Here is a 288,358-nt window from a genome sequence, read left to right on the forward strand (position 1 = left end):
ATTGTATTTTAAATCGATTGCTTTTACCAATTTCTTTTTACCAAAAGATAATTCTTGAGATCTTTTTCTACTACATATTATGATAAAGGGAAGGCATACAAAAATAATTTTATTTTCCTATTAAGAAGAATAAATTTCATCTTAACTATTTATCCAGAATGGTAAATTAAGAGCTATTTAATATTACTTTTTACGTTAAAATAATCCACTGCAACATACAATTTAAATATTATAAGAAAAATAACATTTTAACTTACGTAACATAAATGAAAATTTTGAATGAAGTTTCCAAATAAAACTTAAAAAAAAAAAAAAGGTTTATTTCCTTCTATAATATACCGTTTAAGTTCATTAAGGATTCGATAAATTTTCTCTACGGCTATAAAAAAAAATCCTTCTTCGTTGGGACATTCCACTGACATTTTTATATATTAGAGGCATTAATAATTATTAAAAAAAAAGAAATATACATATATAAATATGAAATCATATCTCATTCTAGTGAAATCCAACTGTTCGTAGTTTTTTAATATATTTTTATCGTAAAATTTTACAATCGATCAAGTAGGTGTCAATACAATTTAATACTCTAAAAACAATCTAAAATTCTTTAAAATTTCATTAAAATAAAACATCTAAAGGAAATTTATATTTTTAGGCTCTTAGAAAATTATTTTAATTTTTGATCGTTTTACAATGCAGATACATACAATTTTTTCTTACATTTGTTTTAAAACATTTCTTCTTTTCTAATGTGTATGATGCTATCTGTTCAACTAGAGAATAATAAACAATCCCCCACAGCCCAATGAGATGACGATTAAATGTGTGGCATGTAAATGAGATGTAGACTTGTGTACTCCTGGCTGATTATACCTAAGAGGTGTGATTGATTGAACCCAAACCATCAAAGTATACCGGTATCCACTGTCTAGTATTCAAATCCGTATAAAAGCTTTTACTAGGATTTGAACCTCAGGAGCTTCGTCGCCAATCAGCTGTCATGTAGTACCCACTACAGCAGCCCGGTAGGTTATAATGACATTTACTCTTTGAGAAGTAATTGGTTATAATTTATAATTATTGAATCTGCGAATAGTATATTTAAATTCATAGTGATGTTTAAAAACATTTTTAGGTCGATATTCCAAAGATATGTTAATTTTTAGAAAAGAAAAATTAATATAATTTAACAACTTTTTTCCGCAATTTTATATGGTTTAGAAACAATACTTATTATTAGGCAATATTTATGAGTGTAATATTTTCTTTTAAAACAATTGATATTTTTTAAAAACTAGTTTAATTTGGCAATAAAAAACACAACTATTACATAAGAATAAGAATAATAAAATTAATTGACTTAATAATTTGTACATAGTTTAGAATATTAAGTAAAGAAATACATTTACATAATTAATTAACAACAATAATAAAATAATAATATTTTAGGTTAGGTAAAATTTTAATAATACCCACAATTCTAATATGGTCCTATAATAGAATAGACTGTTAAAAAATAATAATCAGATTATTGTAATTATTCAATTTTAATACCGTATTAAAAATAAAATAAATTAATAACAATAAAAATTTATTTATTCATAAAATTTATAATAAAAATTACATAGAAATAACATTTACTTCTAATATACATTAAATAGTACAAATATAAGTTACTCGCTTAATTACGATCTGCAGTAAAAAGAAATTGTCACATTTTATTTACCTTATTTTAAAAATATTCTCAATCGAATTCATTACTTTGACTCATTAAATAATATTATTTTGTCATGGCTATACACAACAGTATAATAAAATTTTATTAACTATTGAGCCGTTTAAAGTAAGGAAGAAAGGTGTAAAATAATTTGTTATAATCAGCTGGGATTACCGAATATGCTATATGTATATAATAAAATTACATATTAAGTGAATGATTAAAAATAATAATAAAAATTGAATTGAATACAAATTACTGTAATTAAAATTGTTTATTGATAACATTAGATATACAAGTAAATACGTAAAATAAAAGTACAAAATGAAAATAATAACATAATACTACTTGACAAAGCTTAATGTTTAACCACAAGAGGGAACAGCACTAGTTATGTTTACCTAAGTTGAAGTAACATTTGCTTATAATCATGTTGTAGTCATTTTCACTGCATACAAATTTCTTTTATTAGGTCAAAATCATTCTACACATATTATTTTAATTAATTCTTAATCTTCCGATAAAGTACATTTATACGCCATAGTGGTATCACGTTTGTTACGTGGATAAATAAATAATTAGTAAATTTTTATTTATTCGATATCGTTAAATTTGAACAAATATTTATTTCATAATTATAACAATTCTTATTATATGTTAGAGAATAATTTTAAAATAAATACATTAGTAAAACTTATTAAAAAAACAAATGCTTAATAGACAAATGTACATACAATGTTATGGTATTTATTTGATTATTTGTTTTTTTAACAGATGTATAATATTAAATTACAAATTATTGAATAGCAATAACGATATATTTTAATATTCAAGAAAAGATTTTGTATTAATGACTTAATAAAAACAAAACTATTATTCTGACCAACCGGATTAATAGTACGTTTTGTCAAGTAGTACTATATTAGGCAATTCACAGTTGGTGTACATCATAGTCAGCATTTTTTTTTAATTACTGAGTACAGTTATGAGCTAACTGAACATATAGATGGGTAATTATTTTTAATATTAACACACAAAAATTTAAATAGTTTTATTTCTTTTATCATTAAACCCCATTTATATAAAATTGCTAATACGACGTTGAGTAAGAGCTATGCTATGGAAAAAGATAGATTGATTGAAAAGTTATACTTCATTTACTAATTTTAATAAACAACAAATAAAATTGCAGTAAGAAAAATTGCTTATGACGTTTAAGTCAAAAACATTATAAGCATGTTAACAAACACATTGTAAATTTTGTTATACACAAACGCAATGCAGGTAAACACGATATTTCTGACTGAAACAAATTGTAAGTAAGAAGGATGTTTGTTTTTGTCTTTTAAGTGAGTCTAGGAGGATTTTATTTGATAAGCTTAGCGGCTAGAGACCGAAGAGGAAACAGTTTCCATTAGTCTATAGGCAGTCTTCTAGCCTCATAAAACAGGGAAGGAGAGATAAACAATAAGAAAAAAAAACACTTGCACTGAAGGTGAGAAAGGATGATTTACTCATGGAGCAATTGCAGTAAGAAAAAAACAAGCCACACATAAAGAAATGGTAAAAGCCCTCCTGCAGGAAGAGGGCCTCCATCCCGCTCACACCACCTTATTCAGTATATCAAGTATCTTTATTCCTATTCAAGCAGCACATAGAAAATCAATGATTTTGCTTCGATCAATTAATGTTGCAGCAATAGACTTATTTTTTCAAAATAAAAGAGAGGTATCTTTTAAAATTAAACAGCCAACTGAGGACAGGTACAAGGTTCTAAGGAAATAACTTCGCTTATAATCAGTCGATATTAAAAGCAGCTAATATGGAAGTATTCAACTGAATTACACACCATTAAAATAGATTACCAATAGGAAATACGGCACATAACTCTTACCCTAATCGTAGCAGATACTATTGTGCAAATTCCTTTGCGAATAATAATAATTGGTATTTATCTTAATTACACTTTTAATTACATAAAATCTCACATGTATAAAGTCCTACAAAATAAAAAATATCGAACATTAAATAATGATAAATTATTTTATATAAATTGCATAAAATTTTAAAAATAAGTATTTTTAATTATTTTATAGGTTATATATTAAAATGTTAATATTTTGAAAATATCTGTGTAAAACTAAATAAAGCTTAAAAAAAATTATTTTGCTACTTTTTATATTGTTGGATTTATAATATTAACAAATCTAAAGAGGCCTTTGATTATAAAACATTTATCTAAATAAATTACTTAGATAAAAAACAAAAAAATAATATTAGAAAATTATTTATTTTCCAAGATTCTAATCTTTCAAAAAATATAATTCATTATCTAACAATTGTTGTTATTTTACAAGAAAAATTCAATTGGATTTTCAAAAATATGTTCAACATTTTCTTTTTTAAATAATTTTAATTACATAATTTTGCTTTAATAAACTATTTAAGAAATATAAAAACAATAACACAAAAGTGTGAAATTAATTTGAATTAATTGGCTACTAATTTCTAAATAGCTTGACAATAATACTTATTCCTACTCCTGAACCTAACAGTCAAGATTTTATCTACCTTCAGGTAATATAAGAGAATAACATGATTAGTATTATCTTCAAGACTTAAAAATAATCCTCTGCTGTAATATAAAAAGTAGATGATACCACATGTTTTTGGAATTTACTATAACTAAATCTTTCTTTACTACTAAATTATTATATAACAATTTAATTTAAAAAAAAAATAATAATAATAATAAACATAACAGGAAAACTGCAAAAAAATTTAGACATTATAGAAAATCTTTTAAATTTAATTATCTGTACCCGTTAATTTGATATCTTATCATCTTCAACTTACTAATATAATAATGTTAGGAATCTATGTAACAAACAGATAGCACTAATGTTTGTCTTTCTTAAAAAAAAAGAAAAAAAAGAAGAAAATCATGTGACACTAATAAGTTAATTTATCTCAATATATTGTACAGCATTAAAATTAAATACATAAAAAAGATATATAATTTATATATTTTTTTTTTAAATGATCTCATTAAAAATACATTAACCTAATTAAATCGGAAAGATAGTTCAATATATATAAAATAAATTTGTTATTAAGTTATATAACATCAAAATATTGATTGTTAAAACCTAATAATAATAATGAGATAATCACAGTTTTACCAGATATAGTTACAAAAAAAGCTCAAAAAAATACATAAATATTAAAATGTATTTAAAAAAAAACTATAAAAAAAGATGTTTATTAAAAAATATTATGCATATTTGTATCTGTAATATAATTACACTATAGATAAATTATAGTATAATTTATATATAAAATAATTATTAAATTAAACTAAAACTTCCACATGCTAAACACATTAAAAAATATTCTTTTTACTGCTTTCTAATCTCAATATAAAAAAAAACTACTTAAACATGGCTTCCACTGATATATTTTAAAAAGAAAAAATAATTAACAATTTTTTAACCACCGTACAAGCAAAAAAAGATAATGTTCTAAAGATCTTTCGGTTTTTCAAACAATCATAGAGGGATTAAAAATATTATAAGGAAAATATATAAATAAATTAAAAAAATTTATCTTGTTTTATTTAAAAATAATAAATCAAATGGTAATATGTAACGAAACTTAAATTTGTTGGATTAACTGTGTCATAGTTTGATTATATAAAAGTATTTTTTTTTATGCTGTACAATTGGGAACATTGAATGAACTGTTGTCTAGTACGGAGAATGTTTTACGCAGTCAAGGTCACTATAGTAAAAGAGTGGAAATCATTAATTTTTTTTTTACAGTTTTACAGAATGTGAAACATAGTAAAGAATGGCACAAGTTTTATATTATTTTTTAAAAATACATCTATATATCCAATGTGCATAGTAAGCCAAATAAAAAAAAAACAATATTTGTTGAAATATAAATTTGTAAAATCACTCTTAAAAGGTAGATGACTTTTATAATTCGAAAAACAACGAGATTAATTTTTTAATATAAAAATATAATACAAGTTGTATTAATGATAATGTATTGAAAAAATTAAAACATTTGACAAAAAAAAGTAATAAAATTTATGATTTTTTACTAAAATTTAATAATATAAATCTCAGCTGATTATATCACAAAGATAGACAATAATATTATTGGTAGTCAACAATCATTTGAACACAAAAACTTATATTTGCGACATATTTTATTCCGTTCTAATTAAAATCGTTTTATTATTTATTTATTTATAGTTTATACAAAATAAATTTAATGATAATAATAATCATTTTATAATAATTACCCCACAACCTTGTGTGGAAATAAAAACAAAAAAAATCACAATAAAAGTTTTTTTGTTTTTGTTTATGAACACCATATTTAAAAGTATACATTTAATTAAATAATATTAAAATTTCTATCGGGCAATAATAATTATAATAGTAATAATAATATTAATAACTATAATAGCAATAATAATAATAATAATAATAAAATAATAATATTAATACGAACGGTTTCTTGTCTTAACAATATAGAACAAAACCGACCATCAAATTTAACAAAAAAAAACCTAAAACTTAAAAACAACTGTACATGAGAAAGCATTCAAAATGTCAATACTTTTTTCTATTTACAAGTGACGTTTAAGTAACAAAGAGGAACAACATACTGTTAACTTACATACAATCTACACGCATGTTTTTATCGTACAAAGCCAATGAAAATGATTGCAGACATTACACACGTTCACGCTTTCAGTATCACTCTTTGTCCACATAACAATCTATCATCGATAATTTACTTATTACTTTAATAATATTAATTATTTTACAAGAAATTAAGAAAATACTTCGATTCCTTTATCGTATTTTTTTTTAAGTACGAATTTAAATGTTTTTCCTTTTTTGAAATCATTAAATTAATATGCTTAATAACTACATCAAATATTAAAATTAATACAGGATATATTAAAGAAACATCCTGAAAGTAGGCATAATCACACAAAAAATATTTTTAAAAACGATCACATCACAACGGACAGCAAGCTGTTCTTTTTGTTGATGAACCCATTTTAATCAAACAAAATGTTTTCTAAAAAAAATCATGTCCTACACACTCATAAGTCAATATTGCTAAACCTTTGAGAGGTAGTATTATTGCCAAGAGCACCGATCGTCACATCACAAGTTTTACAATTCCGATTTCCATAATTATCCTGTCATCACCAAAAATAATTATCGATCACTTCACTAACGAATCAGTCACGTTTACCCCGGGTACGTGATGGGGGCGTGCCATTATTGTGTTTTCTCTTTTAAACCCTGAATCAGATGTTCGGTAGACATTAATGTAGGACCGGGCTGATGAGCGTAATTCCGGATCTGATGTAAAGATATAAGTTGATTAGGAAAACTGTTGGCCGATACCGTTTTTGGCATTTCCATAGCTACAGAAGTCTGAACACCACCGGTTAAACTTTGAATCTGTCCGCTAGAAGTGACGACCTTTGCACCGGGAAAAGCTATCGCGTTATACGATAAATAAGCGGGCCTCGGGTCAGAGATCTGATGATGATTAAGGTGGTGATTATGATGATGAGGAGGAATTCCCATAGACTGAATGGGAGTAAAGGCGGAAGCGGATGAAGTATTATTCTTCGAATTGATGACGGAATCGTGGTAATTTCCAGGAGAGGAGGCGTTTGGAGTCGGTGGGGGTGCGGGTGGCCGTCCTGTGTTGTGATCTTCACCGTTCATGTCTCGGTGGAGATGATCGGATAGTACGCCGTTTCCTTGCTGTTGTAATGTCTCGTGTTGGCTGAAGGCGTCTACTAAATTATTTGCTGTATCCGGCGATACTTTCGGCCAGTAATGTGGATTATCCAATGTAACGCGTGGAATACCTATAATAGGCGGTCGTTTATCGGTGCGTTCGGCATGTTTTTGCATATGTTTTGTCAAATAAGTTTCCTGCGTGTAACTTTTACCGCAGTATTGGCAAATATGTGTTTTAAGATGTTTAGATTCCTTATGTTTAGGGATGTGTTCCAACAAAGCGGGTTCGTCCGCAAAACACTTATAACAGGAATTACACTTATACGGCTTATCCGTCTGATGACAGCGCGAGTGCGATTGAAGGTTACTGAGCTGGGAGAAGGCCTTGTTGCAACCGGGATGTCTGCATTTATAGGGCTTGTCTCCTGTATGAGTTCGGATGTGTTGTTGGAGATGTGACAGTTGAGTGAACTTGCGCTGGCAGATCTCGCAACGGTACGGTTTGATGCCCAAATGGATGCGTGTGTGCTGGCTCAAGTAGGAACTGTTGGCAAACGTCTTACTGCATTGGGTACACTTGTACGGTTTCACCTCACGCATATGTAGTTGTGAATGTAACTGCAATTCCGACTTAGAGCCAAAAATCTGTAACATAATTTAAAATTATGATTACAATAATCATCATATGTAAGTATTACACAAAAATTAAACGTTTTATAAAAAGATAAAATACAGAAATAAAAAGGAATACCTAAAATGACATAACGTTTAGATAGGTAAATTGAAATAAATGATAATGGAAAACAATCAGCCAACAACTTTTACGTATTTTCTAAACAATGATACCCTTGATAATAATTTATCATATAAAGTTTTTTTTCTATCAAGGGACACATTGTCTTTTGCATCAAAATTTTAGGGCGCTTTATAAAAATTAAAATATTAGAATCTACAGAAACTAACCAATTTTGAACAAGATTATTACTGCTTTAGCATCAATAAAATAAATATATTTAATAATGCTATTATATAAAACATAAAGGCAGAAATAATTCGTTATCACGGAAGAAATTATCTTATATAATCTCTTCTTTCATCTCAGGTTCGATTACACGTGTGCAATCCGGAATAAAAAAACAACAAAAAAAAAACAGTTTTTAAATAAACAGCATTTACTATTCCACGAGTAACATAGCAAAATAACAGTAATTTCGTTCAACGAAATAACTATTTAATTTTTTTTGTGAATTCATAATATAAATCAAATTACTGTATTTTTAAAGTTTTTGTGGAGTAGAAAAATTGGTAATAACTAAATTATTAACATAATAATATATATATCTTTTCATTTGTATAAAAAAAAGGGTTTTCAGTTGTAAAATCTTAATTCATTTAAATGACAAGTAAAAAAAAAAGCTGACAATAAAGTTGTTATATTTTCCACATTGGTTATTTATTCTTATACAATGGAAAAATAATGATATATGAAAAAGTTAAAATATTCAAAAAATCGTTATACTTTTACTTTGATCGGGTTTCCTACCTCAATATTGCCCAGAAACAATTTTTTTCACTACTATTACGCTTAGAAAGACAAAAAAAAAATTTGGTTAAAAACATGTAATAAATGAAAAGATGCCTTTTTGATTTTTGGGGAAGGGGAGAATTTGTGTACTGTGCATAATATAAAGCGGGGTAATATTTGAAAAATTTTTAGAAAATTGACCCTAAAAAATTATCTATTATCTAATTATCACCCTCTGGAGATATTGACCCCAAACCTTTACCAACAAATTCCTCTATAAATACTAGTCTCCCACATATGAACACTACCCTCACCTTACCTGTTTTTGGGGTCCCTGGGCCATGAAACGTCAAGAAAAGCAAAAAAATCGAAACCCCAATTTTTGGTTGAATGCCATACTACCTTCTTGTAGAATAACTCTATAGATATAAGATGCCAGGAACACTTGAAAATAGGTATTTATATCCATTTTAACGGTGTAAATTTGATCATTGGTGTTCGATTAACAATACTGTTTCAAAACTGATTGAATTTAATTATCATTCAAAAAATAAAATAAAAACACCTTGTTAATTATTTTTATACTTTTTAAAAATTTATTATAAAATTTTAATTTACAGATCTCGGCTTTTATATGTCAGATAGATAGTTCCCGTTTCCACAAAGATATTATATAAATCACTTCTTTTACAAACCCTTTTTCAATATGATTTCTTCGGTTTAGTGAACTACTGTAAATAGAAAATACAAAAAGATAAAACAACTTTTTATACGTATTGTATATTACTCGTACATGTTAAAAAAAAAGTACAATATGTAAATAATGGTTCACTATTCATTATCGCATTAAAGTATTCACTGTACAGTATTTGCATCGTTTAAATGCAATATGAATTCAAGTGCCTTAATTATAATTTCTTTTACATAAACTAAAGTGAACTCATAAGTGTAAAAAAAAAATCTTTTAAATAGTTTTTAAATAGAAGGATAATTGTTGTAGCTTAATATTAATATACATATATTTATTATGGTATAAAATTAATAATTAAGATCTTTATTATGTAATCATATAGTAATATTTTAAAAATAATTATGACGCGGTCTATAATTGCGTAATTGAAGCTGGATATAGAATGCTAAAGATTGTTAATAAGAAAGAAAATATTAACACTAAATGTATGAAGTCCAATCAAAAAAACAAGCTGACAACAACATTGTAATACATTCCTAGCACTTGTTATTTATTCTTATGTAGTAGAAAAATAATGATACATGACAAAACTTAACTAAGATTTCTTTTTTTGGGGTAGGGATAATCTATGATGAAGTTTTATTATAAAATTATCATTATATGTTTTAATAAACCAAAAAAAAAATTAAAAATCTGTATTTTTTCTTTTCCTCAACCTCCAAAATTACTTTCCAAGAAAATGTTTTAATTTTCCTACTTTAAATGGAAGAAATAAAATAAATTTCGCTGAAAAATGAACAACTAATAAAAAGTAACCTTTTTTTTTGTGGTGGGGTGAATATGATAAAATTTTATTTTATAAAATTATTAGTAAAAGTTCATTATTTGTTTAAATAAACCAAAAAAAGTTTTAAAAATTAAAAAATCTATAATTTTAAACCACGATCGACTCCTCCAACAATCTCTAAAAATTTTTTTTGGGTCCCTTGCATTACAGCTATGCGAAGGAAGACATATAAACGAATTCAGTTAAAAGATGACAGGAAAGTAAAAAGAAGGAATTTAAGGCAGATACTTTATTTCCAATGAATAATCATGTTAAAAAAAAATTATCGATGTCTAAATAGAAATGGTAAAGTTTAATAAAACTGGATTTTGTTGGAATCTTTGCACGAATTTTGTTAAAAGAATAAATTACACGAATTTTCGAATCCATTAAATATGACTGAATAACGGAAATTTAATTGATGAAATTTGCTTAAAACGAAATGTTAAGCGAATAAATTAAAGAAAATAGTTATTTCAGATGGTGAAGGCATTATTATATGTCAGGAATTGTCTGCTTCTATAAATTGAATGAATTTTTTTTCTTGCATAGCGTGTGGCCAGGTCTGTTTAAGACAAAGGGTGTCCGTGGACCAGAGGAGTATAGAATAAGAGAATATAAGAAGAAGAAGAAAAAGAGTGGGGTAAGGAAGGGCTAATAGGATTTTGATGGCAGGTCGGGCAGGCCGGTCGGCGCGGGTATTCCAGTCTACCGGATGATTGAGTCGCCGGAAGTGAAGGCTGTCATTACCCAACCGCCTTCTTGTCCTTTCCGGTACAGTATATACAGCATCCAGTTTTAAACTTTCTTATAGGTATACTCTTAAAAGAACTTAAGTATTAGTCACTATTGTTTAAAATACTAATTTTTTTAACGATTATAATCCTTGTTTATTATTAGATGGTAGTAATTAGATTCATACATAATAATATATAATATGAATTTCATTATTATGTTTTTAAAAATATAAGTAAATTAAAATAAGTGATAACGTATTTTCGTTTTGTACAAATTTTTGAATTCTAATAAGCAAATAAATCCATTATTTTTTAGTAATTCCAAAATAAACCAGTAAATATTTATCATTAGAAACTTGAATACGGAAGATAAATAATTTATACGTGTACTGTAAACCAGTAAAATTAATAGCTTTAATCACAGAGATTACACAATTTATCGGTCCAAACCTGCTTTACGAGTATCGTACCCCAACGGGATAGAAAAGTCAATATCAGTTAATTGGAAACATATCTAAGTTTTACTATCCTGGCATTATAGCTTTCTAGAGCTATGCTGCAAGAAGGAAAGCATGGTAATCAACCAAAAAATGGTATACGGTTTTTTTCATTTCTCGACGTTTCGTGATCCCAAACAAGCAGACAAAGAGTGGGGGGGGGGGGGGTCAATTTTCGTACGTACGTATGTAGTGTGTACGTGTGTTGGCGTGTTTGAAGCTTAATAACTTATCACTAAATGTAACGATTTTGATGTAATTCAATACAGATATTCGTGTATATGAAGCAATTTATATGTAAAAGTTTGGAAACTATATCTCCAAGGTGGTGGTGTAGATTGTTTCTTTGTTAGGGTGGTGTAAATAAAACTCAAAATTTTGCAAACATAACCCCACTTTATATTAAGCTCAGTGCATGCGTACATGCTTGTCTAAACATAAAAAAAAAAATTGCCCTCAACTATCCCCTTCCCCAAAAATGTAAAAAAGCTATCTTCTTATTTATTGCAGAATTTTTAATCGATTTCTTTTGACTTCCTAGGCATAACAGTGTGGCCCGTAAAAAATACTGGGCAATACTGGAGGTGGATTTCTTGAGATGAATTCCATTAGCCCTGATGTCCTACGATGGGTGTCAAAAAATATGATGCGAAGGGTTCCGACCTTCCTTTAGGAAGATGAACATTTCCAACACTTGCTGTTAAGACATACCGTTTGTGTTTAACTACACTACATGAATCAAATCAAATGTGAGTCTTTGTATTATAGTTCATAATGGAATTATAGTGTACGGTATCATGGATACGACAAAATGATCTCACTTTAATAAGAATAAATTACCAACGCTTGGAAAGTATAAACAACTTTGTCAGATTTTTTTTTTACTAGGTTTCAAACAGTCATTCTCTCAATAATGTGGCACCCAAGCATCTTGCATTTATATATAATTTTATACATAACAAAAACGGTAATTCCTACTATCGATATCATTATCAATTAATTTTAAGTTTAATAATAATATTCGGAAAATAATAGAATTATTCGATTCATTATCAGTATCTGATTAAAATCATATAGTAAATAATCGAAAACTATTGATGTATTTACGAAAAGAAAAACCTATGTAGTATACTCAGAATATATAGCGTTTAAATGAGATAATAAATTAGATAAAAAAAGTAAATAGGAAATTAATACAATGATGTATCAGAAATGCGGATGATTTGTTTGAAAAATAGCCTCATCGCTTTGGACGGATCAGACATATTCACGTAGATTATCCTTCTACCTTCGCCTTGGCTACCAATACACCTACAACTCGCTTAATTAACATTTTCATCATACTTTTACCACCATAGTTATCATTCTACATCACAAGAGATAATTTCCGTTTCATTCTCTTTTATAGATTTTTAATAATTTTACCATATTTTCATTATAATTTATCAGTTTTCCCTTAATTATATATAATTTTATCACTCTAAAAATCAATCTCAAAACGATCGCTCTTCCTTTACCATTTTATTTTTCTGGATCTTTTCTTTGTTGATCATGTATAAAAAGTAGGTGATTTATTTATTAGCTATCAAATTTTAGTGAACATAAACACACAGATTTGTCTACCTGGGGTATCTGAAATTGCGTTGGCACTATTTGTAAAACAGCAGAGGATATATAGTACGCTAAATCACGTTGTACGCAACAAAAAGCTAGTCGCCGGACCAGGGATTTATTTTCATTCTGCTCATCTACTAAAGTCACTAAATTTTGTGGAGTAATACTATCTATCGTAAACTTCTCTTTTTGTAGTTACACTCTTGGTTAAATTATTTAGTTTTAATAATTTAAAATTACAATTTAAAAAACTTATTTAAAGATAAAAATAAAACTGTACTTATTTATAATTAATAAATCTGCTGATAATGAATGATAGTACTGGTTTGGAATATGTTTTGTAAACAACAATATCCAGAGACAAATTGTTGTTTGAATATATTTTGATTAAATCTGTTGGCAACGAAAAATGCATATTATTATTGCAATTTTCGCAAATATCTCCTCCATTGTCGGTTTAGCTACTTTAAAAGATTTTTTGAGGCATTTGGGGGTGGAAAAATTAACTGGTGGAATGGGATGATTAATTAATTTTATCTTTAAATCTCGATGTAAGCTTAAAATGAATTAAAGCATGAGTAGGTCATAGTGTATAATTTTATTTACGTCTTTAATACATCCATCAGTAACCGTATTGGGATATTTTTTTTGTTGAAATCGTTAAATATCTTCGACAAGTAAAATTTAACTGAATAAAACTTGCTGGTTATTTTTAACGTACTTGTTTTGAATCGATTTGTAATAATACAGTCTTTACGTCCTTGTATGAAGTACCAGGAAGTATTATAATTGCGAAAAATTTCGGTTTCCAGATTTCAACGGAAATATCCATTTTGACTAGTTTCAGCATGATGTCTGTACGTCACCTACCCTCAAAGTCCTCAATGAGAGCTTTTAAACGATATATCATAAGTGGTACTTATTTTCATTGGTTTCACAGTTACAGAGAAAGAAAATTTTAATTAATGAAATATTTGGATCTTAGGGGAAGGCACATCGGTTCGAATCCGATTTCATCTCCTTTTTTAATTTAAATATATTAATTTATTAATAATTATTAACCTGTCATAGTAAAAAACAAATTACGATGAATATAATTCAATAATAATAAAACAAAAATATGAAAAAATATCAAAAGTTATTAATGAAATAAAATTTTATGTACTTATTTTAAAAAAAATGTGTGTATGTAATTTAACAGGTGTACAGGGAAGTCATGTGGCGTTCTCATCAGATTTTTTTGTCTTAAAGTAAAAAAGAAGTTACTATTATATAAATAATAATTTGTATTATTATTTTTTCTTTTGGTTTAGAAAGATTTTAAATTTAATTGAAAAGTTATATTAACTTAGCTTTGGTGTTTTTTTTTATTTTTTTATTTATTCATCACCACGACAACCTCCATAGAAATGAAATCACGTAATAATGAAAACAAGATACCCAATATCAGTTGTCACATAATATTATTATGAACAGCTTCATCACAAACAAAGAGATCTAAAGTAAATCGTGAAAAATCACTTGAATGTATAATTAAAAAACAACACATCAAATATTACTGAAAGAATACAAAAAAAAAAAACAAACAAACAAACCGTTTTCAATGAATACTGATTATAATACTAATTAAATTTTCATAAGCTCATGAAAAATAGATACTGAGAAAAATTTTAAATGAAAAATAATTAACAAATTACATTTAGTAATTTTAAAATATATATTTTTTTGTTTCACGTATAAAAAATGTATGTATTGTTCACCGTAATAATTTATTAAGGGCAGTCGTAACTGCCTATCCTACGTTAATTCTGGCTATATTGAAGAATCATTATCTCAGGAACTAATTATGTTACAGGCTTAAAATTTTTTTTTTAGATATTGGGTATTCCAAGTAGATACTATTATAATTATAAACCTCTTCCCTAATGAAATATAAATTAATATTTGTTATAATTTTTTTCTTCATATTTTTAGGAATTGTTATTTTTTTAATGGATATGTTCACATGTCTTCATAATTCTAGATGTATTGAAATAATATACATAAAGAATAATGACAAAAAAATTTAAGTTGTTAACTTCTGTGGTTTCTAAGATGAGTCATAAATATAGAAAAATATGAATTTTGAAAATGGGATTTAAAAAATTACATAAACGAGTTTTTTTAAGTTACCCGTTAAAACTGCCCAGCTTTAAAATCTTGGTCATCAGTGTTAGCTTCCTGATCTTCTAGCTTTAGCCTTTTAATTGTGTTTATCTTTTTTCTGCATTTCTTGAACTGTTTTTTCCACCTCGATTACCCGTCAATCTTTTTTAAAATTTTTACAGTATTAATAACCGGATTGATTTCAGGATGCTGCAGAACTTCACAATGTTTACATTATTAAATGTTGACACTCCAGCATGTACTCAAAAAGTGTTTCCTTTCCCACAAAAATATTTTTTGACAACCAGTTCCAAATTATATGATTGACAGACTCGGAGTTCTGCGCCTGTCCATGGAGACATTTTTTCAACGAATCTTCATCATCAGATAAACCTTGAAATTCTGGCTTTATAGCCTGAAGAAAAGAGACAATGGAAGAGAAATTTTGTGTGAGTAAGATCAGTTTTGACTGGCAATTTACCAGTTTTATTGGCAAATTTGGGCGTCATTTGCAAAACAGCTGTGAAGCAATTTAAAAAAAAAAATATTAAAAGTTTATTTTTTAACATATAATTATGAATTGTATATCAAATGACTCAGAAAATATCGAAAAATAAACAGAGAATAAATTAAAAAAAAAACGATTTTTTTTACTTCTTGCCAGTTACGCCTCTTCTTTACTTTATTTACTTACATTACTTTATTTCTTTTACGTTAGATCACATTTGGAAAAAACTACAAATCACAAATAATTTGGAAATTTTAAGGGTAATATTCATTAAAAAACATAATTATTAAGGGACACACAAGTGAAAATTAAATTTTGAATCGCTGACATAGTTGATGGTTCTTGTGTAATGTTGTTTGGTTTACACATAATTGGTAAATTCGTATTTAATTCGACTATTATTTGTATTGATAAGAATTACTTGATTGATTGATTCGTAGTAAATATCCGTACGCTTAATACAGTCCTATATTTTAATCAGTTTGCTACTAAAAGTTTCATTTTAGTTGATGCACTAGTTTAGATTGTATGTTACCGTTAATTTTGTAAACCAGTTATGTCTACCACTAATACACGGCTAAAACCATAATATTCATTATACTGGTTCTTGTAAGAGATTATTTATTTCACTTTATTATTATTACCATTTATAACGCAAAACAATTCTTGTTTACACGTACTACAAAATTTACTTTATTTTTGAAAATAAAAGATGTGTTGTTACCTTAGTACAACTTCAGAAAACTTAAAATAATTAGAATTCATCCTTCCTTGAGCTTAAATATTAATAATAAATTCTCTTCACAATAATTATATATAATAATATTGTGACAGTTTTATTCATTCCCCTGCCACTTATCTGTAAACTTACATAATTTCATTTCATTATTAAAACTTTTCGTAAAGAAAAGAAATTATTTTTAAAAAAATTTCCTCATTAAATTACTTCTTAGCCGAACTCGATTTAAGATCTAGTGAAACTTCTAAAAAGAATAAATTTTAGTCGCCTAAAAAAGTAATATTTTCTATTGTCTTCGACAAATTTGGGCGATTTTTTTGTTACTGTTTTTCAGTTATCGTCCATTTTCTTAAAGTGATAGTTATTTAAATCAGAAATGGTTCAATTAAAAAAAATATATATATTGTATAAAGTAAGTAAGAAAATAAAAATAGCCGTGAAAAGAAACAACATAATGTCTGGATGAATTGATATTTCTAAATAAAAATGTATCTAAATATTTAAAGAACGTTGGGCGTTGTACAGTAATTCTTTAACAATAAAATAATTAGCTAGTGCACTGAATTATGAATAACAGTTTATAATAGCAGCTTTATAAGTTGATGTTGCAATAATTTTTTCATTTCCACAGAAGATATAAATTATTTTGAAAGAATTTTTCCTTTAATTAAAATTTCAAACCCATCATAAAAGTGATAACTTTAAATTATATATTTTATTCTCCATTTCTTTTGGGATAATTTTTAAAAATTGCCATTCCTGAATGAAACTGCTATTCTTTGGTCATTTTCCCCTAAGTGGAAAATCATTACTCATAGTTGGCAAGTACAATTATAAACTAATAGGTAATAGGCAATCAGAGAGTATCATTAGGATTTCTTGTGGGTGTTTCATACATAAATCAAGTCCAGTGAAATGAAAATGTAACAAAGCAAAAGAAGGAGATTTTTCTGAATAAAAAAGCTAATGAAAAATACCAGTTCAACTAGAAATTTTAGTCAAAACATGTGATAAGTTATCAGAAAAAGGTAATTTACCAGTAAGTAATACGTACGTATCTAAAGTTCTTTTTTCTCACCTTGTAGAAAACTACAGCTTTGATTTTGCATACAATTAAATACAACATGATTACACCTGCTGACAGTTTTTCATATTACTAAATTGTAATTGTAATTTTCTGAAACTTTTTTTATATAATACCTATTTTAACCAATTTTTTTTGAATTGTTAGCCTCGTTATCTTAAGACCGAAAGGGAGTACATGTCCAAAAAAACTGTCAGTAGCTGTACTAATACACCACATACATCCTCAGAAAATTTCATCCCTCCATGTTGAATGGTTCTAATGAAAAGGGAACATAAAGTTAAAAATATCTAATTTACGGAAAACGTGCCTTAAAATCTTGTTTTAGTGCATCCCTGCACTATATGACTTGTCATCTGGATTTTCCTCTTCATTTTCAGTATCCATTCCCTTCCTTAACTTCCAATTGGCTTCTTTATACATGATTGTAGCTTCTTTTTCAACTTTTTTACTCTAATTTCATCAATGTCGCCAAACTGATCAAAGTATTCACCCCCAATTCAATAGCAAGAAATTTAAAATCGTTAACACTTCCAACAGCACCCTATCATATAATTTAAGAGTTTCTAAACTAAAAAAATTTTTTTTGGGATCTCACTTCGAACAAAAATTGTTAAAAGATTCGATTTAGTTTTGTATCATACCGATAAAACACTTAGTAACAAGAAAGCATCTGCCGAATCTTTAGATACAGGATTAACAACTTCAGGGATGGCAGGTGGTTATATTGAAAATAATTTACACTCTGTATTTTTGCTTTATTATACTACTTACACAAAGTGTTTCTACTACTAGGGCATAGTTGTAATAAAGGAAAATGAGTAAAGTCTTATTATTATGTTTAAAGTAGCAGCTATGACACGTAAAAAGTAAGAGTTTTTTTTATATTTAGAATTTTTTTTTGGATATGAGTTAATCCATATAAATATAAACTATCAAAAACTAAAAATTGATTTTTTTAACAAAAATTGTCGAGTGAGCTCCCCATAATAAAGATTAAAATTTTCTATTGACCGTTATTCCCTACAGCAAATTCAGAAAAAAAGAAATAAATCATAACCCTTGTATGAACTCGTAAATTCGACTAGATGATTAGATAATACTATACGACGTATGAACAATGAAATTATTAAAGAAAATAAAATGATATATTGAAAAAAATAATTTTTAATATGTATAATGGTTTTTGTTGAGTAGGGTAATGAAATAAATATATAATACAGTTTAAGAGTATATATATATATATATATATATATATATATATATATATACAGTATACAGTATATACGTGTATGTATTACTTACGTAAATATAAAGCATGTGTTTTTATGGTCACTAAACATGTACATAGGATCAATTTATGTAATTCATTATGAGATTCTTATGAAAGAAACATAATATTATCAGATCTGATTGCAGCACCATAAGCATGTACGTATTATGAAGGAAATGCTAATTGGCGGCTTACTAACTATCTATTTCCCTTCATTGTACTTAATCAGCCTTATTAAAACGTAAATTAAATATATTAAAAATAATTTTTTATAAAACTTTATTAGTTTATAAAACTAATAAAGAGTGGTACAGTCATTTTCTGTCGTATGTATGATTAGTTAGTACATAATTATACACTTCAGAAATAAAAGTTATCGCATTAAATAAATTCTTTATTTGTCATTTAAAATATATATTTATAAACTATTTCGTATTAACAATTTATTTCAAAGGTCAATAAAATAAGAGATGCGACATTGATACTATTAGAAAAACTGATAATCTCAGAAAAAACTCTTTTTTCTGTTAGCCTCCGGAACCACCGTAAGGTATTACTTCAGAGGATGAATGGGGATGATATGTAAGATTGTAAGTGAAGTGTAGTCTTCTACAGTCTGAGGTTGATCATTCCTAAAATGTGTGGTTAACTGAAACCCAACTACCACAGAAAACCGGCATCCACAATCTAGTACTCAAATCCGTATAAAAGTAACTGCCGTTACTAGGATTTGAACCTTAGAACTCTCGACTTCGAAATCAGCTGATTTGCGATGACGAGTTTACTACAAGACCGACCTAGTGGGTTAGAAAAACTGTTATTAGCAGAAATTTATATTTTAGTAAAACTTATTTATAACATTAAAATGTCAAAAGGACTCTTTCATGGGAATCTGAATTATTAACTTTATCTACTTTAATTTTTGACCTGTTTTCTCTTTCTCAGTCGTTTGTTAACCAAATAATTTTTAACTTTAATAAATTATTTCTTGGTATCATACAGATAATTTTAAAATTAAAGAAATCCCCAGTTTAAAACTAATATTAGGCTCTCGTCGGTATATGCAATTCTATGAAGGAAAGTTGTCAAACATTTGGAATAAACCATGAGAAAACAAGTCTTTTGTACTTAAATGTTAAAATACGGAAAGAATTATTTTCGAGGCCGCAAAAAAAGAAACATAAACCAACAAATAATTAAAAGTATAAAAAAAAAAACTGTAAATATAAATTTGACAGTTTATTTTCGTTTAATTCATTCGTGTGAGGATATTTTGAATTCTTTTTAAAAAAGTTTTGAAAATTTTTTTTAAGTAATGCAACCGTTTTTTTCAGCTTTTACTACGCTAAATTCGTCTAGCTTTTATATAATGCCGGCCTCCGTGGCGCGAGTGGTAGCGTATTGGCCTTTCATCCGGAGGTCCTGGGTTCGAATCCCGGTCAAGCATTGTAGTGCGTGTGAAAATGCCATAGCATTTTCATCCAAATCATTCACCTCATCCTCTGAAGCAATTCCTAACAGTGGTCCCGGAGGTTAAACAAAAAAAAAAAAAAGAGCTTTTATATAACAATATTAATACATTTTTCCAAGCAATTAAATCTATTTATTTTTAAAACTAAGCACCTAGTAATATCTTATAAATAATTATAGGCTATTCGATAATTAATCCATAATTTTAACATTTACCTATGAAATATTTTTCTTCGGTAAACATGACATAATATTATTGTTGTTACAACTGCTATAATGACTTTTTCAATAATGAAACCATCTTTAATTAAGATCACGTAAGTATTTATTATCTAAGCAATAAAACTTAATTATCATATCCATTACTGGACGAGACAAATCAAAGTGCTTTTACATAACTACAGTTTTTCACCGATGGTATTAATTAATTTTTAAATTAGTAACAACTTCTGCAAGAAAGAATAATCTGGACAAAACATTTGAAAAATAGTACAAAGAAGATTTTTTTTTAATGTGAAAATTTATCCAAAGCTGAAACTCCAAATATTAATATATCCAAGTAAAAATAATCTTATATATGTATATATATTTTAAATAAAATATTTTCATATAACAAAATTACTTAATTTTTACCTAATTAAAGAAATATTTGTTGTATTTGTTGACGTATGAGTTACAAATATTTAATTTTATTTTTACTATATAAATTATCGTGTAAAACTATATAAATAACGTGTTGTTTAATATTTTTTAAATCTTTTGAATACAAAGATTTGAATAATATATTAATTACTTCAGGATTTGAACGAGATCGACGTAAAGAATTAATTATGAACGCACCTGATAAACAAATAAAATAGAAGAAAAAAACAAATAATCAGTCTTAGCATATTAAAAAATAAATGAAGACATTACTTTCCTGTATAATGGGAAAATTTAACACGAGCTATATTAGAAACTATTCGTTTATAAAATATAATTTTAAATGCCCGCACTAAAAGCTCATTGGCATGAATTATTAATTAATTATTTTTTATAATAAATTTTTATCACCAACGAACTTTTTTTATTTAGGAATATGAAATGTTTTTAAAAAAAATTTAATGTTATAAGTGATAAAATCTCATATCAGCCAAAACACCATAATAATGATAATCCACATCATACGTTAACTTTTGATTTATTTATTTACTGTTTTGATAAAGACTTATAATCTGAAAAAAACAAAGCTTATCCACAAGAAGAGTAATTAATACTAATTAAGTTTACATTATCTAAGTCTTATAAAGAGTTTGACACAATTCCTGACCGGCCATGGGGTCTTTCATTCATACCTGTGTGGACTAAGAAGAGCTTAAGACCTCTTCTGACCCTATTGTCGGGAGTTAGACACATCGGAATACGTGATATTTCAGTGCCCGAGGTGGGACGAGGAACGTCGCGACTGTGCTGCCGTACTGGGCATCTAGAGGCAGGGACCATCGTTGGAACGATGTTACGCAGTTCGGTGACACTGTAACGGGTTTTGTGTCGGTAATACTGCAAATGAAATATGGGTAAGCGAGAGGGGAAGGGGGCAGCTCTGTATGGAGCTGCCGTTCGCTCTTGCTTGCACGGGTGGGCGGTGGTGACGAAGTGCTGTGACTCTAAAGCTCCTGAGCTAAAAGTTCCGGCGGGGCCGGCCCTTCGGGGGTGTCTCATCTGGCGGCTACAGACAAAGGCATCACCCGGAACAGTGTTCATGCTTATTTGGGGGTCTGATTCCGGGAGGCAGGATTAAAAAAAAGTCTTATAAAGAGTGGTACAGTCCCTTTATTTCATGTATACGATTAGTTCATACGTAATTTTAAAATATACGCTAACAAATTATATCATAAAAACATCTTAATTTTAGTTTTTTTTAACTGATATTTAATAAATTGCAATTTGTGATTATTTCAGAATTATTGCCAAAAAAATTATTACAGTAATTTTTCTATTAAAAAATCTTAATTGGAATTTAAAAAATAATAAATAAAACAAACAAATGGAATATAGAATCAATGTTAAGGTAACTAACTTTAAAATAAAAAGGCTTCTAAATTTGTAACGCATATTATTTTAAAAATAAGTCAATATTTACTTTAAAAAGAAAAAAAATAATTGAGAAACATGATGACCTTCGTCATAATACTAAAAATGAAACTGATCATGGTTATTTGAGCCCAAACCTTGATTTACATTTAATTTTTATTTATTTATTACCACACTTTAACTAATTTTCTTGTATAAAATAGTAAAATTGAGATATCAAATAAATACTGATTGCCTTGAGATAAATGATTGTATCAGCATCAATCCGTCATTATAAAATTCTTCTGGCAATTTATGAATCCATTTAAAGTTTATACTTTTGGTTAAATATTTTATAAAATTAAAAAATACCCTTTCAAATAACATTTATTTAATATACAATCAGAGGAATCAAAAACAAAAACAAACTTACAAATATATATATATATATATATGATGCATATTTAAAAAATATTAATAGTACAATAATAATAAAATACAACAAAAGAATAATTTCCAATTGTTAGCATATAAGAACAGAATGTTCAGAAAAGAATATCAGGGTTTTACAGCTATTTAATGTCTCTTAACTTTGACTTACGGTCAGAAATAAAATGAAATAGTAACTATCACAGTTTTCTCTGTAAGACTTTAATTTGGGCACCTTTATACATACATCCGGCACATAAACCGTCATACATCCAATCGATAGGAGAGTTCGTCCCATACTTTAATCAGCAAATAATGGAATTGACAGCTGCTTCAATCCTGTGCCTCAAAAAAATAGGGCAGATTAGTAGGTAGCAGAGGCACAAACACAAGATACTTTATAAAACACCAAAGGAAAAAATCATATGGTATCGGATCGAGTGACCTTGAGGTCATCACAAATAAACGCTGTCCTTTTGTCCAGACCGACGAACGCAGGGGTCGGGAAAACGTCATCAACCGATCTCATATATTTACGTCAGTGAGGATTTGCACCATCTTGTTGTCATAATTGTATTAGCCAACTTGTAATGAGGAAATAGCCATGTACGCAGCAAATGAAAAAATAAACAACTCCCTATTACGCTTGCGTAAGCGAAAAGAACGTTGACTTTGGAGAATCTCTTACGAATGATAACAGTGCATGAAAATGTTGTTAGCCCCCTCCACCAGAAAGGTCATAATGTGTAACTTTGCCATTAAGATGAAATGTTGATTCGTCACTAAATACAATAAGATCAAGAAAGTCTGCATGCGGCAACATTTTGAACACAGAGGGTAGGCTTCAAAGCCTGTAACAGCAGTAAACCATACGAGCGCATATGTAAGCGTTTCTTTAAAACAGTTCACACTGTCATCACCGATATCTCTAGTTCGTGACCGGCTTTCTCAAAAGAATTTTTGAGACTCCCTGACACGTTTAACATTTTCTTTATATACCATTGATCGTCCCGTAATCTTTCTTTTGCACTGGCATCCGATCGTTTAAAACTGATTATACCAATAACAAATAGTTTTTGTCACTTGGATTAACACTATTAAACCAACCGGGTTGGTCTAGTGGTGAACGCGTCTTTCCAAATCAGTTGATTTGGAAGTCGAGAGTTCCAGTGTTCAAGTCCTAGTAAAGTCAGTTATTTTTACACGAACTTGAATACTAGATCGTGGATACCGGTGTTCTTTGGTGGTTGGGTTTCATATAACCACACATCGCAGGAATGGTCGAACTGAAACTGTACAAGACTACACTTCATTTACACTCATACATATCATCCTCTGAAGTATTACCTGAAAGGTAGTTACCGGAGGCTAAACAGGAAAAAGAAAAGGATTAACACTATTAAACTTTATAAGAAATCTACGTTAAACTAAAAACTGCAGACTAGCATATAGAAAACTGAAAAATAAAGAAACCCTTATGTTCAGAGTCGCCATCTTTGCTTAGTGGCACTGTCAAGATAAGGAATCATCTACGGACATGTCAGCAACTAAAATTGTCCTTTTAGCTCTACGATTTCAGCCTTAAATTAAAAATGTACAATTCATCCAAGTGATATTATAACAAATTAAAACTGCGAATTCTTTTTTGTGCACCCGGTAGTTAAAAAGGTAAAATAAATAAAAATAATGCAAAACGAAATAATTTTACTGACTTCAGAACTAAATATTGAATGAATCCTTCCATTTTTTATTGAATCTATTTAATTTAATAATATTTAGAACGTACTTCAAAGTCAGATATATTTCAGTTTATAAATAATTATTTGTAAATTTAAAATAAGTAAGATGATACCGGAAGACAGAAAACAAACGTTTTAGCTATGAATATTTTGACACAAGGCCAACTAATATTTATTATTTTTTTCTTAAACGTGAATGGGTATGCATAAGGTCTGTTTATTTACAACAATTAGACAAAAAAAAAAAAAAAAATAAATAAATAAATAAATAAAAGTCTATTCTTTCCTTCTTAGATTGTTTATTTTATTTCACACATCATAATTATCACATCGATTTATAGAAGTGTCATCAACTAAAATAATAAATCGATAAAGATAATTCTATTCGTAAACAAGTCAATGTTATTTAATTGATATCTAAAAAACTTATTTAAAATCCTTTCTCAACAATACGTTAAACCGTCGACGTATTACGAAGTAAACATGTTGTAGACATAATAAATAAAAACGAGTGGTGAAAAAAATGCGACTTTTGTTGTATAGCGTGAGAAAATCTTAATTTGTTATCTCCTTCAACCGAAATCCTGAAAGCGGTAATTACAATCATTTTTAAGAATAATCGCAACCCATGCCAGGCTATTAAAGGTTGCATTCATCATTAAAATACAGTGGCCTATCCAATACTAAGCTACAGAATTGGAGATGATTTCTTCACAAAAACCTGATCCGAAGAATCTTGACTGATGATTCTTGTATCTGATTGAACTAATTGCATAATCATAAATCAGTAAACAAATAGATAAAACGAACAAATATTTATTATTTTTAAATTACAAACTTTACGATTTTTTTAATAAAAGTGCAATACTAAAAGAAGTTTTGGGTCTTTTCTGTTTTCCCCACAATCGTTTTTTTTTTTACCTTACGTACTAGTAATTGCTCATGTTATAATTATATGGTATTTACAGGTAGATATTTACACAAATTTTAATACAGATATAACAACAAATATAAACCTTAGCTTACTAGTCAAGGTTAGCAAGCGAAGCGAATGTAGGTTGTCTGGTTAGATTATCTTTATAATTATAAGTATAAATTATAATATGAGCAATTAAAAGTACAAAACGTAAAAATACCGTTGTGGGAGAAAAACCGAAAAGACCCGAACCGTTTTGATTATTGTGAAGATTGATACTATTAGTGTTTCGATCATTAATTCCAACATTAATTGTTTAAAATTTCTTATTGGATGTAATTATGAAGCTAAATACGAAATAAAAGAGTTGCTACGGGGCATTTTATCACGTTTTATTACTACCGTTTTATTACTTATTTTTCAGTTTTTGTATCTTTGATTGGTATTAACTCTAAAATGAAGGAATTTATCGAAAAACAGTTTACGGTAAGCTTTTTCTAGTAAAATTTAAAATTAAAATCATGTATCTCATGTTCACCTTTCTATTTCTTAAAAAAAAGTTTGATCCAATCTGGCGGATGGCGGACAAAAATTAAAAAACACCATAATTTACTATTTTGTAACTATGTAGATCCGTACTTCTTTCTAATCTACATACTACTATTCCTCAGTTTTGAAATACAAAGGCGATTCCATACTTTAATATCATTGTATGTACAAAAACCACACGCAAACTTAGAGTAGCTAACATTATCTGCTTCTAAATACTAAAATTTTTATGAACAAGATATTATCGCACATAAATACAAATTTCAAAACTTTTAAGGTTTAGAAGAATAAATAGAGTGGTTTTAAAAATTCCGACCAAGAAATCATTTACGTAATACTAAAAGTAGTTAAATTAATAAAATGTCAGAATTATATTTTAATTTTAAATAAGCTGTTCTTATTTCAGAAAATCATTTACTAAATAAGATATAAGATCAATTTTAAAGAACTTTCTCACTAAAATTGCCTAATATTCCGTAAAAATATAAATTAACTAAATACGACTAAGAGATCTGAATTTGGCTAAGAGATAAAATTTGAGTCGTAAAATGGTAACGTTCAAAATTTTTTTTAGTATTTTGTAGGAGAAATCTTTCTTTTTAATTAAAACATTTTAAGAATATAGTTTACAAAGCTTTTCAAATGCAGTCGTCATCGTCAGTTAAAAAGAAAATTAAAACAATTTTTAATAATAATTTAAAATACTGGTTACATGTCTACATGTTTTGCAGTCATGATTTTTTAAATTTTAATATTTATCTCTTGTTCCTTTAATTGATCATTTTTAAGAAATTGTAGTTTTTAACAAATATAATATGACTATTAAGAACCATCTAATAGAACTTAAAAATAATTACCTTAATATTTTTAACAGAATTTTTCTAAACCGACTAATCATTTTTAACGTAATATAAATAAAATAATAATTTTATAACTAGCGAATAAATTAATATTTAATTAACATAATTATTTTATTTTTATCTACGGAAACACAAAGAAACGAAAATTAATTTACAATTTATTTTTTTAAACATTAAGGAATATTAGGATGAACTAAAAGATAATATATCCTGAAAAAAAATTAACTAATTTTCTAAAATTTTGGATGATGAAAGAAAAATCTGATCAAACCAATTTACGTAACGTTACAATAACAATAATTATTTCAGAATCGAATTAAAAAAATAAATATATGAAATATTATTAAAAAAAAGAAATTTAACTTAGGTTTTGTATGTAAGGTACTGTTAAGTATTAGAAGTTACAGTTGAGAAGCGAACTGTAAAGAAAAAACCACATGCATGCGATGATGATGATGATGAAAAAGGAAAAAGTAAGGTTAAGACGGTAGGTGAGAGGGGTCAAAACATTCATTGTCAGTCCACCAGTTTGAGCTATAATATAGCGTTCACCGTGACCACTTGACCAGGTAGACAAGAGGTTGTACAGTAAGAGAATGAGGGAACGAGAGACCCACCGACCGGCTATATCGACCGATAGATGCAATCAGCCGGAGTAAAAGCAGCTAAGTGGAAGTGCGTGTCATGTTGAAACGAAACTTTAACTTAACCACCGCATTCGGTTTCTACTACAAAAAAAAGTAAAAAGAAAAATCAAAAATCAACCTTGGTTACAATCGAATCTTAAAGGATAACAAGAACAAGTACTGATTAACTGATATCCACTTTTTTGAAAAAAACAACACTGAAAAAGAAACAAAAAAATAAATAAATAAATAAATTTCAAACAATTTCGGTCAAACTAAAATTACAGGAACACATTATTGTTATTATTATTACTGATATTAATACAGTTCTTTGGTCAGGTAACTAAATTTCTGTTATATTATTAATCACTGGCTATAGATGACAATTCACAACTACTACAAAACCCATCAGCTCTTTCATTAATTTAAAAATAATAATTATTAGAAAAACTGTTTTTTATCAAAAAATAAATCAGGAGTAACAAAAAATAAACAAAATTATTATGATAAACTAATATATTCTAAAAGATATTTTTTCTACAACTTACTGAAATAATTTTTACTATGTTCTCTACATACTTCATTTGTACGGTTCCATTTTTCTACATGCACCGAAAACTAGCTAAATGTCGTTTGTTGAACGGCTGACTGAATTCGCCTACTTTACGTGTCCAAATTGTATATTCTACAAATTATTTATGTAATAAAGATAACTTCCAATTCTCCAGCTATTTTGAATAAATAGGGAAAGTATTGCTTTAAGAAAAAATATAGCCTTCTCCGGATTCTATTATTTCTCAATTAGAGGTCTCGTAACATTTAAAATATTGAAACAGTCTTATAAAAATTAATATATGTGCAAACATATGTTTCATTATATCTCATGAAATATTTAATCTATAATCATCGTTAGATTTGTCGTGGTAGAATAAGTATTAGGGTGAATAATTGAATTATTTTTTTTAATCGAAAGAAGAGATGGAAAGAAGTATCGAAGCGTAGTATTATATGTTGAATAAGATTTAATTTTATCAAAAAATAAATAAATATAAATAATAACATTAGGAATATATTTAATAAGAATAATGATATATAATTTTCACAAAAAAAATCTTCACCCTAAAAAACCTTATTTTTTTAATAAAATTTTTAAATGCTTAAATCAATAAATTTGAATTTAAAAAAAAAATAGCAGTGGCGGATCCAGCAGGTTCATGCCCCCAATTCCCGACGGCTTTGCATTTTGAAAAAAACAGTTGAAAAGAACTGAAACATTTTACCAATACTGTATTGTCTAAATAACCAGTTGCAAGTTACAACTCGTAGCAATATTCACTTGACGTGAATATTGCTTTTTTCTTAATAAGTAATATTTTTCTTTGTGTTTAACCTACGGGTCCACCGTTAGGTATCGCTTCAGAGGATGAGATGATGATTTGTAGTGTGTGTGTGTGGAAATGCTTAATAAGTAATTAAGAGAGGCTGACGTCACTTGCTCTAAAGCATATTCATAACGACATGCCAATTGATATAGATCGCGTTATCGATCGGTATGCTAAGATGCGTAATTATCGAGATGAATTTATTTTGTAAATAAATTATTGTATGAAATATAATGTGTAAAATTTTGGACTTAAGTGGATTAATTATAAATACTGGAAGGAGTGAGCAAATAAAAAATTAACTTAATTTAAATCTTCATCTTATTATTTTTTATCCCTTCTTATATTATTATTATTATTAATTTTGATTGTTTGCATGGCAGTTTCGATTAAAGTTGTTAGGACAATACAGTAGTCCAAGCTTAAAGCTAATTTAGCTTCTGGAGTCCCCGTAAAAGTTTACACAATTTTTAGTGTCTAAAAATAGTTCAGAATATAGTATGTACAAAATAAATGTGCATGAAATATTATTACATATCCAACCCAGTTAGAAGGGGGGAGGAAAATGTGACCCCCTTGCCTACAAATTCAGTTGCCTACAAAGTTCAGTCAAAGGGTAGGATAATTTTACCGGCACTACCGTAGAGTGTTTTAATTCAAATACGTCATAAGGTTTTTAAATATTAAACAACAAAAGTATACAGTATTAATAAAAACAATTGTGAAAAATATTAAATTGTTCAGTAAACAATATTGGTTTCAGACGATCCAATTGTCCAAAAGAACAGACAAAAAACTGGTTGAAGGTATCGGCAATTATTCCTGACAAAAAGGTTCATATCTTAGCATGGCAAAGATTAAGGCAAAAGCGTAATCGTCCTTAATCAGCTTAAGTATATGATATGTGTAAAATCAAGCAGAAAATTACTTAATTCCTTGTAAGGAATTGAACTTATTTCCTGAATTACAAAATCTTTTTAGTAAATGAAAACTCACGTAAATTAGCTAGAACATCTGCTTTGCTTTACTGGTAAAACTATTTTATTATGATGTTGGTAACGAAATTATACTGTGTTTAAATTATAATTGCTAAAAAAATCTACCTCGCACAACATTTCTAATTATAGCCACAATTTAAAAAAATTATGTAAAGTATCAGAAATTATAAAATTTTTTTTTTTAAATTTAATATACTTAAGCCGGGTCCCATGGATTACACCTCTTTCAAAAAGTTTCCGTGTCATTTATATCAATTTCTCACAAATTAGATTTGTGAAAAACGGAGGTTAAAATTATATAAAGCTATCGGTTACCCTAAGAAATAACCTGATTAAATCCCTGATCGTTATAAACGATTATCAGAATTCACTTTCTCTGAATAAAATTCCTCTAATCTCATTTTGTTTGCTGCTTTTTCTTACCTAATTTTAGTTTTAATTCCATACGGCTGCTGTTCAGCCTCTTTGCTATTTGGGATTTAAACTTTAACTATTGAAGTAACTTTTTAAGGTATTTATTTACTTTATTAAGAATTGGTCGTTTGATTCAGTTTTATTCACTGAAAATTATTTACTACAATATTAGTTTTCTTTTTCTTTAATGAAAGTAGGTTTGTTTAACTATACTACAGTGCGATCTCATTTTAGGGATTATCATAGAGAATGCTCGTGTCTTGCTGATATAGAAGAATATTATTAACTTATATTACTTGTTACAGAAATATAATACGGATAAGATATGAATACTCGTATTACCAGTATTACTTTGACATTAATATCCAATTAACAGTATTATCACAAAGAAAAAGTTGTACTTCAGTACGAACAAGTCCAGCTGATGGATTTTAACTGGAAAAACAGCGAGTGAAACGTAATACAATCTCTAAATTAAAAAAAAAGTTAAAAAATATTGGGGGAAAACTTAAGGACAGATTTTTACAAAGTTCTAACAAGTGAAAAACACAACGCTGTTACATACTGTATTTTATTGAGGTGAGTCTACCTACACCTTAGTGTCGACAATCCGTTACGAAGTAATTTTTTTTATTGGTAATATATGTCATCACTTGCAACAGGAATTTTGGCATAAGATTTAGAGATGAGTGTAGAAGCCCCTATAGTATGTTGCCTCAAATAAAATATGAAAGGCATTTTTAACTAAAAACCTATACCAGTTATCAAAATATTCTACGAAGTTTATATGAGTTTTCATTTCATAAAAAGATTATATAATTTAAGAAATAATTTCAATTCCTTACTAGAAAAGTAATTTTCTGATTTTTATTTTACATATATCACATATTTAACTGATTAAGGACGATTGCGCTTGTACCCTAACCTTTGCTATACTAAACTTTTTACCCAGGAGTAATTGCTGATACTATCAATGGATTTTTTTTTCTGGAAGTTTTTAAAATAACTGCTAATAATTTAGCTAAAAATACATTTAAAAGCTTTTTTGAGAAAGTTTAAAACTGTGCCTGGAGATCATGCGATAAGAATTTCACAGTGATACCTTGAATAGGACTTGAGAAAAAGATCCCGTTCAAAAAAAGATATAAAAAAAATAAGATTAGTGAAAAACGGAGGTTAAAATTATATAGCTATCGGTTATCCTACGAAATACCCTTATTAAAGCCCTGGTCCGTACAAAGGATTATCAGAATCCACTTTCTCTGAATAATATTCCTATAATCTCATTTTGTTTGCTGCTTTTTCTTTCCTAATTTTAGTTTTAACTTCATTTAAAGATGTTTCATCACGTGATGTAGCCCAATTTGAACATGAACTTCATAAATCTTTCCCTGGATCTAAAACTTCATTAAGAATTATAACTGTTTCAAATACAAAATATCAGTGTATTTTTGCAATAAAATTATTCTTAGGTAAAACTGATAAGATCAACATTCTCTATGCTATACAATTTATATAAGAAACAGTTCTTTAAAACATTTATTGTCATTAAAGATCTCGAAACACAGACATTACAAAGGATATCTTCAGCATACAAATGGAAATCTTTTGTGCGATCAAAGTGGTCAGTTCATGTTCCTTACAGTTAAACTGTACAGTTTCTAAATTTCAACTCATTCACATATAAATCACACGTAGGAAAGGTATGAAAAAAAAAATAAAAATATTTTTAAATAACCGATTTTTAATAAGAAAATTCTGAAGAAAAATTAAAAAAAATACCCAATAATATTTTAACGCACTGATCACTTTTCAGTAAAATCATTGACCAGTAATGTGATGTTTCCAACATGTGATTAAAATGTTCAGATTTACTGAGGGATGTAAGCATGTAAGCAAAATTGGTGCCAGCCGTTTGTGATGGTCTTGAATTTTCTTTTGTCGAGGGTGGGGGGCTTTTTTGTCTTGTGTTGTGGATCCTTTGAAATCAGATTATTCATTTTATCACTGATCCACTTTTACACAATTTCATTTCAGTGAATGTAATTCTGGCCCAGCTAGATCTTTATTGCGAATGCTGAAATCTGAACAGCCAATGTTTTCTTTATGGTGGGGAGCTGCTTATGACGTCACAGACTCTGATTTCCTCTCTGATTGTTATACAGTAAGACATTGCGTATCGGTAAAAACCGAGCTTCCTAATCCATCCGTAATTTCGTATATTTTGGCTTTTTATAATTACAGATTAAGAATAATGCAATCATTAAAAAATAAATAAAAGAGCCCTTTTTGAATAAAATAATTGCATCACATAATACAAATTCGAAACCACCACGTGTATTTATAAACATATGCAAACCCCATATACGTATACAATAATCAACTGGAAATGAAGACAGTTGCAATTTTATTCTTAAATGGCTATCAGTTTTGTTTGTATATTCTAATTCTAATTACTTCTAGCCTTTTAGTATACGATTAAATTGCCAGTAGATAAGATTTTTCTTCTATCTAATTAATATTCTAAGAAAGGGATATGCCATTGATATCAAAACCAGTCATCGTCATTATATTCACTACATTACACATGTACTAAAAATAAAATTGAATCATTATGGTGTTAGAACTTCTGAATGTGACTGTCTTTTCGTTTTATAAAATTCATTATTATAATTATCATTTCTATTTTTATTATTATTATTATTAAATGATAACTCAATTACCCGTAGTTATTGAGTAAAACATTCGTTTTAATTTTTTTTTAAATACAAACTTTAAAGATAAAAATCTATTCTTAATTAAAAATTTTATAGGTTATTCAAAATAAAAACATAAGAAAAATAAGCTTTTATAAGTCAGAGAATTAACAATAGTTAATCTTTTTTAACAATTAAAAAATCCTTCTTATCCAGAAGGAAGCGAAATCCACCCTAAAATTTCAAAATATTTTGCATTTATTAATGTTAAAAAAAAATATTTATTTCGGTAAATGCTATTGAATATCAAATATATATATATATCGAATATTGAATATCGATAAATATTATTTAGCTATCGAATGGTATGATTTATAAATTACTCATATAATACTTACAGAGGTCACATAATACTGGGATGGATAAGAAGATTCCTTTAGGAAGGTTGAGCTATTCTCAAAAAATATTAATTATTATAAAAAATCAATTTTTTTTCGAGCAAATAATTATGCTGTTTAACTCAAAATTTTTGATCAGTAATAAACAGGAAATACATTTAGTAATTACTGTACTCGATAATAACTGAAAATTCAGATTAGAGGTTTGTAATCATACTTTGGTTGAAAAAGTGTGCAGGATATTCGCCTACATTATTTAACTCACACAGATTCTACTATTACCTAACGTGTATATATATATATACACACACACACACACACACACACACACACACTGCTAGAAAATACACACACTGTCAGCCCACTGCTAGAATATGTAAGTACATCTACAAAGGAAAACGTGTATCTGTTCATTGTCGCGAGATGTGATGGAGTGGTAGAACGAGGCAAGATTGTGTTTTTTTTTTTTAATATTATAGAAACAGTGTGACGTTGCTACAGACATCTCGGTTGTTTCATGGTCGCACCTGTACTTTTCCATCAGGGTTAAAAAAACTCCAATCTCCCCAGATAAAGTGGGCGTAATAAACGCCTACTCTCTGAAGTAAGCTTTAAACTTACCCTCTGGGTGGAGCTGTTTGTTTCAAACTGCAGTTACTATGTGGGTAGATCATTATTTCCACTAGTTACAACTAGTGGAAAGATTGATCTAAAAATTTGTCTAATATTTGTACTTTTTTTCTAGTTTGGCTCATTAAGAGTAGGTCAGATCTCTCATGAGGAGGATATTTAGATGAAACCGGTGCAACCCTGATGCAATTAAACGAGGCTGTCAGCCGATTTCTTGAGTATTCTTATTTCCAGCCCGTGGCTGTGAAGGACTCATCAGGTCAATTTAACAACTATTGATTTAAAATAAAATTCACAATCGATTTGATTTGCTTTTAAGAATTGGATCTAATCAGTATTTGATAATTAGAGTACCAATTTCTATTACTATCAGTATAGACCTAAGCAACTCAATTAATAAATATAAAATAACCCGTTATAAAACATCAATAAATATTTTCCAGATAAGTTATTACAAAATGTGATGTATTTAAATTTTTGAAATGTATGCTGAAAAAATAAATTAAAGAAAATTTATTACACTTGTATAAAAATTATAATTAAAAAAAATATATTATAATAAAAAAAAAATTGACAGCTAAATATTAAATACAGTAGTAATCAACGTAGTAATATATATATATCAAACAATATAAATGTATTGTAATTATACTACCAATCTGATAATATCTTCGCGCCTACCAAAAACCTGTTTATTTTAACAACAGATTTATCAACTGTTACAAAATATTGTAACAAATCTATTTCTGTAATAAATTTATTTATTTGAATAAAAAAACAGTATATTATATAACAAATTAATTAACAGAAATATACAAATATAAAAACATTTAAAATTTCCTGAGGGAGAGACCTTCATACACTATTCTTTTATACTTGAAGGTACTTTTCTTTTAGACGGTTCATACTACCTTCTTTTGTTAAATGTGAATAATCTAGAGTAATATTTTGTTAGAGAATTGTAAAATAAACATGTGTTTTATATATATATATATATAGAGAGAGAGAGAGAGAGTGAGAGAGAGAGAGAGTTTAATTGCAGACGTATATGCTGTCTTGGAGAAAACAAGTGGTAAAAGTGAAACTGTTACTTGCTGCGTACGCAAATAATCTATTTTTTTTTTTTTAACTGACTCTGGATATCAAAAAAATTCTCCTTATATTGTACATAGCAAGTCATTTTTCAACTACTTATTAATATTTTCATCTAAAGATGTAGATTAATTATTTTTTTTCAAATTTAAAAAAATATATATATTCAAGAGTTCATAAAAACATTAATTTTTAATAAACCTTTTCTAAAAATTAATAGGGGGGGGGGTTTCACCCGATAAAACTACTACTAATAATATGATAAACCGATTGATTTAAAAATTGTTATGTAAAAAACATTTGTATGAAATACGTAAAAAAAATCTTTTTGTCAATTTCGTTAAAAAACTTCAATATTTTGCTGATCTATTTTATTATTAAAAGGTAATTAATTTTATAAGTAAAATAATCTCAAAAAAATTGTACACTAAAATTTCCAGTTTATTTTTAAATATTTAAATTACAAAAGACATCATTTTTCTATTTATATCATTTTCCTGTAAATAAATATAATACTAAAATTAAAAGATAAATAAGAAATATTAGATAGTGAATTATAATTCCTAAATTAAATTAAAAATTAATCAAATTAAAAAATACATATATATGGTGTGCAATACCGAATAACAGCTCAGCTGCAACAAGCAATAATTCAAGAAAAAACTTTTGACACAAAATTAAAACATCCCATTCGCAGTTTATAATTATGACGTAAATGGAAATCATGACAAATTCATTATCACCTTATGAATGAAAAAAAAAAAATGAATAGTAATATTAATATAAAATTTTTGATAAATAATACTAAAATGTGAAGAAATTATGACTGTTTAAATATACAAGTAATAAATTTTTAAAAACTTATCCTTAATTAATTTTTTTCCCCAAAAATATATATCTTAAATTAAACATAAGTAGAAGAGATAATTTTCTCAATAAAATTAATTTTAAAGAATAATTTTGTTTAAATTCATCCAATTATAACTGAATTAGTATAAGTTGACCGATCATTACTACCGACAACTTAGATGATATATGAAAGGGAATATAAGAATTGGAAGTAAGTAAAAATAGTATAATATTCTACTTTATTTAATATCATTAAATATTATTTATCGTTTAATTCATAAAGCGATTGTATACATACACAAACCTGGGAAATAAAAATTAAGTTTAATTTTACTTTAAAAAATTGAAGTTAACCGAGACGGTCACGTCATTCAACGGCCAACATACATTATAACTACTATAATTCAAACACCGTTGTAACTTACTTTTCCATAAACGGTAAAATACGAATAATTTAGATCATCAGAAGATCAAAATATTTTTAAAGAATCATTGAATATAATTTCAGTCGCAAGAAAATTCATATGATATGATAAGGTAGCCAAATGTAGGAGGGCAATTCTGAATGCTACCCGCAGAATATCAGGAACAAAGCAGCAGAGAGATGGCGATAAAGATGAAGGAAAAATATAAAACGGCATAAGGTAAGTGTGATTTGGAGGAAGAAAGTACAGTCTACAGGAATGTTGATGGAAGGGGGAGGTGAATAGGCAGGCAACACACAACATAGACCTCTGGTAGGTAGGGATTTTGATTATTTACCTCTGGGTTGCCATGATCTACACCAGTCCAACCTAAGCCGTCTCTTCCCCTGTTCAGACTGCTCTTCCTGCCTCGACCCTGCAAATAACCCTTGCTTACGATATGTTTTTCTTTTTTTTTCAATTCATGCATACATAAATGTACATAAATAATTTTTTTATTCCATAAATAATTCAGAAACATTTTCCTTTGTCTTTTAATGTCTAATTACTTGTACACATTTATTTAAAAAAATGTTATAACAGTTCAAGAAAGAGAGAGGGGGAATCTCCTTAATATATTTAAGTAAAAAAAAGTATCCTGAATGAATGAATTAATATTAAAAAGTATTTTTATAAGTGAAAATTAAATTAAAAGATTTAGGCTAAATGATGGATAGATTTTTTAATTTATTTTAAATCTTTAATTTAAAGAGCAACGGAATGACTTTTCTTTTGAGAAATATTAAAAATGAATTCTTTACCCAACTGGCTGAGAAAATGTTTTTTTAAATCCTTAATAATTATGATAAAAGGGAATATTAAAAATAAATAAATAAAATAACTGATGAAAAATTATAAACCTGTATGTAAAAAAAAAATAGATCCTTAAAACTATTTTTTTTTTTTTAAAGCACTTCCCAATACGTAAAACAATTATAAAAAAAAGTAAAGAAGCATATAAGTAATTAATTAAATCTTTTTAACTAACAGTGATAATGAATAAAGTAAATTTTCACGAAAATGATGTTTGCGAAAAGCGTGAAAAGTCATAAGAGCCAAATTAAATCAATAGATGAAAAGTCTATAAAGATTTTTACGAAAGAAATCTAACAAATAATATAAACCTCAATTACTCTTTTAAGTTTGCTTTCTTTCTGTTCTACTTTTGGTATTATAAAAAGAAAAAAATTACTGTCACAACAGAATAATATTTATACCCGGCTGTATCCGGGTACAGTAAAAGAAAGAAAAAAAAAATATCTATAAAGATGGTGGTGTGTTTCTTATACGTGCGTTTTATAAGTAACAATATAAATAAAACGTCAGTGGAAAATATATCAGAGTAACTGCTGATAGAATTATTATCAAAAATACACCGGCAGTAATTTTATCATCATATGTTATTCTATATTAGGTCCAGTTATCTTATTAGCTACAAATGACAGGCGCCAGCTGAATAAGCCATTGTCTGGAAATAGAGTAAAAATTAATACACCATAATTTTATGTTATTCTTTTGTAAACATAAAAAATATAACAAAACGTTATAAATACTTAAATAAATTTTTGTACTACATAATTACGTACAATAAAACAGGAATTAAAAAAGCAAATATTTAAAATCCATATTTAATAATTCTTTTTGGATTTTACTTAAAATAATATGGAGGTCTTTAATTAACATGAAATTAAGATAAGTATACATTACTTATCTTTTAACCAAGCTTCCTATATTTACTGTATTATACTTTTGTTGAAAGTATTAAATTTCATTTCGGTAAGTTTTAACGGTTATATATAATTTCACTTCATTAATATAATTTTTTTTACAAATTAAAAATTGTAGAAAACTTTAAAAAATTACCTTTTTCTACTTTTAATTTTATTCGACTATATGCTAATTTGGAACACTTAAAATATTTCTAAAGACATCCCCAATTAACTGACTAACAGATAATTTTTTCCCGTTGTTTTCATTTATTCTGGGCTGTAATGATTCATATTTTTCGGTTTATAAGCTATTTTCCAGTAATAACAATTTCAGTCAAGAATGATTATTTTTAAATATTAAAAACTAGGTTTGGTTTGATAACAAAGAAATAAGAGACCTAAAATCAAAAGAAACCATTACTGCAAACTGTACTTAAACAAAAATTTAATTTAAGAGTAATATTTCGCTCCAGTGAAGAGGCTGTACAGTAACTCACACAAGAAAATAATTTAGCCGCCTCAATGTGTTGTGAGCTAGCAATAGCAGTAAGTAGTCAACGTTACAAAATCGTTGCAGAACCTTTTCTCTCTGCAGCATTTGAAATAATAATTATTACAAAAGGGATTTTTCAAATATCATTTCCACCTCGTGGGAATAGTGGTTACTTTTAATTCTTACATTTCCTTAGATAGGTTTTGGTAGTCAACAAAGCAAATTTTGTAACTTTTAAAAATGTTTGTTCCTGGAGGAAATAGCTATTAATTAAAAATCTGTCAATCACTGTAATTCTGGTGGTTAAAAGAATAAAAATTCTTAAATTGGGAAAAGATTATTTAATATTCAGTAAGCCTCATTTTTAGATTTTTTTTTTTTTTGAGGGAGTGTTTTACTTGAGTACATAGATAATCTGGTAAAATAGTAGATAAAATCAGATTTTTCTTCATCTTTGTAAGACAATTTTAATAATGAACAGAAGTTTTAAAGTAAAAGAAATCATTTCTTTTTTTTTTATGTTATGAAAGGTGTTAATTATTGTGTTTTAAAACCATCGACAAAGATAAAACGTAACCAGTATATACAACTAATTGAACAAAAAATTATGTTTATTTTAATTTATAAATGTCTGGAAACAGCGAAAAAAAATTCAGCCAGTTGAGATGTAATATATTAGTATCAAATATTTATACGGGGAAAAATAAATAAAGATCAATTATATTTGTAAAATAGTTTGTGACTATTTTAGCTGCACTATATTTCATTAAAAAAAATATTACATGCTCTTCTATTGGGGTTACCAAATCCTAGAAATTTATTAATGAATTAATTTTTATTTTAAAATATAAATAAATAAAAATTACAGTTTTATATTTTTAAGTTTTAGATTATAGTACTATAATTAAAATGCAATAGTGAAAATGTAGACTACTGCAAAAAAATTTGGCCAATTATTTATTACTTAAGATTAGTATTTCTAAATATGAAATTTTTTTATTAAAACATCACAAATAAAATATTACCTTATTTAATATATAAATATATAATTAATTGAATTTATAATAAAAGCACATGCTTGTTATAAAGCAAATTATCTATTTGATCTAATATTTAATAGGTCTGCACATTTTTATATTGAAAATATTTTCATATACCGGTAATCTCTTATAAAATATTTTTTTCTTGGATAACATATTTATATTGTAAATAAACTTGCACTTCAAAAAAAAAAAGAAGTTATTAAAACACTGAAATGAATTATTTATAGCAGCTATTCAAATAAAAATTATACAATACAAATTTTTATATTTTATAATTTTTTTACTTGAAAATAAAATAAAACAAAACTTTACTGCCACTGACAATGAATTAATTACTAAACGTCTAAACATAATCCAAATCTTGTCGTTTTGCTGTCATTAAAAAAAAAAAAAATAACTTGGGATTTTACGAAAATCCCATAATAATACTTTTTAATCAATTTTAAAATGATATATCAATATCTGCTTTTCAAATGAATTACAGGGTTTTTTTAAAAATATTAATGAAATTGAAATTTGGTTTAACATTACATGAAATTTATGTAAAGGTAAATAATCTTTTTTTAATTGTTTTTATATTTTGCACGCTCGGATATATTAATTTGAGTAGTTAATTCTAATACCGGAATAACTTAACTATTATAATGTATACATAATTTTTAAATAAGCGATAATAATTACATTTGATTTTATGATGCTTTTCTGTTTGTATAAAATATATACATATAAGAATTTCATAATCATTTTTGTAATAAAATTTTAATTTAATATTATATATTTTTTTTAAATTTTAAACTATAATTATGTTAATGAAAAAGTGTCATTTTACAAATGTAACCAGCAACCTCCGTGGCTGAGTAGGTAGCGCCTCGGCATTTCGTGCGGAGGTTCCGGGTTTGAATTCCAGTCAGGTATGACATCTTTCAAACACTACAAATTTCAACCGAGCTAATGACCCATAGTCCCGCTTTTTCATAATTAAAAAAATAATAAATACATAAAAACCCACCCATAATATATTGTTTAAATTTACAAAAAAGCTCGTTCTTATTTTAGTCAACTTGTAAAAAAATGTATACATACTAACATAATAAGAAATTAATATATTTTAATAAATCAATCAGAAAGTATAAATCCTATAAATACCTATTAAAAAAATTACATGTTTTTACCTACTTAATTAGCTTTAAAAACACATTTTATTATTTTTAAAAATCTAAAGTAGTAAAATACCTTTATTATTATAAAATATTTATAAAACAAGAAATTTTTTTATGACAAGATGTTTTTTTCTATAAAAAAAAACCGAAAAGTGTACACAAAGGCAAAAATTCGGTAGCAATATAACAGGCAATTTTTAAAGCTGATTAAAAATTTCTTTTGATCACATTATTAACATAAAAAAATAAAATAATTTCCTTTATGAGATTTTAAGTAATAAAAAATGAAACGAACTAACTAAAAAATTTCATTACCAGCACGTCTTAAAATGAAGATTACTGATGTAGAAAGGAACAATTTTTTTTTTTTAAATTGAAAATTTTTCAAAAGTTTTAAACTTTTATTCCCCTCCCTCCAAAAAAAGGAGACTTTTTTTGTATAATTAAAAAATTAAATCCTTATTTTAATATTTCCTTAACTTATATATCATATTTTAAGATGATTTCAGTTATATATTAAAATTAATTTTTTATAAAAACTGTCCAATCCTTAAATAGTTTAGAGGATACTGATTTACATTGTTTATTTGTTACAATAACAATAACCTAATCAATTTGATAATTATGTCTCTCTCTTTTTCTGTTTAGCCTCCAGAATCAACATAAGGTATTACTTCAGACGATGAAATGTAAGAATGTAAATGAAGGGGTATATCGTTAATTGAAACCCATCTACCAAAGAACGCTGGCCTCCGTAGCGCGAGTGGTAGCGTCTCGGCATTTCATCCAGAGGTCCCGTGTTCGAATCCCGATCAGGCGTGGCATTTTCACACACACTACAAATCATTCATCTCATCCACCTAACGGTGGTCCTGGAGGTTAAAAAAAAAAAGAAAAGAAAAACTACCAAAGAACACTGGTATCCGCGATCTAGCACTGAAATCTCTACAAAAGTAACTGCCTAAGATTTGAACCTACAACTCTCGGCTTCAAAATCAGCTGATTTGCGATAACGAGTTCACCACTAGACCAATCTGGTGAGTCTGATAATTATGTCTAACTCTTAAAAAAAAAACACCTCTTTCAAGACTGTAGCTCTAGAAATTACTAGTATCCTTATAATAAACCACTACTGATTATGCATTATTTTCATAATTAAAAGAAATTCTTGTTCTCAAATCATAGCCAAAAATTCATATTCTCAAATCATTGTGTTAACCAAAAATTAATTTTTAGTCAACACAACGACGCAAGTAAAAGATTGACAAATAAAGATAGAAAATAATTTTATATAAGAATAACAAGTATTTTATACATAATATGATTATGGACAAATAAAGAAGTAATTTCTTTATAGTGAGATCATCAAAAGTCAGACCTGATTTGATATGCTATACAAATAAATTTTTCATCAGCTGTCCTATTGTAATAAAATATTTGTACAAAAGTTTTCTTTAGATAATTTATTGTTTTTTTCATCAGTAAGATCTACATAATTATTGTTATTATTATCAACTAAATTTTTGTGCTATATTTGTTAAAATTAAAACAGTTCGTTGTTAATCGTTAATATTTTATAAATTACGATAATCTCTTGTAATTTCTTTTTTAACTAAACCATATTTTAAAAAAGAAAATGACTTAATAGATTATTCTTTAATTTCAAATAAATAAATTTTAATTTCCAAGATTTTCATAACAAGAAGATTTGACACATTATATTTTATATTAAAAAAGCTGAAAACAAAGTTGTGATACTTTCTTGGAATTGGTTATTTATTCTTATATAGTGCAAAAATAATCATACATAAAAATAAACCGAAAAAAGTTTTAAAAAAATCTATATTAATAAACTATGATCGGCTTCCTCCAACTCAATATTGCCCAAAGGTTTATTTTTGGGTCCCTTGTACAACTATCATCTCTAGAAAGACACAAAAATACGTTTAAAAAAAAAATGCAATAAGTAAATAGAAAAGCTGTTTTCGATTTTTGAGGTAGGGGGAATTTCGGAGCAATATTCTTTTAAAAACTGTAAGATAAGCATGCACACATGTAGCAAGCTTAATAAAAAGTTGGGTTACGTTTGCAAAATTTTGAGAAACTTTACACCAAAACTTTACCTACATGTTGCCCCAAACACGCGAGTCTGTAGAAAATTTCATCAAAATCGGTTCATTCAGTCAAATGTGATTATGTGTCAAACACGCCAACACACGTAAATACATACGAGCATTCCTCCAGCTTTTTTTTAATTTTCTGGGGTCTCTGGGTCATGAAACTTCAAGAAGTACAAATAACCCATACACAATTTTTGCCTGATTACCATATTCTCCTTCTTGTAGCATAGCCCTAGAGCTATGAAGCCAGGAAAGTAATACGTATATATATGATGTTCTTTGATGGTTGGGTTTCAATTAACCACACGTCTCAAGAGTAGTCGGCCTAAGTCTGTTCAAGACTACACATTTACCGGTACATTTTTCACGCCAGACTACGCACAGATGCCTTGGCATCTCTGCAGTATACTGTTAACATCATGTCACTGTGCTGTTACTCTGTAACCTGGTATACATAAATAAATATATATATATATATATATATATATATACTAATATAATGATATATTATTTTCCCCAAAAAATATATATAAATAATAATATTAAAAATGTAGCTAAACGTTTCATCCACTTCTATGCCAATATAGAAATTAATTTTAAAACAGATAGGATAAGGTAAGGTAAGGGTATTATAATAACAATACCCTACTTTTGAAACTGGACATTAATGTAAGAAAGTTAATTAATTACGTAGAAAAAAAAGACTCATATATTCATTTTTAAATTTCAGAATATTAAATTTAAAATCTTGTTTAAAATAAATTATATTCCTTTAAAATGCAATCAAACATTGTTTTTTTTTTTTTTTTAACAATTAATTGAAAAGACAAGTAAATAATCATCAAAAACTCATGTACAAATCATTTTCTGCCATATTTATAAAAACAAATTGAAATTTTAAAATCAGATGTAATCAGTAGCACACAGTACATCATAAAATCATTCTTATAAATATTTTTCAATTTTTTTAAATTTATTATTATTTAATAATTATTTTAATATACTAAAACTTTTCATATTTAAGACATTTTTAAAAAGTTATATTTGGAAGAATGCATACGTAAATATTATTTAAATTAACAATTGACAGCTAATAGTAATACGATACGAATAATGTATAATTTCTTAATAGAATGTCATATTAGAAAACAAATAATTTATAAATAAATGAGGTAATATTGTGGCTTCTATCTCATTAAAGGTCCAACTGAAAAATTTGCTAATCGCCAGTCATTGTTTAATATAAAACAAAATTACTTCACTTCAATTTCGTTTGTAATATTCACCGGACCGGAATAGAAAATAAGAAACAATAATTCAATGTTAAAAACCATTTACAACTATCTATTATTAATATTAAACTATTATTATTACTATATTGGTAGACATGTTTCTAAAAAAAAAAGAAATATCTTATAATGTCCTTTCCAGCAACATCATAATCATCATTAGATTATTTTGATAACTAAATTTAACGGTCTTGAAAGTATATGAAATACAGTGTGCATAGCACTATGTCGACCTCTCGTATAACTTACATGACTACTTTTACAAAGTAATTTGCTTTCATATTGCATTTTAAATGATTGTTTAACGTCAGTTTCTTTTAACAAATATATTTTTTTAATACTTTAGAAACGTTTTTATATCAGTGTAAAGAATTATCTGACTAAATGTATTGCACTTGAATATAAATGAAAATGTTATATTCTATTAACTTTTGTTGTTGATATAAACACCCCTCCCACGGGAAAATAATAATAAATATATAAATGTTAAAATTATGAAGATAAGAGAATATGTTTTAAAAAACATTTTATAATTTAACCTGAGTTATTTAAATTTTTTATATTTATTCCATTTTCCTGTTTCCTCTACGTCTACTACTTTTTTCTTTTACACCTTTTACTTTCCCGTCTAGTGCTTAGCAAAGCTATAGCTTTAGTAGGGAAAGTATTATAATCGGTCCAATTTGGGCATATGCGGTTATCACTGGATCTTGACGATTTGACACCTAAGAAACCCCAAAAAAAAACACAAAAACCGGATGAAAATTTTCCGGATGTTCGTATGTACGTGTGTATATTCGGTGTTACCCTCTAAATCACCTTATATCTCCAGAACCACTAGACCGATTCTGATCAGACTTGGTCAGATTACTTCTATAAATGGGACATTGATGACAATAAATTTTCAACTTGAAAGATCAAGGGGGTGAGGCTGTAGAGCAAGGTCACCCTCAGTATCTCGAGATTTTGCTTAATTAAGGTGTTATTTTTCTTAGGGACATTTGTTAACAACTAAAAAATAATATCTGAATACTTTATTTTTGCAAAATCGCATCTTCCTCCCCAAAAAAATGCTCTAAATAAACTAGGGTCTAAGTAGGTGTAATGCATCAATAGTACCCTCTCTCACAACAAGGAGCGCTAGGGTAGAACTGACGTACATCTGCTGTAGTCGTCTGTATGTTGTGACGTCACAGGTGAGCGGTAGAATTTAATAAATGAATAATATTTAAAGTGTAAAAAAGTATTTAAAGTGGCCACTATTACCGCTACACCCGCGCGAATGAAATACGGTATCCGCGCGCTTTAGTTAGAATCATTGAATTAAATAAACAACAAATATTATATGTATTTATATATAATGATAAAGATTTTAAATTTGTGTGTGTAAACCTGCCTCAGAAAAAAGCTGCGTGGTGGGAAAGTCCTACAACCGTGTTGTCAATTTTTTTATTTTATAACTATTAAAACCCCATTATTTACCCATAAAAAGAGCCAAAAAATTACTTCTTCTTACTTTTGCAGGTATTAGAAAGTCCGATTTATCCTATTGATAATTCTGTCAATACTTTTTTTATGAGCCGTCAAAATAAACGAGTCCTAAATTTTGTCTCTTGACAATTTTCTTTATACATAGAATACATACAGTTGTTGATATTAGGATCAACTCTACTGGCCGCTAAAATTTGTTAGCAGGGTAAGACTTATACCAAGAGAACTAAAAATAGGAAGAGTGATCACAGAAGTAAGGGAAATACTTAGATGACAAAGGACGATTTAATGTTATTAAACATGGCTCACGGGACCAGTCTAGTGGTAAAATCATCATCACAAATCAGTTGATATCAAATTCCAGAGTTCTAAGGTTCTAATCCTTCTAAAGGCAGTAACTTTTACACGGATTCAAATAGTAGATCGCGGATTCCGGTGGTCTTTGGTGATTGGGTTTCAATTAATCACACATTTCAGGAGTAGGATTGACCTGAGACTGTACATGACTACACTTCATTTACATTCATACATATCATCCTCATTCATTCACTAAAGTATACCTTACGGTGGTTCCGGAGGCTAAACAAACAAAAAAATTGTTAAACATAATTTCTTTCAAATTTGAAAGAGATTATTCAAAACACTTAAACTGCAGCGATTAATCGAAGCGAAATATGAAAATAGGAAAGAAAGATTAGAGACTTTTAATGCGTAATATTATAAAAGAATGAAAAACTGTATCGATTGATTAGTAAAAAGGCTTTTAAGACCAATTAATCAGAATATGAAGGTAAAATATTTTATATAGAAGGGAAAGCTGGAAGGCATTTATTATGATACACGTTCTAGAAAGACGAGTGGAAGGAAGACAAAAACATTATTATAAGAAACAAGAAATATAAGATGCAAGAAGATGCATTTTCGGTTAAGAGATTGGCACAGAATAGAAAGGAATGGTAAAATAAACCGGAATAAATCTCACGAAAGAAAACATTTTTAATATTAACTAAAGAAATGAAGCAGCTCCTCAAAAGGCATCACAATCCATTCACATTAAAAACAAACTTATCAAATAACATTTTTTCTTTATTCTTTCATCTGTAACACTACAAACTGCTTAAATTTAAATTTAAGTATTTGTGTGAATAACAAAAAATAAACTAAAAGTTGCACATTCAACAATGGTTAACTTATCGATTATTAACTGGATATAAATATCTAACGTGATGCAGTTTAATTTTCTAATTATATCATAAAATGTAATTTTAATTATCTCAAATAAATATTTAAAATGTCATCATGAAAATTTTCTTTCTCAAAATAATCTATAAATTTTAGAAATCAGTAAAGAAATCTATCTTAAATCTAGTTTAAGAAATCCACCTTATAATTATTACAAAGCATTTATGTTTATGAATAAAGCACAACCCTAAATTTTAGATTTAACACACCCTACTTAACAAACAAAAAGATCTTTTCTATAAATCATATTAAATATTATTAATATGAAATAAAAGATGAATTTTAAACGGGATTTTACGGCATATAGACAAAAAAAAACAAGTAAAAGATCAAGTAATCTAGGTGGGATGAAGTATAAAAAAATCAACCGATTTATTCTTTGAATCAGAAGGGTCATGTAATGAAGTTATCTACAAGGGGATCAATATATAAGTTATGTAGAAAAAGTTCTCGTCTCTTGCTGCAGCAGCTTCTCAATACAAGTACGAGTGCTTCCTTTCTAGACAACCGACAAGCAAAGCAAAACCATTCCATTAATACATCCTTTTGCATCCCGATCAGCTTACGAAAACCACGACAAATAAACCGGTCTCTCGTATTACTGGATATCTCGTTAACAATTAAAGGAAAAACAACCTTCGTTAAGATTGACTCGTATATAAACGTTGAATCATTTTTTTAAATTACAAATTCTATTTATTTAAATAATAATAATAATAAAACATCACATTTAAACCATGAAGAAATCTTTGATATTCAAAAAATTAATTTTTTTCTTACCAGAGTTTTATGGAATTCTTATTTTCAAGTGGAATTAAATTAAAACAATTCCAAGTATTTCCTAATATTCTTAGATAAAATGTTGATATGGGAAAACAACGTCGCGAAAAAAAAGCAGAAAATTTACTACTTTAATAAAATAAAATTAGTGTGTGTGTGTATAATTAATATTATACAAAAATACACAGATTAATAAATAATTAGATTATATAATAAAATATGTTTATTTCTTACATCAGAAAAAATTAAAGTGCATACCCCGGTAATGGGGCAGCACAAGTTCTGTTTACTTTGTGGTAGAGAATTATAGGATAATAAAGAATGGTACAGTCGTTTTAATTCATGTATACAATTTTAATATGCTCTAATTGTTACTGCCCTAAAACTGTTAAAATTAATAAAAGTTTTTTTCATATAAAACTATTATATACTACTATACCTATCTGATACTTTAAAATTTATATGAATAAACAATAAATTGTTTGTTCTGCTTCCTAGTTACGATTATATAAATACAATTTATACTGAATACAATGATTTTAGAAATGTACGGCAATAAGTTGTTTATTTTTAAAAATGTAAAAGAATACGCATTTCTAAGAGTAAGTATAAATAATTCGTAATAAATAAATAATAAATTCGTAATTAAATAATAATTAATTAGTTAGCTACTAGAAATAACGGAATGTAAAACAATAAATCAGATACAAAATTTTTAGAGCTTATTTTATAATGAGATAATGATTGTATTTGTTTTTCAGATTCACATAAACCCATGAAATTAAATAAATTCCCAATTTGTTACTTGACTATGTTACCAAGTAAATACATTATATTAGTATAACACTAGTTGTGGTATGATTTTTGGCCAGTTTTATGTACAACATCGTACTGAAATTTTGACGATTCCGAGATTATCTGAACTGGAATCCATCCCAACTATTTCATATTAAAAAGATTTTACTACAGTTTACTATATAACTTACAAAAAAAAGAAAAAAAACAATAGAACAGGAAGTTCTTTTTCTACCTTAAGTTTTTTAAAAATTTTATTTATATATGTTGGTAAGAATCAAATAAATTAAAAAAGAAAAAAGGGAGACTGTTGGTCAGAAATACGTGGGTTTCAAATTAATGAAGTGTATACTAAGTTCACGGCAAGGTTCACAAATAACGTTAATCTTAATAAACACAGCTGCATATTTTCTCACAAGAAAGATGCTAGTAATACTACTTTCATAAATTTGTTGTTGCTTATAATCTAACAAGCAAAATGATGTTTACGGATGCTTTTTATGTACAAAGACTTAACAATGTTACAGTAGCTATCAACTTTTTCCCTTTATTTCTATTTTAACTGTACTTTACTGAATCCCTACTTAAAATGAATTAATAATGAAAAATACATTAAGTTATTAAGAAACAAAAAATAAAAAAATAATTACGTCACGGCTATATTTCAGCAGGTTATATTGCTGGATCGGTCGCCAACCAGAAGTAGTGATATCCAAATGAATATTATCTATGAGTAACTCACATCCACAAATTTTTGATTGTATAAATTTTAAATTAAATTATCTAAGTCATTAAGTTATCTACTTATTTCAGGTGTTAGTACCGCGGCTTTCAAAATAAATACCGGGGTTTTAAATTTATATAATGTATATTATTAAGTTTTACTTACAGTGGTAAATAAGACATGACTGAAAGAGAAACTGAAACAGTTTTTTCTATAAATATTCGATATGAGGACTATTCGTCACAAGGCATGCATCCATCCGATAGGAGAGTTCATCCCATACTTTAACCAGCAAGTCTGGAGTAACTAACGCGACAGCTGCTTCAATTCTTTGTCTCAAGTCGGGTAGGTCAGCCAGTAACGGTGGCACATACACTTGATCTTTTATAAACCTACCAAAGAAAGAAATCGCACGGAGTCAGATCGGGCGAACGTGGAGACCACGGCAAACAAGCCCTGTCGTCTGATTCCCGGCCACCAATCCAGCGGTCGGGGAGAATTTCATTCAACTAATCACGTATAGCGTTATGCCACTGAGGAAGCGCTCCATCTTGTTGCCAAATAAAGTTCTGTGGTTCGTATTGCAATTGAGGAAAGAGCCATAGTTGTAGCATATCAAGATAGTAGTTTATTTCAAATACACTTGCTTCCGCAAAAAAAGAACGGCCCGTAAACTTGCCGTTGGGATACAGCACAATTCAGTTTTGGGAAGCCCAGTTCACACAATATCGTTCATTGCAATATTTCCTGAGGATTTTCTGATCCCAGATACACACGTTATGAGTTTTTACGTTTGCATTAACATGAAATGTTGATTTGTCACTGAATACGACATGATAAAGGAAGTCTTCATCGTCACGGTGCTTCATTTTATTTGCAAAGCTAGTACAGTACCCAAACCATTACATGTAGGCTTTAGAGCTTGTAACAACCGTCAACGATATAGATACTAATACGATATAGATACTATAGATACTGTTTGTGTTGCTCTTTCATTTCGTGTATAATTAACAATGTTCGTGAAATTTGTAAAAGATTATATAGCTTTAAAACCCAAATATTCATTTTGAAACACGGTATTTGTTTCTACTTTGTTATTAACGTTATGAAAGAAGTTAAAAATAATTATAAAAATAGTAAAATTTAAAAATAATATTGAATACTTTAGCAATTAAACACATTTAAGTAAAAGAATAGTTAATTACGAAAATTTCACTGCTATTTGTAAGGTAACCGGTCAAATTTCCAGTAAAATTTTCTTTGCCAAAATTATTCATAAAGTATTATTTAAAATATTCTACAGTCTAAATAACAAAGGAACAACCAGGAGTCGGGGAAATAGTATAATGAGGACATCTCGATTCCCCCCCGAGGGGGAAGATCCTGCCTCGTAGCGTGTCCGGTCGCTACACCGCCCCTTCCGTTCCTAGCCAGTAGTTGCTTTAACGGAGGACATCTTCTCGTCCTCAAACTGATTGCGCACCACAGCTTTCAGTTCAGGCCCCGCAGAGATGCCACCGATGCAGATACCCCAAAAGGACATCTACATCGATAAAGTTCACTCCGAGATAGTTTTAAGTTTATGCCTTCAGAAAGAAGACAACGGACACCTGCAGCTACCACGTCACCCTCAGGAACTAAGCTAGAAGCCTAACCGCGGAATGAAGACCCCGCGTCTAGCTCTAACTATTAATGAGCCAACTTACTGAATGTCTCAGATCCGAGAAACTGCCACTATAACAAGTATAATGAGGACAATATAATCCAACCTGTTTAGAAATCAAAACAAAGTAAACGCTTAAGGTAAACAAATGTGTTAGGCTTCAGATTCAGCTAAGTTGTTAGCCGTAAAGGTAAGATAAAAGGGAAGAGAGGTCGAAATGTTGCATCCAAAAAAAGAAGCGGAGGCTGTGGTGGGGGCTTATAAATATTACAACTTAAAAAAATTATCCTTTAGGAGCAAAAACATGATTGAAAACTCAAACTACGTTTCTAAAAGAAAAACAATTAATTCGTTAATTATAATTTAATTAAAATATTTAAAAAAGGAGCAATATTTAAAGAATTGTAAATCATAATTTAAATATTCGATTATTCAGTACAAGAAACATGGTTCATTAATATAAAATAAGGAATTTTCAAAAAAATCTGTAATAAGGAAATAATTACAGCAAAATCAACATGTAAAATGTTTTAAAAAACGGTAAAAAGTAATGTTAATGATAACGACTTATTATTTAGTAAATTATCAATTACGTTAACATGTAGGAAACTTCATTTTAATTAAAAAAAAGAGAAAAAGTAATATCTAAATTACTAATTACAATAATATAACAGAATGCGCAATATTTTACGTAAATGAAATTATTAAGTATAAGAAAGGTACCTAGAAAACGTCAGTTTTAAGTAAACATTTAAAAAAATTAGTTTGTAAAAACACTTTACTACAAGAATTTGATAAAAATAATTGTATGTAATTGTATGAAAATTGTTAAAAACTGATTACAAAGAAATTTTAATATCAATACCAAGGACATCTGATAGGGAAAAAAATTGTACACACCTAAGTATAAATGCTTTTATCTACCGTTTTTAAAAGTAAAATAAACAATAATAATAATAATAATTATAATAAATAATAGCGGTAAGTTTTACAGTTAGTAATGACAATGTTCTAGTAGCTGTCACTTACTTTCGGTATAGTAAGTAATTTTGGTTATTATGTTTCACTTTTTAGAACAAGAAAAAACACATTAATTAAAAATATATCCTTAACTTGCGCATAAAAAAATTATGCGCATAAAAATATATTATTCAACTATTATCTACATAAATAAGAACAAACGGAAGTATGGGAAATACTTTATACTTTATAATACTGATTTATTATAAAATTAAAACACCGCGTTCAATTAATTTTGCAGATAAATGCTTGATAATGAATTAATTTACCCCAGGTTTTTTATAATTCAAATTAATGTTAATACACTGAAAAAAGCTGCAGAACATGGTAAAAAATCTGCTCATCCCAAAAACCGAAAACTGGATTAGTGCTTCATTTCTTTTTCCTCCAATACAATTTTGCTACAATTTCAGAATTATTTAAACTTTTAATATATTGACTTTAAATTTAACGCTGACTGTAGTCTCAATGTAGCCTCGGCGAAATTACAATCTGCAATGGATACCGTTAGCGTTTGGCTACGTAAATAAGAGAATATAGGTAAGTCCGACGAAGTCCAGAGCCGCGTAACGTTCACGATGAAAAGATAGGATTCCCCTAAAATTCATTTAAACGGTGTCAGAATACGTCATGCCAGTAAAATAAGGTATCTGGGCTTGATCGCCGTTTAGCTTGGAGAGATCATGTAAGCGGAAAAAAGGTTCCTTGACAGCAAGTTTAAAAAGATGTACTGAATATTGGCTGAGGAGGGGGATCTGATCTCAACTTTCTTTATCCAACAAGATTCTGCTTTACAAAGCTTTAATATATGAAATTTACAACACACATCAATAAAAAACAAACATATATATACACTATAATAATACTAGTATTTTTTTAGTCAAGTTGATCGTCACGTAAAATCAGTAAGTCTGGATTCGGAGTTGTCTAAAGCCGAATTTTTCCACGACAGTACCGTTAATTAATAACAAATCGGCAACAAAATGAACTTATAAATAAAATAGTAAGTTCATCGACATAAGAAATGAAAAACAAATACACGCTAGAAAATGTGTAAAATTTTATTAACACTGGCTGTCTTTATAGAGAACAAACATTATATTTAACGTAAGAGTTGTTTATTAATGTTGACACGTAAAGAAAAAACTGAACCGTAAAGTGTCCATTAAATATAATAATCAATGCGCAACTTAATCTATAACGGTTGCAGTATTTTTATTTTATCTCTAAATTATTCTCATATAACATATCAATATTTTGCATATTTGTATTTAACGAATAATTTTCCAAGCGATGTGACATCTTATCAGAATAAAATAAATTATTTTCATCAGAATAAAATAAGTAAAGAGTGTCTTATTGAGATCTGATTATTGTGATTTACTCGATTCCAATTTCAGAGTTACTAGCATTGAAATTACGATATTGAAAAAAATAATAACCAACTATTTTGAATATACATTATAATGGTAGAATAACAGCTTTAAATACTGAACCATTAAAGGTGAAATTTTCTTAAAAGACAAAATAACTAAAACAAAAGAAAAGGAAAATTATGAAACCGTAAACGTTCCTTATGGTATATTCCAAGAATCTGTTTCAAAGATTTTAGGAAAAACGGCAAATAAGTTAAAAAACTGAGGGTTATATCCTATACAATTTTTAAATAATTTTTCTCATATTCTGTGCAAAATCATTTCATAATTAAAATTTCTCTCTATTTACGCCAGAATTAAAAGTACAAAAAAAAAATTTTAAGTAATGCCAAATACGAACATAATTTGTTTCTTGTGACACACAAGTTTCCCGTTCCCATTAATTTTTTTAAATTAATAATTCTCTCAGAAATGGTTAACAAATAATCACACCCTGTAACATAATAATAAAAATAAAAAAACTTTTTTTTTAAATTTATTTTGTAAATTTCAAAATTTAATGAGTTCACCGTCCATAAATTATTCTCTAAAGCATTATTCATTTTCTTGGTACTTTATCGAAATTAAATATAATCAGAAATTTGTTTCACATTTTGTTGTTCGGTGAACTCCGAAACCTTCGCTTAAACAAATGTGAGACCTTGGATCAGCATTATATCTTAAAATAACTTCATATTCTCTTGTGATATTCGTGCAGCGTTTTTCCTTTTAAATGATTTCGATGAGAACACTTCTGTTAAGTACTCGACGGAAGATTTCTCAAAATGTGATAACAGTTTGTAGTCGTAAGGCAGATATTTCGACGCGATTTACAATTATATAGTTTTACATAGATAACTGTGTTATAAATAAAAGTATTAGTTACATTTTTTTAAGTTGTACAACAGCAGTTTGATTTATTTCATAGATTTACGTGAAATTAATTTTTTTTTTTAGTTCAATAACAATTATAATTAAATCGGCTCTCCCGCGGAGCCATAAGTAAGTTTCCTGACGTAAGAATGTGAAAAGGGGATCCTTAAGGAACCCCCAAAATAAGTAATGCACAATAAATAGTTGCAAGTAAACTTAAAGTCTAATATGAAATTTCAAGTTTAGAAATTAAAGTAAAATCAAAAATAAAAATTCTTTTTTCACTCTTTTTAGATATTTAGTAATTAAAATTAATATTTGTAGTTTCTAGTGATTAATGTACAATCTAATAAATATTTTAGAAAAATGTAAACTTATACAATTTCCATTCACTTATCTTCAATATTTATTTAAAAATCGCTCGGTAGATTTTTTTTATTCCCTTCAAATATTATTTACATCTCGTGGGGACTGTGTGTTAATGTGCAACCAGTACGTTCGGGTCAGTAGAAAAGTAACGAGAAACCTCTTTATTCTTCTTTTTTTTGTACGTTGTTCTTTAAATTGACGGTACCATTATTAGGAATGATTTATTTCACATCAGGTTGTTCACAACCCTACGTTTATATCAATTACCAAATATAATGGCATTAAATAGAATCATATGATCAAAACAAGTGAAAAATGTAGCTAAAGAAGGCATATTTCATACTCTTCTCATTTCTTTAAAAAGAAATTGCTTTGATATGCTTTAAAAATAAATTACAGAAATTAAATGCAACAAAATAATTTTACGAAGTTCAACACGATAATGATATACCAAGAATTACGTGGCAATTAACGTTTAATACGTATTAGCAAATAATAAATTATTAAACTATTAAAAAATAAATTTTTGCATAAAAATAAATAAATTTCGTAACAGAAGTCCCCCCAATAAAAATGATAAATAGGATTAATTATATCTTTAACAGGTAAAAATAATTTTAATTTATTGACAGATACATTACAAGTAAGAAAGTTTTAATAAAGTAACTTGTAGTCTAAGAATATATTATCTGAATGTGATCAAATACAAGACGTAGAAATAAGTAGAAATAAAGTTATTTAGAAAACTAAAAATTAATAAATCTATTTGTTAAATAAAATACTGTTTAAAAAAGTCATAAATAAAATTTCAGTAAGAAGAAAAGCTAATTACAACATATATAATAATACAAATAAAAATATAATATAAAATACACAATTCAGTTTATAATTTATGTTTACTATTAATGCTTTGCAACCTTATTATGTAGTCAGTCATTATTTAATATAATATTGCATTAATATATACAAAATGCAAATAGAAAACTGGAATTGACCACGCCTCACCTCTTCTTCTTTTAACATACCCATCATGATTCCTCAAATACAAGTGTATGTTTGTGTTTATGATTTTAACATGCGTAATATAATAAAAATAAAAAAAAACAAAGAGAAAAAACTGACACGGCGATAGAAGAACGAATATGAATAATAATGAGACTTTTCTTACGTTGTTTTAATGTATTGCTTGAAGAGATAGTAAAAGGATTTACTGCGTATGAATTTGTTATTGTTAAGACCACTTTTTGTTTCATAAATATTCTGCATAAATATTGTTCAGGTAATATATACTGGATTAATGTCCTTTGATGTAGTACTGCATTATACAAAAAAAAAATTAAGTTAAAATTTTTCAAATAATAAAAGGCAAACGTATAGGATAGGATAACCCTCACTATTTCAACCAAACAAAACATCAAAAATCCCATGCAGCAGTTTATTTTTTCTTAATAGGGCAATAACAACTAATTCAGATTCTCTGCACTTATTAAAGGTAGGTTTTAAATCTCGTAGATTTAATGGATATGATATAACATAAGTACAGTTTTTTAAATATTAAACTGATAAAAGAAAAACAAGTAACTATAAATACATCTTTTTTTCAGCCTCCGGAACCACCGTTAGTTATTGCTTCAGAGAATGAGATGAAATGGCAATTTTGTAGCGTCTGAAAATGCCGTGCAAACCGGGTCAAACGTTACCACTCGTGCCACGGAGGCTGGCATGTCTGTATATATCTAATATTTATTATTTATTCTACTGATTAATATAAATTGTACACTGATTAAAAATTAATATTAGAAACTTGTTCGGAAATTACAATTTATAGCTCAACTTAATTCCTATTGTACAAGAAAAAAGCTGACAAATTACTGCCATGACTTTCCCGGTATGAAAATTTTTTTCTAAATCTAACACCCCGTTGGATAAAATAAGAAAAAGAATATTATCCAAAAAACTTTTCTCCATTATCGGACTTATAATTTAAAAAAAAAAAATAGAAATTTCTTGAAAACTCTATACATGAAATATAAATCTTCAAAAATATTTGAACCGATAAGAGATAAGAGCAAAAGAACATAACACATATATTTCAATTTGGGGTAAATTTTTGAAAAACGTTTTATATAGATTATTTGTATATATGCGTTGTAGGTAACAAATATTCTTTAATAAAGTTTTCTCTAAAATATCTCTGAAGAAAATAACAATTGTTTTTTTTCACACAGATTTAAAAACAAAAACAAAACAGATTTAAAAAAAAATGATCTACATATAAAAATATGCCTACATATAGAAATATATGAACTAGATTTGAAGAAAATTGGTTCGCACATTCCAGAGAATAAGGCCAAAAGCACAGCGACACGCATACATACACACACTTTTTTTTGATCGGTTATTTTCAACCATTTTAGCTCCACACCCAAAAAAAAAGAATATTTTGTGACACCCCGCCTAACTTAACCCAATGAAACCAAGTTAAAACTATTTAGTTACGTTAATAGCGACAGGTATGAAAATGTATATATGTAGCGTACAACAAATATAAGCAATTTATAGGTTCCAATTTGATGCACGTGCTCGCTGTAATTTGGTCTGTTTGCACAACATTCGACGTAACAGCTTCATGTTTGAACATTAAAAAAATTCAGTTCGCCGAGTATATCCCGAAAGATAAGTTTCTCGAAGAGATGGGTATTGAATCCATTTAATGAAAACGTTGTTGCAGCTGCTAAGTTACCGGTTGAGATTCACGACCAGCAATGTCTACCGATAAAAAGTTACAACTAAAATTCACATCTGAAGATTTAAATACGTTTTGGCTTGTTCGTCGAAGTGGTTATTGAAATTCAGTCATAGAAGCATTGATAATATTAATCCCTTTCTCCACGTCTTATCTCTGTGAAAAGAGTTTTTTGTTTATAGTTGCGCTAAAAACTAAATATAGGAATCGTCTTTTATCGTTTAAAAACAATTTGCTCTTGTGATTTTCTAACATAGATTTACGTATGGAGAAACCTTTACATGAAAAACAAACAAAACCATCTCATTAATTTATTTTCTTTACATGTGTACTTATAAATGTAAGTGAAAATTTTATAAGAATTGATTTTATCCTCATAATATGATTTTATTTTATTTAAGTGTAAAGTTGTAGGCTAATTTTGCGACCTCCCTCTCATATCATTGCGACCCCCTTGGGGTCGCTACCCCCAGATTGTGTAACGATGGTCTAGGTGGACAAGTTGGACCATAAAACTTAGAGTTGCAAAATCCGTTACTCCAATTTTCAACCACCATACTTCTCTCTTTAGTTATTCCTGCTACATACGCTGGTAAAGTAAAATTGTAATTTGGTAGTAATTGTAATATTAAATAACCTATTGGAGTTGTGTTTGGAAATAATCACCTAAATTCCCCTACTGTGCAAGAAAAATGTTAATATATTTTTTGTATGTCCTTCAATAAACCCTGAAATAAAATTTAATTTGTATATCAGAAATTTAGGAGGAATATCTTCCAAAACATCAAAAGTGTCTGACAATCCTTCTTTTTGGAGTACACTTTTTTCGAATAGCTAGTTCCTCTAATGGTCCTGTTATAATTTTCTATACATTAACTGAAAGTTTTTTAATAAAACCTTATATTCATAAACGATTTTTATTTTTTTTTTATATTTATTTCTGATTTGTTATAGCCTACTGATATTCAAAATATTTTCGATAGAAAACTTTAAGAAAGTTGAAAAACTAGCGGTACACAAATAATATATATTTGCATTATTAACTTTCTCAGTAACTAACCAATTGCTCAACTGAACGCACTCCTTTTTTACTTTTAAATAGACGCAAAATTCTCAAAAAAGAAAGTAAATCTATTCAGTAAATTTGTTATTTAAACTACAAAACGTTTTCAATTCGCCTTTAAATTTTTACTTTTTGAAATTGGCGTCAAATTAGGGTTAGTAAAGATGCTGGTGATTGTTTTTATAAAATATAATACGTTTAATAATTCTTTAAAAATCTAAACGATTTTTTTTAATACGTTATTTTAACTATGATAAATCTAAAATTATTGTATTTAATAATTTATAATTAAAATATTCTATTGTATGACCTTTTGGTCTGAACACAAAAATACAATGTAGCCTATATCTTGTTTTTTTATCAAAAGAACCAAATTATCAAACTCAATTCATTAATTTTCAATAACGGATGCTAAAATGATAGATAAAAACATGTTGATAGTGATAACCAGCAGGGAGTTACGATAACAACCAAATCAAATTTATAACGAGAAATCTAAGCTGTCGGATCAATTATTTTTTTCTTTCAATAAAGTAAAGCAAATAAGTAGTAAAACCACTGTTTATTTTTCACTTAAAACACTAGGAGATAGATAAGGAAAAAAATAATATTTTTTACTAGAGGCAAGTATATCGATTAAAAAATTATAAATAGCCTACATACGAAAGAAAAAAACTAGATTATGCTGGTGTCTAAAACAAGAAAGAAGTAGAGAAAGAATTACTAAATGGAAAAGGGTAAGAGAGAGAGAAGGTGAAGAATGTTATAAATGATTTATAAACAGAATAAGCCTACTATATCATGTTAAGTCAGTATATTTTCAGATAGGCTTCTATTAGTGGTTCGTCAGCGGCTACGGTATCCACTGAATAGAAATTATAATTTCCGTGTAAATCTACTTCGCCTACTTCTTTCTGTAGGCGTTTCGTATTTAAATTAAATACAATGATTATGTCTAAGTTATAAGAAAATGTGGCTTCCCCTGCTGTAAGTTTGATATATATAAATAACCAAAATAACGACAAAAGGTGTTATTTTTATTCCATTTGATAACATATACTAGCCATTTTAAAACTGCGTGATCGTATTTTTATTATTAACAATTCGAATAGCAGAGTCGGAATAAAAGTACAAACAGACTGTACATACTTTTAAAATATCTATTAAAATATCTTAAAATTAAAATATCTAATTAAAATAACCAGTAGCTCTCTACTACTTTTCATATATTAGTAAGCTTACTGCTCATGTTAATAAATTCAAAAATGTTTATTTACACTGAAAATTGATGTCTTCGCTACAACATCTATAAATTTTTGCAAACTAATATAGATAACAATACAGAGCAATACAATAATGCAAATCAGTAAAATTTAATAAAAAAAAAATATTAGCTGCTAATTCTAGAGAGCTTATCCAGGTTCTTCCTTACAGTTCCGTTTCTCTTTCCCTACTTTCCTTATGAGCGTAGACGATATAATAAAGATTACTGATGTTGGGTGACATTATCACCTGCTTAACATCAAAATATGAGAATATTTTTCATTTCAAATGAAATCCCTTTGATATAATCAGCAATATCGTCTTAATTTAATAAAATATTTAACTTTTTAAAAGAATTGTTTCTTATTACCTACGTATAAGAAATTCGTGTAGTTTAAATATGGAAAAAATCGTGAAAATTATTATTAGGTTATCAATAATACATGCAGTAGTATATCAATCGATTTATTTCATTATCTATTCCATAGATGATTGATACAAATATCGGCTGAAGATCTGTTGGGTATCTAGCAACTGGCTTTATGAAAACTAATATTATAAATGAAAAATATAAAAACATATTACAATGTTAATTGTTAATATTACGCAGTCATTTTTACGTTAATTGCTAACAGAATAGATCACAATCAGACTATATAAACAGCAATGAAAAGCGTTCCAACATATGCTCAACACTTTTCAATAGGAATGGACCAACTGTGTAAATATTCAGTTTTTTCTTTTTTTTATGACTTCAGTAAGATAAATTAAAGATTATGCACGGGTATACGAAATGGACTTCTACAGAATACGGAAAAGTTTTAAACCTAACTAGAATTCGAATCTGGGATCAATCGGATAAAAGGTTGAGAAGATACCACTCCACTCCGCAATCAGCAATTTTTGTGATTGCAATAAAATCAGTTACAGTGATTTTATTCACTGAAACTGTCAATAGGAAGAGATCTCTTTTTGTACATAAGCAGAATAATATTCTAAGTGATTATTAATATTCTAGTTTCTCAGTGATCATTGCAGTAGTCATTGGAAACGATATGTTATTTATGTCTAAGATAGATAATTAACCTACGGGGTTGGTCTAGTAGTGAATGTGTCTGCAAATCAGCTGATTTCGAAGTCGAGAGTTCAAACGCTTAACTCCTTGTACAGGCAGTTACTTTTATAGGGATTTGAATAATAGATCGTGGATACCGGTGTTCTTTGGTGGTTGGGTTTGAATTAACCACACATCTCAGGAATGGTCGACCTGAGACTGTAGAAGACTACACTTCACACACTCATACATACATACCATCCTCATTCATCCCCTAAAGTTATTACTCAGAGTTAAGCCTCCGGGAATCATCGTCAGGAATACCTGACGGCGATTCCCGGAGGCTTAACAGGAGAAAAAAAATTAAATTACACTGTTAAAACAATAATACTTTAAAATTAATAATCAAAAATATTTCATCAACTTTTTTATCGAGTTTTCGAAGAACAGTACTATATTACGTGCGGTAGCGTGGTTAATTGGGTCGATGGGTTCGGGGGGGGGGGGGGTGAAAATGAATTACGTTAGGTTTTGAGGAATTCAATGGGGGTTTCTTTATATACTTACATGTGTACATAAATATATATACATAGGCCTAAGTATATATTTTGTGGCTCCAAAATCTCCAAAACTACTAAATCAATTTCACTGAAATTTAAATATGCTGTTAGTGTATCCGAAGTTGTATGTATCAACATTTAATAAAGATTGGTTAAGTTTTTTCTGAATTACGCTCAACTTAAGGTGGACAACAGGCAAAGTAACCTCAATTTGAGGTATTACTTTCGGTCGCATGGATGGATTGGGTGAAGAAAATGAATTTTCTTTACATTTTGTGGTATTAGGAGTGCGAAAATACCATTCACTTCACACAGGGTTTCCTTATATATATATACGCCTATGTAAAAATCTTGTGTCTCGAAAATCTCCAAGACTATTTATCAATTTGATTAAAATTTAGATATGCTGTAGTACTGTATCTGAATTTCTGCACATAAAAATATGATCAAGATTGGTAATTTAAGGTAACGAAAAAATTTGAGCCGGGCAAGTTAGAAAATATGTAACTTTTATTTTTTTATTTTCAAATAACGAAAATTCGGTCTTCTTGCGCAGAAGTGCGCGAGATTTTTCTTTTTTTTGTGCAACCTACTTCTTAAGCTTTTTTTCTTTCTAATAGAGATATAAAAATTAACACTACAATTTTTTATAGATGACATTATTTTTTGGAATGTTATGCCATTCTTGAGAGTAAATTTTTAGCCACCTATATTAACTATTATCGTTTGTCACCTAATAAATTAAAAGGCAATCGACAACTTATTGTAAAAATAAATAAATATTTTGTTAATAACGAAACGTAATTTTAGAAATGATTAGTTAAAATTTATTTAAAGTATAATATCGTGAGATCATAAAAAGAATATTAAAAATTAGATAACAAGCAAACTACGATGAATCAATCATAGACATGTAATTCTTAAAGTTAATACAGCATATTAATTCGTCATTAAAGATGTTTTTTAATGTAAAAATGAAGTAAATTATCTTATATGATTAATTACTAATTAAACCCAAATACGAATTGATTTTATGTGATATATAAATCTAAATAATTAAGACAGTTTAAATTATATATATATACAAGAATATTGTGTAATGTAGTGTTAATCATTTTTTTAATAATTTTAACAAGAAAAAAATTTTCTTATTTTATAAGACTTTAAAATAAGATTTTCTTATTTTAAATACTCTTTAACATTTATTAAGAATAACAAGAAGCAACCACAAAGCTGAACAATAAATAACCAGAGAAATAAGTTTTTAAATCAGTATAAAATACCTTTTGAAAGGATTATCATTCTAGCCGGTCATTAATGGCTTCATTACTGTTGTATGTTTAATAAGTAATATAAAATACGGTCTAACAGGCAACCAACCTTGATTTAAGTTAGTGATCTATTTACTTACTTAACTTCAATTATTTTTTTAACTATAAAAATAATTATTATATTTTATTAGAATGTTGTGTTTTGTTAATTATTTTATTAATCTCAATAAGTGATATCAGTAAATTACTATCACAACCGAGTTTGTGATAATAATTTAAGTTTCTCGTGTCTCCAAGTTTCTCGTGTAAAAATGTTGAGTCGCTGACTACATCGAGTTCTAAAAAAAGGACAGTTAAACGGAAGTGAAACTTAGAAAAATTATTCAATATTATTTCGTATTTTTATTTATTAAAATTGGGTAAAGTGTTCTGCATATAACATAAATGCTTTTTATTTTAATTTGTCCCGCTTTTGTTGTATATCTGTTTTACAGTTTTTACGATGTAGCACAAGAATATCGTAAAAAAAAATAATTAAAAAATTCAAATCCTATCAATATAATTTATTTCTTTAACTAAAATATTTATCCTTTTTGATGAAAAATAAATCTTTGTCCTTAATCATTCAGCATACACTAAAAAAAGCGATTAACCGCTCCCCTTACAATATATATATATATATATATATTTTTTTTTTAATTAATATGCTCACAATACAATTTAACAAAACATTTCAAGTTCTGAAACTAAAAGTAAATACTGCTTTGATGAATATATTTTTGAACTTTCAATCGAGGATTTTTCCACTATATTGCGGAGAGAGATTTTTTTTAATGGTTTAATACAAACTGTGGATTATTTTTATAAAACAAAAATAATACTTTAAAATAAAAATTAACTTGTTATGCCGATTTCATTTACACGATTGAAACTTTTTTTAATTACTGAATTATATATCAGTGGATCATTCCCTCTTAATTATCAACAAATTTTGTGGCATTTTATGAGAAGAAAAAGAGTTAGTAGGCACAAAATTACATTCCCTTCCCTATTGACAAATGTTTTTTTTTTTCATTTACACGTTCAAGATGCTTTTTAGTAAAAATAATTTCAAAAGATACAAAATTAAACAATAAAATTGTATACGTTTACAAAATTTTTTGAAAATATCAAACAACTCTGTTTGATATTTTCAAAAAATTCCAAAAATACCAAAAATTTTCTTCCATCTAGTGAATTTTTTTACGAATGAATCGTAGCGTTGAATGTAAAAAAAATATAATTTTTAACAATTTCCATTCGATTTTTTTTATTGAGGATAATAATAAAATCTAGTAATAGAAGGAAACCGTGTTAGTTCAGCTTACATAGTAATAAAAAGATTGTAGAGTGGTAACTACACACGAACGCGCGCGTTTACAATGCTTAATGCATAGATGTTATGGATTGTTTTATGCAGACTAGTATTTTTTACTCTACAAGAAATTTTAAAATTAATTTTAATACACCGGATTGGTCTAGTGGTAAAGTCATCGTTGTAAATCAGTTGATTTTGAAGCCCAGAGTTCTCAGATTCAAAATCTAATAAAGGTAGTTGTATATATTCGGATTTGCACACTAGATCGTGGATACCGGTGTTCTTTAATGACTGGGTTACAATTAATTAAACATCCCAGGAATGGTCGGCCTGAGTTTGTTCAAAACTTCACATTTACCGATACAGTTACATTACACTGATAAATCGTTAACGATTTGAACTGTTCATGCGAAAATAGTTATGTTTTTTAATTTGTTTTGTTTTTTTTTAAATTAAAATATTAGTATTTAGGTGGTAAATTACAAATTTTAGAATTAAATTTATTGCTTAGGTCTCTGACAAATAATCCAAAAGACAAGCTGTCAGAAAAATGTGAGTATATCTAGAAAGAAACCACTGAAACCTTAAAAATTCCATTCATAACAGGCTTGACAAACTGGATGGGTTCCATCTACATCATTTGTGAATTCCATTCGATAGGTAACTATGAACTGGAAACCAGATATTGCCTGACTGTCAGTGCCCCTAGTGACAAGTAAACAAGAGGCGGAGAATATAGGCACTGTTTATACATACTATACTACTGGCACAGTTTAAACATACGAAATTAAATTTGTTCGTTATTTTTCATTCAAATTCTCCAATAAAAAAATCAACAAATATTAGCTTACTACATGTGTATTTAACAAGTTGATTATATAAATAAAATTCATCGCAATTGATCTTTATTGAATTATGTTAACACATTCTTTCAAAAATTTTGATTTTCGATTGGCAAAATGGAATTCACAGTTCGTTTTTTTCTTTTGTTTAGTTATTTTTTAAAAATCTGTATATAATGAGCATTTGTTAACTGTAAGACTGATAATATGAAAATTACTTATGCATAAATGTTGAAAGAACTGTTGTTTTTTTGCCTCGTGTTTTATTTACAATTCCGATTTGCCAAAACCAGAAGTAAATTTGAATACGAAAAAAATTACTTGCAAACTGGGGTTTTCGTTAAAATCCCTTGAACAACTGTATATGTAAACATAGGTATGCATATAGATAATATACCTTTAACAGTATACATAAATATATAATAAACATAAATAAGTACACACAAAGATGAATTCAAGGAATATTGATGAAGTTTAGAAAACAAAAAGCAAACAGAACATTAAAAAATAGTCATATTAATCACACAAAGATTAAGTAATCAAGCATACAAACAGTGAAATAGTGAAACAAACCAAAGAACCAACAAACGTAACTAGCAAAACGAAATGAAGAATTTTGACGATGCATAAACCCTAGGGTAGTTGATTCACACCAAATCTTGGAAAATTTACAATCTAATATATAGAGCCGTTTTAGGTGCCTTACTTCCTGGCTGTTATCCTGGAGTTAACGCAGATAATGCCAGATAATCTTGTATTTCTGTGTTCACGCCTTCTCATCACAAACGTAACATGCGTAGACTTAGTCGGATTATTTTCTACTTAGCTAGTCAATCGTTAAATTAATACATTACTGTTGCAGTTTAGCAGAAGGTATGATAAGGGTCAGCATCCACAGCCAGGATTGCCGTATCATCCGCGAATGATACAAATGTGATGTTCTCTGGAGTCGGGAGGTCCATAATGAAGACCGAGTACAGAACGGACCGACCCCACAACAGATCCCTGAGGAACACCCGACCCAGTATAAAAAAATTCAGACAAATCTTGATTGTACTTCACCTGGGAAAAACATACTTCCAGATAGCTATGTAGGATCAAATAATACGGTTGAAGAAGGCTCCTTTTCGTTTACAGAGGAGGCCAGGAAGTCAGACCTTATCAAAGGCCTGCTGGACATAAAAAAAAATCAGCCGAGCAATACATCTTCTCTTCTAGGCACTTGCTGATAACGTTAACAATCCTGTGTGTTTGTTAGATTGTTGAGTGACCACGTCTGAATCCAAACTAATGGTAAGGTATAACACGACCTTCCTCCAAAACCAGCCACAGTCTCTGAAGAAGTAATCTTTCAAATACCTTCCATATCTCCTAATTTGAAAAAAATAAATTTTTTATTTTACTATTAGATATCGGTGTTAGGTGAAATAATTAATGAAAACCAATATTTAATCAAACTATTGCACAAGAACGAAATATAATTAATATTTTTTTAACTTTAAAAAAATTTCTAAAATGAATAAAATACTGTTTCATACAGATAAATTACTATAAAATAGAACGCAATTCATGGAATACGCGTTTAGTATTTTCTACCCGATTATATTTCCTGTGATAAAAAAAAAATAATTAATTTTTAATCAAGATCTGAATACCAGTGAAATCAAATCATACTTATTATTAGGATTAGATAAACGATACTTTCCTAAGACTGGTTGGTCTTAAAATAAAAATACTTTTACAATCTATCAAAAAATTCTAACTGGAGTATTTTCTTCCTGTATTTGCGTGTTATATATTATCGTTGTTTTATATAAATTACGATATTTTATTTTTTTAAATTTGAATATTTAAAATTATTATTCTCTTATTACCATACATTACAATAACTACAGCAGTCCACCAATGTTATTAATTCATGAACTTGCGAAAGAATACTTAAATAATCATTTTAACAATAATTATAAATATAGATTTTGGAATTCTTTTCCAATTTTTAATGTTGTATAACGAATAATATTTTTAGAAATTATTATAAGGTACAAGAAAAGAAACCTCTAGATTTTTTTCAAAGTTTTTTATTTCTTTCTTTAGAGATGAATTAACAAAAGCCTATATAACAGCATGATGCGATCGAGAGACACCGACACTGACATGTATAAAGATGAAGGGAGAGGTATTGTCTGACCCATTTAATAGTTAGGGAGAGCTGACAGGTGGGAGAATAAAACGTGTTATGGTGTGTGTATGTATGTGTGGGAGTATCAGTATAAAGCAGGAGAAGGGATGAGATGAAGGGAGGCAGGATTTTGACCTTGAGACCCGGACCAGCAGCCGGACATATGTATCACCCCGCCACACCATTGCTAGAGTAGATCAACAGGCTGCAGTATAGGTTCGGACCACGATTAGAAGTGTACTACTATAGTTTGACCATCGGGTAAGAGGAAAGACCCCGTTTAGCTGTTGTACATTGTTTTATTTATTTATTTTATTATCCCATACAATACTTTTACTTTTTGGTAAAATCATGCGCACGATTTGGTCTGGCAACAAAGTACCGTTAACCTGTCATCAAAAAAAAAAAAAACACACCAAGTTGGTAAACACTAACTCGGATCTTAAAAAGTTTGTCTATAACATAATAAAAGTACCTCAGATCGTCTAACTGTACCTAATTTCTCAACAATTTAATTTTCACAGTACAGACTTCAAACATGACACACCAACTAGACATAGTCGCGGTATATTCTAACTCGTAATGTTTAGTATTATTATTATGTTGTTATTATTACCCCCTATTTATGAAAATGCATCTTGATGACTGTTTCCTCAGGCCAACTGAACAATCTCGTGTAAAAATAAAATCACTACCATCTAATAAGAAAATAAGTAAGAATTGTAAACATATATAAATGCCACAATATGTCGATCTCTACTATATTATCCCTTATACATTTATTTAATTAATTAAAAAAACAGAGGAATTTACCTAATACTGCTTTTAGTAAGGAGTCGACAATTGCGCTCGATAACTTATTAGTGAAAATCAGAGGTTTCCTTATACCTTACGTATATTCATTCATAATTGTTTTATCAGTATATTCTTTGTTTTCTCCTCTTAGAGTTGAAACAGAGTATATAACGCATCGTTTCAAAAAAAAAAAAAAAATTATTAACAGTTTGCGTTTCAGTCTTTCTTATTAGGAGAACAGCCACCAATAAAAAGTATTATCTCTCATAGTAATGATGTTTACTGCTCAGTTAACCTTTGTGATAAGCAGAATAATGTTTAGGACTAAATATCATCTAAATTTCACTGGCTTTGACATGAAGATTTGAGATGATATTTATTTATTTTTGGCATAAAGGAAATGGGAAACCACTTTATTCCTTATTTTCCTAGTAAACTTGGCATGGGATTCTTCCTATTCTGAGAATAATTATGTTATACAAGACAGCGATTACTTACTTAAGTCAAGTCACCTATAACAATACAGTAATGGCACTTACACATCATGCTTGGTAAAAATAAGTTTAACATAAAGAAAAACTAATTTTTTAAATTCCACTTTTTAACAAAACGATTATTTCAAAATAAAAAAAAATTGTTCCAAAAATAATAAATAAATAAATACATGAATTTATAAATTGATAATATATTACAAAAACCACGATGTTCTATTTCTTAAATAAGGTTGGAAAAGATCACAAATATTCGGTTAAGAAATACACTTCACCACTAACGTATAACTAAAAAGTAGAGCTTAGAATAGACGGTGAAATATGTCTCAGAGGGTAGCAAAAAGCATATGTTGTATAATTAAAAAACTACTACTGTCTAACCACGTGAATACCAGAACTATGAGTTGTGGCACAATCAGGTCTGCTAATGATATTTAAAACTGCAGTACTCAGTGCTACAATGTACAATTTGTCTGCTATTCAGTGGAATTATGACAATAATTTGCCAATATTATTATTAATAAAGTATTAATGTCGTGAATATTAATATAACACCAAATATAATTGGAAAAAATGAGATGAAGAATAAAGTATGAAAATGAAACTGCCTATCATTTTACGAACATTTACAATAAAAAAATTGCTGTCATATCTCCAAATTGAGGTACTATAAAACTATAGTCCTGCCAGAAGCACTGTATGGGGTAAATCTTTGAAGTTTTTTCAGAACAAGAAATAGCAAAAGTAGAAAAAATATTTTAAGAAAAATTTAAGGACCAAAATATTAAGATGGAATTTACAAATACAAAAGTGAAAAAGAAATTTACAAACATATAGGAAACATAGGGGACTTAATCCGGAAAAGAGTTTTATGGATGTTTATGCAGAATGAACGACCAAAGACTGAAAAAATAAATATTCAATTTCTACATAAACAGGGCCTAAAAAACCGACCGGTTTAAAGAAACAGAAACACATCTAAAAGAATTAAACATTTCTAAAGATCTGAGAAAGACAGAGGTGAACTTAGAAAAATTATGCAAGAATCTAAGTTTCAAGAGAGAAAGAAAAAGAAAGGTATAAACCTAAATAGATGAACGGAGGAAAGGTGACAACAACAGAGAAAAAGAATGAAAACCTTTTGGGGAAAGAAAAAGAAGGCAAAACTATGCAAACGTGATCCGTAGTGTTCGGAACGAAAAGAAGATAAAAAAATGTTACTATATTATTAACTAAAATATGATAAACTGACAAAATTTTTAAAAAGTAAAATTTTATGATTCGCTCTATCTCATGTACTTAAGTAGTATGTGTTTTAAGAAAAATCTCCCCAAAAATTATTAATTAATTATCAAATTTGATGTAAAGAAATACGTTTATTTTATTTAATATTCATCGCAATAAACGTAAAAGTAACTTTATTGGCAATCGCCAGCTGTTACGTTTATTTATAAGCACTATCAAACTAAATGAGATATATCATAGATAACCAAAGACGTGTACGATTTGTTAAGAATGAAATTTTACTTGGGTTATTGAATTGCAGACAAAAAATTAATTAACAGAGATGAAGGAAAACCAAACCACATGTAATGAAAAACAACTGTATAGTGGCACTCTACATGTCTGCGCTATCTCAGGTGTAATATCGTTCTTGTCGGACAAAGTGCTTACATTTTGTAAACATAAGAGGGAAATTTTTTTTTCTAATCAGCTTGAAACACAGCCTAACGATTAGAAATTACAAAGTAAATCCTTTTGCACTTATCTTTTAATATAAAAGCTATTCTAAAAAATTCAAAATAAACTCTTATTATAAAATAGGTAGTAGATTTAGACATAAGAACTGTTATATAATGTAGTAGATATAATTGATACCAGAAATTTTAGTCAAATCCTACATTGACGTTACTGATGTAACATTACACATAAGTGTATATAGCACTGTCATCATCGTATGGTATTCTGCCTGTCGGCAGGTCCCTGGCACCACTGTTGTCTCCATCTGTCCCATGCTTTTTTTTGGTCTAATCACAATCTTCACTACCTTTTATATCATTTGTTAACTTCAGCCTCTTCCTTTCTTTTCTTTTTTCACCTTCAAGAAGTGTATTTATTATTCGTTTTCTTCTAATTATATGGCCGATCCAGTGTCATTTCCTCCTTCTGATAGTTCTATCTTCATTTATTCTAATTAATACTTCTACGTTACTTACTCTGACCACCCATTTTATCGTCTCCATCCTTCTCCAAACACCATCTCAGAAGTCTTATCTTTTTCCATTTTCCCCAGCATCCACGTTTCACTGCCGTACAAAAGTTACTCCAAATATAGAACTTTAGCAATTTCTTCCTCGCTTTTAGATCCATATTGCTGCAGAATAGGTTTTTCTTTCTAAAAAAGGCTTCCTTTGCCATTGCAATTCTCGTCTTAATCTCTTTTTAATCCTGCAGTATTCAGTTATTTCTGTCCCGAGATATCTGAATCTTTTATAGAACTGAACCATCACTATAAAAACTATTTATTTTCAATAGATAAAAAAAATTGGAACTAGATAAGTACAATAATATAACTAATTCTTTCTTTTTATTTCTGGTAATGTATTTATATGGTAAAAAAATCGATTAAATACTAAAGAAAAAACATTTTGTAATAACATGAACAAAAACTTAATGTAACTTTGAATCATCAACTTATTTTATTGATAGTTAAATCTCGTTTACCTCCGGCGGTATGGGTAGAGGGGAGAGGACTTTTGCTGGATGAAGACAAATGGCGTTAGGAGAACCTGAAGCTAAGTGCAATTAAGACGTAAATCTTTCAATTCGGTAAACACATAGAATAGATAGACAGGAGAGTCTATGCAAATGAACCAGTTTTGTTTTGTTCTGTTCTTTAACTCCTTTAATCAGTTATAAGCTAAGAATAAAAAGGAATGGAATATATTTTAGAGCGGATAGTACGTATTTTTCATGGTTGTCGCTCATATCGAATAATTTTTTTAATTTAATATAAAACATATTTAATTTTAATTATTACAATAAATTGCTAACTTTTATTTATACATTTTAATATTAATAAATCTTTCAAATTTGAAAATTTACAAGTTTTTCCAACCTTAACAGTTAAAATCAAATTGAACATTAAAATTATCTTAGCTACAATATTTATAAATAAGAATAAAGTTTTAAAAATGTGTAAAAAATTAAGATTCGATAAGTAGAACAAAATTACCATTTTTCTGCAATAATTTACAGAATAAACCATATAAAGCATTTCACGTGACAATTATGAGCATGTAGTTGACCAGGACAACTAGACAGTTTACTTAGCAGACCTACACAATATTCACTTGGGTTACTTATCTATTCGTATTATTTTCTATTAACAGCATATATTTTAAATAGTTTATATATGTAATATAATATTATACTTTGAAAATAAGATCTTTATTTTACATATCTAAATGATATTCTATCTTATTTGCGTATTTTCTATCCTATACAAACTGTCACTATATGCAATTTTCCAAAACTGTAAATCATTGCAATCTTTAGTAGTACTAAAAATATGGATATAAAATAACGGATGGATTTCCAAAATAAAGAAAGAAGTAGATAAAAGTTACGATATAACCAAACCGACAAATAAAACACATTTCGTTTCAAAATATGGGAAGTTTTTATACTTTAATTCAAGAATTGTGAATGAGCTTCCAATTTCTCAACATAAGAGGCTATTTAATTCAAAAGATTCAAGGCAAATAGTAAAAATAGGAATTTTTATTTTCCTGGTAACATATCTCTGAATACGCAAGAGGGAAAGTATGGAAATCACTCAAAAACTGGGTTATGGTTTTTTATTAAGGTCAATACATTATCTTACCTTTTTTTTATTTCCCTCAAAATTCTTCCCGTCAAATTTAAAAATCGTTTTTTTTAAAATTGATTTTAATTTATTTAAACTTAAATGTAATTAAAAGTTTTAATAATACACATTTATTAATATTACAATAAAATTTCATCGTAATTCATTCCAGCTCCAAAAAAGAAATATTAGGTAATTTTTTTAGTTGTACATTTTTTAGTAGATTTTTTTTTTTTGGTTTCTTCCATTTAACACAATTAATAATTAAAAATTCAAAACTTTTTTTGGAAGGTAATTTTGGAAGTGGGGGAGCAGAAAAACAGGAAAATATCGATATTTTGAATTATTAAAACTTTTTTTGGTTTATTTATACATTTAATGATAATTTTACAATTAAACTTAGTTACAAATTACCCACACACCAAAAAAAGGAAATCAAAGGTAACTTTTTTCATGTATCATTTTTTTCCACTAAAAACTGATTAAATGCGATGTACTACAAGTTTGTTGTCAATGTTTTTTTTTTGTTTTTTATCACAAAGGATCAGAAATAATTTTTTAATGAAATAAAACTCTAAATATGTATCACTACGTCTCCTTGAAAATTTTCTTTTCTTTTATTGAAATTTTCAAGCCTTTTATTCAAATGATTTTGTTTTGCGGTACTCAAAGAAGAAATTGAGAATAGATAAAAATAAAATGAATAACTTCAAGTTGGAAATCAACAATAAAATATGCTAAATATATTAAACAAAATTTTAAAATAAAAAATCTGTATTATAACAATTAAGAAATTAATGAAACCCGAGGAAATTTTTTATTCTTTCAGTAAATTATAAGTATTTAAAACTTTTGGAAGTACTATAAAATTATAACGTTTCGGATCAGTTATCAACAATAGTATCGCAATTCTTAATAACAATTTAAAAAAATTACATAATACAATGCATAAGTAATAATCATAGTTAACCTGATAGGTTGTCATCAGAGAAACATTTAAAAATTTTTGATAATTCTTAAGAAATATGAATAGATTGAATTAATTTTGTAATATCTAAAATTAACGATAATGATTTTTTCGTGAATAAAGAATAAATATAGAACAGAAGGTCATTTTTTTTAAATTCTTAGTCTATAACATTTTATTTAGGTAAGAATGACAAAATTTCAATGACATTAAAGAAAAATTAAAAGTGAATAACAAATCCGTGACTATAATTTTAAATTGTATAATTAATTAAGGATTTTTATAATTATTGGCACTTATTACATTATCTTATCTTTAAAAAAATTTCCATTTTGATAAAAAAAAAATCAATCAAAATAATTGTTAATATAATGCAATATTTTTCGAGTAAATTATACTGTAAAAAAAATAAACAGTTTAATAACCAGTACATTTTTATAACAATTTATGAGTTCTATGCTTTAACCGAGAGGACTTTATTTACTTTGTGGTAATTTTTAACCTAAATCTTCTTCATAAAATGCTCATAAAATGCGATATTTAAAAAATAGGAAAAATCAAAATAAACTAAAACTTGATACAAGCACATTTAAAAATTTTTTTCGGGAGTTTTTTACGAGGGTTGCCTTCGAAATATTGGTATTTCTTTTTACAGATTTTAAGATTTCTAAAACTAACGAAGATTACAACAAAACCCCCACTGAATGCTCATAGTATGGTCTAACACCAAACTTTACTAAAAGATACCAACTTAAAACTAATACAGTATATGCATACTAAGCTAAAACCAAACAACAATGTGAAAACAAACGCCATTAGTGCTAAAGGATTCAAACTTAAACTTTCAAAATGACGTTACGAATCAGTAAATGTTCTAAAATCGAATCAACTGTGACAGTAATGCTTCAAAATTATTTGTAGACAGTTATGTGATGCAATAGAACATATAATTAGTAAAATTTATTTTTTATTTTATTTAAAAATAATGGATAAACGAGTTTTAACCGAAATACATGTACTCTGGAACTCACTTATACGCTTTGACTTCGTTGATTTTAAAGAAATTTTTGAAGAATCGATATATATTTCTACGGGTATGAAATTTCACGTTTTTCTTCCCTTTTTAAATTTATTTTCAGATTTCTGTTTAGTTTAGAAAAACCTCACTAACAGAAATAAATACAAATTAGATACTTCTCTACTGAATAGAATCAGAAAAATACAAATTGGATTGTTTTCTAAATAAAAAATGTTACATCATCAGCCCTAGTGTTCATTAACGTATAAGATTAGCTTTTTCTGAAAGTAATATCCACAACACAATCAATTCAGTGCTGAAAAATAACCGATAAAATCACTTGTAGGGACTAAATATTAATATTTTTCAACTGTTATTCATTAAACTGTTAGGTTACTATAGTTCCTAACAGTAGAAAGGAAAAATTAATTATTTTTTGGTTTAAATAATAATATTAAATATCAATAATTAATATTTAATAATATTTAAATCGCTTAAATAATATACTTTAAGGTACATAAGAAAAATAATAATTTTAAAAACAATTATTATGCTTCACTTAACTGTAATTATCATAAAATTAGTTCGTGTACTTGAATATCCAGTGGTGTTCCGTCGAGTATTAATAATATACGTAATATCCGGAAGGCAGCCCTGGACAAGATATCCAGAAATTATTATGTTATAAATTGTTTCAATTAACAATTACCTTATTTTCGAAACATTTTTAATAATTTTTTAAATGAAAACTGTTTTAAACTCTTTTTTACTTTATTCATTGTTGTTAGTCATAGAAAGCCATCCAGTGTGAGTAAACAATTTACAAAAAAAAATGCGAATATAACTGTAGTATTAATTTTAAAGAAATAATTGTATTTATTTTTACTTGAAATAAAAATATTTCTTCAACGATGTGTAGTTTTTTATAATTTAACTTTTTTTAATATATAATTATATTATAAACTTTACTTTGAGCAAATAAAAATCTAAATAAAAGTTAAAATTTAACTTCTTCATTAAAGGGAGATGGTTCCCTTAATTAAAAAAAGAGACAAGTCAGATTTCAGATAGTTAAGTCAAGTTAAGCTGGTAATTTTGGTTAAAACTGATTCAGTCTTATTTTATGTACAAACAAATATACAAATCAAAAACATACACTACACAGATCGATAAAATAAGCCAACATCCACTATTTTTATTATCAGAAGAAAATTTGTAAAAAATTATATATTCCATTCTAAAAAAATAAATATTTTGAAAAATGAGCGTCATTGTAAATCAGTCTGGAATCTAACAACGTCATGTTTAGGGTTGTCGTACCTAATTTCTTGTTACTTCTCTTTCTTTTTCTTTTTTATTTGTTATTAATGTTTGTTTTGTGAACTATATGGTGCTGAAATTAATGTTTTGTGATTTACGACTGAGCTTGAAATTTCAAATTGGACTTGTAAGTTTACTTGCAAATATTTATTGCGTATTACTTATTTTGGGGGTTCCTTAAGGAACCCCTTATCACGTGCTTTTGTAAGAATACTTACTTATGGCTTCGCAGGAGAGCCGATTGTAATTGTAATAGTTATTGTGGGAAAAAAAGTAAATTATTATTGTAACGACAATTATATCAATTTTTTAAAAATTAACGACGAATTTTTAATATATTTGTAGGCAAATAATAAACTAGTTAAAAATAATTTTCACTAATGTAGAAGAACATAGTTGCTGTTAACCTTCTACACTGATAAGACGAGCCAGACTCTTAACTAAAAATTCGACAATGGGCCGAACAATGGATGACGTCATGATAGACTTCCTGTTATTACGTCATGTACGAATAGTGAACAGAGATGTTCCCTAGATGATGGAACTGTGGCCGCGTACAAGGCCATCAGAACAAACAACACTTAAAACCGCACACAATACGACGACTGTAATGTAATGTAGTAAGAAAACTTCACCTTTAAATCGTATGCTTTTAATCCAATAATGACAGCTTCCTTAAGAAAAACATACCTAAAAAAAATTAAGTTAAACAAAAATAAAGTAAAATAAAATAGTCTATATAAAAAGAAGACAATAGAACTTGATTTTACGCAGAGATGTAAACAAAAACAATTCAATACGTAGGTAAATAAAAACAATTCAAGAAAAAAATTAGACGAATAAATAAAGACAACCTTCATTATTTCATCAATGAAATAACCACGAAAATTGAACGAACTATCAATCATAAAATCGACAATTTGTGTAATCCTTGTATTAACTTAACTACAATTCTTGAAAGGTTAATTTTTTTGTAATAAAGATACAATTTTCTAAAAGTTGCAAAATATGTTTAAAAATAATAACAAATTGAATCATCTGTAACACTACATATTAAATAAAATTTTATCTACGTAAGAACTTTTTATAACAATTTTTTTTTAATTTATAATTTTAGGCACTTCCAATTTTCTAGGCTAACATAATCTTTTTCCAGATAAGGACCCTTATTTAAAATGAAAAAAAATATATATTTAAATATAAACTGTTAAACATCTTACAATAAAAGAATTTTCAATTTAAAAATAAACAATTCCTTTTAGAAACAGCACAAAAAAAAGTTAAATAATACGGCCTTCATAACATAGTGATAGCAATTTTAATTTTTCATCTGAAAAGTCTAATCTTCGAATCTTGGAAGTTTAATCTTCGAGTCTAATCTTATGAATTTTGGAATTTTTCATATGTTAATAAAATGTCTAATATAATATTTCCACGAGTAAGCTGTCTTTTTTAAACAAAAAAATTTTGAAAATTAATTTATTTCGTATAAATTTTGTATGCCAATATCATTGTTTTTTCTTCTCAAAAATGTATAACTACAAAATTTTAATATCTTTCGAATATATTTTAGTTTTTATTTTGTTAAAGAATAACCCCTTAATGATTGAAAGAATTTCAATAAATCTACGCTGTTCTTTATAATCAGAAGGGAAAATTTTGTTAACAATACAAATTGAATCAAACATCAAAATAACGGCTTAATTTGCATATCAATCACATTTTCTTGCAAACATACACTTTACTATTAATTTTACGTAAGATTTTTAACATATTACAGATTAAAGTTAATTAGCGTAATATTTTATACAACATTTGAAAAGTCAGGATAAATGTTCTAAAAAGATAGTTACATCAATCATTAGTAGATATTTGAGGAGGATATTAAATGATTTTATCTCCATAAAATTTCAATATTTCAGTTTTTTGTATCAACAAATAATAAATTTGTGGTTTAGCAACAGATATTTACAAAATGTTCCCAAATATTCCCACAGTAGTGGAACAGTACTTTTTGATAGAATAGATGCAAGATATAAATACTGAATTTGATTACGGTTGCATTTTAAACGTATAATCATTATTTGAAGTACGGGGTAATAAATTAAAAAAATAATTACAACCAAGTTTAATGAAAAAGCAATCGTAGAAATATGTAATGTTTGTTAACAAACAATAGAAAATTGAAGTTTCATCAAACTCTGTGTTCTTAATAGGACCAACAATATTATAAAATACTGATGAGAAGCCAAAACTATGAATGAAATTATTATATTCTGAAGAGAAAACTTGAGTCAAATTTATCAATAATTTTGATGACATGAATATGTAAAAACAGTTAATAAGAGATGAAACTAATAATAATAATAATACACATTTATGATTTTTAATTCATCCTGTATAGAAGGTTTAGTTACAATACAAAGGTGTCAGTTCATTCAATTCCTAACATATATACTTTATTGTCAATATAAATATAATGTAGTATTTGTTTATAAAATGTACAGCATCATTTCATATAGTTTAGAACTAATTTAAATGTAAATATGGACCACACAAAAAATAAAAAAATTTCAACAGAGAAATATGACTAACTTATACAAAAAAGAGTAGTAGAACGTAATTTTAGGAAAGAGAAACTTTTTTTTTTTATGTATTAAAAAAAAAACATTAATGAAAAATTTATGTGAAAAGTTATAAAAAAGCCTAATGATTAAACTGTACGTTTACAAAATTTTTGAGGCGTAGTTTAAAATCGAATAGGATTTTCTTTAATGTACATCTATCTATGGATGTTGTAAAATGAAAATAATAATAATTACATTTTTAGAAGTCAGTTTTTATCATAAATTATCATTTGACCTGATCGACGCATTTCTCTTTTCTTTCCCAATAAAAAAAAAATCTTCATTATAAACAGTAAAGAAATAATTCAATTTATGATTAAGGAAGAAGAAAGTAACAAAAATATACAGATTTTGACTCAAGTCGTTAGTATGGTAATAAGAATAGGCACTACTTAGATAATGAATTAAAGAAAAAGAAATGAAAGACATTCTAACTCATTTATCTTAAAGAGAAGTCTTATGAAATAAAAGAATTTTTATTTTACGTTAATTTGCATAATAGTATTCCTTCAAAATGGTCGAGTGAAAAGTTTTAACATAAAAATCCAGTAAAATTTTGAAAAAAGTATATCTTTTTTAAATCATAAAGAGTAGAAAATTTTCGGAATGATTCAGAAAAATCAAGGGGAAAATATACGAATAACATATATCAATAATACAAGCATATTTTTTTATTAAATTTACTATTAATTTATTTACTAATAACTTTATACTTTCAAATGATAATATATGTAAACTAAAATAAACTATAAAACACGAATCAAAAACTGTTTATCATGTCCTCTTTCTTTGGATTTAATATGGCATTTTTTATTTCATAATTAAATTTATTATTTTTAAAATAAAGCTGGAAACAATATTACTGAATTTCACTGTTATTTTACTTCCCAGTACATAAAACTGAAATTAATGGCTATTATGATATAAATAATAATTACTTTTAAGAAATTCTTAAACAATTTGTTATAAAAATTAGCGTCATGAGAATTCTAAAGAACCACCCATTAAAAGTATCATAAAAAATATGTTGAAAAATATCTTCAACAATAAACTATACTTTGATTTTTTTTGTATCACAATTCGTTGATTTACAATCGGGAAACCGTAAGTAAATAGAATTACAATAAGCACTTCATGAGGGTTTTCCATTGAATTCCTTCAATAAAAGACAAATTCATAAGATAGTTGAAATATGATGTAAATACTTGTACAATAGACACTTGTATAAATGTACTTGCACAGATTCATTTCATAAAAAGTAAAATCCTAATAAAATATAAAATATTTAGCTCTTCGTCTAGCATCAGAAGATGCGCATCAGTTAAGGATTGTCGTTCCAGCCCGAGTCATTCAGACTTCCCCAGGTCCAGCACGTGAAGACGTTTGAGTCTAGGAGATTCAGCGTTAGGTAAATTCACATGAATACCTAGCCGTTGTTTGTAATTTAAACCAAATCTCTTGATTTGTTCGTGGACATAAGGCAATTCCAGATATTTATGAATTTCATCGTTCCCTGCAAACAAAGGCGCCTCGGTAATGATTCTCGCTAACTTATTCTGGAAGCGTTGTATAACCTCAATGTTGCTTCTGCTCATCGTACCCCATATTTGTATATCATACGTCCAAATGAGTTTCACAATGACCTTGTATATTAAAAATTTCTTGGACAGTGATAAATGTGAATTCCTGCTTAGTCACCAATAAAGTTCCTTTGTGATAATAAAAAAAAAATAACTCAAATCTGGTTGAACATTTTATTTCCACGTTGATAACGCCTGATTATTTTGCATTCAAATCGGTAAGTTGAAAGAATTAACTATTTGAAAAAGATTACAAATATAAAATTTATAATGGAGGGATGTTTTATTTTAAAAAAGTATCAACTTTTTTAATTAGAAAAAAACAAAAAAATTCAAAAATGTAAAGTCCAATATTTCTTTTGATATATAATACTTTCATAAACTTATTTTATAAAATGTTAAGATAATCTATTCCCCTTACACACAAGTTACCGTACTAAATTTCATAACTACAAACTACAAACATAGACCTACAAACATGAATACAATCATAATTTTTATTAAAAAAAAATACATATATTAGAAGAGAATTTTAAAATACTATATCTCCAGCAGGATTTTCTTCTAACCCATCTAATTAACTCGACTTTTATAATATGAGTATAAACGAATAGTAAAATCAAGATATTAAAATATAATAATAATAAAAATAATAATAAATTAAAAGTATACGATCGACATAAAATATTAATTATGTTATTACATAGTTAATGACATTTATACTTAATAATTAAATAATGCTTTAGAAAATATATATATAGTTATAAACCGATTACATTAACGCAAGTTAAAAATTAAAACGTAGATAAATAAATCTCTGGTAAATATTTCTTACCAGTAGATCGAATGACATAAAAACAACAATAAAAAAGGTACAATTTCAGGTGCTAAATATTATTTAAGCACCTATTGTCAACGAAGTATAATTAAAATAATTAACGACATCTAATCCGATTATATTAGTTAATAATCAGCTAATCGGGTAATAAAATTTCACATTAAAATTACTTCTTTTACACACCTGACTATTAAATAATTGCTATGTAAATTTTATATTGTTAATTGTTGTTATAAAATTAACAGTCAATAAATAATCTAACTTTAATAAATAATTAACGTTAACAATTATTTAATTTTTATCGCTGATCAAATTTAAAACTGTTTACAAATAAATTTATTAACAAAAACAAATTTAATTTATTTACTGTATATGACTGAAATTTAGTTTAGTATTATTTTTTTCTTTATATTAAGTTTATACCAGGATTAATTCCATCACGCACGCACGCGCACATAACACACACACACACACACACACACACACACACACATATATATATATATATATATATATATATATATATATATATATATATATATATATGTAATATATATATATATATATATATATATATATGTAAAATATATATATATATATATATGTAAAAAATATATATATATATATATATGTAAAATATATATATATATATATATGTAAAATATATATATATATATATATATGTACACACACACACGCACATTTATTAAGTATCTAATAAACCACTTTTAAGAGCAACAAGAAAAGTAATATATTTTTTCTACTAAACTAGAAGAATTATATTAACTAAATTAATAACAAACTTAAAAGAAGGAGGTTATCATTTCGACCAGTTTTTAATGTTTAATCCTTAATCAAGATTATCTTCTTTTTTGTGAATTTCATTGGACCAAAAATCTACTACCTAATTTACTTTGGTAGTAGATTTTTTCTTTTACATTTTTTTCGTAGCGAAATATGATTGACATACCCGTAAAAGATACCTTGTAAAAAAAAAATAATACCTATAAAAGATCTTTTATAATACCTACAAAAAAAATCCTTTTTTGAGAAGTTTTTGTCGTTATCATTAAAACAGTACTGGACTGTTTAGCGCTTTAACATACATTTTTTCTGATATTCAGAGTAATTTCAAATAATTCTTCAAGAAAATTTGTTGGAAAACTAAATGTAAAAAATTAAAATGGCGGATGCAACATTTTTTAGTGCATTCTCTTTAGTGACTAATTAATGGCGTTTTATCGGCAATCCTATATTTACTCCTATTAAAAAGCAAATTTTTCACCTTTCTGATTTTTTCGAAAGATATTTTTGTACCACAGGTTTTACTTTCCTGGCATCAGAACTCTACAGTTATGTTGTAAGAAGGAAAGAATATAATCAGCCAAAAAATGGAGTATGGGTTTTTTTTAATTTCTCGACGTTTAATGACCCAATAACCTTAAAAAACAAAAAAGTGGAGGATAATGTTTGTACGTGCGTATTTATATACGTGCGTTGGCGTGTTTGACTGGCTTAATAACGTTTGACTATTAAGCTTAATAACGTTTGACTGGTTAAACCGATTGATGAAATTTTTTAGGAAACGTTTGGGGTTAATATAGACCCGAAACCAAGCGGGGGAAGATCTATATCTACTCAGGAGATATAGATAATTTTATTTTAATGTCTTCCTAGACATATTAGTTGTGCAACTTACCCCAGAAAGAAAAAATTGAATTGAATTTTTCAAAGCTTTTAGTCATAATCTTGCCATAAAATTTCATTGTAATTCATCTCCCCATCCCAAAAAAGAGATCTTACGTAATTTCTTGTTGGTTTTACCAATAAACGTTTCTTAGAAGGTGATTTTAGAAATGAGAAAACAAAAAAAAGATTGTTGAATTTTTAAAACTTTTAGCTTATTTAAAGAGAAAATTATTATTTTATAATAAAACTTCATCATAAATTAACCCTCACCCGAAGAAAGAAATTAGGTCACTTTTTTCTTGTGAAACTATTTTTCCACTGTAAAAGAATAAATAACCAATGCCAGGAAAGTTTACAACGTTGTTGTCATATTTTTAATTAAAATAAAAATTAAATTTGAAATAAATAATTATTATTTATTTATTAGTACATTTTTTTTGATTTTGTTTTATTAAAAATAAAATTATATTGACTTTTTTTCAGGTAAGCCTCAGATAAATTGTAATGCACAGACGAGTTAAGCGATCGCCGATGACCGCGGCAAATTTAAAGAGAAATAAAAGGTAGAGAAAAGTTTGAAATTACAAAAAAGTAGAATGATTTTGAAATTACCAAAACCAAAAAATTAAAACGTGTAAGGCAGAAAAGACAATTATTATATAAAAGAAAAAAACTAACTTTTTCTGCAGAAGGTAGTTTTTTTAAAAAAAAACCAACCTAAATTCGTGGGGTCAGTTATATTATTTTTTTTTTGCTCAATAACAATTATATAATTACAATCAGCTCTCCTGCGGAGCCATAAGTAAGTTTCCTGACAAAAGCACGTGATAAGGAGAGGTCCTTAAGGAACCCCCAAAATAAATAATACACAATAAATAGTTTCAAGTAAACTTAAAGTCCAATATGAAATTTCAAGCTCAGTCATAAAACACAAACCATTAATTTCAGCACATTACAGTCCACAAAATAAACGTTAATAGCAAATAAAAAAATAAATAACAAGAAATTAGATACGACACTACTAAACTTGACGGTGTTAGATTCCAAACTGTTACGCAGACCCTACGTTGAGTACATGGGCTCGTTTCAACCGTCGGACGTCTCTGCTGTTATCGAGTAGATTAATTGCAAAGTGGTTTACATGATTCTCAAGCCTCTGCAAGTATTTGACATTGCGCTGATGTGCAATATCACGAACCGATGGGAGCTCCAGATAATCCTGAATCTCATCATTCCGCGTGAACCACGGAGCTTCGGCAATTACCCTCGCTACTTTGTTCTGAATTCGTTGTATAATTTCCACATTACTACTACTAGCCGTTCCCCACAATTCTACACCGTACGTCCAGATTGGGTGCAGGATAGTCTTGTAAATTAAGATCATGTTGGATAACGTGAGGCTTAAGTTCCTCCGTAGCAGCCAATGAAGTTCCCTGTACCTTGCGTTTAGTTGTTTCCTCTTCATCCTCACATGACACTTGCAGGTCAAACGCCGATCCAGGTGAAATCCCAGATACCGCACAGTCTCCGTTTGCTAAATGAAAACACCATCGAAGTACACACAGGGACAGTCACCTCTCCGCATGTGCCTCGACTTACCCTGATTAACCTTAATCCTCCAATTCCACACGATCCACAGCCATTTGTAGGGTCTGCTCGGCTAGGCCAGGGTTTTCGGTAACGGCCAGGATAGCAGTGTCATCAGCGAACTTGGCGACGATGCAATTATCCAGGACCGGAATGTCCGCAACGAATATGGAATACAACGAATATGTATTCCTTTATTATAATATGTATGTAATATGTATTCTTTTATTTTTTTAACAAATTTCATTTTTGAGGCTTGTGACATCTTACGGTTTTTATAACAAACTTTTCCCTTTTTTATCGTTTTGATTTTAATCATAATCATAACTAATCTAGTTAAACACACAAAACGGTATGGGGTTTAATAGGTTACCCCTTAATCCCCTTCAGCTAAAAAATTAAATTAAAAAAGAAATATATTTATATATTTACAAAAATAATTAAAGAAATAAAAATAATAAAATGATAACATTAATAAATTGATGATAACTTCTCGACGAGAACAACCGAAATCTTATCACTCAACAATAAATTAGATTTTATTGTTTCGCAATGTTCGTTCACTCATTCCTTGAAAAACATGTCAAGGCAGTTCGTTATATTTTATAAAGACTTAATAATAATAATAATAATAAGGTTAATTTTATCACTGTTGAGGTAGAGTTACTAACAATACAATTAATTATTATTGACTACAAGTGACAAAGTTATCAGTAGCGTTTATATCATTATAAAATTGCTACTATTACATTACAATAAATTACTAATTTATAATTTTGTCAAAACAATTTTTAATGAGTTAATTTAAGAAATAAAAAATCTTACAATAATTTTGAACGTTAATGATGATATATTATAAATAAACTGTGAAAAGGATTTTATAATTTTTATATTACGTTAAAATTATTATAGTCACAGTAACAGTAAGCGTGTAAAGGTCATGTAATCTTATCAAAAGAATTATTACATTACCATTCATTGTAAACGTAAACTGTGTGATGATGTTTTAGTTATTTTCCGTAGTATCAGTATTAGTTAACAATAGTAGTTTTACATTACTATGACATTATAGATATATATCCACGCTCCTTATCATTTAAGTCTATTATACGTGCCACCGATTCACTATTTTTCTTTCTGTTCTTAGTAATTACTTTAAAAAAATTATTTGTTGAAGCATATTTCCCACTTCAATAATACATAAGTAATGCTGAGTAATATCTAAATTACACTCCTAGTACCGAAAATATCAAACTTATCTATTAAATCGCCAGACTTATTGTAACTTGGAAATACCCAGTTACAAAAAAATTCTTGTGAAATTATATTTATATTAATTTTAACACATTAATTTTCTTTTTTATTAAATCAATTCTGGGTTTTATTCATTTTTTCATAAAAAAAAGACTGTTTTTCGATCAATTCTAAAATATACATGTATTCTAAAATATACGTATAATATACGTATATTATACGTATATTATATACGTATATAATTTTATGAACTTAACTAACAGAGGGATTAGGCTTTTACCGATAGAAAATTCTACTAATAGTTTTCTTAATCATTAAATAATTTCCACCTACCAACTATTTTTATTATTGTCCTAGAGCTTTCGTATATTATTCTATCATTATATATTATGGATTATAATTATTTTCATTACAAATTAATATATTAAGTGAATTTTGAATTTTTTAAAAACCAAAAATTATAAATACAAATTATAAATAGAAAACAACTGAGAGCTTCATACTGACACGACCGAAAACGTCGACATTATTTTTATCTTTTGACAATCAGGTGTATTTATAATTGTTGGTTTTTAAAATATTCAAAGTTCATTTAATATATTAATTTGTTAAGAAAATAATTATAATCCATAACACATAAATTTTCCTGAAGATCAATTAATATCCCAAAGTGCTAGGATATAATAATAAAAATAGTTGGTAAGTGGAAATTATTATTATATAATTAATTCATATCAATACCAACGGGCCATAATTAATAATAAAATTAATAGTTTTCTTAACGAAAGGAACTAATTTGTAATTCTCAAATAAAAAGACTAGAAAAATTGTTAATAAAATGATGTGTAATTCAATTTAAAATTTGCACCATTATCTTAAGAAAATGAGATAAAACGATTTGGAGGTTATAAAAAGATCGTACAAGTTGTTAAAAAAATATTTTTTATCACGTTATTTACCTACATAATTAAATTTACGAAAAAATTTGTGGCTGTATATTATTTGTATTACAAGTTCGTTGATGAGTTTAGAACGTAATAACCTATAACAAAATATTAAGAATTCTATTTGGCAATTACCTTTTTTTTTAATTTTTCGAATAAGTTTCATTACTGATGTTTTTTGTTAATTAAATAAAATATAAAGAAAAATATCTACCCAATTTTTTTTTAATGTGCTCTAATACTATTTAATAAGTAATCATATTAGATTGTCCCGACTTAATTTGGGCGTTTTTGGACGAGGAGGTTTTTATTTATTGGCCATTTTCCAGGTAACAGCTATTTTAGTCAGAAATTGTTAATAAGAAAATGTAAACAATAGTTACGTGGATTACAATGTAAACAGATTCTGTTTTTAAGACAATTTGCAGGCTATCTATTTTCTGGTGGGAAATATTTAATTACTTCTTATCTACATATATTAAATCATTTTTAACGTAAAAAAGTTATGTAGTAATAAAATTGTGGCCGACATCCGTGACTGAGTAGGTAGCGATTCAGATTTCGTGTGAAGGTCCCGGGTTCGAATCTCGGTCAGGCACGGCATTTTTTCGTACGCGACCAATTTCCACCGTGCTAATGACCGTAGCTGTTGAGGCTCGCTTATTCATAAAAAAAAAAATTGTGGATTATTTTGTTCATGAAAATCAGCACACCCATTATGTCTATGTATTATTTTAATAATACTTAACTGAAATAGTTGTAACTAGGAAAATGATCAGATTAAAAAAATTGTGTTAACAAAGAGTAATTTTCTTTAGTTTTCATTAGTGTTCGAAGTAAAATTTAAATAATAAATACAAATGAATTAAAAAAAGGCTGAGGAATAAAATACTAATAAATAAATCTATCATTATTATGAACTTAATTAAGCTTCAAAACACAGACAAATAAATTATATTTATCCATTAAAAAAAAACATAAATAACAAATAAAAAACGAAAAAACAGATGGACAATACAAAAAACAAATCCACGTTTTAAGACTTTTATAAAAAACGTTTATCAAACTATAACATATATGTATATATACATATTTAATGAAAAAATTAATCAATAATTAATGTACATTTTATGTTAAATAATAATGACTACATATTGACTGAATATTTTCTTAATAAAATACTTTTATAGAAAATATTATTTAAAAAATGTTTAAGAAAGGATGCACTTTTAACATGTACTGAAAGAAAACTACACACCATCTAAATGAGGTGGTAATATTTTTATACTTTTTTTTATCCAGTTTAGAGTAAAAGCAATTTAAAGTTATTGTAAAAACAAAATATTTTATATAGAATTTCCCACTATAAGGAGAATGTAATGTATACTATTCTTAAATTTTTTTTATCGGCTTTATAAAAGTAGAATATTCGTAAAATATAACACTGGAATTTAGTGTTTTTCGATGTTCTTTTTTTTAAAAAGAAAAAAGGTTAGAAAATGCTGCTGCACTTCCGATACCACCATGGGATAAAACTACATGGTATATATAAATTATAATAAAACACACCTGCAAAAAGAAAACAAACACGAAAAAAATACTACTTCCTGTTGTTTAAACGAGGGGGAGATTCTTTACTTCATAACCTAGCATTTCAAACTGGATAGCAATAATGTAATTAACGTAAATCTTCCAGCTTCTTTTAATACAGAAATCATTAATAAAAATAAAATGATTTTAACACAATTCTTTAAACCAATATGTGCAGGGCATTTTTAGAATTTTTTTTTTTTAATTCAGATATTAAGATTACCTTGGCAAGATTTCATTATGTATTACATGTGATTTGATCACTCCATACCCCAAAAGTAAAAGCCTAACATATCTCCTTTTAATAAATATCAAAGCGGTCAAATCACCAGAACCGTGATAAGTTGTATCTAAAAGTTGTTTGACGAAAGAAGAAACGCGGTAGGAGAAATAATATTCTCAAGCGGGAGATTATTAGAGGGGAATGTCCACTGCATGAAAAAAACACGATATTCATGAGCAAAATCTGCAAGTTACATTATTCCCACATTGTAGACAGAATGATTAGTCATACTAAATATCAAGTCATAATCATCATCATCATCATCATCATCATCATATGGTTACCTGGCTTGAGGGAAGTCCCTTGCACTACGTTCGACTTCATTTTCCTCTACTTCCACATTATATTTTAAGTCATGTTTAAATTAAAGAAAAAAAAATCATTTTGCTAATTTCTTAAAAAAGTATAAGAAATTATTATTTTTTTTTTTTTACCCACGAATTTATTGTTTTTCTGCTTTCACACTCTACCCATATACTTTCTAAATCTCTATTTCATTTCTCACATTTTCATATTTTTAAATACAAAAAATAAACGTTATGTACAACAGTTATATGTTTTAAATAACTAAACATAGAGTTTTAAATATAAGTTAAAATATAACTTTCTAAACTTGACAACGTCCAATTTCTTTCTGATACTTTTTAACTCTTTTAATCTCTTTTCAACCATGATCTTACTCCTTTCAGCCTCAATTTTTTTCATTTTCTATTGAAAACATCAAGTATCACAGACTAATTAAATTAATAAACAAAAAAAAGTTCAATAAAATTTGCAGAACATAAATTGAGTTTTTTAAAAATTTCTTTTAAATAACTTAGTAATGGTCAACTGCAATGGAACGTTTATCGATAATCAGGTTTCTCCACTTATTATTTTTGTTGAAATAACTTGTTTTATAATTAACAGCATGATTTATTGTTATTAATTATTTATAAAATTTAAATATCTACGAACCATTCTTTTTATATTTAAAAATATGAAAAAAGTGAGAAATGAAAAAGTATACGGGTAAAGCAGAAAAACAATAAATTCGTGGATAAAAAACAAAAGAATAATTTTTTATACTTTAAGAAATGTGCGAAATGATTTCTTTCTTTAATTTAAACATGATCGTTTAACAGACCTTCAGGGACTTGCTCTTACTTTAACAGTACAACAACATTCTGACGATCCTGAGATCCGAGCTGATTTTGGCACTATTTCTAATTATATACAGGGCAGGTATATAAAATTTATTGTGTGAATTTATATCAAAATAACACTTAAAATCAGTAACAAATCCTTAAGGAGGCAGCTCATCTGATTAACACTTATGTCGTTTGGCTGATCTATTACAGAAAGCTAAATAATGAAAACGTAAAAACGATTCCATTATTTACTTAGAAATACAAAGAAGTTATAACTTCTTATATCCTAATATTATTCTGACGTTTAAATAAATAAAAACCACTAAAAAAGTTCACAGCGATGGTACAGTTTTTATTATAGGATAAATAAATTTAATAAAAAACTGTTTACAAAATTTAAATTTTTCTCATGGTGCAATCACAATTAAATAACAATCGATAAAGAATCCAATATTATTTAGTTTGTTCAATAAATAAATAAAAATATTTAATGCATTATATAAATAAACAATTTTAGAAAATTAAACTGCATAATAAGCATTTCTATTTATATATTTATTTGGTTTTATTTATTATCATATTAATGATTTTTGTATTATCGAAGTAAATGCTATTAATAATACTTATTTTCTGATTTAAATTTTAAGAAAAATATATTAAAAAAACAATATTTTAGATTTAGAGTTTATTAATTTTAATACAATTAACAGATTTCACAATTATTACTGCAACAAAGAATTGTAACGTAGGCGTTAATTCAAGTTTAAAATGGTCCAGAATCAACCTAATAATTTAAAATGAATTTAAACAATATACATGTAAAAGTTAATTATGTATTGAATAAAATCTTATCAAATATTGTGTCCATCAGAAAAATAGTTCTAGATCCGCTAGCTAGAATGCCCGGGAACGATTCATTCAAACAGCTATTTCCCCTAAAACCGGTAAATCAGCTTCGACTTCAGCCACTTCTTGATAAGACCGGAGGCCCCATTTCGCGGCTACAGCCCCATTTTAGCTTGTAGACGACCTGCTTAGCTTATCCCGACAACGACACGAGCAAAACACGCACCTGCTTGCTTAACAACTACTCTCAAATTGTAGCCTGTTCATTATTTTATATTGGAATAAAATCTTTAAAGAAACGGCATCACGTAACATTTTAAACTTTTAAAAGCTATACCATTAACCTCTTACATTACTATGTAATAAAGGTAGAGCACCAGCACGTATTTTGAGGTAAGATAAGTTACTGGTTTTTATTCGTGGCCCAACCTATATATTACATACTTTTATGACACAGATATCTATGTGTATAGTTTCTCTCTCGTACATATATGTATACAAACAGTGTATAAACTTTAAAAAAAGATTACAGTACATTTACAATGAACCCATTTTCTTACGATATTATTTGTAACTAAGTAACACGTGTAGTATATTTATTTGTCTTAAAAACTTGAATTCGAATATTTAGACAATCTGTACGCATAAAACTGAAGTTTAATCTGTGAGTATTCAATATGATAATTTGGAATTTCCTAGGTAATCCATATGTCTAAATATAATCGGAACCCATATGTTGAGTCCCTTGATCGTGAAGTATAAATAAACAGTAAAGCATTTATGGTTTAAGGACTAGTTTCTCGATTACATGGATATGTACTGATAATTAGAAAATATACATAAAATTTCTATATTTACTGAGAATTTTAATAAAAATTAAACATACTTTTATTCGTGGATTTAATAAAATTGAAATCGTTGCGTTTCATACCAAATGTTATTTTGGATTAATATGAAAATTCTTAATTGTATATTTTGCGAATCACGCAAAAGATACAGTTAAGAATTTTCATTTCCAATAGCGACTGAATAAATAAAAAATCATTAGTACTTAAACAAAAAAAAAAAAAATTTAATATTTATGTACAAAATAAACCGGAAAAAACTTATTATTAATTGTTGTAATATATATATTTTTTTTGTTAACAACTTTCGTTAATTTCCATAAAAAAAATTTAAGTTGATTTTTAAAGAAATATTTTTAGCCTAATTTGCTCCTTTATAATGTTTTTTTAGAAAAACTATCTAAAAAATTTCAAACAAAATTTTAAATTAAGAACTTTGCCTTAAGAACAGTTGAATTATTAAGAGTGAGATATTAACTATAGAATTGCAGGAAAATGAGGCCTGCAGTTTTTTTAGAATTTATTTAATCCAAAAAAGGAATCAAGTAATAAATTTTTGTAAAAAAAATTATGTATAATCATAGAGATTTAAAAATAAATAAACAATATAAACTGTTTTTTTTATGCAAACAAAGGGTTATATAAAAAAAGTGTCCAAAAAAAAATATTTAAAAATACAAATTTTAAACCTATGACCATTTTATAGATTTTTAGCTCTTTTTACTGTAATTTATTAAATGACTAGAATGTAATACTTAAATTAACACGCGAACGCGCACACACACACACACACACACACACACACAATACTATTAAATTTTAAATTTTCAAATTTATTTGACACGATTTCTACTATAAAAACAAAAAAATATTTAAATCAACATATAAATGCGTAAATTCCATTAGTATTAAAAGTTGATTTTAAGAAGAAATATTAGTTGCCTAAATATGGTACTTTCAATGCACAGACAAAAGTGCCCAATTGTAAAATTTAAATAATTTTTTTTATTGTAAAGTTATAGCAACTTTACAATCTGTTCAGTAGATAGAAAAAAACATAGTAGATGTTTCAGTAGATAAACATAAACTACTATCTTGTAAAAATTATGTTACAACAAAAAGGGAAAAGATAAATTTTAAGAAAAAAAAATGAATTGCTTAAAAAGAAGTAAATTGACATTTTTTAATAACAAAATATTGTTTAAAGAAAAAAAAATTTAAATCAGTCTGCACCCATGAGAAAGTCAGTTGTGGGGGAACTATCAGCAACAGCAAGATAAATTTTTTAGAATAGTTACAAAAAATATCCTGAGAAACATTATCGTCATTTCCAAGAATCGTGAAACTCACTAATTTTTCTCGTAATTACGATGTTATAAGATGAAGAGAGCCAGAGAAATTAAAACATACGAAACTAGAAAAACATGTAAATTGCTTATCTCACTAAATCTCCTAGACAACAGCAATGAAGAACGAAAACTGAAGTGTCACCGTGTCATAGATTTGTGTAAGTACAATTTTATAATTAGTGAATGTTAAACATAAGCACTGCGAATATTAGTTATTCTTATTTACTTAAAATGTAAATATATATTTATTATTTAGATTTAAGTCTCCACTGGGAGATTTTTAATTTATATTATTTCATCTTATTCCATATTTACTAATTGAAATAAAACCTCAACAAACTTTATTTTCAGAATTAATTTCTATCTAAAGACAAAATTTTACAATAAAATGTCTAATGTAACTTAGTTTTATATTCAAATTAAATAAGAGTAGGACATAAAAATAGTTCACGTTTCAATCTTTGATTAATAAAAGAAAAAAATACACAATTTCATACGCACATAAAAATGAAACAGATTAAAAAAAATTACACATGAACGTTCGTTTATTGTAGGTATATATATATATATATATATATATATATATATAGACACACACACACACACACACTCCTGCATTAATAATCCTCTATCTATAAAGTGGTTATTTTTGTGTTAATTATGCACGGATATTTTTTTTACGGACGATAAAAACAGGCAATCAGTATTAATATAATCTATGTAATCTTAGAAGTAATCATTTCTTTTTTCAGCGCATATGACCTTGGAAATAAGAAATAAAAATAATAAATTATTATTAGGAAGAGTTAGATTTAGGCGGAGTTTGATAGTGAAATATACGATGGAACGAAAGAACGGACGGGTGATGGAGATGAGATGAGAGCATTTGATTCGACTATGGTAGTGGCGGCAACTGAATCGAGCAGCGGGCAAGGTCGCATCGAATTAACTGGGCCAGCCGTACATCTGATAACTATTGTAATCGCGCTAAAATGCCGGCGTATAATTTGAGTCCGACATTTCCAAGGTCATTTAATTAGAGTTTAAGTTGAACTTCTCACATTAACTAAACTCCCTAAACAGTTTCTGTCAGTCCCAAATCAACCAACAACAGTTTTCATTGTAACCATTTTTTTACTTATTAGAACTACAAATATCATATCCTAAATAAATAAAGCTATAAATATTACATATCCTGGATAAATAAAATCTTAAAGGATAAAAAATTTACAATTACTTTGTAAAATTGTAAATGACATTTATTAAAAATTAACGAATAATATCTATCTTTTAAAAACGAAAATTTCGGCCTCAGAATTGCTATAGGAAAAACATTTTGCGATCCTACAAGCCCGTATAGATCCAAAATAAGTACTAAGAATGTAAATTACCTATTTATTTTACGTAACCTAATTAATGTAAAACATAATATTTTTGGACGAATTGGCAGTCATTCATTATCAAAGAGTGTAATAATTATGGTAAGAACACTTAATAAATATTGTAATACTTGCAGGTAGTCCGCAGCTTCGCTCGCGAACTATGATTGTTGTAACAGTTGTAGAGTTTATAAATCCCTAATAGTATGTATAAAAAATATTTTTTAGTATGATTTACGAATATTCAAAATATGAAGTAATAGATTCATCATTCATATGCCCTCGATACGTAAAATTACTATTTGATAATTTTTATATATCTATAAACATGCGTAACACGATTCATATAAACAGAGAGATAGATGTAATCTTTATTTCTCTAAAATAATACGTATAGTGTTTTTATACACATTTTTACACCTGTGCCAGCGCCTCGTTATAAACTATATTTTTCACAGCAAATAAAGATCTTGTTGCTCTTGCTTTACTCGAGAACACACCACATGTAGAGTAGTGCAAAATAAGTTAACTCATTTGAATTTTGGATTACATATCTATTTTTAAATTTAAGATTTACAGTTCTTAACGGGAAAAGCTTTTTTTTTTAAATATCCTCATAAAAAATAGTTACAAAGATTTAAATCTGGGCTCAAAGATGGCCAAAAGAAAACTCTATTGTGGCGGCCTGGATAGCGATTTGAAATTACGCGATTAAAAATTTGAATTTAACAAAGCGGTGTGAGGGGTTGCCTCATCTTGAATAAGCCATTCAGTATCTAGAGGCAACACAGTTGCAAGTAGTTTGTGTAGAAAATTATTCCTTAATATAGCCACATAGCGTTGTGAATTAACTATGTCGTCGAAAAACACTGGCCCTATCAATCCGTGACTTGATAAAATTCCCGACACGGTTACTTTAGGCCCACGTTATTGTTTTTCATGTGCGACTTGTGGTGATACTGTCACCTAAAAGCGGAAATTTGTTAACAGAGATATCAACATGAAAATAGACCTCGTCTAAAACTAAGTATTGAACACAACATCCATCATCTTCCCATCCGACCAGTGTGCAAACTCCAATTTTTGTTTGCTTTGTACTGTAAGATGGAGTACATTCCCATTTCTCTTGAAGCTTGCCGTGAAGTCTTTTCCGTATTACGTTGCCTGGCAACTCGAAGTGTTTCAATATTTTTTGAAGAACGAACGGGAGCTGCTTCAGGTCGGTTCTTGTTTTTTTACTACATTCTTCCTCAAATTTACGATATAAACGGAGAATGGTGTTTCTGTTGCAATCCGTCAAGTGTTAAAATGAGCTTGAAATCGTCGCCGAGTCACTAAAACACGTTTTGATTCAGCATAAAGAAGCAAAACTTTAACGCGGTATGAATTAGACAAATGTCCGTGATCAGCCAGCCATTGCTCAACAATAACTGGGTGTTGCGGAATCACAAACGAATACAAAGACTAGGCAACATGTACCGGTAACTCCAAAAAAATGGGGTTACGCATGCACAATATGAAACACGAGATAAAAGACATTTACTTATAATCGACTTCATAAATGTGTCAATTTATCGTGGGCAATTATCCCTATCCTCTACAATTGCCCATGCGAAAAGCAAGCAGCTCCTAAATCTACACCAGCTGTAAAGTTTGACCTTTAACTTATTGACGGTCATTGAAAATATATATTAAGTGGAAACTGGAGTCTAAACGGAAGGTTATAACTTGTAGGTATAACTTTACCTTATAGGTACATTAAACTCAATGCGTCCATAAACCTTTTTGATTAACTCCGCCATTGAAGAAACTGTAAGATATAATGATGGCAACAGCGAGGAGGAGCAAGTAATGTGGCGCACTGTCGAACTTCTGGGCGTGTCAAAAAGGTAAATGAATAAAACTTATAATAATTCCGGTTCTTTTTAACATATCGATAATAAAAAAAGTGGACACCCTTTTGCCCAGCGCCTGTTTTAAGCGAGCAAAGTATCTTAGAAAACGGTTCTGCAGAAAACGGTTCTTAGAAAATGGGATTAGCGAGGAAAAAATGTAATAATCAAATATTTTAAAAAAATAAATCTAAAACTTGTTAACAAAAATTAATTAAATTTCCTATATATAATGAAACATTTTAGATGATACAAATCAATTAGAAATAATCAGAACCTTTTTAAAAAAAAAAATATTTTCTTAAGATAAGTAATTCAGAATATCTGATAGGAAAATGAAATGAACTATGTACTTAGATAAAATTTAAATAATAAAACAGTTTATTTATTTAAAAGATGGAAGTCCGTCTCTTATTATATTAATTAGCACAACAAGCCAAACAAATGTTTTAATATTAACGAAGGCATCAGTAATTTTTATGGTAATTTTATTTTTGTTACAGATATACGTAACAATGTTTAGGCTTATTCAGTTTTTAATAAATGACAACAGAAGCTACAAATCTTTTTTCATCTACAATAACATAAATTTATTTGAAATGCCAATAATATAAACTAAGACTGTTCGTTTATCAAATTATTTTACCTATTGTAATTCCATAAATCCAACAGAAACACAAAAATATCTTTGCGAAGATACTATTGTATACTATGATTTAATTGTCAGAGAAAAAGAAAATCCATTATCTTCTATAAAATGTTATTTAATAGATTTAACTAGATTATCAAGATCTATTGTTTTATTGTACACGTATTAAACATTAACGTTTCACATTTTCTTAGATATTTCTTTATAATTTTATTATAAAAATATTAAACTAAAAATTAGTGAATCACTCGTTTTTAAAATAAAGACCAAAAACAACTTTCCATTAAGAACTGAACAAAAAATTTCAAAGGAAAACATAAGTAAAATAGTGAATTAATAAATACATTAAAAAAAAAGAAGGATGGACTAACGGGGCTCTCGATAATGTATAAACCGCTTGCGGATCAATACGACCTTCCGGGCCGGTCGTTCAGCGTTAGACGCATTGGACCGTGTAATGGACACAGTCTGCAGTCTGCAGTCTGCACCTTGGACTGCAGTCCAAGGTGCCTGGAGGACAAGACAGGTAGCTGCATTTATGCGGCTAACTTTGTACGGAGATGGCTGTCCACCAATTGTCTTCGCCACGCGGAGGAAATGGTGAAGGTGGTGTTGAAATCCGGCCGGCGGAGGTTGAGTCCCATCAGTTTCTGTGTAGGCGAACTATAATCTACTCCAGTACAGCCAAAAAATACCTGGCAATGTGGCTGAACAGGAATCGAACATTAACCATGCATGTGGAATAGGCAGCCAGAAAGGGCGAGAGGGTGGTTAAGGGATTGAGTAGAATCATGACTAACAAAGGGAGGCCCAAGGACCATGAAGAGGAGACTACTGGCAAGTGTAATCTCGTCAGTCGTTTTATATGGAGTGCAGACTTGGCAGGGAGCTCTTTCCAGAGCTCAAAATGCGAGTCGCCTAATGAGGCTGCAATGTAGACTTAACCTCCGGTTAATCGCAGAATACAGAATCATAAGCACAGAGGCGGGATCGGTGATGGCGGGGGTTACTCTTGTGAATTTGCAAATTAGGATGAGGATCCTCATTGTGAACCGTAGAATTAGGAAGTCAGCAGTAGATGAGATATACACGGAGTGGAACGAAAGTTGCCAAACGACACCCATGGGTAGATGGACATGCGAGCTCATCAGAGATGTCAGAAATTAGGCACATAGCAGTCATGGAGACACGAACTTCAAGTTTACCTAATTCCTGTCTGGCCACTAGTGTTTTCGTGATTACTTTTAGCGGATGGGTAGGAGCATCACCAATCAATGTCATGATTGCGGAGAACAGGATACCGCGGAACATGTGGCTCAAGGTTGGGAGATTTATGAATCGGACCGGTGGAACAAGGAATAGCAGACACGAGCAACATAATAAGAATAATACTTAGCAGCAAGACAAGTGGAATAAAGTATTGAGAGTGGTCACCACCATGATACGTGAAAAGGCGCATGAGAAGAGAAATTGTATTTAAACGAGTAATTATGATATACATGGGCTGATGAACACATTTCAACTGGAAATAAAGTGCTACTATATAAGTTTTATTTTTATATTTTCATGTATAAATAAATAAGTGTCTTTCTTGTTATGTAATAAGATTTTAAATTAAAGAAGCTTCCTGTGAACTGTTATATTTGAAATGTACTTCTGAATGGATATAAAACGTAAAAACTAACTCTGAAAACCAAACTCTGGAGGCATTTGATATTTGGACAAGGATAAATAAACTATAAAATGAGGATAGTAAATTAGAATAAAATCTTAATAAAAACTATTCAGATTAGGAAATCTAATTGGCTGGGACGTATAAGAAGAGGATTGGTTAAAACAGTACTAAAAGGATCAGAAGAAGGTTCAAAAGAGAGGCCGGAGAAGAATAAAAATTATAGACGCTATAAAATGAAATCGGCGCTATTAGGATCTTAGAAGTTTATCCAGAAAGAGATAAGTAAAAGATAAGATAAGAGTTGAATTTCAGAATATAGAAATTTTCCTTTATTATGAGCGATAAAGTAAATTTCACACCAAACGCTAAACGTCTTAATAATTTTCGAAAATATTCTAGAATATTCCAAAATGTTCGAGAATTTAAATCTTCTATAATTTTTTTTCTTTTAAACGGTTCTCACCCTCACCCCTCCAACAGCGGTTGTGGTACGGATGTTTACCGCCCACAGTAATTTTTTTTAAATTAGTAAGTAATAATTATTTCAAGTTTAGTTGAAATCGGTCCTGCGGTTTAGGAGGACATATGTGGAACATATACACATACAGTGAGTTTAATTCATATTAAGAGTAATCAAAGTTTTGAATTATTATGATCTAACCCGTTGAATAACAACACACAGTGCTTAAAAAATATACCTATCTAAGCGCATCTATCTAGGAACAGATAATTATTTGATGATGGTGATGATGATAAAATAAAAACACACACTGCCAAAAAAAAAATATATATATATACACTCAAACATACATACATATAAATATATTTCTGTAATAGAACGAAAAATATATGTATTTTGAACTTTATGTGTATTTTCATACACAAGGGCACAAATACACAATTTTTTTGTAACTAAGATTATAAGACACGACATTGTATAGCAGCACTACATACTTTGATTAAAACGTTGTATGAATTAAAGTGAACTTAAGAGTTTATATGATACATTTATAATGTTTAAAAATCAAGTGGTTAATGCAAAAACATAAAATTGTCTGATAAAATTTATTTCAGTACCTTAGGTTAGAGAACGAGAAAGCTTAAACAGTTGTAACATGGAAAAAATATTAGACGTCTGAAACTGTGAACATGCGCAAAACGTGAGAGTTTAGATGTGTGTTTGTGCAAAGAGACCGAACGAAATAGACAGAGATCGTTCATTGATTCATTCACCCTTATACCATTGGGTAGAACAAAAAAGTAACATTTCTTTACAACCTTTCTAAAGAAATACGAACGCTGCATTTATTTATTTTTTTAAATATGTATAAAAGCAGCTAAAAATATATTTATAAAATAAATATACTGTTTATATTAATTTTGTTAAACAGGAAAAATACATATATATATTTTTTAATTTCTTGCTTATTTTTTCACTGATAAAATAAATATGCTTTTAATTCATAGATAAATAAGTTGTATCATTTAAATTTAATAAAGGCGCACAAGAAAGGAGGAAAATTAAAATACGCAATATTTGTAAATAATGTAAGATAATATTATAATTCAATTATTAATTTAAAAAAGGAAAAAAAACGTTTATTTATACTACTTCTGACGAATACATCTTACACTCATTGTAAAAAAAAAAAATCTAAAATTAAAAATCTATTTAAAAACCATAAAATTGTTCCAATAATGCAAAATAACAGTAACATAAAATATTGCTACAATAACATAAAATAAAAGTTGAAATTATAAATTAACATTCATGCATACGTTATACAAACAAGTTTAACCTTACAATATTATATTTAAGGAAAAACAACGAAAATGAAAATGAAAGTAAATAAAACAGAATAAAGTAAGGTCATGGTCGGTATATATTTAACTACCACTTAATTGGAACAGTAGAATAAATCTAAATTTAAATTGTTAATTGAATAAAAAATATTCATCAAAACCAGTCTCATAATTACAAAAATCAAATATTATAAAAACAAAATAAAATAGCAGAAACTGTTTTTTTATTTCATTAATGAAAATAAATATGTAAAATTTGTTAATAAGGTTTTAAATAAATTCTCAACACTTAGCTATTTAAGAAAAGGAAAAAAATTCCTTCAGAAAATATAACATGATTTATCGTTTATACAAATCAGAATTTAAATAAATTTATTTATTTTTAAACCGAATTAATTGGTAAATGGGCTATGCATAATACAGAATGGACAAGATTTTTTTTAAATGCGTAGAATAAATGTATAAAATTTCATTTCCTAGGCTATTTAGCGAAATATCGAATATTATTTTTGCATAAATTAGATATAATTACCAATAATTGTCTACATTTTAAATAAAATATATATTTTAAAAACCATTTATACGATTTAAAATTTATTAATATCCATCCACATCGATAAACACATAAATAAATATGGAATTACATAAGAGTAATAAACCCAACACGTTATATAAATTAATCAAGTACCACGCGTGGTGGTTAATTTATATTACCGTAAGAGAGCCTTTAATTTATTTTTATCGAATCTCGGTACACGGAATTATATTCAGAATCTCTTGAGATTACGTGTATCGCGAGACATTTAGCAGTACACCTTGATGGAAGTGGACCGGTCGCCCTCGATACATATTGATACCTGATACATGTAAGAAATAAATATATTTCTAATATAAATCGGAGGATATTATACAAGGCCAAATTTCCAAACACAGGTAGGACTGCGGATAACTAGATAGTGGACCAAAACACCTCCGTAATGTTGTCAATTCCGCCTTCTAGAAACCCAATTGTAAATTTGAAAATGAAGTTCATTTCGCATACATAAATAATAAATATTCAGGAGACTTATGATGCAGTACTTTTCAATATCAGCCAATTAATACAGATTAAAAGATTAAAACAGATTAAAAGAAAATGTACAGATATCAGTTTGTGAACATATTTATTGATAAATATGTAAACAAACAATATCAAAGAAAAAAGCAGCATACAAATGCATTAAAAAAAGAATCAAATTAAAAAGGAATGATTAAACAAAAAAGCTTAAACGTTTTTTTAGCAAACATAAATATTATTGTAAAAACTTTGTTAACTCGTTTTCATTTCTAAGCAATGATTAAAAAAAAATATTGTTTTTCGTATATATATAATTTATTAGGCTAATTTTTTGATCAGAGACTAAGTTTTTAGTCAGGACCGTAATATTAACTATGAAATACCAGAATTCTTAAATTAAGAAGAATAAACTCTTTGAAAAGATCTATTAAATTTAATCGAAATTGGTCAAACAGTTTAGCGGTCAAGACATCAACATTTAAAAAAAATACAAAGCATATTTTAAAATAAGCAATAAACAACTTTTACATCTGTTAAAAATTAGAAAACACGACTGCCAAAAAAAAAAAAAAAAAAAATACTAAATAAGATGTCTGGCCAGTGCAAACAGTACAAACTGTATACAAACGGTACGTAGAAGTTACACTGTAGCGTGACTTTTACGTCACACGACGGGTAGTCGAAGTGCGGAGCCACTAAATTTCGGACCATTGACATTGGATCCGTGAAGGCTTTAAGCCAGTATGATTTGGGTGAAATATTTAAATTGGTTAAAATGCCCACGTAAGAAAACTATCCGTTGCCTATATCTTGGAATGACATTATTAATTTCGTTCGACGTATTGATTTTGCTATATATATATATATATACACGTATTTATATAGTCTATGAAATTCCCGGTGTCCAATGCGGGATTAAACATCTAAATCGGTACAGCCGTTGAGCTGCTACGGTGGAACAAACACATGCATACGTCCACACTAAATACATTACAGTCCTTTTTGGGAGTCGTGTAAAAATCAGAGTATTTAACGACACTACAAATATCAAAAAATGAACCATATACTGAAATACATAATTCTAGTACAAATATTAGAAATGGATCAATATACAGACATTACTTTGTCTAACAGAATTTACTCCAGGATGATGGTCTCTTTAATATTAATCAAATTCGACTAACTAATAGTAACGTAATTATAGAATATAAGGTTCTACACAAGCCTTTCCACATTTTACAAAAAGGTAAAAATGTAGAAACGTTTTGTAATACAAAAAATGTTTTTACAAGTTTTTCCACACTCTCTAAAGTGGTAAAGATGTAGAAACCGTATAAGATTGACAAACATTTTCTTACATGCTTAATCTTGCTAAGAAGGTAAGTTCTTTTTTCTGTTTAGCCTCCGGAACATCGTAACGTAAGGATATGTATGAATGTAAATGAAGTGTAGTCTAAGTCTAAGGTCGACCGTTCCTGAGATGTGCGATTAATTGAAACCCAACCACTAAAAAACATCGGTATCCACGATTAGTATTCAAATCTGTATAAAAGTAACTGCCTGTACTAGGATTTGAACCTTAGTACTCTCGACTTCAGGTGATCTGCGATTTCGAGTTAACCACTAGACCAGTCCCGTGCGCTGGCTAAGAAGGTACTGGAACTTATTAGATGTAATATTAAACAAGCTTGGGGAGCTTTCTCCAACCTCTCCCGTCCATTATATAATATTAATAATACTGCTAATATTTATACATATATCATATATACCAGTAATTACCAATCCGAGTAAAGTTAACCAACTAAATTTGTTATTAATCATAAATAATTTTCCAATGAATTACTTACTTCGGAATGTTAGGTGTAAATTTTATTTGAAAGGATCATATATCAATCAGCTTTCCTACTTTTTAAACTTCTAATTATTATTTTTTAATGCTTTTAAATAGAATATAAGTCAGAAATAACATAAATTTTATGTATGAAATTTCCTCAATGTATTGATGAATAACGATAGAAATTGAGCCTATAGTATTTATTGGAGATAATATCTTCCATTTCATACATATTTTACAACTATGTGTCACAAAAAAACTTCCCTTTATTATTAGATTTTTCTGTTGAAAATATATTTTTTTAATATTCAGCAATAACTGACAAATACTATAGTTATTTCATAATTTTATCTGTTGACACCACATCAATGCTCTCTCGGTTAATCTTCAGAATTTTATAAAAAAAAAACAAAAAAAACAGCAATCAGTAATTTGTTGCAGAAGTTTGAAATAAACCACAAAACTAGCTGAACTAAATGAATGAAATCACTTTTTTTATAACAATAAATTATTTGGACTGATTATTATGGACATATATATTTATAGTTAAACATATTTGGTGACAAAAGGAAATATGGGGGAAGTGAAAAAGAGTGGGAAAAAGCTGGGAAAGAAAAAAAGAAATGCAATTAGCCCCATTTAAAATAAAAAGTTGCTCACTTATACTGTACATAACTATTTTCTTTAACTTAACGTACATGTTATACGTAATTAGCATTTATGTTGAATCCACTGAAAAAGTCGTGAAAAGGAGCGTCTAACCAGAATCAAAAGGTCAGATAATCGGGACAGATACCCACTAAGATCTCTTAACTTTAAATTTCCTAATATTGACTTTCCATTTTAAAATATCCTTCAAATTTAAAAATAAATTGAATAAATTCCTGGATTTGGATAGGTTTCGTCACACAATGCCTTACCTCTCCTAATAAAGTGAATAAATTTACTCTTAAATTAAACAGTTTTATATCAGTTAAAAAATTTTATTCCTAACATTTAAATTCAGCAGACCTTCGTGGCGCGAGTGGTAGCGTCTCGGCCGTTTACTCGGAGGTCCCGGGTTCGAATCCCGGTCAGGCGTGGCATTTTCACCCACGCTGCAATCATTCATCTCATCCTCTGAAGTAATACTTAACTGTGGAGGTTAACAAAAACCCATTTAAATTCTATTTTTCATTTTAAATTCTACTCATAAAATTTTTGACCAGAGAAAAACGACTGCTAAAAAAAAAACTAAAAACAAAAGATGTCTGGCCAGTGCAGACAGTACAGACTGTATGCAAACAGTACATAGAAATTAAATTGTCGTGTGACTTGTGTGGAGCCCCAATATTTCAGACCATTGCCATAAGATTTGAGAAGGCTTTACTTTCCTGATTTACTTCCGCTGTAAGAGGGAAAGTAAATTCAACCTTTTATACTATTACTATTAATAGTTCTACCCAAAATTATATTATTATGAGCAAAAGTTTTGGTTTATCCTTATTAATTGTTTAAATAAAAATAAATAAAGAAAAATTGGATATTAACTTGATTCAGTAAGAAAAGATTCTATTTATTAATCTAAGAAAAATTGTTAAATATGTTAGTAATATACAAGAAAATTTTGAAACTGCTACAGACAGACACGTACAACTTATATTACAGAATTTAAAAACAAGCTAAACATATTGTTAAAATATTACTCACTTTATTTATACTAGTATACATAAGTATAATATTTATATAATTTAGTAATATGAATTGAGACATTGTTAAAATATTACTCATTTTATTTATACTAGTATACATAAGTATAATACTTGTATAATTTAGTAATATGAATTGAGATTTATAATAATAACAATCATAAATTTTACACGTTTTAACTTTAAAGCACTTTGTTTATTACAAAAACAAAGTTTTATAGACTAATAAAACAATATGTAGACTAATTCCCAAGTTACATAAAATAATGCTATGTAATGTGTTGAATGTTAATTCAGAGAATTTTGTCAATTGTATTCACTTAAAAATCTTTAAAATTAGTACTTACATATGAAAATACTTTTAAATTAGCACGTAAAAAAGGAGATAAAAATAATCATTATTGATTCGTAATTAATGATCAAACAATAATCATTAATTTAATCAAACATAAGGTGAATTTTACTATTGATAAATTATTTAAGTGGTCTGTAAATATAAAAATTTGTATTCTTTCTAAGTGCTACTATATAACGCTTACGTAAAAAAAAATGCTCAAGAGTTTTTTTATAATGTTATTGTTAACGTAAACAACAGATAAATTTTATCATTAAATAATCTTATTCATTTTTAAAATACAAATGTAAAATTTTAACAAAATAAAAAATACAGTAATAATTTGATAAAATTAATAAGTGACAAAAGTAAAATTTATACATGTTAAAAAAAGTCGAAAGGAGATAAAGAAAATTTTAATTGTAGAAAGTAGTATTGTTTAAGAGTTATTTTTTATTAGTAGATATACGAGTATAGACCTCAACATAAATTCATATTAAGTTTTTATTTCTTTAATAACATACGCCTATAAATTTCCTAAACAAAAAATAGTTATTGAAAAAAAAAATTAATAAAAAATTTATTATATAAAAAACAAACAAAAAAAACAAATAGTATTCATACTTAACTTATAAAAATTGTTGTAGGAATTTTTGTTCCTTTAAATATGTTTTTTACGAAAACGCTTACTGAGCCAATAAGATACGAAATAATAATAATGGTAACAATAATCCTCCAAAGACAGTTTTAAACAATTTCGCAGAAATCTGATTGTAAATTAATTGTTTTTCGTCAAATCACTTTGACAAAAATCCTTTTAAACAGTTTCTTTAAGAGGAAGATCTGTAATAAATTTTTAACAAATACCCTAAAAAACGGATTTTGCATTGTTCTAAAATTATAATTTCTTTTTTTTTGCTGTAGAAGCAAAATTTATATGGTTTCTCCTGACGAAATCACAAATAAATAATATTAAAATATAACATGAGAGAGGGCCATCCAACGATGAGTGTCCCACAATAACAAACAGTAAATGATTGTAATAAAAGAAACGTCCAATTGATAAACTTACTTATACAAACTACTAAAATCCAGTAAACATTCATTACACCATAAGCACTATCATCACTCTGTTCTATAACATGTCCAATCTATGGAACAAACGTGTCCAACATATTCAGATCGCACACGTATTTTTTATCATACAGAAAATAAAAACAAGTATATAAAAAAGCAAATGAAAACAGCGTGTTATCAACTAAAAACAAACAGTGATAGCGTTAAAATAATAGTAGACCAGAAAAAAAAAGGAAAACAGAGTATCTTTACCTACCATCACTAAGGTCTAGCATTTAAACCCTTTTCGATCGTTTAATGTCATCACCGTTGTTTAGCAGGTTCAAAACAAGGAAATTTACATGTTTCTTTAGCCTAACCATGTATTTATAGCTGAAAAACGGTCAATCTAATCCCGAACATACAGGATCCCGTGGTATTCATATATTTCAGAATTAATAACAAACCAAGACGTTGGGTCACTTTCCTCAATGTCGTGTTCTTTGACCTTTTGATCAATTTAATATCGCTGTCATTAGTCGTTCCCCAGAACTTACTCCCATAGTCCATATCGGTGTCAAAAAGGTCTTATATTGAAGGAGGTCTTAGAGAGAGAAATTAAGAACCCCTATCCACTAGCCAATACGTTTGAATTTCTGTCAATCTGTTTCATCTTCTCCAGTACATGACTTCTCCACGTCATACGTCGAACTAGATGTAAGCCAAGGTATCTCTCACTACTTGTATGAGGCATTTCAAAGTTATCATAAGTAGACTGCAGGGTAATCTCCTCTCTCAGCCGTAAACGTAGATTTCGCCGGATTGACTCTAATCTTCCACTTGTGCAGCCACGTATTGATCGCATCCAGCGCCGACTGAAGGTTCTTCGAGACTACAATCCGAACATAGTCAACAACGCCTTATCATTTGGGTACGATGCAACTGTAACAGATCATGGACAAGGAAGGTCAACAATATACACTAGGAATAAAACCGGTCCCAATACCGAGCCTTTGCGGCACTCCTGAGTAGGTAGACTATAAATTTAAAATAAATATTGTAAAAGTTTTTAAAACTACTCCATTTGATTTTCTATAAATAATAAAACAGACATACAAATTCTTAACTTATCTAAAATTTTCCCTATTTTCCCTACACCAAAAAAATGAAATTCAATTGACCGGGATTTATTGTATAAAATTTGCGTTTTATGGTCCAATAATTATACTATATATAATAAATTATTATTTTCCCTTATTTAACTATAGTCCTTCTATTTCAGTTTTATATTAGTTTTTATTTCCATTAATTACTTGAAGTAACGTATATTTTCACAATAAAATGATGTATATTAATTTCTTGTTCTCCAGTCTTTCCAACCTGTGCCACCTTTACTTCGACTGTAACTCATATAAAATATGAGGTACAAAGGGATTCATTAATGACAGTTCATTTCCTTAAGTATGATTATGTTCACTGTTTGGCCAGTCACTATAGTGAACACAAAGAACGTTACTTCGTATAGTATGCATATCTGCAACATTTGGGGGGGTTACATTAACTCAGAGATGAAGGAAAACGAGAGACCACTTCACTCCTAACTTTTATAGCAACTTAAAGTGGGTGCTTTTCCTTTGCGGTTAAGGCTCTCAGCAAAAAACACGGTATCATTATAGTCATCAATTATTAAAAAATTACGAATCAGGAAAAGGAAAATATGTTAATGCTTATTTATGAACATATAAAATGAATATATTACAATAATATTCAAATATTTAATGCTACAATATTTAATTCTTTGTTTTTTTTATAAATGAATTATGAATGATGAAAAAATCATAAAGGAAAGAACTGCTTCGAAGTAAAGGATTTTGAAAGTTTTTTCTTTGTAATTTATAAATATATTTTTAAAATCACTACATTTCAATTAGAAAAAAAATTAAATTAAATATATTCACCGTGTTAGTCAAAATCGTTATCAGTTGTTCTTGCGAGATGGGGGAACAAACTAGTGACAAATATCAAGTATCGGTACAAATCTCTACAAAACTACATGAAATCCCCCTCCAAAAAAAAAGTTATGTAAATAAGATATTTTTTTAAACTTTAATATCAGGACATCTAAAACTGATTTTGATATATAAATGTTGTTTGGGAATAATTAGATAATTTGTTTTTAAAGTTTTTTTTTTTTTTAGCCTCCAGGACCATTGGTAGGTATACAGCCTCATATAATATAATGAAATGGCGTGTGAAAATGTCATGCCTGATCGGAATTCGAACTCGGGACCGCCGGATGAAAGGTCCAGACGCTACTACTCGCGCAGCAGAAGCCGGCGTTTAAAAACATTAATATAATTTTTAATTTGTTTATATTTATAGATTTTTTTATTTTATGAATACATTTTGTAACTTTGTAGCAATATGGTAACTGTATAGATTATAAAATTTGTACAAGCAATAACAATTAAAGATCCGTGATATAGATACAAACACGTACATAAACACAAATAGATAATAAATAAATACGAATATATAATACAATCGTAATTCTCAGCATTATTATATTATAGCCTAGACTACATTGCTTGACAACTTTCCAACTACAGCTGGACCTGCTCCTATAAACATTTAAACAAGCTATTTATTAATTTACATTACATTTCTTAGTCGGCTGTTACTGTAACCCGTAATGATCCGACATAGCTTTTATACAACGTTTTTATTATTTTATTCAATTACGTTACATGAATTCCAAATTATAACTGCTCTATATTCTACCGTATAAAAGTAAATTAGGTATGTTGATTCCGGTCTGGCCGGGTCTCGAACTCGATCGCCTGGTTGAATCGGTATCTGGTGCGTTAAGCCTCCCGGTTACACCAGTCTGCCGACCGTACAAGTGAAATTTTTTCTGTGTAAGTTGTGAAATTACATTAGTTTATCGACCGTCACCGAAAGTACCGCCATATCCGTGTGAATTAAATACGGTATGCGCGGGCAATTAGAATCATTGAATTAAATAAACGAAATAATATTATATTTAAAAAAATATTTTAAATAAAATAAATAAATATTTTTAATTAAGTTTTGTGTGTAAGCCGTGCATCAGAAACAACCCATAGTTGTAGGCTTTCCCGGAACGCGGCTTTAGCTGCGTGACGAGAGCTGATAACTGTGTTGTCAGCTTTTCTTTTTTTTTTATTTAAATAAAATAGAATTCAGCGAAATAGAAATTATATAAATCGTAATAAAAATGTAATTTTTTTTTCTGGATTGTAAAGCCTTTATAGGTTGAATCTTTTTACGTGTTGGAATGTATAATAATTTACATATTCTTCCTATTTATATATATATATATATATATATAAATTCTTCCATTTTTCCATATATATTTTTTTTAAATTTTTAATTAATTGCTTATTATGGAATATATAATTAATATTTTACCCACAATGATGAATCAATTCGTTAATTCACCGCAGAAGTTTTTAAACCTATAATGCAAGACAATGTTTTTCAAAGAATTTTTGATTTTCTAAAAACTCGTATTTTAGTTTTTCTTCGGGTAATTCCAACTCGAAAAAATTATAGAAATTTAACATGAAATATACAAATCCAGGTAAGGCTTTAGACGTACCATAGTTTACATTAATAATAGATAATGTTGCAAGTTAAAATGGGTAGATAACTAGCAAGAAAAGTTTAAAGAAATTTTAAAATGAAATATGTGATAGGAACTTTTACGAAGAAAGTATAGCTTAATTTTTAAGCCATGTATTAAGACTTCCGAGGGTTATTAATTTTTTTAATGGATTTAAAAATAGAAAAATAAAATGTAACAGATTATGAGGATTGTGTAAATTAAATATGTAACCTGCGGATATAAATCACACCAAACATTTTATTTATTAAAAAACAAAAAATAAAAAGCGAAAAGTATCGGTAAAATTAATAATAACAAATAAAACGGTGGAATCAACTAAAATAAATTTAAAGTATTTAATAGCTAGATATTAACCACCTAGGGTATCCAGAACACAGACTTCTAAGAACATAGATCAATATAAGTACAGTAGCATTTACTGTTAATCTGAATGAATTTTTTGAAAATATTTTATAAAAATTCATAATATAAATACTTAACACTTTTTGATATTTATTTAAGGAAAAACTTATTTCTTTCCTGTTATACAAATTTTTATAATCATCCTACGGTAAATATTAAAAAAAAAGAAAAATTACAGTGACTTTAATAGTTATTTGAAATTATCACCTATTAATAATTATAACAGGAAAAATATTTTTTAAAAACAAACTAAAAAGTAGGCTTGCTGAAAAAAACGTACCTTCCCACGTAAGTATTTAAATAAGTTGTTAAACTTACTATTAAATTAATTAGACGTTGCAATCTAATGACGTAATCAGCTATCAAAAAGTTAATTTAATGAAATACAAAAGTTTAAAATTATGGAAAAAACCCAATGATAATTATTAAAATGAAGCCTATCTATAAGATGTTTGATAAATAAGGTTCTTTCTTTAGGTATTCCCTAGCTATCTCTGGTTGGAGGAGAATTCAGAAAACATATAACTCTGTCAAATTCAACATTACGTTAACAGAATAAAAATATAATTAATAATGTAATTTAATTAATTTAATTTGATAAATTCTGTTCATTTACATACTGACAAAATTTCTTTTTGTATCATAAATCTGTATTCCTTAATTCTTAACTGTAACAATGGTTTATGCCATTCTTACATCGTTAATGTATTGAGAACAGTAGATTTATGTTATAATTAAATTTAAATATATATATATATATATATATATATATATATATATATTGTATTATCGTTGAAGAGTAAATATAAATAATATTACCAAATATATTTGTTGATCTGTTGAATCAGTAATACGAGTATATTCGTTTGCTTAATGAAGAATTATATTTTGAAAAATTAATAAACATATCTCAAATAACATTTAGTTAAACTGAGTAAAAACCTATATTTAATTTTAATTGGGAAATAACTGAAATTTTTTCCTTTTTATACTAAGTAATCAACTTTTTATTTTCAAGTTATTATATAAAAGCTGTTGATCGAGGTTAAACCAGTAATTTAATTGATTATTACGTTTAATACAAAAGTTAAGTTATATGTAGGTATAATTTAAATCTTACTTCTAACTAACGTACGACATGTATGAAAGAATAATATAAATATAAATTAATGAAACTAATATAAATAGTTTATAATAAATAATTATTATTTATATAAATATAACTAATAATATATAACTGATATAACTATAAATTAATTAATAATAATATAAATTAATGAAACATTTGTCAACTGGAATATTTGCAATAAATTAACATTTTTTAGCTCGTGTACTGAAAAATGTATCACGAAGTTCTCCCGGAACTTTCATAATCTATTTTACTTGTGAAAATATTGGAAAAAGTACATATAAACATATGTTCTAAAATGCTTCGTTTGCGAGTTACGACTAATGAAAGATTTCACCCGGTTTTCAGCTATCCCGTTGAAATGAGGTCGTACTGAAATTTTTAGGACGTTAATTAAAGAGTAGAATTAGTGACTTTTTATGTTTTTGATGTGAAAAGTTGAATAAAATAAGTCCCAGAACCGTATCTACAGTAGCTTCTGAGAAATCTGGGGTGAAAACGAATAAATTCATGTAAAAGGCCCTTATATTTATGTCTGACGCACAATAATTTTGTTAAATGTGTAATAAAACCATAAAATTTAAAAAAAGAAACTTGTAGAGAATGTAATTCTGAACAAGGGTGTAAGATAAGTTGAATAAACAGAGAAAAGTTAGAAAAAATCGAATTTTATTTAGAAACAGTACATTTTAGACAAAAGTGCCATTATACGTACCAATTAATAATAAATATACAGAAATGAGCCCGCCATTTTCAACACATTTCTTTGCACGCTTCTGTACTACTTTTGTTGTTCTTTTTGGTTCTTCAGGGCTGCCCTTTACTGCACAGCTACATCCATAATTCAGACAATTAATTCATCACGAGAATGTATTTTTATATACAATATTTTTCATCCATCCACAGACGCAAAAATCTAAAGGTTTTAGATCAGGCAATCTTGGTGGCCAGGAATACGGACCTCCACGACCGAACCATTTCTTAGGGAAACGATGACTTAAGAGAATGAAAACGGCACAACAAAACCGGGGAGGCGCGCTATCGTGCGGGAAGTATACTTTCCGTCTCAACGTTCGAAGAACATCTTCAAACAGCTACGACAATTCTTTTAAAGAAAAGTGCAGGTAAACCTCAGCATTTAAGCGACCAAATATAAACCTAATATGACCTAAACCTAAATATAAACCTAAGCGAACTAATATGAACGGTCCAAACCGCTGATTGTGAAGAAGGCCGCACTGTACATAGACGCCAAACCGTTACTGCAAATTGACTTCCACAATTTCACGAGGATTTACTGCTACCCATGTATGCCCATTGCGTAAGTTGCTGACGCAATCTTGAGTGAAATTTGCTTTGTCGCTAAAAAAAACATACTTGAAGAGCAGTCGATTTATATTCCAGCAGTTGCAGAACTGCAGGCGAAGAGGATCGTCTCTTGGATAAACTGACTGTTTATAAGTGTAAAACTTGTTTTGTATAATTGTCTTCCAAACCATCAAATGCGAAACTCCGATCCGCTTAAAGACATCGAATACTGACGCCTGAACTGCATCGATAATAAATTCATCAATAAAAGCATCGTGTTGGACAGATTTTTCGTAACTGGTGCGAATACTAGGTAGGGAACCTGTTTCCCTGAAGATTGCAAAAAGTCGCACTAATTGTTTTCGGATCTGGAATCCTGCAATTCGGAAAACGTAATTCATATTCTACTGCAGCAGCTGTAACGTTACCATTACACACATTCAAAATGAATACCGTGTCAGCGTCTTCCTATGTTGTAAATAAGTACGGCATTATTTCAGTGGCAAACCGATCATGTTCAAACTAAATTTCAATGGCAAACCGATCATGTTCAAACTAAATTTCATAGAAAACCTTTGCTAATCACACTAAAGTTTACAGTAAGTGGTATACTTAATGTACCTTACAGAATGACTTAAATACTAATACAATATTGTGCGTTGTTGATCAGCTGATGTTATTTTATTGCCAAATTTCAGATAATAATTTTTCAAATAATTTATTGTCTCTGTCATTAATATAAAAATTATTATCTTGTTTAAAAGTTTTATGTGTTTATTACCTGTTTAACAAAGTTATTGTATATCAAACATAATTAACAGGGTTATCACTCTTAATTTATTGGTATTCATCCCAGATTCCCAATTACTGCTGCATATAAGGTTCTTGGACCTTTTTTATTCGATTTTTAAGGTACAAATCATAAGAAAACACTAATTCTGGCCCTTAATTAACGTCTAAAAATTTCAGTATGACCTCATTTCACCGGGTAGCTCATATCTGTGCAAAATTTTTCATTAGACGTAACGCACAAACGAAGCATTTTTGGACGTATACTTATTATGTCCTTTTTCCACTTTTTTCACAAGTAGTAGGTTATGATTTTTCCTGGAGAATTTTGTGATACACTCTGTATAAATGCTGTAAATACATAAAATAAAAAAACATCTGCGAGATAAATGGTAAAGAGTCATTAACATTAACATTAACGGAATAAAAAAACAATACAAATATAATTACAATTATTTTTATCGATACGACATTGCTAAGCGTTAATCTATATTAATTAAAACATAAACATCACCGGCAAATACAGCAGGCATGTAGACAACTAAACGAGCCAACTCGGTACACTCGAGACTAGCTGGGTTAATATTTATTGCAATGTCGGTGACACTACAAGGTAGCAAATTTATTATTATTATCATTGTTATTGTTATTACTATTAAAGTTGTATAACTAATTTTCCATTTAGTACGTGTTAAATATTGCATTTGATATTAATTATAAAAGTGTAAATATTTTCTTAATGCATTTTTTATTCATGTAGAAACAAGACATAGATTCTACTTTACTTTCTCTTCCCGATTAGAAATATTAATTAATTTCAATATTAGATAAGTTAATAAAATCAAATCATTTACCCAATAAAAATTAAAACTGTTTTGAAACATCTATTTTCCTCATTAATTTACACTGATTTTTCCTCAGTAAATATTTCTCGAACGAAATTAAAAATTAAAAACACATTTACGTTATATTCTGAACCTTATAGTTATACTTTGTTCATCTTAGCGAACACATTATACGTATATTCATATTTGGAAATTATCATTTTAAAAATTGGCGATAAGTTGAAAACTGTTTGTCCAAAAACGTCCAAACTGGAAGAGGTCAATAATAAAATATTGATCGACTGATTCGATCATTAGCCATTAGATTACTAATTAGGTATAATAAGGTAAATTTTAACTTTAATTTATTAATTTGAATATTTATTATTATAATAAAAAATAAGGTCATTCACAATTTTTTACCTTTTTGATGAAGCAATCAAGCTTCAAGATCATAGGCAATGATATACCGCGACTAGTACAATATAAACAGACTTACTTAAAATTACTGACATCATAAAAATAATGTCGGCAAAAGATCCCACAATTTCCCCGCCCACAATTTCCCCGCCTTTGCCAGCAAGAAATTTTTATTTCAACTACTCCGTAGGGTTTTCAAATATTAATGACTTACTATGGAACATTTAGATTATAATTCAGAAAAAGTTCAAAATTTTTAATAAGAAATTTTAGTTCTACTTAACCATCTTGAATAAATGAAGTTTTTTTTCTTAAAAATCACGCAACATTAAAAGTATAATAAAAGAAAAAAATCAAAATTCGTAGTACGAATTATTGGATCTCAGATGAATCCCTCCACTAAGTGATATTTTTATGATAAAAATTATATTGTATTAAAGTACAATTGCTAAAAACAAGAATTAAAATTTTTAGTTATAACATTTGGGTCCCGTTGACCCTCTTGCTCGATAGGTACGCCATATAACACATTTTTAACATCAGTCACAACTTAAAAAATAGAAAAGTACCAGTAATTATAAAAACATTTTATCAGGGTGAGAAAGTTTTTTCTCTCTTTCTTTTGATTGGTAAAAGGCTAATGATTGAAGCAGTCGATATCCGTAAATCCCTTCCAAAAAAAAACCCGTAAATTTTTAAATTGACCCTAACACTGCTAAATATTTTCGATTTTAAATATTGAAAATTAAAACTTTAGAAATATGAAATTTTAAATACGGGTCCCATTCAGCTCCCTTGTCTTCTGGTGACTAAAATGTTTTCTATTGAAATAATTATTTACTACAATAAGTTAGAACAGTTTGGTGTAATGTTATTCAAAAGAGCTAAAAGAGAATTATAGCTTATAAAGAAAAGAAATAGACTATATATATATATCGGTGTTACAATGTCCTCTTGTATTTTCGATGGGAGTCGAAAATCAGGCTAAAGTTGTTACATAGGAAGCAAATTTAAACGTTTTTTTGTTAACTATTTTCGAGATAAGAAGCAAAACTGTTTAGAAATAATGCTGAATACCATCCACCTCTAAATTCTATTGACTAGAAGATCCGGAATTTTATTTTCTTATATTAATTTTTCTTATTTGTTATAAATTCTTTCGTCTTAGTGAGGTTCAAGTTTCAAAATGAGGAAAACTATTTTCCTCATTTTGAAACCTCCTTTTTTTATTTTATTAAAAATTTAATGTTAACAATTACTCATAATACAGAAATTATTTTGAGCTGTCTTCGAAGAATTTATGTTGCCAGTCCGGAGATATTAATCAAAATACAAGGCAACTCATGTACTTACGTTCATAAATAATCTTGAAATTTCTATAACTATAATTTCTATTTAGGGTTTTTGGACGAAGGGAATCCTGAAAAGTTAAAAACCCCAACCTCCAAAATTTTCATCTATACCTTCCATTTATAGCTTTGGTGTTGCAGCATCAACAGAGCTATAATGGGAAAAATAGAAATAGAGAAGAAAACTTTACTACTGATTTTTTTTTGTTTCAAATTTTTGATTACAATCGATTAAAATTTTGTAGAAACCTTAATTAAGGTTTCTTAAATATAATTTACTTAAGTAAATTATATCACATACATACACGTTAAAAAGGAATTCCCATTGAGATTTATCAAAAATTACGTACACGCAATGAGAGTATAACGTAGAAAGTACATATGGAGTTTTGAAGAACTATACTAATACTAGTATAGTAGGAAACAATACAATAACAAGAATCATAAAAATAGTAGACTGATGAAACACTTAGAAATAAGAAAGAAAAAAATTAAAATCGAAATTAAAAAAGTAAACAGAAAGGAAGGAAATAAAGGACTGAATAATGCACAATACTCAGCGGGTATAATTACATTACAGAGTTACTAAAGTCCAGGGTGTGTAGCCGCTTCAGTCTTCTATCATCCTCACCGTTGTCTAGGAGGTTATGGTGGTTTAGACGAAGTTCATATTTCACAAGAAAACATTGTATTTTTTACTTCACGTACTGTAGACCCACCAAATATTCGTGGGTTTCACTATTTTTAGTAAATCGGCGCCTCAGATGTACACCTCGCTAGTTTGTTCTGAAACCACTGTATGATTTCAACATTATTGGCAAGTAAAACATACTTTTTAAAAAAATATGACTTTTAACAAGAATAATATTCATAACTATAACGAAAAAATATTCATATTATCAAATGATAAAAAAATAAAAATATTAATGACGAACTGTGGAATTAAAACCAAATAAAATTTACTAAAATTAAATTTTTAATAACTGTAAATAATACACATGAACGGAGTTAAATTCGTTAATTTATGAAGTAAACGATTTTTAATTTTTAACGGTAATATGTTAATATAGATAATATTTGAACAGAAGACGTCCAATAACATATATAAATTAGAAACACGAAAATTTCACTCAGTTTTCGGGTAACAAGGTTCCATTAAAAAAAAAAAAAACATGTTATACCTTCAAATATATAATTAAAAAAATATAAAATTGATTATAACTAGATCTTCATTGAAACAGATTGTTAAAATTTAATTATTTTCAATAATACAAGGACATTCATTATTTTTAACTTCCTCTGAAAATATTATCAAAGTACAAACATGGTTCTATATTTTATGATAAAGATAAATACATGGCCGAAATCATGTATTATTTTGATATTGTAGGCTGCATATATAAAAATTCATAATAATCATCAATAAAAATTCACTTAAATAAAAAAATATTCACATGATTTTCTTTTTTAAATAAAAATAAAGTAATCAACATAGAATAATTTCAAGAAAATTATATAAATATATAATGGGTATAATTAAAAAATTACAATACATGTGGGAATAATAAAATATTACAACTCTTCAACTTCTTTGCGAACAATAATTAATAGATAATTAATTAACATAAGAATATTATTAATTAGTTTAAGAGTTTAATTAATAATTAATATCGAAGAAACAATGAAACGAACAGAAAAATAGGTAAAACCAAATATTTAAACGTGTAAAATAGTTTAAAAAAAGAAAGACTTAATTATCATTGTAAGGCCAGTCAAGTTACATCATTGCTGATGTGTTTGAAGCTTAGCTTATGTACATAAGATGTTTAATAAAAATAGTAAAAAGAAGAAGTAGTGCGTATTTTATTTTTTTAAATACGTACTACCATATTATTAAAATTTATTTTTAAAACAATATGTAATAAATTAGTTAATGAAAATTACCCTTTTTAAACTATGTTTTTTAATACGTTAATATATCCGTATATAACGGAAAAGAAAATCGTATAATAACCATAATTAACTGTAATTATTATTATAGTTATATAATGTACATTGTTAACTATAATATATTTTTTTCCAATTTCTTTCCAAATTTGTGAGTTTTTCAAAAGTTAGTAATCCAGTTAAGTTCCATATTTTTTTTAAGTAATATCTGTTTCAGAGATTATTTATTTTTTTAAAAATAAAATTAATTAATTAAAAATGTAGTAATGTTAATTTTTGATAAGCTATTTACAAATCTAATATATTTAGTAAATAAAAGTAATCATTGTTTATATAACATTTACAATTTATATATATAGTTAATTGGTTATATAACTGTTGCGCAGGGGAAAGTATAGTAAAGATCAAACAATAATTGTATAAAAGATCACATATAGGTGTAATAGCAAATTTCCTACAGTAAATGTTATGTTGTAGTCATTTCATCTTGTTAATATTTATACGTCTAAAAAAAGAATGACACATCTAAGTTGCTCATTAGCAATGATATTTGAAATGGATTAAATCTTAATTATTCTTAACAGCCTTTATTTATTACAATAATAATTATATACGGTACCTATTTATTGTACGGAACTTATTCTCTACGATCGACTAAATAAATTTTTGATTTGATCCAAAATAAAAAAAACTAAATACAAATGGTTCACACAAGTCCAAGAAGACCTTCCTTTCTTTTTCCTGTTTAGCCTCTAGGCTAAACAGGAAAAAGGATTGCTACTTCAGAGGATGAATGAAGATGATATGTATGAGTGTAAATGAAGTGTAGTCTTGTACAGTCTCAGTTCGACTAATCCTGAGATGTGTGGTTAATTGAAACTCAACCACCAAAGAATACCGGTATTCACGATCTAGTATTCAAATCCGTATAAAAGTAACTGCCTATTAGGACTTGAACGCTGGAACACTCGACTTCCAAATCAGCTGATTTGGGAAGATGCGTACATCACTAGACCAACCCGGTAGGTTGTACAAGAAGATCTAAAAGAACTGAAGATAACTGAAAAAATTACAAGAGAAAGAGAAATTTTAAAGAGATTATTAAAAGATGAAAATAAATGGTTTCAAAAAGCGCTAAAACGCAAGAACAACAGAGATGAACTTTCTGAAGAACGAAGGAAAGAGATGTTATAAAAAATGAAGAGGTACTGGGCAGACAGAAAAACAAAAAAAAAACAAACAACCGCAGATAAATAGATGATCTCACTTTTTCTTTTTTTCTGTTTAGCCTCTGGAATCACCGTAAGGTATTACTTCAGAGAATGAATGACAGTGATGTGTATGAATGTAAGTGAAGTGTAGTCTTTTATAGTCTCAGATCAACCATTCCTGAGGTGTACAGTTAATTGAAACCCAACCGCCAAAGAACACCGGTATTCACGATCTAGTATTCAAATCTGTACAAATAATTGTCTTTACTGGGCTTTGAACCATAGAACTCTTGACTAAATAAATAAATGATCTAACGTGTTCCAAAGTGAACTATTTGGGGGGGGGGGGAATTTATTTTATGGTTATTTTTTACATTATCGCATATCTTTAAAAGATGTTGCAACAACTTCCAGCATCACAATTAATTGCATTATCCAGCTCAAAATTCAAATTTAACTAAAAAGGAAACGGAAAAGAAATGATTAATAAAAATAACTAAAACCTTTTCATTGATATTATTCAGTATTAATATTACCACCCTACTTCAGTAAATTGAAAGCGATCGAAAATATTTGGTCGCTAGGAAAACATTATCTTACTACGCAAAATACAGAAAATGCATTAGGTACCATCGAAAAATTTCTACGGGAGTTCAAGTAAATCAAGAACATATAAAAAAAAGTAGATAAATCGACACTATAACAGGAGTATTTAATAGACAAGAATTTGATCGATATGTGTTAAACAAACTGTTATACAAACTGATAACAGTAAATCAAATTCCATGGATGATAAACATATTGATGTATACGGTACTTAAAGGTACGAAGGAACTAAACTAAACGATACTAAGGAATTAAACACTTTTGTATAAACACATGAAATGATTATCAAAACCAGATCAAAATTATTATATTTATTATGTTTTTTATCCCTAATTATACTGGTAGTTTAAAAATATGCAATTTAAATAACAATAAACGTATAATAGAAATTGTGGTTACTAGGGTTAATAATTAAAATAATTCTAGAATACACTATTCAATGCTTAATCGGTATCGAATAAATTTCCCACGATGACAATATTGACGTAACAAGCCTCCGATTCAAGTTTTAACTATAGTTTCTGCCATACAGTATGAATAATGTGTTGTTAATGAAAAAGATTTTTTTTATTCATCCATAATCAACGTGTTAGATTATCACAGATTGTAAACTAATTGTTTGAAGTGCTTAATGATTCCACAAAATTACCGATATATTACCCTTAATTTCAAAGAAATACGATTTTAAGGAATACAATTTTAATAAGGCGAGGTAGGGGAAAGAATAACGTATAAAACACATTTTGACTTTACTTTACTCATAATAATAATCGTAATAAATAAAAACATTGAAATATTATAAATAATATCAACAAAAGTAAGATAATAATAATAATCGTCCAGTATAACAAGTAATTTGATCTGGTTAAATACGCTGTTAAATACTCAAACTATTACAGAAACGGCTGCTGTTAATCAAGCAAGTAAATTATTGCGTAGTGAAACGAATTTATTTAAGAGAAAGAAGAAAATAAACAAACAAAGATGCTCTTCCTATTATTACATCAAACGTAAAAACAAGCAATTAGATAAAAATTCTATTAGTTTCTCTTTATAAAGGTAAAATAGGAATTAAACAAAACGCGCGCGCGCGCGCGCACACACATACACATATGTATATATATATATATATATATATATATAGTCAGTGAATGGTTTCCTGTAATTACTTAATATTTTTAATTATAAAACCGTAGACTATGATCAAACTATGGATTTAACTAATTACGTTTACTAATGAAATTAAAATAAAACAAAAAAATTAGATACGGTTGATTAAAAATCAACTAAAACACAATTAATCTAAGTGAAATGAAACATAACAACACCCAATCACAAAAATGTTAAATTACTGCAATTTTTTTCTTTAAGATTTATGTAATCTTTTTATTACCTTTTTTCGTAAAAATAAATTAGCTTGTATGAAAAATACAAATTAAATCAACTGAGTTACAGATACAAAACGAAACGAAGAATTATTTAAAAAGAAAGTGTAATATTATATATATATATATATATATATATATATATATATATATATATGTATATGGTAATATTAAATCGGATAAGCAGGGCATACTTTTAACCATTACAAACAAAAAAAAAAAAATATAATGAATAAACAGTGACTAAACGGACAGCAAAATAATTGTGGATTAATAACAATAATAAAGAAATAATAACGACAAAATTATCACAAGTAAAAATTAAAAAAAAATCATACAATAGTTCATCACATTGATACCTAACGATAACAGAAATAATTCTTTTCCTGAAAGAAATAAAAAACAAATCAATAACATTTTAAGTTTTATTCTTTCAAAACTACTACTATTCGTTACAATTAATAGGTTTATGTATTATTACAGGGTATCTTAATGTTTAATAAAAAAATGCGTTATATTTTTCGAAATAACTTAAAAATTAATTATTGATTAAATAAAATTAATAATTTTAGACTTAAATTTATTCAGAATGAGAGTGTTAACTTTTAGAACAGTATATCAATTAAATTTCGGTGGGGTTGACATGCTGCTATAAAATAGTACATTCAGTTCACTAATAAAGAGAGAATACAGACCATTTCACTCCTTATTTTCCCAATTAAGCCGGTTTTTTTTTAATTTGTAAAAAATGGTTATTGAAATTAATCAGAAGTGATTAGTAATTTATTTCAGGTCACTTAAAAAGCTGTTTCCTAATGTAATAATGGATGAATAATGAAGTGATTACTTCTTACAATTAACGGTACATAAGTGGATCATTAAAATACCACAAAGACATAAAGATTAGCAGTAGATATATATTTTTTTAGCGATTTAAAGCTCAATCATTGAGTTATACTAGAGTATATGATTTATAATAGCTAACGTAATTTAAGGAACATTTTGAGATACTTCCGATAATCTACGGAATTGAAATATTCTAATATTTCTTTTGAAATATTTAAATAAAATAGCATCACTTCTAAGAATAAATTTATTTTCAACCCATAATGACGGTTAAAAACTATTAACTATTTTGTAAGGAAGTCTATAAACGGCACGCCGATTATAGACAAATTTAAATATTATAAAAAAAGAAAAATTTTTTTAACTCAAGTGGTTCTCCTGAAACCGTGATATTTGTATGTTATATCACATACATTTTTTTCTTGAGCGAAAAAATCCTGTATAATATAATACGGCATCCAATCGCTGGATTATTTGAGGAGCCGGACTAGCGCACAACCGGATTAAAGAGCTCTAAGTTTATTCAGATATCTATTAATTACTATACTACTAATTATAAGATTTTTATTATGCACGAAACACGTACTATTTACATTTAAAATCCAAGGATTAATGGTTACGGTAAATATTTAAAAAAATAAATGAAAGAATTTACAAGATAAAAATACTTCAAAAGAAAAATTAAAATAAAACGTATGACATTTATTACTACCTTAGTTGTGAACAATAAAACAAACCGCTTTCACAGAAATACTGTTTGTTTTCCAATTTTAGTACAGTTTATTTAACAACTTTATTTTATACAACTTGGTAGAATTAAAATAATAATTAAATACACACGTTAAATATTTTTTTTTGTTCTTTCAATAAAAATAATTAAGAATTTAATTTAAAGAATATTTAGTATTTTTTATTACGTACTTTTTTTGGTTTTGTTAAAAAAATATTATTTTAAGAGAAAAAATGTTTTCATAAAAATCAATCGACTGTATGATGAAACACGCTATATCGCGTGTACATATATACACACACATATACTTTAGGCAACAATTTGAAATATTTTATAGGCAATCATTTAAAATAAATTACTAATTTCAAATTTCAGCCCTTTAAATGAAAATAAATAAAAGTTGCACAACATTACACTTAAATTAAATAAAATTTTTTTAAAATCTAAAAATTAAAAAAATAATTCAAAATTACACTGCATTATAATATACTAAAACAAAACAAACAAAGAGTACAATTTTCTTTAGATCGTTAATTTAATTACTTCACTGCTTAATTAACAGTATAAAAAATATTATTTGAAATATACTCAATTAATTAAGCTAATCTCTTTTATTCAAGAATATTAAAAAATAACGCTAGGTTATCGACAAATATGTTCGGTCTTCTAATCTCCAAAAACTATTCTATAACATTTTGTTTTGTTTTTTTTTTTTAATATATAGAGTTTTATGATTAAACAGAAAATATTTCGAGGCATTTTGTAAAACCGAAAAAATAATTCATAAACTTGTCAGGGAACGCTATACTTTCAAGTTAAATTTGAGAAAAATTTTCCTCTGATTTCATCTCCAACGAAAAACGGTAAAACTGAAACCATAATGAAATTTTTAGAATTAAAGTTGATTGAGTTTTACGATTCCATACGGTTTTTGACCTGAAAAAGAAAAAAAAAACAAAAAAACAAATCACAGAGATTTAATTTTTGGAAATTTATTAAAAATCGGTCTTGTAAAATAAAGTTTTTTTTACGTTTGGCGCACAATAACTTCGTTAAACTGCAAGTAAATAAATACAATTTTGCTACAAGGTTTGTAGAGAATTTAATTCGTTGTCCCGGATGTGTTGCAATTGTATCGTTCGCGGATGATACGGCGATCTTAGTAGTTGACAATAACAGGATTGTAGCCTCGCCGGAAAAGCTTCATTCGGCGATGGATGCAATTAATATATAGCTGCACAAATGCAATATTAAGTCAATCCGGCAAAATGTACTTACATTACGTTTACGACTAGAAGAAAAGACTGCCCTCCATTCTACGAGGGTAACATTGAAATTCCTCATACAGCTACTGTGAGATACCTTGGCTTACACCTAGATCGCCGTATGCAGAAAAAGAAACAAATTGATCAGAAATTCAAACGTCTGGCTAATGGGTGAGGGGTTCTAAACCTCTATCTTTAACAAGGTCCCTTTCTATGCAAGTCCTTCTTGAAACCGATTTGGACGAACTGAATTAAGTTCTGGGGGATTACAAGTAACAGCAGTATTACAGATCCAACGATCACACAACACGATATTGAGGAAAGTGACCCAAACGCCTTAGTTTGTCAGGAATACTGACATAGATAAATACCCGGGGATCTCGTATATTCAGGATGAGATTTAGCGTTTCAGTTCTAAGTACATGGTAAGGCTAACCAGACACGTAAATCTTCTTGGTTTGCACGTGCTAGACAACGATGATGACGTTAGGCGACTGAAAAGGGTTCATGTGCTGGACCTTAGTGATGTCGTAGAAGATAGTCTATTTTCATGATTTTTCGGTACTTTTTGTACCTTGTGCATTAAGCTGTTTTTCTTTAATTATTTTTTGTTTCCATTGCTGCTCCCTAGTTACTGTTGTTTTAATACTATTACAATTGTCGTATTCTTGCTGTGCATTTACCTATATTGGTTTATTTGTCAGCCCACCGGGCTTGTTTAGTGGTTAACTGGCCATCGCAAATCAGTTGATTTCGAAGTTGAGAGTTCTAAGTTTCACATCCTAGTAAAGGCAATTGCCTTTATACGGATTTGAATACTAGATCGTGGTTACCGGTGTTCTTTGGTGGTTGGGTTTCAATTAACCACATATCTCCAGAACGGTCGACGTGATACTGTACAAGACTGCACTTCGTTTACATTCATACATATCATTCTCATTCATCCTCTGAAGTAATACCTTACGGTGGTTCCGGAGGCTAAACAGAAAAGAGAGTTATATTGGTTTATTTTGTCATTTTTTTATTTATGCCTGTTTAATTTTTAATTCGTTCATTTATCTACCCGTTTTTATTCCCTATGTGATAAAAAACATCATGTGCGAGCTGAGTATGTTGTACACATTAAGTGGTCCATAGATTGGACAAATTATCGAATCCAGTGATGATAGTGCTTTTGACATAATAAGTGTTTACTGGATCTTAGTTGTTACTATAAGTATATCTATCGAAATGGAAGTTTACTGTTATTATAATTATTTACTGTTTGTTTGTTTTTGTGACGGACTAAGCATTGGATTGCCCTATCTCATGTAATTTTTTTACATAATTTTTATTTATGGTTTTGTCACGAGAACCTGTAAATGTTTGTTCTATATAAAAAAAATAAAAATTACCCAATAAATTTTTATTTTATACAGTTCTAGAATGCACTAATTAATATTCAGTTTCAAGTACTTTAGTCAACTTTTGTTTTACACAATATAAAATAAACAAATATAAAATAAAAGGATATATATATAAAAGATTCAAGGACGTTCATTAGATAGCATGATTCTCCCGTTTTATTTTTCCAGCATTCAGTTTTGTAAAAACTACTCGAAGGGGAGGAAAAAGGATAAAAACTAAACATGTACACACACGGGTAAAATAAACAACAGACTAGTATAGCTTATAATAATAATAATAATAGTTGTACTATCTTGCTGCAACACATATCCTACACTACACACATATGCAGGAGAGGAAGGAGAACATTAAGTCACCAACCCTAACTTTACAGGAAGCCAGTTACCCCATCATGCTTCCAGTGCGTCGGTTCTCCTCTCACCCGAGTTTTCTGTCGATTCCCTCGCTTCACGCGATACTAAAAACTCTGGTTTGACCAACCTTATCTAACATATTCAAGCACAAAAAAATACACGTCTAATCATTTTTCGATACAGTGACAGGAATATGTAAAAATGAATAATATAAACCTTTGTAGAATAATATCATATGTACTCTATTTATCCGAGTAAAAAAGAAATTAAATAGTAAATACAACAAAATTAACGTAAAAAATGGGTTTTCATATAATATTTCAAATTTTCAGTATCTTAATATATTACAACTGTAAGCAGGTTATTATTGTAATATAATATTCTAAAAAAAAAAAAAAAATGTTTCAATGGTTTTTAATTAAAGGTTTTAAGCATGACTTTTATTTTAGATTGCCGGAAAAATATTCCAGAAAAATATCAACTTTTTTTTAAAGAAAGCTATTTCGGAAGATACAGAACATGGTCATTTTATTATTATACAGAAATTTCAAAAGTATTGCTGTAATGAGAAACAGTTTCTAGGGTAAAATTTATTCATACTTTTGTAAAAATATAAAAATTTCAATAACCTTTTTGAAAATTAAATATTAAGTTTACAATTTTTTTAAATTTATTTCTTTTTTCTGTCTGCTGAAGATCATCCTGAAAATTAAAATTTTATTGACTGAGCTTTTAAAACTGTATGAAAATCTCAACGAAATTTTTCTCTCAAATTCATTAGCCAAAGCATTCCTCTATTCTCTACATACCTTTTAACATATGGTTTCACTAAATTAATACACTAAAGATTTTACATCATTTACTAAAGAATTTACAGATTTTACATCTTTACAGTTTTTTGTGCATTTTATTAAGAATGTTGACAGTTTACCTATCATGTTATTTTATATATCCTCCGGTACTTTTATATTTAAGAAACGTTCATTTATTAATGATCATGCTTTCAAACCAAATAAAAGATTAGAAAACACATAGAAATCGAGCATATTTGTTTTTTTTTTCTTTAATCTTTAGTTACAAATTAGAATTTTATATTGAAATGCATATTATCTTATGTTCTATATTATGTAAAATTTTGCTTATGTTGAATTTATTTAAACTAGTTTTGTTTTTAAGGCAATTTTATTTGTTTTTAAAATAGGGAGGGTATTAAAATGTTATAGCCTTGAGATACAAGATTCAAGATTTAACTGCTTGAAAAGATAACATTTTTACCATCAATAATATACAACGAAAAAATTTTAAATAAAAATTTATATTTTAAAAAGTGCTTATTACTCTAAATTGGAATATTTTAGTTTCTACATATGGAAAGAAGGTACAATGGTTAAACAAATCAGATAGCCTTTGGTACCGTAAAATTACAAGATTCATCTCTCTCCAATGGAGATGGTACACAAAATTAAGGTGATTAACAAAAATGTTCACGTAAGATAATTAAACTCTAATTCATAGATATATATATCAATAGGTTTATCATAGGTATAGATCAATAGGTTTTTTCATCAACAAAAAAAAGTTATTAATTATAAATATAAATGTTACCAATATAGTATCAAAAAATAAGAAATTTAAGGGAAAAGGGAATGATTTCTATAAACATATCTCTTTTATACGACATTAATTCGTAATTCATTAATGTAAGAGTTTATTTTGTTATACTGTAATAAAAAAGAATCACCTCATGAAAATTTGTTTTCTAATTACAGGAATGAAGTAAAAATTGCCTTTTATTCTCTCGAGTACCTTATAGTATATAATACGTGTTCAAGTAATGACGTCAACGTATTTTCCTTTAAACATCACAGTTTTTTAAAAACCCAGTAAGTTCATATTCATCATAACGGGGTGGTTTTTTTAATAATTATTTATTTTATTACGTGAATCAGAATTTGTAACAATCGCGCACTCTATTTTTTCTCGTAACTTTTTTTTTATTTCACTGCAATATTAATAGTTCTACAAATATTATTCAATCTAAGTTCTAATTGTCAAAGATTATTGATTAATATTATATAACAAGATTATGCAAATAAAATTAAAAACCATATCTATACTTTGATACATTTTTAATGAAACCTTACAGTATTCGTAAATTTCAAGCGAAATAATTTTATATAAACTTTTCTTTGAAATCTACCGTTATTTTATAAAAAAAACTGTACCATTATGAGTATTTAAATTCTTCTGAATTGTTAAAAATCAGTGCTTTTTCTGTTTTTAGTACTTTTAAATCTTAATTCTCAATTAACTAATCAAAATGTTTCATCCAAGAGTTATACTATTCTCAATTTGCTGAATTTCCGAAAATTTCTCTACTTGATAGTATCAGAAATACGGTTGCTGAAAGCGTCGAATAAGCGAGATTTTGATCCATTTGACGACTAAAATCTAATTAAATATTATGTACCGTTGAATTTAAAGTTTAGAAAATATTTGTTACGGACAAGAAAACTATTTTTATATCACAAAATCTGGCATGTAACGTACACCTTATAAAATTACTTCATTGTAACGTCACTTTAACATTATTTTATTTATAATTATAAATTCATACCAAACCTCAACACAGTGTATCTCACGTTTGTATACATCAAATTTAATAGGCAAGTATAAAAATGTAAAAATATATAAAAATTCAGTAAATCTATTCAAAATATTACGAAAAAATTTCAAACAATCATTCAACAGAATTCCAAAGTTATAATTAACAAAAATAAAACCTTTAGATTCAGGAACTAAGGCAAGTTCTTTCTTCCTTTTTTTTATAATATTTTTTAAAAAAATCAATTAACATTAAACTGAACCCAGTCTAAATTTTGTGTGTAATTATATTTTATGAAAAATTAACAGTTCATTTTCTAGACTTTTCACCCTTGACCGTAGATAATATAAATTAAAATCGAATAATCCTTTTTAAAGCAGTTCGGATAAAATCAGTGACAGAAAAAAAAATAAATGTAATAATTTAGACATAAAAAAATTAACTTTATATACCTTTTTTCAAACAGGACAAAATATAATTACTCAAAATAAACTGCCGTAAAAAATAAATTTTAAACATACATTTTATTTGATTTATCTTCCCGGCAATAAAAACGATTTAATTATTTCATACTTTAATGCATTACAATATTAAGTATATAAAATACGGCATTACAATTTTATGTACAAAAGCTAATTTGTAATAAAGGTATAAATATATAAAATAATTAAATTATTAAATAACCATAATAAATTTATTCATATATTAAAGAATATAAAATTTAGTTCAGAATAACAAACATATACACACATAAAATTCAGTTACAGTACATAAAGTTGTAACTAAAATTGCCTAATTTTACTCATAAATTGTAATTAATTACAGAAAAAGAATTCTAATATAGTATCAGAAGTTAAAACACAATAATAATATGTAATAAAAATATAATGAATTTTAAATGCATAAAGAATATTTCTTGAAGTTATGTAGAAATTTGGCACTCAAAAATAAAAATTGTGAAATATGCTTATCAATTTATTATTATTGTTTAATTTTTATCAATAATATTAATTATTGTTGTATAACCTTGTACGCTCATTTGGCCTATGCTCTTTGCTGTAATGTATTCACATAACATATTAATAAACTAAAATAAATTGTGTCTGACGAATATAAAATTTAATATTAAGGACATAAGAACACGTTTAATATATATATATATATATATATATATATATATATATAAACACATACCCACACACACACACACACACAATTTTTTTATTCGAAATTATAGATAACGATTCATACTCGTACATCTGGTAAAACGTATCGGAATTTAAGTACAAAAAAAATGCGTAAAAACAGCATATTATCAATTTTTTTTTTTTTTATTAAAACAATACTTTGAAAAAAAGCCGCATTTAACTATATATGTTAAACTAACGATTTCATTAAAAAACACAGAACTAAAAAAGAATTAATTATGCATGTATAACATCATAAACAACCAAATTTGTAAAACATAAACCCAACAACCCATCTTACCCTAATTAAATTATTACACATTCTAAAAAATTTTAAATAATTTTTTTTGAAAAAAGATAAAAATAATATAATTTGAGAAATTAGATTTCGTATATTGAATCATAATTTGTACAGAAACTTCAAGAATAGAGCAAGAAATGCATTGGACACTACTTTTTTGAGGCTAGATATATAGTGCAATGTAACAGGTTGGGAGGGGTCATCAAAACTAAGAAATCTTATTCAGTTATATCTGTTTTTGAGTTACTATCTCATTCTGGTATAATCAAAAAATTGTTTCTTTTTTTTGTTGTTTTCTTTTTAATAGATTAATTCACGTAAGCTTATCCCGTGGGAATATGAAATAGAAATAATAAAACAAAGTAAATTATGTAGTGTATGAAAAATTCTATGATTAACTGGGGGATTGGAACCATGTACCGCTACATGAAAGCCCGAAATGTTACTACTTCGCCACGGAGATCGGTAAAGTTATTGTAATAAACGTTAGAATTACCGTCTATGATTACTGATCGACTGATTAATATAATAAATATTATTAAATTTAGATAAAAGTTAAATTAGTTTAAATCTCTCGGGCAATTAAAAAAAAAAAATTGAACAGATATTTGCTTCCCTAAAAAATAAATTGTTTATTTACTAATGATCGTTAAATTGTTTTACTTACTAGAAAACGCTATTAATTTCTTGTTTCACTACATTAAGCCAAATAGTGTTATATAAAAAGGAATTTTTAATCAACCATGGCATGATTAGAAACGTTTTTGAATTTCAATATTAGTTTTACTAGATATATCTCAAAATTGAACCTAATATGTCAAAACATGTTTTAAAATTGACTTATAATTAACATTTTAAAATCATCTATAAGTTAAGAACGTCATTTTCTGATCATCGAGTAATAAAAATTGCGGTGATTTTTTTTGTTGATAAAATTTTTTTTAAGTTAAAAAATAATTTAGAACGAATTTGGTGGATACGTTTTAAAAATAAAAGGATGAGAGAAATATTTTGGAAAATTTTATTAAATGAAACTTTACGATGAGTTATTAGATACAAGTTAAACATATTACCATTAATAAAGTCACGAGTCTAAAAATGCGACGTTTTATAGAAGCATTAAATTAAATAACATTTAATTGTTATAAGTTATGCAAATCTCAGGATAACTAGGTTTATGTAACTCAGCCAATAGTGTTAATAATATTTAAGGATATATAACCTGGTATAAAGGAGGAAAGATTATAAAGAACAAAAACCATGTCTTATGATATCATAACTAAATTAAAAATTCAGCTATATTAAATGTAACCTAACACCTTTTATAAGGTTATATTAAATAAATTAAGGATATTATTTATAATATATGATGCAACAAAATGCTACAGTTAAAAAGAAAAATATATACATAAAAGTTTTTCTTTTTACAAAAAAAAAAGATAAATAAATAAATACATGTAATCAAAGATAATATATTTTGTTCACAAATTGATGGTACAATTGTACCGCTTTATACAATCATTACCGTATAACGGCAACAGTGAACGAATTTGCCTACAGCAGTGAATTGTATACGAGTATTATATAAAACCGACAGCACAATAGGAAAAACCCTCCATCAATAGTAACTTTTTATTAATCAGTTTTCATACTTTTACCAAAGAATTGAAAGCAGATCGTGTAACAAGCAAAATTTCCAAAATTAATAAATAAATAAAATTTGGAAAAATCAGAATTTCTATCAAATCGTTACAAAAATCTCCAAAAAGATTAAGAAATAAAATATAATTTTACAAAAAAACACATATATATATATATATATTTTAATATTTAATAATAAGATAAAATAAAAAAATAAATAAAAATATAATAAAATATAATTTTACAAAATATATTAAATATGTAATAATTATTGGTACTTGTTTGTTATCGCACCACCACGTTTTCTGATGCAACTTCTTCAGATTTCATGAGAAAATTAATAAGTTTATTTAAGATGGCAAAAATACATTTTTTAATAAAAAATAAAAATTACAAAACAACAATATACACCTAATAAATATAGTATAAATTCATAAACACCATAATATAAACAAAAATATATTACACTTTCGGAGGATAAAACTCGCGAGGTAACACTTTCGGTGGTTAGCGAGCGTAGATTATTTTGTTATACGTACGATTCATCAGTACACGGAGTCAACATAATCTAAACAATCAACACAAAAATACTGTACAACTTTACCTCCGTGACCTTTTAAGTTGAAAATTTAACGTTATCGATGCTTCATATATAGAAGTAATCTGACCAAGTTTGGTCTAAAACGGTCCAGTAGTTGGAGATAAAAGGAGTGCAACACCGAACACACACACGTACATACAAACATCCGGAAAATTTCCATACGGTTTTTTGGGTTCCTTAGGTGTCAAAACGTCAAGATCCCGTGAAAACTGCATATGTCCAAATTGGGCCGATTACAATTCCCTTCTAAAGTTATAGCTGCTCTGCTGTAGCGTTGAAGGAAAAGTAAAAGTGAAAAAAAGTGGCGGTCCGATAACAAACAAGTATCTAATTATTTTTACTGAAGAGAGTTCCAATTAATTTATGCTAAAATTCAGAGCAATGAAATAAATATTAAGCCTGATTTTATAAATATGCTACAGAGTTTCTCAACCTGGTGGTCGGGGTGATATGAAAGGGGAGTGAAATTAGCCTACAACTTTACACGTAAATAATAATGAAATCATTTTATGGAAATTGTTCATATACATGAGAAATGTAAAAACATGAGTATACGTACATACATGCATATTCTTATCCATCGCTATCAACGCTGCTAAATAGTTTTAACTAGTTAGCAAAAGAACATTGGGTTGGTTAAGGGGTCGCAATATTCTTTTTTTACTTTTTGGTGGTCATGAAGCTAAAAAGGTCGAGAATCACTTATGTAACTTAGTCAAATTTCATAGCATACATTTTATGCGATTTATTTTATAATTTGTTTGTTTCTGGATTTTTGGGGAATTTTATAGCTACTAATAAAAAATTTTTTTAAAAATATTACCTAACATTTAGACCAATTTTTCAACTAACCCAACTTTGAGACAATATAACATATTCACTTTTAAAAATAATAATTTCCTTTCACAAGGAACATTATTATACTGTATATTACTTTAGAATATAAAATTGAAGTATTATAAGACGAAAGAGGACTCAGTAGTAACAGCGGTTAAATTATATTTAATTTAAAATATATTTGCTAATACGTTTTCAAAATGATATTAAATTTTTTTTTATTGTAAAATAGAAAATAAATCATTTACAAACCCATCATCACCTTCGTTTGAAGCCTCTGTTTAACATCAAAATTAAAATATTTCTAAAATTAAAACAATTTATTTTTTATCGTCAAAAATTTATTTTAACTCATTGCATAAAATTTAGAGAATATTAACAAAGAGTTAAATAAAGGACTTAAGTTTTTAAATTCAGTAATAATAATTAAAATTATTTCAATTGCACGATTGGTTAATAATAAAATTAATTCATTATACTGATTAAAGTATATTAATTTTCGTCTATGAGTAATTTTTTTTGTTAGTATTTAAATTGAGTATATTTTTTTAAAAATTAAACCTTAAAACAATTAATCATCATTAAAAAATTAAACTTAAGGATACTTTACCAATACTGACTAGTATTAATGCAGTAGTTAAATATTAATGAATAAATATTTCAGTTAATATAAAGCAAAAAGTAGTACAAAATCTTTCTTAAAATATCATATAAATATTTCATATAACTGATCACAATTTTGAAATAACTACTAAAAAAGATTACGAAGAATTATTTTATTTTTTAAATTTTATAATAAAAGTAGTCGATAATGTATTAAGGTTTGTTGAAACCCATAAAACTTCTTTATTTTACTTCTTTATTTTTCTTTAAATACATATATAAATAAAACACTAGTTAGAGGAAACTGAAATAGCTTCAGCTTATGAACTAAATAATTATTTTTCATTAAAATTTACAGCACATCAGTAAAGTAGTCTGAAAAGGTACCATTTTTATTTATTAATTCTAGCAAAAAATTATCCGATAAATTTATTATTATTTTAAATATGAATTTAAGAACATTTATTTTCAATTTTAAAATTATTTTAACAAAAAAAATAAAAATAATCTAAATTTGGTAATTAGGATAAATAATTCCCTCTCTTCAATGCAAGTTAATGTAAAGAAAGTTTACACAATATTCTATTTACACAAATGATATGCATTTTAATAAGATAAAAAACTCAATTCATTACTGTATAATGACTTTTCATATAGTTAATAAATTTGCTTTGATAATATATACATACATACACAAAAAATAACTGTATGAAATGTAGTAAGAGACAATATTAATATAAGAAATAAACAATTTTACGAAATAGAAAAAAATTTCATTAAGTACTCCTAACTGGAAAATATGAAAGTAAAATAGCATCTTTTTAACTTAACTCGGTTTACGTGGCAACAGACCTGGGAAAATTATTATTTAAATCACGATTATAAAAAAATGCAGTTATTTGAGCCATAAATAATTACCAGTTTCCAACTATTATCATCAAAATCTAATTGAAAAAATAGAAAAAAACGAAAATTGAAAACTTATCTAATATAAAAGATCTTATTAAATTAATCTAAAATCTCAAGTAAGATTTATTTACACCGATTTCAATAACTCATTTTCATGAAGCGTACATTTATATAAATTGGTTTCAATCTTAACCTAATATTCATCTTCCAAGAAAACCATAATTTTTTTTTATAAATATTCAAGTATTTTATAATAATGGTATAAATTAAATAAATGACTGATGAAAAATCCTTACAACACAAATTATAATTTCTAATATTATCATTAATCCAACTGAAAACCTTACAGTTATTCTACCCCAAGGTCCAATATCCTAGTAAAGGTAGTTAATCCTTATACGGCTTTGAATACTAGATAGTGGATACCGGTGTTTCTTTGGTGGTTGGATTTCAATTAACCACAAATCTCAGGAATGGTTGACCTGAGACTGTACAAGACTGCACACTTCATTTACATTTATACATATCATCCTCTGAAGTAATACCTTACGGTGGTTCCCGAAGCTAGAAAAAGAATTTATAGCAACCAGATATGGACAATACAAAAGTTTTCTTTTTTTTTTTGTTGCTCTGGTATAAAATTATTTTGGTTTATAATATTTAATAATTTTTTTTTTCAATTTTGTAGCTCATAATACAAAACATTCCGAAATAAATCAATTTTATAATAAACTAATTGGTTAATTTTTGACTGGTTACAGTTTGTTAGGAAAATTAATTAAACAAATAAATAAATGAAACTATTAAGGCTATGTAATGTATTTTGAGAAGTCTGATTTTTTATAACAAAAGATTAAATGAATTTTCTGTTTACCGTCATTTGAAGAATTACATTTTATTATTTTTTTAAATAAAGATATCAGGATGAAAATTATTTAAATCGTACATAATAATAATAATAGTTTTGTAAAAATAAAGATTTATGAGTACTTGATTCTATACCTAGGTGGTAGAATTTTGGAGGCACACTCTTCTCTTTCCTGCAAACACACACACACACATACACAGACACACACACACACACACAGGACTCTAGTAAACATGATTTAAATAAATGATCATAATTCATTTATTTATTAAGTTCAGTGATAACTAAAAAAAAATTATACCATTATTGAAAAAAAAACTTTTAAAATTGATCAGAAAGTTTTTGGGTAATATAGTTTAATTTAGTTTTAAATTACAGATTAATATAATAAAATATGTATGTAAAATAAGTGATAATCCACTAATAAATGAACCTAATTAGTATTAGGTTTTTTAACAAATAAACACGTTCTAATAATAATTATTATATTACAGTAATAAAAGTGGTAATATAAATAATAAAACTTCAGTTTAAAGTAGGAAAAATTACACACGGACATGACATTTTTAATCATTTTTAAAGATAAAATAGAAAAAAAACTAACAATAAAGAAAACATAAACAAAAATTACTATAATAAACGTGTAAATTATAGATAGTTTTTTTTTAATATGTTACAATTTTTCCTCTAATCATAACAACTTACAAATGAAATATTTTACTTATTTGACATGACAAAAATTTTTATAAGCAATAATAATTTCTACCAACTAACTAAAAAAAAACCTGAAAGTAAATCTAATTCAAATTTGTTTTGAAAAAGTATAACATTTATACATTAATAATGTAGTACCTATGGTACCGTCACTCTTAACAATTATTTACGTATAAAAAGAAAAAAAATAACGTAATATTTATAATAATTAGAAATTATTAATTGATATATATATATAAGAATAAACGTGTATAAAACACATTTTTTTAATTAAGTTTTATCAGCTTTTATATCTTTCTTTCTTTTTTTACAAAAGAATTTTTTTTAAGCAAACGTACTAATTCAATATTTATTGTGCAGACCCATATCTATTTTTTTTTTTTTTTTTTAGTTTTATATAGTGATATTTTTAAGTTACACATATAAATGTTAACTAAATTAAAAAAAATAAAAATCATAAAAGAAAAAAAGAAACATATTATCTTAACTTATAATATGAACTCTTAAGTTCGTCTTAACTTAAAGTTAAGATGAACTAAGAGTTCATCTTAACTTTAATAAATAGATGAATAAAATAAAAATATTTGTAAGAGTAAAATAAAGTAAGGATGTAGCAAGGATCTATACTCTTACTAAATTAAACGATAAAAATAAAAATAAAAAAAATACATGCGCACATGCAAAGTTTAAAAATAGACCTAATATCATATCGACCATTTTTTTTTTGTTTTAAGTAAACAAAGACTTCTTTTACCTTACAGTAATCAACAATTGCAGTAATTTCTATTGAAAACTTATTTTAGATTACTTTAATTTATAAATAATTAGAAAGAAGGAAGAAATATTGATTTTAGAATTTTTATTTTTAAATATTTAATACGTATTAGTTTAATACTGGGAATATGAGTACGAAAAAATAAATAATCTTTACATCGATGCCATACAAGGAAGAAATGAAAAAAAAAATACAATTTTAAAAAAGTTTAAAATACTAGTAATTAGTAATAATAGCATTATTATTAACAGTTAAACATTAACAGTAAAAAAATAATTTAAATATAGTGAAAATTTTCCAGACAAAACGTATTATAAAGATTTTTTTTTAGGCAAAATTTCGTTTATTTAATAACCAAACATGATTATTTTTTTTATGTATTTTTTGTAAAAATAAATTCTGATGTGAAAAATATATTAAGCACGGTTTAAATTAAGTCTTCTCAGGATTCTAATCTAATCAAAAGAAATTTTTATACTTATTTGTATCGTAAAAATAAATATATTCTTTTATAAAATATTAGGAAGGAAGAAAAAATATGAATTAAAATTTTTATTTTCAGTATTACTTATTTTATAATTACACTTTGAAAAAAAATTGTTCATATTTCAATTTTTAAATGTCATTTTAAATAATCTTGTAATTATTGAACAAATCAAAAGAGTATAACATTTTAGAAGTTAATAATATTTACAAATATATTAAACAAAAGACAAAACCGATCATTAAATCATTATAAACAAACAAAATTTATAAGAAAATAACCACCACAACATCAGACAAATTGTACTGCGATAAGGAGACTGCTCTCGGTAAATAATTTTGATTTCCTTAAATTTAAAAAGATCTGGAAGGTTTTAATTAAGAATTAACTATTAGAAAAATAAACAAAATAATTTCTACAACTGTATACTGTTGTTATCAACCAATCGGTTTATTTAAATTAAAATTAACCATGTTTTATTTTAATGAAAAAAAGGTTTTTTGGAACATTTTTATTTTTTGTACGGGTTAATTTTAATTACATCAAATTTTGAAGGATCCTTTAGTGATATGATAGTAGGTCATCAGTATAATATGAATTCTATTAACGGTTTGTAAATATGAAAACTTTTAAATATTTTTGTTCGGCATTTTGAAAAAAAAAACAGTCAAAAATAAATAGTAATACCTTAATGGGTTGTGGTGAAGGTGCAACGCCTACATGAGGAGTGGGGGGTGTTGAAGGGTTGCTATAACATGTCTTCATATCTTCCGGTTGTGGACGGTGGTGATATTCCGTACCGTTGCATTCGGCCATCGTGGTACCACCCAGAGGGGAGTTTTGGTACTCGAGTCCGGTACGGCCCCGGTACTCGGCAATGCTGCTGCCCTCCAGGTTGTCGATTTAGGTTACCTTATGGTTGAATAGGTCGTATTGGTTCACCGGCACTCTGCCCGATGTCAGCAGACGGGTGTCCTTGACATTGTGGCTAGATAATGTCTTTTATTCTTAAATTAATCCGGGCTATACGTTCAGCTAGGTCGCGGGGACCGGCATTAATATTGATGAGAATAGTTTTCGGCAGGACCAAGTAGTTGGGACTACACGTGCGGAGAGCTGCATTCAAGGTCGCCCACTAGTATTTTTGGCAGCACACACTTCTCACCAGCGCCGCTGCTAACGGACTCACTTTCAGAACGGTTCACACATGAACAATGCACATCATAAACTTTTTCTGTTTCGAACTGGTCAAATGTAAAAACACCGGTCCAGAAATTCACTGGTCTCGCTATAGGAACACGTACACTTAACTCTTTCCAACATGTGTCACTATCGTCTTTCCCGGTAGAAAACATAAACCGCTAGACTTTAAGGAAGAAAAGTAGAGAAAAAATAAACATGTAATATGTACAAGTACGACTCAGATGCGGTAATAATTTACTTGTGATAAAAAACAAACGAAAAAACAACCGGCCGAGCTCGGATCTTGTAACTTACTATGTTGTGGACGACTCTAGCGGCTGCCAGCAAGGTAGGGAGTGAAGGGAGATTCGAAGAGTGGGGGCCGCGAAGTAGGGGGGAGAAATAAGAGAGAGAAAGTGTGTGTGCAAGCGAGAAGAGAAGGTCCTCGGGCAGACTGAGACATCCCTCCCTCCACCTAGCGCACTACTACGCGATTCATAAAAAGTGAGTCGTTCGACGCCGCTTTTTCCCCACCGTATTTTTTATATTCAACATTTTGAACAATGCAAAAACATTTTTTGATGTGATCGCTACACGTGGTTATAACACGTGTCGTTCAGTATTTCTTTTTTATTTATTCATATTGGCAATTTTTTCATCGAATAATTGAACCGCTTTCTGTTATGATATAAAAAACTGGTTTATGTCACTCGTTACGTATTTTTGCTTTTTTTTTATTACCTCTAACATGTGTGGTATTACTGATAGCTGGAAACAAATCTACTTCCCTTTTGTCTGAAACGAATTTATATGAAAAACTTGTACGTTTATCAAGACTACCATTAGTAGCAATGCCTGAGTATGTTTGCAACCAAGAATAAATGCATTAAAACTTCTAATAACCAAGATAACATGGAAGGGATCCTTTCATCATATTAAAAAAAAATCCATCTTAAATTTACCTAATAATTTTATACATATTCTGACAATTCTTAATTAAGGATTTAAATAAGAGATTTATTTATATTATTATAGTGATATTTAATAATTTTGTAAAATAATAAAATAATATGAGAAGAATATTTTGTCTTTGTTCTGTCCTAGGTGACAAAAATGTGTTTTAAAAACTTTATTTAGCCTCTAGCCCTCCTAGAAAGAGACTGGATTGAGGTTCGGGTATATATAAATATATAAGACCCAAACCTATACAATTATATATATATTTATTTATTTATATATAAAAAATAGTAATAGAAAAAATTAAAATAGTTAAAAAAAAAAGTAATAAATATATAAATATTACTTTTTTTAATTATACGTTGAAATTAACTCTTAAATCTGATAAGAATAAAATTTTATATATATTTTATTTTAAAACGGAGCAGAAAAAAATATTGAAACACTATATCAAACCTTTTTAAAAGCAACATTTCTTAAATGATTCAACACTGGCAATAAATAAGAAAAATTATCAGGACATGATATAATATGTAAAATATTATTACTGAAATAAATATTTCCCAGACTTTCAACGCTGCCACTTTTCCCTTCAGTTAATTTGTTACTCGTCAAAGATCTGCTTCATGAAAAATTCCTAAATTTGTTTTTTTCTTTATCTCTAATTATATTTATAATTAGTTTCGTAGATTGGAAACCGGTAATAAATTCCATCACAATAATCAAGTTGTAAAGGAGTTTCCCTTGAAATATCTTAATTAAATACATTATAGATATCAACAATAAATCAAAGGTAGGATAAGCATTTATAAAGTCCAGCCAGTAATGTACTAGAAATCATAATAATGTCCAGTAGTACTAATAAAACCAGAATGTAGAAAAAAAAGAAGAGAATAGTAACATAGGAACAAACATCATTATACATTAATTGAAACATAAAAAAATATTATTGACATAAATATCTTGATCATTATCGTCAAAAGAGGGCTCGTCATAAGTATCATAAAGATTGCTAGGTCCAGTACATGTACCCGCTTTGATCGCCTTACTTCTTCTCCATTGTCTACGAGGTTAACAGCAAGATAGTTTACGTAGTCGTTAAGAATTATTTTGAACTTAGTTGCAAATTGATCAACTTCAGGATACCATTAAAGGGTTGAGTCGTAAAAATTATGACATTATATGTGAGTATAACTAGCATTTTGTAGGTAACCAAGTCAAAGCAACGGTCTTTCTTTGAGTTCCACTCGTTTTCAATCACTTTCAACATTTCCCTAGATGAGAAAGGCTTAATCAGAACAGTCATCGGAATCAGGCTCTGTCGAGAATTTCTATAGAGAATTTCCTTTTCACTGGTGACATACTGGCTGAAAGACAAATTGAATGTGACTAGCAAAAAGGTCGGCCATTATCACTTCTAGGCCAAGACCCATCTGACTTCTTTAGTGGAGTGAACTGAGGCGATGGCCGCTGAAATTTTCTCGTGGCATTCCACAAAGAATGGTTGTTTTAGAAGGGTTTTTCTGGGCGAAATCGTTTCGGCGTTACCATTACCCGGTCTTTTAGAAGGTTTAGATTACTGAGGTCATCTTTAAATGTCTCCCTCTTAAATGACTTTAGGATTCGTTTCAACCTCCGAGCAACCCTGTTTAAGATGGTTTATCCTCTGGTCTCCTTTAACGCTGCCATCTCCTGCTGAGCCACCTCTTGGTCGAAAAAAGATCCATTACTTGTTGTGGATAGTCCGCTTTACCTTGCTTCTTGTAACATCAATGTATCCGGTCGCATAATATATATCAGCCGAACGTTTTAACTCAATGGGTCCCACTAGTTAATCCTCGATCCTGCTCCTGTACGTCTGTCACATGGAATAACCTGTCAAGTTATTGCGTAGGATAGGGGATTTCTTCTTCCTAATTACCACCACACTTGTAGTGAGTAGGACAGGTGAATGATCAAACGTTGAGTCGGATCTAATCCTTAAGATGTGTGCACAAGCAATATATGATGATGGATGTTATATAAAATTCAGTAGGTTCGGAAGTTTAGTCAGATCCGACGGCCAGTTTGTCGGCTGTAATCAGGAGATCTCATCGAGATGCGTGTTCATGATAGAATACTTTATAGCTTGACTCTTAGTTGTTATAAGTCATAAGTTCCAGTAAACATGTTTAACATTCTATTCCCCAATAAAATGTACTCCATAAATACTTAACTTCCAATATCAATCAATGATAAATCCAAAAAATAAAGTCCTCCTTCAGATTATGAAAGATTTCACTGTACATTTTCAAAATAATTACCAATATTTTTGACGTTAAGCATTCTTGACTGCCAAATTTCTAGGACAGCCAACATTTTTGTTTGACAATTTTTCATCTCACTTCAAATTTATGAACGAATTCAAAATACCTTATTTTATTTTGTACCACAGAAATCTATTGAAACATTAGAAACTGGATTATTATTTTATTATTATAAGCGTCGGATATTTTAAGAAAGTGAAAATTTATATTTATTTCTGTTTAAATTTTTGAGGTTAAAAAGAAAAGTTATTTTTATTTAATAATTTATTAATAAGGAATAGAGAATAAACAACAATATTATTATTATAAAAAAGCATTTGTCGACGATTTTAAATTTTAAATCAAACAATAAAAATATTTTTTTTCAATTTTTATTTATTTTTCAAATACACTATTTTAATCTACTATACAATAATTTAACTACATTTATTAATAAGATAAAAGTATATTCATTCATTCATTCGTAATTGAGTAAATTAAAATCATCAAAAAATCAAATGACTAATATTAAAAAAAATATTTAAATATGTATATTTTACATAATATTAAGCTGAGGAAATTAAACCTGCTTGTTTTTGTATAGTCTCCTCTCATATTTCTCCTCCCATAAGAGAAACTGACTTTTCTCCTTTCTTCAATGTCTTATGCCCTCTTTATTTCTACCAAATAATTTTCAACATCCTATAAAAACGCTATATTTTAAAATATTATATTATTTTTCTTTTAAAATACCTTATTATTTTTACTATCCTGCTATTCCTGTTTCGTTCGAACAAAGTGGTACAATCGATACAAATATATATTAAATCTGCTTTTAATTTTTGAACTTGTATTTTGAAAAAGTAACTTGTTTTCTGCATAATACTTGTTACATAAATAACAAAATTCTGCAACTTTTTTTTGTTTACCTCCGGGACCACCGTTAGGTATTACTTCACAGGATGAGATGAATAACAATTTTTGTAGCGTGTGAAATTGCTATGCCTAACCGGGATTCGAACCCGGGACCTCCGGATGAAAGTCTGAGACGCCACCACTTGCACTACGGAGGCCGGAAACTTTTGATATTTAAAATTTACCTATTAAAGTTTTTTTTTAATTTTTTACTACTGTTCTTATTAGCACATGTTTTCGATTAATTGTATCATTATTATAAAATGGTTATTATATGTAATGCTTGTGTTGTGTGTATGTGGATACACACACACACACACACACATATATATATATATATATATATATATACTTATAAAACAACTTATCCTGACTGATTGATTCATCAGCTCCCAGCAAAACCTACTGAAGATAAATTGATGAAAATTTGTTCTTACGGCGTAAGTGCAAGCAAAGAAAGGATTTTTTTTTTTCCGACTTTAAAGGGTTAAAATGTAGTAATAATCGATTTACTATTTTTTTTTTTCGGTAGCAAATGAAGATATCAACTTTATTTTTGGTGTGTAATCTTCATGTGCATATTCAAAAAGCAATTTCTAGATTTTTTAAAATTCAACCTTAAAAAGGATGAAGAAAGGGTTTCAAATTAATTTCAAACAATAATTACAAATTTGTCTATCACCGACTGTACTAAACGAAATATTCAATCGATTTGGTCTTGGAAATACTCTTCAGATAAATATCTAAAAATCTCTTTCGGGTTTTTTAAATTTTAATATTTTAGGAGCTAAAAAACATAAAGTGTTTTTACAATTTTTGCCTTTTTTTACCGCTATTGAATCAATCTTTATCTTCGGTGACATTTGGTGGCAATTTGTATTTGTAATTCTAATTATATATTTCGCGAGTGAAGCCACATGAGAAATCTAAAAACTAATTAGCGAGTCCTGTACATACCCAATCCATAATACGGAAAAATTACAATATACTGCTAGCTTTATAAATTGAACAGATTTTAATTTTCAGTTATCATTATTATTCTTACTCGCTTGAGTTTAATGAACTCAGGGCAGATCCCGGGGGCAGAGCTTCCTGGCTAGACGGGAACGGCTAACATCCCTGATCGTGACGGAAAACGCAAGTAACCACATAGCATGGGCGAAGCAGTGTATGTAGATATATACTTCTTTTTTTTTCTTTTTTTTTTCTTAAATGGTTATTAATTTTAGAATGTTCTTTTACTTAGTACAAACTCATCCCATTTTTTAATCTCAGTTTTAAGTCTTAGTTAATTAAGTCTCAATTAAGTTAATTTTAAGTCTCAGTTTTCGTTTCTGTATCAGTGAATGTAGTATTTTAATTGCTTAATCTTATTATCTTTTCCATGGATGGCTAAAATGCTCTAAAAGTTTCCCTTCTCTTCTTCTATACAAACAGAAGAGTAAATTTTAAAATCATGATGACAAGACTATATAGAGTTTTATTTTTGAATTAATGATTTCTTCATCTCCTGCGCTTTTCAGTGCTACTAATTTTTTGTTTTTTCGTTTCTTTCTATAAAAAAGATATGCCAAAAAAATTGTTTTAACATCATTAGGTGTTAGAAATTTATTAAATATTGGATTAACGGGTAATATTTATGTCAAGGTATGGTTTTAAGTTTCACATTTAATTTAAAACTTGGATGAAAATATTTTGTTAAACATAATACCCAATTGAAAACATAAATAGACGCTTGCAAACTACTCCTATACCTATCCTGCCATTCAAGGAAATGAAATTCTTTATGAAAATAAGAAATATGGCCCTAAAAAAAGCAATTTACAAACATCGTTTTCCGCACAAATATTAATAAATAGTACCGTTACAGAACTGTAAAAAAAAATTGCATGTTTATCAGGTAAAAAACACTAATTAAACAAAAGTGAATATTTGTATCATCATGTACAAAAATTACAACCCAGTTTTGTTTGTTCTTTTATGAAGTTTTTGTTTGTATATAAGATAACATTTTAGGAGCAATCGTTTCTGGAATTTGTAAAAACAAATGATTCGCTTGAAAATATTATAATAATTTTCAAGATTAACAAATATCCTATGCCTATCCCATGATCTATACATTTTCTGGCACCAGTTTTCTTCAGAATTCGTATCATTACTCTTTTAACAACGTCTTTAGGCCATTCTCCCGTACTGTATATACTGTTACACAGTTCATCCATAGGTCAGCATCAAGTTCTTTTAGTTCTTTTAAGTGTTGCTATTTATTTAATTATTACTTTTAATTGTTTTGTGAAACGTTTTTATTTTATTTATTAGTAAATAACTTTACCAGAATGACAATTGTTTATTTGAATTACCAAATAAACAATTTTAACATAAATTTTATTCCATTAGAAATGATTTTAAATGACTTAAATTTATTTATAACACATTGGGTACATCGAAAACAGGACCAAGTAAAAACCCTAAAATGTCAAGTAGAATTTTAGTTTTGATTTTTATAGGTACAAAAAATATTTAAATAAACATTTAAAAAAAGTAATTCCACAAAAACCTGCTGGATTTTATTTTAATAAACGTATAATTATTTATAATAAATTAAGAAATATCTATAGTGAATGTGAGTATCAAACAATGGTATAGGATACCTATAAATAATATATAAGGAACAGTAGTAACAAAATACATCCAAGTATACACTGTTTATCATATAATGCCGCTAATTGAAAATTCTACTACCAAATAGTACTACATAAATTCAATTAAGTGCTCTTTATAAGGTAACATTTACATTAACATGCGTGCTCATTCAAACCTTAATAAACTCCATATAAAATGATCTATACATGTATAACAAATATAGTAAAAGTTATGCGCAAAGGTTTAAATATATACAGGTTACGAAATAGATGCAGTTTATTATGAAATTTACAATAAATTTAATAATTTCCTCATAAATATTTACAGTTAGCAGTCTTTTATATATATATATCAAATAAAAGTCTGAAATATTCTACAATTTTATGTATGTTATTTATCACAAATGAATTACTAACACTAAAAGCAAGGGTTTGTATTTTTATATAACGAACTTACAAGAATCAGTAGCTTTGAAAAAGTAGTTGAGAAAAAACATAATTCAGTAAGAAATGAAACAAATATGTAATCTGTCAGCAGTATTCCAAAATTTCTGGTTTTTGGAGGTAGTTAAACAATCCTAGAACAGTAAATAAAGTTGTTAACTGATAACAGGAACTTAATTCTTTAATCTTAATAATAACTTACCGACGGAAGTTGTTCTTGTTAAATGGACAAAAAAACACCTTAAAAATTAATCGGAGAATGTTATACACCCAAAAATAACAATGTAAGTTATAATAATCGGGGCGATCGACAAATATTTTAGCGAAATCTTGCAGAAACTTTCATAAATTAGATATATTAATTACCCTTGTGTGTAATATATATAGGAGCGTATTATATATATTTCACACACACATATATATAACATATATATATATATATATATATATATATATATATATATTACACTCAGGAAATACAAATACTGTCATGGACCACCGGAGAGGGTTATAAGTTTAGCGAGGCCGTGTTCGGCGCAGCCGTGATAACAAACGATAAAGTCAGTAGTTCTGCAAGGCCGTGTTTGCCGCATTTGTGATAACAGCGATATCAGTAGGCGTTTGGTAACTAGTGAAGTGTAAGTCACGAGTATTCCAGCGTGGACAGTAGTTGAGAACAGGAAGTTGTTCAGTGAGTTATTGGTAAACAGTAGTAAATATATTCACTTCATTCAAACGAATATATTCCATTCATTCATAAAGTGTGGGATAGTTCTATTGTAAACACCAAAAGTAGAGATATTCGGCGAAAATGGACTGTATGAACTTTAGACTTTTCAATGGTTATATTATTGTTAATGCAATAATAGTTCTATCAGTTATTATAACGTTTTTTTAGTAAATCAGATAACATTTTGTTATTTATAATTTAACTGTTATTTAATAAATCTTACTTTTTATTTGAATTACGATTTTGTATGTTATATATATTTATTGTCATTATTGTTATTTATTTTATTTTATATGTTTTTAGAGGAATAAACTGAATTTATAAAAAAAACCTTTACCTTTGTTAGTCTTTCAACATCCTTGTCGAACCGCGGAACAAGCGAGAATATATAAACCATTTTTATACACATAAATATCTTATTATTTTTGAATTCAGAGACCTTATAATGTTAATTTAAAAAATTCGTTGGTTAATTTTTTAATGATAAATTAATACTTATAAATAACGCCCAGGAAATATTATTATTTTTTTAAATATAAAAGAAGAAAAGTTTATATTTTTAAATACAACGGTTGCTATTTAAAAATGTTACCGATCATTTTTATAATTATTCAAATCTTTCCATTATTTTGCTATTTATAATATAAGATAGGATATTATATCTAATATAAGATGTTATAGTAGGTGAAATTCAATTTTTAAATAACAAAAGTTAAATAAGGGATCAATTCTTAAATAGTCCACCAATCTAGTCTAGTGGTTAACTCGTCAGAAATCAGTTTTTTAACAGCTGATTTTCGAAGTCGAAAGTTCTGAGGATCAAATTCTAGTAAACGTTTTTTACTTAAGTAAAGAATTTTTATACAAATTTGAAATCTAGACAGTAGATACAGATGTACTTAATAAATTACATGTCTGAGGAATGGTCAGCCTGAATCTGTACAAGACTACACACCATATTTACATGACATACATATCATTCTCATTTCATTGGCCTGTGAGAGATTGCTTATTGATCAGTAGTTGAACAGATTGCAACGTACACATTAGAAAAACTACATATATATATATAAGATTTTGATAATCCCATTTATTTGGTCCTCCATTAAAAAATCTTAAGATAATCTTGTTTTTACCATAACTTAATTGAAAGAAAATTTATCATTCAAATTTAAACTTTCTCTGATATCGAAAATTTTATCTTTCTACTGCTAGTAGAAGAATAGAATTATTCATTACTAAGGAAAAATTTGTTTTATTAATCATTGAATTTAATTATTTAAAAATATTTATATGTAAAATATATGCTTCTGGTAACAAATTAATCTTTAAAAAAAAAAGAAATGTTAGAAAAAGTCATTAAAACAAAATATGTAATGTTATAGGAAATGATTACAAGGTGTTCTTACAGTAGTTTAGTAATTTACCTATTGGTAAAAAAATAAATAAAATAAATCCGATGAGAAATAATTAATATTTATTGATTTGTTTGTGGGCTAAATATGGCTACTATGTAACGACATTAAATCGTACATGACAAATATTTTGTTTATCTAAAAATAATGCTGGCGATATGTTAATTATATAATTTAAATATGTAACTAATTAATAGGTTACATTTACCTTAGTAGTATTCGTTAAAACGAGAGCATATAACATTTCTCTAATGCTACTTCATTTTTGTAATAATAGCACTGTGTTGGACAAAACGTCTTTAAGGTGATGACATAAACAATTACTTTATAGGGATTTTATAGGGTAAATAATGCCGCAATTAGATAATAATTTTAACTATAGTTAAATTATTTTATTTAATGGGAAATTGGTACTCCATATATTGCACGCGTAATGCACCGATGAATTATTTACGTTACCAGGTTTTCAGTCATTATATCATCAGCGAAATATTATGATTCTGTTTTTCTCTTTTTTATTGTGTGAGTTGCCAATTTATTTGTTAAAATAATAGAGAACTTGTTATAAATTTAGTAATGTCATTGTGCTCATACGTGTTTTACATCATGCAAAATAGAAACAAAAATTCATTGTTATTGTTGTATTGTTCATAAACCGATATAAAATTATATTCTACGTCCGCTTTTCATTATTTAGCGTGTAATTAATTGATTTCAAAGTTCACTTAATTACTAATTAAGTTAATAATTTATTAATATTTCACTGTTATAAACTTTAAAAAAATATGGTTTAGATATACTAAAAAATTTACAAAATCTATATTAAAATTTTTTAATTGAAAATAATTACTATGGAATTGATGAAGGCTGTTTCCTACAATTGATTTTTCATCGATAAAACTATAAATATTATTAAAAATTATTTATTTATCAATATTCCTACTTGCTTAGTACTATTATGTCTTTCTTTTGTCTTCACATTAAGAGCTTTTATAGATATCTACTTCATTAGAACGTATGCAAATAATATGTGTAATTTTATAAGACAATATAAACCAAAATTATGTAAAATAAGAAAAATTTATCAAGAAAATTATAATTCGTTCTTGTAAATAATTATACTCTACTGATAGGAAGGAATTTTCTGGACTATTTATAAACAAAAGTATCTAGTTTACGGATAACACCAAAAAAGATATTGTTTTTTAAATATGGAAAAATAAAGCTTTTACAATTCCTAGGAATAATATGCGTAATTTTTTTAACTAATAATTTTTTTCAAACTGGTTCTTTATAAAGTAAATGGTTGTGCTATGAATAATTCTTAAACAAATAACTGTGCTGCATATAATGTTTAAATTAATTTATTAACAATCCATAATTCTATTAGTTTGCAAAAGTTAAGATTAAAATTATTATTGAGATAGTGAACACCGCGAGGTGACAGATATTCTAAGAAAAGTGAAGCATAGTTAGCTATTTCAGCACGGTGACTATGATAGATTTAAGGAACTGATTTCTGAAGGTATTGGAGATCTGCATTTGAAAGGCGATGGGGGACAGATATACGAAATTGTTAGGGATTTCGAAAATAATGAAATGCGCGTTGTTGAGCTCGGTATACCCAAAACTTTTGGGTACATCGGTTAAAAACGTATTCCTTGGTGGAACAACAAATGCAAGCATCCAAGAATGCGTTCAATAGATATAAACGGCATCGGAATGAGGCCACTTTTGTGGAATACAAAAAAGGTCGCTCGAGGACTAGGAGGAATATAAAAAAAGTAAACGGCAGTTATGGTACGATTTTGAGAATGGCTGCTAATACATGAAATAGCAAAATAATTGGGGAGACGTTTTCACTGAATTCGAGCGATTCAAACTTTGACGACAGTTTTCTGAGGATTAAGAATAATCCTGAATTCAGTTTTGAGTATATACGTCGGCAGGATACTATCGTCAAATGGGAACTGAACACCCCTCTAACCTTGAGCAAATTACAGAATGTATTTGCAAATTTAAAGTATTCTAGCCCTAGGCCTGAGGAAATATTGTATGTTTTCATATGGCAGCTCAAGATGAAGGTCTTCACCGCCAATTACAACTGTTCCACACTATCCTGGACGAAAGAGTGTTTCCGGTCGTCGGGAGGGTGGTTATAATCATTTCTTTTTTTTTTTTTTTAACTGAATTTTTACGGGCATCGACTGCTAGGGTCATTAGCCCTCGTCACATTCTTTAAAAGAAATTATTATCTCCATCAGGATCGTCATATGTAAGGGTGTAAAGGGCCCTTACATTTTATTTAAAAAACACAAACTTCACAATAAACATTAAAACATGAAAGACAAGGACAATCACAAACACTTACGGGGTGTAAAGGGCCCCAATATTAAAATTTGAGATAGGTTCTCAAAAGACCATGAACTTAAAATTATAATTAATATTATCAATACCATATCTTTCTTTCTGTCTTCTATATGTATATATAAAACTACCGCTTAGAGTATCTTTTACCACAGCTTTAAACTTCCATTTTATAGACTTTTAAGAAGTCCACTGGCGTGTAAAAATGCAACTATATTTTCTTCATTTCCATTATCCAGATCAGCACTAATATTATTTGTAAGACAGAACCTCTTTCTGAGGTCCTCATATATGGTACACTCTTCTATTAGATGCTTGATTGCCTTAACATGAACTCATTAAAAGGTGATAAAGAAGAGAATACATTCTTATTTATCCTCATTTCAGCCCTCATTTTTAGTTGTTTTTGTCATTTCAGTCTACTGACTGAAATGGCATCTGGAAGGAATTGAGTTCTTCTCTCTATACCGGGTTCAGAGAAAATAGATCTAACCTGATCTCCTAGTATTTATACAGGCGGATTTCTATGAGGCATTTGCTTCTAAGGAGCAACTCCTTGAAGTGACCTTAGCCTTTGAAAAGATCTATGAGAGGGTATGGAAAGAGAGGATAATCCTTGTCTTACTACAGAACGGTGTTAACGGAAATATGTTGAACTTTGTGACTAATTTTCCTACTATCAAAAGTCTTTAAATTTAAAAATGGAACCTTCAGGGATCTGTTCTCAATGTGGTGCTTTTATTGGTGCTACAGATAGGGTAGCAGATATGATCACTCTGCCAGTGAAAAAAAGTATCGTAGCTGATTATACGACTATTACCTATAGAGGCAAAAAAATTTAAAAGCTGAATGTCTAAGGAGAATTAATGTCCTTAACAAATTAATGGTGACAAAAGCATCATCCTGAACACATACAGAAGCATCGTTCGCGTTGGGAGATCCCAACTGCTCAAGGCAGGCGACCAGCCACGCTCTCACTCAACAATTTGAGGGAAACAAGTCCTTAGCCCTTCGACTTCCGACTATTTCGCTATCTCCAGGAAATAGGCCGAATGTTCCGAGGATTCTTGGAAAGGAAATAGGACGCGGCGCTCCTTGGCGTTGCGCAACTCTTACGACTGAATATTTACCATCTGGGAGACGCAAACAGGACACCCATATTACCGAGCTGTCAGGGACCAATTTAGCGAGATGATTAAGAAATACACCGGTTACACACACATTTACACAGACGGATTTCTATGAGGCATTTGCTTCTAAGGAGCAACTCCTTGAAGTGACCTTAGCCTTTGAAAAGATCTATGAGAGGGTATGGAAAGAGAGGCCAACGGGTGTTTCGGCCAACGGGTGTTTCGGCCAACGGGTATTGCTGTCCAATAATAATATAAAGAGATAATACATAAGCTTAGTCCCTACTCTTGTATGTTATTTTGCGAGGCCTAGTCAACAAAATAGTGGTATTTTTTCTATTGTTACGCAATTCACTTTGCCTTGTTTTTGAGGTCGCAGTGACGACACCTTTCTGATAATAATTGACACTAGAAGTATAATGAAGGAGCTTAAACTGCAAACGATCTGAACATATCACTAAAATTTACTACGATACCCTCTCATGAGTAAACAAGACAGTGATATTCGTTTGGCACCCGGGCCATTGCTGATAAATCTGCCAAGAGAGCGGCAACAAATGGCCTGTGACTAGAATTAATGTATGATTATTATAATATATTTTATAATAATTATAAATAATTAATATCCATTATAATATATTAACCTTATATGTTATTATTATTTATATTATAAATTATTTTCTTCAAAACAAAAACTCTACTCAAAGACAAATCTTAATTATATTTTTTTATGTAACTAAGTCTATAAAATTTATACATTGATTTATTGTAATTAAATGTAAATTAATTATAACATGAACAAAATAATTTCTATTTTTGATTAAATAATTATCCTGACTGAGAGCCTGAATGATAGTTCCGTCTTTTTTTTTAACTGTCTTAAAATTTCGGGTATGGTGAAAATGATAACTTTAAACATTAGTTTTAGAAATAGTTCATTCATTTTTTGAAAAAAAAAACAACAAATTATTGGATAATTATTTATTTTATTAATCTATTTATAATCTTTGATCATTAAACTGTTTCTTCCATTTTTCTTCAATTTTGTAGACAAAATATTCTGACCGATGACTGGAACTGAAAAATTCCTTTCACCGATGCGATTCCTTGGATAATACATAGACTCCCCTTTGTCACTACCCGTTCATTTTCTCTAAAATTGATCTAGTTTGTAAGATTAATCTTAGGTTGTAACCATGCCAAGGATAAAGCTACCAGAAGAGTCGCTGCATCCTTGGTGGGAACAGACTTGAAAGCTCCGTTCCTACTCAATTACTACACAATAAGCCTAATAGTTGAAATATTAGGTAAAGTCAGACCTTCTAATCTTTCCTAAAATAGAAAACAGATCAAAAAAATTGTTATTTTCTATTTTTGTTTCGATCGATGTAAGTTACTTTTTAAATGTTTTATTAAAAAAAAATTAACAGAAAAACATTTCCTGTTTTTCAAATTAAAAGTAGTAATAAAGATAAAAAAATCTGTAACATTCCCATTATATATAGTAAATTTTTTTCAGTGTACATCTTTTACATTAATCTATACATGTAAAGAATTTAACAGAATAAATTATTCTCGACACTAAATGGCAACATGTAATTGCACTGTCAATTAAGGGTTTGATTTAGATCTATAACTGAAAATGTAGCTTTATAACGGACATGAATCTTCGATTTAAATAGAATATCTTCTTTTGAAAAACCATAAATACACAACCTAATATATATATATATATATGTAATTTGCACGTAAATAATTCCCGTACCTCTCTCCCGGAAGAAATGTCAACTTTGTATATCAACTAAAAAGAAACTAAAAAAAAAAAAAATACAACAAACCAGTTTAAACATTTTAATAAACGAGTGTGTATCTACAACCAGTTCATTTACAAAAAGGATGGACTAACGAATTGATAGTAAGATTCTCATCTAATCATTTAAAGATTTTTGAGACTAATTAAAAAAGTTCAGAAAAGTGAGTTTTTTCTTTTATTTCTTTTTTTTAGTGAGTCTTTATCACCTTAATTGGTCTTTTGGTATTTAAAATCGATACCAATTACAGTATATTTATAAATAATTACTCTATCAATAAAAGTTAAATAATTCTTTGTTTAAAAAAATATTTCTGTATAAGCAGAATCAGAAATATTTCATATCAAGTGAATTTTAATGAAACACAAAGACTAATTATTAAGGAAAATATTTTACAAATATACCGGTTTTTTGTTTGATATTATTACCAATTTTTTTTGTTTGTTATATTTTAGTATCTCCCTATAGGCTGCTTTTCTTAAATGTCAACCACTGTTACTCTATCTAACTAATATCTTATCTCTATAATAATATACAAAATAAATATATTTAAAAAAACACAAATTATTTTGTTTAATTATTTATTCATATACTAAAATATAATGGTTTTTGTTTACCTTGATATACGAGTAGTTTAATGTAAACAGGCATTATGGACAATAGTCCATAAATCGGTAAAATATGATAATTAATAAACGTTAATAAACGATGTTATTGAATTTTCCACTCACTTTATTAAACCTAAAACTTAACCTTTTTCTCATTAATAGAATATATATTTATTTTTACCCTGACGATTTTGTTTTCTAGTTAAAAAACATAAAAGAAGAAGAATTGTTTTAAAATTAATTAATTTTAAAATTAAATAGTTTTAAACAAATTCGTATATATATATTCATACTTCAGTTTCCCTCTGTCTTCTTATGTTTGTTTTTCAGTAAAAAATTACATCTTGGAGAACGAATTGAGGTATTTTTTTATGAAATTTTAAAACAGGCAAAAAATTATTATACTGCATAATTTTTGCGATCCACTTTAGGTCATATTTTTAGGTAATATATTTATCAATTTAGATCATAGTTTTAGCTAATTATCTATAATTTTGAACAAATGATTCATTTTGTTCACAATAAAAAACGCTTATCCTTTTATCATATAAAAAATAATTCTATACAATTAATATTTACAGAGTTATTAGTGATTAAACAGTTTATTAATTATTTAACAATATTAAAATTGTTAAAGGTAAAATTTGTATGGATAAAATTGTGTAGTCCAATAATTTAATTGGTACTTTAGCCGTAATCGATGTGATATTCAAACGATGAAAATACAGAGTACCCCGGGAGGTGTTGGACAATTCTAAGAGACTGATTCAGAACATTAAATTACACAAAAAAGTTCATATATACAAACGCCCAATCTCGTTTCATTTTCCCTGTCTTCACCATTTATGCTTTTTTTAGTTAAAATGTCTGTCCTGTTATTATTAATTATAGAAATTATAATTAGTTATTTGAATTCAATTACCGAAGGAAGTGAAGACAGGCACAAAACTGTCAGATTGCATAACTTTTACATTCCACTTTAACAATTTCAGCCAAATCTTTATCAAGCAATCTGAACAAATGATGTGCCCTTTTTTTCTCAATAGGACGCTTAGCATTTTAATTAAAGCATAATAAGATAAAACTATATTTATGGACCAATTAATGATTATAAAGACTTTATAGGCATCATTATTTGAATTTTTAAAGGTAATAATTTCAAATCTATTTATTTTGTAAAAAAATTTGTTTGATACATGTACACCAAATTTAATTTTTGGATATAAATTTTTTATTGATAAAATACAAAATGGCAGACAGAGGTGGGAATGAAGATAAAGTGTAGTCTACATTTAAATTTACTGTTTATTTTGATTTCTTACGTTTAGCGAACACCTTCTTGGAGACATGTATAAACAAACACATACGCGAATATATAGTGTGTCTCATGAAGATGTATACACTTTTCATTTAGTATCACTCACCCATTCCCCCACCGATTCTACTGAAATTTTTTAGACGTTTTAACAAAGGTTCTAAAATTATTTTATGAAAATTTCAACCTTTTAGGATTTATGGAAACAAAATGGCGGCTATCAAAGAAAAACACCAATTTTAGATAAACCACATTCTTTATTCACTACAAAGTAGCTGGTAAAAATGATTAAAAACATATAGAACATAATAAGAACTAGAATTAAAAACAGTGACATAATTATCCTTGGTTATGACCAATTATTAACTTGTTTATTCAATTTAAACCGCTGTTCAACAATACATCATCGGATTTTAATCATTTTTACCAGCTATTTTGTAATCAATAAAAATGTGGTTCTTCTGAAATTTGCTAAAAACGGTAATCAATTATTTTTTTAAAAATAATATGTTGTACCTCACAGATTTATGGTAAATTTAATTTCCATAAAATGTATTTTTCTTTTACGGTTGAAATTTAATTAAAAATTGTTCTTTGTTATTCTGTAGAAAGATAAAAATAAAAAAAATGAATTATTAAACTTGTCATATAACAGTTTTATTTTCCTTGAACTTTTTCCTGTATATAACAACATAGTACACAGTAGTAGCCAAATCTCAGTTCGTGTTATTATTGTATCCGGATACCGTATGGAACGATTATTCACAGTGCAGGTGTTTCAACCCTCAAAAGAGAAAACTTCCCGCTTGTATAACACAACCTTTCATTTTACCAAAATACTCTTGTTACCTCGTTTTTGTCATTTTTTTGTCGAATGAAAAATATCGTGCTAATTAAAAAAAAAAAATTATAATAAAAAACCGTGTATAGTATTACATGAAAACACTTTTTAGGGTCAAGCTGTAATTCTGGAAATGTTATAAAGAGGAGATTATGGTAATACATTAATTGAATACCAGTCAATTGTCCTCGATTAATATTAATTTAAAATTATTCAACTTATATGACTGTGATTTTTTTTTTTGCAATTAACAGTAACATTAGTGAAATGTGAATGATAATATGGTAATAACGTTCACGGAAATCATTTATTTTAAATTTAATTAATGCTCATTTATTCTACTATTAATTCCTATAAAATAAAATATAAATTAGAGTTGAGGTAAATGCAGTTAAATAATAATTTTATTCACCCATCAAATGTGATTTTTTTAAAAAGATACTTTTCAATTAAAATGTTTTTTAGACGACAAAATAATTATTATGGAGCCTGTGTTTTACTTATAAACTGCTTAGTTCTTACTTTCAAGTAAAAATAATCGCTAAAATATATTTAAAATAGCATTCCCTGTCGTGGCATCGCTTATACGTATAGAACTTCAAAAACTGGAAATAATATTTTAGTAATTATTTGTGGGCTGTTGCTCTCGGAGTCATTCCTATTCACATTTGTGCGGATATAATAAAATATTTAGATAAAAGATCTGTTCCCAAATCAAATTTTACTTTCCTGGCATCATAGATCCAGAACTATGCTGCAAGAAGGAAAGTTTGGTTATCAATCAAAAACTGGGGTATGGTTTTATTACATTTTTCTACTTTTCATGACCCAGGGACCCAAAACAAAAAAAAAATGTGGGGGTAATGTTCGTAAGTAACGTAGGTGTGTTGGCGTGTTTGAAGCTTAACAACGTTTGACTGGGTAAATCAATTTTGATAAAATTTTGTACCGAGACTCGAGTATATCGGGCAATGTGTTAGTAAAATTTTGAGGTCAACATCTACAGCGGGTGGTTTAGATAGTTTCTTTGGGGTCAGTCTTTTCAAAATTTGTAAATATCACTTTACATTAAGCTCACTACACGTGTACATGTTTATATTACCAGTTTATTACCACTTTAGATTTGTCTCAAAGTTCCCCCTTCCACAAAAATTGAAAAAAATCTTTCTTTTTGTTTTTATTGTTTATTTTTTTAAAAGTTTTTTTTTTAATTTCTTCTTAAATAGGTAAGTGGTCGAAAAAAATAATTTGGGGTAATATTGCGGATTAGGGAACCAATAAAAGTTTAAAAATATGTTTTTTTTTATTTTTTAGAATCTTTTTTCATGTATTACTTTTTCTGATTCTTTTTTCCTTATACAATTTTTTTTATAGCTTTTATATAAATATTTCTATTTGCTTTGTATTTTTATTATACATTATTTTACAGTATTTTTTTTTAACTTCCATTATAGAAGAATAAATAACCAGGAAAGTAGAATAATGGTTAGGAGAGTATAACAAATTTATTTCAGGTTTTTAATTATAAATCAAACCAACGGGGGATATAGTTGGCTTAATTATTTAAGAGTTTGCGTTATATACTGATTAAACGAAATATAAATGAAAAATCAAATGAAACTTTGAAAAAAGATATCTGTTTTCGTAATTAATAATTAAATAAGTTATAACTTACATAAGTTCTAACTTAGGTTAAATTTTGGCTCCGACAAATAAAGGAGCATGTCCGTACCCAAGATTATTGTCTTTTAGGTTTTGCTTAATATTTCTAAACCGCTTCAATCATTAAGCTCAAAATTAGACAAAATATTTTTGTGGAAGATTTGTTAGTGATATGAAACAAACGGATAAATCGGTGCCAAATTTCACTTTTTATTAATTTTTTTTTTTTTTTTTTTAATATTATTAAACAAATTTTATACTAAAGCGTGAAATTTAATTAAAATGTTTCCTTTTTATCAAAAGGAAACCTTTACTTGAATAAAACACCGTAACCAAAGTGCTACCAAACCTTGTTAACATTGCCCTTTTTAACATGAATTACTGTAGTCATGATGTGAGAAGTTTAATTATTTATTCAAGACGGTGTACTAACTAATAGATATTTCTTTCTTATACTTATTTATTTTCTTCATTTTATTACTGTATGCTCTTTATTTTTTATTTCGCTTTTTAATCATACTATGTGATATTCATTTTTATATTAAAAATATAAGTAAACATTGTTTTACTTATATAAAATTTTAATTAAATTAATAAAAATTCAGCGTCCTCTGTTACCTAGCAAAATATAGCCAGAATCATTAAAAATTATATTTATTTTGTGGAAATATATTGATTTCTAGAGTATGTTTGTTAAATTCGTTTTCTAAAATTGTTATTTAAAATCAAATCCAAAATTGTTTTCCAAATTTCCAAATTTTGTTCCCAAAATTAGTATTTTGTAATTATTAATTACGGTCGGTGATCGTCGACATGCTCACCATGCGTCCGGCGTATGCGACCACGCAGGTGGCGGCGACGGTCGCTGTGCCACCCATCTTGGCGGGTGCGTTGTTGACGGAAGGTCGCATCCGTATTGGGTGAGTGGCCTGCCACTCACCCAATACGGATGCGGTCTGAAAAAGGACGCTATTTCGATGCTGGAAACTAAGGCACCGTGCGGGGTCCTGCAGCGGGCCGGGTAGGAGAGAATAATGCTTTAATTATGTGGGGAAGCTGGCCACCAGCGTAAGGATTGCAAGAAAGAGGCTAAGTGTCCCTCTTGCAAACGGTGGGGACATTCGCTTGGGGATCGTGGCTGTAAGACCACATCAAAGCCATTAGTGTTGTTCCCATGCGGAACGGATTTGAGCTATGCGGCGTGAGGTTTGGCTGCTGTTACGCCTGGCTGTTAGGTGGATCTGGAGGGACAGCCCTGTCCGGGAGGGGTGGGATGCTCCGGCGTCTCGCTCTCGATGATCGGGCAGGGATTCCTTCCGGAGCCGCTGGGGGGAAAGTTAAGACCGTAGTCTTGGTGGGGATCCCTCCGGGTGTTCCCCATTTCAGGGGTAACACCGTGAAGATGGGAGTCCCGGTGAGGGGATCCCCTTGGGGTCCCTTATTTGGGACATGCAAAAATAAAGACCGAGTCCCGGCTGCCTGGGTGGGGCTTTGGGAACGGTACAACCGGGCCCAGTATTACTGCCCAGGCGATTTGAGGCAATGGCACCGTCCGGAGCTTTGTCAGTGCGGGTCCAGCTCTGATGGGCGGGGCAAAAAAGGAGGAGAAAAAAAAAATAATAACAATAATAAAATAATAATAATAATAATAATAATAGTAATTAATATTTAAAAACCTTATGATTTATTTGAGATAAAATTCTATCGAAGTCTGGAATGATACGTAACCCTTTGCTACTTATTCATTTTTATATTTATATGGAAAAAATTTAACCTAGGAAAAATTAACTTTAAAAAAACCGTCCATCATACGTTTGTAAATTTTTTTTTTAATGTAAAATACAATTTTCAACTAAATTTTTTTCACTACTTTGTTTTTTCAAAGTATTAAATGGGCCAAATAAGCGGAAGTTTTTAAAACTTAACCGTAATTAAAAGAAAATTATATTTAATATGTTAATAAAATAATTATTTATATTTATTCTTTATCGAATTAATTTTTCTACGTAATTACTAGCTTGTTTATGCCGGATTAAAAATTCCCACTCACTATATTCTTTTTTTTTTAATTATACGTTTTTTTTTAATATAAATACATCTAGCTGTTTATACAGAAGGTCAGTTCATTATAATTTACATGTTATCACTTAATAAAGCTTTTATAATTAATAATATAATACGCTGATTCTATTTTCATGTCGTGATCACTTACCGGGCGTCATTGAATATAATAAACTTGTATTAAAGAACGAAATAGGATAAATAATATTGTACTTCACTGTTTTTGGTTTAGCATATAAGAGATGCTGACCTAGTAGCTATTAATTAATTGTGTTGATCATTAGCGACACTGTTATTCTGTCAACATCCCGCACTTTTTCACATACACATATCTTGCTTGCAACATTAACTGGACTGCTTTCATGACTTCATTTCTTAACAGTTGCCCTTTTTAATATGAATTACTGTAGTCATAATGCGAGAAATTTAATTATTAACTCAAGACTTTGTACTAATAGATGTTTGTTTCTTTTACTTATTTATTTTCTTCATTTTTATTACTGCATGCTGTTTGTTATTATACGAATAAAATTGTTATTATAATATTTTATTAATTATTGTTGAATATTTTACTGTTTTTATTTTTTTCATATTTACATGATGTTTTCAAGAGTAGTTATGAAATACATCTATAAATACAACTTTACTCTTTGCAAACTCCAATTAATATACAAAAATAACTGGGAATATAAATTTTTAGGTTATTAAAAAAATTAAAAAAAATTGGGCTTCTTGTTTAGTAGAGAAGCTCTTATTAATTAGAGTAGAATATATTGAATCCGAATGATCAGCTGGAGTGTGACGATAACATCGGATTGCTGCTGAACGGTCTGATTAGACGGAGTTCTGAAGATGGAAGGACTATGAAGTAAGAATTAGGTTATGTTTAAAGTTGCGTGGGTGTGAGTGTACTTGTGGTTCTTTCACTTGTTATTGATCACACTATTGTTGTCAATGGTTTTGTTAATGACTCGTTACACCACTTATATCAAAGACAGAGGAAAAATTGATTATATAATTAATATGTCTAAAAAAATATTTTTTTGTTTTTTTTTTCTTTTGTTGTGTAAAAATCAGATGAGGTAAATTAAGTTCTTTGTAAAAGGTCGAATTGTCTGTTTACCTGTGAACATATATGTAAAAGCAAGTTCTACGTTATTAAATAAAAAGAAAACAGTAACCCAGATTTATAAATACTTATCGGTGTCATGGAGTATTTTTAATAATATTTTTAATTTTTATTATTATTTTCTTTTTATTTTACATAACAATACAATCGCATAAAAATTGGTATTATTAAATCGAGGAACGTATGTCAAATTCAGAAAAAATTGTTTGTACTAGATACAAAAAAAAAGTACAGGTGATTTGTGGTATTATTAATGAAAATAATGATTTTAAAATTAATGTCAGCGTATTTCCCAATAATGGTTTCTTTAATTTATAAGAACGAGGTAAAGAAGATAGTTGAATTCTTGGCATAATTGCACCAACAAGCATGATTTTATCTTATTGACAATAACGATGGAATTTATATATTTAGTTCATCCACAGATGTGGACGACAACACAACGATAGAACGAACAAATATATACGGTCTTAAATCAGCTCGAAAAGAAGTTCTACACTTTAAGATCCGATCATCCAGGTGGCCAATTTTTATTATCAAGCGATTTTATGTTTCATAACGAAAAAACTAAATACAAAATTAACCTACCTCTGAATTATCTACCTGGTAAAGCCAGACACCTTCTAATATCTTCAAACACAAATTCAAATTGATGAATCACATAAATGAATGAGGCATAATAAATTTATTTAATCATTCTTAATTTAAATTTTACTTCCCTATACGAAGTAAAGGAAATATTGTGATCGCGAAAATTTAGGTTTTCAGATTTAAACGGAAATATCCATTCTGAACATCCCTGAATCCATTATGAGTAATTTCGGCGTGACGTCTGTACGTACGTACGTATCTCGCATAATTCAAAAACTATTAGTCGTAGGATGGTGAAATTTTAGACTTAGAACTGTTGTAACATCCAGTTGTGTACCTTCCCTTTTTATTGCAATCGACTGAACCAATAGTGTCCAAAAAAGCCCAAAATCCAAAAAAGTTTGGGTTTTGGACTTTTTCTTAACTGCAGTAATGAACCTTTATTGAGAGCTTTTCAACGATATAGCGTAAGTGGTACTTATTTTCATTGATTCCAGTGTTATATCCAAATGAAGTTTTAATTAATGGAATATTTGGATCTTATAAGAGTATAAGAGGAAGGCACATCGGTTCGAATCAGACTTCATCTCCTTTTTTTTTTAACTTTTTTTTTTTATTTAAATAAATTGTTTTATTAATAATTATTAACCTCTCATTGTAAACATATTTTTTTTAATAACAAAAAAAAAGTGAAATATATCAGAACTTACTTTTTTTTTGTCTTTAGTTATTTGACTGGTTTGATGCAGCTCTCCAAGATTCCCTATCTAGTGCCAGTCGTTTCATTTCAGTATACCCTCTACATCCCACATCCCTAACAATTTGTTTTACATATTCCAAATGTGGCCTGCCTACACAATTTTTTCCCTCTACCTGTCCTTCCAATATTAAAGCGACTATTCCAGGATGCCTTAATATGTGGCCTATAAGTCTGTCTCTTCTTTTAACTATATTTTTTCAAATGCTTCTTTCTTCATCTATTTGCCGCAATACCTCTTCATTTGTCACTTTATCCACCCATCTGATTTTTAACATTCTCCTATAGCACTACATTTCAAAAGCTTCTAATCTTTTCTTCTCAGATACTCCGATTGTCCAAGTTTCACTTCCATATAAAGCGACACTCCAAACATACACTTTCAAAAATCTTTTCCTGACATTTAAATTAATTTTTAATGTAAACAAATTATATTTCTTACTGAAGGCTCGTTTCGCTTGTGCTATTCGGCATTTTATATCGCTCCTACTTCCTCCATCTTTAGTAATTCTACTTCCCAAATAACAAAATTCTTCTACCTCCAAAATCTTTTCTCCTCCTATTTTCACATTCAGTGGTCCATCTTTGTTATTTCTACTATATTTCATTACTTTTGTTTTGTTCTTGTTTATTTTCATGCGATAGTTCTTGCGTAGTACTTCATCTATGCCGTTCATTGTTTCTTCTAAATCCTTTTTACTCTCGGCTAGAATTACTATATCATCAGCAAATCGTAGCATCTTTATCTTTTCACCTTGTACTGTTACTCCGAATCTAAATTGTTCATTAACATCAATAACTGCTAATTCCATGTAAAGATAAAAAAGTAACGGAGATAGGGAACATACTTGTCGGACTCCCTTTCTTATTACGGCTTCTTTCTTATGTTCTTCAATTATTATTGTTGCTGTTTGGTTCCTGTACATGTTAGCAATTGTTCTTCTATCGCTGTATTTGAACCCTAATTTTTTTAAAATGCTGAACATTTTATTCCAGTCTACGTTATCGAATGCCTTTTCTAGGTCTATAAACGCCAAGTATGTTGGTTTGTTTTTCTTTAATCTTCCTTTTACTATTAATCTGAGGCCTAAAATTGCTTCCCTTGTCTCTATACTTTTCTGAAACCAAATTGGTCTTCTCCTAACACTTCTTTCACTCTCCTCTCAGAACTTACTAATGAAATAAAATTTTATGTACTTTTCACTTAAAAAAAAAAAAATGTGTGTATGTAATTTAATAGGCGTAGAAGAAAATCATGTGCTGTCCACATCAGATTTTTTACCGATATGTTGTATGAAATCTATAATCTATTAATCTTCAAATTCGTCAACAAATACAAAACACTACTACTATAAAGGATGTTATTAAAATTTTTATTGTTATACAACTAGTTTAGGGTTTTACACTAGCGAAACATACTATAATTAGAAAGGAAAAGATAAAAGGCCTTTAAATGAAGGATTTACAGGAGGATGTTGAAAATTAAGTGAATCAATAAAATTTGAAATGAAAACTTGAGTTGAATAGAAATGAAAAAAACTTTTAGGCCAAATCTTGTAAAGCGTGAGCCATGTATTAGACATCCAAATTTAAATTGGTGATATAAGGACGTGTAGAATGTATCAAAATGTCGAAGACGACAAAGATTGAAACAGATAAAACTGACATACAGTGTATTTAAAAGATGTTGAGGTTTAAAGATTAGCGCAAAATAAAAAGGAATCAGAATAATTGAAAAGGAATAACTTCATAAAAACAACTAGTTAGGTAATTAAGTACACGTACGTGCAATTTCATCATGCCTTTCGGTTCTGTAACAATTTTCAATTGTTAAATAAAATGTTTACTTAATCTACATCCTCAATTTTTTTTTTGTTTTCAGCAAACTGATAATCTAATGCAATCATACATAGACATATATACTAATTAAAAAAAAAATATTAAAGGATTCCAAGTGAAAACTTGGAGCATTCTTAATAAGATTTTTATTTTTTTATTTTATTGGTTTGAGTTTGAAAATTAAGAATTTTACTGAAATTAATAATCCAGGAGAGTAGTGGTTCGTCAGTGCTAATGTAATTAAACTGTTTAATAAACACAACAACGGTAAAAGATTAAAGAGCAGAGAAAAGCGATAGAAAAAGAAAATGATTCTTGTAAAAATCCATATTAATATAATTTGTTAAACTACACAAAGCATATTAATATTAAAGAATTTCTTATAGACATATTCGCTGAAATCTTCATTTAATAGAGGATACAACTAATTTTGTAGTATATCCTTTCTTTTTCTGTTTAGCCTCCGGAACCACTGTAAGGTACTACTGCAATGGATGATATGTATGGATGTAAACGAAGTGTACTTTTGTACAGTCTCACGTCGATCATTTCTGAGATGTGTGGTTAATTGAAACCCAACCACCAAAGAACACCGGTATCCACGATCTAGTATTCAAATCCGTATAAAAGTAATTGTCTTTACAAGTATTTGAACCTAAGAACTAGAAGAAGAATTTGAAGGGTTGGTCTAGTTGTGGCATTATGAATATATGAATTACTGTGTTATACGTAAAAGAAAAGACATTAACATTTTAGCAGGATATATTAGATAAGATAATCTTTCGGCCAGTTGAATACTTGAGATAGAGGTCTGGGTGAAAGGTTATGTTCTTTGAATACTTTTTCCTGAGCAATACAATTCTGGAGATGAACGAGATTGTTCCTGTAGGAATACTTAGCTTATTTCTGGACGTATTTATTATTCAAAGAGAAAAATAAACTTTTATTACAACATAAAATTAAAATGATGTAAAATCAATGATCAGTAATCTGGTACTCCCATTTTGGTAAAAACATGCTGACCACCGTGGGATTGGGAACGAAATGGGTGCTTGTTGCCCATGCCATGCAAGAACCTTCTCTTCTCGAGCTGCCCTCTCAGTAGGAGTTTTTGTTTCGTGCTGTGATTTCTTGGAAAATAAATCCTCCTTTCACCCTTTTTGTTCTTTTTCTTTATATTTGTTTCCTTCTTAAATATTATCGATTTTGTGGTTATACGTTTGACCCTGGTGGGATTCTAAAGATGTCAGAATTTGTAGAGACTGGTGTATGTATTTATAGATCAGATCGCGGATGTCGTTTGCTATTAGGTAGCAAAACTAAAACTATAAAATTAACAAAACTTAAATACAATATTAACATACTGGCCAAACTGTTTAACTGGTAGACTCAGATTACCTACTAATATCTTCAAAAATTCAAGTGCAAGTTGATGAATCGCATAAGTGAATGAGCCATAAATTAAAATCATTCTTAATTTTTTACCGTTGTTTTACTACAAAATCTATTGAAGCTTCAAATTCATCAACAAATATAAAGTAAGATCATCAAGAACATTTCGAAATATATATATATTTTGTAATAATTTCTTTATGAAATAATAAAGAAAAATATAAAATATGGAAAATTTAATTTATTAGTTAAAATATTTTTTATTTATTAATTGTCAGTATAATAAATTTTTTTGCATGTGTTCATGGCTATGTATTTCTATTATTATTGTATATATTTATCGCCTGATAAAGAAAGTAAATAAATCAGTAAAATGTAAGAATTATCTAAGAAAAAATATAATGCAATTAATATTGTACAATTTAACTTATGTTTTAGTATTAAAATATTATAAAAGAATCAAAAGAAAATCATCAACCGAATCTAATGATAAAAAGATAAAAAAAGTTAATTGTACATTATATTAAAATTTATTTTTATAAAACGATTTGTAAATTAGCTTATTCATAAGTGTAATAAGGAAAATATAGTTTTTTTATTACAAATATAAGGTTATATATATATATATATATATATATATATATATATAAAACTTAAGCTAGATATTTACACATAGTAATATAAATAGAAAAGTTTTTTTTTTGTTTTTATTCTACACTCTATTGTGGAACGTTAAAAATGGATAGTCAGGCACAATAAAAATAGGTAATAAAAGAGATATATTTAATTACGGTATAGGCTATGCTTTTAAAATTCATAAAACACGCTCATAAATTACACCGTATAATCAATAAAACTTGTACTATTAATAAAATATAATCTGGTTGCATTAAAATACATAAAAAATTAAGTATATCCTGTACTTATTTATTTTTTTATTTTATCATTAAAACATTTAAAATTTTTATAAGGTACTGGCTATTTAAAAATTACTGTTAAATTATTTTATAAATAGTAAAAAAAATAAATATTAAAAAATAATTTTTTTTATTTTAATAGTCTATAAAATTTTTTTTTTCAAAATTACATTACCTCAAAATATGTTTTAAGCCAACACTCAATACAAAGGTTTTAAGGTTAGTATTAATCATTTTCAGATTAAAACTGTTAAGAAAATGTCTTTGATTAAACCCCAACGACTTAAAACAAGTGGAAATAAAAGCGTTCAAACCCATTTAATATAATTATTATTTCTTTAAATGTATTAGACTAGGATTTTGCAGATTATAGATTAGAATATATAAAATTTATTACATCTGTATAAATAAGTAAAAAAATTCTATAGAGAGTTCATAATGTAGGTTTGACAATATATTCTAATTTCATTAGAATAAAAAACGCACACAATTAAACATTTTAAATTGTTTTATTTTCACTGTAATAAAGAATATTATTAACTTGAGTAAATGTTAAGATATAACTGCAACGTTTGATGGCGACCTGAAGTCAGAGACCAATTAATTCTAAAAATGGCAAAGTTATTCTCAGAAATAACAAGAATCCTAGTCCAGTTTAACTTAGGAAAGTGAAGAATGATGTAGACCTAGTTTTCTGTTATTTTTTTACTTAGCCGAACACACGGATTATATTTATGCGTTATAACTATAACCCTGTTAAAATGTCACTGATATTCAGCTTTACAAATATTATTTTCATTTTGTACACATCAGGAACTGGCTGTATGTAATGAAAAAAATTATTACTTTCAAAAATATCTATTTCTCACTAAGGCTACTTCATCAGCAGATGCCTTACATATGTCACAGCTGTAAGAAAGTCTGAAAAAGTAAGGTTTATTATCTAAGTAAAAGTTAAATATATTATCCCTAAAAGATTTTGGGCATATAGATTATATAAAATAAATTTAAAAAAAATTACATTTATTTGGGATATATTAGAAATAAAGAAATTAATATTAATTATATAAACATTTGATTTATATTTTATCATATCATTTTTATTTTTATTTGAATGGATACGTTATATATAAAACCGTGTCTACAAAAACAAAAAAAATAAAAATGGTAGTAGTGTTTTTCAACTAAAAATTGTTAATTATAAATATTCGTAAATGAATTTGCAAAATATTTTATTAAAAATTTCCAATAATCTAGCAAACCGTAAATGAAATTTTTTAAAGCAGAGTAATAATATAAAAAATTCTTGCACAGTTCTGCACAAGAAGATCGACTTTTCATTATTTTATTTTTATAATTATTTTCTATAGTTTTTTGCGCGAGAAATATATAAAACATATATTAAAAGAGAAAACTATCAGATACAATTTTTTTAAATTTCATATCATAATATATTTTCAGTTTATAGGTTTAATTTAAATTAAATTATTATAAAAATAATTTGATGAAACAATTCTAAATAACGAGCAGAACCTACACACAAGCCTTAAGTTTAAACTCACCACTGTGACTCGCTGCATAATACACCAATAAAAAATCGGCATAACCTCAAATTCAGGTTATATTATCTGTGGAAAATCGTTAACTGAGCATAACTCAAGAACTACGCGACCAATCATCATCAAATTCTTACATGCACAACAGATACACAACTATAGCATATCTACATTTCAATGAAATTGATCAAGTATTTTTGGAAATTTCTGAGCCACAAATTATTTTATACATAGGCCTACATATAAATATATATATATATATTATTTTTATCTTTTATGACCGCATAAAATCACTTTAGTCAGTGCGTTATCCAAGTCTCTTAGATGGGAGTGTTTGAACCTTGCGGTCCTCCCAGTACCTTTTCATATGTTCCTATCTTTGTGCCCTTTCTAGTGTTAAAAATGTTCGTATTGACAGTTTTTTCTTGTGAGTGTAAAGCGAGTGTTTTTTCTTGATTTTCTTGTTTAATTTTATCTTATCAATCGTCCTTTAGATCCTCAATCATCAATTTCCTTTAGATCCTCTATTATTTCTCTGATCTATCTGCATCATGTCTTGGTGTTTTTCGACTCGAGATTGTATTGTATTAGCTGTTTCAGAAGTCTTGAATCTTGCATCCTTATGATATGTCCGAAGAATCTAATCACTTCTTATGCACGGTATCAGTGATGGGTTCTAACTCTATGTAAACGACTTTGTTGGGCGCAATCCATCACTGCCCGTGTTTCTGGTACTTATTATTGATGCAGGTTCTTCCAATTCTTCTTTCGATTTTCTGGAGTCTGTCTCTCTTTGATTGTTTGTTCAGGTGGAAGAGTTTTCTGCTGCACAAGTGGCTTCTGGTTTTATAACTGTGTTGCAGTGTCTTATTTTTGCGTTTATTGATAGGCATTTTTTTTTTAACTGTACCAGGTTAATTTTTACCTTTATCTATTTTTTTTCTTTTAACTTGATCGAGGTTTTGTCGTTTAATTTATTTGTTATTATTTCTCCGAGGTATTTAAATCGGGTTACTATTTTGATTTTATTACCGTTTATGTTTACTTCTTTTAATAGTAAAAATGTTAATGTTAATAGTAATAGTAGACATTTTTAATTTCTGACTTTTCGAATGATATTTTCAAGAAAATTTTGTTTGCAATGTTTTGATGTTCTAATATGTGTGATTTAGTTTCGTCGAGTCGTGTATATATTTATATATAAGGAAATAAAATTTTAAATGAATGTATTTTTGTACTCCTCATAAACCAAAACGTAAAGAAATTCAATTTCACCCCCTTGCCACTCCATTTCTATCACACAACAGGAAATATTACTTTAAGTTTCTTCGGTATTAAATAATAATAATTGTATCAATTTTAATAACTTGATTTTATATGAAAAAAATTTAATATAAACAAAAACTTTTAATTATCATAGGTAAGTAGTTTTTGTAAACAAAACTAAAAGAATCGTTTTGTTGTTCCCATTATAAATAAATAGAAAAAAGGAAAACTTCGAAAAAATTGGTAAATTCTAATATACATGTATAGAAAATAAAATAAAAAAAGGGATAGAAATTTTTTTCTTTTTTTTTGTTATTTATAATAATATTACGAGGGAATGTAAAATGAAACGTTTAAAATTTTAATTCAGTTCCCCTAAGAACGTAAGATTCACCCTCTTATTTATAGTATTGACTTTATACACCCCTTTTTTTAAAAGACTACCCTAAAAATACCACCCCAACAATTGTAAAAAAGGTGAAAAATCATTAAATAATGAGATAGAAAGAGCTGTTACGTAAGATACTTAAAAAATAGATAAATATAAGGAAATAAATAAATTCAATACTTAAAATGGTAAGAGTCTTAACAAATCAATCTAAATTAATATAACTAAAAGATAAGTTAAAAGCATATTACATATGTATACATTATACATATACATACCACAAAATACTTATGATATAAAAGTATAAATTTAATATCAAATTAAAAGATTTGGGACGAAAATTTAGCCAATATTATCTCAGAACATTTACGAGTATAGTTTATTACGAACAAATCCATAGTAAAGAAAAAAGTTTGGCAAAAAATGCAGTAATAAAAATTATTTTTTTTGTTTGTTTCAGAGCTTAGATTTTCTCTTACTGCATGATCACGTGTCCATTAATCAATATTAAACGCTACGTAACTACGTCTTACATCTAAAAATTTAACACGTAAAAATATATTTTTTTTCTATCAGTTTTAATAATGACACATCAATTAAAATTGACGCATTTATATGTATTTATAAATTTTAATTCTTGACGTAATGCGAAGTTTTGAAATATTTATTAGAAATTAATGGACGTATGAAGGTAAAACGAGCCAAAAAAAATAAAGTTGTTATTTCTTTCACTAGTATATTTATTATAATTATATAACCGATAAAGAGGTACCTTTGGAAATTCACATCACGGTTTACAGGTATTCTCACTAGTTTATAAACCTTCAGAATTATGCCTTCTTGTCTCTTGTCATAGTAAATGGTTTTTAATTGATCTTCCATGGACTACGGAATATATTTTTATACTTTCATGTTAAAGTACGTTAGCTGAAATGTCAGACGATCAAGCACGAGACGCTAATTATTTTTGAAAATTGGATAATAGGTGCCAAGAATGACTGTCATAAGATGTCTAATTTATTAAGGAAAGCGATGAGTGATGTTTCGCGTTGCCTTTCTTACTGAATGTAGGGTTGCATATAAGCAAATGAAGTCTAGCAAAATACAAGTGATATTTAGCTTTCAAAGTGACACCTTCACTCTATTCTCATCAACGTCTGGCTGTATTATGAACACCATTACTCTCAGAGAGGGCGTTGATTCGCAACACGTGTATCTTTGGCACTTTATATGTAACGAAACTATATATATAAATATTGGAAAAATAATGAAAAGTAATTAATTAATATGTTAAGAATGTATACACGAGGGTCATTTCAGTAATTAAAAACACAAATAGCTGTGGAAGCAAAACAGTCGGTAAGAAAGTTATGATAATTTCAAAACAGTAAGTCGGTAACCCTGTGATGACTTTTGATGAGCTGTTTAATTAAAATTGTTTTGTTTATAAGCTAGCTCATTTATGATAGGGAGCCCTCTTGAAGTTTTCAAATTAATGAACAACGTCCAATGATCCGTTTTTTACTTTCCGAAGGTGAAAAGCCGGTTAATATTTATTGTTGTATAACCAAAAAAAAAGGCGGAAAAGGTTTTATAAACCGCAGAAAATTTTACAAGCAGGTAGAAAAATTTAAAGATGGTCGAAATTCAGTGACAATCGAGCACCGTTCTGGACGTCCAATTGACTTTTCATTTCCAGTGCTTGAAACTCGCATAGATTTTCTCATCCAAGAAGACCGATGGATTACAATTTAGACTATAGTTGAAAAGTTACAAGTATGTGATGTTACAGTTCATAACATTATCAGAAATAACTTCAGGTACCGTAAAACAAGCGATGACAGAGAGTTGAAAGATCGACTTAAAGAAACAAGACTTCTTATGTGCACGGAGCTGAAACAAGTATCAGTGGGGAGGTGATTTTTTTTCGTAGTATTGTAACCTGTGATGAAAAATGGATTAACCATTATGAACCGAATCAAAAAGATTAGAGCATGGAGTTGAAGCACATTAGCTTACTTTTCAGGAACAAATTTTTTAGCCCGATCACAAGCAGGAAAAATCAAGATAACTTTTTATCACGTTTGTACATCCTAACTTTTGGATATAAAAGGCCGGTTTTTTGATTTTCTAGATCAGCGAAACAGAGCATATTACAGTAATATGCTTATCAACAAAGTGAACCTAGGAATGTGGAAACAACGCCTTCGATCTCAGACCGCAACGGCATCATTCTGTTTCACATTAACTTACGGCCTCATACAGCACGAGTTACTTGAGAAACCATCGAAAAATTGCAATGGGAAGTCATCTCCCACACAAACCTCTAAAATTATTAAAAAACAATTCAAAATGTTATTTTTATTATGGAGAAAATGTATTTTATTTTTTACGGAATAAAGATTATAAATTTCTTAATTTTTTTTTTTAATAAAAATTTATTATTAGTCTTTTAGTACGATTATTCAATTACTAAAATAAATATTACATCTGATTTGAACTCAAGGTTATAAGGGCCACCTCAATCAACAAGAAATTTATTCTATTAGTTTTCAGGAAACAAATGGAGATACTTCCTTGATAAAACTAGATTGGAACAGTAGTTTTGTGACAACTGTGTACATGTGATGATATTTTTAACAATTTAATCAAACCACAGATGTGAAATAAATTTACCTTGCCCTATAATTTAAATAAAAAATATGTAAATTAAATTGTTTAAACTGTTATATTACTATGTAAAAATAATTTATATATAATACACTCTTTAAATAGAAACAAAATTATAAACCCTGTAATTTCTTTAAATGCTTGCGAAGAAATTTTTGAACACCAAATAGACTAATACATACAGCGTAACGAATTTTTGCTGTGCGCTAATTGTCACGATACAATAATAGATTATGATATTTAAAAACGGTTTCATTAAAAAATAAAAAATAAAATTAATATTATGATTCTGTTACAATTAATAGAAATTAGTTAAAACAACTGGACTCATGCCAGTTTATTAAAAGTTATATACATTAAATAAATTATGAAATTGCATATATATACTACTACAGTCTAGAACTTTATTCATTACTTTATTATACACTATTTGTAGTGTACTATTCCGTATGCATGTGTAAACGTGTGGTCAAAGTAATAACGTGTAGGAACCTGTTTTATAACATAACCAATGCTATAATAACTTACCTGAATTGCAACAATTATTTTTATCATTTAATATATTTTACTAGACATGATGAACACGTATTCTGATTGATCATTGTAAATCTTTGTAATAATTATATAGTAAGTAAAAACTGAAGAAAAACTTGTTCATTAATAAGATAATAAACAACGCATTTAATCATTCTTATAAGCTATACAGCTACATATAAGTTTTTTGTATTTTCTAATAGTCTTATGTACACACTTTTTCTGTGACTTATATTTTAATTCAAATAGATATAAAAACATAGACTTGTTTGCGCACATATTTTCTTTTACATTTATAAAACTAAATGAGAAAATTTAAAAATAGAATAAAACTAAATCAGAAAGTTTAAAAAAATAAAAAAGATTGTAACAAAAACACATGGAATGTTAAAGTTATTGATACAGATAATGAAATCTGAACATATGAATCGTCCAACTCAAAAACCTCTCTTGTCTACTTTTTTTGGAATATCATGGTTTGGTTGTTTATGATTCTTGAATACCTCCTGATTAAGAATCAACAACATTTCAGGACCAAAACGTTCTCTTTCCTAATTAAAGTAAATAGTAAAAGAAGCCTCCATTTCCAAAACGTCTCTCGTATTCTTGAAGAGTTACAACAGAGCGGACAAATAACTTACAGAAATAAAATTTCCTCTCTTCTCGTTGATACATACGTACACATGGGTCTCAACTCAAGTGTCTTCTGTCTAAATCTGAGTATATCGGTTTAAAAATTTTATTTTTTCTAAAACACAGTGTTAATATTTATGTTCATACCAAACACATGTTGTGGCGACACTGCTGAACACCTGGGACAGCAGTGTTTTGTTTTAACAATACATTGGAGAGAAAAGTAAAACAAAATATAACCTCTCTTTGCACGTGTCTTATGCTAAACGTATCGATTTTGTACAGTGAAATACTGTTAATACACCGTTAACAATAATAATAATATACTGTTAATATGTAAATATAAATTTCAGTAAAATAGTGTTGTATTTTATTAAAAAGTGAAGTTTGACATAGTACTTCAGTATCCGGTTTAATATTAAATCGATGGAAGCACAAGAAGACATTGAAATTCGGCACGATAGTAAGCTACAACCAGCTTCTGGAAGCGTAAAAGGAAACGTAAAATAATTGTTGACAAATGGAAAAAGAGCTAAGGGAAATAGACACAATTCTAAGTGTTCACCTACTTGCCAGCATAAGAATACAAATTTCAAATGTACAATATTAACAATGCAAGACGTAAGTAAGTTTCACCAGCGTCTTTATGAAACAAAATACAACCTTGACCAGGATAATAAAATTATTCTGTACTCGTCATGTAAATCTCCTAAAAGATATCGAGCAAGAGGTAATAGTAAACAGGTTACCAAAGTTTGTAACTTTTATGTTCCAATAACCTGAGAAGGATGCAAAAGTAAAGTTCAAGTTTGCAAGAAAGTGTTTTGTAGGATTTTAGGCCATTAATGAAAAAAGACCCCAGAGAGTGTGTGTACGGCACTACAGTACAGGATCTGTAGTTATAGATGAACGTAGAGGTGATCACCAGTCTGAAAAATGCTACAAAGAAGGAAGCTCTGTTAACATTTATTGAAACTTTATTTCTATTGGAATCAAATTAATGGGCTTGCCAATATTGGAGGGTACTTTCCAAACCATTTGATTTGCTTTCTTCACTAAGATTATCAGTGGAAAATCATCTAAAGTGTAGTATGAGTTTTTTATGTCTATTTTCGCAAAAGATTACAGTATCGGATTTGGATACTCAGCAACCAACCTTATGTTCAAAATCCCTCCAAAAGAAAGGTTGAAATTCGGAGAAACTATAAAATTAAACACAGTCTGCACAAAATGAGGGCAAACTGTTTTAATCTTACACACACAAAAAATAATGATGAAATAACTTTCACCTTTGACTGCCAAAAATATTTGATGGTTCCTAAACTTACAGACCAAGCGACTTATTACAGTCGTCAATTATTTATGCATAATTTCGCGGTTTATGAAGATACATCTAAATAAAAGCTTAGTAAGGAAAAGATAACAATTTTTACATGAACTGAAACAGACAAGAAAAAAGGTTGAACACAGATTGCTTCAGCTACTTATCAAAAGCTTTGGAAGGATACAATTTTGTTCGTCTCTTTGCAGACGGGGCCGGTGGCCAAAAAAAAATTCAATCTTGAATTTTATGTTCATGTACTGGTTAAAAAACTGTGTAGTTTTTTTTTGAGGTATAAAAATAACATTTTGTACGAAAATTGCGGTTTCCCTAAAGTTTTTCAAAATGGACAAGAGACGTATTGGAATTGGACGACTCATTGTAGCATAATTATCATTTTAAATAAAATTATTACATTCGATTTTTTTTGGTTTATTGATTTTGAGATTGATATTTTCCTGATGTTGTACTGGTTAGGCTTGTCCCTCAGCTAGTATTTGATTTTTTTGTCTAGAAACAAATTATTTATAAAATGTTTAATTTTATTTGGTACTTAGAAAGATAAATATTTAATTTAATTAAATAGCGGTAATTAGGGTTAGAACATTTTAAGAATGATAATGTAATAAGAACTTATATTTATATGAAAACTTACAAAAACTATAAAGTAAAATTGAAAAATAGAATTATACTAATAACCAAAACGATGATGAGATTTTAGATCTCCTAAAACTAAGAGTTAGCTTCATTCATCAGTTAATTATTTAAATACCTGAAAAGTAAATAAAGAATATCTTTAAAACAAATTAATATTTTTAATTACCTGGATATATAAATAAAAACAATTTGTGTAATTATCACAAACTTTACATATGGGCTGTTGCAAGTTTAAGTATAGTTGTTATTTGTTTAAATTTTGTAATGAATTGAATAAAATTTAACTCTAATGAAAATAATAATAATTTTGACGATGAACAGATAAAATAAATTTATTTGCTCATGTAACTGATAAAAAGTAGAATACATATATATTAGATAATAATTTATCAGAGTACACTATAACAGAATTTAAAATTTTATCATATCTCAATACGAAATTCAACTCTCACTTCAATAAAAAAACAATATTAAATATAAGTATGAAACTTAATTGGGTGTTAGCTTGCAGTTGTAAAACTAATTAAATTTCAAATCTTCCAAACATCATGAAATTTAAAAGAGGTATGGGTTGTTAATATAAATATTATTTATATAGTGCGATCAATAACTGACATTTTCTGAAAATTTTCTATAATTTTTCATTTAATGAGATATTATAGGACATTGTGGGATGTCAATGTTACATAATCATTATGATTATGAATTCCCTTTTCGAATCCCTTTTATATTTTATATCTAAAAGGATATATATTTGGATACATGAAATATGACATCAAATTAATTTTCAGTGGGAAATAAAATGAAGAAAAAAATTACCTCTTTCTTTACTGCTGGCTTGAAATTTATAAAAATCATTTATCCTGTCTTCCGAGTTCTCACGAATTACATTCATACATTTAAAAGAAATTATCAACACGATCATTTTTATATTCTAATTAAATTTTTTCCTGTAGTTATTGTTATTGTCATTGTAATTAAATTAAAACGAACTGATATATCATTAAAAATATTGAATTTTGAGTTACATAACTCAAGCTCTAACAAGAACAAAGAATTAAAAAAAAATATTTTTTTTAAATCTTTTTTTAACCACAACCTTTTTCACAAGAAAAACTGATTGTAAGCAGTAATAATACCTTTATTAATTAGTCAAAGTTAAATAATATTAGCAATAATACTTGATCATTATTTATAAAGAAAAGAAAAAGTTTATAAATGTGAACGTAAATAATGTTTATTATAATTGATACTGTAAAAATTCGAAATCCGTTTTTCTAATTAAGTTTAACTCAAAAGAAAATCAATGTAACAATTTTTTTTTTTTTTATTGACCAGAATGTCTAAAAATTCCTGTTTTTAAAAATGTAAGGGTGAGAAAACAGAAGGAGTTATGGTTTTGTACGCGTGCCGGCATTCGTTATTTTTGTATTGAGCCACAAAAACAAACAGAAGCACGCGTTGATCGTAAAAAGTTTATAAAGTAAAAAAATTTAACAAAAAAATGGACGTTTTTGGCGTCCACTATAGAAGGCTGTTTGACATTTTTGAGACAGATATTAGATTTTTTATACAAGGAGGGTCCATTCTAACTGCGAGGGGAGGGACCCCTGTCTGGAGAGCGCTCTGACTCGGTAAAACGGAAAAAGACCGAACAACTTTTTTGTTTAGGGAGGGGTAGAAGAATTATTAAGAAGGGGAGTGAAAAAAACTGGTTGGTACACCCCCTCCTCCACCTATCACATTTTCTATCTTTTTTCTTCCCTTCCTTTCTTCTCTTTCTATTACGCATTTCTGTTTCTGTCTGTTCCACCCCTCATACTCACAGCCGGCTGGCCGTCCACCGAGGGTTTTGAAAATCTTAAACGAGTGCTTTAAAATACTCTTCCCTCATCTTAGTCGCATTCTTTCCCCAATAATTACCCTTAAAAAACGAATTCTCTTATACAGTCTGTTATAAGAGTAAATGCTAATAATGGAAAACCAAGAAATAATAAAATTTATGTTCATTGTAATATCAATATTAATTAAGGTTTTATACTTAATATAGCAATGCTAATAATTAAGTTAAATAAATAAAAATAATATGTTTTTATAAAACAAACGGTAAAGTTTTGTCAACATAAACGTACTGATTCTAAACTTTTTAAACCTTTCATGAAAGTGTTCTTTTAGTTTCAATTAATATTTATGCAAAAATTATAATAAGATGTGTGTGTGTGCAGTCTATAATTCCTTTATTATAACCACCAACTTATACCAAGTTTACTACGGAAAATAAGATGTGGTGGTTTACCGTAGTCTTCTTTACTGATCCAAATATACTAATGGATATTAGGTGACAGATCTAGAAAAAATATAGTTATTAAACCCTAATAGTGATAACTTGACTCTGTTCATTATATGCTGCAAGACTATAGTGAAAAAAACAGTACTCTTAATAAAGCAACCATGATTGGTCGCTTTTGCCACTAATATGAGATATTGATGTGCCAGATATAAATAAAACTGAGAAAATTAGGTTAATATATCCCATTTTTATGTTGTGAAATAATATATAATATACACATTAGAATTAGGGTGATAAAGATTAGTCAATAGAAAATTATAAATACTTAGAAACCAAACATTTGAATTGTATTCATAACTACGTCATTTTTATTCATTAATTGATTAAAGAACAGTTTAGTTCCGGAATAAAAGTGCAAGGTGAAGAGATAAAGATGCTAGGATTTGCTGATGATATAGTAATTCTAGCTGAGACTAAAAAAGATTTAAAAGAAACAATGGATGAAGTCCTACGCAAGAACTTCCGCATGAAAATAAACAAGAACCAAACGAAAGTAATGAAATGTAGTAGAAACAAAGTAGACGAACACTGAATATAAAAATAGGACGAGAAAAGACTACGGTGGTAGAAGTATTTGTTATTTGGAAAGTAGAATTACTGAAAATGGACGAAGCAGGAGCGATGTAAAATGTCGAATAGCGCAGGAGAAACGAGCTTTCAATCAGAAATATAATTTGCTTAAACCAAAAATTAATTTAAACATAAGGAAAACATTTTTGAAAGTTTGAGCGTAGCTTTATATGAAAGTGAAACTTGGACGATCGGTGTACCTGGGAAGAAAAGATTAGAAGCTTTTGAAATGTGGCGCTATAGAAGAATGTTAAAAATCAGAAAGGTGGATAGAGTGACAAATGAAGAGGTGTTGCGGCAAACTGATGTAGCAGGTATGTGAAAAAAATATAGCTAAAAGAAGAGACAGTCTTACAGACTACAACTTAAGTCATCCTGGAATAATCGCTTTAATATTGGAGGGACAAGTAGGTGGGAAAAATTGTGCAGGCAGGCAACGTTTGGAATATGTGAAATAAATTGTTAGGGATATAAGATGTTGGTGGTATACCGAAATGAAACGGCTGGCACTAAATAGGGAATCTTGGAGAGCTACATCAAACCAGTCAAATTACTAAGACAAACCAAATTGGGTAATTGGATTTGTTGTTAACAAACTACTAAGAAGTTATAAGCTATCATTTATTTAAGGTAAGGTGACAGGTATTTGAAAATCATATCCTGAAACTACGATACATGATAAAAAAATGAGCAGTTTCATAATTTTGCATTGTTCTCATTTATTATTTCATATTATTTTTAAGTCTTGATGAAACACACACTAAAACTGAAATTCGCCGTTTTGTGAAAATTTTAGTGAATAAATTGAGATATCAGCTTGAATCTCAGTAAACTTGCTTTTTTTATATAAATATCAAAAAACCAATTTCTGTGTTTTTCGATATCTTGCATTTGAGAGTGAAAAGAGATGAAATGCGATGGAGTGGAAATTGATTATTAGATATTTAAATAAGGAATATTTTAAAACAAAGATCAAGTCGATATCTCTTTTAGAAGCTAAAAAAATCGAAAAATTATTTCACCCTCTTAGAAATCGAATTTTGCAAAATCCTTTCTTAATACACCTCTCCTATATAAAACGAACATACCCTCAAAATTTCATGTCTCTTAATTATAATAATTTAGTCTGGGTGTTGATGAGTAAATGAATCTATCAGTCAGGATATCTTCGTGGATATGTAATATATTCAAATCAGACTAACAATTTATTTATATTATTTTTTCAAATAAATATTTCCTAAAAATAATTTTTAAAATGGAAAAAACATCAGTTAATACACGTTTACATTTTCAGAAATTAGAAAATTTGGAATAAATCAACTCTGTCATCTTTTGGTTTAAGTGTCACGAAAGGTTTACCCATTTAGTGTGATAGTTATCGTTGTTGATTAAAATTTTATGTGATACTGCAAGATCTCGGTTCAAATTCGGTTAAAAAATTGTGATTTACAATTGATCATGATCTGTTTAGTAGTAATCACTAAATTTCTATCTTCCCGTTAAAATTCTTTTAAACAATTTATACTATAGACATTAATATTTAAGAATAGTCAGTAAAACAACATAAACTAACAACAAACATAATTTAAATAATTAATTTTATTATAGTTTTTATCTACCATACATCTAATTTAGCGTTTTACGGTATTAAGACATTCAAATTTAAACTGGAATTACGAGGACATGTAGAAGATACCAAAATGATGAAGATTACAAAAATTTGAATAGATAAAACTGATATAGAATATAGTTAAAAAGATATTGACGTTAAAAGATTAATACAAAATAGGGAGGAATGATTGAATAAGAAAAGCCTGATAAAAAAGACTAGTTCTGTAGTTAAAAACGCGTAGCTGCATTTCATCATTCCTTTCGGTTGTGTGACAATTTTCAGTTACTAGGTAAAATATTTACTTAATTCTACATCCTAAAATTTTTTGTTTTCAGCAAACTGATAATCTAATAAAATCATAAATAGACGTACACAAATTTAAAAATAAAAATAAAGATCCAAAATGAAATCTTGAAATACTCTTAATTTTATATTATTTCTTTTCACTTGTATTATTATTATATTGATTTTAGCTGAAAAATTACGAATTTTAATGGAACTAGAAACTTGTTAGTGAACTATGTTAGTGTAATTACATTTTTTAACCAACAGAAAGTGTCAAAATTCATTACGGTTCATTAGCTTTACGGACTAAATTAAAAAAAATTATATTTCTGTATAAGTTATAATCGATTATATATAGAGTATCCTGAGCGATCCTGGTAAAACTTAAAAGACTGATTCAAAACTGAAAATAAAAAAAAATTTCTGAAATGGAAATATGACTGATAAATATAATTTTTTTAAAAATTCAGCAGAATCGATGTTATATCTCGATTTATTTTACCTCTGTTATCCATTTTATATTTTATGCTTAAATAAAAATTTATATATTTCCGGATTTAGATAATTTAATGAATCTTAAAAAGATTAAGTTAGACAAAATTTTCAAACCTTTTACAGTTCTATTTAACAAATAAAATAAACACACACACACACACACACACACACACACACACAGAGAGGTGTCTAAGGAGGTGTTGGCGAATCATAAGGGACGGATTATGGACATCAAAATAAAAAATAAAAAAAAGTTTATGTAGACAAACGCCCTACTCGATTAAGTTACCTTATATCTGTTATTTTGTCATTTTTAATGAAAAATTTATATCTTAAAACATAGATCTGTTGTAGATGTATCTAACTTCTTCTAAAAAATATATAAATTTAAAAATTTTACCTTGAGAATACCCAAAAATCGGTCGTTAACAACATTAATAATTCCGTAAATATTACTTTTGTTAATATTTTTTTATTTGTTAAAATTTTATATAGAGAAAAAATTATACATCATTTGTTCGCTTTATATAAACGTTTAATATACGGCTGAAATTGTTTAAGTAGAATGTAACAATTTTGTCCCGGCCTTCACTTCCTTCACTAATTTAATTAAAAGTAATTAATAATAATTTATATTATTAACAAGTGATAAATATTAAAAAATACAACTGCAAAAAAAAACATTGCTGTTTAATATAGGATAATTAAAGACCGTGCGGGTGACAATTTTATATATAGTATAATTTTTTTTTCAAATTTTTCAAATTTATTTAAACATATATATATATATATATATATATATATATAGTCTATGACACTCCCGGTAACGTAAGGATTCTAAAGCGCAGTCATACATCTAAATCGGTTCAGCCGTTGAGCTGCTACGGAGGAACAAACATACATATGTACATACATTCACCCCAAATACATTACACTCCTTCTTGGGTAGTCGTGTAGTAGTAATAACAGAAAAAGAATTTTTATTAAAAAACATAAAGTGGCCGACAGAGGGAAAATGAAGCGAGTAAGGCATATGGGTTTATATTAACTTTTTATGTATTTTTATGGGCCTTAAGTATGGAAAAAAAAGTCAGTTACAAAAGTTAATAGTCAATTAGTCCCTTAAGTTTGGCCAACATATCGTGTGACACTTTATGCTCGTATACTTTCGAAACTACCTATCTTATCCAGTATGTATAAAATTAAAATTAAAAAATTATAGTTATTTCATTGTTTTATAATTTTCTGAATAAAACTTATTTATTAAAGTTGTATAAGGCTTCTTAAAATATTTTTTTAAACTTGATTTCCATCTTTTAAATAACCTATCACGTTCCTTTATTAAGTGAACCAGTTCTTGCATCATCCAATCCTTTTTACAAACTGCATTACATGAATAGTCAGCACGTCAGTTGGATAACTTCTGGCTTTTTCATAAGTGAGTCTAAAGTCATTCATGTTATTTGAATAGATTTATTTTGTATTCTTCAGTTTTATATAATCCTTGAAAAATATTATTATATAATAGCTTCCTCGCATTAAATGTATCGATCTTGTAATTAAATTGACTAATAGCATTATTTCTTATAGTTTTATGACAAATCATATAACGATAAAAAATAGTTACAGTTTAAAATTTATTATTACCTTATTTAATCAACCAATATAATTTTTTTGAAAATTATTTACAAAATATTCTTTATATGTATTATTTAAAACAATAAAATTATAGGATATTTAAGATATTTTAAGTATTTAAGCCAATGATTTTAAGGTATTTAAACAGCCAATTGTTTAGAGGTCTTTCTTCAGGTCTCTGCTAAAAAAAAAAATCACCAATCTGATTTTTATTTAATATTAACTTCAATCAGTAAAAGAGGTATTTTAATCGCTTAATTTTTTCTCCTAATGTGTACGATGCAATTTTTTTTAATTAATGAACAAAAAGATGTTCCCCATGCCACAATGAAATAAGGATAATAAAAATGACACGTAAATGAGATGTAGTCTTCCACAGACTCAGGCCGGCCATTCTTGAGAAGTACGGATAATTGAACCCAACCACCAAGCCTACCTCCGTGTCGCAAGTGGTAACGTTTCGGCCTTTCATCCGGAGGTTCCGGGTTCGAATTCCGGTCAGGCATGGCATTTTCACACGCTACTTGTCATTCATCTCATTCTCTGAAACAATAACTAACGGAGATAAAAAAAAACATCTACCAATGTACACCGGTATCCATAATCCAGAATTAAATCCGTATAAAAGCAACTCTAACGTTTATTAATTTAATTTGAACCTCAGAATTTTCGTTTTCGATAATCAGCTGTTAAAAAACTGAGTTGCCATGATTGAACCACTAGGACGGCCCGGTAGGCTAAAATCCCTCATTTAAATAAAAAAAAGGTTACTTAAATGAGCGTTATTTAAACGTTCACAAATTAATCTACATACATATTTTGACATTTGCAGTACGTAGGAAAATGGAGATACTTCAGAGTATATCAAGCTATCGACTCCATTAACGTTTTACACATAATTATACTTTATAACAATAAGAAAAAAAAAAGTCAATTAACACTATTTTAATTGTACTTTTCATATATTACCATTATTATTTAAATTTCATCATAAATATTTTTTATCTCATTCTATATTTTAATATTTATTAATTATATAAAAATGAAAAAATAACATGTTAATTTAATAGATAATCATGTATGGGAAATATTTATACGGATTATAAATATTTTATAGTATTGTTTAGTTAATCATGTTCCATATGAAAAAATAATCTTGTGATAATATTAATATTAATTTAAAATAATTTTTTTTAACAATTAATTATTGCAGTAACAATAGTATTTTTTATTTTTTATGTAAAGTTCTAATATTATTAAAAATACATTAAATTTTAATATTAATACACTGTGTTAATAAGATTTTTCATTCAAAATTCTTTATTTACAAATTCATTTCATCTGTTAAATAACAGAATTATTCAATGAATTTGAATCATATTTGAATTTGATTTATACATAAAGTATAACATTTCATTTTATATCTGAAATTTTTTCAAAAAATTGTTGAAATGTTAAAGAAATTACGGAATAAGTGATAATTATTAGAAATTAAATAAAAATTGTTATAAATTTAGTTGCAGAAGATTTTGAACGTCTAACGAAAATAAAAAGGAGAAATTCATGTATTTTATGGCTACATATCCGCTATACTTATGGAATTAAGAAGGAAATATTTTGCAAAAAAAAAATGCTAAGTGCGTGTGAAATGGAAGAATATTTAAATAACAAGAGCTGGTGTACGTTAAGTAATTATTGCAACCAAGCCTGGTATTGTAGACTTGATTTATTTAAAGAATTTAATGACTAATGGAAATTTTGTTAACCTCTTAACAATTATATATAATAGTTGAAGGCAGTTGAAGTATATCAATTCTCTAAGTTTGCATTTTTTTTTTGCTCTTTTATCCTGTAGTTTGTTTATTATTTTTTTTGTAGCGGGTTCAGCAGCACCACCTACCTGCAACGATTCTAGAATCAGGAATAATGGCAAGTGATTATAATATTTGTTATTTTTACCTTATTGCAATTTTATAATAAATTTAATCAGCATTGTTAATTATTATTTAGCAATTAAAACTGTCTTTCCAACAAACTATTTTAAAATAATACTTTAGAGCATTTTCCAATATTAACATAATCATCAGAGGGCCCTAAAAAATGAAGCAAATTAATGTATGTTTAAGTGTGTTGTTTAAAGTAATCTGTCTGACAAAAACCGACATAAATGATTACTTTGGTTTTACCTTTTACAATTCTATAATTGTTTTATACTTCTAATAATAGAGTGAATAACCGAAAGCGTTCGAGTAATTTTTAAATAAATATATTTTATTCGTAAAAGCTGGTTTTTAATACAATTATTACTAATTTTATTAACCGATTATGGCAGTTTAAACAAGTAGTACTTGTCTAATTTGTTCTCTCAAGAAATATTTCTACATTAACTGCCAAAAAATAGGTATTTTTTTTTTTTATTATCTTCATCTAATTTGAGGGTTTTTGAACCGTTGTTTTTTTTCCAGTCATTGCCCATTGTTTCACATTCGGTACAACCAACCATCTCTTCACCTGTACGACTAAACGAACACTATCGACTATACTTAAAATGATTGTATTTTTCTTTAATTATCTTAATTAAAATGGTAATACGAAATTTAATTATCGTGTAAGGTTTCTTATATCAACATTTATAAAGAAAGGCTTTCAACAATTACTTATTAAAAAAAAGTAAATTTATTTTTTTCTAATATAAGAGAAAGTTTACTATCCATTCCTTAATATACGGGTGATCAAAGGCAGGAATGAGTGTCTAAGGTGTAAAGCATGGTTTGTAGGTGCCAATTCCTTTTTGGAATCATAAGGAAGTTAAACGAGCCTTATTGTAAGGGTTTTCCTTAATTAAAAATTTTATTATACAAATTTACTTAAAAATTGTTTACAATTAACTTTCAGCAACTGAATTTATTAATTTTTTTCTACGTTTCATCTATTTTCAAGTTTAATAATCATTGGTAAGATTATCATAATAATATTTATTTGTAATAATAATTTTTAATAAAAAAAATGATTAAATTAGGAGAATGTTGTTCTTAAAAAATTATAATTAGTAAAATAAATTTAGGCTTCATATATATTATTATAATTTATAATTTAATTACACAATAATAAAAATTACCGGTACTGTCCTAAGGCTAATTTCTACTCAAGAAAATAATAGTAATTATCTTTCAATTATGTTGTATATTTTAGGTTATTAATTTTTTATCTCATTTTTTTATTTAATAGATCGTAATAAAAACAAATTACAATCTTAAAATGCCTTCACATTTAAATATTAAAGGTTTTAAATGTGTTTTATAACTTCAAAATTCTTAATGTCAAACCTCTGGCTGAACAAGTTTCCCTTTTACTTAACTTTCATATAATAGCAACTAGTGTAAAATTAGTAAAATATTTGTAAAAGATATGAGGATTTTTTACTAGATTTCATTTTTTGTATTTATGATTTTAATGTAAAGGGGTTAACTGACCGTCGAGGTAGATGGCCAGTTAATAATAGTAAATTAATACTATACTAGGATATAAAAAAGTTTTTTTACATTCTATCCGAAATTTACTTTTGTAGAGACATATGGCTAGTAGTCTTGAGTAGTACCATTAATTAAACTCCAATAATCGTAAAGATAAATTACGTATGTATTCAAATCCAAGTAAAATTATTCTCTACTTTTAAATAAAATTAAAACAGGATTCTTCAGTATAATGATGCTAACATTTCACATGTCAGTGATTTTTCAAAAACTCGTATATTCATTTATTTATGATTGGTTGTCAATAGATTTTTTACGCGGTTAATAATTATTTTTAAGGCATTCAAAACATATAGTTTTGAAGTAAATTTGATAAAACAACTAAAATTTCATAGTAAAAAAGTTAATAAAAATTATTGAATGAATGAACAAATCCATTTTAAAATGATAAATCTATATTTTTGAAAAAGAAATCAATGAAAATGACCGTTAAAAACCGCTGGTAGCAAATATAACAGATAAAACGGGACGCGTAAAAAACCGTTAAAATATGGATAATAGTATTTCGTAAAATGTCCAGTAGTGATGTGTCCGTTGTAGACATGATGATATTGGTTAAACCATATCAAAGAAATAGCAACAGCCTGCACGGCTCGATCGTGTGCTTTGTGCGAAAAAAATAATAAAAGAAGAAAAAAGGTACAGATGGTGTCTCCTCCCCTTCGACGAGCATCCTTAGAAAAATTTTATAAAAACCCTAAAAAGGAAATGGGGTCGTAAGAAGGCCAGGATATTTATAAACATCTAGGAAAAGACTTTTTTTGAAGGGTGTGCTGTTACCCTCCAGAAACCAGGAAACGTTGAGGAATCGTGTTGAATAATATAATTTAGCATTCAATTTTTAGGGTGGCTAGTGTAAGATTATTTTTAGGGTGGTTTTTAGATTTTTATAATATATTATTCAGAAAAGTGCGATTCAAGTTTTTTTTCCCACGTTTCGTTCGGTCAGGTAGACAGTACAAGTGACCTTGACCTAAACTATACTGTACTATGCTGCGTCAGACTTCCTGCTTAATCTGTTTACAGGCCTATACCACGACCCCTTAATGGATTTAATAAAAATAAATAACACACTATTAATAACATTAAGTTATTGAAATTTAAAAAATATATTTTTATGAATTGTACTTAAATAAATAGTCGGACCATCATTTTATTTAAAAATAAATGTAGTTTAAATTTACAGTTACATGAAAAATCTGATGAAATATAAAAAAAAATGTCAAAGCTGAAAGACTGTTAAAAAAAACAAGAGTATTCTCAAGTAAAATCAAAGTGAAGCATAAGGACTATATTAATCCCGTTAAATCCTTGCCCATCGGTTTGTAGCTGAAACATTCCTTTCACAGAGATGAGTAAAACAGAAGTGTTCTTAATTTATGCTCCCAACACATTTAAGTTAATTTATACAATTTACTAGTCCTTGTAAACGATTTTATACGGATTTGAATGCTAGACTGTGTATACCGGTGTACATTGGGTGGTTGTATTTCAATTAACCATACATTTCAGGAACGGTCGGCCTGAGTCTGTTCAATCAGCGATTTACCAGTACAGTTACACTTACAGGTCAGACCGTGCACAGATGCTTTGTCAGCTCTGCAGAGTATTGTTGATATCATGTCGCTGTGTTGTTACTCTGTAACCTGGTATACATAAATAAATAAATTTAGTTTTATTACTTACATTTTCTTGAAAAAAAAATGTTTTAAAGCGCCTTTTTTTGATTAGGTTTAACACTGAATCGCAACTTTACGACCAAATTTTTAAAATAACTACTAAATTAATCAATACAGAAACAATGTACTGTTTTCCAACCACCTTACATAGTCTTAATAACAGTTATTGTGGACTACTGCTCAAAAGAAAAAATGATACAATTTTTCTACAAAAATTACATGACTCTTAATGACTCTTAATTTCATATTTTTATTATAAAATTACATCTCATCGTTGAAAATATAATAATGTTTGCTATTAATTGATTTTCATATTTTATTCAGCTTATTAAAACAAAAACAACAAATTTTAACCTTTTTCCTAACTGAAAGAGTTATTACTTACAAAATGGAAGAACAAACGTTTTTAAGCCTCAAATGCCAAAATTTGTGGAGGACAATAACAGATTTGTAAATTATTAAATATTATTAAAAAGTATGAATCCACCTAACCAGTAAGTAAATTTCTTAATTTCTTAATTGCTCGTAAGGTGGATTCAAAGTTTTTAATAATATTTAATAATTTATTTATATATCAGCAGCGGTAATCATGTTTGAGAAATTAATTCTTAACAGAGTTTTAATGGAAAGATGCATAAGGTTTTTTGAGGATTTTTGCGCTTTTCGTCTTGGAATAAAATTCTCGAACTAGTTCATAACGTATTATAAAATAGTCTTCTTTTTCATAACTAATCTTCTTGAACATTTTTAAGGCAAATTGCAGTAGTAAAAAAAAAATTATTAGCTACAGAAAAACGATATTGATTATTTTTTTATTATAAAATGGGTACAAAGCTTGTAACTAAAGGAAACATTGTAACTAAAGAACAATAATATAACTCAACTAATAGAAAGTGAATTTCAGAAACAAAAAAAGTTTCCCTAAAGATATTAGTTTTTTTTTATATGTAACCGCAAAATATCCGACTGTTATGTTAACTATATTTGAATTACGTTAAACGTTTGTTGTGATGATAACTAAGAGTACGTTCATTAAGTAGAAATTAAAAAAAATTATTATGTGTAATTTATTCTGATATCTTAATATACAGTGAATTTATTTCAACCTTTTTGAATAAATTTTATAAATTTAGGTAGATTTGTCCTTTACTATAATCTACTTACAGTTCTTAATTTTCACTTTTTGTGAACGGTTTTTAGTAATTTATAATGTTAATTTATTCTAATAACTTTTCGAGATGACTCTTTCTACATAAAGAAAGATAATATTTGAAAATATATAAATAGTAAACAAATAAGCAATTTTTATTCGATTGGTAAACAATTATCATCATCAGTAATTTTGGGATTGGTGAAATATGATGTAACTTTATAAAGACAAACTTTCAAAAGTTTACTTTTTAAAACGAATTTGTATGATTCTAATAAACTATTAATACATTAGTATAATGTAGAATTCTATATATTGTAAATAAATTTAGTATTTGCAAAAAAATTTTTAAAAATCCCAAAAATCTTTGGTCATTAAAAACACTAAATAACAAAAGATGATGATTTCATTAAAAATAATTCATGTTTTCTAAAATTCTTCAGGTATCTAGTGTAGTTTTGTTGAACCGGTAACCATAGTAAATTGCATTACTTGTACGTGTATTGAATGTACCTGAATACGTTACTAATCTTGACTTATGAGATTATTACAAATTTTTTGATAATTAAAAACTGTTTATACGATTGAATAAAATTTGAAAACACTTCTTTTCATCTAAAATACCCTAATTAATGAATCTGTCCATTCTTAGTCTAAAAAAAGGCATAGACAGAATGACTATACTCTATACAGTAAGAGCTGTTTGGAGTAAAATTATAGTTTTTAGAAAAAAGTAACAAATTTTTCACGTTAGGCTTATTACGGATAATGATTAGTGAAGTAATTTCCTGCCTCCTTCATTGATACTGATGTGGTATTGATTTATCAAGTCCGTTAAACAAGTCTGAGTAAATTACTACTGCATGCTAGAAATCTTCAACCAAATAAAATGTACATCTTCACAGAAATGGCTGTATAATTGCATGTTATGATTATAGCAGTTATGATTTAGATGATTCATAATCATTAAATTTAAAATAGAAATTGAAACAAATATTGGAAAGCAGAAAATTAATGTATCACTTTATATTAAGAAACAATGAGACTCTAAAACTTGGTAATGGAAAATATTAAAAATAAAAAATCATCAATTAAAAAAAAAAACAAAAAACAAACAAATCCAAAAAAGGTACAGGCTACGCTGTAGTTTTGCTAGAAGTGAATTTTTTATCCAACCTTCCGGATGATTTTTCTATTTTCATTAGCGAAGGTTTTGCCATTCTGCAAGCATTAAAATACATCGGCGAAGCTGATACAGAAAAACTAATAACCTTTACAGATTCCCACAATGCAATAACAGCAATAAAAATAAATGAATGAACATCATAATCCAAAAATATATAGATGTTGGCAAAGAGCCAAAACACCTTTTGCAAACATCTAACTCAGCTTTATCCTCCCACTTAGACATTAAATCGAATGAAGAAGCAGAAAAATTGCTAAAGTAACTGCTTGTTGGATCTCACGAAAACTGTACGCAATTGAACATTTTGTAAACGTTTAAAGAAGCTCAAAAAATATCCAAAAATAAAGTAATCAATAATTGGAACAAAAAAGTTGCAACAGATCAAACCTCAAAAACTCCATCAAGTACGACAAAGTACTTATGAAGAAAATCCTGCATTCTCATTTCCCAGAAAACGTTAAGTCATCATAACTCGATCGAGAATAGTGGATACGCTAATTTCAGAAACGTATATCGTATATTGAAAAAGGAGCGAGATCTATGTGATTATTTTCATGTTTATCTATCAGTAAAACACATTTTTACCGACTGGCCAGACTACTAAACGAAAAGTATGAAACACATGATACCTCAAGATGTAGAAAAGAGTTTAAATAACGTGACAAATTGTGAGAAAACAGTTATCTGAAAGACCTGACTTTTCAGCATTGTATATAAGTATGAATTATAAGTAAAAATTTCTAATTAGACATGTGTGTTCTAAATTTGTTAAATTCTTGAATTGTACTTTACTGCTACAATTAAATTGAATTTACTGCTACAAGAAGTATTCTGAAATTTGATATTATGAACATGTGATCCATTAGTTATTTATTGCTAATGACCAATAAACTTGATGCGACACTAAATAAAAAAATTAAAAAAAACAAACTTGTTTTAAAGGAAACGATTATGAATTTTCAATGGTCTGCTCTAATATGTACCGTAGGTATAAGAATTGTAACAATCAGTACATATGTAAAAGATTTATTTATTATTTTTTACAATGCTGCCTCATAGTAAAACGTATTTGGATGTTTACTATACTGAGTCCTCCCGCATTACTGTTTTACAATATAACTGATACTGCTGCAGTATGTAAAAAGAATAGTGAAAAAAATAAAAACAGAACTAAAAAAATGTGCTTGATTGGATTTTATTTTATTTATTACGTTTTTTTTAATGGAAGAATTGTATATATACAGTATTGAAACGATTTGTGCTTTTAATTTTCTGATCAGAACAAGCGGGGATGTTGACAGTGTAAAGTGTTAATGCATCGTTTGCGTTGGTTCGCGCTGATGGGTATTAACCCGGTTGGTCGCGTGTCCATCCAATACTTTATCTCTCCTCACGTTCACTTTGGATTTTTGTCATTGCAAGGGATAAAAAGCCGAGTCGGTAGTAACGCGAAATATACCAAAGAGGGATTCTACATTGAATGTAACTTAGAATTAGAATTGGACTCTTGTTATATGCTGGCAGCTACTGATGAATTTATACACGACTCTTCATTTGACTACTTCACTTTTTATAAAAAAATCAAATCATTTGAAAATATTCCTACCAAAATGACAGATATAACCACAGATATATTGGTTTGATTTATAGAGTGGAAACACTAATATGTTTTGTATATTTCCTGTTATTAGTTTATAACTTCGTTTTTTTTTAAATATGTCTCATCTACAACAAAAATAAACCTGAATGTTCAGTCTCATTAAAAACAAATAAATGAAATAATGATTATCTATAAAAAATAAAAACGACAACTGAAATGCATTTTACTTTTTTGCTGTCTTTAAAACACCTTTACTAAGAGAAAATCAAAATCATATTAATAAATGTTAAAAATTTTTAATAATTTCAGATTTTTGTTAGCTAACAGACAACTGATTTATTTATGCAATACTTTTATTTCGATGCTTAAACGTTAACAAAAGAATAAATTGCGGTTGTCTTCAGATTGTACTTAATGTACAATATTTTAATTTTTAAACCAAGATATTATTAACAATTATTTTACTATGAGAATGACTAAACCATTTTTTAAGAGTAATTAATTAGTCTTAATTAGTCTCGTATTTACTTTATTTTCTTTTTCAGTTTAGCTATGGAATGTAAATGATGTGTAATCTTGTACAGTCTCAGATCGACCATTCCTGAGATATGTGATTAATTGAAACTCAACCACCAAAGAATAGCGGTATTCACGATCTAATATTTAAATCCGTATAAAAGAACTGCCTTTACTGGATTTGAACCTAAGAACTCTCGACATCGAAATCAGCTGATTTGCGATGACGAGTTCACTAGACCAACCCGACGTCTCATATTTAATGACCTAACGTAAAATGGGTAGTGACAATTTTACATGTTCTGTCGCCTCAATTCCTTAATTAGCTTAAATTAATATTTATAAAAAAATATTATTTTTTTAAAGCATTAATGTGTTTAATTTTTGAGTCAGTTGACAGGTTTAATATTATTCTCTACTGATTTATATTTTATACTATTCTTTTAAACCCAACACCGAATTAACTAAATTTAAATGTCCTAATACATGGTCCACTAACCTAGATCATCTCTTATAAGATTCTGCCATAAAGTTTCATTTTTCCTATTAATCGTTAAAATCTTTTTATTTCGAATTTTATCGATCCACCAAATAGTTAATATTTTCCACATTTTAAACGCTTTTTTCTTTTGCATTTTTCTTGTTTTCTATATTTCTTACCATAATGCAGCACTATTACCCTCAAAAACATTTTTTAAGACTAAAAAAAACCTCGTCAATAAGTATCGATTCGGGCGCCTTAACCGGGCGTTTGGTTCATCTCACAGCGCCAGCTCTACATATCAAAACTGGCCCTCCAAACCAAAATATCCTGCCTCATCTTATAAGCAGGCCGGAGATCTCACATATTTAAAGTTTCAAAATAGGTTGAGCTCGTTTAGACCACAAGGCCTCTAATCATTCGCTTTTCCGCATGAGACTCAAGTAAATAAAGAAATCAAAGGAAAACCACTTCACTCCTCACTTTATATAGTAAGTAAAATGCTTTATATTCTTTGAAAGCGTGTCTGAACCATTTTTGAGAGTAATTAGTATTTCATATCAGGTTTTCTAAAATCAATTACGTAGTGACGATTTGACAAGTTCCGTCACCTCAAACCATTTGGTTGTAAATGATCTGACGTAAAAATAAGGTAGAAAAGTACTGAAAAATATTCTCCATCATGGTAATCTGGGTGATTATTTCCATTTTTCAGCTGAATATTTTCATATATAAGACAATTCTAAGGATAGGTGGAGGATTTGTGTAAGGAAGCCTGAGAATATCTTACATAAATTTTTCGTATATTAAGGAAACGAGAAAAGTCTTTGGTCAGTAATATATTACAACTATATGTAATCCTGAGTGTAGATATATCTCAATCTTCCAGGGATTAGTTATAGGTTTGGATTTCATTATCTGGGGAAAACCTGAGGTACTATTTTCGGTATTGCTTATTTTCTGATCCTTCCGTAGCAAAATCTATCCTTTAGCCTTTATGACAATCTTTCTTGATTTCTTCCTTCCCAATAATTTTCTGTGGATTTTTATTAAAATTTAGTTGAATTTATTTTAAGGACTTCTTTTAGTTACTGCATTTTATTTGTGTTGAGAGGACATTTCTGTCTATAGTCCTGCTTAGGAACTCTTTATCTTATCTTTTGGGTATGTAAAAGTTCCAATCAGGAGATAAGTACTACGCAACGCTAGTTCTAGATTTCGCTTCCCGATATTTTTCATCGCCATTTTCGTTCATGGGTGTGGTTGCTGGAGACTTATTGGGAGTGAGGGCTGGTCGTAGGCGAGAGAATTTATTTAAAATATGTTAATATTTTGTAAATTTATTATTTTAGTACTTCTTTCCTAATTACATTTGCAGTACACTCTCCTTTTGGTTTTTAGGATATCTTTCGAAAATATTGGACAGAAGGGGCAGGCGACTACTGATATCTAGGGGTCATAAACTTTCATTAAAAAAATTGTGAAATCGGCCAAGCGGGACTTTGTCAAGGTCTTTGCCAATTATTTTAAACATAAAAATTTATAAAAGTAACCTACTTAATGCCATGTACGTGTCCTTGAACAAATATTAGGGGATGTGGGTAGTTACTTTCCCACACAAAAAAACTAAAAAATGTATGTTTATCAACTAAAAGTATAATTTTTATATAAAACTATGTTTCCGTAAAAATCTAATATCAATATTTCCTGAAAAACAAATATACTTAATTTTATATTAGCAAACATTTATAACAAAGTTAAAGAGAACTAAAAAGTAAAATATTGCTATCTAATAAAAGTTTGTGTAACGATATTTAAGAGTTCAAAAAATGGTTAATAGTATAAGGATTCTTCCGAATGAATTCAAATTTAAACATATAAGTATGTATTATAGTAATAATAATAAAAATAAATGACTACTTTTAAAGCTCATCAGATAGATGTGAAACGTAATAAGTATTCACTAAAATAATATGGCTAACTATTATAAATATTTAACCTTGAAAGTCATAGTACACCTAATCAGATGTTATGAGTGAATTTTGATGATTATCAAACAAACAGCATGATACTTAATTGTGTAAGAGTTATTAGGCAGGCTCAAGGTTAACAAACATGATATATGTATAGTGTGTATATGTGTGTGTGTGTGTGTGTGTGTGTGTGTGTGTGTGTGTGTGTATAGTGTGTGTATATATATATATATATATGTGTGTGTGTGTCTACAATGCAAAAGGAAGGGTCTGTAAGGGGTCGGGGGGGAATCAGTGTGGTTAACACAATATTCTTGGCAGGTAGTGAGCGAACTAAACCTGTAGGCACTGTATAACATCATCGTGCTGTTGCAGCATATCCTTCGGCTCCCTCTGTTATATTTTTTTACTAGAGTTTAGCTCACGACTGGCACGCGAATAACCAATAAAGTAATATACTGTACTTTTTTTGCACTAATAATATCGGTTGTTCTTTTTGTGCCCCAAGCTGTTAACAAATGTTACGCATTATTACTCTTTGCCCTAGAACATTATTTGTTTGGTTTGATTACTTATTTATTTTCTATTATAGTTACTTTTTAAAAAAAAAAGTTATGACAAAAACTTAATACCGTTATAAAGATAAATAAAATAAAATAAACCTTTCAAAGACAATTTTTTCATTCTTAATAAAAAATAGTTGTTTTTTTAATACATTTACCTACAAACAGAACCGTTCTAATCATTCTGAGCATTCTAGTGAAAAGTATTTTTGACCATTTTCAACAATAAAAAAAACAGAAAGATAATCTTAAACAATATATATATATATATATATATATATATATATATTAGCTATTTGTGAAATAATACCACCAGCAGTAATTATTTAACGGTTTCCATTTGATCATTGATGTTAATAAACGCGGGACATAATTTTTAAAAAGCGATTGTTGAATTTACTTAAAATACTACTGGCAGTTTTTAAAGAGCAAGAATATCATATGAGAATACAAGAGAAAATGGAGTAAGTGCATTTTTCTGATTTTTTTTTATTTCTTCTCAAAGACGATCCTCATCATCCCATTCATTTATTATAGCGAAAAACGAGCTTAGTTGAAAATAAATAGATGTATTGTAAAGCCTCGTACGTGCAAAAAAAATAATTAGTCCATTAAAAGTTAATTTGCAGCCTCATTTTTATATTTTAAAGTTTTACTAAATATAAAAATATTGAAAAAAATATATTAAATAAATACGAGGGGTATCTCTAAAGTAAAGACTGGAAAATGTCTCTCCTTAAGGTAGGCGAACCTGTGTCGATCATGGCTAGTAATGTACACACTGCATTGTTGTCTGTAAGTTATCGCTTTGTAGTACCTTCGATTATGTGTGAGTTACTACGTTATAAAATGGATAGGAAAATCGATGTTGCCACCGACTGTGATATACGTGAAGTCGTACGTTTTTTAAACCATCAAAATGTTAAGCCGGCTAAAATTCATAGACAGTTGATTGCTGTGTACGGTGATAATATAATGAATGAAAGAAACGTCCGAAAATGGTGTGAAAGGCTTAGAAATAACAGAATTAATGTGCATGATGTACAACAGTAGGGGAGGTTCTTGATAATCACCGAGGACTTGTTGAAACGCGTCAATGATGAAATCAGAAATATCGTCACTCAACGATTTCCAACCTGGCCCTCCTTTTTCCTGGTGTTTCAAGAGCTGTTATCGTTCACATTTTTCATGAACATTTAGCTTCAGAAAGGTTTGTTCAGGTTGGGTATCGCACATCTTAACGGAACCTCACAAAAAAATCCGAATGGGATCGCTTCGGAATTTTTGATGCGCTACACAGAAAAAGGTGAACACTTCCTTAATTCAATTGTTACTGGCGATGAAACAGGGATTTCGTATTACACGCCAGAGAGAAAACGACAATCAAGTGATTGGCGTCATCCTAAATCACCAACCAGACCGGCAAAGGCAAGCCACAGTTTAACGCAAACTGATTGCCACAGTTTTTCGGGGTCGGTTTGGCATACTGCTGATTGATTTCATGCCAGGTGGAACGACTATAAATGCAGAAGCCTACTGCAAAACTCTAAGTAAGTTAGGCGCGCCATTCAAAATCGGCGACGTGGGCAGCTGACCGACGTCGTCGTTCTGCTACACGATAATGCACGTATGGACGTGCATTATCGTGTAGGACCCGTGTAGGATCACCTGCATCACGTGTAGGACCCTCACCACATATGGATGTGGTGCGGGTCCTACACGTGATTTACTAGGAACATTTGGATGGAAAATTTACGATCACTTTAGAAGTAACCTCTCTTAGATAACACAGTATAACAAATAATTATGCCTTTAAATCATGAAGTAAAGTTTTCTACACTAGCAATATTTTTTTCAGTAAGTACGGTTTATTTATATATTTATCTTATTGGACTTTAGGAGATAAAAGGAGTTATTTTTTCCGCCTTATTTCATCGATAAACGTTTTCTGAATCTTTAATCTCTTTAATTTTTTCAATGTTAAATCTTATTTTATAACGAAAGTATGTTTCTCAAAAATTTGCATAATTTTCAAGTTGCCGATAACGTTTTCGTTAGACAACATTTATTAAACAACTTAAAAATAAAACTTTTATTAATCGCTAATATTCATTTCAAAAACACTTAAGAATCTGTTTATCTATCTTCCGCTAGAACAGCTTATGAACATTTAATTCTTTCCTTCGGCAATCATCGCTGAATTCACACTTAATAATTTAATATTTATACTGACGTGAGTTTGTTGACATAATTATACGTTTCTTAAAGTATTTCTAACCTTCAATCTTACCGTCATTCATATTAGTGATAACATAAAATAAAAACCACTTACAAAAATGAAGCCAAAAACGAAAATGAACAACAGGGTTCACAGTACAACTATTAACTAATTATGAACTAGGTTTAAGTATGAGTATGACTCTAAGCTAAATTATGAGTATTGATGATCTTCATGAAAAAAGATGAATCTTCAGAGCACACAGAATGATGCGTGGACTTTGCTCCTTCTTTACATGTTCAGTTAACTTATTCCTTTCTTTGTACGAGATTTTACAATACGTTTATCTACCTAAAACGTTTTCCTCTACAATAAATGAACATGATGATGCGGATCATCATTGAGAGGCAATAACACAAAAATCAGAAAAAATAAGTAAATTTCTTATATTCTTTTATTGTTATTGTTCTTTTATTGTGGTTTCCTTAGATTCTTAGCCCTGCGGAGCATGACTGAGGGGATATGATGCTGCTATAGATGTATAGATAGAATAACAACCCGAGTGGCTAGGGACCCACCGGCGTGCTTGCTTCTCTAAGGCAGGCGCTTTGGTATCGAGCCCCGATTAGCTTAGATATTTGCTGTTAGATGAGATGGATGTGTGGAGAATTCTATGGCAGAGCTGCGGTGGGGGAGGGTGTAGACATTGAACTCACTCTCGAAAGAGAACCAGAGCAGAGAGAGATAGACTATATTTCATTAGAGGGGTATTAAATTTGTTTCTTGATTTTTAAGTAAATCAAGAGGACTTTGACTAAAATGGTTTTTAAGACAAAATGATCGTTGTTGCAATCAACACTCGTTTTGATGGTATTAGGGTAGTATTTTTGGTGTTTCAAGACTCAGTCAAGTAACAGTCTGAGTGCATAGTCTAACTAAAGTAAGACACAGGAAGAGTTTTGTGTGAGACCTTCGGTGTTAGACGAAGGCGCGGGGTTCGCGTTTCCGAGAATCAGTTAATTTGATAGTTGAGCGTTGTAAGTTATAGTAGGTGGTTGTGGCTGGAAGAGGCCATACGAAGGCGATAGTAGGTTGTGTAAATACACCGATGGAAATGTCTGCCGAGACATTTGCATCGGTGGCATCCTGGCAGAGACCAAACTGATGACACTGTTATTAAGTTTATAGGGTCTAAAAGACGACCTCCCGTAAATCTCATCAGGGCTTGGAACGGTGCGGGTGGTGCGGCGGCCGTATCGTAACATGCCGGGTCTCTTCCCCTACGAGAATCAGGATCAGGATGTCGTGCATTTTTCCCTCGTAAAATGAAGATTTATTAATTTGTTGTTGAATACTTCATGTTACTCCAATTCTTTTTATGAACATAAATTAAAAAAATTGATGTAGTAATCGGCACTAATAAAAGTTATTTTATTTATGAGTAGAAATATTAATTATACATGCAATACTTGCAATGAGCAGAGCAAAATAACTGTATTTAGACGCGTTCCACATAGTCATGTACATCAAAATATACGAGTACTTCTTTGAAAAAGGTAATAGTAACCATTCTACTTCTCACTTTGTCTGTCGTAGAATCCTGTTATGTTTTAGAATAGCCTAACTCATGTCAGATCATCTACCATTGTTTCATCAATTTTTTTTTCCGTGTTTGTAAAATAATGGCTTAATTAACGACTAACTGAATTTGTTATTTCAGCTCGAGGAGAACGAAAATCCACAAAATTTGTAATTTTTAACTAATTAAAAACTCTTTCAGTTAAAAAAAAAATTTAGGGAAAAATTTGATTACTCTTTGTAGTTTATTACCATCAAGATTACACAGTAATCATAATTCAATTCTATACAAAAATTATTTTAATTAACGTCAATAATTTATAATATTACACAGTATAACGTTATAAATTTGCAAATTATATATTACCATAGATTATAATATCTAATATTCTATTTGCTAAATAGGATGCAATTAGTAATTAAATATTAGTAATTGAGCATCCTTGAATTTAATTCATAGTATTAACAACATAATTCAATTGCCAAAATATATTCAAAGGATCATTAGTTAGCAATTATTTAATTATAATTCCTTATTGAATTTTGGATCGCAACATATCCTTATCTTTCAGGAAAATAAAATATCTTTGTACAGTTTATTGTAGTCTATAAAACCACAAAGAAAATTTAATATTAATAATGTTTTTCTTTATTTTCACGTGACACTGGTTGATAGCTAGTTTATTTATTAATAATAATTACGAAATTTCAAGAATTATTGCTCTGAATTTGGTGAAATTTGTCCTAGCACTTTCCTTTTTTAAAATAAATTGATATAAAGAATTACATAACCTAAACTGAAAATTTAGTAAAATGGTTTTGTTACTTAATTCTATGCAGTTAACAGTTCGTAACAGAGAAATGTATTCATTTTTAAATACCGAAGAATATTTTTTTTTTTTTTTAATTTCTGTCCTCTTAATATTTAAGTTTATTGTACTATGGGGATAATACAGGCTGTTTTATTTATGAAACATAATTTTAAATTCAAATAATATTTTTCAAAAGTTTGTAAAACTAAAGAAAAATTAAAAAAAAAAATGATAATTTTATTTTAAAATATACAATCATGTTAATTCATTTTTATGATATAATATTTATGAGTTAATGTTAATGTAATAAGAGATTTTAAAAATAAAAATTAATGTGCTGTTTTATAAAAAAATAATTTTTTGATGTATATAAAATTATAAAAATTAATATAAAAATCTTTTATCCATTTACAAGAAGCAGAAATAAAATATATTGACTGTAAATATTTATTAATGCGGTACGCAGTTTATTATTTCCGTTAATGATCGGAAAAATAATGATTACATTAAAATATAAAACAAAAGGCAAAACGTAAAACATGAAACATGGAATACGTATGTGTGTATGTATAAATCAATAAAATGTTATTTAAAAAATAATATTAAAATTATTAAATACAAAGTAGGAATTAAATACTAAATAGTAGCATTTATATGTGTAAAAAAAGATTACGAATATCATTATTTTATATTTCGAAAAATAACTTAAAATAATTGTTAGGTTATTATAGTGTATGAAACATTTAACAAAATACCGCGCCATAAAAATGGTTCAATAATGCTAATCATGTAATTTAAAGTTCTTGGTAGCAGAATAGCCCGTTGTTTTAATGTTCATGAATTTTAAATCAATCTATTTCACTTATATAATTAAGAGGAACTTATGTATCTTTCATAACTCAAAAACGATTAGCCGTAGGAAGTTGAAATTTTGGATTTAGAACTGTTGTAACATCTAGTTGTGCACCTTCCCTTTTGATTGCAATCGACTGGACAAAAGTGTCCAAAAAAGTCCAAAATCCAAAAAGTTTGGAGTTTGGTCTTTTTCTTAACTGCAGTAATAAGCTCTCGTCGAGAGCATTTCAACTATATATCATAGGTGGTACTTATTTTCATTAGTTCCATAGTTTTAGCCAAATAAAACTTTAATTAATGAAATATTTTGATATTAGGAGAAGGCACATCGGTTCGAATTCGACTTCATTTCCGTTTTTTTAACTTAAATATATTGATTTATTAATAATTATTAACCTCACATTGTAAAAAAAAAATTACAATGAATAATAATTTAATAACAAAAAAAACGAATATGAAAAACATCAGAAGTTAATAGTAAAATAAAATTTTATGTACTTTTCATTTAAACATATGTGTACAGTAAATTTCATTTAATAGGCGTACAAGGATGTCATGTAGTGTCCACATCAGAATTTTTTTTATTATTATTTATGATTTATGTAATAGATTGGTGAAGTTTGGTAAACATTGTGGGGGTCATAGGAAACCTACAGTAAATATTTTGTGGTAATTTGTTCTGTAGTTTTAGCGGTTATCGGAAACAAACAAAAAGACGTCTCTTTATAACTGAGATTATATATACTAAAGGTAAATACCACTTATTATTCGTCAAAAAACTATTTTTAAATACCTCCTCCCATCGAATTTTTATAACTCAACTTATTCTTTTGAATTCAAAAATGATTAAAATTTAGTTAAAAACTTTTGGTACGTTTTAACACACATACATATAAGATAGAACTATATAGAACCATCTATTGGTTTTATATGTAACACCATTATATTGAAAGAAGATACATTACATCATTACGTATGAAGTACCTTCATACATCAAAGTGATTCATTTATTTATTCTAGGTGCTTTACATACAATTATATGAAAGACTAGAATAGAAAATACAAACTAAAAAATTATTGAACCCTTTTATGTTGTACAAACTACGTTATAAAGACTACCTTTATTCGGTAAGGTAAAAACAATAATATCATTACTGCATCAAGATTATTTAATTTAGTAAATTATGTTATAAAGTACAAAGTACAATAGAGTAAACAAATCAGAATGAATAATGTACTTTGAAGATTCATTTAACCTGATATCACTGTAAAGAGTAAAGAATGTATAATGTAAATACAAAAGACTGTTATGCATCATACGAAATCCTATACGCCTCCCTGAATTCTGTGGCAGACTGGTGAAGTCTCTGCCTTAAATCCAGAAGACTTTGGGTTTGAATCCCTGTCAGGATTGGCCTTTTGTACTAACTAAAAAATTTATCTATTTCATACTACTTATGAAAAATGGAATGTAACTGAAAAAAGGAAATAAATAGATTAAGAAATAAAACGTATTTATTATATATACGTAAAAAGTGATATTAAAATTTTGAAATATGAAGCCGTTTCCATAAACAGCTTCATATTTCAAAACAGAAATACTAGAACACAGAAATAATAATCTACATAGTTACAAAATTACTACTTTACGGTACGGTTAAAATTTTAAGCCATCTTGAATTTGCCAAACACGTTTAACACCAAACATGAAACAACAGATTATAAACGGATATTATGATGTTACAACACTGGGAAGCAGTAGAGGGGAAATATTTTGAATATTTCTTGCAAAATGGTACGCTTTAAAACGTATTTTATGTCATTTAGGACCAAAAATATTTAATTACATTTTAAAATTAAATATTGTTATAATTAAGGTAAATAATATCGACAGACCTAGCGTTTTCATTTTTCGTTGTGTTGCAAATTGTTACTTATTGTGTATTATTATTTAAGTTATCTGTTATTGTGGAGGCTGTTATTATTAGTGTTTGGGCCATTAATTCTAACATTAAATGTTTAAAGTTTTTTATTGGATATAATTCTAAAGATAATACAAAATTAAAAAAAAGTTACTACGGGGCATTTCATCTCGTTGTATTTCTAATTATGTGATTTTTTTTCTTTTTTGCAAATTTGATTGCTTATAACTCAAAAAACGAAGGTATTTATCGAAACACAGTTTTTTCTCGTAAAAAGTTACATTAAAATCATTTATCATAATTCCTCCTTCCTATTTAAAAAAAGGTTTGATTCAATACGCCGGATCCAAGCACTGGACAAAAATTCATTTAATTTTAATTGGTTTATATTACTTGATAAAACTGGTCTATTTCAGGTTTAATTAATTATATTTTCTCAAAATAATTGATCATAAAATAGAAAATAAACCTATCGAAAAGGAGCAAGTAGGACTACAGGATGTTTAGTTTATGTAGTATTTCAGTTAAATATTTTCATATGCACCATATTCTAGGGATAGGTAAGGATTTTCTGTAAGGAAGCCTTAGGCGTCATTAGGAAGCTCTTTAATAATCGGAGGAAGAAAAACTTGTTGAAAAATGCATATAAGCTAATCAACTAAATTACTTCTCTATTTCCATGTTCGGTTAAGATATCCTGATCGGATATGTTGATAGCGTGAATCCCCAATTCCTGGAGAGGCTGATGTAATTTTCTCGGTAGAATAACTTTGTTTTGCATTTTCCTTCTAGATTTTTATTTTTTGTGGATTTTTTTCTAAACGTACTTGTTAATGTAGAAAACTTTCTAAATTATTGATTTTTTTTAAATTTTTTGCAGTTTATCTTCTCCGAGCAGATCTACTGCCTATTGACTTTGTATCCAGTGACTGTATACAAGACTTGACTTTGGTTACAATACTTATTAGTAATAATTGGACTTATAAAATAATAAAATACACATTTTTGGAGGCACTGCAATGTTTTTATAAAATACTTTTTTTCTGATTTAGCCTCTGAAACCACCGTAAGGTATTACTTAAGAGGATGATATGTATGAATATAAATGAAGTGCACTCTTGTACAATCTGAGGTCGACCATTTCTGAGATGTGTGGTTAATTGAAACCCAACCACCAAAGAACAACGGTATCCACGATCTAGTAATCAAATCCGTATAAAAGTAACTGCCTGTACTAGAATTTTATATAATACAATTATATTTGAATTAAAAAATAATTGGTTGATAAAATATTTTAGGAAAATTAATATTGTATTTCAGATGAAAGGCAATTAAAATCCATTAATCGATTCTAAATAAAAAAAAGTAAATACAATTATTAATTGTTATGTAGGATACGAAATCGATTAACAAATGTAACGACATAAATGAAGATGAATGTTACCATGTTTGGAGAGTTGCGAATCAGCTTTAAAAAAAAAAAAAAAAAAATAGAATAAAACTAATGTTCACTACGCATTAGTTACTTACTACATCTTAAGAAGGCCTAATGGTAATAGAAGAAACCCTTTTCACTTAAACGGACTTTGATTAATACACTTAAGGCAATGTATATATTTCATTCTTTTTTCATACTTCATAACTGCATTATTTCCATTATTTAAATCCCATTGTATGAATAATTTAACAACACAATTTACATTGAATGATTTTTCTTGTAGATATCTTGATAATTAAACATTATTATTTTCATTATTAATTTTTTTCAATAAAAATAAATATCTAATAATTATAAACAGGTTTATTATTAATTAAGAACAATTTAAGTAATAAATAACGTGTTTATTTTAATTTAACACTATTAAAAATAATATCTATATATATATATATATATATATATATATATATATATATACATACTATTATAATATTCATATATAAATTAGAGAGTTTATTACTCAATCACATAAAAACTGCCCAGTAAAGTAAAGATAAATTTTAGATTTCGATGAATCTTTCTTTACTTTATTTTTTTATTTTTATGAAAAAAACTTATTTTTTATAAGCTACATTGTTACAAGTATACGTGTGAAGCCTCGGGTAACAGCTAGTAGGATTATATATTAATTATATACGACTCGTACATACAAACACTAATAATAAAAGCCTTCCAAAACGTAATTAATTTAGAAACAATAAAATACTCTACATCCAAGATGAAGTAAGAAGCCGAAATGTTAATAACTTGGATTTCTGTAAGGTAATACACATTACTTTGCTGTAAAGTAACATCTGATTTACTACTCTAAATTTGTAATAATTTTTTTTTTATATTTCAAAAATTATTTTGAAATACTTTAAGATGGAAAACATTTAATTACATTTTAAAATTAAATATTGAGAAAATTAAAGTAAATAAGATCGATCGATTAACCTAACCTTTTAATATGAGGTAGTGTTGGAAATTTTTACTCATTGTGTATTATTATTATTAGTGTTATTCACTATTGTGAAGGCTGTTATTATTAGTGTTTAGGTCGTTAATTCCAACATTAACTGTTCAAAATTTGTTATTGGATGTAATTTTAAAATTAATACGAAATAAGAAACTTTCTACTAGGAATTTCATTACGTTTTATTATTAATCTTTTTTTCCGGTTTTGAAAATTTGGTTATAAATCAAAAACAAAGGCATTTATCGATAAACGATTTTTGTTATCATTTTTCGCGTGAAATATTACATTAAAATCATTTAACATGTATTCTCCTTCCTGTTTAAAAAAGGTAAATAGGAAAACTTTAAATAAACGTTTAATTCAATAATTCGGATCCAAAGACCAGACAAAAATTTCAAAAACACCATACAGTACTAATTTTGCAATTATGTAGATCGGCAATTTTTTATACTCCTAATATCTTTCAGTTTTGAAAAAATATGCCGTTTCCGTACTTTAATATCACTCTGTGTAACGTAAAATTAAAATACTAAATAATTTTATAATGTCTAGAATTAATCTAAATCTTTTACTGTACGACTTTCATATCTGAACTGGTTTGTAGTTTTAACTTTGCGTATAAATCTTTTCTAATATTATTTTTGTTATTATTTTTTTATTTTAGTACTAAAAAAATCTCAAAGGAGAGATTTATTATTAAAATAAATTGTAATTAAAACTTGAAAAAAGAGATCTAAGATGGTTTACAAATAAAATAAAAATATAGTAACAGATGGCTATTTCGATTGTTAAACAGTCATCATCAGTAGATAATGAGGGAATAATATGTGTGAAAACCGGTTACTTCCATTGATTCATATACAATAAAAAGGTTAACTTTCTTTAAACGTTAACAAGTTTGTGTATGAAGTATTGAAACAAAGCGCCTTTCAATTTAATAACTACGCCTTTCTTAATAATAACTCGTAATAAGAAATAAAGATCGGTTGACCACCAATGGTTATTTAAAATTTTTAGCTTATATTTTCATTGTTAATATAAAAAGTAAAGGTAAAAATTAATTCCAATATTTTCTACGAAATTGTTTAAGATACTGGAATGTTATTTATGTATTTAAAAATTTTCATAACCTAGAATATTTCATTAGAATATTAAAACAAATTAACAACAAAATCATTAAATTTTCGTATAAAATTGAAAGGAATAAGATATTTTAATTTTTTGATTTAAAAGGAATTCATAAACATTATAAAATTATGTTTGATATTTATATTAGAAAAAATAAGCTGATTGGTAGATTAGATAATATGAATATCTTTATCCTACCCAACATAAGATTCTAATGCGATGTTTTATTCAACAAACGGGATGTAACTTGGTCTGGAAGCTTACCGCAAAAAAAAATGAATAAAAATGCATCTGAGTTCAATGGTTTTACTAGTGAAGTCATTGACATTCTACATAAAGGATCAGAGAAATCAGCTGTACCCAAATATTCTCAAAAAGTAGTTTTTTAGGGACAAACATTAAAAAAAATTATTTATAACAAAAAGTAATTACTTTGAAAACTTACTTTTTCAAAAATTATGCGTAAACTTCATCGTAAATATAACCATGATTGACCAGCAACTAATTAAAAATTTTAATTAATTAAAAAATCTTTTTTAAAAGTTATTTTTTAACAGTTATTCCCAACCTTAAACTTTTGTTCACGGAGTGGATATTGGTTTGAATTATTTAAGATATATTTATTTTTTTAAGTTTATATCACATCGAATCCTATATAATGGGCAGCATTCTTTAACAAAGTCATGCTGGTCAATCTGAATTGGAGATTTCAAATATTTAAACTTTTAAAGCTAATATTACGCTTGTAACTGGGATTGCCAAAAATAGTACTTAATATTATTTTTTTGATCAACATTTGTTTTTATTTTATTACAACAGTAGAAATACGTATTTTATTTTTTTAATGTTTTGTAAGAATTGTTTATTGGTTAATTAATTATCGTTATTTCTTCAGCATCATATTTCTTTATCTTATTATATATACGTATATACATACAGTTTATGATTATAGTTTAACAATCAAAATTACCATCGACTATTGAATTAGATTACTTGGTTTTAAACGATCTTTGGGCCATAATGAATGTTTTTTCTGTGCATAATTTTAAAGATTTAGATACACTTTCATACTGTTTAAATTATCTAATAACAATAATTACAACAGTAGGGTAAAAATATATATATTTAATTAATTGTCGTTATATCTTCATACTTATTGTCGTTATATCATACTTCTTTTGTCTTCTTTGTATATATATATATATATATATATATATATATATATATATATATACTCATGTTTACAGATATATGTATTACTCTTCAAATTCTACAAAGCATAACTGTAAATTCACAAAAAGTAAATACAGATATGCGCACCAGTTCTCACTGGGTTGTCTGAAGTAGTGCCTGACAGTGCTTGTAATTTACTGGAGAATATAGTGTAGGGCGTCGCCGCGTTGTAACAGGACAGTCACTGGTCCAGCAATCCATCCCCACCCTGCGCGTCAACTGAGATTTCTATAGTTTGACGAGTAATTCATATGAAAGTATTAAAGTAAACAAGATGTATGAGTATGCATGCAAACATTTTAAAGGTTCTTAACTCAAAGAAAAAAAAAATTGCTAATTATATGTTATAGAAAATATATGATTCATTTATACTAAAAGAAATTTGGCGTAAATTAATGAAGTTAGAAAAACATTTATAAGAAGAGAGAAACTTAGTATTTAGTGGAAATCAAATCACACATTTACAAACAATTACCATACATTTAAATTAGTTTTTAATTTTGGATTTAGATTTTGAAAAAATATTTATTAACAAAAAAATTCCAAGCCATATGCTATATTTTACAGCAAAGGAATAAAAGTAATGATAGATTAAATTATAATTTATTTTTAATATTGTAGTTAATTTCCATAAAATATTATTTTATTTAACTACAATGAAAAATTGATTTTATCTTATCAGATATTGTAATTTTTTTTTTAATTTAATAGGTTTTTCTAACTGACTAAAATTTTATAATAAGCGGTTATAAAATTTATAAAATAAAACTGGTATTGTTGTTTAATTACACCTTAGAAGAAAGGAAAATGTTTCTGACGGTGTTAATGCGATATAATAAACATTTACTGATAAAGATTACTTAATTTGTTTATGTAACACAAATTGAATATTTATGATTTTTTAAATATGTAAGCTAGTTAAACATACTGAATATATGAATTAATATTTTAAACGAATTTTGGAAAAAAAGAACGATTCATTTTTTTTTTAAGTAATACAAAACATCACCAAGACAAATTAATACACGTTTTTTCGTACTTATAATTTTTTATTTCTACTTTTTATAGATCACAAGCGAGATTTGTGGCTGGAAGTAGCTGTTGCTATGGAAACCCATCAGTTCTATCAGAGGGGGCTATATGGGAAGACATCCGTAAGCCAATAGAGTGAATTGATAGCGTGTGTTTCCATAGCAATGTCCATCAGCTTATTAACAAATCAACATTCCAATATTAAAGAAACTACTCTACGCACTAGAAATACATTGCTAATAGATTACATAGCTACAAGTAATAATTCTGTAACAAATTTTATATATTATACATATCTGACAGTATGTTTATTTAGCTTTATACTTATAATAATTATATTGGGGCCTACTTGTGTTGCTGGGGGTCGCATCTTCTGGCAGCCCATTGTGCAGCCACCGACCCCTGACATCTGTAAGAACCAAAACTCAGTATATTAAAAAAACTATATCCTACAATCAGTTATACAATAAAAATTATTTTTATTGCATCGATTTTCGACTATAAAAATATATTTTATACTAATAAGATTACCGAGAATCACTTGCTGTACGACGTTCAACAATAACCATTTATGGATTTTGTAAATTTATTTTTTAATTTTGAAAATCGTTAAAAAGAAGTGTAGGCTATGCTATAAATAAGAGCTCCTGTATTCACTTTATTTTTATTATGTTAAAAATATTTATAAAAAAAAAACCAAAAAACACATAAACTCACACAAGAGAGGTTAATTCCTGCTGGCAATCTTTCAAAAGGTTTTGGATAAAGACAAAACTAATATTATAAATATATGAAGTCTTTTTAATAGGTAACAGTTATTTCAAATTAAATTAACAATAAGTTTTATCTTAAGAGAATTTCAGTGGAGTACAATGTGGTATAAGCAAGAAAGAAAAAGAAAGCAGTAGGTGAATAAAGAATGGTGGAGCCCCAGAGACAATTTTAAGATAAGATTACGGGATATATATAAAATATAGGTAATATCATTTAAGATAAAACTCTGTCCAAATTTCTTTAAAATAAAGTCTACAGTCTTTCATCCAACTTACTACAAACTTATAGAAAGTAATAATTTTAAAAGATGAAAGAGTTTTTTTAGATATAATAGAACACGTTTAGAATCCAAAATTGTAAAAAGGGTTACGTAAAGAGATATTGTAATACTATTTAACTGACTATATAAAGACTGATAATAAAAGTTCAGCAACCCCTAAATAGTTTTTTTAATCTTTAAAAAAAGAAAAAGAAAATTTGGTAAAACTATCTATTTTGAGATATGAGGTCACTGGTTGGGATACATTGGAAACCATTTTTAAACTAATTGTGAGAAATATTAAACTATTGCCATTTTGGTTCGAGTTATCGTAGCCGACGTTTGAAAATGTTTACGTCAAATCATTTTTTCAATGCACTTCGAAATATTGTACCACAACCCAATTCTTTCTATAAGCAGGTTGCCTTACCCAGTATGGGAGCCTCCAGTGGGACAGGTGTGTGTTAGTCTCACTCCAAAAAATAGAATGTCTTGAGGTAGAAGATACAATTTCATTTTTCTATGTTTAGCAGTGCGAACATTATGGAATTGCCGTAATTAGTTAACACTATGTATAACCAATAAAAAAGTTACTTAAGGTAACTTTTTTGGGGGGAGAATTACGATGAAATTTTATTGTAATATTATTACCGAAATTTTATTATTAAAAATGTTAATAATATTAAAAGTTAAAAAAAAACAAAACGGAAAAATATATTGAAAAATTCAAAAAAATGATATTTTAAAATTTTTACAGGCTTCCTCATCCCCAATATTGCTTCCAAAGTCTTCATTTTTTCGTCATTTGCACTACTACTATGATGAAGACATCATAAAAACTCGGTTAGAAAATATCCAAGAAATAAAAAGTTAACTTTTTCCGATTTTTGGTGAAAGGGAAAATTTTGGGGCAAAAATGTAAAAAAACATAGTATGGTAAGCATGCACGAATGTACTGAGCTTAATATAAAGTGCGGATTATATATGCAAAATTTTGAAAAAAATTGACTCCCAAAACTTACCCCTCATTACCGCAGTTATTGACCCCAATATTTGACCGACTAATTTCTCTCTATACACAAAATTATGTTTCTGTACAAAATTTTATCAAAATCGGTTTATCCATATGTACATATGTAATGTTTCCACGTTCGAACATTACCCTCCCTCGTTTGTTTTCTTTTTTTTGGGGGTCCCTGGGTCATAAAACGTTGAGAAATGCTAAAAGAAACCATACGTTTTTGACTAATCACCATATTTTTGTTCTTGCAGCATAGCTCTATGCCAAAAGCATAGAACTAGACGCATATGCTACTAACCAGAAACTAGGAAATAAGGAAAGTAAACATTTTTTAATATCGGTTTTAAAAAAAATATATATTTAGCTCATTTGTTCTTATATAATACATTATAAATTACTTTAATATTTTTAAATTCAGCGGCTTTATTAAAATATTACTGGAAAAAGTCTTAATATATTTCCATAAAAAGAGTAAGTTAAGTTATTTATTACTGCGATATCAGTTACATTTATAACTAGGGAAACATAATCATGAAATAGTAAAAAAAACTACATCAAGAAAAGTACTGGTTTTAAATAAAAAAGTAGCTACAGTAATAAATAATATATAACATTTGAACTTTGGTTATGCAATCAAATCAAGAGAAGTTATAAATTGATTATAAAAATACAATTTTTATATCTTACGGTACTTGGTTATAAAATAAAATCTTCTTTAAGAGTATCTATGTATATTTTCTTCTTCAGTAAAACTTAAAAAGGTAGAATTTAATGATTTATATAAAATATTTTATTTTAATGATATGAAACCTATTAATTAATTAAAAAGACTTATTATTAAAACACACACACACACACACACACACACACACACACACACACACACCTAAAGTGAAACTAAAATTTTGGGCTGGCAATACATTTTCTGATGCTATGTGTCAAAACGAATAAAAAATGTCCTATAAAAAAATTTCGATTTCTCCTTCGTTTTCTTACGTCCGCTATTTTGTGTTTATTAATGAAAACTTTAATCTCAATAACGCATTGCAGAATCAGAACTTAATTTGTTACGCATATTATACCAACCAGGTTTATATCGAGGAAAAGTTTTCTTGGTATGTGATGTGTTAACCGACTAACCCGATTATAACGTGCCGGAGCACTAAGGTGAAACCACACGTTTACTCATACTCGCAGCGATAGGGTCTTCCAACAGCTCTGGAAGATTTTTTATCAAATGGTTGAGATAATTTTCTCCAGTTTAGACGATTTGTTAGAATAACATGACCCAATAGATAGTCGCTGACAACACCTGCACACATGTTTAGGGAGAATTGTTGTTGTCTACCATACTGCTCTGGTAGAAAGTATAAGGATCCTTCTCATTCCAACCATACTGGCTGTAAAGATTTCCAACACTTTTCCTACTGAAACAAGCTTCATGTGTGAATAAAATGCTGGCAGTGAAGGAGGGTTTTTTAATAATATTTTTTCGAAACCAGTTTGATCGGTAGAGGAGGAAATTAAATCTGACAGAAAATTATGTATTACATTTCCTATCATGAGTTGGTTATTTGTCAATCAATTCTCATAATTAAGATGTAATTTTATTAAAAATAAAATGCATAAAATTTTCCCAAGAAATTAAATATGATAAACCTAAGGATTATCGAGCTATAAAGATTTGAATAATTGACATGACTGCCATTTTGAAATTTGTGAAAGTGTTTACACTATATATTTTATTAATTAGACAACGTTGGTACAATTTTATGTACCAACTGTTGTTGTTTCGATGTTGAGATTAAATTTTTCATTAATTAACATAAAATGACGGAAGAAAGGGAAACGAAGGGGGAACACTTTCCATTCATTTATAGACGTACAATCCAAAAATGTTGTGCCAGCCCACCATATATATTAGGTATATTCTATATATATATGTGTTGGATAATTGCAGAACTAAGGTGTTATGATCGAATATTGAAAAAATATTCAAAATTTGTAATACATATTTATGTCTAAACACACAGAATGTGTGAATGAATTACATTAAAACGCATATAAATAAAAAATAATCTTAGATGGTTTTCTAGAATCTAAAAAAATCTGACTTCCTTGTACGCCTGTTAAATTACATATACTTTTTTCTGTACTTCATTTAAACTAGATTCGTTTGAAAGTGAGATACGATCCCCCAATTCTTTAATAACGTGGACAGATACACAATTGCATTGTAGTGGACACCATATTTCATCATATTTTTTTGTTGTGTCCGTATCAGCGCTTTATATTAGTTTTTTTTTCACATCGCTCAAGTAGTTATGTGATGTAAGTGAGAACGTGTCGGATCTGTAACGTTGAACAAATCGGTTCGAATCCGACTTCATATATATATATTTTTTTTAACTTTTTTATTTTTTTAATTTAAATATATTGATTTACTAATAATTAGCCTTATTTACTAATAAACCTTTGTAGCCATTTTCTTCAACTTAGATTTTTTTCAAAAAAAGTGTACTTAAGAAAAATCATTCATGAATTTGACCGATTACTTTCTGATCAAAACACTGTAGATATTTATTTACTATATATTTAAATTTTGCAGATAAAATGTATATTTCTTATTGCACATTTTTATCTTTATGAACCCCCTGATTAGATCTAGCTGAGGATTTCATAGCTTCTGTTTCATGTTTTTACACTTCATATATTTTTGGTGATCGTAAGGGACTTTTTAAGCTTAAGCCTGTTCCCAAGTACTTATTCAGATTTGAGATAAAAGCGACATATTTCAAAGTATATTTGAGCTAGCCAACACAAAATCCTTGATCAGTAATGTGATAATTTCATCCTGGATAAAAATCATTCTATACCTAAGAAATTGTGTTGAATGCTCAGTGTCTGGAGGGACCCTTGAAATACAGGTTGTCTTATTTTATAATCTAACGGTAAATTTTTCCTCTTTCCTTATTCATCCATTATCTTTTTCGTGATTTCTTATTTTTCGGTAGTGGTTTACTAAGACGCCTACTGTATAAAAGCTAAGGATACGGGAACATTAAAGATTGCTTTACCCTTTACATTTTTATAATTTAGTGGGGAGGAGGTTCTATCTGGGAATTCTCTTTCTTATGAGATTGATTTATGCTTCTATAAAAACAACTTTACCTAATCTTAGACTTACGCGGGTATTAAACCGAGCCTTCTAAATCCTCCTATTACAATAAATGTTACACAATATTCGTCAGGATATATCAGTAATTAATAGATAAATGTTTCTGAAGAGGAAAATAATTGGATACAAAGTAATAAATCCTCTCCGAAAAACTCTTTGTAGAATGATGAACAAAAAGTAAGATGACTTTTAGGGTCAAGAACGGATTGGAAGTGTCAGAATTTGAAGATTTTACTGTGTAAATATGAACAACATTTCCCGAAAATATTTTAAAGTCGACCATAAAATGAGAGAATTTGGCTAATGTTTGGTATCGTCAGGTAGTGATTCTCACCTTGTGGTTTAAGGTACTATTATTTATCGATTTCAACTTTTATTTACTTATTTATTATTTTGTTATTTTTTATAGTTACCCAACTTTCTAAAGAAACTAGTGTGAAGAAGAAGAAGAAATTATTATAAAAACATAGGATTTAAACTTCTATAAAGGACCAAGCTCATTTTTAGAACTTGATTTTAAACTTCAAATCCTAGTAAAGGCAGTTACTTTTATACGAATTTGAATACTAGATTGTTGATACCGATGTTCTTTGGTAGCTGGGCTTCAATTAACCACACATCTCAGAAATAGTCGACCTGAAACTGTACAAGACTACACTTACACTCATAAATATCATCCTCATTCATCTTCTGAAGTTAATACCTAACGGTGATTCCCGGAGGCTAAACAGGGAAGAAACAGTCCTTAGTTTTAAAATGGATAATACTGGTGAAACAGATATATAAATTATCGAAAAAGATAAAGAAATACCCATTATTATAATAAAATTATTCTTTTATTTGTCAATAATACCAATCTGTAATTAAGATATTGTTTATGTATTGGTTCTTTTAGATTAATGAAATCAGCTCGGGTAGTCATCAGTCGGATTGATGACTACCCATAAATAGAGTTCAAACGGATATGCAAGATTCTATTAATATTAAATATTAATATTTTGATCTAAAACATTCATTAACATTAACAGGGATACAAAACTGTACATCCTGTTTAGGTTTCCTTTTGTTATTAAGTAATCCATGAAATTATTAATATTATGTTTTTAATAGCAGTAAATTTAGTATAGTTTTTACGTTTTATTCCTTCATGACGAATACATTCCAGATATAGAATAAAACAAATAAATTATTATGATAATAAATACATTCATCAATAATAAAAAAATTTTCACAAATATTTTCAGATAGAATTAATTAAACGTAGAACGTTAGAATATTGTTGTTAAAAGGTAGGGTATACTAATCATACTGCAATCCGGCTAGCTTAGGCTAGGTTCTGCAGAATTGGTGCGTGTGTCTGGAGTCTTGAAACCGAGGTAGTGGAGTGTCGCATTACGTCCGGTCTGGCCTCGGCATGTCAGAAGATGGAATTACAACAAGCTATTCGACCCTTACAGTCAGTTCTACTTTGTTTTATGTGTAGTATAACAAACAAGATTTTTTTTAGAAAGAATGTCATATACTCTATTTATTACATAACTTAATAGCATAAAATACGAAAATATCATTTAATAAAATATTTACTCTATTAAAATTTTATCGTACCAAAATTATTTAATAAACAGTAACATAAATCATAATACGATAAAAATTTCAGTTATAATAAAAGTTTTAATTTTTTCCCTTAATAGAAAAAATAAATATAACTTTTACAATTTCCTCAATTCTGTTAAACAAAAGATTTAAAAACTAAAAATTTACCCCCCTAACGATTTCTTTTAACAACGTTTACGACTCATTGCTTCACAATAGAAAGCGTCATTAGCTCTTTCTTTAATATTTCTCTCTGTTATACTTTCCTATGGCTGTAAGCCGTGGTACGTACGTAAATCATCTGAGTTATAAAAGACACCAATCTGAGTTGCTTCTCTGAAAGTAATGATGTTTATAGTAATCTTGAAGGTGATAGTAGGTAACTTTATTCGACTGAATACTCCTGGTTTTCGGTGGACTTCTTATATATCTGGCTCAATTAGAAAGTAACGGGAAACAAATTCACTCTTATCTCCCCATGATGTGCCGGACATGGGTTATTCGTTGTATTGGTTACATCATTCTTGGGAGTGACTTACGTCAGATCACCGACAACCATTTCTCTAATGGAAGTTAACATAAATACAGAAGATTTTCGTTTACAGATCAGCTAATCGCGTAGCAAATTTCGTTCTGGATTCATCAGAAGGATTTCTTCTTCGTTAAAATTTTCATCAAGGTAATATTTATCGAAATTTTAAAGTTTAACATAGCAATCTAAAAATAAAAATAGATTGAAATACGTGATTTTTCAAACATTGACTTCTAATTTTTTTATGTTTAGGATATAAGAATCTTTTCCTTAAAAATGGAAAATATTATAACTTTCATGAATTACTTTGTAGCCTTTATATCCTATAGAACTATATAAAAATCATATGGTTTCTAGACGATTTCAAAAAAGAAAGATATTCTTAATTCGACTCGCATTCATTTTTAATTATGTACACTTAAGATCAAATGAACGTAATTAAAAAAAAAAGAAGTGATGTGGACAACACATGGTTTCCTCCTACCAAATTTCAATTACACATTTTTAAAAAATGAAAAGTATATATCGTTTTAAGTATAATGAAGAGTACATTTTTATTTCATTAAAAACTACTGATACTCTTTCATGTTTTCTTTTTTTTTGTTATTATTGAATTTCATCTAAATTTTTTTTTTTACAATGAGAGGTTAATAATTATTAATAAATTAATATATTTCAAATTAAATAAAAAGGAGATGAAGTTTGATTCAAACCGATGTGCCTACTCCTAAAATCCAAATATTTAAATTAATCAAAATTTTCTTTGGCTATAACTCTGAAATCAATGAAAATATATCACTTATGATATATCGTTGAAAATTTCTCAATGAGGGCTTATTACTACAGTTAAGAAAAAGTCCAAAATCGAGTTTGTTTTGTTTTTTGGGATTTTTTGGACACATTTGGTTCAGTCGATTGTAATCAAAAGAGGAGATGCACAACTAGATGTTACAACAGTCCCTAATCCAAAACTTCAACATCCTACGGTTAATCGTTATTTTGTTATACATACGTACGTGAAAAACCTCACGCCGAAACTAGTCAAAATGCATTCAGGGATGGTCAAAATGGATATTTCCGTTGAAATCTGGAAACCGAAATTTTTCGCGATCACAATTTTTCCTTTATTTCGTACAAGAAAGAAAAAAATTTTTATAATTTTTTCCATGTAGGAAAGTTTTATATTGATTTCTTGAGTAAATTTCTAACTTAGTTTAAGCGAAGGGTTTTCGAAACGAAAAATTACGTGATGGGTAAAGCGATTTAAAGGTATTTTAAAATTTACTTTTTTCGTCATTGATTAGAATTAGGTTGGTATAGCATAATGATGTATATAGCCTAATATTATTCTAATATTTTCTAATTTTTTTAAAAGTTTGTAGTAAAACTTTGGATGAAAAATATTAATACTACTCCGAAATTATATAAAGCTTACTTTACTGTTAATAATCTTTACATTACTATAATAGTAATAATGGCTACATTCCGCACAATTTTTTTTTCAGGAAGACGTAGATTTTATTACCTTTTTTGTTTCTTCCAAAAGTTTTTGTTTTATTGACAGAAATTTTAGAAGGTATTCTCTTATTTTTAATAAAAGTAAAATAAAAAATAATTTCACGAAAAAATATAATTAAAAAAAATTCTTCTTTAGATTTTAACTTTTTAAAGCCAGTGAGTAATTCAGTGTAAAAGTAGTAATAATAAAATAAAGCCACCGGGTTGGTTTAGTGGTGAACGCGTCTTCCCAAATAAGCTGGTTTGGAAGTCGAGAGCTCCAGCGTTCAAGTCCTAGTAAAGGCAGTTACTTTTAAAAACGGATTTGATTAATAGATCGTGGATACCGGTGTTCTTTGGTGGTTGGGTTTCAATTAACCACAATCTCAAGAATGGTCGAACTGAGATTGTACATGACTACACTTCATTTACTCTTATACATATCATCCTCATTCATCCTCTGAAGTATTATCTGAAAGGTAATCACCGGAGGCTAAACAGGAAAAAGCAAGAAAGAAAGTAATAATAAGGTAAAAATAAGTTGAAATAAGCGTAATGTAAAAGTAGTGTAATGTATTCAGGGTGTATTTTTGTTCCACCGTAGCAGCTCAACGGCTGAACCGATTTATATGTAAGACCACGCGTTGGAATGAATAGGAAACTGGTAGTGTCATAGGCTGTATATGTTTAAATAAGTCTGAAACCTTGAAAAAAAAGTTTATACTACTTGAATGTACAAATACTACATACAAAATTGTCACTCGCACGCTCTTTAATTATCCTATATATATATTAGTAATTATCATTACACTATTGTGTAATGATCTGGTCGAACATACTATTTTTTTTTTTTTCTTGGCAGTCGTGTGTTTTTAATTTTTAACAGATTTAAAACCTGTTTTTATTGCATTCATTTCTTTATTGTCATTTTTTTTATTGAACTATTTTATTTACTCTTTATTACAGTATAATTATTAATATAATTATAATGGCAAACCAGTCTTGATAATATCCATATATCTTCATTTGTAAACAGAATAAACCAGAAAATAAGAAATTGGTACATTTATAGACAACGTTGTTCAAATTCTATTTTATTAATTTTTTTAATAGTTATTTTTAAAAAACTAACTACACCAAACAAAAAAGAGGAGGGATCATCATTTATCCTCCTAAATGCATGTTTGAAGCAGGACTACAATCCAATCGATTTTTAAGTTTCATTAAAAAAAATATATTTGCTCTTTTACGCGCAAGTGGATAGATACAGAGATTATGTATAATTGAATATACAATAGTGAAACATAAACTAAAGCACAACTAATTGTTCTACGTTTATTTGTTTTGAATAAAAAACAAATGACTAACCAACCACTAGACTAACCCGCCGGGTCAATCTAGTGGTTAAACTCGTTTCACAAAATCAGCTGATTTTCGTCAGCGAGTTTTAAGGTTCGAGTCCTTGTAAAGGCAGTTGCTTTCATATGGTTTTGAATACTAGACTGTGGATATCGGTGGTTAGGTATCAATTAACCACGCTTCTCAGGAGCGGTCGACCTGAGTCTGTTCAGGACTACATGTTTACCGGTACATATACAGTTGGAGGCCTGACAAGCTGCTAGCAGTAATTGCATTTGCCTATACACACACACACCCAGATATGTCAGTATTGGATTACTGGTTGAAATAATAATAAAAAAACAAACGTAACAATAACAATGTGGTAGCGTCTTGGCCTTTCATCTGGAGATCCTGAATTTGAATCCCGATCAGGCATGGCATTTTTCATACGCTACAACTTTCTATTTTCATAGGGAAAAATGACTAAAGCAGTCGATGCCAGTCATCTCAAAAAAATCTTAGTCAATTCAAATCTATTTACCAGTTTTAAGTTTTATAGCATTCATTTTTCAATAGCCGTAAGATCTCTCAAGCTATCGCAACTTATTACGAGATCTACATTTTTATTCTTCTATAATTTCTTCTTAATTACATGTATTAACGGTTATAAACTATATAACAGTAACTATATAGATAACAAAGAAATAACATTAAAAAAAAATTATACAAAATAAGAAAATTATATACGTAATAACAAATAACCGTATAAATAAGAATAAGAAAATATTAAAACATTTAATCGTGACAATTCTATTTTAAATATTAATGAATGGTGATATATATTAATTAAGTACTTAAATTAAATCTCATTTGTTGATTAAATGTTGATTAAAATCTCATTTGTTGCTGTTTATATTTCGCTGTATCATTTTTTAAATGCATGAAGAATTTGTATTTATAGAGAGAGAGGATCCATCTCTGACTTCACATTCTGATTTGTCTATTTGTAATTGTATTGGGTTATTAGATGTTTGAGAGAGAAGGAAATAATCTTCGCTACAACCTCTTTTTGTTATATATGCAACCCCTTAATCTTATTCTATTTTTTCTTTGTACCCGGTTATTAATTTCTCTTATTATTATGTTTTGTTGTTTATTGTTTTTAATATAGTATTACAAAACCGACCTGATGGTTATTTTATTACATTCATGAAGTTTTTTGTACTCTATGATTTTCCAAAATTAATTATTTTCTTCGATTTATCCATTTTGTTAGCAGCGAGTTTTCTAGAATTTGAATTACCTACTCTAAATGTAATATTAATAAAAATAATAATATTAAAAAGAAAAACTATTTAATTTTTTAAAAAATTTATGTATTTTTTGTCTGATATTTTTTACTAAAAAAAACGATTTTATTTTCGTATAAAATCTACTGAGACTGACAGTTTATTTTTTTTTGTTTTTATCATCATAATTAGTATTTTATTAGGTAATATATAATGAAATTTAGTGGAGGGTATAGATTCCTCTATACCAAGATTCCAGTAAAAATATTAAACAAAGAAAGAAAGACAAACGAAGAAGATTTTCTATCTTTCGCAGATTACAACAAAATTATACGAATTAATTTATAATTGTATTAAATGCACTTAATAAAAGATAATTTTTAAAAGTTTTAATAAATGAATAAACTTATGAAAATATATTTCTAAACAATAAAATTAATAATTCTGAAAAAAAAGGTTGTAGATGAAAATCGTAAAATAGAGGAATGATTGTAATTGGCTTAATATAAAAGTGTAATAAGTATAAACTTCTTTCTTTTTAACTTTTCGTATCTTAGATGATCATTTCCCGTATCATATGTTCACTGAGGATTATTTATTGTACGACGTGAAATAAAATCGAGACAACGCGATAAATATCTGCGTAATGTTGTATTTATGTCGTAATTATTTGTCAAACACATGTAAATGCACGTTGTACAGTAATGTCCAGCAAAAGTCTAGTCTAACTCGCAACACAGCTGGTTAAAAAGAAAGTATAGAGGGGGAGTTAGATTCTGTCAACACAGCAGGACTACCCCACCTGTACCTGCCAGCGTCAGGTAACCGGGGCGTAGTGTTATGAAAGGGACTGTATTGAAAAAGGTCTAGTCTGGACCCGTGTGAACGCAGCTTGAAAAAACTGGATCTTGTAAAAAGAATTCTCTCCCTTCTCCTCCCTGCAACTCACCTACACCACCTCCCCCAACACAATTGGACACCCTCTTTCTTTCTATCAGTCTCTCTCTTTCTCTATTTCATTCTCTTTCGTTTACTATGAACAGACATGGGGAGTCAGTTGCGCAAGATGTGTTCCTCTGGTTTTTCTCCCCTACAGATCTTTAGTCGATCTTAGGCGTTCTGGTCCTCATCTTTGTCATGTATCATTAATTAACTATATCCTATAACGATATTTAAAGGTCTAGTAAATGAAATAATTAATTATTTAACAAAATAATTTAGCATCTTATTATGTCAATGACTATAATTCGATTTAAATTCAAATATATATATATATATGAAATTTAAAAATAAAAAATCATCTGGAAAAAAAATTGTACGTAGTTAAGCTCATTAAAAAAAATTCTAAAGAATTGATTTATTTCCAGCAACTAAATTTTTCTAATCTATACACGAATAAAAGAATATATCTATTCGTATCCCTAACTATTGTAGGGGATACAAAGACATAAGTCACTCCTGAATGGAATGATTTTTAAAAAAATAACAAGCTTCTCATACCAGGTATAATGAAGAAATTAAGAAGTGAAATGATTCCGTGACGTTTTCTTAAATAATTAAAATTTACTAATTGATATTAACATGCTAATTTTTTTTTTAGGAATAGGTTGTACAATGGACATTATAACTCTTGGGGAAAAGTTTCTTATCGATTATTATTTAGGTATTTTATATTCGTCATAACCATGTGAAATTGTATTCTAATTTGAAGCAGATTGTTAAACAAATTTTCTTTTATTACTGAGAGGGTTAAATTAATTTATTACTTTATATACTACATGTATTAATTAATTAAGGGTGTTAATTATAGATGTAAAGCATGTATATCATTTACGATTTAAGAACAATTTTTAGATTATGTTTTGTTTCTAAAATAAGGATATTCACTGTAAAATTTAATTCTTGTTCTGATGAACTGAGTAATTTTTTGGGCTGATTCATCAGCTTCATTTTAGTAGGTTTGACATACCAATATAAAATGATATCCAATTCAGAGAAAAAAATTAGGGAAACAACTTTCTTCAATCTTTTTTAAGAAGCTTGGCGTTGGATATTGGTAATTTTTTTAAATCTATCTCATTTTTGAAAAAACTTGTGACTTATCAGGTTAAAAAAAGATATGAAAATTAATATAAACAAAGAAAAAAAAAGAAAGATTAATAGATTTATATCGTTTTTCCTATGAAATAATATATTCATAAATAAGTTATATCAAATCCTAAATAAATTCAGTAGTTTTAGATATGCAATGTAAAATATCCTATTTATATATAAACCAGGAAATTAATTCTGCCACGTAAATTTTTATTTGCGATATGCATACATTAAAACTTATAATACATATTTTCTTTTTTTTTTTAAGAAAGAATGTGAATACTTTCTTTGCAAAGCTTTTATTGTAGCAATCTTTCTAATTCAAAAGATTTGTAAAAAAACTTTTATGGTAGCAATGTAAGGTAAAAACAACATTTAAGTATATTATTACTCATAAGTATTCTACGAATTTATTATCTTCTTACAAAATAGATATTATTGCTCCAGATCGACTGGCTCCAGGGTTTAATTCCTATAACAGGGTGATTAAAGTTTAGCGAAAATATTATATACACTAACTAGTGGCCCCTTGGTGCTCTGCAACGTTATTACAAAATAATGTTATATATTTTTAAAACACGGCTAAAATCTAGTAAACCTGTGCTGGTTTACAGTGTTATTATTATAAACTAATATATATTTTAAAAAATCGCCTAAAAACTATTTCATTTACAACACATCTCACCACCTACCCCCTTTTTTCTCTACTTTTCTACCACAGGTTTAATGCATGCATAGAACCAATTTCCAGTCAGTCCAGATATTCTACTTAACGGATCGGGCTGTTTTTTTTTTTTTTTATTCTACTAGGAATGGTTCGCAGATATGTCACCCAGCATTGATAGATCACTTCAGAGTGACTTTCCTGCAAGTAATAACCTCTGAAAATTCCTCAATTAAGGAATAAACAAAAATTTTATGAGGAATTCTCGTAGGAGACTCAAACTTGGGATCCGATGACGTTTGATAACATATCTGTGGATATTTCAAGCACAGTAAAATAAAAATCGGCTCGACTCGTCTAGTAGAGCGCCCAGACGGACTAGACATATGTTTTCAGCTCAATATTTAAAAAAAATATATTATTCTACATTAAGAAAGAATTCTCTCTCTTTCTCTGTTTTTTTATTTATCCCCTTCGGAAACACCACCGTAAGGTATTACTTCAAAGGATATGTATGTAAATATAATGTAAATGAAGTGTAGACTTGTACAGTCTCAGGTCGACCATTACTGAGATATGTGGTTTATTGAAAAATAACCACCAAAGAACACCGGTATCCACGATCTAGAAAGAATACAGATAAAGAAAAAATTCTGCCCTTGATTGAAATAAGTGATATGTATAGAAAAAACTACATTAAATATTTACAAAAATTAATTACACAATATTATAAAAATCCCGTTAATAAAATTTAAAAAAATCTGATGTGGATACTAGAGGCTGTATCCACAAATAAAAAAAATAATTTCCTTGTAAGCCTATTAAATTACATTTACACATTTTTTAAAATGAAAAGTACATAAAATTTTATTTCATTAATAACTTCTGAAATTTTTCTTTTTTTCCGTTATTTATCAACTATTTTATCATAAAAATTTTTTTACAGTCAGAGGTTAATAATTATTCATATATCAATATATTTAAATTAAAAAAGTATTAAAAAAAGGAGATGAAGTCTGGTTCGAACCCATGTGTCGTCCCCTTGTAAGATCCAAATATTTAATTAATTAAAATTTTATTTGAATATAACTCTGGTACCAATTCAAATATTAATAAGTATTATTAATAATAAGTATTATTATGATATATCCTTGAATAGCTCACAATCCGGGCTTATCACTGTTAAGAAAAAGTCCGAAATCGAGTTTGTTTTGGATATTGGGCTTTTTTGGACACATTTGTTCCAGTCGATTGCAATCAAAAGAGTAGGTGCGCAACTAGGGGAGATGGTACAAAAGTCCTAATCCAAGATTTAACCATCCTACGGCTAATCGTTTTTGAGTTATGCAAGAAACATACGTATCTTGCATAACTCAAAAACGAGTTTTGGCGTGATGTCTGCATGTACGTACGTACATGCAGACATCACGCCGAAACTAGTCGAAATGGATTCAGGGATAGACAAAACGGATATTTCCATTGAAATCTGAAAACCGAAATTTTTCACGATCACAATACTTCCTTTACTTCGTACTAGGAAATAAAAAGGGAAGAATTATGATTTTTTTTTCTTTAATTAAACGAAAAACCTTTAATTACAATCTAATTTTTTTCTCTCCAATTAATCTGAACGTGAAAGATATCAAACAGAACTAAAGTAGAAAAAAAAACGTTGCTGTTAATTTGCACAGTAATAACCTGATTTGAAAACTAGTAGTCTAGTCCAGAGAAGTTGTTATGTCCTATTAAATTATACACACGGTTGAATAATGTGTGAAAATTAAAACAATCTTAAAAAACTCATAAAATACTACTTTAATATAATATCTTATTTCTATCAAAGAATGGTAAAATTAAATTCTTTGTAGTTTAAGGACAAGCAGATTTATGATCTATTTTTTTCTTTCATTATAATCCATTTCTTTATATAAAAAACAAATTGTTGGATAAATTAACAAACTTTTAAAATAATTTTTTAACTAATCATGTTTTCATTATTTAAAAAAAAATCGTGTTTATGAAAAATAATTTTAAAATAAAATTGAATGATTAATTTACAACCAATTCGTTTTGAAACTTCTTCATTTTTAAATCATTAACTTATTTAATTTTTAAAATGTTCTTTTATATTAACTGAAATAAACATTATTGTTTTATTTTTACTTCTCTAATTGTCAATTTAATTAAATTTTATTAAGTAGATTGTAAGACAAAAAAAAATTTAAATACGGAGGAAGAATTTATTTATAATTATTAATAAAAAAGGCAGAGGTTTCTAAAATAAAAAATGAAAAAAAATGTGATAAAACAATCTGGAACAATGAAATAAAAAATTATAAAATAACGAAAGAAATTTAACTACATTCTCTTTTAGCTTTTACTTAAAACAAAATAGATAAAAAATTAAAAGAGAATTAACAGTTCAGGGATTAAAAAAAAAATCGTACGATATTTTGACATTTACACTTTGTTATTTAGCACTACAAAAAAAAACAAACGGAGAGATTTTATACAGAAAAATATCTAATGTGGGCACCATATGACTTCTTCGTACGCCTATTAAATTACATATATACATTTTTTAAAATGAAAAGTCCGTAAAATATTAATTCATTAATAACTATTGATTTTTAATGTTTTTTTTTTTTATTGTAATTATTGAATTATTATTTATTGTAAATTTTTTTCTACATTCAGAGGTTAATAATTAATTATTAATAAATCAATATATTTAAATGAAAAAAAAAAGTTAAAACAAAAGAAAGGAAATAAAATCGGATTCGAACCAATTTGCTTTTGCCTTGTAAGATCCAAATATTCCATTAAAGTTTTATTTGGCTGTAACTCTGGAACCAACGAAAATAAGTACCATTTTTAATATAGCGTTGAAAAGCTCTCAATGAGAGCTTATTACTGCAGTTTAATAAAATGTCCAATATTCAAACTTTTTGAGCTTTTTTATACATTTTTGGCTCGCTAGATTGCAATCAAAAGGGGATATACACAACTAGAAGTTACAACAGTCCTAAATCCAAAATTTCAACATTCTACGGCTAATAGTTTTTGAGTTATGCTCGCATACACACGTACAGACGTCACGCCGAAAATAGTCAAAATGGATTCAGGGATGGTCAAAATGGATATTTCCGTTGAAATCTGAAAACCAAAATTTTTCGCGATTCCAATACTTCCATCACTTCGTACAAGGAAGTAAAAATCTATTGATAACAAAATTTATACGAATGAAAGATAATTAACAATTTTTTTTTTACGGAGTTTAGTGAACACTTTATAAAGAGGGAAACATAAAAAATGATGAAATAGTAACAAATAAGGGTAAAAGCTTTTGAAATATGGTAAACATAGAAGAGGATGTTAAACATTAAAATATTAATTATGCTGAATATAATTTTTATTTACACAAATTTCTAAAAAAATATATTTATTGATTTTCTCAACTATTTAACTATTAATTGAATAAAATTACTAATTTTTCATGAGATGTTAAATTCTTTGAATTATGTTCTGAAGTGCTTTCAGATACCCTATTGTGTAGAGTGTAAAATAAATTGATTCATGAAAAAAAAGGAAGCATGAATTGGTTCATTTACATTTTCTACTAAAACTTTGTTATAATATCTTTGTCTGTAACACATGAACGTATTTGAAGTATAGAAATATTCACTCTAATGTCTCTGAGAGTAATGAAGTTCAAGATTATCGGTCAGTTCTTGTGGTGAACAAAATGAAAATCAGTTACAAAGGGGGTTGAATTTCAATGGGTTTGGATGCTGATATCCTATGGTACTTTTGGTGAAAAAACTAAAAGAAATTACTTTATTCCTCGTTTTTACATGAATGCTCAAAAAGGAGTGCACTGTATTCTGGGTGTATGTATGCATGTTCCACAGTAGCAGCTCAGTGGCTGAACCGATTTAGATGTATCAACTTGCGTTCGTATCCTTACGTTACTGGAAGTGTCATAGGCTGTATAAATACATTAACGGAGATTAGCCGGCTGAAGCACAAACTTTAATGAACTGAACAAATGAACTGCAAACTGCGAGTGTCTATCACACTGTGAGTTAGGTTTGAAGTGAATGATTCGAATCAATCGAATGAATAATATAAAAAAAATAATAGAATTAAATTTTCGTTAAATAAAAATAAAATAATATTAAATAAGTTTAAATTAATTCTATTTAATAATAATGGACTTCCCGGTGGGATTGGGTGCGAGGCTAGAGGAGTGAGATGATCCGAGCACCTCATTCGAGACATTCTTTATCAATGAAAAGGTGTCATTTATTAATGTAATTTATATATTTTAATTTATGTTATTGACATTAATAAAACTGCCCGCGTTGGAATACTTACGTTACTTGGAGTGTCATAGGCTACGTAAATATGTAACGTAATAAATTATATATATATATATATATATGTGTTTAATTAGATTTAAAAAAAATTGAAAAAAAATATATTATATACGAAATTGTCACCAGCACGCTCTTTAATTAAATTGCGAGTAATAATTCACTGATAGAAAAAAATGTTTTAGTGTTTCTTTAAGTGTGATACCATTTCTTGAATTGCTTTTTGCGTACATTACAGAAATGTAAATACAATCTTTCTATCACTCTTAGTTTTAAATAAATTACACTTCAAGATAATATTAAGGGAAAATATAGTTAAAATCTGTAAAATTTAAAATTTTGCAAGGCCATACCTGTGTTAGAATGATTTCGCTGATGCTTTTCTTTTATAAGTAGCCTCAGGTACATCCCGAATTAATGCCCAACAGTAATCGGCTAGCATGTTAGTATTCCATTTTCTTTTATGGCGGCTTTATATCACCGAAATGTCTTGATGGAAACGTTCAACGTGTTCGTCACTTACGTCTCCGAGGTTTCCGGGAAAAATTCTGATGTGAGTGGAGATAAAATGTATTTTCAAAGACATATTACATCCTGTAGGTCTGTATGAAGTAAGAAGTTGATTAACAATATCGTGGTAATTTTCGGATTTTTATTTGATGAGAAAATTTTTACTAACGTCTTTAAATGAAACCCAAGCTGCACCTTCTACATTATTTAACATTGAGTTAAATACATCACTTTTGATCAGCTCTCTTATTTGAGGACCAACAAATATTCCTTCTTTAATTTTTCCTGCACTTACATTCGGAAATTTCTGACTGATGAACAAAAATCCGGGACTATCCTTCTTCATTGCTTTGATAAAATTTTTAATTAGTCCTAGCTTGATAAGGAGAGAGGGTAAAAATATTTTTTGGGGTTAAACTAAGGGCTCTTGAATAATAATTTTCCCATCTGAAGTTAAGTTTTTACGTTTATTTCACTCTTTGGTAACATATTGTTTATCCCTAGCTCGTCTATCCCATTCGCAAAGAAAACACGTGCACTTAGTATAGCCTAACTGCATGCCTAACAAAATAGCTATAACTTTCAAATCACTACATATGTTCCAGCTATGCTTTTTATAATTTATTTTTCCAAGAGTGTCTTTCATCACATCGTATGTCTCTTTCAAATTAATACCACAAGCAATTAGTATCGAAGGATATTTGTTACCATTGTGTAGTAGAACCATTTTTAAACTATACTTTGACGAATCTATGAAAAGGCGCCAGTCCTCAGGTTTATGAACTTGTTCTAAGTGCAACATACGCTCATCAATATTTGTGTGGTACACCAAATTATTTTTCATCAATAAAGTACAGAGAAAATTCTTTTTGTCGGTTTTGAAAGGCCGAAATTTTTGTATTTTTTTAAAGTAAATTTCAACTTTGCAGTCTTGATCGTAAAAGTTCAGCTTGATTTTTTGATTAATTTAAATCCTTAACCAAATAATTTAATTCACCTTGTCATGTAAGATGTAGCTTACTGGAAGATAAGTCATAATCACCATCATTGTTGCCTTCTTCGGTACTGCCTGATTTTTCATCGCTGCCTTCGAAACATACATTTACAGGCGGTTCCGGAATTGGAATAATTTCACTGTGTGGTACAGGCCTGATGCAGGTTACAATGAAGGATATTTTACAGTATGTTTAGATTTTTTAGAAATTCCAGATACACTTATTAAACAAAAGTAAAAATCGGTTACATGTTCCTTTAATTCACGCCAAACAACAGGTACACCAAATGGCAAAGTCTTCCGTGTACCTTTCAGCCATCTTCTTAAATATACAGAGCAATTAGTGCATACTATATCAGGAGCCCACCTCTTATTCTGATCACCAATTTTACACTGAAATTACAAATTATATGCTTTTTTAATTAAAGGTGTAATGATTTTTCTATTTGATTTTACGGTAAACTCACCACTTACAAACAAAAGGCAGTGACATCATTCATACAATTTCGAGGCATTATGACACTGCACTTTTAACAAACTTAAAACAGCAATAGAACTGAACAAAATTAATTCATTCCTAATTCCAGTGCTTAACACAAACAGCACAGCTGTGTTTTCAGCTACATGTTTTGACCTGCAAAGACATCTTGTCCATGAAGGCTCACACTTAAGTATAGATATGATGTCATAATATGAGACCATGATATGATTTAATTATTTGTCTAAATTTGTTTACTTATAGCTTACAAATTAAGTTAACAAAGGTAAAGAATAAAAAATGAGCTAACAACATACAATATAATATAGGAGCTTAAAATGCTAACTATACGTTAAAAATGAAAAAATCCTTTAATTAGAATTTAAAAACTTTTCAAAAAAGGTGGGTGATAAAAAGATTCTGAGTTGATATTTGTTTTCAGCATCAAAAACCTGATTAAAATCATGTATCGCATGTTAGGAAACAAAATCTATGTTTAACAGTGTTATCCTTTTTTAAAGAGCAATGTTTGTCAGCATTTTTTGGCAAACGTGTTTTTTTTTAGTTTTTAATATTTATCTCTTGTTATTGAGATTTAAATATAATGCTTGTTATACACACACTCATACACTGAGTGAGAGAAAGAGAGATTGTATGTCTCTTATCAATTCTTCTGAAACTTTCTGATTTTGGTACCTACAAATAATACTTTCAAAATAACTAAAATCTGACATGTAATAGAGAAAAATATGATAAGCATCGATGAAAATTGTTAATATAAATCATTAGTGTTGAAATTTGTTTAGTTTTATGTTTGTAAATAGTAAATGTACATACATATACGAGTACTACATGGGTATTTATGCTTTTGAAAATAAATACATTTAGAGGCAATGTAGTTCCTGATATTTTATAAATTCTCATATAGAAAATTGTATGAGTCCCTAGACTCAAAATGTGAAGATTAGATCTAACTATGAAAATTTGCGTTACGGCTGAGTTCCACAAACTAACAGCTTCCGAAAAAAAGTGAGAATTGATTGGTTAATTTTTGATTGACTGTGCTGTGAGTGGATGTCAACAAAGTAAAGTTGGCTAATCAAAAAAAATGCTTCCATCCAACTTTACATTTTTGACATCTACTCACAGCACAAGAAAGCAATCAATTCTCACTTATTTTAGTTAGAAAACTTCCGAGTGATAAAAAGCAAAAGAAAAATAGTATATTTTTTTGTGTTGCATTTATTCAAATAAGTAATCATTACACTGTTAATTATTATTGTTATCATATTGCAATGTAATATAATAAAATTGTCGTAATATAATTAAAATTAAACATTAATAACTTAATGTAACTTCTACAATGACAATCGCAAAATAGTTACAATTTTAATGGGAGGGATGTACTTGTTGGATTGACAGCAAATTATCAATTATGGCTTCAGTTTTGTTAGGAATAAGCGCAAATCTCCCCGTTCTGTGATATTGAATCTGCTCCCTTTTTTTCGACAAGATATGACGAGGGAAACGCTATCAAAAGCTTTTTCGCAATTCCCTACAGTCCAGGATATTTTTCTGGTATTTCTACCTGCAGCCAAAATGTTTGATACCCTCTTTTAAATTTCACCTTCAGCTCCTCATTAGTGCTAAGCTCGAGTAGCTCCTCTTGTAATATCACATTCTCCACTTCCGTTTCATCAAATGGATTTATGATCCATGGTGGTATTTCCATCGTCAGAATATCTTCAAATCTGATTTTGCGTCATCATGCAGGGCGATTAAATGTTGAACGTATGTCTGAATATCCTCATCAAGGCATTCTACCTGTGACAAGTTTGAAAACTGGGAAAATACGCGCCGACTAATATTTTGCTTCGTAAATTTCAATTTTCCAAGAAAAGCTGAAATTATACCCTTTGTTTTTATTAAATTGAGACTGTCCCCTTGTAATTATAAGTTAATGTCATTAAATTTTTTGAACAAATCTGTCAAATATGCGATGTCAGCTTTCAAAGTGATCAGGTTTTCTTTTAAATCTGAATCTTTACCTTCCAGAAACTCTAAAACTGATTCAAAAGTGAGTAAAATCTTGTTAAACATGCACCTTTCGATAACCAGCGTACTTCAGTATGTAAGAGCAATCGTTGGAAGTCTCGACACGTTCATTGTACTGAATATGGATATGCAAGTTTTTACAAGTAACAGTCGCTGAGCTTCTCAAAACATTATCTGCCTAGATTGATACGCAAAGTCAAGCCAACATTTTAGTTCTTCACTATCGAAACCAGATGAATTTTCGTTGACCCCCGCTTACGAATTGTGAACCCCCATTTTTTTGACACGCCAATGTAGACCCCCCGTCGAGTCTCCCGTGGACCCCTGGGGGTCCACTTGGACCACTTTGGGAATCAATGCCCTAGACAATGTCATCGAAAGAGACTGGAAGATTCTCATAGATATTAAAAATGTAATTTAGAATAAAATATTTAAGCAAAATTCCTAGCTATTATAAAGAATTTCTTTTAATATATTACATAATATTAATATGGTTACTTTTGATAAGATAATTTTGTGTTATACATTTTAATAATTTTATATTATTGTCTATTACTGAACTTCGAAAAAAATCATGAATCTGAAACAGTTAACTGAATAATAATGTAAACGTTATACTGTAATACTATATGATTACCCTTTTTCTAACATACATACATACATACAAATAAACACAAATCAATATTGTGAACCTTTGTTATACAGTGTTTTTTATCAGTTCGTTACGTCTAGTGCATCGGGTACAAGGACTATACAGAGAGATATTCTACGCATTATTAAACTATAACTGTTTTTTAAGGTTAAATTATGAGATTATAATATTATTTTATCGTAAAAATTATCAATAATTATTACACAATGGTAAGGAAATTATATAATCTCATTGTTAAGTGTTTTAGTAGCGATATTTAAAGGTTGTTTACTAGTACATAATAAGAACAAGATTTAACAATTTGAGAAAATTTAATAAATATTTTTACATTTTATTTATTTTTAAATTCTTTTATTTATAGTCATATAAAGAATTAAAGACATTAGCGACTTTTTCAGTGTAATGTAACTGTAGTGAAAAATGTGTAGCGTCTTAAAAAAATTCAGGCTGACCATTCCAGAGATGTGTGGTTAATTGAATCTATACCACCAAGGAACATCAGTATCAATGATTTACCATTTAAACCCGAATTAAAGACACTACCTTTATTAGGGTTTGAACTAAGAACTTCGTCTTCGAAATCAGCTGATTTTCGACGACGAGTTTACCATTCAACCAACTGATTGGGTTATTTTTACATTTTTTAACATAATATTTAAAAAACCTTACCTTTAACTGAATTTTTTTACATTCATTGGTCTAAGAACAAATATTCCATTTTATTTTGATACAATTTATTTAATTTTAATTTAACTTTTTTTTTAATTTGATACAAAAAAATAAAGTAAGTTATTAGTACTTTACTAGTATGTTATTTAACAATCTCTTCGGATAACTCAAGCTGAAATTTTTTGTAAATAAAATCAAACTGTTCATACCTAATTATAACTGTCTTTATTTTGTAACGAAGAACCATTTCAAGTATTATGATATAGAATTTTTTTTTCTAAATTAATTTGAAGAAGAAAATGAGTAGATTTTTAAGTTTCTCTTTTCAAGAAAACCGTATGATTTGACAATTTTTATATGCATACAAATTATGCATAAACAGTATTAGAATGCCAGAAAAGAATTAACTTCAGTATAAAACAATGTTCTTAGAATCTAGAGTAGTAATAAAGACGACCGATACACAGAGCAGTATCACCGCTAATACTTATATTGAACACAACACTGTACCAAATTACAAAAAAATAATTTGTTATACAACACCGAGGCAATATGTGGCATATAGTTTGTGTTACCAAGGGCAAAGTTTACGTCTTGAGACTTGACACGGAATCACTGAGGTCAAGCACACTGAAACTTTTCAGCCGTCTAACGTCCCTATTGTTATCCAACAGGTTTACAGCTAAATGTTTATCATGTGTATTAAGTTGTGATATGTATATTCTGCTTAATCTTCGAATTTCCTCCTGTTTCTTTTCAAGACTATCTGTTACTTTTTCAAAACTATTTCTCGATAGTCTTGATTCTCATTGTTGGTTGCAAACCACGGTGCCTTCGTTATTATACAGTGTTCTGAAATTGTTGGATCACCTTCATGTTGCTGACACAACTCGTCGCCTACAGTTGTATATTGAAAATCCAAATTAGTTTTTTGGAATACCTTATACGTCAATAATTTGTTTGAGAAACACAATTCAGAATTCCTACCCGGTAGCCAGTGTAACCGCATAAACCTCACGTTTAATTGTTTCTTCTTTTCTTTTACGTGATCTTTCCAGGTTAAACGACGATCAAGGCGCATACCTAGGGTACCTAACTGTGCTCATATAAGGGTATTTTTAGATGTACACGAGGGTAATCATCAGTCACCTCTTTTCATGGTAAATGTCACGTAACTCAACGCAATTGGGTATATTCTTATCTTCCACCTGCATATCAATTCGTCGATGAAATCCAAAACAGACTGCAGCTTTCTGGAGGAAAAGCTTTTTCTGGGGGAAGCATTTTGCTGTCAACCACTAAGATTGCTGTGTCGTCTGCAAAAAACGTAACTGTGGCATTGTCTGGGCTGGAAAGATCCGCTCTAAATATCGTATACAAAATCGGTCCCAGGGCTGAACCTTGAGTACGCTGGACTGAATGTCTGTAAAGGAGGACGGTCTTTATTTACATCTAACTTGCGTAAATCGATCACCTAGGTAGTTTTATAACACTAATTAAAGTATTGGAGGCAGGATCAACTTTAATATTTCTGATATTTATCTTTCTGATTAATTTTACAACGCGCCGCTTTAAGAAGACCTCTAATAGAGGACATCACTTGCCCGCGTTTCCTGTTATTCGGAATGCCACTGTCCATAGTGACACGTCAATGAAATGATATGAAATTTACATTTTAAATTATTAAAATTTATCAGACTAGTTTATCGAATAAAACTGCAATTTATAAGATAAATTCTTAAAAAAAAATAAGGTTTCATATACCGAATATTCAGTCACATGTTTAATTTTTTTCTATTAAGAACACGTTACTTAATGAAAACTGTTATCTTAATTATTACATAAGTAATAGACCATTTTAAATCACAGTTACTAGTAGTTTTTTTCTTAATGCTTTCTAATGGGCAGAAAAAAAGAACTGGTTCCGATATTGTTTGATGCTGTGTTGGTGAGTGGGTGGGTTGGTGGGGTAGGAATGCAGGTGGTTTGATCGAGGGTGAATCTCAGTGGTAGTGGTTTGATAATGGCGGTGTTTTTTAATACGGAGGAAATAGTAGGGAATGTAGTACGTAGGCTTTAAGGGATGTGACAACACTGCCTTAACCATTGTAACATCGGCAAGGCATAAATACACATCCTTACAGCATTCATTCTTCTGCTATGGCTCCCCGATTCCAATACAGATAGTATCTTTGCCTGTCTTACATAATCGATCAACAGAGCATTGAAAACCATATGTGCAATATGTGTATTTAGGTTTACCCGTAACTTTATTTCATTTTATTTAAAATTATGTAAAATTTTTATTAAAAAACTTAAATAATAAGACGTAAGGTAAAATAATTTAAAAAATACATAAATCAAAATATTTTTAATTATTTGTAGACTCTATAATAAACTGATGATTAAAGTAATAATTTAGATTTTTTTTGAGCTAAAATGTCGAAAATTAAAAGAATTGATAAACTTTGAAATGATAAATTTTTAAAAAAGAAATTGTAGAAAAGAAAGTTTTACACCAGAATTTTGTAAAAACAGGGCCAATTATGATAAGCTATGTACAATCGTCCCACAAAGAGGTATACCCTTTCGATTTAGTATCGCTCTCCCATTCCCCCACCGATTTTAATGAAACTTTACACATCTCATCTTCATCGAAGGTTCTAAAAATGTTCTTTGAAAATTTCAAACTTCTATGATTTATAGAAACATAAATTCTTCAATTTCAGATAAACCAAATTTTTTATTAATTAAAAAATAGCTGGTAAAAATGATTAAAAACAGATGATATATTGTAATTTAACAGCTGTTAAAATTAAACAAAAAAAGTTAATTAGTCATAATCTGTTCTAAATTATTCTAGATCTAATTATCACATGTTTTTAATCATTTTTACCAGCTATGTTTAATGAATAAAAAATGTGGTTTATTTGAAATTGATGTTTTTATTTTAAAGCCGCCGCCATTTTGTTTCTATAAATCCTAGAAGGTTGAAATTTTCACAGAACATTTTTAAAGCCTTCGTTAAAAGGTCTGTAAACTTTCAATAGAATCGGTGGGGGAATGGGTGAGTGATAATAAATCGAGAGCATATACCTCTTTGTGGGACACATTGTATATAAAGGTGTCCAGAATTTACTTTTAAATTATAAAAATATTAAAAGAAATTAAATTAAATTTACGACTGATAATTAATATATAAAATGTATAGGGTTGTCCAAAAGTCGCAGTACAGCCTATTATTTAAGAAGTTGTAAAAAACTGAAATATTTGAACACGCCAACGTAAATTAGATTTGAGGGTTAACCTTTGGAGCATAACACAACAATGGCCGCCATTTTTAAATCCGCCATTTCGAATGGCCGTCCATTTATATAAATGGAAATAGGGTCATGTGACATCAAAACAGTTTGAAATTTTACACGAATTCATTTCTTCAGATTTCACATAACTCTTACGGTGTAGGAGTTATTGGCATCCAAAAGTTTGAAAATGTTATTCTTCTGCACGTGACATATGATGGCTTTGACGAAGGAAGAGCTAATTGGGAATCCTGATGTCTGGTAAACGAAGCAGAGAGTCGTTGCAGCAGATTTCAACAGGCGCCACCCAGAGAGACCACCGATTTCACATAACACCGTTTAATGTCTCATATCCAAATTCAAGTAAACTGGAAATGTGTCCGACAGACGACGTAGTGGTCGTCCCAAATCTTCCACTGATGAGACAACCTCGACGATGGTCTCGACTGCCTTTGCGAGGAGCCCACACAGGAGCACTTGACTTCTTGTAAGTGAAATTGGTATTAGTCGTTCCTCATTATGCGTATTCTTCATAGCAACAAATGTGACCCATTTAAGATGCAAATGCTGCAAAAACTTTCTGAAGATGACCAAGACAGATGTTTCGGGTTCTGTACGTGGGTATTACGTCAATTTCAGAACAACCCTAAATTCTCACAGAGTATCCTGTTGATGAGACAGTGTTTTATGTCAGTGGCGAGGTGAACCGCCAGAATCACCGATATTAGTGTGATGCAAATCCTCACTGGTTTGACCCAACCAATGTTGTTGGAGATGTTAAAATTTTGGTGTGGTGTGGGATAAGGGATACCCTGTGGTTTGACCAATCTTTATCGATGGAACTCTTAATTCCGAACGGTACTTGGACATGCTGAGAAATACTGTCTTTCCTTCCCTTTTAAATGAGGATGGAACACTCCCTTCGTTTTTTCAACAAGATGGTGCTCCGCCATAATTTACGTTAAATATTCGTCAGTGGCTCGATGTCCAGTTGCCTGGGCAATGGATCGATCGGCGTGGCTCAGTGGAATGGCCATCAAGATCACCCGACGTTACACCTATGGACTTTTATTTTTGGGGGCATTTGAAGCAACTTGTTTACGCAGAGAAGAAGATTCGTGATGTTCACCATCTGCAACAAAGAATTACAACATGCTGCACGCAAATCGCACCAGAAGTGCTTCTGCGAGTATCTGCTGACTGGATTAAGCGACTGGAGTTATGCATTCAATAAAACGGTCATATTGAACACATATTGATGGACATATTGAACACATCATGTAGTCCCCCAGAGTCAAATTCATTAAGAGCATTTAAAAAAAAAAATTTCGTGAGTTAGATGAAAAAGACTGGTTTGCCTTCAGAAGCTAGTTTTCTGTTTTCATTCAATAAAATTCATTTAATCATAACTTTTTTACCGGTATAATAATAAAAATTTACTGAAAATATAAAAGATTATGGACAAATTTAGAATATTTTTCATTAAAACGAAAAGGGATCGGCTAGAGATTCACAATGTTTTCATGTATAGCGTTTTTAAGGTTGAAAATCTGAAAGTAAAATTTTATCATATTACATGATATAAAAACGTTCATATACACATATAGAGGCTAGATAAAAACAGGTTGTCCTACTGATTGTATCCCAAGTAGGGAAAGACATAATATACCATCCTTAATATACCGTAAGTAACCTGCATTCTAACCCTCATCTAGCCATTCTGACAGTTCCACCCTCAATCAATTCTCGTGCAACTCAGTGTCTTTTTTTTATATAAAGTTTTCTTGGTTGTTCCAGTTTTTATTTTCATCTATTATAAAGGTTACATAGACCCCAGATCTTTTTTCACTTTACAATTTTATCATAAAAATTAAGCGTTGCTTACAATTTATCTCGGTTATTATTTTATTTGATATTTAAGGAAAAGATAGTATTGATTATAACCGTAATATAATATTAAAAAAAGGAAAATTATAAAGTACGAAAGCGCAAATAAAAAGTACAATTCCTTTACTTTACCAAATTAACTTAATTTGGTAAAAATTAAATCTAGAAATAAATTTAAAAAATCAAAAATTTTTATTATTTTTTTTAATGAGAAAATGGGCATCAGTTGTTTGAGCCATTTAGCCCAGTGGAATTTTTTAACGCATGAAAATGCCATGCTTGATCGGGATTCGAACCCGTGACCTCCGGATGAAAGGCTGAGACGGTACCACTCCGTCACGGAGATAAAAAAAATTGTTTTAATTATATGAAATATATTTTTCTTTTTTGTACCATGGATGAGAGACATTAGTAAATGAAAATGGTTCATTCTTCTTTTTTATCAGTAAATTAAAGAGTACGAAACGCTTAGTCTCGAACGTTTGGTAGGCACGCACAGAATACGCACCAAACCAGATACATGATTGATGATCGAAGTGTAGGAGAAAGAATTATACCAAGATGATCATTTCATGCACGCATTAACAAATATTTAAATTAAATAAATAAAAAGGATTACAAAAAATAGTAAAGAATGCACATATAATTATAACATAATTTTAATTACACAGATTATGTAATTAACAGACAAGTACAATTGTAATTAACAAACAATACTGAAAAATGGAAAATTAACACAAAAAGGTCAACTGCATTTATATAAAAACGAATTCCACTGTTCACAGAATTTTGAATGGGGAATTTCAAACATAGATTTGTTAAAAAATGGAATGCATAATTGAAATTATAGTTTCATTTTTGACATCCAGTCAAGAAAAAAAAACAGATATAAGTAAATTATTTTTAAAAATTACCTTACTAAAATCATTTTAGTGAAGGAAAATATAGAAAAATTTAAAAATAATAATGTTTTATTAGTGCGAAAAAAGTGTATGTATGTATATATTAGTTATTACATTATATTAGATCTATGTAATAAATATTAGATTAGATTACACTAATAGAAACTTAGTTGTCGGCGTATAGCTTCGTTAGAGTAGAAGGTTCTTAATAAAAGAATATCAATTAAAAGCTTTTATTAAAATTATTTATTTATTTATTACATATTTTCAATAAATTAAAAAAAAAAATGTATCGGCATTTAACCTCTTTATAACCAAAACTCAAGGAATTTCTGTATTCAGTACTTCCCATTATTAAATCTCATCTCTTAAATCAAGAAGCTTGATCCTGAATATAATGACGTAAAATTCAGGTTATAAAGGGAGGGTGTAATAAAATATACCAGAATGTGAATTTTTACACTGTCTAGTAAATATATTCATTTTACTATTAGATTAAGTTTTCTATTGTATTACTATATTCAGGAATCATTATTTCTGTCTCGTTTAAATCATTTTCATTCAAGTGAAATAATTGAAGTTTTTGCTAACTAATAATAAGTTAGGGTATCATTTAGATAATACTCACAAGGATATGATTTAAACTATTAAACATTTTTCTTGTCGAGATTTATTCTTAGTTGGCTTAGACTCAGATGAACTAATTTTAAGAAGACGTATATAAAATCTATATTCCCATATTATTCAGAATTTAATGCTACATTTTGTTAAGAAGCAGAAAATCTGACGTCACTGCTATATTGACACTGATTGTTGTCATGGTAACAATTCATTACTAACGAATGTTAAGGGTAGTATTACCATTATAATTGCAGTTACTCATATCTCCTTCGTATTTAGGAAACTGATATATGTATTGCACAGTTTACAGTGAACCTTGAATGAAATTCACAACTTCTATCTATTAAAGGAAACCTTTTTCACATGTAAGCAGTGTACGTCCTTTCTTGAAAGACTTAAGATTGCATCTAACACATCTGTCTTTTCACTCTGACACTGTGATGTTGCCCTACACGTAATCATATAAATATTTTTCCCATTTTAGCGCAATAGAGAGAAAACCCGTTTTTGCGCTAAATTATTTATATATAAAAACTAAACTCTAACTTCTCAGGTCGGTTTTAATTAACCAAACGGTCAGACCTGGGTTAGGACAGTCCTATCCAGAAGGGGTGGGCCGGTTAGGTGTCCCGCTATCGAGACAGGGACTCCCTTAGTGTTCCGATCGTCAGACTTCGATGAGGGTGGCAAAGTAAGACCGTTGTCCCGGTGGGGATCCCTTTGGGCTTGAGTTTTCTCATTTGAGGCGTGGTCTCAAGACCGGAGTCCCAGTGGGGGGGGGGGGATCTCTACGAGATCCCCTTATTAAAGGAATGACGAGGAAGAAAAGACCGAGTTCCGGCACCCCCTGAAGCTGTGTTTATGCTTGGTTTCGGATCCGGCTCGGAGGGGGGGGAACTTATGAACTTAAAAAAAAATCTCAGGAATAATCGGCCTGAGTTAATTCAAGATTACAGGTTTACCGGTACCGCTACATTAAACTGATAAGTCGCTAATGACTTTAATCGTTTAAGGAACGATTAAGTATTTTTTAAAAACATTATAAAAATATATATATATATACGGTATTAAAAAAAAAAAAAAAAACAATAAAAGGTTCAATGATGTTTTAAACTAGTCGAAAATTTGTCTTTTGTTAATGAATGATGAAAGAAATAGTCATTTCTTTCATCTTTTAATGATTATTACAGCATTGATGTTAAGTATTATAATAAAAATTAAATACATAATTGATTTATTTTGAAAAATTGTACAAAAATAGAATAATCAGTTGTTCAGTAAAAAAAAAAAAAATAAATAAATAAATAAATAAAATTCGTGAAATGTAAGATTAAATTATGTAATCATTAAAAAATATAATATTCACTCAAGTTGTAGGAGCAAAACAAAAAGGACGGTTATTTTTACCACTCATATATTAATTTATGAATGCAAAATATAATATTTTAAAGGTCATAAAATTATTTATTAAATAAATATTATGATAAAATATTTTTTTAAGAAAATATATATTACGTGAAAAACTATATATATATATATATATATATTTATATATTAATAAAAACTATATATTACGTGTATAAGAATTTATTATACGTATTATTGTAAATTTGTTACAAAAAAAATAAGTAAGTAAAAAATAAATATATATAAATAAATTTTTTCATATAAACATAAATTGTGACTCATCAATGATGCTTTGAATCGAATAAACACCGTATACTAAGTATGTATTTGATTTATGACGAAAGAGTGGCATATCTTGGCTATCTCACGTATTAAGACAGGTTTTTTTTATCTAACATTATAACCTGTATACAAATTTTATATAAAAGAAGGATGTCTTTATAATATGTCTTCAAATTTATATTCGTTTTTTGCACAACCGTTAAAATTAATATTTAATGTTAGATCATAAAATAGATATTGTGTTATTGTCATTATTATATATGTTCGTTTTTTGTTAACAAAAATAATTAATATAATTGAGCGGTTAAAAAATTAACAGTATTTTAATCTTACCCACAAGTGCCGTTTTGTACAATAATGAATTTCACTTTATTACTGAAATTTTTCTTCAAAAACTAAAAAGCGCATAGAAAAGAAAGTTATGCTATTTTTTAATGTAAAAGGAATTTATGGCCATGTTAAATGCTCAAAAAACGTTAAAAATTTGAAGTAATCTTATTAACTACCAAATATGGGAGTTTTAGGACTAACTGTTACTCGTATTAACCACTTTTAAAATATATAGTAATTTGACAAATAGTAGTTCTGGTTTTTATTTGCTGGCCTTTGATTTAAACTTAACTTCTTTTAAATTTAAAAAAAGTTATTCCTTTCGGTGTCATTTATCGATGACATTTTGATTTTTTATTATCTATCGTAGATTAAAAGTTATAGGTATTATACGTGTTATATTATATGTGTTTATAGCTTGCGCATATTGAAACGGTGCCGCCGGCTACTATATATTTCTCCGCATAGTATATAGAGCGCTACTGTTTATTGCGCTAGGTGGTTTATTTAAAATCTGATCCTAATGTTTCCATAACTTCTTTTTCGAATTTTACACTCTAGATTAATGACAAGAATGATTTTTCTGTAAAATCAATATTTAATGACCTACAGCCAAAATAGCAAAAAAAACAATTCTTAAAATTTAATTTGTTTAAAAACAAATTTCGAAATGGTAGTGAGGCTTTCGACTTTTAGTATGTTAATTGAGGTATGCTTAGGGACCTATTCCACCTGATATGATCGGCAGGAACATTTTGCCCCTATATTCATGTTTTGAATCTAATGCTCCACATTTAAAATATATTGAAGAAATAATCAGTAGAAACGGAGCAGATAAACAAGTGATTCAGTAAAAAAAAAAAAAAACAAATTATAACCACTATACTTTAGCAAAAAAAATATTTAAAATAAAAAATCTTTCCACAAACCGCATAATTAAGACACTGTAATACATCTGTAAGACCAGTCATCTTATATGGCATAGAAACTACAAATCTAACTTGAATTGAAAATCAGCTTAATATTGAAAGAAAAATTTTAAGAAGGGTATATGATCTAAGACAAACACAACAAGGCTCTTCATTGAGATCAGATAGACAGATATACAATAAAATTGAAGATCTGGAAGTAACAATAGGAAAAAAAAACGACAAAAGTTGTAAGGACACATGTTCCGAGTAAACCAATCGAGAGTAGACAAAAAAATTTTCCATAAACTGAGAACCTACAAAAGTCAGGAACCGTTTGTAACGAAAGGAATAGTGAAGGATGATTTTTAAATTAAAGGTACCTGTAGGGGAAAAGAAAAAAATTCTATGGAGGAGAATGGACTGAAGAAAGAAGAGAAAGGTACGAGATGAAGTAATATTTGCGAGGCCTAGCAAGCATCTCCGAGAAGAAGAAAAATAGAGGTAATTTCTAAAATAAAAAAATAAAATATTGAATTTGATAAATAGGTAAGAAAATATCTGTTATTAAAAAGCACCATTATTACACTGTGATTGAAATGCTATTTAAAAATAATAATTATCAACCGGAAATATTTTTGTGTTTTTTGCATTCACAAGCTGTTAATGTCCGAACTAAATTAAAAAAAATAATAATCAAAAATGGTATTTTATACCGGTGTTATTTTATTCGATAACTGTAACATGAATGATATTTAAAATACGTCTTAAATCTTTATCAACATTTACCATTACTCGCAACTTTATCAATGGTAAGCTAAAAATAATTTTTAAATTATTTATTTTGTAAAACTACATAAAACACTAATGATCATTTTAGTTAATGGTGTAGAAGGAACTTAACATCTAAAATTTTATTTAAAAATAGTTTAAATTATTTAGAAAAGGCTATACATAAAAATAATTTGCTTATATTAAAGAAAAAACGTGTTATAACAAGAAGAATTTGAAAGAACTAGCCCGCACCGAGATACTTTAGTATAGCAGTGCAATAATTAGCTACATGGTTAAAATATACAACGGAAAGAACATGACACAGGCCGAGGTCTTCCAGTTCGTTACATTAGTTAACACACAAACATTGACACTGGTTCCTCTAAAACTGGAATATTTTTTAACTAAAAACAAACGAAATAATTCTATTTCATTAACTTATTTTAAAAAATCAACAAGTTAAATAAAATATATCTTTTACTTACTGTTTAAATTTCGTGAACTACTTTAGAATAAACTAATTTTGTATATCATTTTTTTTTCTTTTTTTTTTTTTAAATTAACCCTGTTATAATGAAATAAAATTATTATAATTAATGATGTCATTCTCCATGTTGCAGTTATTGAAAAATATTTTATAAATTTTTATGCATTAAAAATATATGCATGTGCTTATATACATATATATATATTTTATAGTTCAATATATATTAACTAAAAATACACATTTTTAATTAACAAAATCATTGGTATTTATAAAATTTAATAAAATCCTGAAGTGGATCAATGATTATTATTCTTAAAGAAAAACAAGTTGACACTAGTGTAAAGTTCCTAAGTAAAGAGAAATCCAACTCATTAATGGTTTTTTTTTTTTTTTAGTTTTTGTTATCGATTTATCTTAAATACCAAGACCTCATTTAGTCCTCGTTTTTTTGCAATTATCCTTAGTATTTAGATGTATTGTGAAAGAAGTATAAATTAAAAAATAGGAAAAGGTATTTTGTGTTTATGTGATAAAAAAAATTAAACTAAAAAAATTATAAAAACATCGTAAAAGTTTTATTAAAAACATAGTCCCTTCAATATTAATACCAATTAAAATGTAACTAAAATTTTTGAGCGAATAATAAAAAAAAAACTTCTTGCAAACAAAAAATTACAAAAATAATGAAATAAGATTTGCTGTTATTACGTCATCCTCAGATCAATATTTTAATAAAGATTAACCAAAACAGTAATACAGTATTAACTACTATAATAATTTATCAACAGTGACTTAAAAATATGTGTGTTTTTAGAGAACTGTCTAATACAGATAAAGTTGTTGTAGATATTGCAACAAATCGAAAGCGCTACACGTTTTTCTTTTTTGCAAATAAAAGATTAAGTTTTAATATTAAAATTTCTGTTTTAATTTTTTTAACTGGTTATAATTACCTGTTGTAAAGTTTCCCTATTTTTGGACCTAATAAGGACCTAAGTTATGACTGTTAACCAAAATTTATACTTTAATGAAAATTATATGTGTAAACAGCTCACATTAAGCACAGTCTAATTTAAAAAATCGAGATTTATTATATTTCTTTTTCATTAGTCGATTGATAGACTTTTCAATTCCATTCTATTCTGTTAAACTTTCTGTCTTTAAATTCTAGTTTTCCGTTATAAATCCTGGTTAGTTGTTTCATTTATTCTATTCTTTGAATTTAAAATACTAATAAATAATTGGCGATAGTTTTTCTATCTTTTATTTATTTACTTATTTTTCTTGCTTCATAGATTATTTACAACAAAAGCTTACGGAGATAAGGTTAACTAACATGGCTCGCATACAATCCACTCAATAAAGACAAAAATTAAACACTAAAACACAATAACACGACTAGAAGTAACCTATGCATGTAAAACACTATGCAATATGAGAAGCAAAAACAGAACAGAAGAACATCAGAAAGTGGAAAAATTACCAAGAAACATATAGCAGATGGAAAATATCGAATTCTCCCTAATGAAATCGTATAAAGGGTTCATGTAGGGTTAATCGTAAGGGTTCGTTCAAGAGATTGAACCCTTACTGAACATCATGAGGAAAAGAAGAGTAGTTCTTCTAGCAAGGCTCCCGAAAGGCTAATAAAGAAACTACCTACCCACAATAAAATAAAGTCAAAAGCAACTGGCTAAAAGAAATAGAAGACCTTCAAGAATTTATAATTACGAAAGAACAGATTTTGAACAGGGAAGAAAACTTATCCTTAAAGCAAGAAAACAGAATTAAAAATCAAAACACCGAAACAAAGAAATTGCATTGATCACAGACGAACAGAGATTCCAGAGGTCTAAAAGAATGAGATAGGATTGGACAAAGAAGAAAAATTCCTTAAATTATCTTCCCAACATTGACTAGAATTGCTCCAATCACGACCTAAACCATATAAAAAAATATAAATACATTATATATATATATATATATATATATATATATATATTTGTATGATTAACAAGATATGTAATCGGAAACGCGATCATGTTAATAAACTGTTGTTATTTATCATGTAAGACAAATATCTAAGAGGTAACAGATTGTTGTTTACATTATCCTTGGCTGCAATAGCGTCAAGAAAAGTTATATAAATTAAAGTTAGACAACAGGGAATAGAATAATATCTTTCTCTAAACAAACTACAGTTGCTTTTGAAAAAAATTACTCTAGGCAACGTCACATACGCAGATAGATAATATTATTCAAAGGTTTGGGCAGGTAATTTGATAATTCTGTTCCACGTTAAATTTTCCTTCAACACTCATCAGCTTTACGGTACCATGTCTTTTCCTAGCAAGATTGTAATAACTATAAACTGTGAATGTACATTATATAGATTGCTATATTAATTAGTTCGTTAATCATTTGAATAAGCAAAATAATCTAAACAAAATTTTATTATGAAGTAGGATTTCACAAAAAGATATTGACATAGTGATTAGTAAACAATCTTGGATTGCATTAATTTGAGTTTGTTAATAAATTATGTAGTTTCAAAACTATTAGATCCAATATTAAATTAAGAGTATTTTTACCTTATTTATTCTTTAAAAGATTTATTAAAAAAATTTAAAAATTATATCTTTAAGAGATATAGAAACAAGATATAAAATACAGATAAGATGAGACTGTCACTTATAATAGTTAAAAACCCATCTAAAAAATATTTCTGCTAGTTTTATTTGTGTATTTATAATCATTAAAACAAAGTCAAAAATAAAAAGAAATCGTACGAAATATTAAAAAATCTGATGTGGACAACACATGACTTCCTTGTACGCCTATTAAATTACATTTACACATTTTTTTAAAAATAAAAACTACATAAAATTTTATTTCATTAAAAACTTCTGATATTTTTATAAGCTTTTATTTAACTTGCTTTAGTTATAATCAAATCTAAACTATTAGATATTTATATAATTTATTTTTTACTTTTCAGTGCATTTTTATATTTCTTAATATATTATATATATTATTTTTTTAAATTCTCAATTTGATTTAATTCTTATTTTTTACTTTTTAGAGGGGTTTTCTAATTTGTTTCCTTTTATTAATGTTAATATTAATATTAGTTAAATAAAAGCTATTTTAAAAAATAATTTTTTATATGTAATCATATATATTTTTGGAATTTTTTTTGCCTTTTTTGTTTATTTCATATATATTTGTTTATTTCATAAACAAATATATATATATATATAATATATATATATATATAATATATAAAAAATTTTTTTATAATTTTTATAATATTTATTTATAATATTTATTTTTAATATTTTTATAATATATAAACATTTTTTTTTTTTTTTTATATATATATATATATATGTTTGTATTTAATTATTATTCATCGTAGAAATTTTAGAATGAGAGGTTAATAATTATTAATAAATCAATATATTTAAATTAAAAAAAAGCTTAAAACAAGAAGATAAATTCTGAGTGGAATCGTTGTGTCATCCAGTAAGATCCAAATATTTCATTAATTATAATTTTATTTAGCTATAACTCTGGAACTAATGAAAATAAGTACTACTTATATGTCGTTTAAAAACTCTGAATGAGGGTTTATTACTGCAGTTAAGAAAAAATCCAAAATCCAATTTTTTGAGGATTTTGGACTTTTTTTGGATACTTTTGGTTCAGTCAATTGCAATCAAAAGGGGAGTCCAATTGCAAAATTCAGTCAATTGCAATCACACAACTAGATGTTACAACAGTCCTAAATCCAAAATTTTAACATTCTACGGCTAATCGTTTATGAGTTGTGCGAGATACATACGTATGTACAGACGTCAGGCTAAAACTATTCTAAATGGATTCAGGGATGGTCAAAATGGATATTTCTGTTGAAATCTGGAAACCGAAATTTTTTGCAATCACAATACTTATTTATAAATATCACAATATTTACTTCGTATAAGTAAGTAAAAATTAATTAAAACATATATTTTTAAATATTGAAATGGAATCAAAATAAAATTATCTCATAAGTTAAAATCTACAATAAAAATCGATAAATTATATTAAAAGCTTAAAATGATAAAAATGAAAATTTTTCGACATCTATGCAATATACAATAATTTGAATTGACATACTTATTTCAAGGTTTCCAATTAAAAGTCCTGGATAAAATGCACTACAAAATTACTATTGACATCCTGTCAACCTTGCATTTAGATTCTTATCTAGTTACTTCTTTTAAAAATGTGTGTTCACATGGCATGTTACATACATTAATATTATATATAGCTAAGATGTCTGCGAATGAATGCAATGCAAACTTTTTAAATTCATATATCTTTTCTTCTTTGTTAAAAAAACGAATTTTGAATTTAATTATAAAAATATATTTAATTAAATATAATACAATAAAATTCCAAACCAAATTAGTACTATCAACAATTTCTTTAAACAATTATTTTGTTAAGTTTTTGTATTTATTACAGGGCTATTGCTTCACAAAATTTTCAACAGAATTAAAGGACAAAAGTAAAAGATTAAAGGTTTTTTTAATAGAGTGACTCGTTTTAAAGAATTTATAATACTTTTGACATCTATGAAAATTCTTTACTAAAATTACAAGCAAAGTCCGACTGTAAACATGAATTTTATTTTTCATGTAAAATTTTTTTTTGAAAAAAAAAATTTACAATTAAAAAGTGTGATTACAAATCCTTTTTAAGTGCAGTATAAATTAAATTAGCCATAATAAGAAATAAATATTAAAGCAATAAAAAAAACACAACTGCCAAAAAAACATTACTGACAAACATTGCTCTTCATTATAGGATAATTACTAATATAGCATAAATAAAGAGCGTGTGGGTGACAATTTTGTATATAGTATTTGTTTGAAGTACTACTGTTTATAAGTTTTTAAATTTATTTAAACATATATATATATATATAGCCTATGACACTCCCGATAACGTAAGGTTTCCAACTGGGGGTCATACATCTAGATCGGTTCAGCCGCTGAGCTGCTACGGCGGGACACACATACATACATTCATAAATGGATACACCCTAATGCATACAAATGTATTTTTTAAATAAAAGACGGCTAAGTTTAGTTTGGTATTTATCTTATTTTAGGTTTGTTCATTTGTATTTTAGGTTTTTTCAAGTTAGTTTGTTTTATTCATTATGATTGGTTTAGTTCTGATTTTGTGTTTTAGTTTGAGTTAGTGTTTTATTTACGTTTTGTTTAGTTTACAGTTAACAGTTTTCTATTTACTGTTTGTTTAGTATTTTTAGTTTTCATAATAGTTATTGCCTGTTTTGCGTGTTAGGCTCGCCCCTCGCTTGGTTAGGATTGTAGATAAATTGGTCGGTCCCGATCAGGACCTGTAAAGTTCATCGATTGTAGGATCCGAGTTAGGTACGTGACACCGATGTGAATATCGCTTGTGGTATTCGCATCTGTGGCATTCTTGACAGCGGCCAGACTGGTATATATAGTGAGTCCTTTAAAGAAAGATGATCTCCGGTAAAGCCCCTAAGGGATAGGTACGGAGGGGGCGGTCGGACCCGTTACATGGTAGGTATCTTCCCCTCGTGGTCAAGATAGTAGCTATCTACAGTTATAAGGCGATTGCTGGCTTCACGACATCTAAGGAAACGAAATGGTTCTAAAACCTCATTTCTCAGCATTTGTTGAATAAGTTTTCTTTTAAAGATTATGAAATTACTTTTAATTTTAAAACATGTAATTATGAGACATTTATAGAAAGATAATTTGTGAATGATATTTCACAATATGTACAATATTTACAGCGTAGAATAAGGTAGTAAAAATTAATATGAATTTCTTATTATACTAAGATGAAATTAAAAGATTTTATTGATCTTCTAATAACAAATATTCTCAAAAGTTGTATTCAAATAATCCTCACTAAAGTTTATTTAAGTTATCAGCAAAATGGGCTGAAAATAAACTGCTGCTGCCGTGATTTTTTTATTATACGTGGTGAAGTTTTAAAACGTTTGCTGTTAAGAAATTAACAGAAGAATAGGGTAATTGAAAATCAGACATTCTTCAAGGTTAAAAGTTGATCGGAGCTCTAATAATTTTAAAGTTGTTTTATAATTAATGTTCAAGAAAAATTTTCACGTGATGATTACCTTAGGTAAATAATAGATTTAATTTAAATTATACAAAAATGCATAAATTTATTAAAAAATATACTTAATGAAATAAAACAATAGTTTCCTTATCAACTAACCGGCAAAATAATTTATGTTATCTCAATAAGTTACGAAACACTAATATATTCATCCAAAAAAAATTTGTATAAAATGTTTTGAAAAATATAACGATTGATGGATGTTAAAATTTTTACTCTGATTGTCAGATTCATACAGAATGGAAGAAAAATAAGGAAGACCGAGGAATATTTAGTTCAGTTCAATGAATTATCAACTATTATATTATTATAGAATAGGATAAGCTATAATAGAGACCAGTGAGGATGTATTTGGATGGGAAATTTAAAGTCCATTTAAGATTGTAATAGTGGAGAAAAAAGAACTTACGTTTTTCTTTTCTTTCCTCTTATTAATCCTACTGGCGGTTTTTTTATTTTCTGAAATAATTTATTCGAATTTCAGCAGAACCATGACTGGAAATTATTTATTCTCAAAAGTTTTGGTAATTCAGCACTATATTTACCCTTATTTTTTCTTGCGTAATATGTTTTAACAGTAAATATTTTTTCCTCTCTCATTCTATGTCTTAAATATTCAAATTCCTCTGCTTTTAAGACTTAAAAATCTTTATTAAGTCTTTTTAAAACATAATACATTCTTAGTTAGCATTCGTCGATAGCATTAAATATTAAAAACGTCAGTATTATTGATGCATCTTGATTTAAGATTCTAATTTTAATACCATCCAGAGGGAAAGAAAAGAAACAAATACATTTACAGCGAAAAAATAGAAATCAATGCACCAAGGTTGAAAATACTTATATAAGAATAATTTAAAAACATTTTGCCAATGATTTGGTTCTTTTTATTATATAGCGACATGAATTACAACACTTTTAAGCCTGGATGAATAAGCGATTTCAGTTATTAATCAGTTAATCAGTAATATTGTATGATAATTACCTGAACTACTAGCGAAAGTAAAATAATTCCCCGAATGGAAATAATTACTGAAATTTTATTAACATAGATTTCCCTTGTTATGGATTAGACAAAAAAAAGCAATACCTTATCTAACATAATTACTGTGTCTCTATTTTTCGATGACTAGTTTTAAAATTGTTTCATATATATTTCACATAAATATAAATTTAAATCTTATTTGTTTCATATAAGGGGTTACAATTAGTAGAAAATATCAGTTCAATATTTTTAAATGATTTTAAAAAAATTATCGAAAACTTTCTTATTTTAACATTTATTATATAACTAATATTTAAAACATTTGTTTCTTAATATATGCTTTTATAAAAAATAAATTAAATTATTCACTTAAATATTTAAATATCTAATCTCTGAACGATTCCTACATGACAATCATATATATATTTATAGCGATTTTTTTTCTATGTCAAGATTTTTTCCTTTTTATAGAATAAAAACTTGATTCACACAACATAATACATTATTTAAATTAATGAGCTTTGTAAATTTTTATTAATTTTTTTTTTTGATACATAATGAAAGAAACGTGACGTGAACCATCTTCCTGGTTGAGAACACCTTTCTACTTTTTGTTCAGTTTAATGAGGATAAAATATTTTAGTGTTTATACGAGTATTTAGAGTAATAATATATCACTCTATAGGTATCTTTTTTGTCCCTGAAATGTATTTTTTTATGCTTTTTATTTTTTTATCAAGATATTAGTGTTAATAATTTATAGCTTATGGAAGCTATCAGTTATTTGACTGCAACAAAAAAATAATTAATCCAAAATTCATTTATTATAGCCAGACATATAATTACAACATAAAAGCATACAAGTTTTGGTAAAAAGAAAAAAAAACATTTTGTTGATTCGATTAAGTGCTGAATTTATATCGAGATGAGTTTTATGTTAACATTGATAAATCTAGTCGTCGTCTATTTTACATTAAATGATTTTTAAAGATTAGTATCATGGTGAAACACTTTTAAAACTTCTCTTATAGTATTAGTTAAATAATAGTTGTTTTTTTTTTACACAGAAAATATTCTGTAAATCTTCAAAGAAAGGATGGACTTTTTTAAAATAAATATTAATTTACACGATTTTATTCACATATTTAAATTTGTATTCTAATTTGTGGAATATATAAGAAAAGAGATTTAAATGATCGGTTTTCGTTTACCAGTTATAAAACAACAACAACGTTAGTTCATTAATATTACTTTCAACCAGGCCGCGTTTTTCAAACGAGACTCTTTCCGTGTATTTTATCTTCTATACAGTCAACAATAACAACAACAAACAGCCCACGGGGTGATTGGTAGCCTTGTCATGCGGTATTATTGACATTTAGAGAACTGCTTCCGATTTTAAACTCCCACATGATCCCGTTGGATGAGATTGTAAAAAAAATCTTTTTTTTATTATTGAGATGGTTCAGCGAACCGGTTAAGTTGACAACAGGTGCCTTCTAAATGTCAGGAACTACTTTTATGCTTAGTCTTTTAGCGCGGAACCCTGTCTAATCTTCTTTACAATTAAAAGGAAGAACTGGTTTGATGTTATTATCAAAAAACAAAGCAGTTATAATTTAAACTTTAATATACAATTAATTTTTTTTTTATTTTTACTTTTAAATTATAAATAGCTACATTTTCCTTTCTTTCTCGTATATATTTCCTTGTTAGGTTAAAAAGTTAAAGAAAAAATTTAATTAATTGCTAAGATTATAAAAAAAATGGAATAAAAATATCTGTAATTTTTCATAATTTTAGTGCTTAGTAACTTAAATTTATAAGAGAATATTAAAAAGATTTTTTACAATTCCGGGGAATATATGTACTCCTCTGAACTTCTTTGATGATTTTACATGTAGGTGTATATGCCTAACTGGTATTTCAAACTCAGAATCTTTTGGATGATAGTCAGAGATGCTACTTTTAGCCACGAACATCGGCATATCCGAAGCAATCTATCAATAATTTAATATATATTAATTAAAAATAATATTTAAAATTATCATAATTAATTACATAGTATACATTGTTCGTTTTTAATTGTTACATTTTTCTTCTTTAATAACTCCGTTCTAAGTTTTCTATAATATATTCAACTAAGTATATTTGATTTTTTAAAAAGAATAATTTTGCAGTTTTTAATTCGTTTAGCAAAACAAAGAGCAACAACTATGCCATTTTTGGATAATAAAAACATGAAACATTTAAATTAACTCAAATGGAAAATTAAAACGATGAAATTATTATGAGTATTGAAGCTTCCATGAAATAAAAAATAATAACAGATTGATGTCAGTAACGCTGTGCCGAGATCGTAACTGTTGACATAACTGAAGACTAACAGTAGGATAAGCTATTTAACATAAACAAACAGTTACATGTGTACCTCATACATTTATACAGGTTGATATCAATTGATATGCATTGATATCATCGTATCATTGACAAGTTACAAGTTGACTTCTTTAATTATTGTTGATGTGTATTGTGGTAATTAACGTTGATTTTACAGTAATTAATCAGATTTCACGCCTTGTGATGGAAGTGTAGGATCTGCTTTTTCAGTTTTCTCGAAAATTTGGGTGTAATTTTTATAACTTCCTCCACGGATTTTTTTCTTTAGAAAATAAGAGATATCTAAATATTGCAATAATTTTTAACAGTATTGGTGGCGCAATAATCATTAAATTAATACTGGTGTAGATAAACAGTATGATGGTACTATAAATTGTATGCATTCACACACACACCGCGCATGCGCGCGCGCACGCAAAAAATAAAGAGAGAGTGAGAGAAAGAGAGAAATTGAGTATATCAGTTTGAGGTATAATTTTTTTATATAATGAAAAAGAGTTGTAGATATAAATCTGAAAATACATTGTAAATAATTATTTAAAAGAATTTATTTAATATTGCTATTTTATAATATTCTAATAACTTTCTTTAGTTTTACGTCACTTTGATCAAATGTACTCAACCACTTGTACCATGTTTAGTTAAAGAAAAACGTAAAATATCATGTTATCGTTCCTCACACTCTAATAGGCAGACTCTACATTATGCTGGTTTGGTATAAATAATATTTTTTCGTAATCCTGCATTACTGAGCAATTTCTTTTACAAGGGTTTCTTTTTCTCACAAGATAAATTAAGATCTATTCTTGCAGCCTTTATTTAAAACTCACACATAAACAAAAAATTACGTTTTTTATATTTATGAAATTTAAAGTTACCGATTCCTTTCATATTGACTCTCGATCACAATTATATAGAAGAGTTTAATTAATGACTCATCTTAGCCTTGCAAACCATGAATATAACAACCTATATGTATTCTAATTACAAAATCATGGGATGCACATAAACACTTAAAATCAAAGAAAAAGCCCCGCAGATTTTTGTAATATCTTACAAATCAATCAACCATTCATTATGAAATAAAAATTGTATATCTGTATTTAATTAACACAAAAATAGAACCGTATATTTTGTTAGATTATAATTATTTTAAATAAATATGGAATACAGTTGAAAGGCTATATTAACATATTTCTAAATATTACATATTTAAAAAAATAATCCTGCTAAATAAAACCTGTTTTTAAAATTAATAAAAAAAAAATTACAAAACTGATATTTATGTAGAAGTATTTTATTTCTAAACGTTATAAATAATTGAATGACATATATACAGAGGTCTAAAATGATATAAAATGTAGAAAAACGTATTTATGTAACAAGTTTTTGTTAACTATAAATCAATATATAAGTAAACAAATGTTAATATTTTCTGTATAATAACAATAATAATAATAATTAATTGCAATAATAATTAATTGGATTAAACGTCCAACATATTAAAAGACTGTCATTTATGTATAACAGACTGACTACTTTAAACGTGTTCAATAACTTAAAACAAATATAGTAAACTGTATAGCGTGGAAAAGGTTAATAAATAATTAGTAAAATAAAATAAATCATGTTTAAAATGAAAATTAAAAATTAAAACTAAATCATTATTAACTGAATATATTTATATACCCTTAATACATCAACATGTTTATATTACGCGATACTTCATAATCATTGTTTTTAGCTCTTTTCCTTAAGAGAGAAAAAGATGGAGTAAAAAAAAATTTAATTACATTTTTAATTGAATGATGAACTGCGTTTTAAAAGTATGCTACGTTAGTTCATGTAAAAAAACACAAATTTAATTATCTATTAAAAATAAAATACTATGTCAACATTTTAATTTATAAATTACAGCGCCCAACAATGAAAATTTTTCTGGCTCAAAAATAGTTTTTCTTATATATTTTCAACTGTTGAATTAAGAAATCACCATAAAAATGACTGATTAGCTCTTGCTTTGGAAATACAATGACACGCCATATTTTACCCGATCTACATTTTTAGTTTGGGGGTAATTTTGTTTTTGGACTTGTCACACCTACTAATTGACAAAACACAACGTTCTCTAGCTCTTTGTAGATTATAAACATTATTACTGTTGCTGTGACTGTGTTTTATATTGTTTGTGTTGTAATTAGTGCAGAATTTCTGGTTTTCGACTGCTTTTGAAGTGAAACATTTGTTAAATCAAAATTCCACGAAAATATATAAATTCACTGAATAATTTTGTTACATTTGCCGTAAAATAAGATTTTCTTCACAGAAACGCAATCGGACACCTCTTGTGAAGATTGCCTATCAACATTATTTAGGTATGAAGGCAGGTTACCAGGATAAGTCATGGGATCCACATATATGTTCGCTTGTAGTATAAGCGAACATATATGTATTAGTATAACATATATTTTTTAAGTTATAAGAATGGCTGAAAAAAAAAATACGATGTATAGCTTTTGCTGTGCCATTGGTCTTGCGGGAGCCTATAAACCATACAAATAACTGCTATTTCTGCTTGACTTCACCTGTAAAGGCAGGATTGTCAATGAAGAAAAGAGAAACAATTCAACACCCTAATCTTCCATCTGTTATTCGACCTATCCCGCATTCAGATAGTTTACCAGTTTCTACTCCACCTCAAAATTATGTGCTTGAAGTAAAAAATGAAGACAGTGTAGAAGAAGAAGAACCCAACAAGCCTTCCCCATACCATGAGTGTGATTTTGACGAAAAAATGGTAGACCGCACACACTGTATCAAGCGGAATTGCTCATTCAAGAACTTGATTTGTCGAAGGAGAAGGCAAAACTTATAGGGTCAAGACTACAGCAATGGAATCTTCTCCTACGTGATGTCAGGGTCTCACAGTACAGACGTCGTCATAGGGATTTTTTTTTTTTTTTGAGAAGAAAAACGTTTTGTTGTTTACTGCGACGTTAATGGCTTGATGAAATGATGGAATTTGAATCATTATCCAACTGATTGGAGACTCTTAATAGACTCCTCCAAGCTTACTTTGAAAGTTGTTTTACTTCACAACGGCAACCTTCTCCTACTATTCCTGTTGGTTCACAATAAGAAGACAACGTACTGGTGAAAGAGTTTCGTGCGGCTAAGGGTAGACTTGGCAGTTCTACCCAGATACTTTTTGCAGCCAAGCAGAGCATCGAGAATTTATTGGACTTCGCAGAAAGCCTTCGCAGCATCAGTGAAGGGGCGAGGAGCAGGATTTTTCCTAGGCCTGTTAAGGGAGTTTTTTCCACTTTGGCGGAAGGTTTTAAGAAGTTGGCCTCCGGCCCAAGGAGGTCAAATTTGTGCAGGCACTACCGGTTCCAGATCCTGCACGACCGAGGCGTTACGCCGAAGTCGTGCGAGGCAAACGTGAGACTAGCCAAGCATCGCACAGTCCAAGGTACGTTTTGTTTTGTAAATAAGGTTGAGGGATCTACTAAAACTAGTAGACAACTCAAAGAAGACTTCCAGGTTGTCCTTCGTAGCAAGCGGAAGAATCTTAAAATTAGGAAAATCAAGGAAACCAACAAGGGTCCGGTAATGGTTGACAACGATAAGGAGACTGTCCAAGTCATCGCGGAGTCTTTTAAGGTGAAGAAGCTTGAGGTCAAGGTGGACCCAAAACGCAAGCGTAGGCTCCGGGTCATTGTTTATGACATTGACCGACGGCTATCTAACCAGGATGTTCTGTCCCTTATTAGGGAGCAGAACACTCGAATGAGACCATATTTAAGCATGACTGTAGGCTACTCTTCAAGACTGGGAAGCGTGATTCCCAACGGTATCACGGTGTTTTTGAACTTGGTGCTGGTCTTATTAAGAAGTGTATGTTTGAGGGTAGGTTGCATCACGATTTCACGTCCTGTCGAGTCAGGGAATACATTGATGTGCAAAGGTGCTTTAAGTGCTGTTGTTTTTTCCGCAGAGCCAAATTCTGTAAGTAAGCGTCAAGCTGCGCGCATTTTGGCGAGAGGGGTCACAAGCGTGAATACAGTCCGCAGAAAGCCAAGGTTCCATCCTGCGTCAACTGTAAAAGGTTCCGCAAAGAATGTAGACATTTGGTCAACAGTAAGGACTGTGGCTGTTTCTTACGTGCGGTAGAATTGCACTTCAATTCCCTGGAAAGTTAGAACTTCTCATTGATGCTTGATGCCTAGTGTTAGGTGAAATGTTGTTGTGAGTCTAGGGGTTGCTTTTTTGAAGCGCTCTTTACTAGCAGGGTGATTATCAGGTTATGCAGTTTTTATGATCTCTTCACTTTGCCAATTCCTCGATGCAAAAGGCTGTTGGTTTAGGTTTATTGCGATTGCCAAATCGCTTCTTTGGACAAGTTAGGTGATGGGCATTTTCTGCGGGCTTTTGTTCCTGCTTGCAGGGACGCTTTTGCGTCGGGGGTGGGTAGATCAAATCTCCTTAGTTTGAGTTGCTTCGATTTTGATTGAAATGCTGTTTGAATAGTTATAAGGAATCTGGTACTGAATTATTTTTGACAGTTTCTATTGCTGAATTTTTGACAATTTACTTGGTTAGCTTATTTCTCTTCACATCCTGCACTGGCGATTGCTAGTTCATTTAGTGTTAGTTACCCGGGTGACTAGGGTGCAGCCCAGATAGTTATCTGGCCGGAGGTAGGCGTGCTTGGCACCGTGCCCCGGTTAGAGAAGTTCAAGTATCAATGGGGGGTCGTGCTCGAGAGCGTGATTTTCACTCTCACAGGTATGATTTCACTAACTTTAACATGGCGATTTGTTGAATTGGAGCCCACTAATAGGGGGCAAATAAAGTAAATATTAGTTGCGATCAAGTTAGCGTTAAATCCAAGGGTTCCTCAAAACTGGAGCTGAAGTGGGAGACTAGAAGTTATACTCAGCTTTCGAACGGGCCAGACCTGAGATCCTCTGGGACATTTTCATTTACACTGCTTAGCACTCCAATCATTAAATTTAACATTATGTTGTCGTGGCATTAAATAACTGAATTAATCGTATTATAATGTGGTACGTACGGTTTTAGGAGGTAATAGAATGGTAATAGAGTTAGGTGCGTAGGGTCTTTGATATTCCGCTGGTAGACAGTTGCCTATCCGCAGAAGTTTTAACAGTTCCTGAGGGCTATATGGTAGAGTTAACCAATGCTTGTGGATTACTGCCGGTCTGTGTGTAGAAATACTCCGGAACTTACTTATAAGAGGAAAGCCAAAAGACGACGATCTCATGAAGCCACCACATGATTCACTTCAGGCCCAACCAACTGCCAGGTATTCTTCCATCAATTAAGAACTCTTAGAATATATCTGTCATTAAAAAATTGTTAAATTGGCTTTCTATGTTTTGGTATATATAATTAAAATTAATAAACTGACAATTAATATTATTCACCTTACCAGCAAATTGATACGTTCTCTAGACCTTTCGGCTTACTTGGAAACCATCATCAGGAGTTAAAATTAATGCATTAAAGTCAAAGTTTAAAAATCATAGTTAAAATTTTAAACAGTCATGACCGTCCCGATCGTACTAGTATACTGAAAGAATATACATATACTCTGGTGGGTTAAAATGAAATTAAACGGAACCATGTTACCAAATTATTAGATTAAATTATTACTTCTTTATATTTATGTTTAGTATGTTTTTAAATAATATAGTGTCTTCAAACAATTTTTGTTCATTGATTAAATTTTTATTAATACAATGTAAGTACTATTTCCCAAATTATAAGTATTATGATATTTGTAAGAAATATCTAAGATTTTCATGAAATTATTGTGATTGTATGTATGACCGTAACATATAATAGAATTGGGTCTGTGTGAAAATATATACCCTATAAAATTTTTCTGTTTTAATTGTTAAATTAAGAATACCATTATCTCAATCATTATTAGGTAAGGTGAATGATTTAAATATAAATATAATGTTTACTATTATTATAATATATAAGATTTTTTAGTTTTTAAATTTATTTTCAATAATTAAAAAAATAAACAAAAGCTGACGGCGATAAAGTTGTTATACTTTCTTGGCATTAGTTGTTTATTACTATCTTGCACGAAATAAAGCAAGTATTGTGATCGCGAAAAATTTCGGTTTTTTTAGATTTCAACAGAAATATACATTTTGACCATCCCTGAATCCGTTTTGAGTAGTTTCGGCGTGACGTCTGTACGTACTTAAGTATGTATGTACGTATGTATCTTGCCAAACTCAAAGACCATTAGCCAAAGGATGTTGAAATTTTAGTTTTAGGATTGTTGTAATCTAGTTGTGCACCTCACCTTTTTATTGCAATAGACTGAACTAAAAGTGTCCAAAAAGCTCAAAATCCAAACAATCTTAGATTTTGAACTTTTACTTAACTGCAGTAATAAGCCCTTATTGAGAGCTTTTCAACGATACAACATGTGGTACTTATTCTTATTGGTTCCACAGTTATAGCCAAATGAAATTTTCATTAATTAAATATTTTGATATTAGGGGAATGATTCGGTTCGAATCCGACTTCATTTCCTTTTTTTTTAACTTTTTTTATGTAATCTAAATATATTGATTTATTAACAATTATTAACCTCTGATTGTAAACAAATTTTTTTAACTTTTTCAACTAATTTTTTTTTTAACTTTCTCTTTGTTAATTTCAGTAATTATATTAATTTATTAAAAATTATTACCTCTGTTAAAAAAAAAAAAATGTGCATATGTAATTTAATAGGCGTACAAAGAAGTCATGTATAGACCACATCAGATTTTTTGATATAGTAGAAAAATAATCATACATGAAATTACGTTTTTTACTCTTTTTTACCCCCTACCACAAAATCACCTCCCAAGAAAATTTTTTGATTTGTCTTCCTTTACTTCGTTAAATGGAAGAAACAAAAAGAAATTTACTGAAAAATGTAAAACCAGTAAATAATTACCTTATGAAAAAGATTTATTTTCTGGGGGTGAGGTGAATTATGGTGACATTTTATTGTAATATTATTTTTAAAAGATTAATGAAACAAAATAAGTTTAAAAAAAATTTAAAATCAATATTTTTAAACCTTTGATCTTCTTTCCTCATCCTAATATTGCCTCAAAGTATTATTTTTTTTTTGGGTCGTTTATTCTTTTACTTTACCATACCTTTTTTCTTGCAGCATAGCTCTAGAGCTGATGAGAGGGAAGTAAAAATAAATGGACAATTCTCTTTTTGTAATTAAGTAAATTTAATTAAGATTATTTCTATATTAAGTAAGTGTGTCAAGTAACCTTTACTTTAGGAAGAGAAACACGAGTTTTAGTTCTGGTAATTTTCCCTGGTAACAGAAATGAAATCCTTAAGCATGACTGGATAAACGTGGCAAAATTATACAAAGAATTTAACCAAAGCAACATGGAATTAAAATACATCAGTTGTTTTAGTTAACTGGGAATAAATCACAGAACTTCTTAGAAAAGAAAAATTTAACTATATTAAAGGTGTATTGAGGACTACACCTGGGATAAGTCTTTGGAGAATGTCTGTCCATCAAAATATTAAATATTTCAATATATTAAATTTGTTGATGTTTTGATCTGTGCCAATGGTAAATCATAAATAAAATATAATAATATTTCAACAATAAAAAAGAATAAATGCCATAGAAATTAAATGACTGAAGTACACAAATGAGAGTGTCATCTGTCACAAAATTTATAAATTCATAATTTTTCTTGGCAAAATGTCCTTTCTGTTAATAAAAAAATGACAGTTAAATAATCTATTAATCTCGCTTACAGACTTTCAATGATTTCCAGAAAAAAATACTGCACATTAAAAGTCCAGTAAGTATTTTTAATTATTAGTAAGTAATTTCTGTTATCATGAATAGGAGTCAGTGAAGGGCTAAAAATTAAATCAAATTACAAGGTACTCGAGGAAGGATCTAGTTTTTTGATAAATTTATATCATTTAATTCAATTTATGGGTACTTTAATTAATATTATCTTTCAATTATGAAGTATTCAATATTGAAACTTTTGAAGTAAAATTTTCGATAGTTATCCTGTATATTTGTTTGTCGGTCGGGACGGCCGATTGTTGATAATATGAAAGGAAATTACAGAAAAGGAATGTAAAGTGAGGTTCAGGTTAGGTCAAGGGATGCAAGGCAATTAGGTTTTCGAAGGGCGAGGTAAATTGTCCACTCCTCTTTTGAAGAAAGAAAAAAAAAGAGAAGCAAGGGTTTCAGGGTTTATTGCAGCACCCTAATAAACCGCCCCGACTCTGACACAGCCCCCAATAAAACCCATTTCCCAGAAAGGGTTGCGAAACAAAAGTGTAACAGTGACGCGGAAGTGGTTCAACAGCCTCCACCTGTAACGGCAGCATTTTACAACTCGGCGCCAGTTTTTGTGTTCACATCCGCGTCTAAAATATTTACGAGTACACTACAACCCTTCCAGTCAATGAACTCTTGAGAATAACAACACTACCAAAGGAAGGAAAAAAAGATTCCTTCTTATACCTAAATAAAATACCCAAGGAATTTAACTTATTACATTTTCTTGTAATTTAAAACACACTAGGATCATTAAAATTAATTAATAAGCTGATGAACTAATTACTATATTTGTAAAATTAAGAAGAATTAATAAAATTTGGTTTTATTAATAGATGGTAATTGGAATAACTTACGGCTACGTAAGTAAAAGAAAAAGAAAACTTTCATACTAAAATTTTTTGCTCATTATTTTTCACTATAGATATTTTAACTTAATTTATTATTAATCTTCTAGAATTTAAAAGCCAATTAAATTTAAAAAAAGTTGTACTGTAGAAAATCTAACATCTTATTGTTTTTTCTGTTAAAATGTGCATAGATTAAATACTTCAAATTTGTCAACAAACGAAAGAACCTTCCTTGATATCCTTGTATGTTGATTTAATATTTACCCCTCCTCTAAGTCCTGTTCACGACAGTAAAAATTACTAATAATTAAAAATCCTTATTAAACTTTTAGTGTGCCGTATCTCTTTACCGAAACCTATTAAAACTCTGTAAGCGAGAAGAATAACTTATTTCATTATAATCTTTTTATTAAGAGAAAGAAAGTTTTGCCAAGATATATGATACATTTATTAAATAAAAATTATATAATTATGTAAATAATTTCATTATGTAAATAATTTCACATATAAATACAATTTAATTGTCATTTAACTTAAGTGTTAACCCAGTAACAGTTAAACATTTACTCTTGTCCAGTCTTCCATTGATCGTTTACAAAACAGAATTGTTAACTGACTGGATGGTAAAACTGAAATCTCAATACAATGAAATGTAGGTACACCCTAAAATGGATTAGATTTTGAGATTTTAGCATCTTATTGCGTCATAGCAATGTTTTTAATACATTAAGATTTCAATATTAAATAGTAGTTGCTTCTCTAAATTACCCGTTAATTTGTATATCTAGAAGTGGAAAATTTGTATTTTTATTAATCGGTTGTATATTATTTTGGAGTACCAGTATAGGTTACTTTTTAATTCAATTTTTAAATTCATAATGTTTGGATTCAATTTTGTTTTAGGGTAGGTCCACTGAATTTATAAACTATATTTTTACTAGTTTATATTTGACTAAGTAGAGGGGGGTTGTAGCGGTATTGTATGAATGAGCTGAAGAAAAAAAAATTCTATAATTTATCTCATTTAATGGTTTTTTTTTTATGAGGATTTGAATTATCATTCAAAAAATAGTCTCAGATGTATTTTTTGTGATTCTAATAAATTCTAATAGAATTTTTTAAGAGAGAGAAACGTTTCTCTCTCTCTCTCACTCTCTCTCTCTCTCTCTCTCTCTCTCTCTCTCTCTCTCTCTGTGTGTGTGTGTGTGTGTGTGTGTGTGTGTGTAGTACATATACAGATTTAAATAAAGAAAAAAAACGTCAGTTTTCTGGTTATAAAATTTAATAATTTATTAAGTAATATAAATAAGTTATTAAATAATTTATATTTTTATTTAATAAATATATTTATCTCTTAAAGCAGCTCACATACACATACACACACACACACACACACACACACACACACACACACCAAAAAAAAGAGTTTTTGAGGAAAATTAAATATAAAAAAACTAAATTTTTTTATCAAGTAACTGGACAAAAATTTGAGGTTGATCAAAATTTTAATGAAGTGTTTCCTTACTTATTTTATTATCCCAAAAACAATAGGAAAATACACAATTACAATTTATTTATGTTACATAAATTTTGTAGCATATAAAAAATGTCAAACCTGACCAGAATCCGAACCCAGAATTTTCTTAGAAATTGATAGACTTAAAGAATGTGATTGAAATTCATGTGGAAATTATATGTTCTAGAAACTACAAATCAATGTAATACAGGTAGGTATGTTCATAAGTTTCGTACGAAAATTGAAAAGAACTGGAATTTATTTTGAAAATTTCAGAACTTGTAAAGCACTGAAGAAATAGAATTTTTTCTCTTAACTTCGTTCAAGAGAAAGTATAAGCTTTATGTAAATGGTTGTTGCCCTCGGCTTTTATCCTTCTACTTACACCTCGAAACTGATATTTTGAAAAAAAAATTGTTAAAACGTATAAATTTGTTTTTAAACAGTAAATATAAATTTTCACCACTGTATCATCTTCAATTTCTGAGATAATTTGCATAAAAACGTTTTCCGTCTTTTTAAACCCTTATTATAGACGGAGCTTTCCGAAATCCTTCCTTCGTGGGTGCCTATGTTATAAAAACAATATACCCTCTAAAATTCACTTATCTAGGTTTGAGCTGTGCATTAATGAGTCATTAAGGATACTTATTCATATAAATTTTATTACGTTAATAAAACTAATGGAAAATTGTCTTCCAACAAGGTAAAAAATATCTTTGATGTCTACAAAAATCTAGTTGTAATATACAGAAGTTAAAAAAAAACTTTTGAAAAAAGGACATATTGTTTATTCTTCTACAGATTAAAAACAATGAATACATACGCATTGTTGTCTATAGAATGGAGTATAAAGCTTTAATATATCTATTATACTCTCATTTTGTAGTTGTGATATACGTAAAACAAGTAAAACTATTCAGACTGCCTTTCTCTGAGATTAATGATGTCCATAATCTTCCAACGATGAACTAAGTAAAAGTATAATAGGGCTGAATGTCATCTACATTTACGTGGTCTTGTAATGTTTATATCCAACTATATATTCAGATAAGTGAAGAAAACAACAGGGAAACAATTCTTTATTTTCTTCATTTTCCTACTTTTCTTATATAGTAATTTTGTTTATTCTTAGAAATAGGTTTACTGTTTTATAACTAGTACATAATGACATCCTACATAAATTTTTTTTTTTAAAATAACAAATAGATTTTCTTTATCTTTACAACTAATATCACAAAAAAAAAAATGTTATCGGTGTTATTTTCCTCATACGCTTAAAATATTTTTATGTGTATGTAGAGATTGAAAATTGATAATTTTTCAACATAAATCTAACTTACTTTATTAAAATAAAATTATCTTACTTCGATTGGAAAATTTTTGTTCGTTAATCTTTAGTTTTTTTTTATAAATCGATATATTTAATTGATTTCTACCTGCAAATATGAATGATTATTGAATTATTAACAAGCAATTTATTATTACAATGCCATAAGATAATTCCTATTTTAGTTTACTTGAATCAAATAGATTTCATCTTTTTTTTTAATAATCGGAATAAAAAAGGCAGACTAGTAATATTGTTATAATGCCTAAAATATAATATAAAACTTATTAGCTTCAAGGTTACTTAAAATATTAATTTACGCAGTTAGTATAACTGTAAATAAATACAACTATTTTCCTTTTAAACGAATAATCACTTATTTGATTACCTACCTATACCAATAATGTTGCCAAAACAATTTTATTCCTACAATTATTAAATACTATTTTCAAGTAAGATCGATATAATTTTTATATACCAGTAAATCAATCAATACAGTTAATTAAAAAAAAAACAATGAAAATTACTGGATATGGTTGAAACATTTATTTTTATCTTCATATGGTAAAATGTTTAAATATTTTTATTACATTAAATAAGTAAATGCAAAATTTATATTTAAAATATTCTGTTTTACTATTTGACCTACTTTTGATAATTAATTATATGCAAGACTTATATAACTTGACAAAGCGGCTGATTGGTGAACTAAACTAGTTATGAATAAAACGTCACTAATAACTTGTAAAAAAAATGGATTACAGAATTATTTTATTTAATTTTTATCTCAGTTATTCAATTAATCGATTATATTTTTAGATGTTTATAATTATTTTGAAAAATATTGCATATTAATTAAATTATATATAATTTTATATTTGATTGCAAAAAATTCTGTTATTGTTTAAAATTGTTCTTTTACATCTACCAAGTACTGCTGTTTATGTTTAATGATTTTGAATAAGTTAAAATTATTTATTAATAATCAATTGTTCTAAATAATAAATAGTAGCATATAGTAAGATATAACTGTAATTTAATAGTCCGTTGGTGCAACTGGTTTAGATTAAATTGACTAATTTTTTAGTAACTCCAAACTAGTAAAAGCTGATGGTTTTGTTTTTAACTTACTCTGTACATTAAGTCCTGATCAATTTATTTCCATAAATATGAACTTTTAAATTAACTTTGGATTATTGAAAATAATAAAGAGAGAGAAGAAAATTGATAATACTGATTTTTATTTTTATACTATACATATTTTTCTACTGGTTATTTTTTCTATTGTCCTTGAGCTTAGATATAAATAGGTTCTATGAATTTATTTTTTTATCTGCTTTACTTAAAATAACTTGTAATTGAGTAAATAATTAAAGTATTAATTTTAATTGTGATTATTTATTCGTAATTTTCTCATAACAAAAATAACAAAACCTTCCTGCTAACTAAAATTGATAAAACATGCTGTCTTCAAAATTAAAAATTTATTTCAGTTACTACATTAGAATAAAAGTCTTCTTCTGGGTGTGTTTTCCTACGAAATATAACTGTCAATCAGCAACTTCTGTTATATTCACTGCTTTGAAAATATTTAAAACGGTCTAAAATTTTATTCTATGATGCTGATTTCTTGTTTAGCAATAATATTTTATTGATTTGGTTTTTTTACAGTTAATGATGGTTAATCATTACGTTCGTTTTTTTTTAAATTTATTATAATATTTTAAATAAATATTATATTTATTTAATAATTTTTGTTAACAGTATTGTACGATTATGGTTAAGATATTACCTAGTGGTATGAATACATACAGACAAAACGGCTGTACCTATCTGTTTAGGAGGACTACTTATAATTCATGAAAAACAGAACCAGTGCTGCTCTATGTTTTGGTTACACAGTACACAGTTAGCTTTGTCAAATAAAATATTATTTTATTTTTCATATCATTATTTAACCAAAAGAAATCAGATGGCATATGCATCCATATATATATATATATATATATAATTATATGGTCGTACGTTGAAAAATTTCAAACAACCTTATCTGGATTTAAACCAGCAAATTTCTGAATTAATGGTACAGACATTTTGTAGAGAACGCAGTTCGTCTGTGTTAATTTTTAACTTTTTTGGGAATTTCGTTTTTTTCTGTTTACAAACAACGGAGTTTTACAATCTGATTTATTTGGCTTTGAATATAATTTATTAATAAGTGGGTGAAAGAAAAGAAAAAAACATGATTAGGCGTACTTAGTATATCATTCCAGTTTTCACTCTTCTAAAAAATATCTTTAGAGTATGAAAAGAAAGAAGACATTTGAAATAAAATTTGAATATTAATAGGAGTTTAACTTTATTTTAATGAATTAAGGGCTTTCAACTTTAATATTTGAATATTTACAAGAAAATAAAAAAAATATTTATGTTGTGGCAACGACAACTAAAAAAAATTGCGATAGTTTTTTTTATAGGATAAGGCAGTAGATAATGATTAAAAATTCTAAGTTAAGTATAAATTTATTATTACTATTATTATTTTCGATTTGGTCACTGTGGACTCGTTATGATTTTTATTTCGCCTTATTTAGTTGTCTTCTCTTTTTCCAATATTTCTTCATCGTATATATGATATTTTGTTAGTTTTTTCCACCACCGAACCATCATAATTTATAATGTTTTTTCGAAAGCCCAAATTAAAAATTTTTTTATAAAAAAAAAAAAAATACTAAATCATATTTTTCTTTTCATTTTGACACTGAAATATACAATCTTTAAATTATTTTTTTCTACAGTTTTTCCTCTACTGGACTTCCTCTTTATATATTTGAATTTTTCTCAAGTTTTTCAAGACTTTTAACAAACACATTAATTCATTTTTTATATTTATGTAGAATTACAATATAACTATTGTTAATCCATTTTTGACAATGCTTGAAATATATCTGTAAAAGATCAACCTTTTCTTTGCTTTTGAATTGTAAAGTTTTTCGGTTTTTATTGTAATTTAGGATTTTTTTTCTGAAGGTTTCATTCACTTTTGTGGATGATACACTTTTTACAAAAATTCTTTTTCTTCTTTTTTTCTATTTCATCTATACTTTTTAAGTTTAAACATTCATTTCAACGCATAAAATATTTCGGTTTTCTTTTTTTTTACAATTCAACTACTTTTAAAACAATATTTTAAATAAATCTTTAACTACCTAAGTGTAATGTTAACATATGAATTCAAGTTTAAATTATCCATTTTATTTTCTGAATTTCGCATCATATGCAGACGACACTGAAGTCTTGGCAATTGACAATAGCCCGAATGTGCCTCGGAAAAATTACAATCTGGACTGGATGCCAACATTTGGCTATGTAAATACAGGTGAATTCGATAAAGTCCAGCCACATAATAATAAAGAAGAGAAGAGAAGATTGCTCTGAAGTTCATTTAAACGGTTTTGTAATACGAGTAACGTAAGGTGGTGCCAGTAACGTAAGGTATCTGGGATTAATACCTTGATCGCCGTTTAAGTTGGACATATCATGTAAGAGAGAAAAGGAAGTTGCTTGACATTAAGTCTAAAAAGTTATACTGCAATATCCAGTATTAAAGTAAAGATATTTCAACCTTCTTTATCCAACAAGATTCTGCTTTACAAGGCTTTCTTGAAACCGGTATGGACTTAAGGAACTGAATTCTAGAACACAACCAGAGACAGAAATTTGGAGATCGTTCAATGGTTCCAGAATAAAATACTACGGAACATAATTCAAGCGCCGTTGTTTGCGAGGAATACTGAGATCGATGTTGCTGTAGGCATTCCATATTTTCGAAAAAAGTTGAACGCCTTTTTTCGAGATATGTGTCCAGGTTGGAGAAGTATGTTAATTTTTTAGCTTTGAATTTACTTGACAGCAGTGAGGACGTTAGGAGGCCGAAAAGACTCCATGTGGTGATTTGGTTGATGGGCTGTTATGATAATCCGGTTTATTGGAGATACCACTTCTTATAATTGTTTTTGTTTTATTTTCGGTTATTAAAATTTATGGGTGCTTACATTTATTATTTATCTAGGGTTATCTTAAAGTTAAGGTTTCATTTATTGCTGTTCTGTTTACGTACCCGACTTGATTAATGGTGTGAAGATATATATTCAGACACTATCAAATATATACGTTCTGTATTCTCAGACACTACAAATATTATCGAGTTATTTCATAGTTACTATATTTATTCATAGTATTTATCTTTTATTTACTCTTATTAATTGTTTTTGTACTCGTTAGTAATATCATTGGATGATCCTATTTTAAGTGATAGTCCGTCATACGATTTACTTATAGATTCAATAAAGAAGATGGTTGTAAATAAAGGAATTCAGAAAAAAAAACATTCGTTTGCTATACAATAAGATTACATGAAATTAAATTTACATCAAATGGGTAAATATGTAATACTCATTATTACTACGGGTAATTGTTAAACACTCATTTAATTCCTGGTGAAAGAAAAAAAAAAAAAAATTTAATAAACTGATCCAGATAAAAGGTTTGTAATTATTTCTATAATTTTTCTTTAAAATTATAATTTTTAAATTAATGTAATTTTAAGTATATATATATATATATATATATATATATATATATATTGATATGTCATAACAGACTTCAATATTAGGTAAACTATAATAAATCAGCTATTATTTTTGTTAAATTAAGTTACATAATATGATATAAAAATAATTATAACACCTAACTCTGTGGTAATCAACCGTTCATTACTGATTTAAGATAAAAAAAATACATTTAATTATTTTATTACTGGTTTACTTTAATTAATAAAGTTGACTCTTTATGCAATTAATGAATTATTTATTCATAAATAAATAAATATTATTTTGCATGAAAATCAATAATACGTATAATTTACTAGTATGTAGGCTAAATAAACGTGTTACATCGTAATGTTCTGCCCTATAGAAATAATAAGTGATAGTTTTATAGAGAATACGTAGTAAAAAGCACTGAGGTATTGTAATAAATTAATATGTAATAGGAGTTTTTTCCATAATGGTAGTTAGTTAGTAGTACAAGATTAAATTATCGCATATAACTTAATCATTTGAATACTGTTTAGGTCGTATAGAAATAATTTTTAATGAGCCAATTTATAAAAAGGTACTGAATGTCATTACCATAGCATTCTGATTATAAAACATGTAATTTAAATTAGATTTATAAATAAATTAATAAATTATTATGAATAAATTAATAATGTTTACTTATTTTTTAATAATTTCTTGCAGTAATATTACAATAATATGGTTGGTGTAAGTTATTTATTTCCGGAATAAAGACAGAAAAAATTCTTTAAACAAAATTCAACGTTTTGAAATAAGCACTTTTTGATTTGACGTAACAAATAAACATTTGGTCTAGCTTTATATGGGTTTTTAAGAATATTAAAGGTACACTTTATTTTGTAAAAAAGTTATTGGTTTTTTTTATAATTTTAATTTTTGTTTTGCTTTGAAGAGACTTAATGAAACTCTAAGCTTGTAATCATTATTAATTATTTAATATACTAACATATTCTCGTCTGAAGTATAATATCATCTATTAAGACTCTCTCAAAAGTCAAAACAAGATTTCAGGACAAAAATGGGTTGTCAAATTTTTAACTGGGCACCATTTTAAACAAGGCATGAAGCATGAAAACTGGCAAAGAAAAAAATTAACAATATTAGATTATCCTTAAGTTTATAGTTATAAACGTGCAATCATTAATAAAAATATCAGTTACTTTTCCAAAAAAAAGTAACAATTTCCATCTTTATAAAACCAAAAAACAGAAATGTAACACGATTATGTAATGTAACACAATACTTCGGCTTACGGATATTACGTTTCCGCTGCAATTTTTAACATATTACGGAGCCATATTGCTATTGAAAATAATCTGGAGGAGTCAGATTGGGCGATCGTGCAGGCCACAAACCCTTCGAAATGATTCGTTCACCAAAGATATTTCGTAAAAAAGTCTTTGCTAGCTGATAACTGCGTGCGCTTTGGCGACATCTTGTTGGAACCAACTGTGATTGATTTTTACTTCTCTTATCTGACTAATGAAGTTTGTTAAAACAACACAGTAACGATCAACATTAACCACATTTTCAAAAAAGATTGGATGCACAATGCGCGTTCTACTTTCACCGATCCAATCTCAAATTTTCGCTAAGTGTAAAGATTGTTCGTGTAATTCATGGAGGTTAGTTTTCGATCGCAGTCGGGTATTTTTTGGATTAATATACCCATTCAGATAAAACCACGTTTCATTTGTAAAATATGTAACTTTGAGGATACTTTCGAAATTTTGGTCAATAAGACGTTAAAATAACTGACAATAATTAGTCATATGGCATGATTTGTAAGTCTCATTTCTTGAATACACAATACTTTCTAGGGGAAATGTTTCAGTTCTTTTCTGATATCTCTATGTGCAGTAGCAAGACCGATATCTTGCTCTTATAACGAACCCACAGGGCAATCAACCTAACGTCAAAAGAACAGAATGCACCACATAATTCTAAAATATACTGCACATCGACTTTCCGAACGCACTGCTCAATTAAAATATTTCTTTTTACAATATTATCCTGTTCATGAATTTTCAAATATTGCTAATTAAAAAACAAAAAAGCCTCTGAATTTTCTTCAACCCGTTTAACGTGTCCACTGTAAATTTGGACCCAAATGATTTTTATTAACTAAATCTGAATTGCGAAATATTTTCTAATACCGTTTATTACTTACTTTCTTCATGTTATATCATTTAATGTTACACGTTAATTAATGTTTTAAGTTAAAGTTAGAAGTTATAATTTAATGTTATATCAGTTAATGTTATATCATTTGTTTAAATTTCAATAAATTAATACGGACTTAATCAGATCAATTCTTCATCTTATAAAATGTTGTGCATACTGCGGTGTATACTGCTCTTATCAAAGTATTTCCACAGTTTTCGTTAATTCATACAGAAAATGGAAGGGAAATTGTTTATTTTATTCATGAAGTAGCATATCTAAGGTGATTTATATAATATATTATTAAGGATAAAAATAAAAATATTATTTATTTAATTATTTTTTTCCATTAATAATATTTAAAGAGCAGCTATATACAAGTACTTCATTAATATAGGATTGTTAAATAAAGACAAAATTAGGCTAATTTTAGGTTTGCCGTAACAAAAAGGTTCTGTATAATTACAAAATATGATCTTTATTTATTTAAAGAGATTTTTTCGCGTTAATTTAATAAAATCTTGTAAGGCATTTTTTATAATAAGACTACAACTGGTGAACAGACGGAAATGTAAACAGATATATTTATTTGATTTTTAAGGTTCCACAGGGTAAGAGTTTAGTTAGTAGTTTGTGTTAGCTACATTGTTCTTGTTATTATTTGAAGTTAATATAAAATCATATTTCAAATTTCAAATTTTGATTTTTTTTTTTAATTTCCAAGTAAACTTTGGAAGGAAAAAAAATTTGATAAACGATTTTTGCCGATAAAAAGTAAATTAAAGGAGTATTTAACAGAACCCTAATAAAAATATATTTTATTTATTGTGTTATAATTCGATTTAATATCTGGTATGTAATTAATCTATAATTTTTTTTTCAAAATTTCAAATCGCTAACAAAACCAATAAAAACATGGTTTTGGATTAAACTTGTATTACATCCACATTAAAATAATAAATATACACTCATAAAGTTCTTGATGAATAGCACTTTTTTAATAGAATTATTACAGATTTAACTGAAGCTTTGAAATTATGATACCCGTTAGTACATTTAATGGTTGTAAAACCTTTTATAAATAAACCTTAATTATTAAAAAAAATAATAAAAATATACCATAAATATACAATAAAATATACCAATTTTAGTAAAAAAAAAAAAAAAAAAAAAAAAAATAGTGGTTCGGTATAAAAATATGACTGGTTAACCTTTTATACATGAAATAGTTAAAAAAAATAATAAATTAATAAAAAGTATGTTCTTAAGAAGAATTAAAAAATGTAACTAACGGTTTCTACGCACTATTAGATACACAAATATGATTTAATTAATAAAAAGAGAGATAAAAGGAAAGCAAGTAAAAGCAACCATCATTAATACAAAAAATACCTCTTGCATATTTCAAATAAATGCTCGGTACGTTATTTACAATTAAACAACTTTATATATACATACCCACTACACCGCTCGTCAGACCCTTTAATAACTTGTTTTACTACAGAGATTTTTGTAAAAAGAAAAAAAAACTTTGTAATCTGATTATTAAATATATATATAAGAAAAAATAATTCTAAGATAAAATTATATTTTTATAATATAAACTTAATGAATTACTTAAAAAAATTATTGTTAATAATATTTTTTAAGTATAAAATTACAATTAAACATTAAATAACATAAAGATTAAAGAACTATTAATAACATTTCAATTATTTTGTTATTTGTTGATAAACTGGAAATATTATAACATGCAACAACAATTTTCTATGCAATTATAAAATGCATGTTGTTGCATGTCTCTCATTATGGTAATATAATAATGAATTTTATAACTTTAGTTATCTCCAATCTCCATGCGCGGTGTTTGTATTCACCATTTAAAATCTAATATTCTCCTTAATTTTACATGATCTTTTTATCAAAAAATAAGTATAATGTGGTCTCGTTTTATTATACATTTTCATTTTATATGTAACATTTATAATTTATCAAATACCTTCTAATTTTTAATAATAGAACTTATGTTATTTTTTAGATATTAATTTAAGTAATATTAAGTAATAATAATTATGATCATGTAGTGTTAGTTTAGTCGCTAATTAATGTAATAGTTGATGCGACTGTAAATAGAAGCATTAAAAAAAAAATAATAATAAGGATAGGTTGAAGTCTCGAGGTGTGCGCGTGGGTCTCGTTATGCTCCGTGCTCAGTTATTATTGTTGCACTTTTCACGTTTGAAAAGTGTTTCACGTTTTTCCGTATACGTCTTGTTTCGTTTTGTAATTGTTGCTTTTGTTGTTTGTTTCATTTTTGTAGTTGTTTTGTTTTATTTTATCAAATTTAGTGTTAATTTCTGTAATGGACTGGCCGGCTAGCCATATTGGTTACTCATATTATCGTGTTTTGTTATGCCATGATTTGAACTAAATAGTTCAAACTACGTTTTCGACTTTGCTGTTTTTTGGTATTTATTTTTCAACATGACTGATCCTGTTGGATCGAGGGTTGAAGGAACCGGTTAACCCGGGCGGTGTCTCCTGGAGAAAGTGGTAGCGTTTCTCAGGACGTTTTTTTATGGAGTCGAGGAAAGCGACTTAACGGACATCAGTATTGGTGAATATTAGAGGGACTTCCCGCCGTTGAAGTTGTTGTCACGGGAGGGTATTGCTATGGATGCAGATGAAGGAAGGCTGCTGGAGGAGTCTTTAGCGAAGCGACGGTTAAGTGCCTCTCCCTCTGACAAAGAAGATCTAAAGAATTTACAGGCCGCTGAAAGGAGCTCGGTGTCGTCCACAGAAGGCACGGTGGTGGTGGGAGCGTCCATCAAGGAGCAAGGTGGGACGACATGAATGGAGACTGGGGAGAAGACAGACGATGCGGACGAGGGATATAGGGTCTCTTAGTAGTCGGGAGGAATTCCAGTTTGATATACTCCACTTGCTTGACGGCATTAGGAGCTTGAAGTTTCTAGTCCGGAGGAATCCTAATACCAAAGTGGAAATTAAGACGTGTTCAGAGAGCTCAATAGGATCACGAAGAATATCAATATCAACCGCGATGTTTGGTAGACAGGGTGCCTGAGACAATGGATGTTGCTACGTCTACACCTGTAGTTCTTCCGACGACGCCTACTCAGACGACGGAGGGTGGCTTCGGCCCAGGGATACGTTGGTTGCCTGAAAGTTTTGATCTCCGACGAGTTGAAAGCGGTGCGGGTTCCGATAAGTTAACGCAGCTCATCCTTCGGGGGTGGCCGGAGGACGTTTTCGAGTAGTAAAAGTGATCTACAAGGAACTCCGAAGGTCTGACACTTTGAAGTGGTGGCAGAAATCAGCCATCAACAGCGGGGTCGCTCCTAGAGCAGGTGCCTTGGATGGGACACGTAGTTCGTTCTGACCAGCTGCAGAGGGTCAAATACTCGTTCAGAAGACTACTGCTGCTGTTCTTACTGGTGGAGACTTCGATGCTGGTGGTGTGGCGTATGTAATCGTAGTTGATACATCTGGAGGTGAGGTTGAGGTGTTCTCCAGTCTTATTGTGGCCATTTCACGGATAGTGGAAAAAGATTCTTCGATTTGCTTTTGTGGACCGACCCGGCGGGCGGGGCAGATCCTGCGTCGTCTGGTAGAATACGCAGGGAGGAAATGTGGAATTTCGTTCCTTATTCAACTCGAGAAGCCGTTGGTGGAGTGAGCTACAGGGGGTCGTTTCCCGACAAGCAGGTCAGGAGAGCTGCCCATGGCCACGAATGTGGTAGGGGTGGAGGGAAAGACTTACGCAGATCTCCTGCGGACGGTCAATAAGAATGTTTTGTCGGAGAAGGCAGGAATCCTCTCCATCCGCAAGGTCTGAGGGAGGACCTTCTCATCAGGGTGCGTGAAGTAGGGGACACGGCAGCCAAGCGATAATGGTGAAGGTGAAGGGCATCACGGTATCAATCGGCGGTGGCACTCAGCGGGTTCACCTACTGGTTAAAGACATTGATGTTCTCATGACCGAGGAAGAACTGATTCGTGATCTGTGCCGGTTCACTGGGGATGCTGTGACCGTCGACGTTCTCTCCATACGCCCGGCGTATGAAACCACGCAGGTGGCGACGGTCGCAGTGCCACCCATCGTGCGGGAGCGTTGTTGACGGCAGGTCGCTTCCACATTGGGTGGGTAGTCTGTCGAGTGTCGTGGCGATCGCATAAAGAACGTTGTTTTCAGTGCTGGTAAGTAGAGCACCGTGTGTGATCCTGCACAGAAATTGACCCTTATGTCTTTGACGAGGTCCAGCAGCCACGACCCCCGAGCGAATGTCTCTACGCTTAGCAAGTGAGACACCTTGCAATTCTTACGCTGGTGGCGAGCTTCCCCATAATTAAAGCATTATCCACTCCTATCCGGCTAGGATAGGAATGGACAATGATACGCCTGGCTGTTAGGTGGTTCTGGAGGGACAGCCCTGTCCGGAAAGAGTGGGATGCTCCGGCGTCGACGATCGGGCAAGGACTCCTTCCGGAACAGCTGAGGGAAAAGTTAAGACCGTAGTCACGGTGAGATACCTTCGCGGGTTACCCATTTGAGGCGTGGTACCGTGAAGACCGGAGTTCTGGTGAGGGGCTCCCTCGGGGGTCTTCTTATTTGGGGCATGGCAAAAATAAAGAGTCCCGGCTGGCCTTGGGAACGGCATAGCCGGGCCCTGGATTACTGCCCAGGCTGTTTGGGGCAATGACACCCTCCGGAACTTTGGTAATGCTTAAGTGAGGCTCCGGCTCTGCGAGGCGGGTAAAAAAAGGAAAGAAAAAGTAATAATAATAATAATAATAATAATACATTATTTGCAAAAAGTTAATACACTATATAATCTCATAATACAAGCACATATTCTACAGCTTAATTTAAAAATCATCAGCTGGGAAGTTGTAGTATTAAGATTAGAGAAAAGTTGTAGAAAGTTAAAGAAAGTTGTAGTATAAAGATTAGATACTACCAATGAAACAAAAATACTACTTAGTAACTTCGGTAGAGTAATAAACGGAGAAGTAAAATATTACTAAAAATAATACGGCCATTACGCCTAATACTAACATATATAATTATCTTCACAGAAGAAAAAATTACGTATAATAGAAAAAAAGTTGAAATTTATTATCAGTTACACAATGCAATTTAAAAAATAAAATAATAACTGGAATAAATTTAAAAAGTAGCAATCATGCTACTTTTTAAATTTATCTTTACAACACATCATGTGTTGTAAAGATAAATATATTGAACAAGTTTTCATATCTTTTCCATAAAAAAGAATGGAGTGGCTCAGTGGTGATGCACCGGGCGGCTGCGCGCAGTACACTAACGATTCATTCGTTCAAACGATTTATACTAGTTTATACAAACGATTTATCTAAAATTATATTTATGTTTTGAGTTAAAAACGAAAATATTAAAGGTTAGAGCTGTGGTAAAAAATCACAAATCAAGAAATATCTAAAAATGTTCAGGATTTTGAAGCTTTTCTATGTAAAAGTTTTTGTTGTTAATACGCTAAATTCATGAAAGTTATTTAGTTACAAAAGGCAAAAACATTTAACAAAATCACGGTAATGAAACATAAAACATGTATACTTTTCACGGCAGGCCATAGGCCCGCTTTTTTCTTAGTTTAACGTAATTTAATTTGAAGCTGAGTACATAAAAAATTCAGTGTTTACATTTACTTCTACTTTTTATATCCAATTTAACATTTATACATTATTCAATCACAATACCTTTAATAAATTCAATCTCATCTGCCTTAACAACCGGAGATCAGGTAAAAAGTAATGTGAAATTGATATTGAAACTAAAATGTTGAAATTTGCCATATCACATAACATAATTTAATAATCATTTTCAGTTGAAGTTGTAAACAGTTAATAATTTAACTTTCCAACTATCTCGCATTTATTATTGTTATTAATAATAAAAAAAATGCTATACCTGACCGGGTTCAAGTTCCGGTCAATCTTGGCATTTTTCATATGCCACAAAATTCCATTGGGCTAAATGACCAAAGCAGTTGCTGCCCGTAATCTCATAAAAATATATATTTATATATGTAAATATATAATTGCTTTAGCGATCAACCTTTTTCAGAAAAAAAAATTCCCGCAGCTATTCCTTAAATACTCTATTTAAAGTCTCTCTTTAATTTATATATACATAAATATAAGTGTTCTATTGGTAAAACTAAAGAGAAAAAGATCATATAAACTTAGTTCTGAAAACACTTCGTTTACGAGCTTAAGTTTTACGATAAAATGAAAACATGAAATTGAGAGTATAGTAAAAGTTTTTAAATATTTATGTTTTTGTAGTAAAATCGGTGGGTTTTTGAGTTTTTAGACCCGAGAATTTTTTAAAAATTACCAAAATTGTCCCTACTTAATTTCCTTTCAAAACTGTTGTAAACCTTAAAAAATTAAAGTCGAAAAACGTAATATTTTTTAATATTGTTTAGCTTATTACTTTTTTCTTTACAAAAAAAGTTAATCAGATCAAAAAACCATTAAGTACTTTCACTGGAACTACGTTGTGAAGTAACAAATTCAAGATTGCAGGAACGAACTGCGCTAAATATAAATTTAATTAAAAATATATGTGAGAAAATATTTCTCTTATATGCAGATGACAGGTTTCAAGATAGATCTTATGGAGTAAGATAAGGGGATATAAATTTTCTAACAGATTAAGTGTTATTAATTTAAACTTATCAATTTTTTTTATGCAAATATGTACATAATATCATCAAGAATGTTGGAGAAACTAAATATTTTATCAAATAAAAAAACATGTTATAAAATAAAATAATAAATAATCACATTATCAGGAATTTTATAATTTTTAACCATATTAATCTTATTATTCCTTTATTTTAAATAAAATGTAGATAAAACACATAATTAATTAAATATTTGCGGAGTCTTGGATTCCAAAGATATTTAGAAAAAAATAATTTTTAAAAAATTTTTTGTTATATTACATTACTTTATGTCATGATACTTAACTCACGATCTCATCCGATTTGATCAGTTTGGTTACAAAGCAAGAAAGACCAAGCATAAGCACGGTCCAATCAGTGGGCAGACGACATTCTCTGAAATGAAATACAACGACCTCCATCAACACACGACATTCCTACGTGAAAGCGGTAGATTGGCGGTTTCAGTTTTGCTTCTCTTTTCTAAACTACCGACTACGAAATGCTCTCTAGATTTTAATAATATTATATTGTGAATCAACGATATAGGGGTGACAAGAATGCGGTACATATATATAATGTGTTAGACTAGTTTTACAACTTTAAACTGGATGAAATTTCTATCTATTTCTCATTAAATTGCTGAACTAATTAAAAAATGTGAATTTAAAACGAATTACTACACTTTATATTGTGTTTATATAAATTTAAATGTTTTATAAAAAAAAAAACAAATTAGAGTATTTTAGGTATTTACAACAGAAAATATACACAATGCACCATTTACAAATAAAATTAACGAGTATAAAAAAACTTATATTTAAAATTCGAAATTAACTAATTTTATTTATTTTTATTTAAATATAAAAAACGAAATACAAAGAATATAGGTAGTCTAAAAAATATTGAACCTTTTGTACACGAAATAGCGGTAGCGTATTCTGGTAAAATTTGAGGAAAAACCGGCATGTAAGCAATCATGACCGTCAATGACCTAAATATCCATCATCAAACAGTGTTAAGCCAATTTGGAGAAAGCTAGCTACAAAAAGAAGTTCGACATTTGGGAGCCACATGATCTGACTCAGGAAAATTTACTCCATCGAATTTCTATCTGCGAATTTCTCTTTTGAAACGTAACGAAATCGAGCCATTTCAGAAGCGGTTGATCGCGAGTGATGAAAAATAAATACATACAACAATGTGCAAAAAGATTGTGATCGAAGGGAGGAAAACAATTTTTATTAGTATGACTGTTACTGTAAAAAAAATTAATTATTTTAAAATTAAACTTTGTTTTTATTTATTATTTGCCCATCGTCTCGGCCTTTCATCCGGAGGTTTCGGGGTCGAATCCCGTAAGGCATCTCTTATTTTATACGCTACAAAATTTACATTTCATATTTCTATACACAAGCTTATAAGGTGAAGTGTTAAAAAAAAAATATATATATTTTTTAATGCTTCCAAAACAAGGTATTTTTTTTTTTTGTCTTCAGTCATTTGACTGGTTTGATACAGCTCTCCAAGATTCCCTATCTAGTGCTAGTCGTTTCATTTCAGTATACCAAAACAAGGTAACGAGAACAATTGCAGAGACACCATGCTTCACACCGAATGATGAAATTCATGAATATCTGGAGCTTCCAACGGTTTGTGAGGTTGTGAGACAGCGCTATGTTAAATACCAACAACGACTAGAAAATTACGTCAACCACTTAGAAATCAATTTGCTTGATTACGGCAGGGACGTCCGAAGGTTGAAATGTCTCCATGTGATTGACAAAGGGGCTACTGAATGACTGTTTGCAGTTAATATCGTCAGATCTAGTGATATAATTTTTGTTTATTTTATTGTTTTGCTTATATCTACAAGTTATTTTGCTCTGTGTTCGACTAGCTATCACTTGATTATTTGTTTGGTTTTTTTATTGACTATTTATTTGTTTCTTGGTTTTTATTTGTTAATATTTTGTTTTTAAGAACAATGAAGTGTTGGCAGAAATATTTTTTCTAATGAACTTTAAGATTACTATTTACTGATAATTATTTTTATGAATTGACTTTTTATGGGAGTTCCTTAAGAACCCCTTATCATATCAAACGATTTACTTATGGTTCCACTTAAAGAGCCGATTGTAAATATACTGGTTGTGGAACAAATAATTTCGTAGAAAATAATACATTTAGAAATGCATAAAATAATTTTAAATTGTTATAATAAACTATTTTTCGAAAAAAATTTGCTATTCAACGTTTACGTAATAAAATAAATTAGTCAAAATGTTTCTGAAGTATTTTGAACACCTCTGACACTTGTTTTGTATTGTGAAAGATATATTACTTTACTAAACAATTGAGTGACTTGTGTGTCAAGAAAAAAATGAAAATAAAATGAAAGAAAAGAAAAGAATAGGTAGAACGTGACAGAGTGAATTAGATGCGGCCGCAGGGGATTGAACGCCCACGAGCTGTTGAGAAGAAAATGCCGTAACGCAAACTCAAACCCTTTCGGCAATAAAATTTCAACCCTTTTTTTCACACACATATGAAGAATAAGGAGTCACTTCATACATATATATATATATATATATACAGTACAAACAGGGTGGCTTTAAGAAATACAACTCGTTGTTTAGATTTTAAACCCACCCTTTTACACTGTTATTTACACGGTCTGTAGTTCATATTTATAGATATTGAATAATAATCGGCATATAGGATAATAGATAACTATTGTAATCAGGTGCTTACAATAAAAAATTTATTTACTGTGTTGACATCTAATGTCTTCTTTTCTATTGTATTCATATAAAGGGTTAAGGGATGGATACAAGTATCACACTGCCATCTTTTATCGACGAATGATATTCCACATAGGGTTTTTGATACCCACAGATATTGCCGATCAGCTACTTACATTTATATAAAAACCGATAACCCCTTTCTTTTTTTATCTCATTATCATGTTTTATCGTACAATATGTACTCATTTATAATAACCCTTCCTTTTATTTTTACCAGCGTAAAGAAATATTACAAAATTATTCTTTTCTTATTATTATTAAAATTTGGTGGCATTGTTATATCTGTTATATTGTTTACTTTCATATAATAAAAAATAATAATATTTTTCCGACTAGAAAAAACTGACGTAATTCAAAAACTTAACAAGGTGTTACTTTCTTTTCTAAGAATATTCCAAAAGTTTCAGCAGTAAAATCTCATTTTACCTTCAGTCTACCATTTATTTTTAATTATAATAAAACTATAAAAGAAGTATTTATTTAGTGAAGGTTACGATAAAACACCATTTACTTGTTTAAAAAATTATCTGTTTCACATAAGGACATTTTAAATATTATAAAAAAAAAAAATAATAAAAACACGCATCTTATTCTTCTTTTACTTATGTTTTTTATATCCATTTAACCAAATTAAAATAAATCACATTCACACTTTTAATAATAATGTTTTTTATTGGTTCACCACCATTACCTCATCTAGTAAACCTCCTTACCACCATAGACGGATAGAAATAAACTGCCAGACAGCTTGGGAAATCACTGTGAAACATAAGAACAGGTGACACAATAGAACAGCTAAAATCCATGGTATGCTGTTTGTGTGCACTAAGACTTATAAGAAGGGAGAAAAAAAAAAAATATATATATATTATAAATATATATATATATATTTTTTTTTTATTCACTAGCTAACGATACCATGCAGCCACTGTAATAAACTCTTCTTTCTAACATCTTCAAAAAATTTATTTCTGAGTTGAATCTCTAGCGGCTACCGTTGTGTGTTCATTGAAGATACAATTACCTCGCTGTTGATATGAAGATGAAAGACTAGAATCAATCTTCTATATTTATATAGAAGAGGTTGAAGATAGATAGATAGATACTTGAAGATAGATAGAAGCATTTTCAGAAAATTCGCCGTGAATAAACTATAGAAATCAAATATTGTTTTTCTTGATATCAAAGATGGTAATTTAAACTGTTTTTGGAAATGTTCATTGAAAAAATTACAATTGTAACAAAATTTCTACTGAAGCCAGGAGAAAAGTCGATTTTGCACAGTCTTAACATATATATATACATACATATATATATATATAAAATAAAAATAACAATAATATTAATAAAAATAGATTTTTATTTATTTTTTTATTGGTTGTTCTCCTCTCACTTCTCCTACCCAACCGTCGTTTCCATGAATATGCCTAATCTATATACAGGAAAGCGGGGTAAACTATTATTTGTTTTCATTTTAATAATAATTATCGGCTATGAAAATAATATAAAATAACTAATTTAATCGGAAGTAGAGTGTAAACACAGCAGCATAAATTCACTGATAATAAATACAAATGTATTTGAAAACTTTATTATGTAAATTAAACCAAACCACTAATTTCAAGAACTTTCAGGGAAACCAAACAGAAAAACTAGAACAAAGTTTTCCAAAAAAGGAAAAACCGAAGTTATTCAAAGAATCAAAGAGTACTGTGAGAAAAGGAAATAAAATGAAAAGTAAATTTTTTTTAATATAACCCATAGATGGTCCAAAGGAAAAAACAAACTCTTTAATTTTAAATTGTATATATTGTTTAATTGAAATAGATTAATTTAATTATTGTAGCAATAAAAAAGGTAAATACATGTTATAATAGAGTAGCTTTTACAATAAATTAATGGTGAAAAATATTTATGTTACTAAAAAAAAAAAAAAAACTATGTTGGTGTTACATATCTTATAGTATTCCAGAGATAGTTCTACTGATAGAAAAAGGAAAAGGTTTTAGCCTATAAGCCAAAAGGAAAAATTTGTGACTAAAACAAATATTAAAACATGTATAACACGGAAAAAAATTAAAATACCGCAAACACTTAAGAGGAAGATTAAAAAAAGTAAGGTAGAAAAGAAAAAGAGATAATGAAACGAAATGAAAAAGGGCGGATAATATCATGAAAAAGAGAAGATGAAAGATTTTACAATTCATTAATATTAAATTCATTTGATTTATCACGATTTCAATGTATCTCTCGAGTTGATTAGTAGTTAAATTCATTTAGTGGCTTAAAAGATCGGTAATATTAGGAAATTTTTGCAGTGGCATAGATGATATGTCTGCCTCACGTCTCACCAAAAAGCTTCATACGTTTTACAGTAATTTTCATTATTAAATGAAACTGATGCGGTTTGTATTATTCTTTATATGAAGCAACATAAAATTTATGTTAGTTATAAAATCAGAGAATCTGGTTTAGATGTATAGGTACATTCATTGATCGTATTAACGCTATAAGTATATTTATATATATATATATATATATATAAACATCTTGTTATTTTCAATACTTGTTTGCAGTATACCATTTACTTCAAATAAACTGCTACAACATTTACTGTTGATCTCCTGTACCGTTTACTTACCCAATAATAAATTATGTATTTTTTATTTATTCACATTTTACCGGTTTACATCATTTTCATATAAATTAAAAATAATAATAATTATAATTTTCACGATAAACATCAGGATTGCTGAAAGCCATTTATCTACATTTTATAATACTGGTATATATAAATCAAACTGTTTGTGTTTTTATTAGTATCGGTATTAGTTTAACATTTAGAAACCTCTGGACCGATATTAATGATTCTTTTACCAATAATTTTATTGAAAAGATCATTATCTGCATTTGCAACAAGGTAACTCTATTATTATTGGGTGTAAACTGTGGCCGTGTTGTTTAATGCGTCATTTTTTTGTAGTCGTTGACTAAATACAGTGCTATAAAATATAGTGATATTTTCTCGGTAAATAAATTCTATAAAGCAGACTGAATTTTATTCAAGTATTTAATTTGTCATCAAAGCCAGGTAAACTGTTCGGAATACGTCAGCGATTTAGTAACAAATTTTATATTATCTTAAATAGTCAGTGACGTAACTTGAAGTTGCGAGCTTTATGTAACGATATGTAGGTAAAAAACGTATATAACTTTCCAAAATGTGTTTATAAAACTAAAGCACTAGCTAACTCATTGTTTTAAAGTGTTACAATTTACTAATATGTGACTTTGTTGCCTTCATCTATAACAGATTTTTTATTATTAATTCAAAACTAAATGTGAACAACAAATCCTGGTTTAACTAATGTTAATAATTTAAAATATTCTTTTTTACCAGGGATAAAAAGTTATACGACTTAATTATTTTTATCTGTTATAAGTTCATTGTAAATATTTACCAAATCAAAATTTCTTTCGCTAAAAACTAGCTTTTTAACATTTATTCATTCTAGTTTAATTTAAAATAAAGTAAAAATTAAACACGGATTCTTTTTTTACAGTTAGGAAAAAAATTTAGAACCAAAGATCATTTTAATAATTTTTTTTTTTGAATTGTGTACAGGGGTTTTCCCTTTTTTACTTCCTTGTACGAAGTAAAGGAAGTATTGTGATCGCGAAAAATTTCGGTTTCCAGATTTCAACGGATATGTCCATTTTGACCATCCCTGAATCCATTTTGACTAGTTTTGACATGACGTCTGTATCTTGCATAAAATGTATCTCAAAAATGATTATCATAGGATGTTGAAATTCTGGATTTAGGACTGTTGTAACTCCAGTTGTGCACCTCCCCTTTTCATTGTAATCAACTGAACGAAAAGTGCCAAAAAAGCCCAAAATCCAAAACAATTTGGATTTTGGAGTTTTTCGTAAATGCAGTAATATGCCCTCATTGAGAGCTTTTCAACGATGTATCATAACTGAGACTTATTTTCACTGGTTCCAGAGTTATAGATAAATGAAAATTTTATTTAATGAAATATTTGGATCTTATAAGGGGAAGACACGTTGGTTCTAATGAGACTTCATATCCTTATTTTTTCACATTTTTATTTTTTTTTTGTTTTTAATAAAATATATTGATTTATTAATAATTATTAACCTCTGATTGTAAAAAAAAATTACAATAAATAATAATTCAATAATAATAAAAAGAAGTTACGAAAAAATATCAGAAGTTATTAATGAAATAAAATTTTATGTAATTTTCATTTTAAAAATGTGTGTATATGTAATTTAATAGGCGTACAAGGAAGTCATGTGGTGTCCACATCAGATTTTTCCAAAAAAACTTGTCGTGATTTACTACAGATAAAAATTTATTAAATGATTACAGAAGACAAGATGATTTGTACAAGACAGTATTTTTTAGAATTTTACTCGTAATTGGTTTACTGAATAATGGAGAAAAAAATACCTGGAGAAACAAATATCACTTAATTCAATATGTTTTACTACATTCGATGATTAAAAAAAAAATTTCCTATTTTCGTACTATAAATTCTTTTTTAGGAGATTTTTTTTTATATGACTTTTGATATGGGTCATTGGTGCCGTATAATTTTGGTTAAAATTGATCAAAGGAACGGAGGAAATACGATCACTTTATTTCCCTTATATCAAACTGTTTCTCTATAAAATTAAGAGTAAGTAAATTTTTTTTGCATAATTTAATGTGTTTTAGGAGGCTTATACATTTGTTTTGCGTTGTGTCCCATGGTAGCTTAAATTAAAAAGGTGAATCCTAGAAACTCTTGCATTTTAATTCAATCACATTTATTTTGTTAAAAAATAGAAGTTTTATTTATAGTTTATATATATATATATATATATAAGGCTTTGAACCAATATATATATATATATATATATATATATATATATTGGTTCAAAGCCTTATAAAAGTTAGTTGCTTTTATAAGGATTTGAATACTAGCTCTTGGATACCGGTGTACTTTGGTGGTTGGGGTTCAATTAACCACACGTCTTAGGAATGTCGGCCTAGGTCTGTACAAGACTACACTTCATTTTCATGTAAAACATATCATCCTCATCTCGCTGAGCCGTGGGGGGAGGACGCGTATACACAACAGGTATCAGCAGATTGCAACATATACGTTAGGAAAAAATGAATATATTCTGTAGTATATTTATATACGAGTATATATATAAACCGAAAAAAAACATCAATTATAAACTATTATGAAATTAACGGTGTATTTTCTAACTCCATTTTTATAAAACAAAATAAAAAATTATTAAACAACCCATGTTATACGTAAAAGATATTTAATTATAAGCTTAAAAAAGATGTAATTTCAACAAAATATGTTTTATAATGTAATTTGAATATTTAACTTCCTTCACGATTAAAAAATCACACATCAATCCCCTTAACTAATCAGATATTGATTTTTGTCTGAAAGTCTTACATAGATTAAGTAAGAAAGCTATGGGTTGAAGAATTAGATGTTAGTATTAGTTGTTATGGCAACTCTTCTGTAATATTGTAGAACTCACATAGTTGAAGTCATCCAACTAAAGATTTAAGTATTTTTAATTGGATAGTGTACAATGTTTTACTAATTTTAATTTGCTTCGTTTGAATTTCTCTATTTTTACGAACACAGTTTTTTACGTTGAAACTCACGAAAAAAAAATAAAAATTTCACGAATTTTACGTTGGAAACTCGCGAAATGCAGCGATTAGGTTAATTATGAAACCAAAAAAAAGAAACTAAAAAAATGGATATTTTTGTTTATAAATGAAGCTACTGAAACTAACTTGCTGGTTTAAAAAGTTAACTTACATTGGAAAATTTGCAAAAAAAATGAATATAGAAAATTATTTAAAAAAAAAAAGAAAAATTATGTATTCCATCGGCGTAGTTTTTAAAATTATTCTGTTTACTTAAATTTTTTTTTGGTAGCTTTAATGATCAAGTTACCATACTCAGTGCCATTCAACCCGATTCAACTTAACTGCTTCATGTAACGTGTCGAGATGCTGACTATTAATTAACCCTTATACTATTCTGTACGTTCAGAAAAAAGGTCTACAAAATAAATACAAAACGGTTTTCTTTTGTCTTACACTTTGTCGTGCAGAAATGCAGTACAACCGACATTCCGATAAAAATTTTAATTTGACGTTTAAAATGCAATTCTATATCAGAATATAGTGAGGAGTGGACACTGCTCAAGAGAAATTTGGAAAGTAGGTTTAGTATTTAACATTTTTAAGTTGTGTATTTTGTAACACATTAGTTGTTTTATTAATAATGAATTAAAATTAAAAATATCGAGTAAGTAGATTTGATAATTAAATCTATTACAAAAGTTCTTATTGAAAGTAAATACATTAAAGTTGAATATATATCGTAACAACTGCTTGGAAATCATCTTTTTCTTATCGAGTTCATTGCAATCTCTTCAACTAGTGAACAGTAACGCTTCCTTCCTCGGACCAATGAGATGAAGATGATATTTATGACATGTAAATGAGGTAGTCTTGTACAGACTTCTACCATTCCTGAGATTTTTGGTTAATTGTACCCCAGCTGCCGAAGAACACCGGTATCCCCTGTCTAGTATTCAAATCCGTACTAACCTTTACTGCAGTTTGAACTCAGAACTTTTGAGTTCGGTAATTAGCTGTTAAAGAACTAATATGAGACGACGACTTGTCAACGAGGCTAGCCCAGGAGCTTATAAATTACATTTAAATACATTTTTCTAAGCAATGAAATCTTTTCAAGTTTAATTATTGAACATATTTTTATAATAATAAAAAAATAATATAGAAATTAAGAATATTTTAATTATTTGTTTTTTTAAAAAACACATTTAATAAAATTAATAACTTTAGCATAAATACTATAATACTATATTCATACAAAAGAAAAAAAACCGCTGTATAGAACTAAAATTTAAAAATCAGAAAACATTTTATTTTTTAAAAGATATTTTTATGGTTTGTGTAGTTGCATTTATTACTAGAAAAAAAAGGATAGAATTATATACAAGACGGTAATAAATGGTGCTGTGAAATATAATATTATACAAAAATTTTAGAAATTAAATAGACTGATTACTTACTTTTAAGAAAATTTGGAAAAGAAAAATGTATTTGATGAAATCTTTAACACAGACGAATAAGTAATGAAACCCTACCTCCAAAGTTCACCGATATTCATTGTCTAGTATTCAAATCCGCAAAAAAGTAACTAGCAATTACTATAAAACAAACTGGTAGTTATATATTAGCAAAAACCTTACTTTATAACACTCCCCAAAGTCCTGTTATTATAAGATACCAAAACGATAATAAACAGAGTTTACGGTACGTTTTTTTAACCCTGTTAGATTCGATGTTTGTACCATAGACGACTTGAGGTAAGGTATAACTTGTCTAGAAAAATGGTGTAGCAATTTTCAAGTTTAACAAGGATCCTAAACTAGGCTTTCTAGGAAAATGAAATATTGGTACAAGTTTCTCGTTGTTTTCTTCACTGAGCGAAATTACTGTTTTATATATATATATATTAACAACAGCCCCTTCCTTCTCAGGAAATTCTTGTCGCATTCAACGATTAGAGGTATGTAATTCTGGAGATATTCAGGTTGATTGTATAATGAACATCAGTAATTTCATAGAAAATAACTATAGCTTGTTTAACTCTAAAATTCTCTACTTTTCTAAAATTAAATTAAATACAAATCAAAGGAGATTTATAAAAGTACTAAACTGAATAAAATGATTTTGCAAAATAGCTTCGCAATGAATATTTTTTACACAAGGCTATTTTTTACGCATCTATTTCAGAATAATTTTATATATTTTTCACGTGGTCATTAAAACTGCCATAAAATTAAAACTATACTTTGAATAATTATTACATGAGAAGTAATTAAAAATATATAATTAAAATTATCTGCATTATCAAATCTAATAATTTCGGTTTTAGCACTTGTTTCAAAAACATCAGAAAATAATAATTATTACAAATTACAAAACTATTAATAAGGTTTTCCTTATTATTATAATGAATAATTTTTTTACGTTAAACGATTTAGCTTCCCATATTAATTTTAGACAGTGTATGTTACTTATTATGTTTTCTTTATTTTTTGAAAGAGAAAGGAGGGCATTCACCAGCTGATTTACACTGTTAGTATTTTTTGTGACTACAATTTGTGTAGAACTTTTAACTACGATACACATAGATCCAAGTTGCCTTCTACAAAAGTAATGATATTATTTACACACATAA

The 288,358-nt window shown here is 28.1% G+C and overlaps 1 protein-coding gene across 1 annotated transcript; it reads right to left on the bottom strand.

The window, feature by feature from the left end:
• Nucleotides 1-6,286: 6,286 nt before the first annotated feature.
• On the bottom strand, nt 6,287-138,258 carry LOC142319475 (zinc finger protein rotund-like). The gene is made up of 3 exons (XM_075356799.1): nt 137,469-138,258; nt 37,008-37,085; nt 6,287-8,151 (listed from the first exon to the last, which is right to left on the bottom strand). Exons 1-3 carry the CDS (start codon nt 137,595-137,597, stop codon nt 7,030-7,032), a joined length of 1,329 nt encoding a protein of 442 aa, XP_075212914.1. The 5' UTR covers nt 137,598-138,258; the 3' UTR covers nt 6,287-7,029.
• Between the last annotated feature and the right edge of the window lie 150,100 nt (nt 138,259-288,358).

The sequence above is a fragment of the Lycorma delicatula genome, chromosome 1 (genome assembly GCF_047948215.1).
Source record: "Lycorma delicatula isolate Av1 chromosome 1, ASM4794821v1, whole genome shotgun sequence".
Classification (NCBI taxonomy): Eukaryota; Metazoa; Arthropoda; class Insecta; order Hemiptera; family Fulgoridae; genus Lycorma; species Lycorma delicatula.

Coding starts and splice junctions, on each gene's coding strand:
- LOC142319475 (XM_075356799.1), bottom strand. CDS start 137,597: ATGGCCGAATGCAACGGTACGGAATATCACCACCGTCCACAACCGGAA. Junction 37,086..137,468: donor CTTCACCACAACCCATTAAG/GTATTACTATTT, acceptor GGTTATTTGCAG/GGTCGAGGCAGGAAGAGCAG. Junction 8,152..37,007: donor TAGATCATGGCAACCCAGAG/GTAAATAATCAA, acceptor ATTATGTTACAG/ATTTTTGGCTCTAAGTCGGA.